This window comes from Delphinapterus leucas, chromosome 16 (assembly GCF_059928025.1).
Source record: "Delphinapterus leucas isolate spDelLeu-1000000601 "Yukka" chromosome 16, BTC_Dleu_Yukka2, whole genome shotgun sequence".
Lineage (NCBI taxonomy): Eukaryota > Metazoa > Chordata > Mammalia > Artiodactyla > Monodontidae > Delphinapterus > Delphinapterus leucas.
In genome coordinates, this window is record NC_143144.1 from 13,943,190 (window position 1) to 14,231,547 (window position 288,358).

The 288,358-nt window shown below is 48.5% G+C and overlaps 3 protein-coding genes, 1 long non-coding RNA gene, 1 other non-coding gene and 2 pseudogenes across 21 annotated transcripts; 3 read left to right on the plus strand and 4 right to left on the minus strand.

Moving 5' to 3' along the window:
- Nucleotides 1–22,201: 22,201 nt before the first annotated feature.
- On the minus strand, nucleotides 22,202–216,170 carry LOC115804013 (uncharacterized). 5 transcript variants are annotated; one of them, XM_089897508.1, is made up of 4 exons: nucleotides 196,352–199,516; nucleotides 191,611–191,766; nucleotides 166,078–166,232; nucleotides 22,202–40,396 (listed from the first exon to the last, which is right to left on the minus strand). In XM_089897508.1, exons 1-4 carry the CDS (start codon nucleotides 196,528–196,530, stop codon nucleotides 40,386–40,388), a joined length of 501 nt encoding a protein of 166 aa, XP_089753634.1. In that variant the 5' UTR covers nucleotides 196,531–199,516; the 3' UTR covers nucleotides 22,202–40,385. The 5 variants fall into 5 exon arrangements, 1 of the variants encoding a protein (XP_089753634.1); XR_016388046.1 differs by lacking the exons at nucleotides 22,202–40,396; nucleotides 166,078–166,232; nucleotides 196,352–199,516 and adding exons at nucleotides 183,841–184,575; nucleotides 211,897–216,170; XR_016388044.1 differs by lacking the exons at nucleotides 22,202–40,396; nucleotides 166,078–166,232 and adding an exon at nucleotides 183,841–184,575 and having other exon boundaries at nucleotides 196,367–196,527.
- An 11,142-nt stretch (nucleotides 216,171–227,312) lies between these two features.
- Nucleotides 227,313–229,770, plus strand: FXYD4 (FXYD domain containing ion transport regulator 4). Of its 2 annotated transcripts, XM_089897511.1 has the most exons (7): nucleotides 227,313–227,367; nucleotides 228,010–228,042; nucleotides 228,157–228,180; nucleotides 228,879–228,953; nucleotides 229,059–229,095; nucleotides 229,358–229,395; nucleotides 229,581–229,770. In XM_089897511.1, the coding sequence occupies exons 1-7, from the start codon at nucleotides 227,328–227,330 to the stop codon at nucleotides 229,598–229,600; spliced, it is 267 nt and encodes an 88-aa protein (XP_089753637.1). In that variant the 5' UTR covers nucleotides 227,313–227,327; the 3' UTR covers nucleotides 229,601–229,770. The 2 variants fall into 2 exon arrangements, with proteins under 2 accessions (XP_089753637.1, XP_089753636.1); XM_089897510.1 differs by lacking the exons at nucleotides 227,313–227,367; nucleotides 228,010–228,042; nucleotides 228,157–228,180 and adding an exon at nucleotides 228,255–228,432 and having other exon boundaries at nucleotides 229,358–229,770.
- Nucleotides 229,771–239,459: 9,689 nt separating this feature from the next.
- HNRNPF (heterogeneous nuclear ribonucleoprotein F) lies at nucleotides 239,460–260,554 on the minus strand. Of its 12 annotated transcripts, none has more exons than XM_089897504.1 (5): nucleotides 260,419–260,518; nucleotides 260,025–260,092; nucleotides 245,404–245,463; nucleotides 242,719–242,836; nucleotides 239,460–241,378 (listed from the first exon to the last, which is right to left on the minus strand). In XM_089897504.1, exon 5 carries the CDS (start codon nucleotides 241,325–241,327, stop codon nucleotides 240,077–240,079), a length of 1,251 nt encoding a protein of 416 aa, XP_089753630.1. In that variant the 5' UTR covers nucleotides 241,328–241,378; nucleotides 242,719–242,836; nucleotides 245,404–245,463; nucleotides 260,025–260,092; nucleotides 260,419–260,518; the 3' UTR covers nucleotides 239,460–240,076. The 12 variants fall into 12 exon arrangements, with proteins under 12 accessions (XP_089753630.1, XP_089753623.1, XP_089753631.1 ...); XM_089897506.1 differs by having other exon boundaries at nucleotides 241,324–241,396; nucleotides 260,419–260,554; XM_089897497.1 differs by lacking the exon at nucleotides 242,719–242,836.
- LOC115804014 (uncharacterized) lies at nucleotides 247,931–258,271 on the plus strand. The gene is made up of 2 exons (XR_016388047.1): nucleotides 247,931–250,326; nucleotides 256,440–258,271. It is a non-coding gene; the product is annotated as an uncharacterized LOC115804014 (long non-coding RNA).
- Nucleotides 260,555–267,022: 6,468 nt separating the features above from the next.
- On the minus strand, nucleotides 267,023–269,975 carry LOC111167610 (phosphatidylethanolamine-binding protein 1 pseudogene; annotated as a pseudogene).
- An 8,054-nt stretch (nucleotides 269,976–278,029) lies between these two features.
- On the minus strand, nucleotides 278,030–278,644 carry LOC111167612 (myelin protein zero-like protein 2 pseudogene; annotated as a pseudogene).
- Nucleotides 278,645–285,306: 6,662 nt separating this feature from the next.
- LOC115804037 (small nucleolar RNA SNORA61) lies at nucleotides 285,307–285,441 on the plus strand. The gene has a single exon (XR_004024844.1). It is a non-coding gene; the product is annotated as a small nucleolar RNA SNORA61 (small nucleolar RNA).
- The last annotated feature ends 2,917 nt before the right edge of the window (nucleotides 285,442–288,358 follow it).

The window sequence follows — 288,358 nt, forward strand, 5'->3', positions numbered from 1 at the left end:
TGAATCCCATGAAAGTACCAGTAGGCCACCAGTTTTGCCGACAGAAATAGTAATTTCACCTAATTTCATGTATGTTACAAAACCCCAAATCCATTTTTAAAATGATGGTTCTGGCTGCATACATTTTAAAAATTTTGCATGGCAAAATTGTAACAAACAAAATGAAAACACAATAAATTGGGGAAAAGATCTGCAACTCATACTCCAAAGTATCAGTTTCCTCAAATATATAACTTCTATGAATCAGTAAGAAAAATGCCATCAACCCAACAGATATACTATGTTAATAATTCAAACACCAGTTCGCCAAAAAAGAGAATACAGGTGGCTCTTATACATACGAAAATATGCTCAATCTCATTCACAGTAAGAGAAATGCTAACTAAAATTGCAACGAGATGCCATTTCTCACCTATCAGATCGGCAAAGTTAAGGGGGTGAAAAAACAGGTGCTCACATACATCGCCAACGGAAGTATAAATAGGTATGGCTGTGGAGGACAGTTTGGCAAAATCTATCAAAATTGTAAATGCACCTCCATTTCACCCTATTTTATTTCTAGGGATTTATCTTACAAATATGTTCACACCTGAGCAAAAGGATACGTGTGCAAGGGTCCTCACAGCAGCACTGGGTAGAAAAGGAGAGCGGACACAGTCTGAACAGCCACCTTGCAGCACCTGGATGAATGAGTTATCATACACACATCCATTGTGGGAAGACCGCACAGGCGTTAAAAGCAGCAAGGCCACTCTACACACACTGAGACAGGAGCTCCAAGATGCACCGGGAAGAGAAGCCAAGCTAGGCACAGGCCCGTGGCCGCCAAGTGCATGACAAGAACTAATGCACTGCTGGTGTATAGGGACCAGAAATGTGGGCGGATCCTGAGGAAACAGATAACAACAGGGCCTCAGCTGGGAGCAGCCAGAGCTGGCCAGGGTTGGGAGGAGACACGCTCCATGTGGACCCTTTTTCCTTTTTTTTTTTTTTTTTTGCCGTGAGACATGCGGGATCTTAGTTCCCTGAGCAGGGATCGAACCCGCGACCCCTGCAGGGGAAGCGTGGAGTCCTAACCACTGGGCCGCCAGGAAGTCCCCCCTACACACCCACACACCCACCCCAACCCCTCCCCCAACCGTTTTACTTTTTGAACGCTATTACAATACCAGCATTTGTAAATTGAGGAGGGAGAAGGGAATCCTAGGGAAAGAAGAGCCGGGAGAGTCCCCACCCACATGGCCACGCACAGGCCATGCCTCTCTTGGCTTCCCGGAGCTCCACACTCAACAGGACTCCACCGATCTCAGCTCCTTCCCCCAGGCAGGCGCCCCGAGCAAGCCCCCAAGCCAGGCTCTCTCCTGGAGGTGGCGCAGGGCTGGCACGCTGCGGCTGGGACACGGCTGGTGTGGCGGGTCAGCTGCCCCTCTGCCTGAGCCATCCACATGTGGACACGTGAGGTGGCATGAGGCCCTAGTCAAAGCCACAAGTCCCCTGGCTCACCCTAGGGTGACATGTCATCAGTGGCCCACAGTCACTGTCCGCCCTGGACTGTGCCCCCCCGACCAGCCCCGCCCCGCTTTTTGGCATTCCCAGGCATGCCGGTGCGTGTCCATCTCAGGGTCTGGGACTAGCTGTTCCCTCTGCAGGGAGCCCCCGGCCTCCAGACGTCCACGCGGCTTCCTTCTCCCTCCTCCCTTCGGGGCCTTCCCAGTTAGGCTGCCCTAGTCACTCTACTCTGAATGGAAGACCCCGGCGCTTATTCCGCCTCCCCCGATCGACCTCTAATTCCCTGTTCTGCCTTTCTCTACCTATTTTCAGATTTTTCTGCACTCCCCAAACCTGGGCCAGGCCTGGCGCACAGAGGCCTGTCCGCCCCTGAGCCACCTAGGGACCTGAGTCTGGACACCCTGCTCCAGTCAACCCGTTACTGAAAGATGGGGAAACAGAGCAGCAGTTTAGCTCAATTCAACTCAGGATCATCTGAGTAGGTGGTGGTGTCTAACCCTGAGCGGGGGAACTCATGGGGGGAGGTGCCCACTGCTGGCACTGCCAAACGAGCCTGCCCTGTCAGGAGGCCCAAGGTGAAGGGCAGGGGCAGGTAGAGACACCCTCCTAAAAAGAACGAAATCATGCCATCTGCAGCAACATAGATGGACCTAGAGATTGTCATACTGAGCGAAGTAAGTCAGACAGAGACAAATATCATATGATCCCGCTTATATGTGGAATCTAAAACAAGGGTACAAATGAACCTATTTACAAAACAGAAATCGAGTCACAGATGTAGAGAAGAAACTTACAGTTACCAAGGAGGACATGGGGGGGAGGGATAAATTGGGAGACTGGGATTGACATATACACACTATTATATATAAAATAGATAACTAATAAGGACCTACTGTATGGCACACGGAACTCTACTCAATACTCTGTAATGACCTATATGGAAAAGGAATCTAAAAAAGAGTGGATATATGTATATGTGTAAGTGATTCACTTTGCTGTACAGCAGAAATTAACACAACATAGTAACTCAACTCTACTCCAGTAAAAATTAATTTTAAAAAAAGGACACCCTCCTGCTGGGGCAGCCTGAGGGCTGAGGTCAGGCTCAGTCGGGGCTCTCCCTGCCCTTGCCCTGCCCTCATACTCATGGCCAGCCTGGTGCCCGTTACCATCAGCTCCACGGGGGGACAGCCCACCCAGGAAGCCACCTGCCACACCGTGTCTGATGCCACAGGTGCGTGTGCATGTCCTGGGGCGAGGCTCTGGCCACACCCGGTGCCAGAGGCAGGCTGCAGAGGGAGGCCTGGGCTGAGTCCAGGCTGGAGAAGGCGGCCGGGGGAGTGAGCACGGGCCACTTTGGGCACGCGGGCCACCGCCACCACATCCCTGCAACCCTGCTCTGCCTCCACCTCATGGGGCCACAGATGCTTCGGTGGGAAGGGGCTCAGAGCCCCCGCCCTCGATCTAATTATGTGCTGTGCTGAGAGGCAGAGCCCTGGACCTGGCTTCAGACAGGCCTGGGCTCCATGTCTCCGTCTGCAACCTCTTAGCCAGTGACCTTGAATAAAAAAGAAGTGACCCTGTCTGTCACCCCCAGTGGATCCATCTCTGTCCTCCCGGCCCTGCCCCCTGCCCTCAGAGGGGGTCCTGGCCCCTCCACCATCTAGAACCTTGGAGATTGACGTGGCATCACACGCCCTGCACCCTTCTATGCAAAATGCTGCTGACGCTGCCAGTCTGTGAAAACTGGAGTGGCCCTTCCTGGCATCACAGGGAGTGCTTTGGAGCCTAGTTAGCGCACCCAGGTCCACGCACCGTCAGGCTGTGCTCAGGCGTCCCACCCTCCCAGGCCAGGTGGCTGGGTGCTGCCAGGAGGGCCTTCCCCAAGGCTGCTCCCGGCCTGGTGCTGGGGCACTCTTAGATGCATGTTTTACCGCAGCCAAGCAAACCGAGGCAGGCAGCCCCTGAGAGGGTTTAGGGCCCTCCCTGGACCATTCCTGAGAGCAAGGAGCGCCATTCGGAGCACACAGGATGAAAAGTTCAGAGAAGTTCAGGGAAGAGAAGAACGGCACAGTTGGGCAGGCCAGCGGGGCAGATGGCAGGGAGCCCCGGAGGGGCCCAGCAGGGGTGGGCGGGCTACCAGGCAGAGGCCAGGCCCACAGCCCACCTGGTGCCAGCCACGCCCCCACTCGACCCTCACGTCTGCCCGCTCGGCTCAGCATCTCTCACTTCCTCAGGTCAGTCCCGTGTGCTGCCACCCCTGAGCTGGGCTGCAAGAAGCCAAGAGGAGCTCATGGGCCCTCCTGCTGCAGGCCATACCCGAGGGCAGACCCCAGGGAGCCAACCAGCCCGGGGCGGACAGCTGCGGGTGGGTGATGAGACAATGGATGGGGCTGGAGTGCAGGCCCCAGACCCCAGGCCAGGGCTCTTCACCGTGCACTGCCCCCACTGGCCTGGCACCAGGACCCTCTCTCGAGGCTAGTGGGCTCTGGACAGCCCTCGGTCTAGGGTTCTCCCACCCCTGGCCTGCCCAGCATCCTGCCATTGAGCCCAGGCTGACGACCATGATTGTCAGTTCTTCTCTGGACAAGCTGACAGAGATCCTCCACGTGCCAGCACAGCCCTCAGTCCTGGGCCCCGCAGCACAGGGCAGGAGACTCGGATGCAGGCAGATGCACCCCAGGAAGATGAGGCACTGCGGCAAGGAGGCCAGTGATCCGTGAGCCAGGCCACAGGACACATGGGCAGAAGCAGGCTGGACCTGAGGCTGCATCCCAAGCCTCCCAAGGACTACTGGGAGAGCCTGGGAGAAGCAGGCAGCTTCCTGCCTGCGGGCAGCAACAGTGGCACCGAGGAGGGGGCTGCTGCTGGGCCCACCCAGACTGCTAGGACCTCCTACCAGCCTGGGGCACCTTCCCCCAGGGGCCAGCACTGGGCCGTTCGCACCTGCAACCTTCTCCAGGGCACTGGAGGAGTCAAGGGCAGAGCCCACTCCCTGCCTCCCAGTGAGACAAGCCTGTGGTGCAGTCTACACTCCAGAGTCCCCCATGTGGTTAGGCTGAGATGAGACTGCTTGAAATTACACTTCTGTCGTACGGGTCAGAACGGCCATCATCAAAAAATCTACAAACAATAAATGCTGGAGAGGGTGTGGAGAAAAGGGAACCTTCTTACACTGTTGGTGGAAATGTAAACTGGTACAGCCACTATGGAGAAGAGTATGGAGTTTCCTTAAAAAAACTGAAAATAAAACTACCATGTGATCCAGCATATATGTGAAGAAAATCATAATTCGAAAAGATACATGCACCCCACTGTTCACTGTAGCACTATTTACAAGAGGCAAGACATGGAAGCAACCTAAGTGTCCATCGACAGATGAATGGATAAAGAAGATGTGGTACATATATACAATGGAATATTACTCAGCCATAAAAAAAATAATGCCATTTGCAGAAACATGGATGGACCTAGAGATTACCATACTAAGTGAAGTAAGTGAAAGACAAATATCCTATGATATCACACATATGTGGAATCTAATTTTTTAAAAATACAAATGAACTTATTTACAAAACAGAAACAGACTTACAGATATCGAAAACAAACTTGTGGTTACCAAAGGGGAAACGTGGCAGGGAGGGATAAATCAGGAGCTTGGGATGAATATATACACACCACTATATATGATAGATAACCAACAAGGACCTACTGTGTAGCACAGGGAACTCTACTCAGTACTCTCTAATAACCTACATGAAAAAAGAATCTAAAAAAGAATGAATATTTGTACATGTATAACTGAATCACTTTGCTGTACACCTGAAACTAACACAACATTGTAAATCAACTGTACTCCAATAAAATTAAAATACAAAAAATAATAATTTTTAAAAATTAAAATAAAAAAGAAAGAAACCGCACTCTGGTGAAACTGCCTCTCCTCTTTCCTACCTGCTTACACTCCTGAGGGCACACCCTCGACACCCCATGCATCAGAATCCCCATTTCAGGCTCTGCATTTGGGGAACCCGACCTAAGCCACGTCTTTCAAAAGCATGTGTGCGATGACCTAGAGGGGTGGGATAGGGAGGGTGGGAGGGAGGCTATGTGGGGACACGTGTATGCATACGGCTGATTCGCTTTGCTGTGCAACAGAAACTAACATGGTATTGTGAAGCAATTATACTCCAGTAAAGATCTATTAACCAAAAAAAAGTGTGTGTGAGGGACTTTCCTCGTGGTCCAGTGGGTAAGACTCCGTGCTCCCAATGCAGGGGGCCTGGGTTCGATCCCTGGTTGGGGAAGTAGACCCCACGTGCCACAACTAAGACCCGGCGCAGCCTAAATAAATAAATTTTTTTTTTTAAGTGTGTGTGAGATGAGTGGACTTGGGCAAAGTACTTAGAAGAGCGGCTGGCACACAGGGAGCTAGTTACGCCCACTACAAGCCCCTGGAGTTCTACAGCCCAGAGGAAGAGGCATTTCAACCGCCCAGGAGGTGGAGAAGCTCCTGCTGGGAGCCCTGTCCAAGCTGAGACCTGAGGTGTGAGTGTGAGATCAGGGAAGCCCAGGGGATGAGGGGAGGTCACAGTCAAAGTCAGGAAAGGGAGCGAGAGCCAGCTCAGGGCCTGCACACAGGGAGAGGGCAGCAGGAAGGGTACAGGAAGATGAAGGGAGGCACAAAAGAAGCACGTCACCTTCTCTCCAAAGTGTTCCTTGGCACAGAGGAAAGACCTGGGTTCAAGTTCTGCCTTTGCCTCTCTCTCCAGACCCAAGAGGCTCGTGAGCAAAATGGGTATAATGATGCCAGCATCCAAAAACAAAAAAAAAGTTTCCAGCGTTAAATTAAGTCAGGTGTTAGTGAAATGCACGGCAGAGTCCTTGGGACAGAGGGCTGGTCAGGGCCCCCTCCCTGCATGTGAATGTGCACGCACACACGCACACACATACACACACACACATACGGAGTCCACACGCACACGCAGCGTGTCAAGATCCTGAGCATGGACAGGGTGGTCCAGGGCTCTGGCCTCCGCCACGCTGCCCGCTGTTCCATCCTCTCTCCGCTCTGCAACCTTGGGCCTTTCCCTGCACTGGCCCTTCCTTTTTTTCCCCTAACAGCACCCCAATAACCTCATAGAACAACAGCTCTTCAGAGTCTCAGCCCAAACTCAGACACGCCTGGTGTCCTCCCCTCCAGGGCTGGGAATGGCTATCACCTGTGAATGGTGGCTGTGACCAGAGAGTGTGCTTTAAAAGTCCTGGTCTCAGGGCTTCCCTGGCAGCGCAGTGGTTAAGAATCCGCCTGCCAATGCAGGGGACACGGGTTCGGGCCCTGATCCCGGAAGACCCCACATGCCGTGGAGCAACTAAGCCTGTACGCCACAACTACTGAGCCTGCGCTCTACAGCCCACGAGCCACAACTACTGAGCCTGCACTCTACAGCCCGCGAGCCACAACTACTGGAGCCTGCTCGCCTAGAGCCTGTGCTCTGCAGCAAGAAAAGCCACCACAATGAGAAGCCTGCGCACCGCAACGAAGAGAACCCCCCGCTCGCCGCAACTAGAGAAAGCCCACGCACAGCAACAAAGACTCACTGCAACTAGAGTTGCACGGCAACGAAGACCCAACGAAGCCAAAAATAAATAAATAAATAACATTTATACAAAATTAAAAAAAAAAAAGTCCTGGTCTCTGCACTGGGGGCAGGGCAGCTCCCCCAGACCCAGCCTGGCCTGACTGCAAGGAAAAGCCAGGGGATCCTGCATCTCCCCCAGGCACCCCTGCAGTCACGGGAGGCCTGGCCACCGCTCCCTGCCTCTAACCCCCTTCCAAGGCACCCACTGCCTGGCCCCTTTCCCACCAGCTGGGGCCGAGGAGGAGGTACCTGGACACGGACGCCTCAAAGAATGTGGAATACCCAGACAAGGTCAGCTGGTGACACATCTGCGGTGCTGTGCGCACGAAGGCTGTGTCCCACAAGTGTCCCTCATTATGTTTCTATCATTTCACTTCAGTATCATCTCATTTCCATTATGATTTCTTCTTGGATTCACTAAGTATTTATACACGTGTTTTAAATTTTCCAAATACTAGAATTTTTAGAGTTATGTTTTGTTATTATTTCTATCAGAACTGCGTTGTAGGCAGAAAACACAGTCTGAATCACACGGTGCCTTTGATGTTCCTTGAGGCGTTTTGACGGTCAGTTTGCAGGCAATTTTCATGAATGTTCCCATCATTAACGGCATGGTCCTGCAAGCACCCTGGAGCTGACGAGCCCTCCATCCTGGGGCGGACCAGGTACTGCGGGAGGCTCTGCCCCACGCGAGACACCCACTCTTGGAAGCGATTCTGGCCTTTCCCAGAGGAATAGCTCTGACCCTTGTCAGCCCTGCTCACCGTCAAGCCTCCCTCCGTAGTCCTGGAGAGCCCCCTGACCCAGCAGCGAGGGACCAGGGCCCAGGTGCTCACAGGTCACCCCAGAGTCTGGCAGACTGCTCACGCTGGTGGGGGTGGGCTACCCTCCCAGGCCCAAGGACGGAGGGGCTCAGGGCATGGAGGACTCTTCCCACGGTAGGGCTGAGCACCTGGCCTGCCATGGGCGGTGTGGACAGGACGTGGGCTCTTCCAGGGGCAGCCCTGATGCTCTCCTGTTCCTGGCCTCATCCGCCCAGCAGGGGCCACCCACCGCTAATAACCGCAATAAAACCAATAACTGACGCAGCCTCCTGCCTGCTCCAAGGGATCGACTCAGGAAAGCTGCGGAGGCTCCCCTCAGAAGTCCACGAGCTCCTTCTCTATGAGCCTCTAACCCCATCCGACCCTAATCCCTCCAGCCTCATCCCCGAGCTGGTGCACACGGCCAGCTCTCGCCCTCCTTCACTCTCCCCCAGCTCTGAGGGCAGAGACCTGGATCCCAGGACCAATCGCCCGTCCCCAGTCGGCACGGCCCGGGCTGCATGTCATTACCGCATTCAACTGAAGCCCTAACCTCAGAGGAGGAACGGAACCCAGACAGGGCTTGTTCAGAGTCCACAACCGAAACGGGCTTGGGCACCGAACCAGTCTCCGGGGAAGTCCTAGGCAAGAGAAGCCTGGGCCTGAGCCTGGGTTTCCGCAGTGACAAAACGGGGCTCCTCACCCTGGAAAGGGCCTGGTGCCAGGGCTGGGCACACCCCCGTGAGCCAGCTGCGGCTGGGATCCAGGCCACACGCAGATGGAATCGAGGCTCCGTGACACTCACATGGCGGGGGTCTGGGTACCAGAGGCCCAGAGAGCCCCGGGGGCAGAGGGGTCCACACAACCTGGGCAATCTCGGTGCGGGTGTGGAAACAGGCTCTGCTCATAAACGCATCAGAACGCACACCCTTGCCCAGCCCCCTCGGTTTCTGGGTGAGCCAGCCTCCTCCACGGAAGCTACTCTTTGTTAACAGTGTTGCCATGACAACCAGATCCAGGGAGAACTCTCTCTTCAAGGTAGAGTCTGAGGGTGACACTTGGAGAAATGGAAGTGGTGGCGACAACAGGCAAGGGCCTGTCCTCCCGGCCCCACCCCGCCTTGCCTGTCCCAGAGCTTGTGGGTCTGCTCCCCTCTCCTCTCCCCGAAAGGGGACGGCAACGTGACTAAGGCCAGGAGCCTCCCACCCACCGACACGCAGGTTCCCAGACACAGGCCTGCGCTCTCCGCCCGCCGCGCACAGACTTTCACACACATCCCACAAACGTTGCTGAGTCCCCCAGCACAGCCAGCGTCGCAGAGCTGGCGGTCCATCTGGGGCCGACAGGCCAGGTATAGGCCTGAGCCCGAGGGGTCACAGACAATTACACAGTATGCCCAGGGCACCCCGCAGAGCACACCTGTGCAGGAAGGCGCCCTAAGGAAGGCTGGGAGCCGACCAGGTGGGGAGAGGCCGTCCTGCTTGGGAGCAGGAGGCTCCAAGCATTTTTACAAAGAGAAGGTTAAAGGTCACTGGGCTGTGCTGTGGGTCAGGCACTGCCACGGTCCAGGCCAGGGGAGGGCAGCCCGGCCACGGAGGTGGAAGCGGGCAGGGGGAGGGGGAGGGGGAGGGATGGGGTCAGAGGAGCCGAAGGCTCAGTCAAGGGCTGACCTGGCAGAGTAAGAGGGAGGCCCTGGCTGTCCCACCTGCTCAGAGCGGGGGCTGGGCAGGGGAGGCTCAGGGGTTCGATGACAGTGGACAGGCTGCCCGTGGTCACCTGGGAGGCAGCCAGCAGGCCTGGGCTCAAATGCTGCTGGGACAAGCTGGGGTGGGATCAACACCAAGGAGGGAACGGCAGCCACGTCTGGGGAGGAGAGGATGGAGGCCCAGGTCTTAAGGAAAGGAAGGGGAACACTGAGTGCCCCGGGAGAGGAGGGGGCGCCCGCAGGAAGGTCTGCAGGGGGGCCGGAGGACACGGAGGCGCAGGGTGGCCTGCAGAGCCCGGGGGACCACGGCCAGGGAGCAGTGCCAGAGACACCCAAGGGCCTCTGAAGCCTGTTTGCCTGGAGTGAGGGGCGTACAGGTGGGAGTGGGCTGGGCTGAGTGGGAAGTGCTGGTATGCAGTGGGCAAGCAGGGAACACCCTTTACAGTCGGCCCGCGCAGGGGAGGAGAGCAGGGTGCAAAAGAGCTGGAGGGGGAGACAGCTGAGGAAGGTTTGTCGTTGTGCTCGAGCTGGGAGAAGCTGTCGGCAAGTGGCTTCACCTCTGAGGCCATCAGCTGTCAACTAGGGCGACAGCACCGCACCTGGGAGGAGCTGGAGGAGTGGGAACGACGCCCTGAGTTCTCGACGCCGCACCTACGGCGCAGGCTCCCTGCCTGGGGGCTCAGCGCGTGTGTCCCCCAGGAGAAATGGGGTGCTCTCCTCTGAAGAGCTGGGACCCTCACCAAGGCCCAGGCCCCTCCTTCCTAAGCTGGTGCTCGCCCATCGCTTCCCAAACTCACCCCCCTCCGCGGAGGACCCCAGAGCCCACTCAGAAGGACCACGGCACGGCCCGAGCTCCTGCCACTACCCCGGGCGGCACAGGCCGCAGCCTGCCCCCAACCATCCCCGCCCAGTGCAGGGACTCGCGGCGGCCAGGGGGACAAGAGGCTCTTTTCTCCTGTGCTACGTCCACATCCCGGCACCAGTGCACTGACCCTGAAGAGCTTCCCTCTTACATAAGTGAGACGGGAGAAGCTTCCAGGGCAGGACCACTGGGTGTTGCCCTGAATCCTACTCAAGGCACCTGTGGGGCTCTAAGGACATGCTTTTGCAGACAAGAGCGTTCAGACACCTGAAGCCACCTGACTATCCACCCTGGGGCAGGGTCAGCGACAGGCAGCACTCACACCCCTGCCCCTCCCCGGCCCTGGCAGGCATCGGTGTGGACCCTGATGATTTCATACTCTTGACCAGACACCTCTCACCAGCCTCCTTCCAGGGCCTGAGACCCGTCCCAAAAGGCGAATCCCCAAGGCCCTCCCTGCCTCCAGCACCTGGCCTCTGTCCCTCCCATACTTGGCACAGGCCTGGACACGGCGAGGCTTTCGACTTTCCCTTCCACGGTTCCCGCCGCGCCACAGCCATGCTGATGTCGGCTGACCTTCCCAAACCCCACTCTGGAGTTGTGAGACCGGGACTTCCCGGTGTCCCCACTGCAGGGACATTCTGAATGGACCAGTAACAGCCAGCTCACTCTGTGCCAGCCCAGAGCACCCTCGTGTTCACTCTCTCTCTCACACAAACACAGCCCCAGGCTCTGTGCCCAGAAAGAGGTGAGAAAGGCACACAGTCTTAAAAGAGGGCAGAATGTCCTCCCCAGACCCCAACAGATCAGGGCGCCCTGACATGTGGCCAGTGGGTGTCAGAGGTCCGCCTCGTCTCCCATGGCCAAGGGCCTGGCAGCTTCCCCACCGATGCCACCCTGTGATGCAGGGCCTCCCTCCTGTCCTCCCTGCTTCCCTCCTCAGATTACGCCTGGAAGACGTGTTGCTAAGTAAACACTCATCTCAGGAGGAAGGTGGGCAGGCGAGGGCAAAGGGATGAGAGGCAGCCTGCAGTGGGTGGGAGCTACAGGAAGCAGATCTCTGCTCAGCATTTGGAAGCTCTGAGAGTAAAAACAGCCAGAGCGGACCAGGGCTGAAGCAGATGGCCTCGGGAGGGAACAGGGAGGGAGGAGACGTCCCAGCAGGGGGCAGTAGGAGGCCCGGCTGGCACTAAGTCAAGACCACCTGGACAGGCCCTGCCCAGCATCTCTGTGGCCCTGGCACCCACCCCCAGCAGGTCCTGTAGGGACGCCCGGGGGGGGGCCTCTTCTGGGGTAGGGCCATGCAGCGAAGTGCAGCCTACACCCACCCACCCCAGCTCCTGACGACAGCGTGTGGACCTCACAGCCGCGCTCCTAGCCCTGCACCTTCACTTGGCCTATTTGACAAATCTGGCTTTGAAACATGCGGCTTGAGAACAGGGTTCTGTGGTTAAAAACCAAATATCAACCAAAGCTATTCCCATCCTGCCAGTTTGGCCCATTATTCACAGATGAGGAAACAGGTGGGCTCAGGGGCCCTCAGGCTACACCTGAGCATCCCAGCCTCTAACTGCTCTCCTCTGGAGGACCCAGGAGACGGACTAATGGCTCTGTCCCTCGTCTGGCCAGCTGCAGGGGAGCCACTTGTGCTGGGGATGCCCTTCCCCCTCAGCCTGGGCCCACCAGCCCCTGGCCTCACTCGGGTCGACCCAGCACAAACGCTGGTGGTGCCGGTATTTCTCCCTCCTCCCCCTGCGGTTGCTAAGTTACACCAAAAAACCCCTCTGCTCTGTGTGAACTGTTCCATTTCCACGATTTGCCAGGTGGAAGGAAGCCATCAGGCTGGCAGTTCAAGGATGCCTCCCAGAGAAAAACAAACTTGTTGGCTGGCTCTCTGGCCCCCATGGCATACCTGGGGACAGGGACACCTGCTGTGCTCCTGTGTGCTGGAGCACACAGCCGCCCTGGGAGGGTGTCAGCATGTGGGCCCACACTGCTCGCTCTTCTCAGGGGTAGGGCTTGCAGATTCTGCTGCTAACCCCACCCAGGCCCATGACCCCAGAGGGCTGCTGGTCACTCTGACACATGTCCTTAAGAACAAAGAAAAGCTGGAGGGGCAGAAAACGTACCCCTGTGCCCCAAGCGAAGCCCTCCACTTCCCCCCACTCTGAATCCCCTCCTCCTATTCTGGGTTGGGGTCCTGAGGTTCCATTGCAAAGTGTCCCTGGATGTCAGCGGAAATGCCCTCACAAGTCACTGAAACCACAAGTCACTCTACAGGGAAACCGAGTCTCAGAGGAGCCTGCAGCCTGCCCACAGCTCAAAAGTCAAGACCTGTGGCCTCCCTACTCCCTAGTTTTCTGCTCACAACAGGAGCTGCTGCTTTGCTCTCTGCCCTCCTACCTGGGCAGGGAAGGGCCTGGACCCAGGCGAGGCTGGGCTGGGCCAGGCTGTCCAGAGGGAGGTGGGAGACCCCTGAGGGGCAGGCCCGACCACTGCCTCTGCGAGTTACCCCTGCATATGCCAGCCGGACTCTGCACGTCCTGGGCTCCCAGGTCAGGTGGCCATCTGGGCCCTTCCATTGCTCAGGAGGGTGGGAGAAGCACGACAGCAGTGGGGAGGGTGAACCTGACAGGGCTCCCGTTTCCAAGCAGGGGAGAAGGGTGCTCCATCCACTACCACATCTGAGAGGCAGGCGGCCTCCCTGTAAATATCCACCAGTTCCAGCGCTCAGAAGCAGCTAGAGATGCAGGGCACAAGGGGCCTGCTGCTCGTCTGTCTCCCCCCTCACATGTGCAGACCAGAACTAGCTGTACCTGCCCCAGGCTCTGTTTCCAGCAGGGAGGGCCCGGGGCAGAGAGAGCACGGTCCTTCAAATGACCCTTGCCCACGGTGCAGACAGGGGCATCTCGCCCTGGCCCTGGCCGGCTCCCCTCAAATGCTGAGCTCACGCCCCAATTCCTCACCACACAGCAAGGGCGTGAGATGCCACCGCGGGGCCCAGAATGCAGACAAGCAAACGGAAACTTCCAACTGCGCAGCCCTAGCGCCTCAGATTTCCCAGCCTCCCTCCTCCACACCAGACCCGGGGCAGGGGACCCGCCGGCGGGTGTCCACGCCAGCCCGCCGAGTGCGCTCCCGCCACGCCCAGGCTGAGACCACCCGCTGCCCCGCAGGGCCTGGGGACTGGGAGGTCCTGACACTGTCCAGCCCGAGGCGGAGTTCTGGGCAACTCCGCACTGGGCTCCCGCACGCCCTCTTACACGCGCGCCCCGCGACCCGCGCCGGGAGCCCGCGCCCCGGCCCCACGACGGCCGCGCCAGGCGGGACCCTAGGCCCGCGTACGCCCCGCCCTGCCCGCGCAGGCGAGCGGAGGGGACGGCCCGCAAGAGGGAGGGACGGACGGACAGAGGGACTGAGGACGGGCGGCCGCTGCCTACCTCGGTCCGGGCCAGCGTAGCTCCCGCGCAGCCCTTGCGCCGCAGTCTGGCCCACAGCAGCGCGCGGCCGGCGCCGGCGGCGGTTCATGCTCTGCACCCGGGCCCGCGGCACCCGCCCACCCGCGGCCGCCCCCGCGCTGCGCCAGCTGCGGGCAGAGCGGCTCCCTCCGCAGCCGGCGCCGGGGAGCGCGAGCGAGCGAACGCGGAGCGAGCACGGAACGGGCACGGATCGGGCACGAAGCGGGCGGGCGCGAGAGCGCGTGGAGCGGGCGGGCGCGGGGCGAGGGTGCGGGGCGGGCACCGGGAGAGCGAGGGCGCGGGGTGAGGAAGGGCGCAGGGCGGGCGCGTGGAGAGCGAAAGTGCAGGACCAAGGTGCAAGGACAGGTTGAACGAGTGTCCAGGGCGCAGGGCGCCGGGCGGGGGCAGGGGTTGGGGGCGAAGAGGGAGGGCGCGGGGAGAGACGGGGCCAGCCTTTCATTTTAAAAAGGATAAGGCAACAAACACCCCCAAAGGTGACGTGGCCTCCTCTTGTGAAAGACCGTTCGAGGATTCTCAGAGAGCTGCCCAAATTTTTACCATCCGCATCTGACAGTGAAAGTGCTTCCGTGGGCAAAGCCGGTCTCTTCGGCTATTCCCTTCAACGGTCACAACCACGCTATATGGTTGGTGTTGGTTTTGTCACCACTGGTCAGATGAGTAAACATATACATGGTCAGGGAAGCGAAGTGACCCTGCAGAATCTCAGAGCTGGTAAGTGGCAGAGCGAGAGTCCAAAACCATCTTGAGAGATTCCTTAGTCCCCATTTTTCCAAAACCACTGAAAGGATGATGATCCAGGTTTTCTGGCTCCCAGAGAAGCCTCCTGTCTCTCTGAAGGGATATCCCTGTTCTCTGGCAACAACCAGGGTGTGGGGGAGGAGAGGGGGCCGGAGGGACTCAGACTCAGGTGAATATGGAAGAGGTCTGGGGCCAGGAAGGGGTGGAGGGGTCTGGGTGAAGGAACAGGAAGGTGCCCCTTAACACGGCTTGGAGAAGCTGAGGACCTTTTGTATTCATTCATTCAGTACATGTTTATTGAGCACCTACTGTGCCATTCTGGGCACTGGGGTACAGGTGTGAATGTCCGTGTCTGGTTGAAATTTGCACTTTTTTGGGGGGGAGGGGTACATGTTCATGCAGTCAAAACATGGGGGCGGGGGTTGGCGGGTTGTTTTTTTTAATATTTATTTATTTATTTTGGCTTTTCCGGGTCTTAGTTGGGGCACAGGGGATCTTCGTTGCGGCATGCAGGCTCTTAGTTGTGGCATGCATGCAGGATCTAGTTCCCTGACCAGGGATCGAACCCAGGCCCCCTGCACTGGGAGCACAGAGTCTTACCCACGGGACCACTAGGAAAGTCCCCTGAAGTTTGCATTTTTGAGGGAAGCAGGCAGTAAATAAAAACACAAGTAAATATTTCATATGTCAGATGATGCAGATGCTCTGGAGAAAAGCATGGCAGGGAGAGGGCACAGAAGTGCAACTTATGGAGTTATTTTATTTTGACTTTGGTCAGGGAAGTCTTCCCTGAAAGGGTGACATTTGCGCAAAGACCTAACCGACGCAAGCCATGCTGAATCTGATAGATGAACATTTGATGCAAAGGGAACAGGAAGTGCAAAGGCCCTGAAAGGGGAGTATGCCTTGGTCATGGGCAAGCAATAAGGAGGAGGTCAGAGTGGTATGAAAATGAGTGAGAGTGTGGTGGAGAGTGAGATTCCAGGGGGTGCCAGGGTGACCAGATCAGGAAGAGCCGGGTTGGCCATCGGCCCATTGTGACTCTGACTCAGAGGGAGCAACAAAAGCTTGTGGAGGCTTTTGCACAGTAATGTTATGGTCTGACTTTTTTTTTTACAAAAACATTTCATTATGGAAAATTGCAAACATTTACAAAAGTAGGCCCTAAGGTATAATAAACCCAATGTTGGGCTTCAACAATTATCAATACATGGCCAATTTTGTTGCACCTGTACCCTCACCCACCACTCCCTATATAATTTAAGTGAACACTGACAGCTTTTTATATAACACATAAACATATTTATACATAGATGATAGTACACAAATCATAAATTTGTGCTTGATAGATTTTCATTGAGAATACTGATAACCATCTGTACCTTGATATTTATTGTGGGAAGGTTTTAAATTACAGAATCATTTTCTTTAATAGATAGAGGACCATGCAGATTATCCACTTCTTCCTATGTCACTTTGGTAAATTGTATTTTTGAAATATTTTTCCATTTTGTCTAAATTTTCAGATTTATTGACATGTTATTCATAACATCCTCATATTATCCCTCAGATGTCTATAGAATCTGTAGTGCTGTCCCACTTTTCATTCTGATATTGGGGCTCTTTGTGTTTTCTCTTTCTTTCCTTGATCAGTCTTGCTGGTGTTTTGTCAATTTTATAATTTTTTTCCAAAGAGCAACTTTCAGCTTTGTTGAGTTTTCTCTATTGTGCCCTGTATTTCATTGATCTCTGTTCTTAGTTTCATTGTGTCTATATTTCTGCTTTTGGAGGGATATTTATTGTCCTTTTTGTTTGTTTCTTAAGTTGGAAGCTAGGCTTATTGATTTTTGACTATATTCATTTAAAGCTCTAAATTTCCTTTTAAGCACTGCTTTACCGTCTCTCACAAGTTTTACGTGTTTTTTAAATTATCATTTAGCTCACGATATTTAAATTTCCATTTTGATTTCTCTTTTGGCCCATAAGTTAGGTAGAAGGGTGTTACTTAGTTTCCAAATATTAGGGGATGTTCTAGTTATCTTCTTACTGGGTTCCAATTTAATTATACAAAAGGATATACTCTGAATTATTTCAATTATATAAAATCTGCTATACATTCTTTATGACCCAGAATATGTTCTGTTTTGGTAAATGTCCCATATGCCCTTGAAAAGAATGAAAATTCTGTATGTATTAGTTAGGTCAGGTTGGTTAGTCAAGTCCAAATCTATATTGCTACTGAATTGTATCTTGTATTCTGTCAGTTCCTGAGGCAAACTGGAAATAACCCAAAAGTTCTTCAATGAGTGAACAGATAAACTGTGATACGTCCACTTAGTGGGATACTACTCAGCAACAACAGGCTCAAAGAGATCCAAACTGCATGATTCCATGTATATGACATTTATATGACATTCTAGAAAAGGCAAAACTGCAGAGATGGAGAACAGATCAGTGGTCCCCAGGGGTTGGTGGGGTGGAGGGGAAGGGAGGGTTGACTACAGCATGGGGAAAATTTTAGGAGCCATGAAGTGTACCTGTATCTTGATTTGTGGCGGTGATCACATGACTCTATGCATTTGTCAAGACTTAAAGTAACTGCACACCAAAAAGAGTGAATTTTACTATATGTAAATTTAAAAATAGTTTTCAATCTCCAATATAATTACAGGCTTCTGTGACTACCTTGTCATCTCTTTTTGTTGCGATGTTGTCCACAAGTTTCTGATTTTCCCTTCCTTTTTGCTATATCTATTATTATGGGGGAAATCAGGATGATCCATTACTGCCAACGAACATAGCATTGCCACTGTTGCCGCAAAGATGAAGTCTGCAGGATGCACAGGAGAAGTCGAGGGAAAGTTTAAAAGGCTGTTGCAATATTTAGATGATGGATGATGGTGACAGACCAGGAGAGTCTAATGGAGCTAATAGTGCTAAAAGTGCTAAGCGTTTGCAACTGGACATGTACTGCAGATGGAGACAAAAGCGCCTGGGTCGGAGAAAAGAGAGGAGCCAGAAATCCTTTTGCCCCAGTCACTTCTGCTGCGCCCCTTGCCCATGCTGGGGAGCGTGTCCTGAGGTGCCTCTGCATAGCGGGACACTGGCAGTGCTTTGAATGTTGCTTTATTTGGGCTGGCTTTGGGATAGAGGGATTTCTGCAGGTTGTGGGAACTAAAAGATATATGTCTATGACAATTCAGCCACTGTTGCACCCAGACATTGTCTTGCCTCAAACATGCCTCTTTAATACCTCTCATCACCATGACTGCACTGGCTTACAACATTTTACTTCCATGGAGTCCAGTTCATTGACTACATGGGGTGCTCTGGATCTGCCATTCCCCACCCAAACCAGATCTTCCCAGGATTTCCGCTTTCTCCCTCCTGACTTCACTTGCCTCCTGTTTCAGCCTTGTTTCCATAGAACAGGTTTTCAATTGTTCCCTTGCCAAAATGATAGATTTCCTTGCTCGTTTTACCTTCATGTCTCCCACCTGGCCAAACTCCATTGAGAGATGAATCCAAATCTGCCTTCTCCAGATGTACCCTCAGGTATCTAAGAGCTGCCAGACGCAATCATACAGCCCTGCTATCACTCTAAATTCACAATAACTTCATCAGTGGAACTGAGGACTCAAGACTACTCAGTCATTCTCCTATGGTTCTTTTTCTCCTCTTCTTAACTGTGAAATATGTCAGACATACAGAAGAGTGTATGAAATGTACATGTATAGTTTCAAGAATAATCACAATGAGAAAACCCACAGGGTAGAGTTCCCTGGTGGCCTAGTGGTTAGGATTCGGCATTTTCATTGCAGAGGCCCCGGTTCAATCCCTGGTTGGGGAACCATCCTGCATGCCATGCAGTGCAGCCAAAATACAAAAGTACAAAAATAAATAAATAGATAAATAAAAGAAGAATTGTGTATATGTGCTATCTCTCATTGTCTCTTAAACCTATTCCGATTAACCCTCATAATTCCACTAAGACACAAGGTCACAAGTGACCACCACATTCCTATAGTCGTTTTTCAGTCCGTGAATCACTTGATCTATCAGCATTTGGCAATCAATCACTATATCTTCTTTCAAACACTTCTGAGCTTCTAAGACACCACACCTGACTGCTGTTCTGCCTACTTTTCTGACTGCTCCTCTTAATCTGTTGCAGGTCCTTCTTAAAAAAAAAAAAGAATACCCATGGGATCAGGACTTAGGCTAAGAAATAGGACATTGCCAGTACATGAGAAGCCGTCGCCTTTGTGTCCTCCCCAGTTTTCCCTCATCCCCTCTCCCTACCACCTCCCTCCCAGAGGTAACTGTTATCCTGATATTTATTCCCATGCCTTTATTTAAACTTTCACCCATAGATATGTATGCCTGTCTTTGAACTTTTGTAAATGGAATCATACTGTATATTTTCTACTGTTACTTGCTTGCATCATCAATATGATGTTTGGGAGATTCACCCATGTTGATGAGTATACTTTATTCATGTTTACTGTTGTTTGGCATTGTGTTATATTTATGTGGTCTACTATTAGTAGACATTTGGGGAGCTGACATTTTTGCTATTATTCACTCGTTCACTGGACAAATATTTCTTGAGCACCTACTATGTGCCAGGTACTACTTTAGGCATTGGGATAGAACAGTGATCAAAACTGATAAAATCCCTTCCCCCGTGGGTATTCTAGGTGTGGAAAACTACAATAAATGGAAAAAACAGATAAGTTATGTTGTATGTTAAAAGATGAGAAGTCCTAATTAGGAACAAAAGCAGGGAAAGAGATGGAAAGTACCAGGGTGGGAGGCTGCAATGGAGCTTCTACGGTATTCGCCACTGAGTTGACATCTAAGCCAAGACACGTGGCCGTCTAAGGTAAGGTGTTCCAGCAGAGGGAGAAGCAGCGCAGCATTCTCAAGACAGGACCATACAGAAGGGTCTGTGCAATGCCGCTCTGTCACTAACTGCCTTGAGTTAGGCCAAACTTCACAAGTTAAGGGCATATGCCCCACAAGACTGCCCTCACTTCAGATTCTCACACCAAGCTCAGGGGTCCCCAGGCCACCCACGCTTCTGACCAACTGGTTACACTTATGGAGGTTCCCCCTACTCCCTCAAGTTCCAGAATTCACTAAAAGAACTCACAGAACTCAGGTAAGCACTGTACTTAGGCTTACAATCTTACCATAACAAAAAGGATTCAAATCAGGAAAAAGAGTCTCATAGGGCAAGATTTGGGAGGATCCCAAACACAAAGCTTCCATGTCTCTTCCCCACAGTCAGGATGCGTCACCCTCCTGGCATAGAGTATTGTTAACCAGGGAACTTACCCTGAGCTTTTGTGTCCAGAGTTTTATTTCTGTGTCTAGAGTTTCATTATGTAGGCATGATTAAATCATCCATTGCCCATGCAGTTCAATCTCCAGCCCCTTCCCCTTCCCCCAGAAGATGGGCTGATGTCACATGACTCAAAGCCCCACCCGTCTTATCACATGGTCTTTCAGGCATGACCAACCCCCATCCTGAGTCACCTCATTAGCATAAACTCAGGTGTGGTCTGAGGGCCCACCAAGAACAACAAAGACGCTTCTAACACTCAGGAAATGCCAAGGATTAGAAGCTCCCTCCCAGGAAGCAGGGGACAAACTCCAGCCAATTTCATCATACAACATCCCATGTGTCTGGAGAAGAGTAAGCATGGCCAAAAATAAAAGGAGATGAGGGACTTCCCTGGTGGTGCAGTGGTTAAGAATCCGCCTGCCAATGCAGCGGATGCGGCTTCAATCCCTGGTCTGGGAAGATCCCACATGCTGCGGAGCAACTAAGCCCATGCGCCACAACTACTGAGCCTGTGCTCTAGAGCCCACGAGCCACAACCACTGAGCCTGCGAGCCACAACTACTGAAGCCCACACGGCTAGAGCCTGTGCTCCACAACAAAAGAAGCCACCACGATGAGAAGTCTGCACACTGCAACAAAGAGTAGCCTCCCTCGCCACAACTAGAGAAAGCCCATGCGCAGCAACAAAGACTCAACACAGCCAAAAATAAATAAATAAATTTTAAAAAAGAAAAATGAGATGAGATCAGAGAGATACTAGGACTAGATCCCTTCGGTTATTCTAGTGCCTGTTTCCTGGTGCCTGGGTGGAAGGGTTTTCTCAAGTGTAGACTGGAAGTGCAACTTCTGGGTCACAGGAAGTGGATGTGTTCAACTCTGTTGGGAAATATCCAATTGTTTTCTAAAATAGTTATACCAATATACACGCTTACCAGCAGAGTATGGCGTTCCCATTGTTTCAATCTGTGGTAGGCAGAGTAATGGCCCCCAAGAAGTCCATCTCCTAATCCCCAGAAGCTGTTAATACGTTTCCTTTCCTTACATTATAAAAAAACTTTGCAGTTGTGATTAGTTAAGGATCTCAACTTGAGGAGATTGGGAGGGTGGGCACTGTAATCACAAGGACACATAAGAGGGACGCTAAGGTTCAGAGTCACAGAAGGAGATGTGATTGTTCCTGATGAATTTAAGGTTCTTGCCTCATCACAAAAGAATCCAGTGACAGACAAAGTGATAGGTAAGAAGTGGATTTATTTAGAGAGAAACACACTCCAAAGACAGAGCATGGGCCATCTCAGAAGGCTAGAAGCCCCGAAATATGGCATGGTTAGTTTTCATGGGCTGGGTAATTTCATAGGCTAAGGAGTGGGAGGATTATTCCAATTATTTCGGGGGAGGGGCAGAGATTTCCAGGACTTGGGCCACCACCCACTCTTTGGGCTTTTATGGTTGGCCTCAGAACTGTCATGGCGCTGGCAGGCATGTCACTTAGCTTATGCTAATGTATTACAATGGGCATATGATTGGGCTCAAGGTCCACTGGAAGTCAAATATTCTGTCATCTTGGACCTAGTTGGTTCTAACCAGTTTTTGTCATATCCTATGTCATTCTTTTAAAGGTTGTGCCGTGCCCCCTTCCCTCCTGTTTCATGATGAGAAAAGCAGAGGTCAGAAGGAGTGAAAGAGATTTGAAGACGCTACACTGCTGGCTTTGAAGATGGAAGAAGGGACTGATAGGGACAGAGTCGGAAAGTTACACAAGTAGTTTTAGAAATCCCACTAGGGGATTATAGATAGAGACGGAAACATAGGGAATTTTGGGAGACCACTGTAAGTTAATGATCGCTCAAGAAAGCTATGGGAACATCATGGAACAAAGCAGGCTTGCTTAACTATAAAGCCATCAATAAAAGCACGAGATATGCCCCAGGCCATTAAGTGAAAAAATGAGACCTTCAGCCTGCTGGTCAAGTCCAGCAAGATAATGATCCTTAGAACCAAGGACAGGAATATAAGGGAAAGGTGACATTCCAAAGCAGGAGACCCTCATTATACTGAAACCTGAGATGATTTAAAATATTTTAGTATAAGGAATTCCCTGGCAGTCCAGTGGTTAGGACTCAGCACTTTCACTGCCGAGGGTGTGGGTTCAGTCCCTGGTCAGGGAACTAAGATCCGGCAAGCCATACAGAGTGGCCAAAAAATAAATAAATAGAAAGCCACTCTAAAACAATTTTTTTTTCTAGTATACGTTACCCCGCTTCTGCTGATTGGAAGAAGCACCACGACAGTCCTAGCTTGACCTTATAGGGTCGAACACTCTCCTGCCCAATGTGAAGGAGCAGCTAGTAATGCAAGCCTGACGTCTACTCAAAGGATGAGGAAGAAGGTGGTCTCTTCCTCCTCCCCACTTTCTTTTGATTATAAAAATCAAAAGCAGGTGAGGGGTGATGGTGGTGGGGTGAATTGGGAGATTGGGATTGACATATATACACTAACAATGTATATAATGGATGACTAATAAGAACCTGCTGTATATTAAAAAAATGTAGCCCGCTTAATTCTCGGGGCAGAGCCCCCTTGCCTGCCCACTTGTATCCCTCACAAGTATATTAATAAATCTACTTCTTGCCTATTGCTTTGCTTCTCGCTGAATTCCTTCTATGCTGAGACACAAAGAACCTGAGCCTCAGTAAGTCCTGGCACCAGGTGAATGATTCTGATTAAAAGACCATGAGTTCAAGTTCCAATCTGGGTTTTGGCTGGGTTCGTGTCCCAGGTTGTGGGTTCAAGTCCCAACCTGAGGTGTACAGTTTCAGGACTACAAGCCAAGGAAAGTATTGATAGATAGCCTGTAGAAGCTGTAAAAGTCTGGAAAACAGATTCTCTCCTACAGCCTCCAGAAGGAACTAGTCCTGCCAACATCTTGAATTTATCCCAATGAGACTGACCTCCAGAAACTGTGTTGTTTTAAGCCACTGAGATTGTGGTAATTTATTCCAGCAGCATTCGGAAACTAATATGTAATCCTTGCCAATACTTTCTAAGTGTTGATTTCTCAATTTTTGCCAATCTGTTTGTTGTACAGTATTGTCTCATTGTAGATTTAATTGTTATTTTCCTGATGACGAATAATATCAAACATCTTTTCATCTATTAGTCATTTGAGTTTACTCTTTAGTAAAATGCCTGTTCAACATTTTTGCTCAGTTTTCTATTGATTATTCTTTTTTCTTATTGATATAGAAGCTTTCTGTATACTCCAGAAATTGGTGCAATGAGAGTTAAATGTGTTACAAATTGGTAAATGTCCAATTGTTTGGACAATCTTCTCCCAAGATTGTCGTAGCTTGTATTATCACCCCCTTTGTGTTTCTTTTTAATATAAATTTATTTATTATTTATTTTTGGCTGCATTGGGTCTTTGTTGCTGCACGTGGGCTTTGTCTAGTTGCGGCGAGCGGGGGCTACTCTTCGTTGCGGTGCATGGGTTTCTCATTGCGGCGGCTCCTCTTGTTGCGGAGCACGGGCTCTAGGCACGAGGGCTTCAGTAGTTGTGGAGCTCAGGCTCAGTAGCTGTGAGGCTTAGTTGCTCCGGGGCATGTGGGATCTTCCTGGGCAAGGGCTCGAACCCGTGTCCCCTGCATTGGCAGGTGGATTCTTAACCACTGTGCCACCAGGGAAGTCCCTGTGTTATCTTTTGATGGAGACAATGTCTTAATCTGTATAATAGAGTTTCAATTATGGCTTTCTTTTTTCTTTCTAATTATACTTTATTTTTTTATACAGCAGGTTCTTATTAGTTATCCATTTTGTACATATTAGTGTATATATGTCAATCCCAATCTCCCAATTCATCACACCACCACCACCACCACTTTCCCCCCTTGGTGTCCATACACTTGTTCTCTACATCTGTGTCTCAATTTCTGCCCTGCAAACCGGTTCAACTGTACCATTTTTCTAGGTTCCACATACATGCGTTAATATACAATATTTGTTTTTCTCTTTCTGACTTACTTCACTCTGTATGACAGTCTCTAGATCCATCCACATCTCTACAAATGACTCAATTTCATTCCTTTTTATGGCTGAGCAATATTCCATTGTATATATGTACCACAACTTCTTTATCCATTCGTCTGTCGATGGGCATTTAGGTTGCTTCCATATCCTGGCTATTGTAAATAGTGCTGCAATGAACATTGGGGTGCATGTGTCTCTTTGAATTATGGTTTTCTCTGGGTATATGCCCAGTAGTGGGATTGCTGGATCATATGGTAATTCTATTTTTAGATTTTTAAGGAACCTCCATACTGTTCTCCATAGTGGCTGTGTCAATTTACATTCCCACCAACAGTGCAAGAGGGTTCCCTTTTCTTCACACCCTCTCCAGCATTTGTTGTTTCTAGATTTTCTGATGATGCCCATTCTAACTGGTGTGAGGTAATAACTCATTGTAGTTTTGATTTGCATTTCTCTAATAATTAGTGATGTTGAGCAGATTTTCATTTGCTTCTTGGCCATCTGTATGTCTTCTTTGGAGAAATGTCTATTTAGGTCTTCTGCCTATTTTTGGACTGGGTTGTTTGTTTTTTTAATATTGAGCTGCATGAGCTGTTTATATATTTTGGAGATTAATCTTTTGTCTGTTGATTCGTTTGCAAATATTTTCTCCCATTCTGAGGGTTGTCTTTTCGTCTTGTTTGTAGTTTCCTTTGCTTTGCAAAAGCTTTTAAGTTTAATTAGGTCCCATTTGTTTATTTTTGTTTTTATTTCCATTACACTAGGAGGTGGATAAAAAAAGATCTTGCTGTGATTTATGTCAGAGTGTTCTTCCAATGTTTTCCTCTAAGAGTTTTACAGTGTCTGGTCTTACATTTAGGTCTCTAACCCATTTTGAGTTTATTTTTGTGTATGGTGTTAGGGAGTGTTCTAATTTCATTCTTTTACATGTAGCTGTCCAGTTTTCCCAGCACCACTTATTTAAGAGACTGTCTTTTCTCCATTGTATATCCTTGTATGGCTTTCTTTTTTCATGGTTTGAGTTTTTCACTGTACTCCTCTCTAAATTCCCCAAACATTCCCAAGAATTTCAAATCCTCCAGGCCTTTACCAAACCCAAGGCTGCCCTCTCTTTCTCCCCCTGTCAGATGGTGACCCTCCCTCTTTTACCTCATAGGGAAATTCAAAACCATCATCAGGAACTGTCTCAACTCTTACCCCCAAATTTACACATTTGTCTGCATCCTTCCCTCCTGTCATAATGGAGGACACCATCCGTTTTCTCTCACAGGTCATTCTCTCCTCCTCTGCCCTGGATGCCATTCCACATACCTCCTCTTCAATATTGTGCATTTAAATATACCCTCTCTCTTTAATGTCTTCCATTTAAACATCTAACCTTTCTAATTTTCAAAAATTCCCTGGAACACCCATGCCTTGTAGATTCCATCCTGCCTTCTTTTCCCATTCAGAGACATGCTTCTTAAAAGAATTAATGGTCTCCCTCCAATCTGCCTGAACCTCTGTGGCATAAGAAATACCTATTTGGTCTTTGTTCCCAGTTCCTGACATGGAGCTCCTAAATGTCTTGGAATTTCCTGTGTGAGAGGAGTGTCTTTTCTTCTAATAAGATGACTCTTGGCAAATGCCCTAGCTTCAGGATGGGGGCTAGTCACCAGAAAGACCAAACCTTGATTCGAATCCTGGAACTTTCAGCCCCATCCCCCAAGCTCCAGAAGGTGGAGCGACTGAAGATTGATTTAATAATCGATCATGCTGACATGATTTAACCTCCATAAAAACCCCTACACAATGTAATTCAGAGAGTTTTCCAGGTTGGTGAACACATTGAGGTACTGGGAGGGTGGTGAGCCTGGAGAAGTCATGCCCTACATGTCTCTTCCATTTGGGTGTTCCTGAGCTATAGCCTCTGTAATAAACCAGTAAGTGTAAGTAAACTGTTTTCCTGACTTCTGTGAACTGAAACTTGGGAGGGTCATGGGAATCCAAGTTAGACAGTAGCGTGGGTAACCTGGGGACTTGACATTTGTGACCAGTGTCTGAAGTGAGGGCAGTCTTATGGGACTGAGTCTTTTTTTAAAAAAACATTCTTGGGGGCTTCCCTGGTGGCTCAGTGGTTGAGAGTCCGCCTGCTGATGCAGGGGACACGGGTTCGTGCCCCGGTCCGGGAAGATCCCACATGCCACGGAGCGGCTGGGCCCGTGAGCCATGGCCGCTGAGCCTGCGCGTCCGGACCCTGTGCTCCGCAACGGGAGAGGCCACAACAGTGAGAGGCCTGTGTACCACCAAAAAAAAAAAACCATTCTTGCTGAAGTTGCCTGAGACCTCTTTTGCCTGATGCAGCCAGAGTGATCTTTCAAACACTCAAATCTGACCAGGTCTCTCCCTTCCTTGAGAGGTAACACTCATTTTCCATCACATTTAGGACAGAGTCATTAATGTTAACAATTTAGAACACTTGTCTTTTTGTCTAAGGAAAATGTGTAACATCATGAATTCTAGTAACTCCCTTTAGTGATTTGCATATGGTAACGAGCACACCTCTATGATACAGAGGACTTTCATGGTTGTTCTCTGTCTCCTCATAGAGCACATTAAGATTCAACTATTTGGTATTCTAGTCCAACATGTAAGGAGTTTAGAAGTTGCCACTCTGTCCTAACAAGTAAAAAACTGAACAAGCTGAAAAATCACCACCACTTCTTAGATTCTTCAGAGAAGTGAAATCACAGGACAAACTACTATTCCCCAAATCAGAGAGATAGGCAGATCTGGAGAATCACAAGTCAATGGAGCAGAAACCTCCACAGGAACCAGTGCCAGGGCAACGTAAACTGTAACTGATTAATTTCTAGAGGCCCAATGTGGACAAGTCTGAGAGTTAAAAACTCCAGGGGGACCTAGTCATCAGGGGGACCCCACACCTTTTGGGTTTTACCTCTAAGAGCTCTACCAAGTCCTCACAGTGAATATCACAGAAAAATCCCCTCAAGCTTCTGGCAGAGAAAGGGGGAAAGGAGCCATTTTGAACTACACCAGTGCATTCTGTTCTTCTTGACAATGCCTGCCCTCATGAAAAACTGTTTTACCAAAACCTACTGGGATTTTATCAGAGCCAAACCTACCCAGGGAAAGGGAAATACTCAACTCCAGTCCCTTCTAGCCAGCCTGTCCCACCTAAGGGGGGAAAACAACTGAGAAGTACCGGTGAAGTTCACAGACCAAGGACCAAGGTACAGGTTCATCAAAGGCTGAGATCTAATCGTAGGACTATAGAATGCTTCCCCTTCCCCCACACCTTACCACACCACGTTACTAAAGGCCTATTTACCAGAGTTCCTTTCACTCAGTACATCATCTGCAGATTTCAACAAAAAACGACAAGGCATACTAAAAGGCAAAAGACATGGTCTGAAGACACTGAACAAGTATGAGAATAAGAGTCAGACATGGCAGGGATGTTGGAACTATCAGACTGGAAATTTAAAACAAGTATAATTAATGTGTTAAGTGCGTGCTCTAATGGAAAAAGTAGACAACATGCAAGAACACATCAGTAATGGAAGCAGACAGATAGAAATTCTAAGAAAGAATCAAAAAGAAATGCTAGAGATCACAAGATCACAAACACTGTAACAAAAATGAAGAGTGCCTTTTATGGGCTCATTAGTCGACAGAACATGGCTGAGGAAAAAAATCTCTGAGCTTGATGATATGACAATAGAAACTTCCAAAACTGAAAATCAAAGAGAAAAAAAAAAAACACAGAACAGAACATCCAAAAACTGTGGGACAACTACAAAAAGTGTAACATATGTATAATGAGATTATCAGAAGAAGAAAGAGAGAAAATAAAAAACAGAAGCAATATTTGAAGGAATAATGACTGATAATTTCCCCCAAATTAATGTCAGACACTGAACCACAGATCTGGGAAGCTCAGAGAACACCAAGGAAGATAAACACCAAAACGACAATAATAACAACCTATAACTAGGCATATCGTGTTCAAACTTCAGAAAATTAAAGATGAAGAAAAAATCTTGAGAGAAGCCAGAAGGAAAAAAAAAGCTTACCTATAGAGAAGCAAACATAAGACCAGCATTTGACTTCTCCTCAGAAACCATGCAAGCAAGATGAGAATGGAGGGAAATATTTAAAGTGTCTAGAACTAACCTAGACTCTGTACCCTGTGAAAATCACCTTCAAAAGAGAAGGAGGAAAAAGACTTTCTCAAACAAAAATTGAGAGAATTTTTTTCCAGCAGACTGGGCTTGCAAGAAATGTTAAAAGAAATTCTTCAGAGAGAAGTAAAATGATATAGGTCAGAAAGTCTGATCTATAAAGAAAGGAAAATCACTGGAAAATGAATAAGTGAAGGTAAAATAAAAACTTTTAGTTTCTTATTCTTAATTGATCTAACAGATAACTGTTCAAAATAATTACAAATATAAGCATATATATACTTATATATAAGTGAAATTAATGACAGTAATGATACAACGGGTGGGAGGGAGGAATTAGAAATATTTTATTATTATAAGGTACTTTCACTACTGATGAATCCATAGTGTTACTTGTTTTTTACTTTATTAATTTTATTTATATATTTTTTGGGGGGGTCTTTGTTGCTGTGCGCGGGCTTTCTCTAGTTGTGGCGAGTGGGGGCTTCTCATTGTGGTGGCTTCTCTTGTTGTACAGCACAGGCTCTAGGCGCTCAGGCTTCAGTAGTTGTGGCACATGGGCTCAGTAGTTGTGGCTCGTGGGCTCTACAGCGCAGGCTCAGTAGTTGTGGCTCACAGGCTTAGTTGCTCCGTGGTATGTGGGATCTTCCCGGACCAGGGCTCAAACCCGTGTCCCTTGCATTGGCAGGTGGGCTCTTAACCACTGCACCACCAGGGAAGCCCCATAGTGTTACATTAAAGTGATTTTGGATTAGTTGTAAATGTATAGTAAAAAATTCTAGTACAAAAAAAAAGTTTAAAAATAGTACAACAAATATGCTAAACAAGGAGAGAAAATGGAATCATAAAATGCTCAATTAAAACTACAATATACAATGAAGAAAAGACAGCCTCTTCAATAAGTGGTGCTGGGAAAAGTGGACAGCTACATGTAAAAGAATGAAATTAGAACACTTCCTAACACCATACACAAAAATAAACTCAAAATGGATTAAAGACCTAAATGTAAGGCCAGATAAAACTATAAAACTCTCAGAGGAAAACATAGGCAGAACACTTTATGACCTAAATCACAGCAAGATCCTTTTTGACCCACCTCCTAGAGAAATGGAAATAAAAACAAAAATAAACAAATGGGACCTAATTAAACTTAAAAGCTCTTGCACAGCAAAGGAAACAAGACCAAAAGACAACCCTCAGAGTGGGAGAAAATATTTGCAAATGAAACAACTGACACAGGATTAATCTCCAAAATTTACAAGCAGCTCATGCAGCTCAATAACAAAAAAACAAACAACCCAATCCAAAAATGGGCAGAAGGCCTAAATAGACATTTCTCCAAAGAAGATATACAGACTGCCAACAAACACATGAAAGAATGCTCAACATCATTAATCATTAGAGAAATGCAAATCAAAACTACAATGAGATATCATCTCACACCAGTCAGAATGGCCATCATCAAAATATCTATAAACAATAAATGCTGGAGAGGGTGTGGAGAAAAGGGAACACTCTTGCACTGCTGGTGGGAATGTGAATTGGTTCAGCCACTATGGAGAACAGTATGGAGGTTCCTTAAAAAACTACAAATAGAACTACCATATGACCCAGCAATCCCACTACTGGGCATATACCCTGAGAAAACCAAAATTCAAAAAGAGTCATGTACCAAAATGTTCATTGCAGCTCCATTTACAATAGACCGGAGATGGAAACAACTTAAGTGCCCATCATCGGATGAATGGATAAAGAAGATGTGGCACATATATACAATGGAATATTACTCAGCCATAAAAAGAAACGAAATTGAGCTATTTGTAGTGAGGTGGATGGACTTAGAGTCTGTCATACAGAGTGAAGTAAGTCAGAAAGAAAAAGACAAATACCATATGCTAACACATATATATGGAATTTAAGAAGAAAAAAAAATGTCATGAAGAACCTAGGGGTAAGACAGGAATAAAGACACAGACCTACTGGAGAACGGACTTGAGGGTATGGGGAGGGGGAAGGGTGAGCTGTGACAGGGCGAGAGAGAGCCATGGACTATACACACTAACAAACGTAAGGTAGATAGCTAGTGGGAAGCAGCCGCATGGCACAGGGATATCGGCTCGGTGCTTTGTGACTGCCTGGAGGGGTGGGATAGGGAGGGTGGGAGGGAGGGAGACGCAAGAGGGAAGAGATATGGGAACATATGTATATGTATAACTGATTCACTTTGTTATGGGGCAGAAACTAACACACCATTGTAAAGCAATTATACTCCAATAAAGATGTTTAAAAAAAAACTACAATATACAATGAAGAAAAGACAGCCTCTTCAATAAGTGGTGCTGGGAAAAGTGGACAGCTACATGTAAAAGAATGAAATTAGAACACTTCCTAACACCATACACAAAAATAAACTCAAAATGGATTAAAGACCTAAATGTAACGCCAGATAAAACTATAAAACTCTCAGAGGAAAACAGGCAGAACACTTTATGACCTAAATCACAGCAAGATCCTTTTTGACCCACCTCCTAGAGAAATGGAAATAAAAACAAAAATAAACAAATGGGACCTAATTAAACTTAAAAGCTTTTGCACAGCAAAGGAAACCATAAAAAGACGAAAAGACAACCCTCAGAATGGGAGAAAATATTTGCAAACGAAACAACTGAAAAAGGATTAATCTCCAAAATATACAAGCAGCTCATGCAGCTCAATATCAAAAAAACAACCCAATCCAAAAATGGGCAGAAGACCTAAAGAGATATTTCTCCAAAGAAGATATACAGATTGCCAACAAACACATGAAAAGATGCTCAACATCACTAATCATTAGAGAAATGCAAATCAAAACTACAATGAGGGGAGGTTCCTTAAAAAACTAAAAACAGAACTACCATACAACCCAGCAATCCCACTACTGAGCATATATCCTGAGAAAACCATAATTCAAAAAGAGTCATGGGGGCTGCGCTGTTGGCACAGTGGTTGAGAGTCCGCCTGCCAATGCAGGGGACACGGGTTCGTGCCCCGGTCCGAGAAGATCCCACATGCCGTGGAGCGGCTAGGCCCGTGAGCCATGGCCGCTGAGCCTGCGCATCCGGAGACTGTGCTCTGCAATGGAAGAGGCCACAACAGTGAGAGGCCCGCGTACCGCAAAAAAAAAAAAGAGTCACGTACCACAATGTTCATTGCAGCTCTATTTACAATAGCCAGGACATGGAAGCAACCTAAGTGTCCCTCAACAGGTGAATGGATAAAGATGTGGCACATATATACAATGGAATATTACTCAACCATAAAAAGAAACAAAATTGAGTTATTTGTAGTGAGGTGGATGGACCTAGAGTCTGTCATACAGAGTGAAGTAAGTCCGAAAGAGGAAAACAAATACTATATGCTAACACATATATATGGAACCTAAAAAAAAAAATCGTTCTCATGAACCTAGGGGCAGAACAGGAATAAAGATGCAGACATAGAGAATGGACTTGAGGACATGGGGAGGGGGAAGGGTAAGCTGGGACGAAGTGAGAGAGTAGCATTGACATATATACACTACCAAATGTAACATAGCTAGCTAGTGGGAAGCAGCTGCATGGCACAGGGAGATTAGCTCAGTGCTTTGCGACCAACTAGAGGGGTGGGATAAGGGGGGGGGGTGGGAGGGAGATGCAAGAGGGAGCGAATATGGGGATATGGGGATATATGTATGCATATAGCTGATTCAGTTTGTTATACAGCAGAAAGTAACACAACTGTAAAGCAATTATACTCCAATAAAGATGTTTTAAAAAAAAAAGATACATGCACCTCAATGTTCACAGCAGCATTATTTACAATTGTCAAGCCATGGAAACAACCTAAGTGTCCATCAACAGATAAATGAAGTTGTGGTATATACATATATATATATATATATATATATACACACATACATATATATATATATATATATACACATACACACAATTGAATATTACTCAGGTATAAAAAAGGATGAAATTTTGCCATTTGCAGCAACATGTATGGACTTTGAGGCCTTTATGCTAAGTGAAATAAGTCACACAGAGGAAGACAAATACTGTAGGATATCACTTATCTGTGGAACCTAAAAAATACATCAAACTAGTGAAGATAACAAAAAAGAAACAGACTCACAGATATAGAGAACAAACTAGTGGTTACCAGTGGGGAGAGGGGAGGGGGGGGCAATATAGGGATGGGGGAGTGGGAGGTACAAACTATTGGGTATAAGATAGTCTTAAGGATGTATTGTACAACATGGGGAATATAGCCAATATTTGCAATAACTGTAAATAGAATGTAACCTTTTAAAAGTGTATAAAAATAAAAAATTTAAAACCTTTAAAAAAAAAGCTACAAAAGGCAGAAGAAAGTGTAAAAAGACAAAAATAGAAACAGAAAACAAGAGCAACAAATAGAAAAGAGTAACAAATATGGTAGATATTAATCCAATTATATCAATAATCACTTTAAATGTCAATTATCTAAATATACCAATTTAAAAATAGAGATTGTCAGTGTGGATCAAAAAACAAGACCCCAACTATATGTTGTCTACATAAACCCACTTTAAATAGAGACCTATATAGATTAAAAGGAATAGGATGAAGAAAGATATACTGTGCTAAACACTTGTCAAAAGAAAGTAGGGTAGCTGTATTAATTTCAGACAGAACCAACTTCAGAGCAAGGAAAATTATCAGTGATAAAGAGGAGGATTACATGATGATAAAGGGGTCAGTTCTCCAGGAACACATAATAAACATTAACATGTATGGACCTAACAACAGAGCATCAAAGTACATGACACAAAAATTGATAAAACTGTAAGGAGAAATAGATGAATCCGCTATTATAGTTGGAGACATAAACTCTCCTCTGTCAGAAATGGACAAACACAGCAGACAGAAAATCAGTAAGGATATAGCAAACTCAACAGCACCATCGATCAACTGGGTATAATTGACATCTATCAACTACTTCATTCAACAGCAAAATATACATTCTTAAACTCACGTGGCACATTTATCAAGATAGACCACATTCTGGGCCATAAAACACATATTGACAAATTTTTAAAAATATAAAATACAATATCTGCTCTCAGATCACAATGGAATTAAACTAGAAATAAATAATAGAAAAATAGCTAGGAAATCCCAAAATACTTGGAGATTAAACAACACACTTCTAAGTGAGACATGGTTCAAAGAAGAAATCTCAAAATAAATTAAGAAGTATTTTTAAGTAAATGAAATGAAAATACAACTTATCAAAATTTGTGGAATGCAACAAAAGCAATGCTTAAAAGGAATGCTATAGCATTGAATACCTATATTTGAAAAGAAGAAAGACCTAAAACTAACCATCTAAGCTTCCCCCTTGGGAAACTAGAAAAAGAAGCACAAGTTAAATCCAAAGTAAGCAGAAGAAAAGTAATTTAAAAAGTAGAACAGGGGCTTCCCTGGAGGCGCAGTGGTTGAGAGTCCGCCTGCCGATGCAGGGGACACGGGTTCGTGCCCAGGTCCGGGAAGATCCCACGTGCTGTGGAGCGGCTGGGCCCGTGAGCCATGGCCGCTGAGTCTGCGCGTCCGGAGCCTGTGCTCCGCAACGGGAGAGGCCACAACAGTGAGAGACCCGCGTACCGCAAGGAAAAAAAAAAAAAAAAGAATCTGCCTGCCAATGCAGGGGACACAGGTTCAATCCCTGGTCCGAGAAGATCCCACATGCCACGGAGCAACTAAGCCCGTGTGCCACAACTACTGAGCCTGCGCTCTAGAGCCCACAAGGCACAACTACTGAGCCTGCGTGCCACAACTACTGAAGCCCGCGCGCCTAGAGCCCATGCTCCACAACAAGAGAAGCCACCGCAATGAGAAGCTCGCACACCGCAACAAACAGTAGCCCCCGCTCACCGCAACTAGAGAAAGCCTGTGTGCAGCAATGAAGACCCAATGCAGCCAAAAATAATAAATAAAAATAAATTTATAAAAAATGAAGATTATGAACAACTCTATACCCACAAATTTGATAACCTAGATGAAATGAACCAATTCCTTGAAAGACACAATCTGCCAAAAGTCACTTGAGAAGAAATAGACAATCTGAATAGGCCCACATCTATTAAAGAAATTGAAACAATAATTTATAACCTAACAAAACAGAAAACACCAGGCCCATATGGGTTCACTGATGAGTTCTACCAAACACTTAAGAAAGTATACCAATTTTCTACAATCTCTTCCAGAAGATAGAAGTAGAGGGATGGCTTCCTAAATCATTCTATAAGGCTAGTATTACCCTAAAAGCAGGACCAGACAAAGACAGTACAAGCAAAGATTCAACTACTTAAGAAAATATAGTCTACATGTATTTGTAGCTGGGTGCATGGAAGCTACAACAGATGCAAAATTCTGAAAGTAGGAAACATGTGGGGGAACTACTGTCCATCTTCTGCAGTGGGAGTTCCTGCTCTGCCCTAGCATGTGGGCTTTACCAGACATGACCACAATCCACCTGACATTTGGTCAAGGCAGGTGCCAGAGTCAGCCTGCATATTAGCTATTAGTAAAGCTGGACTACTCCATTTTAAATAAATAGATATAAATGAATCATCTTGCTCACCTAACGCTGGAACCAATTCAGGAAGTAATATTTACCTACTAAGTACCATCCCTTTGCTGAGTCTATAATATAGATTATTGTATTTAATTCTCACAGCTCTATGAAGTTGATTCTAAGATAACCCTCATTGGTGGAAGAAAACGAAGCAGAGATAACGAAGTAACTTTCCCAAGGTCACTCAGCTATTGATGAAAATCCAGATATCTCTGACTCTGATCAGAGAGATTGCTTTAACCATATTTGTAATGGCAACTACAGCTGGGGCAATATCCCCATTCTTTGCTTAGTGCAGTCATTCTTTTTATTGGACACAAATCAAGTGCAACCTTACGCTACACCTTTGCTATGATCCAAGGTTCTAGTCCCGGCTCAGGGGGAGGATGAAATCTATATGTGTCCTCAGCTGCCCTTGCCTCTAATCCCTGGATATCCATGGGTGATGTTCCTGGTTCTCTACCAGGGGTTGCTTTGGTCCTTATTTCTATCTGGTCTTGTCCCATTTTTTCCTGGAATATCTTGAACATCTGAATTTATGATTTGGCAATGCCACACTTCTCCACCTTTTAGCATTTACACATGCTTTTCCTATTTCTATAGTCTGTTGATGGTCATTTCAATGGAAATTTGGAAAGAAGTTAGAGTTGCATACAAATGTAGCCATCCTATCTGGAAGTCTATTCTATCAAGTACAAAAGCGAAACATTTTTCTTGCCTCTAGAGCATGATTATGGGCAAGTTCTCTGAACTGAGACATTCTTTCTCTCTTCATCTGGGCTAAGAGCTCATACCTTAAGATATTCCACAGTACATACAAATGAGCCGGGCCAGGAGAAACTGGAAGGTAGAGGAAGGGTGGGTCCTTCAGATGACCCTATGCTGAAATTTTCTGTTCACCCCAATTGGACCCATTCAAAGGCCACTGTTTACAAGGCTCTATTTAGAGTCATGGTTTTCAATATGAATTCTGTGGGTCCCTGGTGAGTGGGAAAGAGGCTGAGTATGAGACCCCAGAACCCCCTATTCCCACTTCATCCAAGCAGCTCTGCATGTATCTATGCTAGAAACTTGGTCTGAGTCCTGGTCAGACATATATGGATGATGTAAGTATGACTGAGCCAGGTGTATCTTTGTGAGAGGGCATGGGGGCTTCTGAGGTTCAGTCCTCATCCTGAGCCAGGAAGTCCTATGGCAGAGCCAGAAGGACCCTGCCCCCGGCAATGGTGGGGAGTCCAGTCCCATCTGTACCCAAGGCTGGGATTCAATTTGTCCCCTTAAAGATGTCCAATTTCTCTCATTTCACAAAAGAATGGGGACTTTTTGTGACTACATGAAAAGGGAAAGCGTACAACATCAAATAAATACATATTTAGGACGATGGCCAAGACTGGTATCTCTCTGCCCTGGAGAGCTTCTGCCTCTGATGGGGAAGTACGTCCACTGCAGCTGCTTCTGCTCTAGACACTGTGACCTGTTGGTCCCTGCTCTACAAGCAGCAGGCTGTGCGTGCCGTGCTACTCCTGAGGCTAAACGGAGCCTCAGCACCTTTTGAGTCTGAGAAGCCAGGAGGTGTTAGGCTTCAGGTAGCATGAAGCCTTGGAAACTTGCAACTCTGAAGCCAAATGCAGCTTTATACAAATATTTAAAAGCCCGGACTTCCCTGGTGGTGCAGTGGTTAAGAATCTGCCTGCCAATGCAGGGGACACGGTTCGAGCCCTGGTCCGGGAAGATCCCACATACTGCGGAGCAACTAGGCCCGTGAGCCACAACTACTGAACCTGCATGCCTAGAGCCCGTGCTCCACAGCAAGAGAAGCCACCGCAAGGACAAGCCTGCGCACCGCTACGAAGAGTAGCCCCCACTCGCCACAACTAGAGAAAGCCCGCGCGCAACAACGAAGACCCAACACAGCCAAAAATAAATAAATAAATAAATTTATTTATTTATTAAAAAAAAAATTAAAAGCCTACTCGCTGTGGTAGAGATCCTTGGCATCTGGCCATAAGGAGGTGTGATGTTGATCAGCACAAAGGACAGCGCCTGAATCGGCGCTTAATAGAATTACTGGATGTCAAGTCTGGGAAGGAAGGGCCTCCTTACAGATACCGGGAAGGGTCAGACCGAGGGGAGGGGTGTGCTCAGGTGCCCTGCAAATGCCACAAGCAGTTGACATCCCCCTTCTTGTCATCACAGCCAGGGGCATCTAGTTACACCTTCTAAAGTAGGGGGCACTGACTCACTTAGGGGCTGGGAGGCCAAACATTGGGCACAAGTGGACGCCACAAGAAGACTGGGGGCTGGACAGCTTCCCTGGAGAGAGATACGCGATGCGTCCCCCCAAAGGGCAAGCTCTGCCTGACCAACAGACTGGCCTCGTGGCTCCCTCCTGGCCCAGAGCACACTTTCTCCCTAGTTTGTGTGCTCATGCTGTTGACCTGCGATGCTGAGCTCCACTGCAAGCGGGAGAAGGCCTCAATAGGATGAGGCTGCCCCATGTTCCTGATGCAGGTTCCAACATGGCTTCTGGGTTGGGGCAGAGCTCCATTCCCAGATCACTGAGTGGTACGACACTGTTCCTTCTTTGCCTTCCGAGGAGCTACCTTCTACTGACCACTTCCTATGTCCTGCAAACACTAATCTCTTTACCTATGTCCTCTCCTCTGATCATCACAGCAACGCTGTGGGTGGGTATTGCTGCTTCTCCCATTCTGCAGACAAGAAACTGAGACTCAGAGAGGCTAAATCATGGCCAGTAACTGTAGCCAGGACTGTCACTCAGATCTGCCTCCAACCAGTGTCCCTGTTCTGTAGTGTATGACTCCAAGGGCAGAGGACTCCTGGGGCAAGGATGCTGGGGTAAAGGACACACCACAGCCAAGCCCTATAACCTTCCTTCTCTAGGTAGTCAGAGGCCATTTAGATTCGGGGGTCAGACAACACATGGCATTGCTCTGTGCTGGGCTTACAAGGTCTCTGCTTCTGAAGTCAAGAGTCCAACAGGAAGGCCAGCCTTAATGCACAAATAGTCATACAGTGTTAACCTCCCAGCCTCCCCTATTTGCCTGTTCGATGAGAGACATGACAATCATGTCTCTCTCACACACTGCCCAGGAAGAAATTGGGCTAAAAGGTGTCTGGTCCAGGGTACAGGTTCAGTAGACATGGCTTCCTTCTGAGCTGCATGTGGGGGACCTGTGAACTGAGCCTCTTCCTCTGAGTCACCAGCAGCAGGTCTCCTGCCAGGGGTCGTGAAGGTTGACCAGTCCCTGCATCGTGGTGGATCTGCTGTCCTGGCGGTGGAGGCTGGGATCTTCCCCCAGACCACTTCCTGGTCACTTCCCTTTCCTTCACTCTCATGCTGCTGAAGGTCAGCATGGGGCCCTCCCTGGCCATATGATTCTCTTCTTTGGAAGCCCAAGGTGCTTCTCAGAAAGGAGATTGCTTGAACCCACAAAGCACGGGAGTTTGGAGGGAGGGGCTGTGTCCCAAACTGACAGGTGAGGGAAGCCACTAGGTGCACCTGCACTAGACATGGAGAAAGCTGTGGCCCCAGAGGGCTTGAGGGTGGTCACGGCTGATTTCTGTTCCAGCTCTGCCACGTACTGGCTGTTTGGACTTGGTACCCGCAAGCAGCAGTTTCTACATCAGTCAAGTGAGTAAACTGAAGCTCCCTCTCCAGATAAAAGAAGAGGTAACATGTGGAAGACACCAGAACAGTTCGCCAGAGTGGCACTGATCAACAGAGGTTGACAGTGCGCGCGCACACACACACACACACACACACACACACACACACACACACACACCCCTCCCAAAGCCTGCTTAACTAGTCCATCAGAGCAAGCTCTCCAAGACTGGGTTTTGAATAATGAAAACATTTTGAGAGTGATAAATGCCTGGAGGCCATCAGTATTTCTCAGGAAGTGTAGTTGGTGCCCTGCCCCAATGGTGTGTTGGGTGCCCCCTGGGAGAGTGTGTGGCTGGTCCCTGAAGAGGAAAGACATGGAGCCTGTGGGCCACACCTCTACTTCCGTCACCTCACAGCCTCCTGACCCGGCACCAGTCAGGACACTGGTGGTCTGTGGATGCCCCTTCCTCTTCCGCCTTCCCCCTTCCCCACTCCGCTCTCCACCAGAAAACGGAGAGCCACACACGGAAGTGTCGTGTTCTGCTAATTGAGGGAGAGAGAGTTGAGTACTCTTGTCTTTCTGAAGGTTGATGTGTTTGTCAAAATCCAGCTTCTGCCCCTCCTCACAGATTAAATGACTCATTTCTCATTTGGATAAAAAGCTCTAATTTAGATAAAAAGTTCTTACATGGGTGTTTCTGTGAACAATATTTGTCTTTAATCTAAACAGATCATAACCGGTTAGAAAATTTTCTCCATTCTTCTGATTTATCTGCTTTTACATGCCAGCTTCAAGGAAGCAGACAATGGGCTCTGGGTTGGGGGGCCCATAAGCTAAAGGAGAGAAGCAGAGGGGGGATGCGTGAAAGAGGAAACAGAGGGTTTTCAAAGCGCCAGGGCTTGATCATGTTTCTGCACCCCCAAAGCACTGAGCCGTGTCCATCACATGGCAGGCTGAATGAATGAATGGATGGAGAAAACAGGCGCAGAAGTGGGAAATTCAGGAAAGAACTTGTGTTTTCTTAGCTGGGTAAGATGACCACTCAGGTCCCCTAATGCTCACATCCCACAGGGAAAACAGGCAGCTGTCTTACAGAGGATGAGACTGAGCTGAGGGGCTGGAGGACTTGCTCCAAGAAAATGGGAGGGACTGGGCACAGCCCAGATCCCCCAGAAACAGGCCCACACCCGCCCCTCACGCAGCCGCTTACCTGGGCTTGAGTTGCTCACAGCCAGACCCCAGCCATTCTTCCAGGTTGGACCAGTGGGGCCTCCTCTGGTGACCTCAGGACTGGACCCACAGCTGTCCCTGTAGGGGTGGCCCACGAACCCCTGCCCAGCAGATGAGGGCTGAGAGATGAGGTATTCTGGGAGACGCCCTGGGCCTCATCCCAGGGCAGCAGGGTCTGCACTCCATGGACTCACTGCAGCGGGTCCCTGGTCCTGATTTTCACACCGCGACCAGCCCTCCTCAGTCAGGGCAGTGGGGCAGCTTCAGCCTTGCCTCCTATGCTCAGGGGCCGTTGTGACTGGCGTTGAATTGACTGCCCCTGCTCTGCATGCAACACAGCTGATGGCTGGTAAAAACAAAACAAAACACAGAAAACCAAAACTGAGGCAGAGAGAACAGAAAGGGAGACAGACAGATGGAGGAAGAGGTGATTCCTTGAGAAAGAGAGGGAAAGGGACAGGAAAAGATAGAGAATAAACAGAGATAGGGGACTTCCCTGGCGGTCCAGTGGTTGGGACTCTGCACTTCCATTGCAGGGGGCACAGGTTCGATCCCTGGTTGTGGAACTACGATCCTGCACGCCTCACAGCACGGCTGAAAAAAAAAAAAGAATAAACAGTTATAAACATGGGGAAAGAAAGAATAAAACTGACTCCTGAAGAGGACAGTGTGTGCCTGTGTGTGTGAGCACATGTGCGTGCACGTGTGGTGTGTGTGCGTGTCTGCTGGTGCACACACATGATGAGCCAGGTGTAGGGGGCATGTGTGGGAATAGTGCACTTTCACAGATGCAGCCCTAAGCCTTGCCACTGCGCGGGAGCATCAGTCCAATGGCCGCCATCATGGGCTTGGGCATCCGTCATGTGGGCACTGCCAGTAAGGCAGTGAAGCTTGTTGAAATCTCTAGAAATTTCGAGCGGTTGGAGCCAGGGTGCGATGGTGCTTGGCCTTTCCTGCTCCCCTGAGTTCCCATAGACTCCAGCCACCCACGTGTCAGGGTCTGGGGGCTACAGACAAGCCAGTGTGATGCAGGCACTTTCCAAACTTGCTTGCAGTGAGGCAATGGGGACAGTCTTGGACATCTAAATGCACTTTAATGCACAGGTGCTGTCTGTAATTTGCCCCGTGTTCATTTCCATGTTGACATTTTGAGAAAGGAATAGTATACCAATTTTACAGATGAGAGGATGAAACCTATGAGTTCAGTCTTTTAGTCCCTTGTGGCCACAAATTTAAGGAATAAAAAAATATCTCTGTTAAAAAACCACATCAGTGGATGGACCTAGAGACCGTCATACCTAATGAAGTAAGTCAGACAGAGAAAGACAAATATCGTATGATATCACTTATATGTGGAATCCAAAAAAAGGCTACAAATGGACTTATCTACAAAACAGAAACAGAGTTACAGATGTAGAAAATAAACCTATGGTTATGGGGGGTGGTAAGGGGGGGATAAATTAGAAGATTTGGATTGACATATACACACTACTATATATAAAATAGGTAACTAATAAGGACCTACTGTATAGCACAGGGAACTCCACTCAGTGCTCTGTAATGGCCTATATGAGAAAAGAATCTAAAAAAGAGTGGATATATGTACATGTATGACTGATTCACTTTGCTGTACACCTGAAACTAACACAACACTGTAAATCAACTATACCCCAATACAAATTAAAAAAAAAAAAACACATCAGGAGAGGACCACTGTGAAAGGCGGGTTGTGTTGGAGGTTCTGAGAGGAAAGAGACACAGAGTAGAGGGGGCCTGGGCTCCTGAGGGGTGAAGATTTGGGACACTGGGGGCAGTAAGTAGGGGGTGAGGTGTCCTCCTTCACTTGCTCCAGGACAGGGTTAGTAGGTGTGGGCACTTGGGCTTCAGAGGACAGACAGAGCCTGGGGCAACTCCCAGGAGGCCAAGTAGCCCCAGTCTAGAAACCTCCATCACTGGGACTCATGACTGACCACACGGCTTGTCCCTTCCACTCATGTTCCTTGGGCAAGAGGCTGTAGGAAGAACTAGAACATTCATACAGGGGTAAAAAGGAAATGGCAAGGCAAGGATGCGCAGTCATATGTTCCTGTGATTTAACACACACCAAGGGAAAACAGACACCACAAAAGAGGAAACCAGGGACTTCCCTGGTGGCCCAGTGGTTAAGAATCCACCTGCCAATGCAGGGGACACAGGTTCAATCCCTGGCCTGGGAAGATCCCACATGCCGCAGAGCAACTAAGCCCACGTGCCACAACTACTGAGCCTGTGCTCTAGAGCCCACAAGCCACAACTACTGAGCCTGAGTGCAACAACTACTGAAGCCCGTGGACCTAGAGCCTGTGCTCTGCAGCAAGAGAAGCTAATGCATTGAGAAGCCCACACACCACAACGAAGAGTAGCCCCCGATCTCCGCAACTAGAGAAAGCTCATGCACAGCAACAAAGACCCAATGAAACCAAAATTTTTTTTAACTTTTAAATTAAAAAAAAAAAGGAAAACAATGCATCCCATGGAAATCAACATTCAAGGACTTAGAGTTAATTGAGTAAAGAGAGAAGACTTTAGAAAAAGTATAATTAATATCCACAGAGAGATATGACTGAATAGGAAGCCAGAAAAATATTCAGTGACAAATTTGAAGGCATCCAGCTTGGAAAGGAAGAAGTAAAACTATCTCTGCAGGTAACACACTCTAGAACGTAGAAAACTTTGAAAGAATACACACTTACACACACACACACGAACACACATGCACACAGCTGTCAGAGCTAATAAATGAGTTCAGCAAGGTTGCAGGGTATACAAGATCAGTAAACAATCAGTCGTATCTTTATATATCAGCAGTGAACAATCTGAAAATAGAATTAAGAAAACAATTCCGGGGGCTTCCCTGGTGGTGCAGTAGTTAAGAATCCACCTGCCAATGCAGAGGACACGGGTTTGACCCCTGGTCCGGGAAGATCCCACATGCCGTGGAGTGACTAAGCCCGTGAGCCACAACTACTGAGCCCATGTGCCACAACTACTGAAGCCCGCAAGCCTAGAGCCCGTGCTCTGCAACAAGAGAAGCCACCGCAGTGGAGAAGCCTGTGTACCACAACGTAGAATAGCCCCCACATGGTGCAACTAGAGAAAGCCCATGCGCAGCAACGAGGACCCAATACGGCCAAAAATAAATAATAAAATAAATAAATTTATTTTTAAAAAAACAAAACAATTTTGTGTTAGTTTGCTAGAGCTGCCATAACAACATGCCACAAAATAGGTGGCTTAAATGGAAGTTTTTTTGTCTCACAGTTCTGGAGGCTAGAAGTCTAAGACAAAGGTGTTGGCAAGTTTGGTTTCTTCTGAGGGCTGTGAGGGAAGGGTCTCTTCCAGGCCTCTCTCTTAGCTTCTGGTAGTTTCTCGGCTTGTCACAGCATAGCTCCAATCTTCACATGGCATCCTCTCTGTGTGCATGTCTATGTCCAAATTTCCCCTTCTTATAAGGACACAGACATACTGGATTAGGGGCCCACCCTAAAGACTTCAGTTTAACTTGATTACCTCTGTAAATACCGTAACTCCAAATAAGGTCACATTCTGAGCTACTGGGGGGTTAGGCCTTCAACATATGGATTTTGAGGGGATATAATTCAACCCATAACAAATTCCATTTACAATTGCATCAAAAATAATAAAATATTTATGAATAAATTTAACAAAGACTTATACGCTGAAAATTATAAACATAATTGGAAGAAAGTAAAGAAGACTTAAATAAATGGAAAAGCATCCCAAGTTCATGATGGGAAGACGTAATATTGTTAAGATGGCAATACTCCCCAAATAAATCTACAGATTCAAAGCAATCCTTACCAAAATTCCATGTGTATTCTGTAAAGAAATTCACAAGCTGACCCAAAAATTCACATGCAAATTCAAGGAAAACAGCATAGCTAAAACAACCTTAAAAAAGAAGAACAGAGTTGGAGGACTTACACTTCCTGGTTTCAAAACTTACCACCAAGCTACAATAAACAAGACTGTGTTACTAGCATAAGGATATATGCAGAGAGATCAACGAAATAGAATTGAGAGCCCAAAAATAAACCTTCACATTTATGAGCAATTGATTTTGAAAAGGTTGCCAAGACAATTCAATGGAGGAAAGAATCATCTTTTCAACAAATGGTATTGGGACAACTGAACATTTACATGCAAGAGAGTGGAGTTAGTTAGACCCTACCTCACATCATGTATCAAAATTAACTGAAAATAGATCTAAAACTTCAATGTAAGAGCTATATTTATATAGTTCTTAGAAGCAAACAGGTATAAATCATCATGACTTTGGATTAAACAATGGTTTCTTAGATATGACACCTAAAGCACAAGCAACCAAAGATAAATAGATAAATTAGACTCTGTCAACATTAAAAACTTTTATATTTCAAAAGACATGATTAAGAAAATTAAAAGTCAAGCCAGAAACTGGGAGAAAATATTTGTAATGTAAATATCTGCTAAAAGACTTGTATCCACAATACGTAAAGATCTCTTACAAAGTAGCAAAAAAAATTTTTTTAACTAATTTTTAAATAGGCGAAGGATCTGAAGACATACTTCACCAAAGAATATGTAGGAATCGTTAGTAAGTGAATGAAAAGATGTTCAACATCATTAGTCATTTAGGGGTATGCAAATCAAAACCACAATGAGACATCATTTGCCAGACACCAGCATAGCTATAAAAAAGACCATCCTTACAAGCTTTTGGTGAGAATGTGGGGAAACTGGAACACTTATACATTGCTAATGAAACGTAAATGATGCAACTACTTTGGAAAAACACTTATTTTCTTAAAAAGGTAAACATAAATTTACCATATGATCCAAGCAATTCCACTCCTAGGTATGCACCTAAGATAAATGAAAATTTATCTCCACACAAAGATGTGTATGCATATGTTTATAGTAGCATTATTCATAATAGCCAAAAAGTCCATCAACTGGTGAACTGGTGAACAAAATTAGTGTATCCATACAAAGAAATACTATTTGGCAATAAAAAGTAATGAAGTACAAATACAAGCTACAACAAAGATGAACCTTGAAAACATTATGCTAAGTGAAAGAAACCAGAAGAAAAAGACCACATATTGTATGACTCAGTTCGTATTAAATGCCCAGAAAAGGCAAATCTATAGACAGAAAGTATATCAGTGATTGCCTAGGGCTGGGAGTAGAAATAGGGATTTACTGCAGATGGACATAAAGGATCTTTTTGGGGTGATGAAAATGTTCAGAATTGGATTGTTGTAATCGATATACAACTCTGTAAATTTACTAAAAAATCATTCACACAAAATGAGTGAATTTTATGGTACATAAATTATAACTCAGTAAAGCTCTTAACCACACACACACACACACAGAAATTTTTAGAGAAAATAAATGATTCAGCAAAGTTATAGGATATAAAATCAGTACACAAAAATCAGTTCTATTTCTGTATGTTCACAATAAACACACTGAAAGATAAAATTTAATTGATTTGTGATAGCATCAAAAAGAGTAAAATTCTTAGGAATAATTTTTATTTATTATTTTATTTTATTGAAGTGTAATTGATTTATTGATACAATGTCATGTTAGTTTCAGTGTACAGCACAGTGATTCAGCTATAATTTTTTTTGTCAGATTCTTTTCCCTTATGGGTTTTTACAAAATATTGAGTATAGTTCCCTGTGCTCTACAGTAGGTCCTTGTTGGAATAATTTTAACCAAGGAGCTTAAAGATTTATACACTAAAAACTGTAAAACATTGCTGAAATAAAGAAGACATAAATAAATGAAAAGGTAACCCACGTTCATTGATCGGAAGACTTAATATTGTTAAGATGACAATAATATCCAAAACAATCTACAGATGAGTGCAATCTCTATCAAATCCCAATGGTATTTTTTACAGAAAAAAAAATCCTAAAATTTATATGGAATATCAAGGGATCCCAGAACAATCTTGAAAAAGAAGAACAAAGCTAGAGGTCTCACAGTTTCTGGTTTCAAGATATATTACAAAGCTACAGTGATCAAAACAGTACAGTGTTGGCCTAAAGACAGACATTTAGACAAATGTAATAGAATAGAGAGCCCAGAAATAAACCCTCACATATGATCAAATGATTTTTGACAAGGTGCCAAGATCATTCAATGGGGAGAGGATAATCTTTTCAACAAAAGGTGCTGGAAAAACTGGATATTTACATGTTAACAAATAAAGTTGGAGTTTACCTAAGCCATATTTAAAAAAAAATAACTCAAAATGGATCAAAGACCCAAAAATAAGAGCTGAAACTATAAAACTCTTAGAAGAAAGCATAAGTGAAATCTTCATTGCATTGGATTTGGCAATTAATTTTTAGATTAGACACCAAAAGCACAGATATTGGAACGCTCATAGATTGCTGGTGGGAATGTTAAAATGGTGCAGCTGCTGTGGAAAACAGTTTGGCGGTTCCTCAAAAAGCTAAATATGGAATTACTATGACTCAACACTTCTACTCCTAGTTATATACCCCAAAGGAATTGAAAAGCAAGGACGGGAACAGATATTTATATCCCAGTGTTCATAGCATTATTCACAGTAGCCAAGAGGTGAAAATAACCCAAGCATCCATTAAATGAATGGATAAACAAAGTGTATTATATACATACATGAAATAGCATTCATACAAAGAAATGAAGTTCTGATACATACTGCAACATGGATGAACCTTTAAAATAAGGTGAAATAAATGAGACACAAAAGTGCAAATATTATGATTCCACTATATGAGGTGTCCAGAATAAGCAAATTCTTAGAGACTGAAAATAGATTAAAGATTACCAGGGGCTGGGGAGAGGATGGGGAGTTTCTGTTTAATGGATACAGAGTTTCTGTTTGGGGTGATGAAAATATCTTGGGAATAGATAGTGGTGAAGGTTGTACAGCACTGTGAATGTCATTAATGCTACTGAACCGTATACTTTAAAATGGTTAAAATGGAAAATTTTGTTATATGTTTTTACCACAGTTTTTAAAAAATTCATAATGTAATAGATTAAAAACTACTGAATTGTACACTTTAAATGTGTGAACTCTGTGGAATGTGAATTATATCTCAATAAAGACTACTTTTTATTTTTAATTTATTTTAATTTTAATTTTTATTATTATTATTTTTTGGCATTCCCCACATGGCTTGCAGGATCTTAGTTCCCCAACCAAGGATTGAACCTGGGCCACGGCAGTGAAAGCACCGAGTCCTAAGCGCTGGACGGCCAGGCAACTCCCAATAAAGCTATTTTTTTTAACTGATGGAAACATCAGAAGGTATTAAAATAGCTCTCTTATAGTAGGAGATATACATATATCTCCTAAGAAATAAACAAAGAAGTAAATAAATAAAATGGAAAATGATAGACCAATTTTTAAAATTTCATTAAAATCCTTCTATCAACAATAGAATTGGGGCTTCCCTGGTGGTGCAGTGGTTGGGAATCCGCCTGCCAATGCAGGGGACATGGGTTTGAGCCCTGGTCCGGGAAGATCCCACATGCCGCGGAGCAACTAAGCCCGTGCGCCACAACTACTGAGCCTGCGCTCTAGAGCCCACGAGCCACAACTACTGAGCCCACGTGCCACACCTACTGAAGCCCGCGTGCCTAGAGCCCATGCTCTGCAACAAGAGAAGCCACCGCAATGAGAAGCCTGCGCACCGCAACGAAGAGTGGCCCTCACTCTCTGCAACCAGATAAAAAGCCCGCGCGCAGCAACGAAGACCCAATGCAGCCAAAAATAAAATTTTTTAAAATTTTTTAATTAAAAAAAAACAATAGAATTAATCTTTAAAAAGGGACAAAAATTTCCTGAGATGTAAACTCCTAAGTAGTTCTAAATTAAGTCTAAAAAGTATAATTCATATAGCCATATTCACTGACTTCAAAGTAATTTAGAAACTAGTGATTCCCCCAAATTACATAACACACTTAAAGTTACTCTTGGATTTAAAAGAACACCATGACAGAAATTCCCAACATCACAGCAGAAATTGATGACAACCAAGAAATGGATGACGGAATACTCCACTTTTTAAACTTGTGAATATTTTTCAAAGCAGTATTCTGAGAAAATTTAGAACCTTAAATGCATTAATTAGAGAAAAGGAAGATTATAAATAAAGGAACTACTATCTTAGTTCAAAAGCAGGAATGCCAGCATTAAAATAAACCCAAGAAAGTTGAATTGTGATTGATAAAGAAGATGAAGATAATAAAATAGAAATCAAACCTACAGTAGGAAAAAATTCACACTGTTAATCCGTAAAACCCAAAGCGGGCTCTCAGGATTAGCAATGCTGAATTTGCACAAATGCTGGGAGGCTCAGTGCCGTCACATGCATGTTTACAACATGGGTACTGCAACCTGATCAGACCGACGAGGAGAAAACACAGACAAGATCAGGAAAAAAGAAGGAAGACCAAGGAAATTAAATAAATCATAGTAGGCCAATATGTACGATAATGGGTTTGAAATCAGAGACATCATGGAGAAATTTACAGGAAAATATGAATTATCACAATGGGTGCGAAAACGCTAATAAACTAATAACTGCAAGGGAAGAAGTGGACAAAAAAGTACAAGGTTTACCCTAAATTGCAGTGTCATTTTTTTCAGACAGTGTGATTTTCTACCTAGAAAACTGAGCTAACAAACTATAAGAATAATTAGGACAAATTCCATTAGATGGAGGGAACTGCCTGTCTACACCAAGTCCCCTATCTACCAGCAATGAATTATAACATATAAAGAAAAATGTTGTTCATAATAGCAACACTGTTACAACACAGCCAGGGGTAAAGCAAAAAAAACCGTGCAGGACCCATATGAGAAAATGATAAAGTGTCATGTCTATAATTTTTAAATTAAAATTTGCATGAATAAAGAGATAAACTGGAGAAAATGTGTAAGAATAGTCAAGACTGTTAGGAAAAAGGAAAGTAGTGAAGTAGAAATTCTCTGTGACACATGAAAATATATAATAAACCATTATAATTGAAGGAATATGTAAGAATAAACATATAGAATATCAGATACTCACTTTGAAAGAGGATAGTTTCCTGAAACTGGCCTACACATTGAGGAATTTACTATATAAACTAAAAGAGTGTAAAATATAGATTTTGAATAAGAGATTATTCAAAAAATGGTGCTGAATTGACTAACTATACATTTGTAATATAATGAAGGTAGACAGCTACCTCACAATACTAAAACAAATACAGATGATTTATCCCTACAAAATTATAAAAATCATTTGAAGAAAATATTTTAAAATATATTTATAAGTGAAGAAAATATGAAAGAATATATATGGAATTAGGAAAGTCATTCTTAAGACACAAATGACAATATCTATAAAATAAATTTACATTAATAATAGTATACTGTGCAACCTCAAGATATGAGATACATTTTTCACTCAACAGTTTGGAAAACCGGATACTATTTAGAACTGATGGGAGTGTAAATAGGAACAGCATTTTTTAGGACAATTTAACCATATCTACTAAAATTAAAGGGTGCAATCCCTTAGACCAAAACAATTTCACTTCCTACACATATGCATAAGCTGGCTAAACAAGGATGTTTATTTAGCCTTGTTTATAGTAGCTACACAAATATATAAAATAAACAACCAAATGTCTATCGACATGGAAAAGGGTAAATAAATTATCACTATTCAGCAGTTTATAGATGAGGTCATCCTATATTCATTTAATATGGGAAGCTCTCACAAGATTTCTTGTTAAGTGGAGACAGCAAACTGCAAAAGCATGAATACATGGAATATCGTTTATGTTAACTATTTGTGTTAACTCACTGATGAAACCCAAATTATGCAAAAGCAAATTAAGCAAATTAATTTTTCTTTTTTTTTTTGGCCATGCCACGCAGCATGCATGATCCTAGTTCCCCGACCAGGGATCTAACCCATGCCCCCTGCAGTGGAAGCGCAGAGTCTTAACCACTGGACAGGCAGGGAAGTCCCTACACCAGTTATGATGTCATCTTTGGGGAGGGCCTTGGGCATGGTGGCAGGGAGCAGGTGGCCATGTGGGAGGATTTCTGATGCATCTGTAAGTTTCATTTTTCTAAATAACAGAACATGCGCATGTATTATTTGTGCAATTAGAATATAATTAAATATAAACATAAAAGATTTGTTTGGGTTGGAGGCAAAGAACATGTGAAAGCACCTGCCAAGTCTTGGTGAGGCATAACATGGACTCCTGGGCTGCTTTCCCAGTCACAAAACCTCCCGGGGGCAGAAAGAAGAGAAAAGAACTCAAGTCTCTGCCCAGTCGTGGCAGATACCTTGTCCCCGAGGTAGAGGATGAGTGAGTGTGTGTGTGAGAGAGAGAGCTGTTGATGGTCGCGTTCTGACTCTGCGACATCAATGTCCAGGTTTTTCCACACGATGCTGTCCTCTGTGCCAGCAGGAGCCTGCATGATGTGTATTTCTGAACACAACACCCCACTAGCTTTTTCTGGATACGCCACTGATCACTATTCTACAAGGTTTGCTGCTGGCACTTTCTAGATCTTACCAGAAGGCGTCAGCAGAACATTTCAGACACCATCCAGGACTCTCGTTCCTTCCACCCAAGGGTGCTTCAATGATTTGTTGACAGAAACATTGAGGGGGTGAGGTCATCCAGTCAAGCTACCAGGAGGGACATGTGCAGGAAGTGATATTAACCTCAGGGCTGCCACCTAGCTAACAAAGTTAAAACTCTTGATGGAGAGATAGGACCTGATTTCTGAAAAGTTGAGGTGTACAAGTATACATTTCTGAATTGATTAAATGCACTATTTCTCTCCCATCAACTCCATACATCCAGTGAAGTCATTAGTCGGTAGGAAATCTAGGGGAGGCGGGAAATAGCAGGGCAGTCTTCTTGTCGTCTGACACCCGTCAATAAGGTCGATGCAGCTCCAGTCCAAGTTCACAGATGCTCAGAGAGTTTAAGTCAATTCTTTGGGGTCACATAGTCAATAAATGGCAGTCAGGACTTGAACTCACTCCCTGTGGCTCTGAATCCACTGCTTACTCTATTCTGCTACATGTCCACGGGAGCCTTCTGGAGGAGGGGGCTTGGCTTGGGGCTGGTCCTTGACCATGCGGCATGTTCTGGCCCCTGTGAACACCTGAGGAGGTCCAGCATGGCTCTCGTTGTTCATAGGATCAGACACTGTTGGCGCCAGGAGGAGGTTGGCCGTGATATGCTCGGTTTCTGTTTCAGCACTGAACAGCTGGTGACCTTGCTCTTGACCTTCCTCTCCTTGGGCGAGAGTTCTGGAAAGAGCATGTTGGACTCTAGGGTCTCCAAAAGCCCTCCTAGCTCTGGAGCTCTACAACTGGGTGATCTCCAGAAAGAAAACTGTGTGAGACTGTGAAGCCTCTTTTCTTTGCACATGGGCTCAAGGAACCTAGTGGTAGTGTCTGGACCAAGAACTCTAGGCCTCGTCCTGCCCGAGGACTCAGACTTGGTGGGCAGTGAAAGACTGCGTTGCCGAAGTTTATTGAACTGGACTCTGCCTATCAGGGAAAGGGGTTCCACAGTCCTCTGGGTCCAGGGAATACCTGTGAGCAAAAGCCTCTGGCCATGGATTGCTAAGCCAAACTTCTGAGAGCCCAGGATCATGGAGGGAAGAACTAGGAATGGGGAAAGCAGGGTCCTTGTCAACCAGGACCGGCAAGTCCTCCCTTGATTCTGGAGAAAGTCGCAGAAGGGAAATTCGGATGGAATTCTGCTGAGCAGAGGGGCTGCTCCCAGCGGGCGAGGCTGATCTACCTGTAGATCACCGCAGTCCCCACCCATTCCCACCTAGAGGCAGTCCTGCCCACCTTCTAAGGGCAACACTGCCCCCTCCCGACCAGTCTGACTGGACTCTAAGAGAACTCCACCTGCCTCTCCCTAAATACTGTGTGTCCCTCCACCCACCTGGGTTAGAGTTGGGATTCCCTATGGAATTCCCCAGGTCACTCTGGCTCCTAACTGGTGCTGGAACGCAGCACCCAGGGCTCACCACAGAGAATTCCAGACCTCCCCTGAGTCGCTGCTCACCTGGCCCCAGAGCCTCCATTTCCATCTGTAAAACACGTCACTTCTACCTTCTTCACAGGGTTCCATGGAGGGAACTAAAGGCGTTATCATCAGAGTGGCATCAGCCCAGTGAGTGGGTCCGTTGTGTTGGGAATGATTTGTTCTAAATGTCTGCTGTCCCTCGTACAGCCCCTCCCTGTTAGGATCATGCTTCCCATCCACTGACAGCAGGCTTGGCAGCTGACATGTTTTGGCCCAAGAAATCTGAGCGGAAGTACCGTGTGCCTCTTCCAAGCGGAACATCCAGGGGCCATCGTGTTGTTCTCCCATTGCTCTTTTCTCTCATCTGGGAGACTAGTAGGTCCCAGGTACCGACTGCTTCTGAATCCTGAGGCCCTAACTGAGCAGAGCCGAGGCCAGCTTGCACTGGACTATAGAGGTGGGTAAGAAATAATCATTTGCTCTCATACAGCACTGAGATTTGGGATCATTTATTTCAGCAACACCTCTTAGCCCACGCTGACTGATATAAGCACAGAGGACCAGTGGTATATGTTGGTTCCTTACCATCTCCCCTTTAAGGATGAGGCATCCATCATGCTTAGTATAATGAATTAGGAAGAACAATGCTCCAAGTTTCAGAGGCATAGCAGGGGGGCAAGGACAGTGGCTGGGAGTGGCCCTGCTAGGAGTGATGGAGTAGGGGAAGGAGGTGGGCAGGTGGAGGCCCTTGTATGTTATGGGTTGAAGACCTAGAGGGACAAGGTGATGTTGCAACCTTCGCTGTGTTTCAATGCAAAAAATAGTATTATTACTTATCTTCCAAGTCTTTCAGTAATAATGAAATTTCGTGAGTGCCTTATTTGGGATAGGGTGTCACATATCCGTTTTAGATGTTTGGGTAGAAGCCAAGCCAGGTGTCCCAGGGTGTTAGCACAGGCCGAAGGCTTAAGACAGGTCCCCGGGCCAGGTAGCGTAGGCGGGGTGGCACAGACCCAGGAGATCAGAGACTGGAGGCAGAGCGCAGGTGCACTGGTTGGAGTGCGTGGGGTCGCCTGGATATAGGGCAGAGCCATATGTAGATGACCTCTGTCCTTGTCCGCAGCCCAGGGTTCTCCACAGGGCGGAGACTGTCACATGGTCAGAGACTGTCAGGGCTGAGACTGCTGCCAAAGCCTGCTTCTGCTTGTCTAGCACTAATGAGAATACTATCTCCTAGAAGGGTCGCTCTCCTTGGAGGCGCGGGATGACCGTGGGAGACGTTCATCTCGGTAAATATGAAGCCCTGCCACAGAGATCTCAGTGGAAGGAGCACAGATTTCTGCTCCTTGTTAATTTCATGGTTGACTTAACTGTTCTTAAGCGATTATAGCACTGGTGATGATGGGCTTGAAATGCTTTTACTTTTTTTTCCCAGCCAGTTCTCTTTCTTTGTCCCAAAAGATTCAGACTCTCGATTTGAAGTGCAAATTCGTTGTCTTAAGGTTTCCTGGGCACCGTTGTTTGTGGGAACATATTTATTTTGCCTGTCGTAGGAGGAAGAACACTGAAGAGAGGGGGAGGATGAAGACGATGCAGACCCGCATTCCCAAGCAGTTCTTATGGCCAGGCTGGGCTGCATGCCTGTGTCCCATGCATCGTTTCTTTGAATTTTCTCAACAGCTCACAAGGCAGCACGGCCACTGCAGTATGAGCCCCATGGGGCTTATTTTATCACTGCATCCAATCATCTTAAGCAGGTCTGGCACATAATAGGAGCTCAATAAATATTTGTTTTTTTAAAAAGGGATATCATGATCATCCACATCTTAAAAATAACATAATGGGGACTTCCCTGGTGGTGCAGTGGTTAAGAATCTGCCTGCCAGTGCAGGGGACACAGGTTCGATCCCTGGTCTGGGAAGATCCTACATGCCGTGGAGCAACTAAGCCCGTGTGCCACAACTACTGAGCCTGAAAGCCACAACTACTGAGCCCACATGCCACAACTACTGAAGCCCACGTGCCTAGAGCCCATGCTCCACAACAAGAGAAGCCACTGCAATGAGAAGCCCCCACACCACAATGAAGAGTAGCTCCCGCTCGCCGCAACTAGAGAAAGACCATGCATAGCAATGAAGACCCAACACAGCCATAAATAAATAAATAAATAAATAAATAAAAATAACATAACGGAGGCTGAGGAGATTAAGAGACTTGCCCAAACCCACATGACTCGTAGGTGGCAGAACCGGAACTCAGATCTCTGGGACCCAAAAGGTTTCAATCTGCCTTCGGTGGGTATGGACCATTCAGCCTCTTCTCAATGGTCAAGATAGACACAGGAGTGGTGTTAGAGAAAAGCCATTTTAGAAAGATACAGGAGGAACTTATCAACAGGATGGACTACATATTTTTAATGGACTGTGATCTAGGTTGCACATTAATGTGGGAACTCTTGCAGCAGTATTTTCCAAAGGTGGCCACATATGCTCTTTTTACAGTGCTACATGGACTTGCCTCTATCAAAAGGTGGGGCTCGAGTCCCCTCCCCCTGAACCTGGGCAGACCTCAGTAACTGCCTCAACCAAAAGCATGTGATTTCCAAGCTCAGTCATACACATCAACACAGCCTTGTCCTGGACCTCTCTTGGGACATGAGCCTTGGATATCTGAGCTGACAGGTGAGAAGTCTGGCCCCCGCATGCTGGGGAGGCCACATGGAGAGGCCACCAGGAGACAGAGATGCCCGAGAATGCCCAATGTCCCAACCCCCGGCTGTCTGCCTCTCCCCGCCATCAACTGCCAGACACAGATGTGAGGGAGGGACGAAACCAGCAGGTGAGTCCAGCCTTGGCCTTTAAGCTACCCCGGCTGATGCAGAGTGGAGAGAGATGAGAAGTCTCCACCAAACCTGCCCAAATTGCAGCTTTGTGAGCCATATAAACATTGCTGTGGGTTCTCATGCTCTCGGTGGAAGTGGTGGCCTGGAAGCAGGTAAAGGGGGTGTGGACGGTGTAGCTCTTCATGTCCTGCTATGCTCTGCCCACTAGCGCTGCTGTCTGAAAGGTCCCAGCCTCAGGGGGACCCCTGGGCCACTGGATTTAGCACGGCACCCCCTACCTGTCTGCAATGATACTGTGCTGCTCTGCCCCTCTGACACAATGGGTAAGCCCACCGCCCTGTGGCCAGTGCTTCAGCAAGGACGCCTTCTCACCCCTACAGCATCACTTTCCATCTCAAATGGATCATTAACATCAATCTCAAACACATTTTTATTAACCCTGCCCTTTAAAAAATACGCTCTTGACTCTATTATTTCTCGTGTCTCTTTTTTGCTCCCATTTTTAGCAAAACACTCTCAGAAGTGCGTCTATGTTCACATTCTGTACCCACTCCCAGCCTATCACTCTTGAACCCGTTCCAATTCGTTTCATCCAGCAAAACTGGTCTTGTAAGGACTCAGTGACTGAACCTGTCCCCCAGTGGCCAGATCCAAGGACTAAGCCTTGGTTCCCAGAGGACTTAAGCTGTCACTGGCGTTTGCATGGGCTGTCGCCCTCCATCTGGACCCGTCTGCTTCGCCTGTCCCAGGACACACCCCCTGGTTTCCTCTTCTCCTCAGCCCCCTTTTCTGGTCCCCTCTCATCCCTCCAACTTATGTACTGGTGAGCCCGTGGCTCAGTGCCTGGGCTCCAATCTCTCCTCTCTCTTCTAGCATTACAAACACCACATGAGTGCTGACAGGTCTCGAACCTCCCTGTCCAGCCTGGGCATTGCTATCTGGAATCAGAATCCCAGCCTCCTATGGCTAACGCCTGCTTGATCCCTTTACAGGAAGTCTGAGAGACATCTCAACCTTGACACGCCCATGTCCAAATCTCTCATCTTCTCCCCCCGAAGTGCTCCTCCCCAGCTGCTCAGTTAAAGGCCATCCATTCTTCTGGATCCTCTGGCCAAAAATTATGGAGTTAAACTGGACTGTTCTATTTTTCTCAAACCCAACTCCCAATGCATCAGCAAATCCTTTTGGCTTGACTGTGCAAGTATACTCAGCATCCCCTCCATGGCCACCAACCTGGTCCAAACCCCCAGCATCTATCAAAGGATTATTAGAGCAGACTCCTACAGGGTGTCTCTGGTCTGCCTTCTGTAGTCCTACCATCTATGCTTCAAAAAGCACTAGAATGACCCTACTAAAAGGTCAGCTGGGGGCTTCCCTGGTGGCACAGTGGTTGGGAGTCCGCCTGCCGATGCAGGGGACACAGGTTCGTGCCCCGGTCCGGGAGGATCCCACGTGCCGCGGAGCGGCTGGGCCCGTGAGCTATGGCCACTGAGCCTAGGCGTCCGGAGCCTGTGCTCCGCAACGGGAGAGGCCACAACAGTGAGAGGCCCGCGTACCGCAAAGAAAAAAAAGAAAAAAAATGGGCAAAGAAATTGAAAAGACATTTCTCCAAAGAACATCACAAACGGTCAAGAAGCACATAAAAGATGCTCAACATCATTAATCATGAGAAATGCAAATCAAAACCAAAATGAGATACATCACACCTACTACAAGGGCTATAATTTTTTAAAATGGAAAATAACAAGTGTTGGTGAGAATGTGGAGAAATCGAAATCGTTATGAACTATTGACAGGAATGTAAAATGGTATAGCTGCTGTGAAAAACAAACTGGCACATCCTTGGGGTTCCATCAACGCCATAACCAACCCCAATTCCAAACCTAGAGGTCCAGCTGGGGAACCTCAGGAGGGCTGCACAGGTGCTCCGAAGCCCTCTAGAGGCCGTCTGCTGTAATGCCAACTCTCGACACTTCCGGCTGCTTCCCCCCCTTCGCGCCCCCCCCCCCCGCAGCCCCAGAGGCTGCACTGGCTTGGAAACGTGCCACCATGATTGCCTTCCTTCTCTCCCCCTAAGTGCCATGAGTGCTCTACAGAGGAGGGTATTTCTCTCTCAAACTCTCCCAGGACACTCTCACCTCCCAACCCCACCCCACTACTTTAAATCAGCCAGCGGCCCAGCCATCTACATCAGGTCAGCTGGCTTTAAATCAAACAACATCCATAACTGACTTCACCTGCATTTAAGTCAGGACATCCAGGCAAGGGTGGGGGGAAAGGAGGAAGTAGATCAGGTGGAAAGGGAAGAAGGAAGTTTGGGGAGAGCTCAAGAGAAACAAAGGGCACAGGGATGAGGACAGCTCACCCAGCAATACCAGGGCTTTTACAGGCTCCAGGTTCAGGACAACTAGCCGCGTTTCCCAGGTGCCAACACACACAGAGGCCTGCAGCTTAAAAGCTGCAAGCCCGAGTCAAGGCAGGTATTTCCGGGTCCAGGTTCCTGCCGCTGGAGAAACAAAGGACAGTACTCTGCAGACAGCCTGTTTGGCTGTCCAGCCACTGGGCCACAAGACCAGGCTGGAAATGCCCCCATCGCAAACTGAAGGCAACCTCTGTCCCCCTTTGTGAGGCGAGGCATTTGACTGATTGAATCAGAGGGGCCCGGTAACCAACCCCTTTGCTCTGGGCCTCTCCTTGAGATTCTGCCCACCCAAACTCCAACTACATCTCAGAGCCTGTTGGTTTGGCCAGGGAGCCGCCACACGTGGGCTATGTTGGTGCTCTGGCGTCCTCTTGTGGCCGTCGTCTCTAATAGCAACTCATAGACCTTCCTCCTGCCTCCATCGCCAGCTCCAAGGGCTGCAAAGGCCAACGGCAAGTGCCCCCCTAATTTCCTTTCCCCTCTCCCTCTGAGCAAAATGAAGTGCGCTAAGGATGGGGATATTTTCTCTCTCCAACACTCCCAAAGTACTGACCCTTCCCGACACCACCCTGCTGCTTTAACTTAAATAGCCTGGGACTTTCCAGGAGGTCGAGCAGTTAAGACTCACCACTTCCACTGCAGGTGGCACAGGTTTCATCCCTGTTCATGGAACTACTATTCTACATGCCATACGGCGTGGCCAAAAAACGATAAATAAATAAATAGCCCACTGAAATCACTGAGGTACCGGGCTTGAACTCAATCACCTCCCTCTTAATCAGGTGACCTGGTTTTACGTCAGTTTTCTCCACGCACGGTTTGGAAACAGAAGGAACAGGATCAGATAGAAAGGGAAGACAAACGTTTGCGGAGAACTCTCCAGAGAAAGAGAGGGCACAGGGATGAGCAAAGCCCGCCCAGCAAATATCCAGGCTTTTACAGGCTCCAGGTTCAGGAAAACCAGCCCCGTTTTCCAGATGCCAACACCCACAGAGGCCCACAGCTTAAAAAGCTGCAAGCCCGAGTCAAGGCAAGTATTTCTGAGTCCAGAGTCCTGACTCTGGAGAAACAAAGGGCAGTCAGTCTACAGGCAACCTGTCTGGCCGTCCGACCACTGGGCCACAACCTGGCAGGAAGTGCCCCCATGGGAAGCTGAACGCAGACCACTGCCCCACTGTGAGGCGACGTAATTTGAGCCGGTGAGTCAGAAAGGCCCGTAAACAACCCCTTTGCTCTGGGCACGTCCTTGAGATTCTGCCAACCCCATCTACAACCCCATCTCAAAACCTGGAACTTTGGCCAGGGATCCACAGGTGGGCTCCGTTGGTGCTCCGGCGCCCTCTTGTGGCCTTCGTCTCTAATAGCAACCTATAGCCCTTCCTCCCGCCTTCCTTGCCAGCTCTGGGGGCTGCACTGGCCCAGGGCGCCTGCCCGCCTGATTTCCTTCCCCCTCTCCCTCTTAGCACAATGAAGTGCCCTAGAGATGGAGATATTTTCTCTCCCCAAGTGTCCCAGGGTACTCATCCCTCGCTACCACATCCTACTACTTTAAATTCATAGGCCCAGTACACCCTGGTCTTCCAGTGGTTTAGAATCCTTTCTTCCACTGCAGGGCGCAAGGGTTTGATGCTTAGTAGAGGAACTAAGATCCTACATGCCACACGGCATGGCCAAATATAAATAAATAAATACGCGCACTGCATTAACCGATGTACCTGGGTTTAAATCAATCATCTCCCACATACTTCAGGTGACCTGGCTTGAGGTCAGGTTACCCCAGGCAGAGTTGTGGAAACAGAAGGAAGAGGAACAGATAGAAAGGGATGACAAACTTTTCAAAGACCTCTCGGGAGAAGGAAAGGGCACAGGGATGAGCGCAGAACGCCCAATAAACAACAGAGTTTTAAAACGCTCCAGATTCAGGACGACAGCCCCGTTTTCCAGATGCCAACACACACAGAGACCACCAGCTTAAAAGCTGAAAGCCCAAGTCAAGCCAGGTGTTTCTGGGTGCAGAGTCCTGACTCTGGAGAAACAAAGGGCACTCAGTCTGCAGACAGCCTCTCTGGCTGTCGGGTCACTGGGCCACGCGACCCGGCTGAAAGTGCCCCCCATGGCAAGCTGAAGGCAGAATTCAGCCCGCTCTGTGAGAGGAGGCAATTTCAGCAAGTGAATCAGAGGTGTCCAGTAACAACCCCTTTCCTCTGGGCACGTCCTTGAGTTTCCGCAAACCCCATCTCCGAACCTGGAGGTTTGGCCAGGGATGCACACGAGGGTACCGCTGGTGCTCCGGCGCCCTCTTGTGGACGTTGGCTCTAATGGCAACTCTCAGCCCTTCTTCAATGCGGAGCACCGGGGGCTGCACTGGCCTTGGGCATCTGCCAGCCTGATTTCCTTCCCCCTCTTCCTCTTAACACAATGGAGTGCACTACAGATGGGGATATCTACTCTCTCCAAGTTTAGGAGGGTACTATCCCACCCTACCGCACCCCACACCTTTAAATTAAATAGCCCGGGACCTCCCATGAGGTCAAGTGGCTAAGACTCCCCGCTTCCACTGCAGGTGGCACGGGTTTCATCCCTCGTCATGGAACTCAGATCCTACAGGCCACACGGCGTGACCAAAAATACATAAATAAATAAATAGTCTCCTGAAGTCACTGATGTACCGGGCTTGAACTCAATCACCACCCTTTTAATTCAGCTGACCTGGCTTTAGGTCAGTTTTCCCCACGCAGGGTTGTGGAAACAGGAGGAAGAGGATCACATGGAAAGGGAAGACAAACGTTTGCGGAGAACTCTCCAGAGAAAGAGAAGGCACAGGGATGAGCAAAGCCCGCCCAGCAAATATCCAGGTTTTTACAGGCTCCAGGTTCAGGAAAACCAGCCCCGTTTTCCAGATGCCAACACCCACAGAGGCCAACAGCTTAAAAAGCTGCAGGCCCCCCCCCCAAAAAAACAGCTGCAAGCCCGAGTCAAGGCACGGATTTCTGGGTCCAGAGTCCTGACTCTGGAGAAACAAAGGTCAGTCAGTCTACAGGCAACCTGTCTGGCCGTCCGACCACTGGGCCACAACCTGGCTGGAAGTGTCCCCATCGGAAGCTGAAGGCAGACCACTGCCCCACTCTGAGGCGAGGCAATTTGAACCGGTGAATCAGAGGGGCCCGAAAACAACCCCTTTGCTCTGGGTACGTCCTTGAGATTCTGCTAACCCCATCTCGAACCCCATCTCAAAACCTGGAATTTTGGCCAGGGATCCACAGGTGGGCTCCGCTGGCGCTCCGGCCCCCTCTTGTGGCCTTCGTCTCTAATAGCAACTTATAGCCCTTCCTCCTGCCTCCCTTGCCAGCTCTGGGGGCTGCACTGGCCCAGGGCGCCTGCCCGCCTGATTTCCTTCCCCCTCTCCCTCTTAGCACAATGAAGTGCCCTAGAGATGGCGATATTTTCTCTCTCCAAGTCTCCCAGGGTACTCATCCCTCCCTACCACATCTTACTACTTTAATCAGCCCAGGACTTCCCTGGTCCTCCAGTGGTTTCGACTCCATTCTTCCACTGCAGGGCGTATGGGTTTGATCCTTGGTCGGGGAACTAAGATCGACATGGCACACAGCATGCCCAAATATAAATTAATTAATTAATAAATAAATGGGCCCACTGCATTTACCGATGTACCGGGGTTTAAATCAATCATCTCCCACATACTTCAGGTGACCTGGCATTAGGTCAGGTTACCCCAGGCACAGTTGTGCAAACAGAAGGAAGAGGATAAGATAGGAAGGGAAGACAAACTTTAGGACAGAACTCTCGGGAAAAAGAAAGGGCACAGGGATGAGCGCAGCCCGCCCAGGAAACACCAGGGTTTTTACAGGCTCCAGGTTCAGGACGACAGCCCCGTTTTCCAGATGCCAACAAACAGAGACCACCAGCTTAAAAGCTGAAAGCCCAAGTCAAGCCAGGTGTTTCTGGGTCCAGAGTCCTGACTCTGGAGAAACAAAGGGCACTCAGTCTGCAGACAGCCTCTCTGGCTGTCGGGTCACTGGGCCACCCGACCCGGCTGAAAGTGCCCCCATGGCAAGCTGAAGGCAGAATTCAGCCCGCTCTGTGAGAGGAGGCAATTTCAGCAAGTGAATCACAGGTGCCCAGTAACAACCCCTTTCCTCTGGGCACGTCCTTGACTTTCCGCAAACCCCATCTCCGAACCTGGAGGTTTGGCCAGGGATGCACACGAGGGTACCGCTGGTGCTCCGTCGCCCTCTTGTGGACGTCGACTCTAATGGCAACTCTCAGCCCTTCTTCCCTGCGGAGACCCGGAGGCTGCACTGGCCTTGGGTAGCTGGCAGCCTGATTTCCTTCCCCTTCTCCCTCTTAGCACAATGAAGTGCCCTAGGGATGACGATATTTTCTCTCTCCAACTCTCCCAGCGTAGTCCTCCCTCCCTACCACATCCTACTACTTTAATCAACCCAGGACTTCCCTAGTCCTCCAGTGGTTTAGGCTCCCTTCTTCCGCTGCACGGCGCTTGCGTTTGATCCTTGGTCGGGCAACTAAGATCCTATATGCCACACAGCATGGCCAAATATAAATAAATAAAAAAATAAGCCCACTGCATTTACTGATGTACCTGGCTTTAAATCGATCATCTCCCACATACTTCAGGTGAGCTGGCTTTAGGTCAGGTTACCCCAGACACAGTTGTGGAAACAGAAGGAAGAGGATCATATACAAAGGGAAGACAAACATTTGGAGAGGACTCTCGAGAACAAGAAAGGGCACAGGGATGAGTGCAACATGCCCAGCAAACACCAGCGTTTTTACAGGCTCCAGGTTCAGGACGACAGCCCCGTTTTCCAGATGCCAACACACACAGAGACCAGCAGCTTAAAAGCTGAAAGCCCAAGTGAAGCCAGCTGTTTCTGGGTCCAGAGTCCTGACTCTGGAGAAACAAATGGCACTCAGTCTGCAGACAGCCTCTCTGGCTGTCGGGTCACTGGGCCACCCGACCCAGCTGAAAGTGCCCCCATGACAAGCTGAAGGCAGCATTCAGCCTGCTCTGTGAGAGGAGGCAATTTCAGCAAGTGCATCAGAGGTGTCCAGTAACAACCCCTTTCCTCTGGGCACGACCTTGAGTTTCCACAAACCCCATCTACGAACCTGGAGGCTTGGCCAGGGATGCACACGAGGGTACCGCTGGTGCTCCGGCGCCCTCTCGTGGACGTCGGCTCTAATAGCCACTCTCAGCCCTTCTCTCGTGCGGAGCCCCGGGAGCTGCACTGGCCTTGGGCACCTGGCAGCATGATTTCCTTCCCCTTCTCCTTCTTAGCACAATGAAGTACGCTTCAAATGGGGCTATTTTCTCTCTCCAAGTTTCCCAGGGTACTATCCCAAACTGCCGCACTCCACTACTTTAAATTAAATAGCCCAGGACCTCCCATGAGGTCAAGTGGCTAAGGCTCCCCGCTGCCACTGCAGGTGGCACGGGTTTCATACCTCGTCATGGAACTCAGATCCTACAGGCCACACGGCGTGACCAAAAATACATAAATAAATAAATAGTCCCCTGAAGTCACTGATGTACCGGGCTTGAACTCAATCACCACCCTTTTAATTCAGCTGACCTGGCTTTAGGTCAGTTTTCCCCACGCAGGGTTGTGGAAACAGGAGGAAGAGGATCACATGGAAAGGGAAGACAAACGTTTGCGGAGAACTCTCCAGAGAAAGAGAAGGCACAGGGATGAGCAAAGCCCGCCCAGCAAATATCCAGGCTTTTACAGGCTCCAGGGTCAGGAAAACCAGCCCCGTTTTCCAGATGCCAACACCCACAGAGGCCAACAGCTTAAAAAGCTGCAGGCCCCCCCCCCAAAAAAAAACAGCTGCAAGCCCGAGTCAAGGCACGGATTTCTGGGTCCAGAGTCCTGACTCTGGAGAAACAAAGGGCAGTCAGTCTACAGGCAACCTGTCTGGCCGTCCGACCACTGGGCCACAACCTGGCTGGAAGTGTCCCCATCGGAAGCTGAAGGCAGACCACTGCCCCACTCTGAGGCGAGGCAATTTGAACCGGTGAATCAGAGGGGCCCGAAAACAACCCCTTTGCTCCGGGTACATCCTTGCGGTTCTGCTAACCCCATCTCCAACCCCATCTCAAAACCTGGAATTTTGGCCAGGGATCCACAGGTGGGCTCTGCTGGCACTCCGGCCCCCTCTTGTGGCCTTCGTCTCTAGTAGCAACTTATAGCCCTTCCTCCTGCCTCCCTTGCCAGCTCTGGGGGCTGCACTGGCCCAGGGCGCCTGCCCGCCTGATTTCCTTCCCCCTCTCCCTCTTAGCACAATAAAGTGCCCTAGAGATGGAGATATTTTCTCTCTCCAAGTCTCCCAGGGTACTCATCCCTCCCTACCACATCCTACTACTTTAAATTAATCAGCCCAGGACTTCCCTGGTCCTCCAGTGGTTTCGACTCCATTCTTCCACTGCAGGGCGTATGGGTTTGATCCTTGGTCGGGGAACTAAGATCGACATGGCACACAGCATGCCCAAATATAAATTAATTAATTAATTAATTAATGGGCCCACTGCATTTACCGATGTACCGGGGTTTAAATCAATCATCTCCCACATACTTCAGGTGACCTGGCTTTAGGTCAGGTTACCCCAGGCACAGTTGTGCAAACAGAAGGAAGAGGATCAGATAGGAAGGGAAGACAAACTTTTGGAGAGAACTCTCGGGAAAAAGAAAGGGCACAGGGATGAGCGCAGCCCACCCAGCAAACACCAGGGTTTTTACAGGCTCCAGGTTCAGGACGACAGCCCCGTTTTCCAGATGCCAACACACACAGAGACCACCAGCTTGAAAGCTGAAAGCTCAAGTCAAGCCAGGTGTATCTGGGTGCAGAGTCCTGACTCTAGAGAAACAAAGGGCACTCAGTCTGCAGACAGCCTCTCTGGCTGTCGGGTCACTGGGCCACCCGACCCGGCTGAAAGTGCCCCCATGGCAAGCTGAAGGCAGAATTCAGCCCGCTCTGTGAGAGAAGGCAATTTCAGCAAGTGAATCACAGGTGCCCAGTAACAACCCCTTTCGCCTGGGCACGTCCTTGACTTTCCGCAAACCCCATCTCCGAACCTGGAGGTTTGGCCAGGGATGCACACGAGGGTACCGCTGGTGCTCCGGCGCCCTCTTGTGGACGTTGGCTCTAATGGCAACTCTCAGCCCTTCTTCAATGCGGAGCACGGGGGTTGCACTGGCCTTGGGCATCTGCCAGCCTGATTTCCTTCCCCCTCTCTCTCTTGACACAATAGAGTGCACTACAGATGGGGATATCTACTCTCTCCAAGTTTAGGAGGGTACTATCCCACCCTACCGCACCCCACACCTTTAAATTAAATAGCCCGGGACCTCCCATGAGGTCCAGTGGCTAAGACTCCCCGCTTCCACTGCAGGTGGCACGGGTTTCATCCCTCGTCATGGAACTCACATCCTACAGGCCACACGGCGTGACCAAAAATAAATAAATAAATAAATACTCCCCTGAAGTCACTGATGTACCGGGCTTGAACTCAATCACCACCCTTTTAATTCAGCTGACCTGGCTTTAGGTCAGTTTTCCCCACGCAGGGTTGTGGAAACAGGAGGAAGAGGATCACATGGAAAGGGAAGACAAACGTTTGCGGAGAACTCTCCAGAGAAAGAGAAGGCACAGGGATGAGCAAAGCCCGCCCAGCAAATATCCAGGCTTTTACAGGCTCCAGGGTCAGGAAAACCAGCCCCGTTTTCCAGATGCCAACACCCACACAGGCCAACAGCTTAAAAAGCTGCAGGCCCCCCCCCCAAAAAAAAAACAGCTGCAAGCCCGAGTCAAGGCACGGATTTCTGGGTCCAGAGTCCTGACTCTGGAGAAACAAAGGGCAGTCAGTCTACAGGCAACCTGTCTGGCCGTTCGACCACTGGGCCACAACCTGGCTGGAAGTGTCCCCATCGGAAGCTGAAGGCAGACCACTGCCCCACTCTGAGGCGAGGCAATTTGAACCGGTGAATCAGAGGGGCCCGAAAACAACCCCTTTGCTCCGGGTACGTCCTTGCGGTTCTGCTAACCCCATCTCCAACCCCATCTCAAAACCTGGAATTTTGGCCAGGGATCCACAGGTGGGCTCTGCTGGCCCTCCGGCCCCCTCTTGTGGCCTTCGTCTCTAATAGCAACTTATAGCCCTTCCTCCTGCCTCCCTTGCCAGCTCTGGGGGCTGCACTGGCCCAGGGCGCCTGCCCGCCTGATTTCCTTCCCCCTCTCCCTCTTAGCACAATAAAGTGCCCTAGAGATGGAGATATTTTCTCTCTCCAAGTCTCCCAGGGTACTCATCCCTCCCTACCACATCCTACTACTTTAAATTAATCAACCCAGGACTTCCCTGGTCCTCCAGTGGTTTCGACTCCATTCTTCCACTGCAGGGCGTATGGGTTTGATCCTTGGTCGGGGAACTAAGATCGACATGGCACACAGCATGCCCAAATATAAATTAATTAATTAATTAATAAATGGGCCCACTGCATTTACCGATGTACCGGGGTTTAAATCAATCATCTCCCACATACTTCAGGTGACCTGGCATTAGGTCAGGTTACCCCAGGCACAGTTGTGCAAACAGAAGGAAGAGGATCAGATAGGAAGGGAAGACAAACTTTAGGACAGAACTCTCGGGAAAAAGAAAGGGCACAGGGATGAGCGCAGCCCGCCCAGCAAACACCAGGGTTTTTACAGGCTCCAGGTTCAGGACGACAGCCCCGTTTTCCAGATGCCAACAAACAGAGACCACCAGCTTAAAAGCTGAAAGCCCAAGTCAAGCCAGGTGTTTCTGGGTCCAGAGTCCTGACTCTGGAGAAACAAAGGGCACTCAGTCTGCAGACAGCCTCTCTGGCTGTCGGGTCACTGGGCCACCCGACCCGGCTGAAAGTGCCCCCATGGCAAGCTGAAGGCAGAATTCAGCCCGCTCTGTGAGAGGAGGCAATTTCAGCAAGTGAATCACAGGTGCCCAGTAACAACCCCTTTCCTCTGGGCACGTCCTTGACTTTCCGCAAACCCCATCTCCGAACCTGGAGGTTTGGCCAGGGATGCACACGAGGGTACCGCTGGTGCTCCGGCGCCCTCTTGTGGACGTCGACTCTAATGGCAACTCTCAGCCCTTCTTCCCTGCGGAGACCCGGAGGCTGCACTGGCCTTGGGTAGCTGGCAGCCTGATTTCCTTCCCCTTCTCCCTCTTAGCACAATGAAGTGCCCTAGGGATGACGATATTTTCTCTCTCCAACTCTCCCAGCGTAGTCCTCCCTCCCTACCACATCCTACTACTTTAATCAACCCAGGACTTCCCTAGTCCTCCAGTGGTTTAGGCTCCCTTCTTCCGCGGCACGGCGCTTGCGTTTGATCCTTGGTCGGGCAACTAAGATCCTATATGCCACACAGCATGGCCAAATATAAATAAATAAAAAAATAAGCCCACTGCATTTACTGATGTACCTGGCTTTAAATCAATCATCTCCCACATACTTCAGGTGAGCTGGCTTTAGGTCAGGTTACGCCAGACACAGTTGTGGAAACAGAAGGAAGAGGATCATATACAAAGGGAAGACAAACATTTGGAGAGGACTCTCGAGAACAAGAAAGGGCACAGGGATGAGTGCAACATGCCCAGCAAACACCAGCGTTTTTACAGGCTCCAGGTTCAGGACGACAGCCCCGTTTTCCAGATGCCAACACACACAGAGACCAGCAGCTTAAAAGCTGAAAGCCCAAGTGAAGCCAGCTGTTTCTGGGTCCAGAGTCCTGACTCTGGAGAAACAAATGGCACTCAGTCTGCAGACAGCCTCTCTGGCTGTCGGGTCACTGGGCCACCCGACCCGGCTGAAAGTGCCACCATGACAAGCTGAAGGCAGCATTCAGCCTGCTCTGTGAGAGGAGGCAATTGCAGCAAGTGCATCAGAGGTGTCCAGTAACAACCCCTTTCCTCTGGGCACGACCTTGAGTTTCCACAAACCCCATCTACGAACCTGGAGGCTTGGCCAGGGATGCACACGAGGGTACCGCTGGTGCTCCGGCGCCCTCTCGTGGACGTCGGCTCTAATAGCCACTCTCAGCCCTTCTCTCGTGCGGAGCCCCGGGAGCTGCACTGGCCTTGGGCACCTGGCAGCATGATTTCCTTCCCCTTCTCCTTCTTAGCACAATGAAGTACGCTTCAAATGGGGCTATTTTCTCTCTCCAAGTTTCCCAGGGTACTATCCCAAACTACCGCACTCCACTACTTTAAATTAAATAGCCCGGGACCTCCCATGAGGTCAAGTGGCTAAGGCTCCCCGCTTCCACTGCAGGTGGCACGGGTTTCATACCTCGTCATGGAACTCAGATCCTACAGGCCACACGGCGTGACCAAAAATACATAAATAAATAAATACTCCCCTGAAGTCACTGATGTACCGGGCTTGAACTCAATCACCACCCTTTTAATTCAGCTGACCTGGCTTTAGGTCAGTTTTCCCCACGCAGGGTTGTGGAAACAGGAGGAAGAGGATCACATGGAAAGGGAAGACAAACGTTTGCGGAGAACTCTCCAGAGAAAGAGAAGGCACAGGGATGAGCAAAGCCCGCCCAGCAAATATCCAGGCTTTTACAGGCTCCAGGGTCAGGAAAACCAGCCCCGTTTTCCAGATGCCAACACCCACAGAGGCCAACAGCTTAAAAAGCTGCAGGCCCCCCCCCCAAAAAAAACAGCTGCAAGCCCGAGTCAAGGCACGGATTTCTGGGTCCAGAGTCCTGACTCTGGAGAAACAAAGGGCAGTCAGTCTACAGGCAACCTGTCTGGCCGTCCGACCACTGGGCCACAACCTGGCTGGAAGTGTCCCCATCGGAAGCTGAAGGCAGACCACTGCCCCACTCTGAGGCGAGGCAATTTGAACCGGTGAATCAGAGGGGCCCGAAAACAACCCCTTTGCTCCGGGTACATCCTTGCGGTTCTGCTAACCCCATCTCCAACCCCATCTCAAAACCTGGAATTTTGGCCAGGGATCCACAGGTGGGCTCTGCTGGCACTCCGGCCCCCTCTTGTGGCCTTCGTCTCTAGTAGCAACTTATAGCCCTTCCTCCTGCCTCCCTTGCCAGCTCTGGGGGCTGCACTGGCCCAGGGCGCCTGCCCGCCTGATTTCCTTCCCCCTCTCCCTCTTGGCACAATAAAGTGCCCTAGAGATGGAGATATTTTCTCTCTCCAAGTCTCCCAGGGTACTCATCCCTCCCTACCACATCCTACTACTTTAAATTAATCAGCCCAGGACTTCCCTGGTCCTCCAGTGGTTTCGACTCCATTCTTCCACTGCAGGGCGTATGGGTTTGATCCTTGGTCGGGGAACTAAGATCGACATGGCACACAGCATGCCCAAATATAAATTAATTAATTAATTAATTAATGGGCCCACTGCATTTACCGATGTACCGGGGTTTAAATCAATCATCTCCCACATACTTCAGGTGACCTGGCTTTAGGTCAGGTTACCCCAGGCACAGTTGTGCAAACAGAAGGAAGAGGATCAGATAGGAAGGGAGGACAAACTTTTGGAGAGAACTCTCGGGAAAAAGAAAGGGCACAGGGATGAGCGCAGCCCGCCCAGCAAACACCAGGGTTTTTACAGGCTCCAGGTTCAGGACGACAGCCCCGTTTTCCAGATGCCAACACACACAGAGACCACCAGCTTGAAAGCTGAAAGCTCAAGTCAAGCCAGGTGTATCTGGGTGCAGACTCCTGACTCTAGAGAAACAAAGGGCACTCAGTCTGCAGACAGCCTCTCTGGCTGTCGGGTCACTGGGCCACCCGACCCGGCTGAAAGTGCCCCCATGGCAAGCTGAAGGCAGAATTCAGCCCGCTCTGTGAGAGAAGGCAATTTCAGCAAGTGAATCACAGGTGCCCAGTAACAACCCCTTTCCCCTGGGCACGTCCTTGACTTTCCGCAAACCCCATCTCCGAACCTGGAGGTTTGGCCAGGGATGCACACGAGGGTACCGCTGGTGCTCCGGCACCCTCTTGTGGACGTTGGCTCTAATGGCAACTCTCAGCCCTTCTTCAATGCGGAACACCGGGGGCTGCACTGGCCTTGGGCATCTGCCAGCCTGATTTTCTTCCCCCTCTCCCTCTTAACACAATGGAGTGCACTACAGATGGGGATATCTACTCTCTCCAAGTTTAGGAGGGTACTATCCCACCCTACCGCACCCCACACCTTTAAATTAAATAGCCCGGGACCTCCCATGAGGTCCAGTGGCTAAGACTCCCCGCTTCCACTGCAGGTGGCACGGGTTTCATCCCTCGTCATGGAACTCACATCCTACAGGCCACACGGCGTGACCAAAAATAAATAAATAAATAAATACTCCCCTGAAGTCACTGATGTACCGGGCTTGAACTCAATCACCACCCTTTTAATTCAGCTGACCTGGCTTTAGGTCAGTTTTCCCCACGCAGGGTTGTGGAAACAGGAGGAAGAGGATCACATGGAAAGGGAAGACAAACGTTTGCGGAGAACTCTCCAGAGAAAGAGAAGGCACAGGGATGAGCAAAGCCCGCCCAGCAAATATCCAGGCTTTTACAGGCTCCAGGGTCAGGAAAACCAGCCCCGTTTTCCAGATGCCAACACCCACAGAGGCCAACAGCTTAAAAAGCTGCAGGCCCCCCCCCCAAAAAAAAAACAGCTGCAAGCCCGAGTCAAGGCACGGATTTCTGGGTCCAGAGTCCTGACTCTGGAGAAACAAAGGGCAGTCAGTCTACAGGCAACCTGTCTGGCCGTCCGACCACTGGGCCACAACCTGGCTGGAAGTGTCCCCATCGGAAGCTGAAGGCAGACCACTGCCCCACTCTGAGGCGAGGCAATTTGAACCGGTGAATCAGAGGGGCCCGAAAACAACCCCTTTGCTCCGGGTACGTCCTTGCGGTTCTGCTAACCCCATCTCCAACCCCATCTCAAAACCTGGAATTTTGGCCAGGGATCCACAGGTGGGCTCTGCTGGCACTCCGGCCCCCTCTTGTGGCCTTCGTCTCTAATAGCAACTTATAGCCCTTCCTCCTGCCTCCCTTGCCAGCTCTGGGGGCTGCACTGGCCCAGGGCGCCTGCCCGCCTGATTTCCTTCCCCCTCTCCCTCTTAGCACAATAAAGTGCCCTAGAGATGGAGATATTTTCTCTCTCCAAGTCTCCCAGGGTACTCATCCCTCCCTACCATATCCTACTACTTTAAATTAATCAGCCCAGGACTTCCCTGGTCCTCCAGTAGTTTCGACCCCATTCTTCCACTGCAGGGCGTATGGGTTTGATCCTTGGTCGGGGAACTAAGATCGACATGGCACACAGCATGCCCAAATATAAATAAATTAATTAATTAATAAATGGGCCCACTGCATTTACCGATGTACCGGGGTTTAAATCAATCATCTCCCACATACTTCAGGTGACCTGGCTTTAGGTCAGGTTACCCCAGGCACAGTTGTGCAAACAGAAGGAAGAGGATCAGATAGGAAGGGAAGACAAACTTTTGGAGAGAACTCTCGGGAAAAAGAAAGGGCACAGGGATGAGCGCAGCCCGCCCAGCAAACACCAGGGTTTTTACAGGCTCCAGGTTCAGGACGACAGCCCCGTTTTCCAGATGCCAACACACACAGAGACCACCAGCTTGAAAGCTGAAAGCTCAAGTCAAGCCAGGTGTATCTGGGTGCAGACTCCTGACTCTAGAGAAACAAAGGGCACTCAGTCTGCAGACAGCCTCTCTGGCTGTCGGGTCACTGGGCCACCCGACCCGGCTGAAAGTGCCCCCATGGCAAGCTGAAGGCAGAATTCAGCCCGCTCTGTGAGAGAAGGCAATTTCAGCAAGTGAATCACAGGTGCCCAGTAACAACCCCTTTCCCCTGGGCACGTCCTTGACTTTCCGCAAACCCCATCTCCGAACCTGGAGGTTTGGCCAGGGATGCACACGAGGGTACCGCTGGTGCTCCGGCGCCCTCTTGTGGACGTTGGCTCTAATGGCAACTCTCAGCCCTTCTTCAATGCGGAACACCGGGGGCTGCACTGGCCTTGGGCATCTGCCAGCCTGATTTTCTTCCCCCTCTCCCTCTTAACACAATGGAGTGCACTACAGATGGGGATATCTACTCTCTCCAAGTTTAGGAGGGTACTATCCCACCCTACCGCACCCCACACCTTTAAATTAAATAGCCCGGGACCTCCCATGAGGTCCAGTGGCTAAGACTCCCCGCTTCCACTGCAGGTGGCACGGGTTTCATCCCTCGTCATGGAACTCACATCCTACAGGCCACACGGCGTGACCAAAAATAAATAAATAAATAAATACTCCCCTGAAGTCACTGATGTACCGGGCTTGAACTCAATCACCACCCTTTTAATTCAGCTGACCTGGCTTTAGGTCAGTTTTCCCCACGCAGGGTTGTGGAAACAGGAGGAAGAGGATCACATGGAAAGGGAAGACAAACGTTTGCGGAGAACTCTCCAGAGAAAGAGAAGGCACAGGGATGAGCAAAGCCCGCCCAGCAAATATCCAGGCTTTTACAGGCTCCAGGGTCAGGAAAACCAGCCCCGTTTTCCAGATGCCAACACCCACAGAGGCCAACAGCTTAAAAAGCTGCAGGCCCCCCCCCCAAAAAAAAAACAGCTGCAAGCCCGAGTCAAGGCACGGATTTCTGGGTCCAGAGTCCTGACTCTGGAGAAACAAAGGGCAGTCAGTCTACAGGCAACCTGTCTGGCCGTCCGACCACTGGGCCACAACCTGGCTGGAAGTGTCCCCATCGGAAGCTGAAGGCAGACCACTGCCCCACTCTGAGGCGAGGCAATTTGAACCGGTGAATCAGAGGGGCCCGAAAACAACCCCTTTGCTCCGGGTACGTCCTTGCGGTTCTGCTAACCCCATCTCCAACCCCATCTCAAAACCTGGAATTTTGGCCAGGGATCCACAGGTGGGCTCTGCTGGCACTCCGGCCCCCTCTTGTGGCCTTCGTCTCTAATAGCAACTTATAGCCCTTCCTCCTGCCTCCCTTGCCAGCTCTGGGGGCTGCACTGGCCCAGGGCGCCTGCCCGCCTGATTTCCTTCCCCCTCTCCCTCTTAGCACAATAAAGTGCCCTAGAGATGGAGATATTTTCTCTCTCCAAGTCTCCCAGGGTACTCATCCCTCCCTACCACATCCTACTACTTTAAATTAATCAACCCAGGACTTCCCTGGTCCTCCAGTGGTTTCGACTCCATTCTTCCACTGCAGGGCGTATGGGTTTGATCCTTGGTCGGGGAACTAAGATCGACATGGCACACAGCATGCCCAAATATAAATTAATTAATTAATTAATAAATGGGCCCACTGCATTTACCGATGTACCGGGGTTTAAATCAATCATCTCCCACATACTTCAGGTGACCTGGCATTAGGTCAGGTTACCCCAGGCACAGTTGTGCAAACAGAAGGAAGAGGATCAGATAGGAAGGGAAGACAAACTTTAGGACAGAACTCTCGGGAAAAAGAAAGGGCACAGGGATGAGCGCAGCCCGCCCAGCAAACACCAGGGTTTTTACAGGCTCCAGGTTCAGGACGACAGCCCCGTTTTCCAGATGCCAACAAACAGAGACCACCAGCTTAAAAGCTGAAAGCCCAAGTCAAGCCAGGTGTTTCTGGGTCCAGAGTCCTGACTCTGGAGAAACAAAGGGCACTCAGTCTGCAGACAGCCTCTCTGGCTGTCGGGTCACTGGGCCACCCGACCCGGCTGAAAGTGCCCCCATGGCAAGCTGAAGGCAGAATTCAGCCCGCTCTGTGAGAGGAGGCAATTTCAGCAAGTGAATCACAGGTGCCCAGTAACAACCCCTTTCCTCTGGGCACGTCCTTGACTTTCCGCAAACCCCATCTCCGAACCTGGAGGTTTGGCCAGGGATGCACACGAGGGTACCGCTGGTGCTCCGGCGCCCTCTTGTGGACGTCGACTCTAATGGCAACTCTCAGCCCTTCTTCCCTGCGGAGACCCGGAGGCTGCACTGGCCTTGGGTAGCTGGCAGCCTGATTTCCTTCCCCTTCTCCCTCTTAGCACAATGAAGTGCCCTAGGGATGACGATATTTTCTCTCTCCAACTCTCCCAGCGTAGTCCTCCCTCCCTACCACATCCTACTACTTTAATCAACCCAGGACTTCCCTAGTCCTCCAGTGGTTTAGGCTCCCTTCTTCCGCGGCACGGCGCTTGCGTTTGATCCTTGGTCGGGCAACTAAGATCCTATATGCCACACAGCATGGCCAAATATAAATAAATAAAAAAATAAGCCCACTGCATTTACTGATGTACCTGGCTTTAAATCAATCATCTCCCACATACTTCAGGTGAGCTGGCTTTAGGTCAGGTTACGCCAGACACAGTTGTGGAAACAGAAGGAAGAGGATCATATACAAAGGGAAGACAAACATTTGGAGAGGACTCTCGAGAACAAGAAAGGGCACAGGGATGAGTGCAACATGCCCAGCAAACACCAGCGTTTTTACAGGCTCCAGGTTCAGGACGACAGCCCCGTTTTCCAGATGCCAACACACACAGAGACCAGCAGCTTAAAAGCTGAAAGCCCAAGTGAAGCCAGCTGTTTCTGGGTCCAGAGTCCTGACTCTGGAGAAACAAATGGCACTCAGTCTGCAGACAGCCTCTCTGGCTGTCGGGTCACTGGGCCACCCGACCCGGCTGAAAGTGCCACCATGACAAGCTGAAGGCAGCATTCAGCCTGCTCTGTGAGAGGAGGCAATTGCAGCAAGTGCATCAGAGGTGTCCAGTAACAACCCCTTTCCTCTGGGCACGACCTTGAGTTTCCACAAACCCCATCTACGAACCTGGAGGCTTGGCCAGGGATGCACACGAGGGTACCGCTGGTGCTCCGGCGCCCTCTCGTGGACGTCGGCTCTAATAGCCACTCTCAGCCCTTCTCTCGTGCGGAGCCCCGGGAGCTGCACTGGCCTTGGGCACCTGGCAGCATGATTTCCTTCCCCTTCTCCTTCTTAGCACAATGAAGTACGCTTCAAATGGGGCTATTTTCTCTCTCCAAGTTTCCCAGGGTACTATCCCAAACTACCGCACTCCACTACTTTAAATTAAATAGCCCGGGACCTCCCATGAGGTCAAGTGGCTAAGGCTCCCCGCTTCCACTGCAGGTGGCACGGGTTTCATACCTCGTCATGGAACTCAGATCCTACAGGCCACACGGCGTGACCAAAAATACATAAATAAATAAATACTCCCCTGAAGTCACTGATGTACCGGGCTTGAACTCAATCACCACCCTTTTAATTCAGCTGACCTGGCTTTAGGTCAGTTTTCCCCACGCAGGGTTGTGGAAACAGGAGGAAGAGGATCACATGGAAAGGGAAGACAAACGTTTGCGGAGAACTCTCCAGAGAAAGAGAAGGCACAGGGATGAGCAAAGCCCGCCCAGCAAATATCCAGGCTTTTACAGGCTCCAGGGTCAGGAAAACCAGCCCCGTTTTCCAGATGCCAACACCCACAGAGGCCAACAGCTTAAAAAGCTGCAGGCCCCCCCCCCCAAAAAAAACAGCTGCAAGCCCGAGTCAAGGCACGGATTTCTGGGTCCAGAGTCCTGACTCTGGAGAAACAAAGGGCAGTCAGTCTACAGGCAACCTGTCTGGCCGTCCGACCACTGGGCCACAACCTGGCTGGAAGTGTCCCCATCGGAAGCTGAAGGCAGACCACTGCCCCACTCTGAGGCGAGGCAATTTGAACCGGTGAATCAGAGGGGCCCGAAAACAACCCCTTTGCTCCGGGTACATCCTTGCGGTTCTGCTAACCCCATCTCCAACCCCATCTCAAAACCTGGAATTTTGGCCAGGGATCCACAGGTGGGCTCTGCTGGCACTCCGGCCCCCTCTTGTGGCCTTCGTCTCTAGTAGCAACTTATAGCCCTTCCTCCTGCCTCCCTTGCCAGCTCTGGGGGCTGCACTGGCCCAGGGCGCCTGCCCGCCTGATTTCCTTCCCCCTCTCCCTCTTGGCACAATAAAGTGCCCTAGAGATGGAGATATTTTCTCTCTCCAAGTCTCCCAGGGTACTCATCCCTCCCTACCACATCCTACTACTTTAAATTAATCAGCCCAGGACTTCCCTGGTCCTCCAGTGGTTTCGACTCCATTCTTCCACTGCAGGGCGTATGGGTTTGATCCTTGGTCGGGGAACTAAGATCGACATGGCACACAGCATGCCCAAATATAAATTAATTAATTAATTAATTAATGGGCCCACTGCATTTACCGATGTACCGGGGTTTAAATCAATCATCTCCCACATACTTCAGGTGACCTGGCTTTAGGTCAGGTTACCCCAGGCACAGTTGTGCAAACAGAAGGAAGAGGATCAGATAGGAAGGGAGGACAAACTTTTGGAGAGAACTCTCGGGAAAAAGAAAGGGCACAGGGATGAGCGCAGCCCGCCCAGCAAACACCAGGGTTTTTACAGGCTCCAGGTTCAGGACGACAGCCCCGTTTTCCAGATGCCAACACACACAGAGACCACCAGCTTGAAAGCTGAAAGCTCAAGTCAAGCCAGGTGTATCTGGGTGCAGACTCCTGACTCTAGAGAAACAAAGGGCACTCAGTCTGCAGACAGCCTCTCTGGCTGTCGGGTCACTGGGCCACCCGACCCGGCTGAAAGTGCCCCCATGGCAAGCTGAAGGCAGAATTCAGCCCGCTCTGTGAGAGAAGGCAATTTCAGCAAGTGAATCACAGGTGCCCAGTAACAACCCCTTTCCCCTGGGCACGTCCTTGACTTTCCGCAAACCCCATCTCCGAACCTGGAGGTTTGGCCAGGGATGCACACGAGGGTACCGCTGGTGCTCCGGCACCCTCTTGTGGACGTTGGCTCTAATGGCAACTCTCAGCCCTTCTTCAATGCGGAACACCGGGGGCTGCACTGGCCTTGGGCATCTGCCAGCCTGATTTTCTTCCCCCTCTCCCTCTTAACACAATGGAGTGCACTACAGATGGGGATATCTACTCTCTCCAAGTTTAGGAGGGTACTATCCCACCCTACCGCACCCCACACCTTTAAATTAAATAGCCCGGGACCTCCCATGAGGTCCAGTGGCTAAGACTCCCCGCTTCCACTGCAGGTGGCACGGGTTTCATCCCTCGTCATGGAACTCACATCCTACAGGCCACACGGCGTGACCAAAAATAAATAAATAAATAAATACTCCCCTGAAGTCACTGATGTACCGGGCTTGAACTCAATCACCACCCTTTTAATTCAGCTGACCTGGCTTTAGGTCAGTTTTCCCCACGCAGGGTTGTGGAAACAGGAGGAAGAGGATCACATGGAAAGGGAAGACAAACGTTTGCGGAGAACTCTCCAGAGAAAGAGAAGGCACAGGGATGAGCAAAGCCCGCCCAGCAAATATCCAGGCTTTTACAGGCTCCAGGGTCAGGAAAACCAGCCCCGTTTTCCAGATGCCAACACCCACAGAGGCCAACAGCTTAAAAAGCTGCAGGCCCCCCCCCCAAAAAAAAAACAGCTGCAAGCCCGAGTCAAGGCACGGATTTCTGGGTCCAGAGTCCTGACTCTGGAGAAACAAAGGGCAGTCAGTCTACAGGCAACCTGTCTGGCCGTCCGACCACTGGGCCACAACCTGGCTGGAAGTGTCCCCATCGGAAGCTGAAGGCAGACCACTGCCCCACTCTGAGGCGAGGCAATTTGAACCGGTGAATCAGAGGGGCCCGAAAACAACCCCTTTGCTCCGGGTACGTCCTTGCGGTTCTGCTAACCCCATCTCCAACCCCATCTCAAAACCTGGAATTTTGGCCAGGGATCCACAGGTGGGCTCTGCTGGCACTCCGGCCCCCTCTTGTGGCCTTCGTCTCTAATAGCAACTTATAGCCCTTCCTCCTGCCTCCCTTGCCAGCTCTGGGGGCTGCACTGGCCCAGGGCGCCTGCCCGCCTGATTTCCTTCCCCCTCTCCCTCTTAGCACAATAAAGTGCCCTAGAGATGGAGATATTTTCTCTCTCCAAGTCTCCCAGGGTACTCATCCCTCCCTACCATATCCTACTACTTTAAATTAATCAGCCCAGGACTTCCCTGGTCCTCCAGTGGTTTCGACTCCATTCTTCCACTGCAGGGCATATGGGTTTGATCCTTGGTCGGGGAACTAAGATCGACATGGCACACAGCATGCCCAAATATAAATTAATTAATTAATTAATAAATGGGCCCACTGCATTTACCGATGTACCGGGGTTTAAATCAATCATCTCCCACATACTTCAGGCGACCTGGCGTTAGGTCAGGTTACCCGAGGCACAGTTGTGCAAACAGAAGGAAGAGAATCAGATAGGAAGGGAAGACAAACTTTTGGAGAGAACTCTCGGGAAAAAGAAAGGGCACAGGGATGAGCGCAGCCCGCCCAGCAAACACCAGGGTTTTTACAGGCTCCAGGATCAGGACGACAGCCCCGTTTTCCAGATGCCAACACACACAGAGACCACCAGCTTGAAAGCTGAAAGCTCAAGTCAAGCCAGGTGTATCTGGGTGCAGAGTCCTGACTCTAGAGAAACAAAGGGCACTCAGTCTGCAGACAGCCTCTCTGGCTGTCGGGTCACTGGGCCACCCGACCCGGCTGAAAGTGCCCCCATGGCAAGCTGAAGGCAGAATTCAGCCCGCTCTGTGAGAGAAGGCAATTTCAGCAAGTGAATCACAGGTGCCCAGTAACAACCCCTTTCCTCTAGGCACGTCCTTGACTTTCCGCAAACCCCATCTCCGAACCTGGAGGTTTGGCCAGGGATGCACACGAGGGTACCGCTGGTGCTCCGGCGCCCTCTTGTGGACGTTGGCTCTAATGGCAACTCTCAGCCCTTCTTCTATGCGGAGCACCGGGGGCTGCACTGGCCTTGGGCACCTGCCAGCCTGATTTCCTTCCCCCTCTCCGTCTTAACACAATGAAGTGCACTACAGATGGGGATATCTACTCTCTCCAAGTTTAGGAGGGTACTATCCCACCCTACCGCACCCCACACCTTTAAATTAAATAGCCCGGGACCTCCCATGAGGTCCAGTGGCTAAGACTCCCCGCTTCCACTGCAGGTGGCACGGGTTTCATCCCTCGTCATGGAACTCACATCCTACAGGCCACACGGCGTGACCAAAAATAAATAAATAAATAAATACTCCCCTGAAGTCACTGATGTACCGGGCTTGAACTCAATCACCACCCTTTTAATTCAGCTGACCTGGCTTTAGGTCAGTTTTCCCCACGCAGGGTTGTGGAAACAGGAGGAAGAGGATCACATGGAAAGGGAAGACAAACGTTTGCGGAGAACTCTCCAGAGAAAGAGAAGGCACAGGGATGAGCAAAGCCCGCCCAGCAAATATCCAGGCTTTTACAGGCTCCAGGGTCAGGAAAACCAGCCCCGTTTTCCAGATGCCAACACCCACAGAGGCCAACAGCTTAAAAAGCTGCAGGCCCCCCCCCCCAAAAAAAAAAACAGCTGCAAGCCCGAGTCAAGGCACGGATTTCTGGGTCCAGAGTCCTGACTCTGGAGAAACAAAGGGCAGTCAGTCTACAGGCAACCTGTCTGGCCGTCCGACCACTGGGCCACAACCTGGCTGGAAGTGTCCCCATCGGAAGCTGAAGGCAGACCACTGCCCCACTCTGAGGCGAGGCAATTTGAACCGGTGAATCAGAGGGGCCCGAAAACAACCCCTTTGCTCCGGGTACGTCCTTGCGGTTCTGCTAACCCCATCTCCAACCCCATCTCAAAACCTGGAATTTTGGCCAGGGATCCACAGGTGGGCTCTGCTGGCACTCCGGCCCCCTCTTGTGGCCTTCGTCTCTAATAGCAACTTATAGCCCTTCCTCCTGCCTCCCTTGCCAGCTCTGGGGGCTGCACTGGCCCAGGGCGCCTGCCCGCCTGATTTCCTTCCCCCTCTCCCTCTTAGCACAATAAAGTGCCCTAGAGATGGAGATATTTTCTCTCTCCAAGTCTCCCAGGGTACTCATCCCCCCCTACCACATCCTACTACTTTAAATTAATCAGCCCAGGACTTCCCTGGTCCTCCAGTGGTTTCGACTCCATTCTTCCACTGCACGGCGTATGGGTTTGATCCTTGGTCGGGGAACTAAGATCGACATGGCACACAGCATGCCCAAATATAAATTAATTAATTAATTAATTAATGGGCCCACTGCATTTACCGATGTACCGGGGTTTAAATCAATCATCTCCCACATACTTCAGGTGACCTGGCTTTAGGTCAGGTTACCCCAGGCACAGTTGTGCAAACAGAAGGAAGAGGATCAGATAGGAGGGGAAGACACACTTTTGGAGTGAACTCTCGGGAAAAAGAAAGGGCACAGGGATGAGCGCAGCCCGCCCAGCAAACACCAGGGTTTTTACAGGCTCCAGGTTCAGGACGACAGCCCCGTTTTCCAGATGCCAACACACACAGAGACCACCAGCTTGAAAGCTGAAAGCTCAAGTCAAGCCAGGTGTATCTGGGTGCAGAGTCCTGACTCTAGAGAAACAAAGGGCACTCAGTCTGCAGACAGCCTCTCTGGCTGTCGGGTCACTGGGCCACACGACCCGGCTGAAAGTGCCCCCATGGCAAGCTGAAGGCAGAATTCAGCCCGCTCTGTGAGAGAAGGCAATTTCAGCAACTGAATCACAGGTGCCCAGTAACAACCCCTTTCCTCTGGGCACGTCCTTGACTTTCCGCAAACCCCATCTCCGAACCTGGAGGTTTGGCCAGGGATGCTCACGAGGGTACCGCTGGTGCTCCGGCGCCATCTTGTGGACGTCGGCTCTAATGGCAACTCTCAGCCCTTCTTCCCTGCGGAGCACTGGGGGCTGCACTGGCCTTGGGCACCTGCCAGCCTGATTTCCTTCCCCCTCTCCCTCTTAACACAATGAAGTGCACTACAGATGGGGATATCTACTCTCTCCAAGTTTAGAAGGGTACTATCCCACCCTACCGCACCCCGCACCTTTAAATAGCCCGGGACCTCCCATGAGGTCAAGTGGCTAAGACTCCCTCTTTCCACTGCAGGGGGCACGGGTTTCATCCCTCGTCATGGAGCTAAGATTCTACAGGCCACACGGCGTGACCAAAAAAAATAAATATATAAATATCCCCCTGAAGTCACTGATATACCGGGCTTGAAGTCAATCACCTCCCTTTTAATTCAGGTGACCTGGCTTTAGGTCAGTTTTCCCCACGCAGGGTTGTGGAAACAGAAGAAAGAGGATCAGATAGAAAGGGAAGACAAACGTTTCGGGAGACCTCTCCAGAGAAAGAGAGGGCACAGGGATGAGCAAAGCCCGTCCAGAGAATTTCCAGGTTTTTACAGGCTCCAGGTTCAGGAAAACCAACACCGTCTTCCAGATGCCAACACGCACACAGGCCCACGGCTTCAAAAGCTTCAAGCCCGAGTCAAGGCAGTTATTTATGGGTCCAGAGGCCTGACTCTGGAGAAACAAAGGGCCGTCAGTCTACAGGCAACCTGTCTGGCCGTCTGACCACTGGGCCACAACCTGGCTGGAAGTGCCCTCATCGGAAGCTGAAGGCAAGACAACTACCCCCCTGTGAGGTGAGGCAATTTGAGCTGGTGAATCAGAGGGGCCCGTAACCAACCCCTTTGCTCTGGGCACATCATTGAGGTACTGCTAACTCCATATCCAACCCCCTCTGAAAACATGGAATTTTGGCGAGGGATCCACAGGTGGGCTCCACTGGCGATCCGGCGCCCTCCTGTGGCCTTCGTCTCTAATTGCAATTTATAGCCCTTCCTCCTGCCCCCATTGCATGGTCTGGGGGCTGCACTGGACCAGGGCACCTGCCCGCCTGATTTCCTTCCCCCTCTCCCTCTTAGCACAATGAAGTGCCCTAGAGATGGCGATATTTTCTCTCTCCAAGTCTCCCAGGGTACTCATCCCTCCCTACCACATCTTACTACTTTAAATTAATCAGCCCAGGACTTCCCTGGTCCTCCAGTGGTTTCGACTCCATTCTTCCACTGCAGGGCGTATGGGTTTGATCCTTGGACGGGGAACTAAGATCCTACATGGCACACGGCATGCACAAATATAAATAAATAAATAAATAAATAAATAAATAAATAGGACCACTGCATTTACCGATGTACCGGGGTTTAAATCAATCATCTTCTACATACTTCAGGTGACCTGGCTTTAGGTCAGGTTACCCCAGGCACAGTTGTGGAAACAGAAGGAAGAGGATCAGATAGAAACGGAAGACAAACTTTTGGAGAGAACTCTCGGGAAAAAGAAAGGACACAGGGAGGAGCGCAGCCCGCCCAGCAAACACCAGGGTTTTTACAGGCTCCAGGATCAGGACGACAGCCCCGTTTTCCAGATGCCAACAAACACAGAGACCAACAGCTTAAAAGCTGAAAGCCCAAGTCAAGCCAGGTGTTTCTGGGTCCAGAATCCTGACTCTGGAGAAACAAAGGGCACTCAGTCTGCAGACAGCCTCTCTGGCTGTCGGGTCACTGGGCCACCCGACCCGGCTGAAAGTGCCCCCATGGCAAGCTGAAGGCAGAATTCAGCCCGCTCTGTGAGAGGAGGCAATTTCGGCAAGTGAATCAGAGGTGTCCAGTAACAACCCCTTTCTTCTGGGCACGTCCTTGACTTTCCACAAACCCCATCTCCGAACCTGGAGGTTTGGCCAGGGATGCACACGAGGGTACCGCTGGTGCTCCGGCGCCCTCTTGTGGACGTCGGCTCTAATGGCAACTCTCAGCCCTTCTTCCCTGCGGAGACCCGGAGGCTGCACTGGCCTTGGGTAGCTGGCAGCCGGATTTCCTTCCCCTTCTCCCTCTTAGCACAATGAAGTGCCCTAGGGATGACGATATTTTCTCTCTCCAACTCTCCCAGCGTAGTCCTCCCTCCCTACCACATCCTACTACTTTAATCAACCCAGGACTTCCCTAGTCCTCCAGTGGTTTAGACTCCCTTCTTCCGCTGCACGGCGCTTGCGTTTGATCCTTGGTCGGGGAACTAAGATCCTACATGCCACACGGCATGGCCAAATATAAATAAATAAAAAAATTAGCCCACTGCATTTACTGATGTACCTGGCTTTAAATCAATCATGTCCCACATACTTCAGGTGACCTGGCTTTAGGTCAGGTTACCCCAGGCACAGTTGTGCAAACAGAAGGAAGAGGATCAGATAGGAAGGGAAGACAAACTTTTGGAGAGAACTCTCGGGAAAAAGAAAGGGCACAGGGATGAGCGCAGCCCGCCCAGCAAACACCAGGGTTTTTACAGGCTCCAGGATCAGGACGACAGCCCCGTTTTCCAGATGCCAACACACACAGAGACCAGCACCTTAAAAGCTGGAAGCTCAAGTCAAGCCAGCTGTTTCGGGGTCCAGAGTCCTGACTCTGGAGAAACAAAGGGCACTCAGTCTGTAGACAGCCTCTCTGGCTGTCGGGTCACTGGGCCACCCGACCCGGCTGAAAGTGCCCCCATGACAAGCTGAAGGCAGCATTCAGCCCGCTCTGTGAGAGGAGGCAATTTCAGCAAGTGAATCAGAGGTGTCCAGTAACAACCCCTTTCCTCTGGGCACGTCCTTGACTTTCCGCAAACCCCATCTACGAACCTGGAGGTTTGGCCAGGGATGCACACGAGGGTACCGCTGGTGCTCCGGCGCCCTCTCGTGGACGTCGGCTCTAATAGCCACTCTCAGCCCTTCAACCCTGCGGAGCCCCGGGGGCTGCACTGGCCTTGGGCACCTGGCAGCATGATTTCCTTCCCCTTCTCCTTCTTAGCACAATGAAGTGTGCTAAAAATGGGGCTATTTTCTCTCTCCAAGTTTCCCAGGGTACAATCCCACCCTACCGCACCCCACTACTTTAAATTAACTAGCCCGGGACCTCCCATGAGGTCAAGTGGCTAAGACTCCCCGCTTCTACTGCAGGTGGCACGGGTTTCATCCCTCGTCATGGAACTCAGATCCTACAGGCCACACGGCGTGACCAAAAATAAATAAATAAATAAATACTCCCCTGAAGTCACTGACGTACCGGGCTTGAACTCAATCACCACCCTTTTAATTCAGCTGACCTGGCTTTAGGTCAGTTTTCCCCATGCAGGGTTGTGGAAACAGGAGGAAGAGGATCACATGGAAAGGGAAGACAAACGTTTGCGGAGAACTCTCCAGAGAAAGAGAAGGCACAGGGATGAGCAAAGCCCGCCCAGCAAATATCCAGGCTTTTACAGGCTCCAGGGTCAGGAAAACCAGCCCCGTTTTCCAGATGCCAACACCCACAGAGGCCAACAGCTTAAAAAGCTGCAGGCCCCCCCCCCAAAAAAAAAAAAACAGCTGCAAGCCCGAGTCAAGGCACGGATTTCTGGGTCCAGAGTCCTGACTCTGGAGAAACAAAGGGCAGTCAGTCTACAGGCAACCTGTCTGGCCGTCCGACCACTGGGCCACAACCTGGCTGGAAGTGTCCCCATCGGAAGCTGAAGGCAGACCACTGCCCCACTCTGAGGCGAGGCAATTTGAACCGGTGAATCAGAGGGGCCCGAAAACAACCCCTTTGCTCCGGGTACATCCTTGCGGTTCTGCTAACCCCATCTCCAACCCCATCTCAAAACCTGGAATTTTGGCCAGGGATCCACAGGTGGGCTCTGCTGGCACTCCGGCCCCCTCTTGTGGCCTTCGTCTCTAATAGCAACTTATAGCCCTTCCTCCTGCCTCCCTTGCCAGCTCTGGGGGCTGCACTGGCCCAGGGCGCCTGCCCGCCTGATTTCCTTCCCCCTCTCCCTCTTAGCACAATAAAGTGCCCTAGAGATGGAGATATTTTCTCTCTCCAAGTCTCCCAGGGTACTCATCCCTCCCTACCACATCCTACTACTTTAAATTAATCAGCCCAGGACTTCCCTGGTCCTCCAGTGGTTTCGACTCCATTCTTCCACTGCAGGGCGTATGGGTTTGATCCTTGGTCGGGGAACTAAGATCGACATGGCACACAGCATGCCCAAATATAAATAAAAATTAATTAATGGGCCCACTGCATTTACCGATGTACCGGGGTTTAAATCAATCATCTCCCACATACTTCAGGTGACCTGGCTGAGGTCAGGTTACCCAGGCACAGTTGTGCAAACAGAAGGAAGAGGATCAGATAGGAAGGGAGGACAAACTTTGGAGAGAACTCTCGGGAAGAAAGGGCACAGGGATGAGCGCAGCCCACCCAGCAAACACCAGGGTTTTTACAGGCTCCAGGTTCAGGACGACAGCCCCGTTTTCCAGATGACAACACACACAGAGACCACCAGCTTGAAAGCTGAAAGCTCAAGTCAAGCCAGGTGTATCTGGGTGCAGAGTCCTGACTCTAGAGAAACAAAGGGCACTCAGTCTGCAGACAGCCTCTCTGGCTGTCGGGTCACTGGGCCACCCGACCCGGCTGAAAGTGCCCCCATGGCAAGCTGAAGGCAGAATTCAGCCCGCTCTGTGAGAGAAGGCAATTTCAGCAAGTGAATCACAGGTGCCCAGTAACAACCCCTTTCGCCTGGGCACGTCCTTGACTTTCCGCAAACCCCATCTCCGAACCTGGAGGTTTGGCCAGGGATGCACACGAGGGTACCGCTGGTGCTCCGGCACCCTCTTGTGGACGTTGGCTCTAATGGCAACTCTCAGCCCTTCTTCAATGCGGAGCACGGGGGTTGCACTGGCCTTGGGCATCTGCCAGCCTGATTTTCTTCCCCCTCTCTCTCTTAACACAATAGAGTGCACTACAGATGGGGATATCTACTCTCTCCAAGTTTCCCAGGGTACAATCCCACCCTACCGCACCCCACTACTTTAAATTAACTAGCCCGGGACCTCCCATGAGGTCAAGTGGCTAAGACTCCCCGCTTCTACTGCAGGTGGCACGGGTTTCATCCCTCGTCATGGAACTCAGATCCTACAGGCCACACGGCGTGACCAAAAATAAATAAATAAATAAATACTCCCCTGAAGTCACTGACGTACCGGGCTTGAACTCAATCACCACCCTTTTAATTCAGCTGACCTGGCTTTAGGTCAGTTTTCCCCATGCAGGGTTGTGGAAACAGGAGGAAGAGGATCACATGGAAAGGGAAGACAAACGTTTGCGGAGAACTCTCCAGAGAAAGAGAGGGCAAAGGGATGAGCAAAGCCCGCCCAGCAAATATCCAGGCTTTTACAGGCTCCAGGTTCAGGAAAACCAGCCCCGTTTTCCAGATGCCAACACCCACAGAGGCCAGCAGCTTAAACAGCTGCAGGCCCAAAAAAAAAAAAAAAAAAAATCTGCAAGCGCGAGTCAAGGCAAGTATTTCTGGGTCGAGATACCGGACTCTGGAGAAACAAAGGGCAGTCAGTCTACAGGCAACCTGTCTGGCCGTCCGACCACTGGGCCACAACCTGGCTGGAAGTGTCCCCATCGGAAGCTGAAGGCAGACCACTGCCCCACTCTGAGGCGAGGCAATTTGAACCGGTGAATCAGAGGGGCCCGAAAACAACCCCTTTGCTCCGGGTACGTCCTTGCGGTTCTGCTAACCCCATCTCCAACCCCATCTCAAAACCTGGAATTTTGGCCAGGGATCCACAGGTGGGCTCTGCTGGCACTCCGGCCCCCTCTTGTGGCCTTCGTCTCTAATAGCAACTTATAGCCCTTCCTCCTGCCTCCCTTGCCAGCTCTGGGGGCTGCACTGGCCCAGGGCGCCTGCCCGCCTGATTTCCTTCCCCCTCTCCCTCTTAGCACAATAAAGTGCCCTAGAGATGGAGATATTTTCTCTCTCCAAGTCTCCCAGGGTACTCATCCCCCCCTACCACATCCTACTACTTTAAATTAATCAGCCCAGGACTTCCCTGGTCCTCCAGTGGTTTCGACTCCATTCTTCCACTGCACGGCGTATGGGTTTGATCCTTGGTCGGGGAACTAAGATCGACATGGCACACAGCATGCCCAAATATAAATAAATTAATTAATGGGCCCACTGCATTTACCGATGTACCGGGGTTTAAATCAATCATCTCCCACATACTTCAGGTGACCTGGCTTTAGGTCAGGTTACCCCAGGCACAGTTGTGCAAACAGAAGGAAGAGGATCAGATAGGAGGGGAAGACACACTTTTGGAGTGAACTCTCGGGAAAAAGAAAGGGCACAGGGATGAGCGCAGCCCGCCCAGCAAACACCAGGGTTTTTACAGGCTCCAGGTTCAGGACGACAGCCCCGTTTTCCAGATGCCAACACACACAGAGACCACCAGCTTGAAAGCTGAAAGCTCAAGTCAAGCCAGGTGTATCTGGGTGCAGAGTCCTGACTCTAGAGAAACAAAGGGCACTCAGTCTGCAGACAGCCTCTCTGGCTGTCGGGTCACTGGGCCACACGACCCGGCTGAAAGTGCCCCCATGGCAAGCTGAAGGCAGAATTCAGCCCGCTCTGTGAGAGAAGGCAATTTCAGCAACTGAATCACAGGTGCCCAGTAACAACCCCTTTCCTCTGGGCACGTCCTTGACTTTCCGCAAACCCCATCTCCGAACCTGGAGGTTTGGCCAGGGATGCTCACGAGGGTACCGCTGGTGCTCCGGCGCCATCTTGTGGACGTCGGCTCTAATGGCAACTCTCAGCCCTTCTTCCCTGCGGAGCACTGGGGGCTGCACTGGCCTTGGGCACCTGCCAGCCTGATTTCCTTCCCCCTCTCCCTCTTAACACAATGAAGTGCACTACAGATGGGGATATCTACTCTCTCCAAGTTTAGAAGGGTACTATCCCACCCTACCGCACCCCGCACCTTTAAATAGCCCGGGACCTCCCATGAGGTCAAGTGGCTAAGACTCCCTCTTTCCACTGCAGGGGGCACGGGTTTCATCCCTCGTCATGGAGCTAAGATTCTACAGGCCACACGGCGTGACCAAAAAAAATAAATATATAAATATCCCCCTGAAGTCACTGATATACCGGGCTTGAAGTCAATCACCTCCCTTTTAATTCAGGTGACCTGGCTTTAGGTCAGTTTTCCCCACGCAGGGTTGTGGAAACAGAAGAAAGAGGATCAGATAGAAAGGGAAGACAAACGTTTCGGGAGACCTCTCCAGAGAAAGAGAGGGCACAGGGATGAGCAAAGCCCGTCCAGAGAATTTCCAGGTTTTTACAGGCTCCAGGTTCAGGAAAACCAACACCGTCTTCCAGATGCCAACACGCACACAGGCCCACGGCTTCAAAAGCTTCAAGCCCGAGTCAAGGCAGTTATTTATGGGTCCAGAGGCCTGACTCTGGAGAAACAAAGGGCCGTCAGTCTACAGGCAACCTGTCTGGCCGTCTGACCACTGGGCCACAACCTGGCTGGAAGTGCCCTCATCGGAAGCTGAAGGCAAGACAACTACCCCCCTGTGAGGTGAGGCAATTTGAGCTGGTGAATCAGAGGGGCCCGTAACCAACCCCTTTGCTCTGGGCACATCATTGAGGTACTGCTAACTCCATATCCAACCCCCTCTGAAAACATGGAATTTTGGCGAGGGATCCACAGGTGGGCTCCACTGGCGATCCGGCGCCCTCCTGTGGCCTTCGTCTCTAATTGCAATTTATAGCCCTTCCTCCTGCCCCCATTGCATGGTCTGGGGGCTGCACTGGACCAGGGCACCTGCCCGCCTGATTTCCTTCCCCCTCTCCCTCTTAGCACAATGAAGTGCCCTAGAGATGGCGATATTTTCTCTCTCCAAGTCTCCCAGGGTACTCATCCCTCCCTACCACATCTTACTACTTTAAATTAATCAGCCCAGGACTTCCCTGGTCCTCCAGTGGTTTCGACTCCATTCTTCCACTGCAGGGCGTATGGGTTTGATCCTTGGACGGGGAACTAAGATCCTACATGGCACACGGCATGCACAAATATAAATAAATAAATAAATAAATAAATAAATAAATAGGACCACTGCATTTACCGATGTACCGGGGTTTAAATCAATCATCTTCTACATACTTCAGGTGACCTGGCTTTAGGTCAGGTTACCCCAGGCACAGTTGTGGAAACAGAAGGAAGAGGATCAGATAGAAACGGAAGACAAACTTTTGGAGAGAACTCTCGGGAAAAAGAAAGGACACAGGGAGGAGCGCAGCCCGCCCAGCAAACACCAGGGTTTTTACAGGCTCCAGGATCAGGACGACAGCCCCGTTTTCCAGATGCCAACAAACACAGAGACCAACAGCTTAAAAGCTGAAAGCCCAAGTCAAGCCAGGTGTTTCTGGGTCCAGAATCCTGACTCTGGAGAAACAAAGGGCACTCAGTCTGCAGACAGCCTCTCTGGCTGTCGGGTCACTGGGCCACCCGACCCGGCTGAAAGTGCCCCCATGGCAAGCTGAAGGCAGAATTCAGCCCGCTCTGTGAGAGGAGGCAATTTCGGCAAGTGAATCAGAGGTGTCCAGTAACAACCCCTTTCTTCTGGGCACGTCCTTGACTTTCCACAAACCCCATCTCCGAACCTGGAGGTTTGGCCAGGGATGCACACGAGGGTACCGCTGGTGCTCCGGCGCCCTCTTGTGGACGTCGGCTCTAATGGCAACTCTCAGCCCTTCTTCCCTGCGGAGACCCGGAGGCTGCACTGGCCTTGGGTAGCTGGCAGCCGGATTTCCTTCCCCTTCTCCCTCTTAGCACAATGAAGTGCCCTAGGGATGACGATATTTTCTCTCTCCAACTCTCCCAGCGTAGTCCTCCCTCCCTACCACATCCTACTACTTTAATCAACCCAGGACTTCCCTAGTCCTCCAGTGGTTTAGACTCCCTTCTTCCGCTGCACGGCGCTTGCGTTTGATCCTTGGTCGGGGAACTAAGATCCTACATGCCACACGGCATGGCCAAATATAAATAAATAAAAAAATTAGCCCACTGCATTTACTGATGTACCTGGCTTTAAATCAATCATGTCCCACATACTTCAGGTGACCTGGCTTTAGGTCAGGTTACCCCAGGCACAGTTGTGCAAACAGAAGGAAGAAGATCAGATAGAAAGGGAAGACAAACATTTGGAAAGAACTCTCGAGAACAAGAAAGGGCACAGGGATGAGAGCAACATGCCCAGCAAACACCAGGTTTTTTACAGGCTCATGGTTCAGGACGACAGCCCCGTTTTCCAGATGCCAACACACACAGAGACCAGCACCTTAAAAGCTGGAAGCTCAAGTCAAGCCAGCTGTTTCGGGGTCCAGAGTCCTGACTCTGGAGAAACAAAGGGCACTCAGTCTGTAGACAGCCTCTCTGGCTGTCGGGTCACTGGGCCACCCGACCTGGCTGAAAGTGCCCCCATGACAAGCTGAAGGCAGCATTCAGCCCGCTCTGTGAGAGGAGGCAATTTCAGCAAGTGAATCAGAGGTGCCCAGTAACAACCCCTTTCCTCTGGGCACGTCCTTGACTTTCCGCAAACCCCATCTCCGAACCTGGAGGTTTGGCCAGGGATGCACACGAGGGTACCGCTGGTGCTCCGTCGCCCTCTTGTGGACGTCGACTCTAATGGCAACTCTCAGCCCTTCTTCCCTGCGGAGACCCGGAGGCTGCACTGGCCTTGGGTAGCTGGCAGCCTGATTTCCTTCCCCTTCTCCCTCTTAGCACAATGAAGTGCCCTAGGGATGACGATATTTTCTCTCTCCAACTCTCCCAGCGTAGTCCTCCCTCCCTACCACATCCTACTACTTTAATCAACCCAGGACTTCCCTAGTCCTCCAGTGGTTTAGGCTCCCTTCTTCCGCTGCACGGCGCTTGCGTTTGATCCTTGGTCGGGCAACTAAGATCCTATATGCCACACAGCATGGCCAAATATAAATAAATAAAAAAATAAGCCCACTGAATTTACTGATGTACCTGGCTTTAAATCAATCATCTCCCACATACTTCAGGTGAGCTGGCTTTAGGTCAGGTTACGCCAGACACAGTTGTGGAAACAGAAGGAAGAGGATCATATACAAAGGGAAGACAAACATTTGGAGAGGACTCTCGAGAACAAGAAAGGGCACAGGGATGAGCGCAACATGCCCAGCAAACACCAGCGTTTTTACAGGCTCCAGGTTCAGGACGACAGCCCCGTTTTCCAGATGCCAACACACACAGAGACCAGCAGCTTAAAAGCTGAAAGCCCAAGTGAAGCCAGCTGTTTCTGGGTCCAGAGTCCTGACTCTGGAGAAACAAATGGCACTCAGTCTGCAGACAGCCTCTCTGGCTGTCGGGTCACTGGGCCACCCGACCCAGCTGAAAGTGCCCCCATGACAAGCTGAAGGCAGCATTCAGCCTGCTCTGTGAGAGGAGGCAATTTCAGCAAGTGCATCAGAGGTGTCCAGTAACAACCCCTTTCCTCTGGGCACGACCTTGAGTTTCCACAAACCCCATCTACGAACCTGGAGGTTTGGCCAGGGATGCACACGAGGGTACCGCTGGTGCTCCGGCGCCCTCTCGTGGACGTCGGCTCTAATAGCCACTCTCAGCCCTTCAATCGTGCGGAGCCCCGGGAGCTGCACTGGCCTTGGGCACCTGGCAGCATGATTTCCTTCCCCTTCTCCTTCTTAGCACAATGAAGTGTGCTAAAAATGGGGCTATTTTCTCTCTCCAAGTTTCCCAGGGTACAATCCCACCCTACCGCACCCCACTACTTTAAATTAAATAGCCCGGGACCTCCCATGAGGTCAAGTGGCTAAGGCTCCCCGCTTCCACTGCAGGTGGCACGGGTTTCATACCTCGTCATGGAACTCAGATCCTACAGGCCACACGGCGTGACCAAAAATACATAAATAAATAAATAGTCCCCTGAAGTCACTGATGTACCGGGCTTGAACTCAATCACCACCCTTTTAATTCAGCTGACCTGGCTTTAGGTCAGTTTTCCCCACGCAGGGCTGTGGAAACAGGAGGAAGAGGATCACATGGAAAGGGAAGACAAACGTTTGCGGAGAACTCTCCAGAGAAAGAGAAGGCACAGGGAAGAGCAAAGCCCGCCCAGCAAATATCCAGGCTTTTACAGGCTCCAGGGTCAGGAAAACCAGCCCCGTTTTCCAGATGCCAACACCCACAGAGGCCAACAGCTTAAAAAGCTGCAGGCCCCCCCCCCAAAAAAAAAAAAACAGCTGCAAGCCCGAGTCAAGGCACGGATTTCTGGGTCCAGAGTCCTGACTCTGGAGAAACAAAGGGCAGTCAGTCTACAGGCAACCTGTCTGGCCGTCCGACCACTGGGCCACAACCTGGCTGGAAGTGTCCCCATCGGAAGCTGAAGGCAGACCACTGCCCCACTCTGAGGCGAGGCAATTTGAACCGGTGAATCAGAGGGGCCCGAAAACAACCCCTTTGCTCCGGGTACATCCTTGCGGTTCTGCTAACCCCATCTCCAACCCCATCTCAAAACCTGGAATTTTGGCCAGGGATCCACAGGTGGGCTCTGCTGGCACTCCGGCCCCCTCTTGTGGCCTTCGTCTCTAATAGCAACTTATAGCCCTTCCTCCTGCCTCCCTTGCCAGCTCTGGGGGCTGCACTGGCCCAGGGCGCCTGCCCGCCTGATTTCCTTCCCCCTCTCCCTCTTAGCACAATAAAGTGCCCTAGAGATGGAGATATTTTCTCTCTCCAAGTCTCCCAGGGTACTCATCCCTCCCTACCACATCCTACTACTTTAAATTAATCAGCCCAGGACTTCCCTGGTCCTCCAGTGGTTTCGACTCCATTCTTCCACTGCAGGGCGTATGGGTTTGATCCTTGGTCGGGGAACTAAGATCGACATGGCACACAGCATGCCCAAATATAAATTAATTAATTAATTAATTAATGGGCCCACTGCATTTACCGATGTACCGGGGTTTAAATCAATCATCTCCCACATACTTCAGGTGACCTGGCTGTAGGTCAGGTTACCCAGGCACAGTTGTGCAAACAGAAGGAAGAGGATCAGATAGGAAGGGAGGACAAACTTTTGGAGAGAACTCTCGGGAAAAAGAAAGGGCACAGGGATGAGCGCAGCCCACCCAGCAAACACCAGGGTTTTTACAGGCTCCAGGTTCAGGACGACAGCCCCGTTTTCCAGATGACAACACACACAGAGACCACCAGCTTGAAAGCTGAAAGCTCAAGTCAAGCCAGGTGTATCTGGGTGCAGAGTCCTGACTCTAGAGAAACAAAGGGCACTCAGTCTGCAGACAGCCTCTCTGGCTGTCGGGTCACTGGGCCACCCGACCCGGCTGAAAGTGCCCCCATGGCAAGCTGAAGGCAGAATTCAGCCCGCTCTGTGAGAGAAGGCAATTTCAGCAAGTGAATCACAGGTGCCCAGTAACAACCCCTTTCGCCTGGGCACGTCCTTGACTTTCCGCAAACCCCATCTCCGAACCTGGAGGTTTGGCCAGGGATGCACACGAGGGTACCGCTGGTGCTCCGGCACCCTCTTGTGGACGTTGGCTCTAATGGCAACTCTCAGCCCTTCTTCAATGCGGAGCACGGGGGTTGCACTGGCCTTGGGCATCTGCCAGCCTGATTTTCTTCCCCCTCTCTCTCTTAACACAATAGAGTGCACTACAGATGGGGATATCTACTCTCTCCAAGTTTAGGAGGGTACCATCCCACCCTACCGCACCCCACACCTTTAAATTAAATAGCCCGGGACCTCCCATGAGGTCCAGTGGCTAAGACTCCCCGCTTCCACTGCAGGTGGCACGGGTTTCATCCCTCGTCATGGAACTCAGATCCTACAGGCCACACGGTGTGACCAAAAATAAATAAATAAATAAATACTCCCCTGAAGTCACTGATGTACCGGGCTTGAACTCAATCACCACCCTTTTAATTCAGCTGACCTGGCTTTAGGTCAGTTTTCCCCACGCAGGGTTGTGGAAACAGGAGGAAGAGGATCACATGGAAAGGGAAGACAAACGTTTGCGGAGAACTCTCCAGAGAAAGAGAAGGCACAGGGATGAGCAAAGCCCGCCCAGCAAATATCCAGGCTTTTACAGGCTCCAGGGTCAGGAAAACCAGCCCCGTTTTCCAGATGCCAACACCCACAGAGGCCAACAGCTTAAAAAGCTGCAGGCCCCCCCCCCAAAAAAAAAAAAGCTGCAAGCCCGAGTCAAGGCACGGATTTCTGGGTCCAGAGTCCTGACTCTGGAGAAACAAAGGGCAGTCAGTCTACAGGCAACCTGTCTGGCCGTCCGACCACTGGGCCACAACCTGGCTGGAAGTGTCCCCATCGGAAGCTGAAGGCAGACCACTGCCCCACTCTGAGGCGAGGCAATTTGAACCGGTGAATCAGAGGGGCCCGAAAACAACCCCTTTGCTCCGGGTACGTCCTTGCGGTTCTGCTAACCCCATCTCCAACCCCATCTCAAAACCTGGAATTTTGGCCAGGGATCCACAGGTGGGCTCTGCTGGCACTCCGGCCCCCTCTTGTGGCCTTCGTCTCTAATAGCAACTTATAGCCCTTCCTCCTGCCTCCCTTGCCAGCTCTGGGGGCTGCACTGGCCCAGGGCGCCTGCCCGCCTGATTTCCTTCCCCCTCTCCCTCTTAGCACAATAAAGTGCCCTAGAGATGGAGATATTTTCTCTCTCCAAGTCTCCCAGGGTACTCATCCCTCCCTACCACATCCTACTACTTTAAATTAATCAGCCCAGGACTTCCCTGGTCCTCCAGTGGTTTCGACTCCATTCTTCCACTGCAGGGCGTATGGGTTTGATCCTTGGTCGGGGAACTAAGATCGACATGGCACACAGCATGCCCAAATATAAATTAATTAATTAATTAATTAATGGGCCCACTGCATTTACCGATGTACCGGGGTTTAAATCAATCATCTCCCACATACTTCAGGTGACCTGGCTGTAGGTCAGGTTACCCCAGGCACAGTTGTGCAAACAGAAGGAAGAGGATCAGATAGGAGGGGAAGACACACTTTTGGAGAGAACTCTCGGGAAAAAGAAAGGGCACAGGGATGAGCGCAGCCCGCCCAGCAAACACCAGGGTTTTTACAGGCTCCAGGTTCAGGACGACAGCCCCGTTTTCCAGATGCCAACACACACAGAGACCACCAGCTTGAAAGCTGATAGCTCAAGTCAAGTCAGGTGTATCTGGGTGCAGACTCCTGACTCTAGAGAAACAAAGGGCACTCAGTCTGCAGACAGCCTCTCTGGCTGTCGGGTCACTGGGCCACCCGACCCGGCTGAAAGTGCCCCCATGGCAAGCTGAAGGCAGAATTCAGCCCACTCTGTGAGAGAAGGCAATTTCAGCAACTGAATCACAGGTGCCCAGTAACAACCCCTTTCCTCTGGGCACGTCCTTGACTTTCCGCAAACCCCATCTCCGAACCTGGAGGTTTGGCCAGCGATGCTCACGAGGGTACCGCTGGTGCTCCGGCGCCATCTTGTGGACATCGGCTCTAATGGCAACTCTCAGCCCTTCTTCCCTGCGGAGCACTGGGGGCTGCACTGGCCTTGGGCACCTGCCAGCCTGATTTCCTTCCCCCTCTCCCTCTTAACACAATGAAGTGCACTACAGATGGGGATATCTACTCTCTCCAAGTTTAGAAGGGTACTATCCCACCCTACCGCACCCCACACCTTTAAATAGCCCGGGACCTCCCATGAGGTCAAGTGGCTAACACTCCCTCTTTCCACTGCAGGGGGCACGGGTTTCATCCCTCGTCATGGAGCTAAGATTCTACAGGCCACACCGCGTGACCAAAAAAAATAAATATATAAATATCCCCCTGAAGTCACTGATATACCGGTCTTGAACTCAATCACCTCCCTTTTAATTCAGGTGACCTAGCTTTAGGTAAGTTTTCCCCACGCAGGGTTGTGGAAACAGAAGAAAGAGGATCAGATAGAAAGGGAAGACACACGTTTCGGGAGACCTCTCCAGAGAAAGAGAGGGCACAGGGATGCGCAAAGCCCGTCCAGAGAATTTCCAGGTTTTTACAGGCTCCAGGTTCAGGAAAACCAACACCGTCTTCCAGATGCCAACACGCACACAGGCCCACGGCTTCAAAAGCTTCAAGCCGGAGTCAAGGCAGTTATTTATGGGTCCAGAGGCCTGACTCTGGAGAAACAAAGGGCCGTCAGTCTACAGGCAACCTGTCTGGCCGTCTGACCACTGGGCCACAACCTGGCTGGAAGTGCCCTCATCGGAAGCTGAAGGCAAGACAATTACCCCCCTGTGAGGTGAGGCAATTTGAGCTGGTGAATCAGAGGGGCCCGTAACCAACCCCTTTGCTCTGGGCACATCATTGAGGTACTGCTAACTCCATATCCAACCCCCTCTGAAAACATGGAATTTTGGCGAGGGATCCACAGGTGGGTTCCACTGGCGATCCGGCGCCCTCCTGTGGCCTTCGTCTCTAATTGCAATTTATAGCCCTTCCTCCTGCCCCCATTGCATGGTCTGGGGGCTGCACTGGACCAGGGCACCTGCCCGCCTGATTTCCTTCCCCCTCTCCCTCTTAGCACAATGAAGTGCCCTAGAGATGGCGATATTTTCTCTCTCCAAGTCTCCCAGGGTACTCATCCCTCCCTACCACATCTTACTACTTTAAATTAATCAGCCCAGGACTTCCCTGGTCCTCCAGTGGTTTCGACTCCATTCTTCCACTGCAGGGCGTATGGGTTTAATCCTTGGACGGGGAACTAAGATCCTACATGGCACACGGCATGCACAAATATAAATAAATAAATAAATAAATAAATAAATAAATAGGACCACTGCATTTACCGATGTACCGGGGTTTAAATCAATCATCTTCTACATACTTCAGGTGACCTGGCTTTAGGTCAGGTTACCCCAGGCACAGTTGTGGAAACAGAAGGAAGAGGATCAGATAGAAACGGAAGACAAACTTTTGGAGAGAACTCTCGGGAAAAAGAAAGGACACAGGGAGGAGCGCAGCCCGCCCAGCGAACACCAGGATTTTTACAGGCTCCAGGATCAGGACGACAGCCCCGTTTTCCAGATGCCAACAAACACAGAGACCAACAGCTTAAAAGCTGAAAGCCCAAGTCAAGCCAGGTGTTTCTGGGTCCAGAATCCTGACTCTGGAGAAACAAAGGGCACTCAGTCTGCAGACAGCCTCTCTGGCTGTCGGGTCACTGGGCCACCCGACCCGGCTGAAAGTGCCCCCATGGCAAGCTGAAGGCAGAATTCAGCCCGCTCTGTGAGAGGAGGCAATTTCGGCAAGTGAATCAGAGGTGTCCAGTAACAACCCCTTTCTTCTGGGCACGTCCTTGACTTTCCACAAACCCCATCTCCGAACCTGGAGGTTTGGCCAGGGATGCACACGAGGGTACCGCTGGTGCTCCGGCGCCCTCTTGTGGACGTCGGCTCTAATGGCAACTCTCAGCCCTTCTTCCCTGCGGAGACCCGGAGGCTGCACTGGCCTTGGGTAGCTGGCAGCCTGATTTCCTTCCCCTTCTCCCTCTTAGCACAATGAAGTGCCCTAGGGATGACGATATTTTCTCTCTCCAACTCTCCCAGCGTAGTCCTCCCTCCCTACCACATCCTACTACTTTAATCAACCCAGGACTTCCCTAGTCCTCCAGTGGTTTAGACTCCCTTCTTCCACTGCACGGCGCTTGCGTTTGATCCTTGGTCGGGGAACTAAGATCCTACATGCCACACGGCATGGCCAAATATAAATAAATAAAAAAATTAGCCCACTGCATTTACTGATGTACCTGGCTTTAAATCAATCATCTCCCACATACTTCAGGTGACCTGGCTTTAGGTCAGGTTACCCCAGGCACAGTTGTGCAAACAGAAGGAAGAGGATCAGATAGGAAGGGAAGACAAACTTTTGGAGAGAACTCTCGAGAAAAAGAAAGGGCACAGGGATGAGCGCAGCCCGCCCAGCAAACACCAGGGTTTTTACAGGCTCCAGGTTCAGGACGACAGCCCCGTTTTCCAGATGCCAACACACACAGAGACCACCAGCTTGAAAGCTGAAAGCTCAAGTCAAGCCAGGTGTATCTGGGTGCAGACTCCTGACTCTAGAGAAACAAAGGGCACTCAGTCTGCAGACAGCCTCTCTGGCTGTCGGGTCACTGGGCCACCCGACCCGGCTGAAAGTGCCCCCATGGCAAGCTGAAGGCAGAATTCAGCCCGCTCTGTGAGAGGAGGCAATTTCAGCAAGTGAATCACAGGTGCCCAGTAACAACCCCTTTCCTCTGGGCACGTCCTTGACTTTCCGCAAACCCCATCTCCGAACCTGGAGGTTTGGCCAGGGATGCACACGAGGGTACCGCTGGTGCTCCGTCGCCCTCTTGTGGACGTCGACTCTAATGGCAACTCTCAGCCCTTCTTCCCTGCGGAGACCCGGAGGCTGCACTGGCCTTGGGTAGCTGGCAGCCTGATTTCCTTCCCCTTCTCCCTCTTAGCACAATGAAGTGCCCTAGGGATGACGATATTTTCTCTCTCCAACTCTCCCAGCGTAGTCCTCCCTCCCTACCACATCCTACTACTTTAATCAACCCAGGACTTCCCTAGTCCTCCAGTGGTTTAGGCTCCCTTCTTCCGCTGCACGGCGCTTGCGTTTGATCCTTGGTCGGGCAACTAAGATCCTATATGCCACACAGCATGGCCAAATATAAATAAATAAAAAAATAAGCCCACTGAATTTACTGATGTACCTGGCTTTAAATCAATCATCTCCCACATACTTCAGGTGAGCTGGCTTTAGGTCAGGTTACGCCAGACACAGTTGTGGAAACAGAAGGAAGAGGATCATATACAAAGGGAAGACAAACATTTGGAGAGGACTCTCGAGAACAAGAAAGGGCACAGGGATGAGCGCAACATGCCCAGCAAACACCAGCATTTTTACAGGCTCCAGGTTCAGGACGACAGCCCCGTTTTCCAGATGCCAACACACACAGAGACCAGCAGCTTAAAAGCTGAAAGCCCAAGTGAAGCCAGCTGTTTCTGGGTCCAGAGTCCTGACTCTGGAGAAACAAATGGCACTCAGTCTGCAGACAGCCTCTCTGGCTGTCAGGTCACTGGGCCACCCGACCCAGCTGAAAGTGCCCCCATGACAAGCTGAAGGCAGCATTCAGCCTGCTCTGTGAGAGGAGGCAATTTCAGCAAGTGCATCAGAGGTGTCCAGTAACAACCCCTTTCCTCTGGGCACGACCTTGAGTTTCCACAAACCCCATCTACGAACCTGGAGGCTTGGCCAGGGATGCACACGAGGGTACCGCTGGTGCTCCGGCGCCCTCTCGTGGACGTCGGCTGTAATAGCCACTCTCAGCCCTTCTCTCGTGCGGAGCCCCGGGAGCTGCACTGGCCTTGGGCACCTGGCAGCATGATTTCCTTCCCCTTCTCCTTCTTAGCACAATGAAGTACGCTTCAAATGGGGCTATTTTCTCTCTCCAAGTTTCCCAGGGTACTATCCCAAACTGCCGCACTCCACTACTTTAAATTAAATAGCCCGGGACCTCCCATGAGGTCAAGTGGCTAAGGCTCCCCGCTTCCACTGCAGGTGGCACGGGTTTCATACCTCGTCATGGAACTCAGATCCTACAGGCCACACGGCGTGACCAAAAATACATAAATAAATAAATAGTCCCCTGAAGTCACTGATGTACCGGGCTTGAACTCAATCACCACCCTTTTAATTCAGCTGACCTGGCTTTAGGTCAGTTTTCCCCACGCAGGGTTGTGGAAACAGGAGGAAGAGGATCACATGGAAAGGGAAGACAAACGTTTGCGGAGAACTCTCCAGAGAAAGAGAAGGCACAGGGATGAGCAAAGCCCGCCCAGCAAATATCCAGGCTTTTACAGGCTCCAGGGTCAGGAAAACCAGCCCCGTTTTCCAGATGCCAACACCCACAGAGGCCAACAGCTTAAAAAGCTGCAGGCCCCCCCCCAAAAAAAAAAAAAACAGCTGCAAGCCCGAGTCAAGGCACGGATTTCTGGGTCCAGAGTCCTGACTCTGGAGAAACAAAGGGCAGTCAGTCTACAGGCAACCTGTCTGGCCGTCCGACCACTGGGCCACAACCTGGCTGGAAGTGTCCCCATCGGAAGCTGAAGGCAGACCACTGCCCCACTCTGAGGCGAGGCAATTTGAACCGGTGAATCAGAGGGGCCCGAAAACAACCCCTTTGCTCCGGGTACATCCTTGCGGTTCTGCTAACCCCATCTCCAACCCCATCTCAAAACCTGGAATTTTGGCCAGGGATCCACAGGTGGGCTCTGCTGGCACTCCGGCCCCCTCTTGTGGCCTTCGTCTCTAATAGCAACTTATAGCCCTTCCTCCTGCCTCCCTTGCCAGCTCTGGGGGCTGCACTGGCCCAGGGCGCCTGCCCGCCTGATTTCCTTCCCCCTCTCCCTCTTAGCACAATAAAGTGCCCTAGAGATGGAGATATTTTCTCTCTCCAAGTCTCCCAGGGTACTCATCCCTCCCTACCACATCCTACTACTTTAAATTAATCAGCCCAGGACTTCCCTGGTCCTCCAGTGGTTTCGACTCCATTCTTCCACTGCAGGGCGTATGGGTTTGATCCTTGGTCGGGGAACTAAGATCGACATGGCACACAGCATGCCCAAATATAAATTAATTAATTAATTAATTAATGGGCCCACTGCATTTACCGATGTACCGGGGTTTAAATCAATCATCTCCCACATACTTCAGGTGACCTGGCTTTAGGTCAGGTTACCCAGGCACAGTTGTGCAAACAGAAGGAAGAGGATCAGATAGGAAGGGAGGACAAACTTTTGGAGAGAACTCTCGGGAAAAAGAAAGGGCACAGGGATGAGCGCAGCCCACCCAGCAAACACCAGGGTTTTTACAGGCTCCAGGTTCAGGACGACAGCCCCGTTTTCCAGATGACAACACACACAGAGACCACCAGCTTGAAAGCTGAAAGCTCAAGTCAAGCCAGGTGTATCTGGGTGCAGAGTCCTGACTCTAGAGAAACAAAGGGCACTCAGTCTGCAGACAGCCTCTCTGGCTGTCGGGTCACTGGGCCACCCGACCCGGCTGAAAGTGCCCCCATGGCAAGCTGAAGGCAGAATTCAGCCCGCTCTGTGAGAGAAGGCAATTTCAGCAAGTGAATCACAGGTGCACAGTAACAACCCCTTTCGCCTGGGCACGTCCTTGACTTTCCGCAAACCCCATCTCCGAACCTGGAGGTTTGGCCAGGGATGCACACGAGGGTACCGCTGGTGCTCCGGCACCCTCTTGTGGACGTTGGCTCTAATGGCAACTCTCAGCCCTTCTTCAATGCGGAGCACGGGGGTTGCACTGGCCTTGGGCATCTGCCAGCCTGATTTTCTTCCCCCTCTCTCTCTTAACACAATAGAGTGCACTACAGATGGGGATATCTACTCTCTCCAAGTTTAGGAGGGTACCATCCCACCCTACCGCACCCCACACCTTTAAATTAAATAGCCCGGGACCTCCCATGAGGTCCAGTGGCTAAGACTCCCCGCTTCCACTGCAGGTGGCACGGGTTTCATCCCTCGTCATGGAACTCAGATCCTACAGGCCACACGGTGTGACCAAAAATAAATAAATAAATAAATACTCCCCTGAAGTCACTGATGTACCGGGCTTGAACTCAATCACCACCCTTTTAATTCAGCTGACCTGGCTTTAGGTCAGTTTTCCCCACGCAGGGTTGTGGAAACAGGAGGAAGAGGATCACATGGAAAGGGAAGACAAACGTTTGCGGAGAACTCTCCAGAGAAAGAGAAGGCACAGGGATGAGCAAAGCCCGCCCAGCAAATATCCAGGCTTTTACAGGCTCCAGGGTCAGGAAAACCAGCCCCGTTTTCCAGATGCCAACACCCACAGAGGCCAACAGCTTAAAAAGCTGCAGGCCCCCCCCCAAAAAAAAAAACAGCTGCAAGCCCGAGTCAAGGCACGGATTTCTGGGTCCAGAGTCCTGACTCTGGAGAAACAAAGGGCAGTCAGTCTACAGGCAACCTGTCTGGCCGTCCGACCACTGGGCCACAACCTGGCTGGAAGTGTCCCCATCGGAAGCTGAAGGCAGACCACTGCCCCACTCTGAGGCGAGGCAATTTGAACCGGTGAATCAGAGGGGCCCGAAAACAACCCCTTTGCTCCGGGTACGTCCTTGCGGTTCTGCTAACCCCATCTCAAAACCTGGAATTTTGGCCAGGGATCCACAGGTGGGCTCCGCTGGCGCTCCGGGCCCCTCTTGTGGCCTTCGTCTCTAATAGCAACTTATAGCCCTTCCTCCTGCCTCCCTTGCCAGCTCTGGGGGCTGCACTGGCCCAGGGCGCCTGCCCGCCTGATTTCCTTCCCCCTCTCCCTCTTAGCACAATGAAGTGCCCTAGAGATGGCGATATTTTCTCTCTCCAAGTCTCCCAGGGTACTCATCCCTCCCTACCACATCTTACTACTTTAATCAGCCCAGGACTTCCCTGGTCCTCCAGTGGTTTCGACTCCATTCTTCCACTGCAGGGCGTATGGGTTTGATCCTTGGTCGGGGAACTAAGATCGACATGGCACACAGCATGCCCAAATATAAATTAATTAATTAATAAATAAATGGGCCCACTGCATTTACCGATGTACCGGGGTTTAAATCAATCATCTCCCACATACTTCAGGTGACCTGGCTTTAGGTCAGGTTACCCCAGGCACAGTTGTGCAAACAGAAGGAAGGGATCAGATAGGAAGGGAGGACAAACTTTTGGAGAGAACTCTCGGGAAAAAGAAAGGGCACAGGGATGAGCGCAGCCCACCCAGCAAACACCAGGGTTTTTACAGGCTCCAGGTTCAGGACGACAGCCCCGTTTTCCAGATGCCAACAAACAGAGACCACCAGCTTAAAAGCTGAAAGCCCAAGTCAAGCCAGGTGTTTCTGGGTCCAGAGTCCTGACTCTGGAGAAACAAAGGGCACTCAGTCTGCAGACAGCCTCTCTGGCTGTCGGGTCACTGGGCCACCCGACCCGGCTGAAAGTGCCCCCATGGCAAGCTGAAGGCAGAATTCAGCCCGCTCTGTGAGAGGAGGCAATTTCAGCAAGTGAATCACAGGTGCCCAGTAACAACCCCTTTCCTCTGGGCACGTCCTTGACTTTCCGCAAACCCCATCTCCGAACCTGGAGGTTTGGCCAGGGATGCACACGAGGGTACCGCTGGTGCTCCGTCGCCCTCTTGTGGACGTCGACTCTAATGGCAACTCTCAGCCCTTCTTCCCTGCGGAGACCCGGAGGCTGCACTGGCCTTGGGTAGCTGGCAGCCTGATTTCCTTCCCCTTCTCCCTCTTAGCACAATGAAGTGCCCTAGGGATGACGATATTTTCTCTCTCCAACTCTCCCAGCGTAGTCCTCCCTCCCTACCACATCCTACTACTTTAATCAACCCAGGACTTCCCTAGTCCTCCAGTGGTTTAGGCTCCCTTCTTCCGCTGCACGGCGCTTGCGTTTGATCCTTGGTCGGGCAACTAAGATCCTATATGCCACACAGCATGGCCAAATATAAATAAATAAAAAAATAAGCCCACTGCATTTACTGATGTACCTGGCTTTAAATCAATCATCTCCCACATACTTCAGGTGAGCTGGCTTTAGGTCAGGTTACCCCAGACACAGTTGTGGAAACAGAAGGAAGAGGATCATATACAAAGGGAAGACAAACATTTGGAGAGGACTCTCGAGAACAAGAAAGGGCACAGGGATGAGTGCAACATGCCCAGCAAACACCAGCGTTTTTACAGGCTCCAGGTTCAGGACGACAGCCCCGTTTTCCAGATGCCAACACACACAGAGACCAGCAGCTTAAAAGCTGAAAGCCCAAGTGAAGCCAGCTGTTTCTGGGTCCAGAGTCCTGACTCTGGAGAAACAAATGGCACTCAGTCTGCAGACAGCCTCTCTGGCTGTCGGGTCACTGGGCCACCCGACCCAGCTGAAAGTGCCCCCATGACAAGCTGAAGGCAGCATTCAGCCTGCTCTGTGAGAGGAGGCAATTTCAGCAAGTGCATCAGAGGTGCCCAGTAACAACCCCTTTCCTCTGGGCACGACCTTGAGTTTCCACAAACCCCATCTACGAACCTGGAGGCTTGGCCAGGGATGCACACGAGGGTACCGCTGGTGCTCCGGCACCCTCTTGTGGACGTTGGCTCTAATGGCAACTCTCAGCCCTTCTTCAATGCGGAGCACGGGGGTTGCACTGGCCTTGGGCATCTGCCAGCCTGATTTTCTTCCCCCTCTCTCTCTTAACACAATAGAGTGCACTACAGATGGGGATATCTACTCTCTCCAAGTTTAGGAGGGTACCATCCCACCCTACCGCACCCCACACCTTTAAATTAAATAGCCCGGGACCTCCCATGAGGTCCAGTGGCTAAGACTCCCCGCTTCCACTGCAGGTGGCACGGGTTTCATCCCTCGTCATGGAACTCAGATCCTACAGGCCACACGGTGTGACCAAAAATAAATAAATAAATAAATACTCCCCTGAAGTCACTGATGTACCGGGCTTGAACTCAATCACCACCCTTTTAATTCAGCTGACCTGGCTTTAGGTCAGTTTTCCCCACGCAGGGTTGTGGAAACAGGAGGAAGAGGATCACATGGAAAGGGAAGACAAACGTTTGCGGAGAACTCTCCAGAGAAAGAGAAGGCACAGGGATGAGCAAAGCCCGCCCAGCAAATATCCAGGCTTTTACAGGCTCCAGGGTCAGGAAAACCAGCCCCGTTTTCCAGATGCCAACACCCACAGAGGCCAACAGCTTAAAAAGCTGCAGGCCCCCCCCCAAAAAAAAAACAGCTGCAAGCCCGAGTCAAGGCACGGATTTCTGGGTCCAGAGTCCTGACTCTGGAGAAACAAAGGGCAGTCAGTCTACAGGCAACCTGTCTGGCCGTCCGACCACTGGGCCACAACCTGGCTGGAAGTGTCCCCATCGGAAGCTGAAGGCAGACCACTGCCCCACTCTGAGGCGAGGCAATTTGAACCGGTGAATCAGAGGGGCCCGAAAACAACCCCTTTGCTCCGGGTACGTCCTTGCGGTTCTGCTAACCCCATCTCAAAACCTGGAATTTTGGCCAGGGATCCACAGGTGGGCTCCGCTGGCGCTCCAGGCCCCTCTTGTGGCCTTCGTCTCTAATAGCAACTTATAGCCCTTCCTCCTGCCTCCCTTGCCAGCTCTGGGGGCTGCACTGGCCCAGGGCGCCTGCCCGCCTGATTTCCTTCCCCCTCTCCCTCTTAGCACAATGAAGTGCCCTAGAGATGGAGATATTTTCTCTCTCCAAGTCTCCCAGGGTACTCATCCCTCCCTACCACATCTTACTACTTTAATCAGCCCAGGACTTCCCTGGTCCTCCAGTGGTTTCGACTCCATTCTTCCACTGCAGGGCGTATGGGTTTGATCCTTGGTCGGGGAACTAAGATCGACATGGCACACAGCATGCCCAAATATAAATTAATTAATTAATAAATAAATGGGCCCACTGCATTTACCGATGTACCGGGGTTTAAATCAATCATCTCCCACATACTTCAGGTGACCTGGCTTTAGGTCAGGTTACCCCAGGCACAGTTGTGCAAACAGAAGGAAGAGGATCAGATAGGAAGGGAGGACAAACTTTTGGAGAGAACTCTCGGGAAAAAGAAAGGGCACAGGGATGAGCGCAGCCCACCCAGCAAACACCAGGGTTTTTACAGGCTCCAGGTTCAGGACGACAGCCCCGTTTTCCAGATGCCAACAAACAGAGACCACCAGCTTAAAAGCTGAAAGCCCAAGTCAAGCCAGGTGTTTCTGGGTCCAGAGTCCTGACTCTGGAGAAACAAAGGGCACTCAGTCTGCAGACAGCCTCTCTGGCTGTCGGGTCACTGGGCCACCCGACCCGGCTGAAAGTGCCCCCATGGCAAGCTGAAGGCAGAATTCAGCCCGCTCTGTGAGAGGAGGCAATTTCAGCAAGTGAATCACAGGTGCCCAGTAACAACCCCTTTCCTCTGGGCACGTCCTTGACTTTCCGCAAACCCCATCTCCGAACCTGGAGGTTTGGCCAGGGATGCACACGAGGGTACCGCTGGTGCTCCGTCGCCCTCTTGTGGACGTCGACTCTAATGGCAACTCTCAGCCCTTCTTCCCTGCGGAGACCCGGAGGCTGCACTGGCCTTGGGTAGCTGGCAGCCTGATTTCCTTCCCCTTCTCCCTCTTAGCACAATGAAGTGCCCTAGGGATGACGATATTTTCTCTCTCCAACTCTCCCAGCGTAGTCCTCCCTCCCTACCACATCCTACTACTTTAATCAACCCAGGACTTCCCTAGTCCTCCAGTGGTTTAGGCTCCCTTCTTCCGCTGCACGGCGCTTGCGTTTGATCCTTGGTCGGGCAACTAAGATCCTATATGCCACACAGCATGGCCAAATATAAATAAATAAAAAAATAAGCCCACTGCATTTACTGATGTACCTGGCTTTAAATCAATCATCTCCCACATACTTCAGGTGAGCTGGCTTTAGGTCAGGTTACCCCAGACACAGTTGTGGAAACAGAAGGAAGAGGATCATATACAAAGGGAAGACAAACATTTGGAGAGGACTCTCGAGAACAAGAAAGGGCACAGGGATGAGTGCAACATGCCCAGCAAACACCAGCATTTTTACAGGCTCCAGGTTCAGGACGACAGCCCCGTTTTCCAGATGCCAACACACACAGAGACCAGCAGCTTAAAAGCTGAAAGCCCAAGTGAAGCCAGCTGTTTCTGGGTCCAGAGTCCTGACTCTGGAGAAACAAATGGCACTCAGTCTGCAGACAGCCTCTCTGGCTGTCGGGTCACTGGGCCACCCGACCCAGCTGAAAGTGCCCCCATGACAAGCTGAAGGCAGCATTCAGCCTGCTCTGTGAGAGGAGGCAATTTCAGCAAGTGCATCAGAGGTGTCCAGTAACAACCCCTTTCCTCTGGGCACGACCTTGAGTTTCCACAAACCCCATCTACGAACCTGGAGGCTTGGCCAGGGATGCACACGAGGGTACCACTGGTGCTCCGGCGCCCTCTCGTGGACGTCGGCTCTAATAGCCACTCTCAGCCCTTCTCTCGTGCGGAGCCCCGGGAGCTGCACTGGCCTTGGGCACCTGGCAGCATGATTTCCTTCCCCTTCTCCTTCTTAGCACAATGAAGTACGCTTCAAATGGGGCTATTTTCTCTCTCCAAGTTTCCCAGGGTACTATCCCAAACTGCCGCACTCCACTACTTTAAATTAAATAGCCCGGGACCTCCCATGAGGTCAAGTGGCTAAGGCTCCCCGCTGCCACTGCAGGTGGCACGGGTTTCATACCTCGTCATGGAACTCAGATCCTACAGGCCACACGGCGTGACCAAAAATACATAAATAAATAAATAGTCCCCTGAAGTCACTGATGTACCGGGCTTGAACTCAATCACCACCCTTTTAATTCAGCTGACCTGGCTTTAGGTCAGTTTTCCCCACGCAGGGTTGTGGAAACAGGAGGAAGAGGATCACATGGAAAGGGAAGACAAACGTTTGCGGAGAACTCTCCAGAGAAAGAGAAGGCACAGGGATGAGCAAAGCCCGCCCAGCAAATATCCAGGCTTTTACAGGCTCCAGGGTCAGGAAAACCAGCCCCGTTTTCCAGATGCCAACACCCACAGAGGCCAACAGCTTAAAAAGCTGCAGGCCCCCCCCCCCAAAAAAAAACAGCTGCAAGCCCGAGTCAAGGCACGGATTTCTGGGTCCAGAGTCCTGACTCTGGAGAAACAAAGGGCAGTCAGTCTACAGGCAACCTGTCTGGCCGTCCGACCACTGGGCCACAACCTGGCTGGAAGTGTCCCCATTGGAAGCTGAAGGCAGACCACTGCCCCACTCTGAGGCGAGGCAATTTGAACCGGTGAATCAGAGGGGCCCGAAAACAACCCCTTTGCTCCGGGTACGTCCTTGCGGTTCTGCTAACCCCATCTCAAAACCTGGAATTTTGGCCAGGGATCCACAGGTGGGCTCCGCTGGCGCTCCGGGCCCCTCTTGTGGCCTTCGTCTCTAATAGCAACTTATAGCCCTTCCTCCTGCCTCCCTTGCCAGCTCTGGGGGCTGCACTGGCCCAGGGCGCCTGCCCGCCTGATTTCCTTCCCCCTCTCCCTCTTAGCACAATGAAGTGCCCTAGAGATGGCGATATTTTCTCTCTCCAAGTCTCCCAGGGTACTCATCCCTCCCTACCACATCTTACTACTTTAATCAGCCCAGGACTTCCCTGGTCCTCCAGTGGTTTCGACTCCATTCTTCCACTGCAGGGCGTATGGGTTTGATCCTTGGTCGGGGAACTAAGATCGACATGGCACACAGCATGCCCAAATATAAATTAATTAATTAATAAATAAATGGGCCCACTGCATTTACCGATGTACCGGGGTTTAAATCAATCATCTCCCACATACTTCAGGTGACCTGGCATTAGGTCAGGTTACCCCAGGCACAGTTGTGCAAACAGAAGGAAGAGGATCAGATAGGAAGGGAAGACAAACTTTAGGACAGAACTCTCGGGAAAAAGAAAGGGCACAGGGATGAGCGCAGCCCGCCCAGGAAACACCAGGGTTTTTACAGGCTCCAGGTTCAGGACGACAGCCCCGTTTTCCAGATGCCAACAAACAGAGACCACCAGCTTAAAAGCTGAAAGCCCAAGTCAAGCCAGGTGTTTCTGGGTCCAGAGTCCTGACTCTGGAGAAACAAAGGGCACTCAGTCTGCAGACAGCCTCTCTGGCTGTCGGGTCACTGGGCCACCCGACCCGGCTGAAAGTGCCCCCATGGCAAGCTGAAGGCAGAATTCAGCCCGCTCTGTGAGAGGAGGCAATTTCAGCAAGTGAATCACAGGTGCCCAGTAACAACCCCTTTCCTCTGGGCACGTCCTTGACTTTCCGCAAACCCCATCTCCGAACCTGGAGGTTTGGCCAGGGATGCACACGAGGGTACCGCTGGTGCTCCGTCGCCCTCTTGTGGACGTCGACTCTAATGGCAACTCTCAGCCCTTCTTCCCTGCGGAGACCCGGAGGCTGCACTGGCCTTGGGTAGCTGGCAGCCTGATTTCCTTCCCCTTCTCCCTCTTAGCACAATGAAGTGCCCTAGGGATGACGATATTTTCTCTCTCCAACTCTCCCAGCGTAGTCCTCCCTCCCTACCACATCCTACTACTTTAATCAACCCAGGACTTCCCTAGTCCTCCAGTGGTTTAGGCTCCCTTCTTCCGCGGCACGGCGCTTGCGTTTGATCCTTGGTCGGGCAACTAAGATCCTATATGCCACACAGCATGGCCAAATATAAATAAATAAAAAAATAAGCCCACTGCATTTACTGATGTACCTGGCTTTAAATCAATCATCTCCCACATACTTCAGGTGAGCTGGCTTTAGGTCAGGTTACCCCAGACACAGTTGTGGAAACAGAAGGAAGAGGATCATATACAAAGGGAAGACAAACATTTGGAGAGGACTCTCGAGAACAAGAAAGGGCACAGGGATGAGTGCAACATGCCCAGCAAACACCAGCGTTTTTACAGGCTCCAGGTTCAGGACGACAGCCCCGTTTTCCAGATGCCAACACACACAGAGACCAGCAGCTTAAAAGCTGAAAGCCCAAGTGAAGCCAGCTGTTTCTGGGTCCAGAGTCCTGACTCTGGAGAAACAAATGGCACTCAGTCTGCAGACAGCCTCTCTGGCTGTCGGGTCACTGGGCCACCCGACCCAGCTGAAAGTGCCCCCATGACAAGCTGAAGGCAGCATTCAGCCTGCTCTGTGAGAGGAGGCAATTTCAGCAAGTGCATCAGAGGTGTCCAGTAACAACCCCTTTCCTCTGGGCACGACCTTGAGTTTCCACAAACCCCATCTACGAACCTGGAGGCTTGGCCAGGGATGCACACGAGGGTACCACTGGTGCTCCGGCGCCCTCTCGTGGACGTCGGCTCTAATAGCCACTCTCAGCCCTTCTCTCGTGCGGAGCCCCGGGAGCTGCACTGGCCTTGGGCACCTGGCAGCATGATTTCCTTCCCCTTCTCCTTCTTAGCACAATGAAGTACGCTTCAAATGGGGCTATTTTCTCTCTCCAAGTTTCCCAGGGTACTATCCCAAACTGCCGCACTCCACTACTTTAAATTAAATAGCCCGGGACCTCCCATGAGGTCAAGTGGCTAAGGCTCCCCGCTGCCACTGCAGGTGGCACGGGTTTCATACCTCGTCATGGAACTCAGATCCTACAGGCCACACGGCGTGACCAAAAATACATAAATAAATAAATAGTCCCCTGAAGTCACTGATGTACCGGGCTTGAACTCAATCACCACCCTTTTAATTCAGCTGACCTGGCTTTAGGTCAGTTTTCCCCACGCAGGGTTGTGGAAACAGGAGGAAGAGGATCACATGGAAAGGGAAGACAAACGTTTGCGGAGAACTCTCCAGAGAAAGAGAAGGCACAGGGATGAGCAAAGCCCGCCCAGCAAATATCCAGGCTTTTACAGGCTCCAGGGTCAGGAAAACCAGCCCCGTTTTCCAGATGCCAACACCCACAGAGGCCAACAGCTTAAAAAGCTGCAGGCCCCCCCCCCAAAAAAAAACAGCTGCAAGCCCGAGTCAAGGCACGGATTTCTGGGTCCAGAGTCCTGACTCTGGAGAAACAAAGGGCAGTCAGTCTACAGGCAACCTGTCTGGCCGTCCGACCACTGGGCCACAACCTGGCTGGAAGTGTCCCCATCGGAAGCTGAAGGCAGACCACTGCCCCACTCTGAGGCGAGGCAATTTGAACCGGTGAATCAGAGGGGCCCGAAAACAACCCCTTTGCTCCGGGTACATCCTTGCGGTTCTGCTAACCCCATCTCCAACCCCATCTCAAAACCTGGAATTTTGGCCAGGGATCCACAGGTGGGCTCTGCTGGCACTCCGGCCCCCTCTTGTGGCCTTCGTCTCTAGTAGCAACTTATAGCCCTTCCTCCTGCCTCCCTTGCCAGCTCTGGGGGCTGCACTGGCCCAGGGCGCCTGCCCGCCTGATTTCCTTCCCCCTCTCCCTCTTAGCACAATAAAGTGCCCTAGAGATGGAGATATTTTCTCTCTCCAAGTCTCCCAGGGTACTCATCCCTCCCTACCACATCCTACTACTTTAAATTAATCAGCCCAGGACTTCCCTGGTCCTCCAGTGGTTTCGACTCCATTCTTCCACTGCAGGGCGTATGGGTTTGATCCTTGGTCGGGGAACTAAGATCGACATGGCACACAGCATGCCCAAATATAAATTAATTAATTAATTAATAAATGGACCCACTGCATTTACCGATGTACCGGGGTTTAAATCAATCATCTCCCACATACTTCAGGTGACCTGGCATTAGGTCAGGTTACCCCAGGCACAGTTGTGCAAACAGAAGGAAGAGGATCAGATAGGAAGGGAAGACAAACTTTAGGACAGAACTCTCGGGAAAAAGAAAGGGCACAGGGATGAGCGCAGCCCGCCCAGCAAACACCAGGGTTTTTACAGGCTCCAGGTTCAGGACGACAGCCCCGTTTTCCAGATGCCAACAAACAGAGACCACCAGCTTAAAAGCTGAAAGCCCAAGTCAAGCCAGGTGTTTCTGGGTCCAGAGTCCTGACTCTGGAGAAACAAAGGGCACTCAGTCTGCAGACAGCCTCTCTGGCTGTCGGGTCACTGGGCCACCCGACCCGGCTGAAAGTGCCCCCATGGCAAGCTGAAGGCAGAATTCAGCCCGCTCTGTGAGAGGAGGCAATTTCAGCAAGTGAATCACAGGTGCCCAGTAACAACCCCTTTCCTCTGGGCACGTCCTTGACTTTCCGCAAACCCCATCTCCGAATCTGGAGGTTTGGCCAGGGATGCACACGAGGGTACCGCTGGTGCTCCGGCGCCCTCTTGTGGACGTCGACTCTAATGGCAACTCTCAGCCCTTCTTCCCTGCGGAGACCCGGAGGCTGCACTGGCCTTGGGTAGCTGGCAGCCTGATTTCCTTCCCCTTCTCCCTCTTAGCACAATGAAGTGCCCTAGGGATGACGATATTTTCTCTCTCCAACTCTCCCAGCGTAGTCCTCCCTCCCTACCACATCCTACTACTTTAATCAACCCAGGACTTCCCTAGTCCTCCAGTGGTTTAGGCTCCCTTCTTCCGCGGCACGGCGCTTGCGTTTGATCCTTGGTCGGGCAACTAAGATCCTATATGCCACACAGCATGGCCAAATATAAATAAATAAAAAAATAAGCCCACTGCATTTACTGATGTACCTGGCTTTAAATCAATCATCTCCCACATACTTCAGGTGAGCTGGCTTTAGGTCAGGTTACCCCAGACACAGTTGTGGAAACAGAAGGAAGAGGATCATATACAAAGGGAAGACAAACATTTGGAGAGGACTCTCGAGAACAAGAAAGGGCACAGGGATGAGCGCAACATGCCCAGCAAACACCAGCGTTTTTACAGGCTCCAGGTTCAGGACGACAGCCCCGTTTTCCAGATGCCAACACACACAGAGACCAGCAGCTTAAAAGCTGAAAGCCCAAGTGAAGCCAGCTGTTTCTGGGTCCAGAGTCCTGACTCTGGAGAAACAAATGGCACTCAGTCTGCAGACAGCCTCTCTGGCTGTCGGGTCACTGGGCCACCCGACCCGGCTGAAAGTGCCCCCATGACAAGCTGAAGGCAGCATTCAGCCTGCTCTGTGAGAGGAGGCAATTTCAGCAAGTGCATCAGAGGTGTCCAGTAACAACCCCTTTCCTCTGGGCACGACCTTGAGTTTCCACAAACCCCATCTACGAACCTGGAGGCTTGGCCAGGGATGCACACGAGGGTACCGCTGGTGCTCCGGCGCCCTCTCGTGGACGTCGGCTCTAATAGCCACTCTCAGCCCTTCTCTCGTGCGGAGCCCCGGGAGCTGCACTGGCCTTGGGCACCTGGCAGCATGATTTCCTTCCCCTTCTCCTTCTTAGCACAATGAAGTACGCTTCAAATGGGGCTATTTTCTCTCTCCAAGTTTCCCAGGGTACTATCCCAAACTGCCGCACTCCACTACTTTAAATTAAATAGCCCGGGACCTCCCATGAGGTCAAGTGGCTAAGGCTCCCCGCTGCCACTGCAGGTGGCACGGGTTTCATACCTCGTCATGGAACTCAGATCCTACAGGACACACGGCGTGACCAAAAATACATAAATAAATAAATAGTCCCCTGAAGTCACTGATGTACCGGGCTTGAACTCAATCACCACCCTTTTAATTCAGCTGACCTGGCTTTAGGTCAGTTTTCCCCACGCAGGGTTGTGGAAACAGGAGGAAGAGGATCACATGGAAAGGGAAGACAAACGTTTGCGGAGAACTCTCCAGAGAAAGAGAAGGCACAGGGATGAGCAAAGCCCGCCCAGCAAATATCCAGGCTTTTACAGGCTCCAGGGTCAGGAAAACCAGCCCCGTTTTCCAGATGCCAACACCCACAGAGGCCAACAGCTTAAAAAGCTGCAGGCCCCCCCCCCAAAAAAAAACAGCTGCAAGCCCGAGTCAAGGCACGGATTTCTGGGTCCAGAGTCCTGACTCTGGAGAAACAAAGGGCAGTCAGTCTACAGGCAACCTGTCTGGCCGTCCGACCACTGGGCCACAACCTGGCTGGAAGTGTCCCCATCGGAAGCTGAAGGCAGACCACTGCCCCACTCTGAGGCGAGGCAATTTGAACCGGTGAATCAGAGGGGCCCGAAAACAACCCCTTTGCTCCGGGTACATCCTTGCGGTTCTGCTAACCCCATCTCCAACCCCATCTCAAAACCTGGAATTTTGGCCAGGGATCCACAGGTGGGCTCTGCTGGCACTCCGGCCCCCTCTTGTGGCCTTCGTCTCTAGTAGCAACTTATAGCCCTTCCTCCTGCCTCCCTTGCCAGCTCTGGGGGCTGCACTGGCCCAGGGCGCCTGCCCGCCTGATTTCCTTCCCCCTCTCCCTCTTGGCACAATAAAGTGCCCTAGAGATGGAGATATTTTCTCTCTCCAAGTCTCCCAGGGTACTCATCCCTCCCTACCACATCCTACTACTTTAAATTAATCAGCCCAGGACTTCCCTGGTCCTCCAGTGGTTTCGACTCCATTCTTCCACTGCAGGGCGTATGGGTTTGATCCTTGGTCGGGGAACTAAGATCGACATGGCACACAGCATGCCCAAATATAAATTAATTAATTAATTAATTAATGGGCCCACTGCATTTACCGATGTACCGGGGTTTAAATCAATCATCTCCCACATACTTCAGGTGACCTGGCTTTAGGTCAGGTTACCCCAGGCACAGTTGTGCAAACAGAAGGAAGAGGATCAGATAGGAAGGGAGGACAAACTTTTGGAGAGAACTCTCGGGAAAAAGAAAGGGCACAGGGATGAGCGCAGCCCACCCAGCAAACACCAGGGTTTTTACAGGCTCCAGGTTCAGGACGACAGCCCCGTTTTCCAGATGCCAACACACACAGAGACCACCAGCTTGAAAGCTGAAAGCTCAAGTCAAGCCAGGTGTATCTGGGTGCAGACTCCTGACTCTAGAGAAACAAAGGGCACTCAGTCTGCAGACAGCCTCTCTGGCTGTCGGGTCACTGGGCCACCCGACCCGGCTGAAAGTGCCCCCATGGCAAGCTGAAGGCAGAATTCAGCCCGCTCTGTGAGAGAAGGCAATTTCAGCAAGTGAATCACAGGTGCCCAGTAACAACCCCTTTCCCCTGGGCACGTCCTTGACTTTCCGCAAACCCCATCTCCGAACCTGGAGGTTTGGCCAGGGATGCACACGAGGGTACCGCTGGTGCTCCGGCACCCTCTTGTGGACGTTGGCTCTAATGGCAACTCTCAGCCCTTCTTCAATGCGGAGCACCGGGGGCTGCACTGGCCTTGGGCATCTGCCAGCCTGATTTTCTTCCCCCTCTCCCTCTTAACACAATGGAGTGCACTACAGATGGGGATATCTACTCTCTCCAAGTTTAGGAGGGTACTATCCCACCCTACCGCACCCCACACCTTTAAATTAAATAGCCCGGGACCTCCCATGAGGTCCAGTGGCTAAGACTCCCCGCTTCCACTGCAGGTTGCACGGGTTTCATCCCTCATCATGGAACTCACATCCTACAGGCCACACGGCGTGACCAAAAATAAATAAATAAATAAATACTCCCCTGAAGTCACTGATGTACCGGGCTTGAACTCAATCACCACCCTTTTAATTCAGCTGACCTGGCTTTAGGTCAGTTTTCCCCACGCAGGGTTGTGGAAACAGGAGGAAGAGGATCACATGGAAAGGGAAGACAAACGTTTGCGGAGAACTCTCCAGAGAAAGAGAAGGCACAGGGATGAGCAAAGCCCGCCCAGCAAATATCCAGGCTTTTACAGGCTCCAGGGTCAGGAAAACCAGCCCCGTTTTCCAGATGCCAACACCCACAGAGGCCAACAGCTTAAAAAGCTGCAGGCCCCCCCCCCAAAAAAAAAACAGCTGCAAGCCCGAGTCAAGGCACGGATTTCTGGGTCCAGAGTCCTGACTCTGGAGAAACAAAGGGCAGTCAGTCTACAGGCAACCTGTCTGGCCGTCCGACCACTGGGCCACAACCTGGCTGGAAGTGTCCCCATCGGAAGCTGAAGGCAGACCACTGCCCCACTCTGAGGCGAGGCAATTTGAACCGGTGAATCAGAGGGGCCCGAAACCAACCCCTTTGCTCCGGGTACGTCCTTGCGGTTCTGCTAACCCCATCTCCAACCCCATCTCAAAACCTGGAATTTTGGCCAGGGATCCACAGGTGGGCTCTGCTGGCACTCCGGCCCCCTCTTGTGGCCTTCGTCTCTAATAGCAACTTATAGCCCTTCCTCCTGCCTCCCTTGCCAGCTCTGGGGGCTGCACTGGCCCAGGGCGCCTGCCCGCCTGATTTCCTTCCCCCTCTCCCTCTTAGCACAATAAAGTGCCCTAGAGATGGAGATATTTTCTCTCTCCAAGTCTCCCAGGGTACTCATCCCTCCCTACCACATCCTACTACTTTAAATTAATCAGCCCAGGACTTCCCTGGTCCTCCAGTGGTTTCGACTCCATTCTTCCACTGCAGGGCGTATGGGTTTGATCCTTGGTCGGGGAACTAAGATCGACATGGCACACAGCATGCCCAAATATAAATTAATTAATTAATTAATTAATAGGCCCACTGCATTTACCGATGTACCGGGGTTTAAATCAATCATCTCCCACATACTTCAGGTGACCTGGCATTAGGTCAGGTTACCCCAGGCACAGTTGTGCAAACAGAAGGAAGAGGATCAGATAGGAAGGGAAGACAAACTTTAGGACAGAACTCTCGGGAAAAAGAAAGGGCACAGGGATGAGCGCAGCCCGCCCAGGAAACACCAGGGTTTTTACAGGCTCCAGGTTCAGGACGACAGCCCCGTTTTCCAGATGCCAACAAACAGAGACCACCAGCTTAAAAGCTGAAAGCCCAAGTCAAGCCAGGTGTTTCTGGGTCCAGAGTCCTCACTCTGGAGAAACAAAGGGCACTCAGTCTGCAGACAGCCTCTCTGGCTGTCGGGTCACTGGGCCACCCGACCCGGCTGAAAGTGCCCCCATGGCAAGCTGAAGGCAGAATTCAGCCCGCTCTGTGAGAGGAGGCAATTTCAGCAAGTGAATCACAGGTGCCCAGTAACAACCCCTTTCCTCTGGGCACGTCCTTGACTTTCCGCAAACCCCATCTCCGAACCTGGAGGTTTGGCCAGGGATGCACACGAGGGTACCGCTGGTGCTCCGGCGCCCTCTTGTGGACGTCGACTCTAATGGCAACTCTCAGCCCTTCTTCCCTGCGGAGACCCGGAGGCTGCACTGGCCTTGGGTAGCTGGCAGCCTGATTTCCTTCCCCTTCTCCCTCTTAGCACAATGAAGTGCCCTAGGGATGACGATATTTTCTCTCTCCAACTCTCCCAGCGTAGTCCTCCCTCCCTACCACATCCTACTACTTTAATCAACCCAGGACTTCCCTAGTCCTCCAGTGGTTTAGGCTCCCTTCTTCCGCTGCACGGCGCTTGCGTTTGATCCTTGGTCGGGCAACTAAGATCCTATATGCCACACAGCATGGCCAAATATAAATAAATAAAAAAATAAGCCCACTGCATTTACTGATGTACCTGGCTTTAAATCAATCATCTCCCACATACTTCAGGTGAGCTGGCTTTAGGTCAGGTTACCCCAGACACAGTTGTGGAAACAGAAGGAAGAGGATCATATACAAAGGGAAGACAAACATTTGGAGAGGACTCTCGAGAACAAGAAAGGGCACAGGGATGAGCGCAACATGCCCAGCAAACACCAGCATTTTTACAGGCTCCAGGTTCAGGACGACAGCCCCGTTTTCCAGATGCCAACACACACAGAGACCAGCAGCTTAAAAGCTGAAAGCCCAAGTGAAGCCAGCTGTTTCTGGGTCCAGAGTCCTGACTCTGGAGAAACAAATGGCACTCAGTCTGCAGACAGCCTCTCTGGCTGTCGGGTCACTGGGCCACCCGACCCGGCTGAAAGTGCCCCCATGACAAGCTGAAGGCAGCATTCAGCCTGCTCTGTGAGAGGAGGCAATTTCAGCAAGTGCATCAGAGGTGTCCAGTAACAACCCCTTTCCTCTGGGCACGACCTTGAGTTTCCACAAACCCCATCTACGAACCTGGAGGCTTGGCCAGGGATGCACACGAGGGTACCGCTGGTGCTCCGGCGCCCTCTCGTGGACGTCGGCTCTAATAGCCACTCTCAGCCCTTCTCTCGTGCGGAGCCCCGGGAGCTGCACTGGCCTTGGGCACCTGGCAGCATGATTTCCTTCCCCTTCTCCTTCTTAGCACAATGAAGTACGCTTCAAATGGGGCTATTTTCTCTCTCCAAGTTTCCCAGGGTACTATCCCAAACTGCCGCACTCCACTACTTTAAATTAAATAGCCCGGGACCTCCCATGAGGTCAAGTGGCTAAGGCTCCCCGCTTCCACTGCAGGTGGCACGGGTTTCATCCCTCGTCATGGAACTCAGATCCTACAGGCCACACGGCGTGACCAAAAATACATAAATAAATAGTCCCCTGAAGTCACTGATGTACCGGGCTTGAACTCAATCACCACCCTTTTAATTCAGCTGACCTGGCTTTAGGTCAGTTTTCCCCACGCAGGGTTGTGGAAACAGGAGGAAGAGGATCACATGGAAAGGGAAGACAAACGTTTGCGGAGAACTCTCCAGAGAAAGAGAAGGCACAGGGATGAGCAAACCCCGCCCAGCAAATATCCAGGCTTTTACAGGCTCCAGGGTCAGGAAAACCAGCCCCGTTTTCCAGATGCCAACACCCACAGAGGCCAACAGCTTAAAAAGCTGCAGGCCCCCCCCCAAAAAAAAAACAGCTGCAAGCCCGAGTCAAGGCACGGATTTCTGGGTCCAGAGTCCTGACTCTGGAGAAACAAAGGGCAGTCAGTCTACAGGCAACCTGTCTGGCCGTCCGACCACTGGGCCACAACCTGGCTGGAAGTGTCCCCATCGGAAGCTGAAGGCAGACCACTGCCCCACTCTGAGGCGAGGCAATTTGAACCGGTGAATCAGAGGGGCCCGAAAACAACCCCTTTGCTCCGGGTACGTCCTTGCGGTTCTGCTAACCCCATCTCCAACCCCATCTCAAAACCTGGAATTTTGGCCAGGGATCCACAGGTGGGCTCTGCTGGCACTCCGGCCCCCTCTTGTGGCCTTCGTCTCTAGTAGCAACTTATAGCCCTTCCTCCTGCCTCCCTTGCCAGCTCTGGGGGCTGCACTGGCCCAGGGCGCCTGCCCGCCTGATTTCCTTCCCCCTCTCCCTCTTGGCACAATAAAGTGCCCTAGAGATGGAGATATTTTCTCTCTCCAAGTCTCCCAGGGTACTCATCCCTCCCTACCACATCCTACTACTTTAAATTAATCAGCCCAGGACTTCCCTGGTCCTCCAGTGGTTTCGACTCCATTCTTCCACTGCAGGGCGTATGGGTTTGATCCTTGGTCGGGGAACTAAGATCGACATGGCACACAGCATGCCCAAATATAAATTAATTAATTAATTAATTAATGGGCCCACTGCATTTACCGATGTACCGGGGTTTAAATCAATCATCTACCACATACTTCAGGTGACCTGGCTTTAGGTCAGGTTACCCCAGGCACAGTTGTGCAAACAGAAGGAAGAGGATCAGATAGGAAGGGAGGACAAACTTTTGGAGAGAACTCTCGGGAAAAAGAAAGGGCACAGGGATGAGCGCAGCCCACCCAGCAAACACCAGGGTTTTTACAGGCTCCAGGTTCAGGACGACAGCCCCGTTTTCCAGATGCCAACACACACAGAGACCACCAGCTTGAAAGCTGAAAGCTCAAGTCAAGCCAGGTGTATCTGGGTGCAGACTCCTGACTCTAGAGAAACAAAGGGCACTCAGTCTGCAGACAGCCTCTCTGGCTGTCGGGTCACTGGGCCACCCGACCCGGCTGAAAGTGCCCCCATGGCAAGCTGAAGGCAGAATTCAGCCCGCTCTGTGAGAGAAGGCAATTTCAGCAAGTGAATCACAGGTGCCCAGTAACAACCCCTTTCCCCTGGGCACGTCCTTGACTTTCCGCAAACCCCATCTCCGAACCTGGAGGTTTGGCCAGGGATGCACACGAGGGTACCCCTGGTGCTCCGGCGCCCTCTTGTGGACGTTGGCTCTAATGGCAACTCTCAGCCCTTCTTCAATGCGGAGCACCGGGGGCTGCACTGGCCTTGGGCATCTGCCAGCCTGATTTCCTTCCCCCTCTCCCTCTTAACACACTGAAGTGCACTACAGATGGGGATATCTACTCTCTCCAAGTTTAGGAGGGTACTATCCCACCCTACCGCACCCCACACCTTTAAATTAAATAGCCCGGGACCTCCCATGAGGTCAAGTGGCTAAGACTCCCCGCTTCCACTGCAGGTGGCACGGGTTTCATCCCTCGTCATGGAACTCAGATCCTACAGGCCACACGGCGTGACCAAAAATAAATAAATAAATAAATAGTCCCCTGAAGTCACTGATGTACCGGGCTTGAACTCAATCACCACCCTTTTAATTCAGCTGACCTGGCTTTAGGTCAGTTTTCCCCACGCAGGGTTGTGGAAACAGGAGGAAGAGGATCACATGGAAAGGGAAGACAAACGTTTGCGGAGAACTCTCCAGAGAAAGAGAAGGCACAGGGATGAGCAAAGCCCGCCCAGCAAATATCCAGGCTTTTACAGGCTCCAGGGTCAGGAAAACCAGCCCCGTTTTCCAGATGCCAACACCCACAGAGGCCAACAGCTTAAAAAGCTGCAGGCCCCCCCCCAAAAAAAAAACAGCTGCAAGCCCGAGTCAAGGCACGGATTTCTGGGTCCAGAGTCCTGACTCTGGAGAAACAAAGGGCAGTCAGTCTACAGGCAACCTGTCTGGCCGTCCGACCACTGGGCCACAACCTGGCTGGAAGTGTCCCCATCGGAAGCTGAAGGCAGACCACTGCCCCACTCTGAGGCGAGGCAATTTGAACCGGTGAATCAGAGGGGCCCGAAAACAACCCCTTTGCTCCGGGTACGTCCTTGCGGTTCTGCTAACCCCATCTCCAACCCCATCTCAAAACCTGGAATTTTGGCCAGGGATCCACAGGTGGGCTCTGCTGGCACTCCGGCCCCCTCTTGTGGCCTTCGTCTCTAATAGCAACTTATAGCCCTTCCTCCTGCCTCCCTTGCCAGCTCTGGGGGCTGCACTGGCCCAGGGCGCCTGCCCGCCTGATTTCCTTCCCCCTCTCCCTCTTAGCACAATAACGTGCCCTAGAGATGGAGATATTTTCTCTCTCCAAGTCTCCCAGGGTACTCATCCCTCCCTACCACATCCTACTACTTTAAATTAATCAGCCCAGGACTTCCCTGGTCCTCCAGTGGTTTCGACTCCATTCTTCCACTGCAGGGCGTATGGGTTTGATCCTTGGTCGGAGAACTAAGATCGACATGGCACACAGCATGCCCAAATATAAATTAATTAATTAATTAATTAATGGGCCCACTGCATTTACCGATGTACCGGGGTTTAAATCAATCATCTCCCACATACTTCAGGTGACCTGGCTGTAGGTCAGGTTACCCCAGGCACAGTTGTGCAAACAGAAGGAAGAGGATCAGATAGGAGGGGAAGACACACTTTTGGAGAGAACTCTCGGGAAAAAGAAAGGGCACAGGGATGAGCGCAGCCCGCCCAGCAAACACCAGGGTTTTTACAGGCTCCAGGTTCAGGACGACAGCCCCGTTTTCCAGATGCCAACACACACAGAGACCACCAGCTTGAAAGCTGAAAGCTCAAGTCAAGCCAGGTGTATCTGGGTGCAGACTCCTGACTCTAGAGAAACAAAGGGCACTCAGTCTGCAGACAGCCTCTCTGGCTGTCGGGTCACTGGGCCACCCGACCCGGCTGAAAGTGCCCCCATGGCAAGCTGAAGGCAGAATTCAGCCCGCTCTGTGAGAGAAGGCAATTTCAGCAAGTGAATCACAGGTGCCCAGTAACAACCCCTTTCCCCTGGGCACGTCCTTGACTTTCCGCAAACCCCATCTCCGAACCTGGAGGTTTGGCCAGGGATGCACACGAGGGTACCGCTGGTGCTCCGGCACCCTCTTGTGGACGTTGGCTCTAATGGCAACTCTCAGCCCTTCTTCAATGCGGAGCACCGGGGGCTGCACTGGCCTTGGGCATCTGCCAGCCTGATTTTCTTCCCCCTCTCCCTCTTAACACAATGGAGTGCACTACAGATGGGGATATCTACTCTCTCCAAGTTTAGCAGGGTACTATCCCACCCTACCGCACCCCACACCTTTAAATTAAATAGCCCGGGACCTCCCATGAGGTCCAGTGGCTAAGACTCCCCGCTTCCACTGCAGGTGGCACGGGTTTCATCCCTCGTCATGGAACTCAGATCCTACAGGCCACACGGCTTGACCAAAAATAAATAAATAAATAAATACTCCCCTGGAGTCACTGATGTACCGGGCTTGAACTCAATCACCACCCTTTTAATTCAGCTGACCTGGCTTTAGGTCAGTTTTCCCCACGCAGGGTTGTGGAAACAGGAGGAAGAGGATCACATGGAAAGGGAAGACAAACGTTTGCGGAGAACTCTCCAGAGAAACAGAAGGCACAGGGATGAGCAAAGCCCGCCCAGCAAATATCCAGGCTTTTACAGGCTCCAGGGTCAGGAAAACCAGCCCCGTTTTCCAGATGCCAACACCCACAGAGGCCAACAGCTTAAAAAGCTGCAGGCGCCCCCCCCCAAAAAAAAACAGCTGCAAGCCCGAGTCAAGGCACGGATTTCTGGGTCCAGAGTCCTGACTCTGGAGAAACAAAGGGCAGTCAGTCTACAGGCAACCTGTCTGGCCGTCCGACCACTGGGCCACAACCTGGCTGGAAGTGTCCCCATCGGAAGCTGAAGGCAGACCACTGCCCCACTCTGAGGCGAGGCAATTTGAACCGGTGAATCAGAGGGGCCCGAAAACAACCCCTTTGCTCCGGGTACGTCCTTGCGGTTCTGCTAACCCCATCTCAAAACCTGGAATTTTGGCCAGGGATCCACAGGTGGGCTCTGCTGGCACTCCGGCCCCCTCTTGTGGCCTTCGTCTCTAATAGCAACTTATAGCCCTTCCTCCTGCCTCCCTTGCCAGCTCTGGGGGCTGCACTGGCCCAGGGCGCCTGCCCGCCTGATTTCCTTCCCCCTCTCCCTCTTAGCACAATAAAGTGCCCTAGAGATGGAGATATTTTCTCTCTCCAAGTCTCCCAGGGTACTCATCCCTCCCTACCACATCCTACTACTTTAAATTAATGAGCCCAGGACTTCCCTAGTCCTCCAGTGGTTTCGACTCCATTCTTCCACTGCAGGGCGTATGGGTTTGATCCTTGGTCGGAGAACTAAGATCGACATGGCACACAGCATGCCCAAATATAAATTAATTAATTAATTAATTAATGGGCCCACTGCATTTACCGATGTACCGGGGTTTAAATCAATCATCTCCCACATACTTCAGGTGACCTGGCTGTAGGTCAGGTTACCCCAGGCACAGTTGTGCAAACAGAAGGAAGAGGATCAGATAGGAGGGGAAGACACACTTTTGGAGAGAACTCTCGGGAAAAAGAAAGGGCACAGGGATGAGCGCAGCCCGCCCAGCAAACACCAGGGTTTTTACAGGCTCCAGGTTCAGGACGACAGCCCCGTTTTCCAGATGCCAACACACACAGAGACCACCAGCTTGAAAGCTGAAAGCTCAAGTCAAGCCAGGTGTATCTGGGTGCAGAGTCCTGACTCTAGAGAAACAAAGGGCACTCAGTCTGCAGACAGCCTCTCTGGCTGTCGGGTCACTGGGCCACCCGACCCGGCTGAAAGTGCCCCCATGGCAAGCTGAAGGCAGAATTCAGCCCGCTCTGTGAGAGAAGGCAATTTCAGCAAGTGAATCACAGGTGCCCAGTAACAACCCCTTTCCCCTGGGCACGTCCTTGACTTTCCGCAAACCCCATCTCCGAACCTGGAGGTTTGGCCAGGGATGCACACGAGGGTACCGCTGGTGCTCCGGCACCCTCTTGTGGACGTTGGCTCTAATGGCAACTCTCAGCCCTTCTTCAATGCGGAGCACGGGGGGCTGCACTGGCCTTGGGCATCTGCCAGCCTGATTTTCTTCCCCCTCTCCCTCTTAACACAATGGAGTGCACTACAGATGGGGATATCTACTCTCTCCAAGTTTAGGAGGGTACTATCCCACCCTACCGCACCCCACACCTTTAAATTAAATAGCCCGGGACCTCCCATGAGGTCCAGTGGCTAAGACTCCCCGCTTTCACTGCAGGTGGCACGGGTTTCATCCCTCGTCATGGAACTCAGATCCTACAGGCCACACGGCGTGACCAAAAATAAATAAATAAATAAATACTCCCCTGAAGTCACTGATGTACCGGGCTTGAACTCAATCACCACCCTTTTAATTCAGCTGACCTGGCTTTAGGTCAGTTTTCCCTACGCAGGGTTGTGGAAACAGGAGGAAGAGGATCACATGGAAAGGGAAGACAAACGTTTGCGGAGAACTCTCCAGAGAAAGAGAAGGCACAGGGATGAGCAAAGCCCGCCCAGCAAATATCCAGGCTTTTACAGGCTCCAGGGTCAGGAAAACCAGCCCCGTTTTCCAGATGCCAACACCCACAGAGGCCAACAGCTTAAAAAGCTGCAGGCCCCCCCCCCCAAAAAAGAAACAGCTGCAAGCCCGAGTCAAGGCACGGATTTCTGGGTCCAGAGTCCTGACTCTGGAGAAACAAAGGGCAGTCAGTCTACAGGCAACCTGTCTGGCCGTCCGACCACTGGGCCACAACCTGGCTGGAAGTGTCCCCATCGGAAGCTGAAGGCAGACCACTGCCCCACTCTGAGGCGAGGCAATTTGAACCGGTGAATCAGAGGGGCCCGAAAACAACCCCTTTGCCCCGGGTACGTCCTTGCGGTTCTGCTAACCCCATCTCCAACCCCATCTCAAAACCTGGAATTTTGGCCAGGGATCCACAGGTGGGCTCTGCTGGCCCTCCGGCCCCCTCTTGTGGCCTTCGTCTCTAATAGCAACTTATAGCCCTTCCTCCTGCCTCCCTTGCCAGCTCTGGGGGCTGCACTGGCCCAGGGCGCCTGCCCGCCTGATTTCCTTCCCCCTCTCCCTCTTAGCACAATAAAGTGCCCTAGAGATGGAGATATTTTCTCTCTCCAAGTCTCCCAGGGTACTCATCCCTCCCTACCACATCCTACTACTTTAAATTAATCAGCCCAGGACTTCCCTGGTCCTCCAGTGGTTTCGACTCCATTCTTCCACTGCAGGGCGTATGGGTTTGATCCTTGGTCGGGGAACTAAGATCGACATGGCACACAGCATGCCCAAATATAAATTAATTAATTAATTAATTAATGGGCCCACTGCATTTACCGATGTACCGGGGTTTAAATCAATCATCTCCCACATACTTCAGGCGACCTGGCGTTAGGTCAGGTTACCCCAGGCACAGTTGTGCAAACAGAAGGAAGAGGATCAGATAGGAAGGGAAGACAAACTTTTGGAGAGAACTCTCGGGAAAAAGAAAGGGCACAGGGATGAGCGCAGCCCGCCCAGCAAACACCAGGGTTTTTACAGGCTCCAGGATCAGGACGACAGCCCCGTTTTCCAGATGCCAACACACACAGAGACCACCAGCTTGAAAGCTGAAAGCTCAAGTCAAGCCAGGTGTATCTGGGTGCAGAGTCCTGACTCTAGAGAAACAAAGGGCACTCAGTCTGCAGACAGCCTCTCTGGCTGTCGGGTCACTGGGCCACCCGACCCGGCTGAAAGTGCCCCCATGGCAAGCTGAAGGCAGAATTCAGCCCGCTCTGTGAGAGAAGGCAATTTCAGCAAGTGAATCACAGGTGCCCAGTAACAACCCCTTTCCCCTGGGCACGTCCTTGACTTTCCGCAAACCCCATCTCCGAACCTGGAGGTTTGGCCAGGGATGCACACGAGGGTACCGCTGGTGCTCCGGCGCCCTCTTGTGGACGTTGGCTCTAATGGCAACTCGCAGCCCTTCTTCAATGCGGAGCACCGGGGGCTGCACTGGCCTTGGGCATCTGCCAGCCTGATTTCCTTCCCCCTCTCCCTCTTAACACAATGGAGTGCACTACAGATGGGGATATCTACTCTCTCCAAGTTTAGGAGGGTACTATCCCACCCTACCGCACCCCACACCTTTAAATTAAATAGCCCGGGACCTCCCATGAGGTCCAGTGGCTAAGACTCCCCGCTTCCACTGCAGGTGGCACGGGTTTCATCCCTCGTCATGGAACTCAGATCCTACAGGCCACACGGCGTGACCAAAAATAAATAAATAAATAAATACTCCCCTGAAGTCACTGATGTACCAGGCTTGAACTCAATCACCACCCTTTTAATTCAGCTGACCTGGCTTTAGGTCAGTTTTCCCCACGCAGGGTTGTGGAAACAGGAGGAAGAGGATCACATGGAAAGGGAAGACAAACGTTTGCGGAGAACTCTCCAGAGAAAGAGAAGGCACAGGGATGAGCAAAGCCCGCCCAGCAAATATCCAGGCTTTTACAGGCTCCAGGGTAAGGAAAACCAGCCCCGTTTTCCAGATGCCAACACCCACAGAGGCCAACAGCTTAAAAAGCTGCAGGCCCCCCCCCCAAAAAAAAAACAGCTGCAAGCCCGAGTCAAGGCACGGATTTCTGGGTCCAGAGTCCTGACTCTGGAGAAACAAAGGGCAGTCAGTCTACAGGCAACCTGTCTGGCCGTCCGACCACTGGGCCACAACCTGGCTGGAAGTGTCCCCATCGGAAGCTGAAGGCAGACCACTGCCCCACTCTGAGGCGAGGCAATTTGAACCGGTGAATCAGAGGGGCCCGAAAACAACCCCTTTGCCCCGGGTACGTCCTTGCGGTTCTGCTAACCCCATCTCCAACCCCATCTCAAAACCTGGAATTTTGGCCAGGGATCCACAGGTGGGCTCTGCTGGCCCTCCGGCCCCCTCTTGTGGCCTTCGTCTCTAATAGCAACTTATAGCCCTTCCTCCTGCCTCCCTTGCCAGCTCTGGGGGCTGCACTGGCCCAGGGCGCCTGCCCGCCTGATTTCCTTCCCCCTCTCCCTCTTAGCACAATAAAGTGCCCTAGAGATGGAGATATTTTCTCTCTCCAAGTCTCCCAGGGTACTCATCCCTCCCTACCACATCCTACTACTTTAAATTAATCAGCCCAGGACTTCCCTGGTCCTCCAGTGGTTTCGACTCCATTCTTCCACTGCAGGGCGTATGGGTTTGATCCTTGGTCGGGGAACTAAGATCGACATGGCACACAGCATGCCCAAATATAAATTAATTAATTAATTAATAAATGGGCCCACTGCATTTACCGATGTACCGGGGTTTAAATCAATCATCTCCCACATACTTCAGGCGACCTGGCGTTAGGTCAGGTTACCCGAGGCACAGTTGTGCAAACAGAAGGAAGAGGATCAGATAGGAAGGGAAGACAAACTTTTGGAGAGAACTCTCGGGAAAAAGAAAGGGCACAGGGATGAGCGCAGCCCGCCCAGCAAACACCAGGGTTTTTACAGGCTCCAGGATCAGGACGACAGCCCCGTTTTCCAGATGCCAACACAAACAGAGACCACCAGCTTGAAAGCTGAAAGCTCAAGTCAAGCCAGGTGTATCTGGGTGCAGAGTCCTGACTCTAGAGAAACAAAGGGCACTCAGTCTGCAGACAGCCTCTCTGGCTGTCGGGTCACTGGGCCACCCGACCCGGCTGAAAGTGCCCCCATGGCAAGCTGAAGGCAGAATTCAGCCCGCTCTGTGAGAGAAGGCAATTTCAGCAAGTGAATCACAGGTGCCCAGTAACAACCCCTTTCCTCTAGGCACGTCCTTGACTTTCCGCAAACCCCATCTCCGAACCTGGAGGTTTGGCCAGGGATGCACACGAGGGTACCGCTGGTGCTCCGGCGCCCTCTTGTGGACGTTGGCTCTAATGGCAACTCTCAGCCCTTCTTCTATGCGGAGCACCGGGGGCTGCACTGGCCTTGGGCATCTGCCAGCCTGATTTCCTTCCCCCTCTCCGTCTTAACACAATGGAGTGCACTACAGATGGGGATATCTACTCTCTCCAAGTTTAGGAGGGTACTATCCCACCCTACCGCACCCCACACCTTTAAATTAAATAGCCCGGGACCTCCCATGAGGTCCAGTGGCTAAGACTCCCCGCTTCCACTGCAGGTGGCACGGGTTTCATCCCTCGTCATGGAACTCAGATCCTACAGGCCACACGGCGTGACCAAAAATAAATAAATAAATAAATACTCCCCTGAAGTCACTGATGTACCGGGCTTGAACTCAATCACCACCCTTTTAATTCAGCTGACCTGGCTTTAGGTCAGTTTTCCCCACGCAGGGTTGTGGAAACAGGAGGAAGAGGATCACATGGAAAGGGAAGACAAACGTTTGCGGAGAACTCTCCAGAGAAAGAGAAGGCACAGGGATGAGCAAAGCCCGCCCAGCAAATATCCAGGCTTTTACAGGCTCCAGGGTCAGGAAAACCAGCCCCGTTTTCCAGATGCCAACACCCACAGAGGCCAACAGCTTAAAAAGCTGCAGGCCCCCCCCCCAAAAAAAAAACAGCTGCAAGCCCGAGTCAAGGCACGGATTTCTGGGTCCAGAGTCCTGACTCTGGAGAAACAAAGGGCAGTCAGTCTACAGGCAACCTGTCTGGCCGTCCGACCACTGGGCCACAACCTGGCTGGAAGTGTCCCCATCGGAAGCTGAAGGCAGACCACTGCCCCACTCTGAGGCGAGGCAATTTGAACCGGTGAATCAGAGGGGCCCGAAAACAACCCCTTTGCCCCGGGTACGTCCTTGCGGTTCTGCTAACCCCATCTCCAACCCCATCTCAAAACCTGGAATTTTGGCCAGGGATCCACAGGTGGGCTCTGCTGGCCCTCCGGCCCCCTCTTGTGGCCTTCGTCTCTAATAGCAACTTATAGCCCTTCCTCCTGCCTCCCTTGCCAGCTCTGGGGGCTGCACTGGCCCAGGGCGCCTGCCCGCCTGATTTCCTTCCCCCTCTCCCTCTTAGCACAATAAAGTGCCCTAGAGATGGAGATATTTTCTCTCTCCAAGTCTCCCAGGGTACTCATCCCTCCCTACCACATCCTACTACTTTAAATTAATCAGCCCAGGACTTCCCTGGTCCTCCAGTGGTTTCGACTCCATTCTTCCACTGCAGGGCGTATGGGTTTGATCCTTGGTCGGGGAACTAAGATCGACATGGCACACAGCATGCCCAAATATAAATTAATTAATTAATTAATAAATGGGCCCACTGCATTTACCGATGTACCGGGGTTTAAATCAATCATCTCCCACATACTTCAGGCGACCTGGCGTTAGGTCAGGTTACCCCAGGCACAGTTGTGCAAACAGAAGGAAGAGGATCAGATAGGAAGGGAAGACAAACTTTTGGAGAGAACTCTCGGGAAAAAGAAAGGGCACAGGGATGAGCGCAGCCCGCCCAGCAAACACCAGGGTTTTTACAGGCTCCAGGATCAGGACGACAGCCCCGTTTTCCAGATGCCAACACACACAGAGACCACCAGCTTGAAAGCTGAAAGCTCAAGTCAAGCCAGGTGTATCTGGGTGCAGAGTCCTGACTCTAGAGAAACAAAGGGCACTCAGTCTGCAGACAGCCTCTCTGGCTGTCGGGTCATTGGGCCACCCGACCCGGCTGAAAGTGCCCCCATGGCAAGCTGAAGGCAGAATTCAGCCCGCTCTGTGAGAGAAGGCAATTTCAGCAAGTGAATCACAGGTGCCCAGTAACAACCCCTTTCCCCTGGGCACGTCCTTGACTTTCCGCAAACCCCATCTCCGAACCTGGAGGTTTGGCCAGGGATGCACACGAGGGTACCGCTGGTGCTCCGGCGCCCTCTTGTGGACGTTGGCTCTAATGGCAACTCTCAGCCCTTCTTCAATGCGGAGCACCGGGGGCTGCACTGGCCTTGGGCATCTGCCAGCCTGATTTCCTTCCCCCTCTCCCTCTTAACACAATGGAGTGCACTACAGATGGGGATATCTACTCTCTCCAAGTTTAGGAGGGTACTATCCCACCCTACCGCACCCCACACCTTTAAATTAAATAGCCCGGGACCTCCCATGAGGTCCAGTGGCTAAGACTCCCCGCTTCCACTGCAGGTGGCACGGGTTTCATCCCTCGTCATGGAACTCAGATCCTACAGGCCACACGGCGTGACCAAAAATAAATAAATAAATAAATACTCCCCTGAAGTCACTGATGTACCGGGCTTGAACTCAATCACCACCCTTTTAATTCAGCTGACCTGGCTTTAGGTCAGTTTTCCCCACGCAGGGTTGTGGAAACAGGAGGAAGAGGATCACATGGAAAGGGAAGACAAACGTTTGCGGAGAACTCTCCAGAGAAAGAGAAGGCACAGGGATGAGCAAAGCCCGCCCAGCAAATATCCAGGCTTTTACAGGCTCCAGGGTCAGGAAAACCAGCCCCGTTTTCCAGATGCCAACACCCACAGAGGCCAACAGCTTAAAAAGCTGCAGGCCCCCCCCCCCAAAAAAAAAACAGCTGCAAGCCCGAGTCAAGGCACGGATTTCTGGGTCCAGAGTCCTGACTCTGGAGAAACAAAGGGCAGTCAGTCTACAGGCAACCTGTCTGGCCGTCCAACCACTGGGCCACAACCTGGCTGGAAGTGTCCCCATCGGAAGCTGAAGGCAGACCACTGCCCCACTCTGAGGCGAGGCAATTTGAACCGGTGAATCAGAGGGGCCCGAAAACAACCCCTTTGCCCCGGGTACGTCCTTGCGGTTCTGCTAACCCCATCTCCAACCCCATCTCAAAACCTGGAATTTTGGCCAGGGATCCACAGGTGGGCTCTGCTGGCCCTCCGGCCCCCTCTTGTGGCCTTCGTCTCTAATAGCAACTTATAGCCCTTCCTCCTGCCTCCCTTGCCAGCTCTGGGGGCTGCACTGGCCCAGGGCGCCTGCCCGCCTGATTTCCTTCCCCCTCTCCCTCTTAGCACAATAAAGTGCCCTAGAGATGGAGATATTTTCTCTCTCCAAGTCTCCCAGGGTACTCATCCCTCCCTACCACATCCTACTACTTTAAATTAATCAGCCCAGGACTTCCCTGGTCCTCCAGTGGTTTCGACTCCATTCTTCCACTGCAGGGCGTATGGGTTTGATCCTTGGTCGGGGAACTAAGATCGACATGGCACACAGCATGCCCAAATATAAATTAATTAATTAATTAATAAATGGGCCCACTGCATTTACCGATGTACCGGGGTTTAAATCAATCATCTCCCACATACTTCAGGCGACCTGGCGTTAGGTCAGGTTACCCGAGGCACAGTTGTGCAAACAGAAGGAAGAGGATCAGATAGGAAGGGAAGACAAACTTTTGGAGAGAACTCTCGGGAAAAAGAAAGGGCACAGGGATGAGCGCAGCCCGCCCAGCAAACACCAGGGTTTTTACAGGCTCCAGGATCAGGACGACAGCCCCGTTTTCCAGATGCCAACACACACAGAGACCACCAGCTTGAAAGCTGAAAGCTCAAGTCAAGCCAGGTGTATCTGGGTGCAGAGTCCTGACTCTAGAGAAACAAAGGGCACTCAGTCTGCAGACAGCCTCTCTGGCTGTCGGGTCACTGGGCCACCCGACCCGGCTGAAAGTGCCCCCATGGCAAGCTGAAGGCAGAATTCAGCCCGCTCTGTGAGAGAAGGCAATTTCAGCAAGTGAATCACAGGTGCCCAGTAACAACCCCTTTCCCCTGGGCACGTCCTTGACTTTCCGCAAACCCCATCTCCGAACCTGGAGGTTTGGCCAGGGATGCACACGAGGGTACCGCTGGTGCTCCGGCACCCTCTTGTGGACGTTGGCTCTAATGGCAACTCTCAGCCCTTCTTCAATGCGGAGCACGGGGGGCTGCACTGGCCTTGGGCATCTGCCAGCCTGATTTTCTTCCCCCTCTCCCTCTTAACACAATGGAGTGCACTACAGATGGGGATATCTACTCTCTCCAAGTTTAGGAGGGTACTATCCCACCCTACCGCACCCCACACCTTTAAATTAAATAGCCCGGGACCTCCCATGAGGTCCAGTGGCTAAGACTCCCCGCTTCCACTGCAGGTGGCACGGGTTTCATCCCTCGTCATGGAACTCAGATCCTACAGGCCACACGGCGTGACCAAAAATAAATAAATAAATAAATACTCCCCTGAAGTCACTGATGTACCGGGCTTGAACTCAATCACCACCCTTTTAATTCAGCTGACCTGGCTTTAGGTCAGTTTTCCCCACGCAGGGTTGTGGAAACAGGAGGAAGAGGATCACATGGAAAGGGAAGACAAACGTTTGCGGAGAACTCTCCAGAGAAAGAGAAGGCACAGGGATGAGCAAAGCCCGCCCAGCAAATATCCAGGCTTTTACAGGCTCCAGGGTCAGGAAAACCAGCCCCGTTTTCCAGATGCCAACACCCACAGAGGCCAACAGCTTAAAAAGCTGCAGGCCCCCCCCCCAAAAAAAAAAACAGCTGCAAGCCCGAGTCAAGGCACGGATTTCTGGGTCCAGAGTCCTGACTCTGGAGAAACAAAGGGCAGTCAGTCTACAGGCAACCTGTCTGGCCGTCCGACCACTGGGCCACAACCTGGCTGGAAGTGTCCCCATCGGAAGCTGAAGGCAGACCACTGCCCCACTCTGAGGCGAGGCAATTTGAACCGGTGAATCAGAGGGGCCCGAAAACAACCCCTTTGCCCCGGGTACGTCCTTGCGGTTCTGCTAACCCCATCTCCAACCCCATCTCAAAACCTGGAATTTTGGCCAGGGATCCACAGGTGGGCTCTGCTGGCCCTCCGGCCCCCTCTTGTGGCCTTCGTCTCTAATAGCAACTTATAGCCCTTCCTCCTGCCTCCCTTGCCAGCTCTGGGGGCTGCACTGGCCCAGGGCGCCTGCCCGCCTGATTTCCTTCCCCCTCTCCCTCTTAGCACAATAAAGTGCCCTAGAGATGGAGATATTTTCTCTCTCCAAGTCTCCCAGGGTACTCATCCCTCCCTACCACATCCTACTACTTTAAATTAATCAGCCCAGGACTTCCCTGGTCCTCCAGTGGTTTCGACTCCATTCTTCCACTGCAGGGCGTATGGGTTTGATCCTTGGTCGGGGAACTAAGATCGACATGGCACACAGCATGCCCAAATATAAATTAATTAATTAATTAATAAATGGGCCCACTGCATTTACCGATGTACCGGGGTTTAAATCAATCATCTCCCACATACTTCAGGCGACCTGGCGTTAGGTCAGGTTACCCCAGGCACAGTTGTGCAAACAGAAGGAAGAGGATCAGATAGGAAGGGAAGACAAACTTTTGGAGAGAACTCTCGGGAAAAAGAAAGGGCACAGGGATGAGCGCAGCCCGCCCAGCAAACACCAGGGTTTTTACAGGCTCCAGGATCAGGACGACAGCCCCGTTTTCCAGATGCCAACACACACAGAGACCACCAGCTTGAAAGCTGAAAGCTCAAGTCAAGCCAGGTGTATCTGGGTGCAGAGTCCTGACTCTAGAGAAACAAAGGGCACTCAGTCTGCAGACAGCCTCTCTGGCTGTCGGGTCACTGGGCCACCCGACCCGGCTGAAAGTGCCCCCATGGCAAGCTGAAGGCAGAATTCAGCCCGCTCTGTGAGAGAAGGCAATTTCAGCAAGTGAATCACAGGTGCCCAGTAACAACCCCTTTCCCCTGGGCACGTCCTTGACTTTCCGCAAACCCCATCTCCGAACCTGGAGGTTTGGCCAGGGATGCACACGAGGGTACCGCTGGTGCTCCGGCGCCCTCTTGTGGACGTTGGCTCTAATGGCAACTCTCAGCCCTTCTTCAATGCGGAGCACCGGGGGCTGCACTGGCCTTGGGCATCTGCCAGCCTGATTTCCTTCCCCCTCTCCCTCTTAACACAATGGAGTGCACTACAGATGGGGATATCTACTCTCTCCAAGTTTAGGAGGGTACTATCCCACCCTACCGCACCCCACACCTTTAAATTAAATAGCCCGGGACCTCCCATGAGGTCCAGTGGCTAAGACTCCCCGCTTCCACTGCAGGTGGCACGGGTTTCATCCCTCGTCATGGAACTCAGATCCTACAGGCCACACGGCGTGACCAAAAATAAATAAATAAATAAATACTCCCCTGAAGTCACTGATGTACCGGGCTTGAACTCAATCACCACCCTTTTAATTCAGCTGACCTGGCTTTAGGTCAGTTTTCCCCACGCAGGGTTGTGGAAACAGGAGGAAGAGGATCACATGGAAAGGGAAGACAAACGTTTGCGGAGAACTCTCCAGAGAAAGAGAAGGCACAGGGATGAGCAAAGCCCGCCCAGCAAATATCCAGGCTTTTACAGGCTCCAGGGTCAGGAAAACCAGCCCCGTTTTCCAGATGCCAACACCCACAGAGGCCAACAGCTTAAAAAGCTGCAGGCCCCCCCCCCAAAAAAAAAAACAGCTGCAAGCCCGAGTCAAGGCACGGATTTCTGGGTCCAGAGTCCTGACTCTGGAGAAACAAAGGGCAGTCAGTCTACAGGCAACCTGTCTGGCCGTCCGACCACTGGGCCACAACCTGGCTGGAAGTGTCCCCATCGGAAGCTGAAGGCAGACCACTGCCCCACTCTGAGGCGAGGCAATTTGAACCGGTGAATCAGAGGGGCCCGAAAACAACCCCTTTGCCCCGGGTACGTCCTTGCGGTTCTGCTAACCCCATCTCCAACCCCATCTCAAAACCTGGAATTTTGGCCAGGGATCCACAGGTGGGCTCTGCTGGCCCTCCGGCCCCCTCTTGTGGCCTTCGTCTCTAATAGCAACTTATAGCCCTTCCTCCTGCCTCCCTTGCCAGCTCTGGGGGCTGCACTGGCCCAGGGCGCCTGCCCGCCTGATTTCCTTCCCCCTCTCCCTCTTAGCACAATAAAGTGCCCTAGAGATGGAGATATTTTCTCTCTCCAAGTCTCCCAGGGTACTCATCCCTCCCTACCACATCCTACTACTTTAAATTAATCAGCCCAGGACTTCCCTGGTCCTCCAGTGGTTTCGACTCCATTCTTCCACTGCAGGGCGTATGGGTTTGATCCTTGGTCGGGGAACTAAGATCGACATGGCACACAGCATGCCCAAATATAAATTAATTAATTAATTAATAAATGGGCCCACTGCATTTACCGATGTACCGGGGTTTAAATCAATCATCTCCCACATACTTCAGGCGACCTGGCGTTAGGTCAGGTTACCCGAGGCACAGTTGTGCAAACAGAAGGAAGAGGATCAGATAGGAAGGGAAGACAAACTTTTGGAGAGAACTCTCGGGAAAAAGAAAGGGCACAGGGATGAGCGCAGCCCGCCCAGCAAACACCAGGGTTTTTACAGGCTCCAGGATCAGGACGACAGCCCCGTTTTCCAGATGCCAACACACACAGAGACCACCAGCTTGAAAGCTGAAAGCTCAAGTCAAGCCAGGTGTATCTGGGTGCAGAGTCCTGACTCTAGAGAAACAAAGGGCACTCAGTCTGCAGACAGCCTCTCTGGCTGTCGGGTCACTGGGCCACCCGACCCGGCTGAAAGTGCCCCCATGGCAAGCTGAAGGCAGAATTCAGCCCGCTCTGTGAGAGAAGGCAATTTCAGCAAGTGAATCACAGGTGCCCAGTAACAACCCCTTTCCCCTGGGCACGTCCTTGACTTTCCGCAAACCCCATCTCCGAACCTGGAGGTTTGGCCAGGGATGCACACGAGGGTACCGCTGGTGCTCCGGCGCCCTCTTGTGGACGTTGGCTCTAATGGCAACTCTCAGCCCTTCTTCAATGCGGACCACCGGGGGCTGCACTGGCCTTCGGCATCTGCCAGCCTGATTTCCTTCCCCCTCTCCCTCTTAACACAATGGATTGCACTACAGATGGGGATATCTACTCTCTCCAAGTTTAGGAGGGTACTATCCCACCCTACCGCACCCCACACCTTTAAATTAAATAGCCCAGGACCTCCCATGAGGTCCAGTGGCTAAGACTCCCCGCTTCCACTGCAGGTGGCACGGGTTTCATCCCTCGTCATGGAACTCAGATCCTACAGGCCACACGGCGTGACCAAAAATAAATAAATAAATAAATACTCCCCTGAAGTCACTGATGTACCGGGCTTGAACTCAATCACCACCCTTTTAATTCAGCTGACCTGGCTTTAGGTCAGTTTTCCCCACGCAGGGTTGTGGAAACAGGAGGAAGAGGATCACATGGAAAGGGAAGACAAACGTTTGCGGAGAACTCTCCAGAGAAAGAGAAGGCACAGGGATGAGCAAAGCCCGCCCAGCAAATATCCAGGCTTTTACAGGCTCCAGGGTCAGGAAAACCAGCCCCGTTTTCCAGATGCCAACACCCACAGAGGCCAACAGCTTAAAAAGCTGCAGGCCCCCCCCCCAAAAAAAAAAACAGCTGCAAGCCCGAGTCAAGGCACGGATTTCTGGGTCCAGAGTCCTGACTCTGGAGAAACAAAGGGCAGTCAGTCTACAGGCAACCTGTCTGGCCGTCCGACCACTGGGCCACAACCTGGCTGGAAGTGTCCCCATCGGAAGCTGAAGGCAGACCACTGCCCCACTCTGAGGCGAGGCAATTTGAACCGGTGAATCAGAGGGGCCCGAAAACAACCCCTTTGCCCCGGGTACGTCCTTGCGGTTCTGCTAACCCCATCTCCAACCCCATCTCAAAACCTGGAATTTTGGCCAGGGATCCACAGGTGGGCTCTGCTGGCCCTCCGGCCCCCTCTTGTGGCCTTCGTCTCTAATAGCAACTTATAGCCCTTCCTCCTGCCTCCCTTGCCAGCTCTGGGGGCTGCACTGGCCCAGGGCGCCTGCCCGCCTGATTTCCTTCCCCCTCTCCCTCTTAGCACAATAAAGTGCCCTAGAGATGGAGATATTTTCTCTCTCCAAGTCTCCCAGGGTACTCATCCCTCCCTACCACATCCTACTACTTTAAATTAATCAGCCCAGGACTTCCCTGGTCCTCCAGTGGTTTCGACTCCATTCTTCCACTGCAGGGCGTATGGGTTTGATCCTTGGTCGGGGAACTAAGATCGACATGGCACACAGCATGCCCAAATATAAATTAATTAATTAATTAATAAATGGGCCCACTGCATTTACCGATGTACCGGGGTTTAAATCAATCATCTCCCACATACTTCAGGCGACCTGGCGTTAGGTCAGGTTACCCCAGGCACAGTTGTGCAAACAGAAGGAAGAGGATCAGATAGGAAGGGAAGACAAACTTTTGGAGAGAACTCTCGGGAAAAAGAAAGGGCACAGGGATGAGCGCAGCCCGCCCAGCAAACACCAGGGTTTTTACAGGCTCCAGGATCAGGACGACAGCCCCGTTTTCCAGATGCCAACACACACAGAGACCACCAGCTTGAAAGCTGAAAGCTCAAGTCAAGCCAGGTGTATCTGGGTGCAGAGTCCTGACTCTAGAGAAACAAAGGGCACTCAGTCTGCAGACAGCCTCTCTGGCTGTCGGGTCACTGGGCCACCCGACCCGGCTGAAAGTGCCCCCATGGCAAGCTGAAGGCAGAATTCAGCCCGCTCTGTGAGAGAAGGCAATTTCAGCAAGTGAATCACAGGTGCCCAGTAACAACCCCTTTCCCCTGGGCACGTCCTTGACTTTCCGCAAACCCCATCTCCGAACCTGGAGGTTTGGCCAGGGATGCACACGAGGGTACCGCTGGTGCTCCGGCGCCCTCTTGTGGACGTTGGCTCTAATGGCAACTCTCAGCCCTTCTTCAATGCGGAGCACCGGGGGCTGCACTGGCCTTGGGCATCTGCCAGCCTGATTTCCTTCCCCCTCTCCCTCTTAACACAATGGAGTGCACTACAGATGGGGATATCTACTCTCTCCAAGTTTAGGAGGGTACTATCCCACCCTACCGCACCCCACACCTTTAAATTAAATAGCCCGGGACCTCCCATGAGGTCCAGTGGCTAAGACTCCCCGCTTCCACTGCAGGTGGCACGGGTTTCATCCCTCGTCATGGAACTCAGATCCTACAGGCCACACGGCGTGACCAAAAATAAATAAATAAATAAATACTCCCCTGAAGTCACTGATGTACCGGGCTTGAACTCAATCACCACCCTTTTAATTCAGCTGACCTGGCTTTAGGTCAGTTTTCCCCACGCAGGGTTGTGGAAACAGGAGGAAGAGGATCACATGGAAAGGGAAGACAAACGTTTGCGGAGAACTCTCCAGAGAAAGAGAAGGCACAGGGATGAGCAAAGCCCGCCCAGCAAATATCCAGGCTTTTACAGGCTCCAGGGTCAGGAAAACCAGCCCCGTTTTCCAGATGCCAACACCCACAGAGGCCAACAGCTTAAAAAGCTGCAGGCCCCCCCCCCCAAAAAAAAAAACAGCTGCAAGCCCGAGTCAAGGCACGGATTTCTGGGTCCAGAGTCCTGACTCTGGAGAAACAAAGGGCAGTCAGTCTACAGGCAACCTGTCTGGCCGTCCGACCACTGGGCCACAACCTGGCTGGAAGTGTCCCCATCGGAAGCTGAAGGCAGACCACTGCCCCACTCTGAGGCGAGGCAATTTGAACCGGTGAATCAGAGGGGCCCGAAAACAACCCCTTTGCCCCGGGTACGTCCTTGCGGTTCTGCTAACCCCATCTCCAACCCCATCTCAAAACCTGGAATTTTGGCCAGGGATCCACAGGTGGGCTCTGCTGGCCCTCCGGCCCCCTCTTGTGGCCTTCGTCTCTAATAGCAACTTATAGCCCTTCCTCCTGCCTCCCTTGCCAGCTCTGGGGGCTGCACTGGCCCAGGGCGCCTGCCCGCCTGATTTCCTTCCCCCTCTCCCTCTTAGCACAATAAAGTGCCCTAGAGATGGAGATATTTTCTCTCTCCAAGTCTCCCAGGGTACTCATCCCTCCCTACCACATCCTACTACTTTAAATTAATCAGCCCAGGACTTCCCTGGTCCTCCAGTGGTTTCGACTCCATTCTTCCACTGCAGGGCGTATGGGTTTGATCCTTGGTCGGGGAACTAAGATCGACATGGCACACAGCATGCCCAAATATAAATTAATTAATTAATTAATAAATGGGCCCACTGCATTTACCGATGTACCGGGGTTTAAATCAATCATCTCCCACATACTTCAGGCGACCTGGCGTTAGGTCAGGTTACCCCAGGCACAGTTGTGCAAACAGAAGGAAGAGGATCAGATAGGAAGGGAAGACAAACTTTTGGAGAGAACTCTCGGGAAAAAGAAAGGGCACAGGGATGAGCGCAGCCCGCCCAGCAAACACCAGGGTTTTTACAGGCTCCAGGATCAGGACGACAGCCCCGTTTTCCAGATGCCAACACACACAGAGACCACCAGCTTGAAAGCTGAAAGCTCAAGTCAAGCCAGGTGTATCTGGGTGCAGAGTCCTGACTCTAGAGAAACAAAGGGCACTCAGTCTGCAGACAGCCTCTCTGGCTGTCGGGTCACTGGGCCACCCGACCCGGCTGAAAGTGCCCCCATGGCAAGCTGAAGGCAGAATTCAGCCCGCTCTGTGAGAGAAGGCAATTTCAGCAAGTGAATCACAGGTGCCCAGTAACAACCCCTTTCCCCTGGGCACGTCCTTGACTTTCCGCAAACCCCATCTCCGAACCTGGAGGTTTGGCCAGGGATGCACACGAGGGTACCGCTGGTGCTCCGGCGCCCTCTTGTGGACGTTGGCTCTAATGGCAACTCTCAGCCCTTCTTCAATGCGGAGCACCGGGGGCTACACTGGCCTTGGGCATCTGCCAGCCTGATTTCCTTCCCCCTCTCCCTCTTAACACAATGGAGTGCACTACAGATGGGGATATCTACTCTCTCCAAGTTTAGGAGGGTACTATCCCACCCTACCGCACCCCACACCTTTAAATTAAATAGCCCGGGACCTCCCATGAGGTCCAGTGGCTAAGACTCCCCGCTTCCACTGCAGGTGGCACGGGTTTCATCCCTCGTCATGGAACTCAGATCCTACAGGCCACACGGCGTGACCAAAAATAAATAAATAAATAAATACTCCCCTGAAGTCACTGATGTACCGGGCTTGAACTCAATCACCACCCTTTTAATTCAGCTGACCTGGCTTTAGGTCAGTTTTCCCCACGCAGGGTTGTGGAAACAGGAGGAAGAGGATCACATGGAAAGGGAAGACAAACGTTTGCGGAGAACTCTCCAGAGAAAGAGAAGGCACAGGGATGAGCAAAGCCCGCCCAGCAAATATCCAGGCTTTTACAGGCTCCAGGGTCAGGAAAACCAGCCCCGTTTTCCAGATGCCAACACCCACAGAGGCCAACAGCTTAAAAAGCTGCAGGCCCCCCCCCAAAAAAAAAAACAGCTGCAAGCCCGAGTCAAGGCACGGATTTCTGGGTCCAGAGTCCTGACTCTGGAGAAACAAAGGGCAGTCAGTCTACAGGCAACCTGTCTGGCCGTCCGACCACTGGGCCACAACCTGGCTGGAAGTGTCCCCATCGGAAGCTGAAGGCAGACCACTGCCCCACTCTGAGGCGAGGCAATTTGAACCGGTGAATCAGAGGGGCCCGAAAACAACCCCTTTCCTCCGGGTACGTCCTTGCGGTTCTGCTAACCCCATCTCCAACCCCATCTCAAAACCTGGAATTTTGGCCAGGGATCCACAGGTGGGCTCTGCTGGCCCTCCGGCCCCCTCTTGTGGCCTTCGTCTCTAATAGCAACTTATAGCCCTTCCTCCTGCCTCCCTTGCCAGCTCTGGGGGCTGCACTGGCCCAGTGCGCCTGCCCGCCTGATTTCCTTCCCCCTCTCCCTCTTAGCACAATAAAGTGCCCTAGAGATGGAGATATTTTCTCTCTCCAAGTCTCCCAGGGTACTCATCCCTCCCTACCACATCCTACTACTTTAAATTAATCAGCCCAGGACTTCCCTGGTCCTCCAGTGGTTTCGACTCCATTCTTCCACTGCAGGGCGTATGGGTTTGATCCTTGGTCGGAGAACTAAGATCGACATGGCACACAGCATGCCCAAATATAAATTAATTAATTAATTAATTAATGGGCCCACTGCATTTACCGATGTACCGGGGTTTAAATCAATCATCTCCCACATACTTCAGGTGACCTGGCGTTAGGTCAGGTTACCCCAGGCACAGTTGTGCAAACAGAAGGAAGAGGATCAGATAGGAGGGGAAGACACACTTTTGGAGAGAACTCTCGGGAAAAAGAAAGGGCACAGGGATGAGCGCAGCCCGCCCAGCAAACACCAGGGTTTTTACAGGCTCCAGGATCAGGACGACAGCCCCGTTTTCCAGATGCCAACACACACAGAGACCACCAGCTTGAAAGCTGAAAGCTCAAGTCAAGCCAGGTGTATCTGGGTGCAGACTCCTGACTCTAGAGAAACAAAGGGCACTCAGTCTGCAGACAGCCTCTCTGGCTGTCGGGTCACTGGGCCACCCGACCCGGCTGAAAGTGCCCCCATGGCAAGCTGAAGGCAGAATTCAGCCCGCTCTGTGAGAGAAGGCAATTTCAGCAAGTGAATCACAGGTGCCCAGTAACAACCCCTTTCCCCTGGGCACGTCCTTGACTTTCCGCAAACCCCATCTCCGAACCTGGAGGTTTGGCCAGGGATGCACACGAGGGTACCGCTGGTGCTCCGGCGCCCTCTTGTGGACGTTGGCTCTAATGGCAACTCTCAGCCCTTCTTCAATGCGGAGCACCGGGGGCTGCACTGGCCTTGGGCATCTGCCAGCCTGATTTCCTTCCCCCTCTCCCTCTTAACACAATGGAGTGCACTACAGATGGGGATATCTACTCTCTCCAAGTTTAGGAGGGTACTATCCCACCCTACCGCACCCCACACCTTTAAATTAAATAGCCCGGGACCTCCCATGAGGTCCAGTGGCTAAGACTCCCCGCTTCCACTGCAGGTGGCACGGGTTTCATCCCTCGTCATGGAACTCAGATCCTACAGGCCACACGGCGTGACCAAAAATAAATAAATAAATAAATACTCCCCTGAAGTCACTGATGTACCGGGCTTGAACTCAATCACCACCCTTTTAATTCAGCTGACCTGGCTTTAGGTCAGTTTTCCCCACGCAGGGTTGTGGAAACAGGAGGAAGAGGATCACATGGAAAGGGAAGACAAACGTTTGCGGAGAACTCTCCAGAGAAAGAGAAGGCACAGGGATGAGCAAAGCCCGCCCAGCAAATATCCAGGCTTTTACAGGCTCCAGGGTCAGGAAAACCAGCCCCGTTTTCCAGATGCCAACACCCACAGAGGCCAACAGCTTAAAAAGCTGCAGGCCCCCCCCCCAAAAAAAAAAACAGCTGCAAGCCCGAGTCAAGGCACGGATTTCTGGGTCCAGAGTCCTGACTCTGGAGAAACAAAGGGCAGTCAGTCTACAGGCAACCTGTCTGGCCGTCCGACCACTGGGCCACAACCTGGCTGGAAGTGTCCCCATCGGAAGCTGAAGGCAGACCACTGCCCCACTCTGAGGCGAGGCAATTTGAACCGGTGAATCAGAGGGGCCCGAAAACAACCCCTTTGCCCCGGGTACGTCCTTGCGGTTCTGCTAACCCCATCTCCAACCCCATCTCAAAACCTGGAATTTTGGCCAGGGATCCACAGGTGGGCTCTGCTGGCCCTCCGGCCCCCTCTTGTGGCCTTCGTCTCTAATAGCAACTTATAGCCCTTCCTCCTGCCTCCCTTGCCAGCTCTGGGGGCTGCACTGGCCCAGGGCGCCTGCCCGCCTGATTTCCTTCCCCCTCTCCCTCTTAGCACAATAAAGTGCCCTAGAGATGGAGATATTTTCTCTCTCCAAGTCTCCCAGGGTACTCATCCCTCCCTACCACATCCTACTACTTTAAATTAATCAGCCCAGGACTTCCCTGGTCCTCCAGTGGTTTCGACTCCATTCTTCCACTGCAGGGCGTATGGGTTTGATCCTTGGTCGGAGAACTAAGATCGACATGGCACACAGCATGCCCAAATATAAATTAATTAATTAATTAATTAATGGGCCCACTGCATTTACCGATGTACCGGGGTTTAAATCAATCATCTCCCACATACTTCAGGTGACCTGGCTGTAGGTCAGGTTACCCCAGGCACAGTTGTGCAAACAGAAGGAAGAGGATCAGATAGGAGGGGAAGACACACTTTTGGAGAGAACTCTCGGGAAAAAGAAAGGGCACAGGGATGAGCGCAGCCCGCCCAGCAAACACCAGGGTTTTTACAGGCTCCAGGTTCAGGACGACAGCCCCGTTTTCCAGATGCCAACACACACAGAGACCACCAGCTTGAAAGCTGAAAGCTCAAGTCAAGCCAGGTGTATCTGGGTGCAGACTCCTGACTCTAGAGAAACAAAGGGCACTCAGTCTGCAGACAGCCTCTCTGGCTGTCGGGTCACTGGGCCACCCGACCCGGCTGAAAGTGCCCCCATGGCAAGCTGAAGGCAGAATTCAGCCCGCTCTGTGAGAGAAGGCAATTTCAGCAAGTGAATCACAGGTGCCCAGTAACAACCCCTTTCCCCTGGGCACGTCCTTGACTTTCCGCAAACCCCATCTCCGAACCTGGAGGTTTGGCCAGGGATGCACACGAGGGTACCGCTGGTGCTCCGGCACCCTCTTGTGGACGTTGGCTCTAATGGCAACTCTCAGCCCTTCTTTAATGCGGAGCACGGGGGGCTGCACTGGCCTTGGGCATCTGCCAGCCTGATTTTCTTCCCCCTCTCCCTCTTAACACAATGGAGTGCACTACAGATGGGGATATCTACTCTCTCCAAGTTTAGGAGGGTACTATCCCACCCTACCGCACCCCACACCTTTAAATTAAATAGCCCGGGACCTCCCATGAGGTCCAGTGGCTAAGACTCCCCGCTTCCACTGCAGGTGGCACGGGTTTCATCCCTCGTCATGGAACTCAGATCCTACAGGCCACACGGCGTGACCAAAAATAAATAAATAAATAAATACTCCCCTGGAGTCACTGATGTACCGGGCTTGAACTCAATCACCACCCTTTTAATTCAGCTGACCTGGCTTTAGGTCAGTTTTCCCCACGCAGGTTTGTGGAAACAGGAGGAAGAGGATCACATGGAAAGGGAAGACAAACGTTTGCGGAGAACTCTCCACAGAAAGAGAAGGCACAGGGATGAGCAAAGCCCGCCCAGCAAATATCCAGGCTTTTACAGGCTCCAGGGTCAGGAAAACCAGCCCCGTTTTCCAGATGCCAACACCCACAGAGGCCAACAGCTTAAAAAGCTGCAGGCCCCCCCCCCAAAAAAAAAACAGCTGCAAGCCCGAGTCAAGGCACGGATTTCTGGGTCCAGAGTCCTGACTCTGGAGAAACAAAGGGCAGTCAGTCTACAGGCAACCTGTCTGGCCGTCCGACCACTGGGCCACAACCTGGCTGGAAGTGTCCCCATCGGAAGCTGAAGGCAGACCACTGCCCCACTCTGAGGCGAGGCAATTTGAACCGGTGAATCAGAGGGGCCCGAAAACAACCCCTTTGCTCCGGGTACGTCCTTGCGGTTCTGCTAACCCCATCTCCAACCCCATCTCAAAACCTGGAATTTTGGCCAGGGATCCACAGGTGGGCTCTGCTGGCCCTCCGGCCCCCTCTTGTGGCCTTCGTCTCTAATAGCAACTTATAGCCCTCCCTCCTGCCTCCCTTGCCAGCTCTGGGGGCTGCACTGGCCCAGGGCGCCTGCCCGCCTGATTTCCTTCCCCCTCTCCCTCTTAGCACAATAAAGTGCCCTAGAGATTGAGATATTTTCTCTCTCCAAGTCTCCCAGGGTACTCATCCCTCCCTACCACATCCTACTACTTTAAATTAATCAGCCCAGGACTTCCCTGGTCCTCCAGTGGTTTCGACTCCATTCTTCCACTGCAGGGCGTATGGGTTTGATCCTTGGTCGGAGAACTAAGATCGACATGGCACACAGCATGCCCAAATATAAATTAATTAATTAATTAATTAATGGGCCCACTGCATTTACCGATGTACCGGGGTTTAAATCAATCATCTCCCACATACTTCAGGTGACCTGGCTGTAGGTCAGGTTACCCCAGGCACAGTTGTGCAAACAGAAGGAAGAGGATCAGATAGGAAGGGAAGACACACTTTTGGAGAGAACTCTCGGGAAAAAGAAAGGGCACAGGGATGAGCGCAGCCCGCCCAGCAAACACCAGGGTTTTTACAGGCTCCAGGTTCAGGACGACAGCCCCGTTTTCCAGATGCCAACACACACAGAGACCACCAGCTTGAAAGCTGAAAGCTCAAGTCAAGCCAGGTGTATCTGGGTGCAGACTCCTGACTCTAGAGAAACAAAGGGCACTCAGTCTGCAGACAGCCTCTCTGGCTGTCGGGTCACTGGGCCACCCGACCCGGCTGAAAGTGCCCCCATGGCAAGCTAAAGGCAGAATTCAGCCCGCTCTGTGAGAGAAGGCAATTTCAGCAAGTGAATCACAGGTGCCCAGTAACAACCCCTTTCCCCTGGGCACGTCCTTGACTTTCCGCAAACCCCATCTCCGAACCTGGAGGTTTGGCCAGGGATGCACACGAGGGTACCGCTGGTGCTCCGGCGCCCTCTTGTGGACGTTGGCTCTAATGGCAACTCTCAGCCCTTCTTCAATGCGGAGCACCGGGGGCTGCACTGGCCTTGGGCATCTGCCAGCCTGATTTCCTTCCCCCTCTCCCTCTTAACACAATGGAGTGCACTACAGATGGGGATATCTACTCTCTCCAAGTTTAGGAGGGTACTATCCCACCCTACCGCACCCCACACCTTTAAATTAAATAGCCCAGGACCTCCCATGAGGTCCAGTGGCTAAGACTCCCCGCTTCCACTGCAGGTGGCACGGGTTTCATCCCTCGTCATGGAACTCAGATCCTACAGGCCACACGGCGTGACCAAAAATAAATAAATAAATAAATACTCCCCTGAAGTCACTGATGTACCGGGCTTGAACTCAATCACCACCCTTTTAATTCAGCTGACCTGGCTTTAGGTCAGTTTTCCCCACGCAGGGTTGTGGAAACAGGAGGAAGAGGATCACATGGAAAGGGAAGACAAACGTTTGCGGAGAACTCTCCAGAGAAAGAGAAGGCACAGGGATGAGCAAAGCCCGCCCAGCAAATATCCAGGCTTTTACAGGCTCCAGGGTCAGGAAAACCAGCCCCGTTTTCCAGATGCCAACACCCACAGAGGCCAACAGCTTAAAAAGCTGCAGGCCCCCCCCCAAAAAAAAAAACAGCTGCAAGCCCGAGTCAAGGCACGGATTTCTGGGTCCAGAGTCCTGACTCTGGAGAAACAAAGGGCAGTCAGTCTACAGGCAACCTGTCTGGCCGTCCGACCACTGGGCCACAACCTGGCTGGAAGTGTCCCCATCGGAAGCTGAAGGCAGACCACTGCCCCACTCTGAGGCGAGGCAATTTGAACCGGTGAATCAGAGGGGCCCGAAAACAACCCCTTTGCCCCGGGTACGTCCTTGCGGTTCTGCTAACCCCATCTCCAACCCCATCTCAAAACCTGGAATTTTGGCCAGGGATCCACAGGTGGGCTCTGCTGGCCCTCCGGCCCCCTCTTGTGGCCTTCGTCTCTAATAGCAACTTATAGCCCTTCCTCCTGCCTCCCTTGCCAGCTCTGGGGGCTGCACTGGCCCAGGGCGCCTGCCCGCCTGATTTCCTTCCCCCTCTCCCTCTTAGCACAATAAAGTGCCCTAGAGATGGAGATATTTTCTCTCTCCAAGTCTCCCAGGGTACTCATCCCTCCCTACCACATCCTACTACTTTAAATTAATCAGCCCAGGACTTCCCTGGTCCTCCAGTGGTTTCGACTCCATTCTTCCACTGCAGGGCGTATGGGTTTGATCCTTGGTCGGGGAACTAAGATCGACATGGCACACAGCATGCCCAAATATAAATTAATTAATTAATTAATAAATGGGCCCACTGCATTTACCGATGTACCGGGGTTTAAATCAATCATCTCCCACATACTTCAGGCGACCTGGCGTTAGGTCAGGTTACCCCAGGCACAGTTGTGCAAACAGAAGGAAGAGGATCAGATAGGAAGGGAAGACAAACTTTTGGAGAGAACTCTCGGGAAAAAGAAAGGGCACAGGGATGAGCGCAGCCCGCCCAGCAAACACCAGGGTTTTTACAGGCTCCAGGATCAGGACGACAGCCCCGTTTTCCAGATGCCAACACACACAGAGACCACCAGCTTGAAAGCTGAAAGCTCAAGTCAAGCCAGGTGTATCTGGGTGCAGAGTCCTGACTCTAGAGAAACAAAGGGCACTCAGTCTGCAGACAGCCTCTCTGGCTGTCGGGTCACTGGGCCACCCGACCCGGCTGAAAGTGCCCCCATGGCAAGCTGAAGGCAGAATTCAGCCCGCTCTGTGAGAGAAGGCAATTTCAGCAAGTGAATCACAGGTGCCCAGTAACAACCCCTTTCCCCTGGGCACGTCCTTGACTTTCCGCAAACCCCATCTCCGAACCTGGAGGTTTGGCCAGGGATGCACACGAGGGTACCGCTGGTGCTCCGGCGCCCTCTTGTGGACGTTGGCTCTAATGGCAACTCTCAGCCCTTCTTCAATGCGGAGCACCGGGGGCTGCACTGGCCTTGGGCATCTGCCAGCCTGATTTCCTTCCCCCTCTCCCTCTTAACACAATGGAGTGCACTACAGATGGGGATATCTACTCTCTCCAAGTTTAGGAGGGTACTATCCCACCCTACCGCACCCCACACCTTTAAATTAAATAGCCCGGGACCTCCCATGAGGTCCAGTGGCTAAGACTCCCCGCTTCCACTGCAGGTGGCACGGGTTTCATCCCTCGTCATGGAACTCAGATCCTACAGGCCACACGGCGTGACCAAAAATAAATAAATAAATAAATACTCCCCTGAAGTCACTGATGTACCGGGCTTGAACTCAATCACCACCCTTTTAATTCAGCTGACCTGGCTTTAGGTCAGTTTTCCCCACGCAGGGTTGTGGAAACAGGAGGAAGAGGATCACATGGAAAGGGAAGACAAACGTTTGCGGAGAACTCTCCAGAGAAAGAGAAGGCACAGGGATGAGCAAAGCCCGCCCAGCAAATATCCAGGCTTTTACAGGCTCCAGGGTCAGGAAAACCAGCCCCGTTTTCCAGATGCCAACACCCACAGAGGCCAACAGCTTAAAAAGCTGCAGGCCCCCCCCCAAAAAAAAAAAACAGCTGCAAGCCCGAGTCAAGGCACGGATTTCTGGGTCCAGAGTCCTGACTCTGGAGAAACAAAGGGCAGTCAGTCTACAGGCAACCTGTCTGGCCGTCCGACCACTGGGCCACAACCTGGCTGGAAGTGTCCCCATCGGAAGCTGAAGGCAGACCACTGCCCCACTCTGAGGCGAGGCAATTTGAACCGGTGAATCAGAGGGGCCCGAAAACAACCCCTTTGCTCCGGGTACGTCCTTGCGGTTCTGCTAACCCCATCTCCAACCCCATCTCAAAACCTGGAATTTTGGCCAGGGATCCACAGGTGGGCTCTGCTGGCCCTCCGGCCCCCTCTTGTGGCCTTCGTCTCTAATAGCAACTTATAGCCCTTCCTCCTGCCTCCCTTGCCAGCTCTGGGGGCTGCACTGGCCCAGGGCGCCTGCCCGCCTGATTTCCTTCCCCCTCTCCCTCTTAGCACAATAAAGTGCCCTAGAGATGGAGATATTTTCTCTCTCCAAGTCTCCCAGGGTACTCATCCCTCCCTACCACATCCTACTACTTTAAATTAATCAGCCCAGGACTTCCCTGGTCCTCCAGTGGTTTCGACTCCATTCTTCCACTGCAGGGCGTATGGGTTTGATCCTTGGTCGGAGAACTAAGATCGACATGGCACACAGCATGCCCAAATATAAATTAATTAATTAATTAATTAATGGGCCCACTGCATTTACCGATGTACCGGGGTTTAAATCAATCATCTCCCACATACTTCAGGTGACCTGGCTGTAGGTCAGGTTACCCCAGGCACAGTTGTGCAAACAGAAGGAAGAGGATCAGATAGGAGGGGAAGACACACTTTTGGAGAGAACTCTCGGGAAAAAGAAAGGGCACAGGGATGAGCGCAGCCCGCCCAGCAAACACCAGGGTTTTTACAGGCTCCAGGTTCAGGACGACAGCCCCGTTTTCCAGATGCCAACACACACAGAGACCACCAGCTTGAAAGCTGAAAGCTCAAGTCAAGCCAGGTGTATCTGGGTGCAGACTCCTGACTCTAGAGAAACAAAGGGCACTCAGTCTGCAGACAGCCTCTCTGGCTGTCGGGTCACTGGGCCACCCGACCCGGCTGAAAGTGCCCCCATGGCAAGCTAAAGGCAGAATTCAGCCCGCTCTGTGAGAGAAGGCAATTTCAGCAAGTGAATCACAGGTGCCCAGTAACAACCCCTTTCCCCTGGGCACGTCCTTGACTTTCCGCAAACCCCATCTCCGAACCTGGAGGTTTGGCCAGGGATGCACACGAGGGTACCGCTGGTGCTCCGGCGCCCTCTTGTGGACGTTGGCTCTAATGGCAACTCTCAGCCCTTCTTCAATGCGGAGCACCGGGGGCTGCACTGGCCTTGGGCATCTGCCAGCCTGATTTCCTTCCCCCTCTCCCTCTTAACACAATGGAGTGCACTACAGATGGGGATATCTACTCTCTCCAAGTTTAGGAGGGTACTATCCCACCCTACCGCACCCCACACCTTTAAATTAAATAGCCCGGGACCTCCCATGAGGTCCAGTGGCTAAGACTCCCCGCTTCCACTGCAGGTGGCACGGGTTTCATCCCTCGTCATGGAACTCAGATCCTACAGGCCACACGGCGTGACCAAAAATAAATAAATAAATAAATACTCCCCTGAAGTCACTGATGTACCGGGCTTGAACTCAATCACCACCCTTTTAATTCAGCTGACCTGGCTTTAGGTCAGTTTTCCCCACGCAGGGTTGTGGAAACAGGAGGAAGAGGATCACATGGAAAGGGAAGACAAACGTTTGCGGAGAACTCTCCAGAGAAAGAGAAGGCACAGGGATGAGCAAAGCCCGCCCAGCAAATATCCAGGCTTTTACAGGCTCCAGGGTCAGGAAAACCAGCCCCGTTTTCCAGATGCCAACACCCACAGAGGCCAACAGCTTAAAAAGCTGCAGGCCCCCCCCAAAAAAAAAAAAAACAGCTGCAAGCCCGAGTCAAGGCACGGATTTCTCGGTCCAGAGTCCTGACTCTGGAGAAACAAAGGGCAGTCAGTCTACAGGCAACCTGTCTGGCCGTCCGACCACTGGGCCACAACCTGGCTGGAAGTGTCCCCATCGGAAGCTGAAGGCAGACCACTGCCCCACTCTGAGGCGAGGCAATTTGAACCGGTGAATCAGAGGGGCCCGAAAACAACCCCTTTGCTCCGGGTACGTCCTTGCGGTTCTGCTAACCCCATCTCCAACCCCATCTCAAAACCTGGAATTTTGGCCAGGGATCCACAGGTGGGCTCTGCTGGCCCTCCGGCCCCCTCTTGTGGCCTTCGTCTCTAATAGCAACTTATAGCCCTTCCTCCTGCCTCCCTTGCCAGCTCTGGGGGCTGCACTGGCCCAGGGCGCCTGCCCGCCTGATTTCCTTCCCCCTCTCCCTCTTAGCACAATAAAGTGCCCTAGAGATGGAGATATTTTCTCTCTCCAAGTCTCCCAGGGTACTCATCCCTCCCTACCACATCCTACTACTTTAAATTAATCAGCCCAGGACTTCCCTGGTCCTCCAGTGGTTTCGACTCCATTCTTCCACTGCAGGGCGTATGGGTTTGATCCTTGGTCGGAGAACTAAGATCGACATGGCACACAGCATGCCCAAATATAAATTAATTAATTAATTAATTAATGGGCCCACTGCATTTACCGATGTACCGGGGTTTAAATCAATCATCTCCCACATACTTCAGGTGACCTGGCTGTAGGTCAGGTTACCCCAGGCACAGTTGTGCAAACAGAAGGAAGAGGATCAGATAGGAGGGGAAGACACACTTTTGGAGAGAACTCTCGGGAAAAAGAAAGGGCACAGGGATGAGCGCAGCCCGCCCAGCAAACACCAGGGTTTTTACAGGCTCCAGGTTCAGGACGACAGCCCCGTTTTCCAGATGCCAACACACACAGAGACCACCAGCTTGAAAGCTGAAAGCTCAAGTCAAGCCAGGTGTATCTGGGTGCAGACTCCTGACTCTAGAGAAACAAAGGGCACTCAGTCTGCAGACAGCCTCTCTGGCTGTCGGGTCACTGGGCCACCCGACCCGGCTGAAAGTGCCCCCATGGCAAGCTGAAGGCAGAATTCAGCCCGCTCTGTGAGAGAAGGCAATTTCAGCAAGTGAATCACAGGTGCCCAGTAACAACCCCTTTCCCCTGGGCACGTCCTTGACTTTCCGCAAACCCCATCTCCGAACCTGGAGGTTTGGCCAGGGATGCACACGAGGGTACCGCTGGTGCTCCGGCACCCTCTTGTGGACGTTGGCTCTAATGGCAACTCTCAGCCCTTCTTCAATGCGGAGCACGGGGGGCTGCACTGGCCTTGGGCATCTGCCAGCCTGATTTTCTTCCCCCTCTCCCTCTTAACACAATGGAGTGCACTACAGATGGGGATATCTACTCTCTCCAAGTTTAGGAGGGTACTATCCCACCCTACCGCACCCCACACCTTTAAATTAAATAGCCCGGGACCTCCCATGAGGTCCAGTGGCTAAGACTCCCCGCTTCCACTGCAGGTGGCACGGGTTTCATCCCTCGTCATGGAACTCAGATCCTACAGGCCACACGGCGTGACCAAAAATAAATAAATAAATAAATACTCCCCTGAAGTCACTGATGTACCGGGCTTGAACTCAATCACCACCCTTTTAATTCAGCTGACCTGGCTTTAGGTCAGTTTTCCCCACGCAGGGTTGTGGAAACAGGAGGAAGAGGATCACATGGAAAGGGAAGACAAACGTTTGCGGAGAACTCTCCAGAGAAAGAGAAGGCACAGGGATGAGCAAAGCCCGCCCAGCAAATATCCAGGCTTTTACAGGCTCCAGGGTCAGGAAAACCAGCCCCGTTTTCCAGATGCCAACACACACAGAGGCCAACAGCTTAAAAAGCTGCAGGCCCCCCCCCAAAAAAAAAAAAACAGCTGCAAGCCCGAGTCAAGGCACGGATTTCTGGGTCCAGAGTCCTGACTCTGGAGAAACAAAGGGCAGTCAGTCTACAGGCAACCTGTCTGGCCGTCCGACCACTGGGCCACAACCTGGCTGGAAGTGTCCCCATCGGAAGCTGAAGGCAGACCACTGCCCCACTCTGAGGCGAGGCAATTTGAACCGGTGAATCAGAGGGGCCCGAAAACAACCCCTTTGCTCCGGGTACGTCCTTGCGGTTCTGCTAACCCCATCTCCAACCCCATCTCAAAACCTGGAATTTTGGCCAGGGATCCACAGGTGGGCTCTGCTGGCCCTCCGGCCCCCTCTTGTGGCCTTCGTCTCTAATAGCAACTTATAGCCCTTCCTCCTGCCTCCCTTGCCAGCTCTGGGGGCTGCACTGGCCCAGGGCGCCTGCCCGCCTGATTTCCTTCCCCCTCTCCCTCTTAGCACAATAAAGTGCCCTAGAGATGGAGATATTTTCTCTCTCCAAGTCTCCCAGGGTACTCATCCCTCCCTACCACATCCTACTACTTTAAATTAATCAGCCCAGGACTTCCCTGGTCCTCCAGTGGTTTCGACTCCATTCTTCCACTGCAGGGCGTATGGGTTTGATCCTTGGTCGGGGAACTAAGATCGACATGGCACACAGCATGCCCAAATATAAATTAATTAATTAATTAATTAATGGGCCCACTGCATTTACCGATGTACCGGGGTTTAAATCAATCATCTCCCACATACTTCAGGCGACCTGGCGTTAGGTCAGGTTACCCCAGGCACAGTTGTGCAAACAGAAGGAAGAGGATCAGATAGGAAGGGAAGACAAACTTTTGGAGAGAACTCTCGGGAAAAAGAAAGGGCACAGGGATGAGCGCAGCCCGCCCAGCAAACACCAGGGTTTTTACAGGCTCCAGGATCAGGACGACAGCCCCGTTTTCCAGATGCCAACACACACAGAGACCACCAGCTTGAAAGCTGAAAGCTCAAGTCAAGCCAGGTGTATCTGGGTGCAGAGTCCTGACTCTAGAGAAACAAAGGGCACTCAGTCTGCAGACAGCCTCTCTGGCTGTCGGGTCACTGGGCCACCCGACCCGGCTGAAAGTGCCCCCATGGCAAGCTGAAGGCAGAATTCAGCCCGCTCTGTGAGAGAAGGCAATTTCAGCAAGTGAATCACAGGTGCCCAGTAACAACCCCTTTCCCCTGGGCACGTCCTTGACTTTCCGCAAACCCCATCTCCGAACCTGGAGGTTTGGCCAGGGATGCACACGAGGGTACCGCTGGTGCTCCGGCGCCCTCTTGTGGACGTTGGCTCTAATGGCAACTCTCAGCCCTTCTTCAATGCGGAGCACCGGGGGCTGCACTGGCCTTGGGCATCTGCCAGCCTGATTTCCTTCCCCCTCTCCCTCTTAACACAATGGAGTGCACTACAGATGGGGATATCTACTCTCTCCAACTTTAGGAGGGTACTATCCCACCCTACCGCACCCCACACCTTTAAATTAAATAGCCCGGGACCTCCCATGAGGTCAAGTGGCTAAGACTCCCCGCTTCCACTGCAGGTGGCACGGGTTTCATCCCTCGTCATGGAACTCAGATCCTACAGGCCACACGGCGTGACCAAAAATAAATAAATAAATAAATACTCCCCTGAAGTCACTGATGTACCGGGCTTGAACTCAATCACCACCCTTTTAATTCAGCTGACCTGGCTTTAGGTCAGTTTTCCCCACGCAGGGTTGTGGAAACAGGAGGAAGAGGATCACATGGAAAGGGAAGACAAATGTTTGCGGAGAACTCTCCAGAGAAAGAGAAGGCACAGGGATGAGCAAAGCCCGCCCAGCAAATATCCAGGCTTTTACAGGCTCCAGGGTCAGGAAAACCAGCCCCGTTTTCCAGATGCCAACACACACAGAGACCAGCACCTTAAAAGCTGGAAGCCCAAGTCAAGCCAGCTGTTTCTGGGTCCAGATTCCTGACTCTGGAGAAACAAAGGGCACTCAGTCTGCAGACAGCCTCTCTGGCTGATCACTGGGCCACCCGACCCGGCTGAAAGTGCCCCCATGACAAGCTGAAGGCAGCAGTCAGCCCGCTCTGTGAGAAGAGGCAATTTCAGCAAGTGAATCAGAGGTGTCCAGTAACATCCCCTTTCCTCTGGGCACGTCCTTGACTTTGCGCAAACCCCATCTAGGAACCTGGAGGCTTGGCCAGGGATGCACACGAGGGTACCGCTGGTGCTGCGGCGCCATCTTGTGGACGTCGGCTCTAATGGCAACTCTCAGCCCTTCTTCCCTGCGGAGCCCCGGGGGCTGCACTGGCCTTGGGCACCTGCCAGCCTGATTTCCTTCCCCCCGTCTCCCTCTTAACACAATGAAGTGCACTACAGATGGGGATATCTCTCTCCAAGTTTACGAGAGTACTATCCCACCGTACCGCACCCCACACCTTTAAGTTAAATAGCCCGGAACCTTCCAGGAGGTCAAGTAGCTAAGACTCCCTCTTTCCACTGCAGGTAGCACGGGTATCATCCCTCGTCATGGAACTAAGATCCTACATGACACACGGCGTGACCAAAAAGAATAAATAAATAAATATGCTCCTGTAGTCACTGATGTACCAGGCTTGAAGTCAATCACCTCCCTTTTAATTCAGGTGACCTGGCTTTAGGTCAGTTTTCCCCACGCAGGGTTGTGGAAACAGAAGAAAGAGGATCAGATAGAAAGGGAAGACAAACGTTTCGGGAGACCTCTCCAGAGAAAGAGAGGGCACAGGGATGAGCAAAGCCCGTCCAGAGAATATCCAGGTTTTTACAGGCTCCAGGTTCAGGAAAACCAACACCGTCTTCCAGATGCCAACACCCACACAGGCCCACAGGTTAAAAAGCTGCAAGCCCGAGTCATGGCAGGTATTAATGGGTCCAGAGGCCTGACTCTGGAGAAACAAAGGGCAGTCAGTCTACAGGCAACCTGTCTGGCCGTCTGACCACTGGGCCACAACCTGGCTGGATGTTCCCCCATCGGAAGCTGAAGGCAGACCACTGCCCCCCTGTGAGGCGAGGCAATTTGAGCTGGTGAATCAGAGGGGCCCGTAACCAACCCCTTTGCTCTGGGCACATCATTGAGGTTCTGCTAACTCCATCTCCAACCCCCTCTGAAAACCTGGAATTTTGGCCAGGGATCCACAGGTGGGCTCCACTTGCGATCCGGCGCCCTTTTGTGGCCTTCGTCTCTAACAGCAACTTATAGCCCTTCCTCCTGCCTCCCTTGCCAGCTCTGGGGGCTTCACTGGCCCAGGGCGCCTGCCCGCCTGATTTCCTTCCCCCTCTCCCTCTTAGCACAATGAAGTGCCCTAGAGATGGCGATATTTTCTCTCTCCAAGTCTCCCAGTGTACTCATCCCTCCCTACCACATTCTACTACTTTAAATTAGTCAGCCCATGACTTCCCTGGTCCTCCTGTGGTTTAGACTCTGTTCTTCCACTGCAGGGAGCATGGGTGTGATCCTTGGGCGGGGAACTAATATCCTACATGTCACACGGCATGGCCAAATATAAAGAAAGAAAGAAAGAAAGAAAAAATAAGTAGGCCCACTGTATTTACTGATGTACCTGGCTTTAAATCAATCGTCTCCCCCATACTTCAGGTGACCTGGCTTTAGGTCAGGTTACACCAGGCAGAGTTGTGGAAACAGAAGGAAGAGGAAAAGATAGAAAGGGAAGACAAAGTTTTGGAGAGATCTCTCCGGAAAAAGAAAAGGCACAGGGATGAGCGCAGCCCGCCCAGCAAACACCAGGGTTTTTACAGGCTCCAGGTTCAGGACGACAGCCCCGTTTTCCAGATGCCAACAAACACAGAGACCAGCAGCTTAATAGCTGGAAGCTCAAGTCAAGCCAGCTGTTTCTGGGTCCAGAGTCCTGACCCTGGAGAAACAAAGGGCACTCAGTCTGCAGACAGCCTCACTGGCTGTCAGGTCACTGGGTCACCCGACCCGGCTGAAAGTGCCCCCATGACAAGCTGAAGGCAGCATTCAGCCCCCTCTGTGAGAGGAGGCAATTTCAGAAAGTGAATCAGAGGTGTCCAGTAACAACCCCTTTCCTCTGGGCACGTCCTTGACTTTCCGCAAACCGCATCTACGAACCTGGAGGCTTGGCCAGGGATGCTCACGAGGTTACCGCTGGTGCTCCGGCGCCCTCTCGTGGACGTCGGCTCTAATAGCCACTCTCAGCCCTTCTCCCCTGCGGAGCCCCGGGGGCTGCACTGGCCTTGGGCACCTGGCAGCATGATTTCCTTCCCTTTCTCCTTCTTAACACAATGAAGTGCGCTAAAAATGGGGCTATTTTCTCTCTCCAAGTTTCCCAGGGTACTATCCCACCCTACCGCACCCCACTACTTTAAATTAAATAGCCCGGAACTTTCCAGGAGGTCAAATGGCTAAGACTCCCTGCTTCCACTGCAGGTGGCACGGGTTTCATCCCTCGTCATGGAACTAAGATCCTACAGGCCACACGGCGTGGCCAAAAATACATAAATAAATAAATACTCCCCTGAAGTCACTGATGTACCGGGCTTGAACTCAATCACCACCCTTTCAATTCAGCTGACCTGGCTTTAGGTCAGTTTTCCCTACGCAGGGTTGTGGAAACAGAAGGAAGAGGATCAGATAGAAAGGGAAGACAAACGTTTGCGGAGAACTTTCCAGAGAAAGAGAGGGCACAGGGATGAGCAAAGCCCGCCCAGCTAATATTCAGGCTTTTACAGGCTCCAGGTTCAGGAAGACCTACCGTGTTTTCCAGATGCCAACACCCACAGAGGCCAACAGCTTAAAAGCTGTAGAAATAGCTTTACCCTCATCACTTGCACTATCTTCTACATTTATAAACATACTCATAACTCTCTCATCCTTAAATATTTTTTAAATTTTATTATTATTTTAAAATATTATTTTGAAATATTTAATATCAAATAATTAATTTAATATTTATTTTAATTTAATATTTAATTTGATTTTAATAAATAATATTAACAAATTGATTAATATTTAATGATTAATGTTTTAATAGTTCCATTTCAATAAATATTAATATTTATGTATTTAATATAATATTTAACAGATATTAATTAATATTTAATAAATTAATATTTAATTTATTTAAATATTATTTTAAATTTTATTATTTTAAATTTTTATTAATTATTTTAAATTTTTATTAGTTATTTGAAAAATCTGAAACCCTTGCTTTGGCTGTCCTTTCTGATTAAGCAGCAGTTCTGTATTAACCATACCTTTTACATGGAACGTTTTCAAAAACTTTACTTGTTGTTTCCTTTTCCCATTCATTCTTCAGTGACTCTACCCACCAGACCCCACAGACAAGAAACTCCAGTGGCCTCCAAACACCCAAAGCCAGGGGCTGGCTTCCTTCTTTGAATTCTCGAGACTGACTACTTCTCAGTTTTCCTGATTTTGTTTATTTTTTAGTTGTTGATTGTTAAACACTCATTTTCCTTAGCTTCCCCACTGCAAGGCATCAAATCTAATTTGATTCTCCTACTGCTCTAATCATTCCTTTTTTGTTTTTATGGTACGCGGGCCTCTAACTGCTGTGGCCTCTCCCGCTGCGGAGCACAGCCTCCGGACGCACAGGCTCAGCGGCCAGGGCTCACGGGCCCAGCCACTCCACGGCATGTGGGATCTTCCCGGACCGGGGCATAAACCCGTGTCCCCTGAATCGGCAGGCGGACTCTCAACCACTGCGCCACCAGGGAAGCCCCCTTTTTTGTTTTTAATAAATTTGCTTATTTATTTATTTTTGGCTGCCTTGGGTCTTCGTTGCTGCGCGTGGGCTTTTCTCTAGTTGCGGCGAACAGGGGCTACTCTTCGTTGCAGTGCGTGGGCTTCTCATTGCAGTGGCTTCTCTTGTTGTGGAGCACAGGCTCTAGGCGCGTGGGCTCAGTAGTTGTGGCACACGAGGTTAGTTGCTCCGCAGCATGCGGGATCTTCCTGGACCAGGGCTCAAACCCGTGTCCCCTGCATTGGCAAGCAGAGTCTTAACCACTGGGCCACCAGGGAAGCCCTGATCATTACTTTGGAGTCCCTTTAATTAAAAAGTATCCTCTCCTTAAATCATTTTTTTCAAACTAGTGTTTTCTTACTTCTATTCTCTCTCTTTTTTTTTTAAATATTTATTTATTTGGCGGCACCGGGTCTCAGTTGCAGCACACGGGATCTTCATTGCAGCACGCGGGATCTTTTTTTTTTTTTTTTTTTTAGTTGCGGCATGGGAATTCTTAGTTGCAGCATGTGGGACCTAGTTCCCTGACCAGGGATAGGACCTGGGCCCCCTGCATTGAGAGCACAGAGTCTTAGCCACTAGATAACCAGAGAAGTCCCTTCTTCCTTCTGTTCTTTTCTTTCTTTCTTTCTTTCTTTTGCGGTACGCGGGCCTCTCACTGTTGTGGCCTCTCCTGTTGCGGAGCACAGGCTCCGGACGCCCAGGCTCAGCGGCCATGGCTCACGGGCCCAGCCGCTCCACTGCACGTGGGATCCTCCCGGACCAGGGCAGGAACCCATGTCCCCTGCATCGGCAGGCGGACTCTCAACCACTGCTCTACCAGGGAAGCCCTGTTCTTTTCTTGCTTCTCCTGTGACCTTTTTGAGTCATCTTATGAAGGTTTTACAACTGTCCGTAGTCATTCATTTTATCCTTACCCATGGGTACATGGGAGGATTGCATTTTCACTGCCCCTAAAGTTACTCCACATAGAAGCAATCACACATCCTGTATATTCTACTATCTAAACTAAAAAAAAATTTTTTTCCTTTGAATTCCCAGTGAACCTACCAGTCATCCTGTCTCATCTATACTCCTGTGACATTGTGCCAGGTGGTCTCTTTATACAAACTGTGCCCTTCCTGGATTCTATTCTCCACTTCACAGCCAGAATTCCCGTACTTACAACAATTCCTTTTGCCCTTCAAGTGAAATCCTTAACATCACGCAGAGACTCTGGACTGATCCCCTCAGTCTGCTTTCCTCTCTCTCACACTCAAGTTCTCTGGTGCAGCCACTCTAACCTCTCTCATTTCCTTCAAAGTTCTGTGTTCTTTGACCTTCATCTCAGAATACTACCCATTCTGACATCTCATACCTAGAAGTGCCCCTGCCATTTTTTTCTTAGTTGAATTGCATGAATCCTTCAGATCTCAGCCTAGACATCATACAAAAAACAATAAATATTTATGGATTGATTCCCACATCCATTATTCCAGCTGAGACTTTCATCAGCTCCTATCCACATTGCTGAAATAGCCTCTACTCTCCTCTGTACCACTCTGTACCTTTTAACTATAGCGTCCTCTATGAAGATGCTAGTTGCCTGGGTGTGGAACATTACTAGATTTAATTTTCTAATTTTACCATTTAGTTATTACTCTCTTCCTTGCTTGTCCCATTTAATTGTATCCTCTGATTTCAGCACATTATTTAACACAATAATTAGGTAAATCATTAAGTTTTTGATTAATATACTGACTAATCACCATAGATCTCATTTACTGAAAATGCCAATCTTTAGTTGCAGTTGAGCAGTGTTTTATCAAGATATTGTTTCAATAGTTAAACATCATAGTTTCTTATAATGCATATCACAAACTTGGAAAATTCACTTTCTTGATAGCTTCACCAAAGTTTAGAATTTTTTCCTAAAAATAGGTTATAAGTTACAACATCAGAGTGATGTTTTCTTGTCTTCTGGATGCGACCAAATCACAGTTTAGTGTCATTAAACTGTGGGACGAAGTAAGAGAGTGGCATGGACATATATACACTACCAAATGTAAAGTAGATAGCTAGTGGGAAGCAGCCGCATAGCGCAGGGAGATCAGCTCGGTGCTTTGTGACCACCTAGAGGGGTGGGATAGGGAGGGTGGGAGGAGATGTGGGGATATAGGTTTATGTATAGCTGTTTCACTTTGTTATACAGCAGACTCTAACACACCATGGTAAAGCAATTATACGCCAATAAAGATGTTTTTATAAAAAAAGGTATATTGAATTTTACGCAACTTACTTTACAGGCAAAAATTGTGAACTTAACTCCTTTTCAATGGATACAAAATCTAATAGTAAACTACCCAAAAGGATGGATAATTTATATTGCTTCTTTCAACAAAAGAAACAATAAAACTATGACTTATGAGAACAAGACTACATTGAGAAATTAAAAGAAATGAAACACTGGGAACCGATATAAACAACACTAAATATAGTCAGAAAAATAGAAAACATATCAACTTTATACCTCTGTAATTAAATAAATATTTATATAGTAGGGAAAAAACACTTCAGCAGAAAATTCTTAATTAGAAAGCACAATGTTTTGTAAAATAAATATATGATGATGGTTCATCTTAGATACACAAATAAGCATTTTAAATCAGGCTAGTAAGTCTTGTCCAAATATAGAGAAATATTTTTGACATCTAAAAGCATTAGGATTGTTGCCTAAGACATGACTCAAGTGGGATCTAAGTGAAACTTTCTCCTGGTGTCTAATTTATCAAATTCAAGTTCTTAAGGTATTTATTTCAGAAGTAGATTTCATTCTACTTTAAAGATTTCTGCCCTTCATTAACTTCAGATATCAGTCTACTTGCAGTCTCAGGGATATAAATATAAAACATGTTGACATCCCTGTGGTTTTGGATAGCTATTAATGTTTTTTCTGTTTGGTTAGAATTAATTTGTTTATTTTCAACTTGGCATGAAATCAAATAACTTTGTCTTGTTTCTATGTCTTTTATAAAGTTGATTAAGGACAATTGAACTAATAGTTAAATTGCAAGAATATATATGATCATAAAGAATGGCAAAAGCATTACTTTAAAATTGATTCTTTTGGACTTCACTGGTGGCGCAGTGGTTAAGAATTCACCTGCCAACGCAGGGGACACGGGTTCAAGCCCTGTTCCAGGAAGATCCCACATGCCGCGGAGCAACTAAGCCCATGCGCCACAACTACTGAGCCTGCGTTCTAGAGCCCATAAGCCACAACTACGGAGTCCACATGCCACAACTACTGAAGCCCACATGCCTAGAGCCTGTGCTCCACGACAAGAGAAGCCACCGCAATGAGAAGCCCGCGCGCCGCAACAAAGAGTAGCCCCTGATCGCTGCAACTAGAGAAATCCCGCGCGCAGCAACAAAGACACAAGGCAGCCAAAAATAAATAAATAAATTTATTAAAATAATTATAAAATTAAATTGATTCTTTTTAAGAATTTTGTAGTGATAAAAAAGAAGAGATAACGTTGCGGGTCATATATTACTATCCTTGTAAAAGTTGTGAGAAACCATGAATGAGTAATTCTACATTTATTAGCTAATGGTATGGTACAACCACTTATCAAAATAAAAATGAGGTCCATATACATACAAAATCAACTCTTTATCATAAGTATCACTAGAAACTATAGAGCCCCACATGAACTCTTGAGGGTAGTAAGGCTCTTAAAACAACATTTTAAGTGCATAGCTATTACAAACCCATTTGATACTCATTTTAATTGCCATGACGCTAATGAATATACTCTGTATTCAAACTGATGTCTCAAGTTCTACTACAGCAGTTCCAATATAATTCAGCCTTAGTTAAGAACGAGTATTAAAATTGCAGGGCTTCCCTGGTGGTGCAGTGGTTGGGAGTCCACGTGCCAATGCAGGGGACACGGGTTTGGTCCCCGGTCTGGGGGAATCCCACATGCTGCAGAGCAGCTAGGCCCATGCACCACAACTGCTGGGCCTGTGCTCTGGAGCCCACGAGCCACAACTACTGAAGCCCATGTGCCTGGAGCCCGTGCTCCGCAATGGGAGAGGCCACTGCAATGAGAAGCTTGCGTGCCGCAGCGAGGAATGACCCCCATTCGCCGCAACCAGAGAAAAGCCCACACGCAGCAAGAAAGACCCAACACGACCAAAAATTTAAAAGAATAGAAGAAAAGAAAAAATTTCCATTTTACCAGGAAGGAAGGAAAAAACTAATTAGAGCAAACATCAGCTCCTTGAAACAGCAAATTAAAGATTTATATTAAATCATGTTTTCTCACTTAGACATGTACAGAATACAATAATACAGGAAAACTTGCTATATCAACCACTCCTTTTCCTTGCCTCAGCTGTTCTACTCATTAATTAGCCTGCAAAATAGAAATTGGGATGCGAAAAATGACTCAGAAGGGGAGGCTGAAATTCACTTTACAATATTTAGTCTATGAAAAGGATTTTTAAAATACCACCACGCCAATATATTTTAGCCGAAGGAACAGGTAGTTATTTTATGGCAATTGGTCAGACAAGTTCTAATGTTCCCTTTAATCCTCTCCCACATGGAGGACTGACACCTGAAAATCCAACATGAGAGACCTCATGCCATAAATTCAAGATGGTATTTTTCAATGTATGGGTCACAGAATAACGCCTGGATGTTTGTTAAAAGCAAATATTCCTGGGAATTCCCTGGAGGTCCAGTGGTTAGGACGCTGCGCTCTCACTGCCGAGGGCCCGGGTTCAATCCCTGGTTGGAGAAATAAGATCCCACAAGCCACGCAGCATCGCCAAAAAAAAAAAAAGCAAACATTTCTGTGCCTCAACCAAGTTCTACCAAGTCAAAATCACGGGAATCAGCATTGTGACGAGCAACCTGAAAATTCTGACATATACACTTGTTTAAAAACAACTGCCTGGGACTTCCTTGGTAATCCAGTGGTTAAGACTCCACACTCCCAGTGCAGGGGGACTGGGTTCCATCTTGGTCAGGGAACTAGATCCTGCATGCCACAACAAAGATCTTGTGTGCTGCAACTAAGACCCGGTGCAGCCAAATAAATAAATTTAAAAAAACAACTGCCTGAAGTTTGGATGAGGTAATATTTAAAGCTATATATTTTTCATTTCATTCCAGTCAGCAAACATTTATTAAGTACGGATCCTATGTGAGTGAAAATTTGATACATGGAGGGTGTCCCAAAAGGCAAGAAGCATATGATAAACTTATTTTCAAGGTACAGTTTATTAAGTACAATGATAATCTGCAAATGTCTGGAAACACAGAAAAGTGTGCTTATTGTGCGATTAACAGTTCACTCTTTTCTTTTTTTAATTTATTTTATTTATTTATTTTTGGCTGTGTGGGGTCTTGGTTGCTGCGCGCCGTCTTTCTCTAGTTGCGGCAAGCGGGGGCTACTCTTTGTTGCGGTGAATGGGCTTCTCATTGCAGTGGCTTCTCTTGTTGTGGAGCACGGGCTCTAGGTGCACGGGCTTCAGTAGTGTGGCACACGGGCTCAGTAGTTGTGGTTCGCGGGCTTAGTAGTTGTGGCTTGTGGGCTCTAGAGCGCAGGCTAAGTAGTTGTGGTGCGTGGGCTTAGTTGCTCTGTGGCATGTGGGATCTTCCTGGACCAGGGCTCAAACCAGTGTCCCCTGCATTGGCAGGAGGATTCTTAACGATTGTGCCACCAGGGAAGCCCTAACAGTTCACTCTTTATTTTTTTACAGCTTTATTGGAGTATAATTGCTTTACAATGATGTGTTAGTTTCTGCTTTATAACAAAGTGAATCAGTTATACATATACATATGTTCCCATATCTCTTCCCTCTTGCGTCTCCCTCCCTCCCACCCTCCCTATCCCACCCCTCTAGGTGGTCACAAAGCACTGAGCTGAGCTCCCTGTGCTATGCAGCTGCTTCCCACTAGCTATCTATTTTACATTTGGTAGCATATATACGTCCATGCCACTCTCTCACTTTGTCACAGCTTACCCTTCCGCCTCCCCATATCCTCGAGTCCATTCTCTAGTAGGTCTGTGTCTTTATTCCTGTCTTACCCCTAGGTTCTTCATGACATTTTTTTTTCTTAAATTCCATATATATGTGTTAGCATATGGTATTCGTCTTTCTCTTTCTGACTTACTTCACTCTGTATGACAGACTCTAGGTCCATCCACCTCATTACAAATAGCTCAATTTCATTTCTTTTTATGGCTGAGTAATATTCTATTGTATATATGTGCCACATCTTCTTTATCCATTCATCTGTTGATGGACACTTAGGTTGCTTCCATTTCCTGGCTATTGTAAATAGAGCCGCAATAAACATTTTGGTATATAACTCATTTTGAATTATGGTTTTCTCAGGGTATAAGCCCAGTAGTGGGATTGCTGGGTCATACGGTAGTTCTATTTGTAGTTTTTTAAGGAACCCTAACAGTTCACTCTTGATTTCAGTCTAGTAGTTCATCCTCTGAAAAGGTGTCTGGAGGTTGAAGTGTGTTTAGCTTATTAGAAAATGTAACAGAAGTATTGGTTAAAATCAAATTTACCCTATGTTTTCTCATGGTTTGGACATCCTGTGTTTTCAAGAGGAGGCTAATAAGTGTGTGAGGTTTCTTGGTGGCTGGGGGAAGGGACAGAAGGTACCAATGAGGGAAGGGAAAAAATGAACTACAAGACCAGAAGCACTAAAGGCAAACGGTTTCTCTTACCTCCAACCTAATTCTCCTGGTGCCTGAACTGTGAGTTAAACTTATCAATATTTGGAAGTTGCATTGTATTTTTTTAACCACCAGAGCAAAATTCAAACAGTAAAAGATGACTTTGAAGTTTAATAGGAGAATGGAAGAAAATAAAGCTGATGGTGCCAAGTTATTTTTCTGGTCAGCAATTTTACCTCACCCCATCCCCTCCAGGAGTGGAGACTGATTGACTGAAATCTTTAGAGTGAACTTGGACAGGAAGTACTCACTCATGAAACTGAGTGCAGGCAAGCTGCTGGGATTCATTAACTGTGCCTAGATTTTCTATAACCCTTGGTTGATTTTTCCTGGCAGTGAAAACAGGATCCAATTTAAAAAAAAAGATTGTGATAAGTGAAGGCAGACAGAAAAATGGTTGCAGGTACCTTAATGGATTTCCATTGTACATAGCCATGGTTCTCAGAGTGGTCTCTAGACCAGCTATTTCATCACTACCTGGGGACTCATTGTACTAGTCTGCTCTGGCTATTACAAAAGACCACTGGTTAGGTGGATAAAATAACATGTTTGTTTCCTTAACAGAGTTGGAGGCTGGAAGTCCAAGATCCAGGTGCTGGCCTGTTTGGTTTCTGGTGAGAGCTCTCTTCCTGGCTCTTCCTCTTTTTATAAGCCACCCATCCAATCAGATTAGGAACCCAGCCTTATGACCTCATTTAACCTTCATTATCTCCTAAAAGCCCTATTTCAAATAGGGTCACACTGGGGATGAGAACATATGAATTGTGGGGCCAGAATTCAGTCCATAGCATGTGTAACACATGAAAACTCTGGAATCCTGCCTCAGACCTACTGAATCTGAAATTCAGGAAATGGAGCCCTGCAATTTGTGTCTTATTAATCTCTCCAAGTTATTCGCATGCACACTAAAGCCTGAGAAGCACGGGCCTTCTGGGAAAATTCCAGCATCTCATTTCGTTTCCTCCACAGTTTCTCTCATTTTTACTTTTCAACCTTATTTCTTACTGCTCTTTGACATGAACTCTGCTTCTGCTAAACTCCTTCTCACTGTGGCCTGAAGGATCATTCGTATTCTGCCTTTCAGGCTCTTGTTTCCTCTTTTTCCATGACCTTGAATTGTCTTTCGACCTCTTTAATGAAGCACCTCTTTAACATCCCAGCCACGGTCATGTCTTCTTTCTCCAGATAGCATAAGCACCACTTGTCTGAACCAATCATTTTCCTATTTTACAGATTTTACTTTCTTAGAGTTCATAGGTTACACTTGTTTGTAATTTTAGCACAAGGCTTTGCACATAAAAAGTACGTAAGGGCTTCCCTGGTGGTGCAGTGGTTGAGAGTCCGCCTGCCGATGTGGGGGACATGGGTTCGTGCCCCAGTCCGGGAAGATCCCACATGCCGCGGAGCGGCTGGGCCCGTGAGCCTGCGCGTCCAGAGCCTGTGCTCCGCAACAGGAGAGACCACAACAGTGAGAGACCCGCGTACCACAAAAAAAAAAAAAAAGTACTTAAATCTTCAAAATATTATAGACTGTCCCGCTTATAACTCTTCTCTGTAAGCGACTCCCTACAACACTGGCTCCAATACAACACTGATTTGGGGCATCAAACAGCCCATTGGTCTCTGACATAATGCTACTTCCAAAGTTGCTTACTATTAAAAAGTAATCAATATATTATTTGCTATTTATTAAGTCCTTAAGTGCATCAAGCCCTATAATAAGCACTTAGTACATTACCTCATTCAATTCTCACAATCACCCTGAAATAGGCATTATGATCCTTATCTGACTGAAAAAGACACTGGAAACTGAGGCAGAGAGTTCAAGCAACTCCCCCAAAGTCACATACCCAAGGAGCAGCAAGGCTGAAAAATGTGAACCTATGTTTCTCTGACTCAGAGCATATGCGTTATTTCCACTGTGTTATACTAGAGACAGAGAGATTTAGTTTTCTGTCATCGTGTTGAATTTACTGCCAAGAATCCCAAAGGTATAGGTCTTGCATTAAAGATAATTCCAGGATTACCCTTTGTAAACTCTCTATTTTCTACATTCGTAGCGTACACACACACAAACACACATCCTGAAGCACTGCTAAAAGTAAGCCATCATGAAAAAAAATTGGGGGAGGACTTCTTGACCAACAGATACTGTTAAATGCCTACAGACAACAAAGAGCTCTAAATTCCATCACTATTCTATATGCTATTTACCAGCGGACAGACTTTGGAATTCTTTCATCTTTACATTGAAGACAACTGAAGAACTCAAAGGGAACTACTTGAAAGCTCACAAGGAGCTCTGATAAACTTTTGCCCAAAGCTACTACTGATAATTAAACACTAGAAGCACACACACACACATATATGCATAGAAAATTGAAAAAAACTATAAAAACAATGGAAATTTTTTTTCCAATGGTAAGTTCTTAGCTTCCTTCCCCAGAAAACAGACCAAGGGGTTGTACTTCACTTTCACAGCTACCAGCACTTTGAAGACTGGCCTATTAAGAGAATAAGCCACATCTGCTGGATTGTTTCCATCATTCCAACCACCAGCTGAGATAGCAATGAACAGTAACCCTCCCGTGCTCAGCCTACCTGGGGGGTTCCACAGCCTCGCCATCTTGCAGAAACAGGTGACATCCTGCCCACATGGAGGTGCTGAAAATGAGCTGAGTATCTTTCTGGGTTGTAGCGCACCACCGCTGTCTGTGTCTGCAAATCGTGAGACACGATGGGCCATACTTTGTCCTCTGTGGGGAGAAAAATGCCGCGACGATGGGTCATTAGTATGCAACTGCATCTTCAAATGTCAGAAAATAAGTGAGCTACACTTTCACTGGTGTTTTCCCTGAACTGCTGTAGAATAGTTAAGGACAGTAACTCTTCAAGTAACCCTTACTGTTTTCTCACACCGAAGTTCTGCTTATATAGACAAAGTAGAAAAGTCATATTGTTTATTAAAAACAAACACAAGATCTGGTGGATGCTCTAACATCCACAGCATTGAATGTGAGGCCCATTGTGTTGCAATGCCTTCCGACTCTGGAACCCCTCACCCCTCCCGTAGAACAGGACCTGCTCCTTGCTAAATGAACTATGTGCTCTCCAGCCTCTGGATCTTTGTACATGCTCTTTGCTCTAACCGGAATATGCATCCTCATCTTGTCAACAACTGTTCTTTTCACCCTGACCTTTCAGATAAAATTAGACACTGCATGCTCTGTTATTGAAATGTTGTACACATGTGGGATGATGCAGATAATTCTCTTGGTGTTTTGGACCCTGAAAATTTCAATGTGTGGAAAGAAGCAGATATAAGACTGATGAGGTCGAATTAAAATCCTACATAGTTCTGCATTTGAATTAGAAGTATCATTATAAACGCTTGATGACGTTATCTTTTAAAAATACAGATATAGGGCTTCCCTGGTGGCGCAGTGGTTGAGAGTCCGCCTGCTGATGCAGGGGACACGGGTTCGTGCCCCGATCCGGAAAGATCCCACATGCCGAGGAGCGGCTGGGCCTGTGAGCCATGGCCACTGAGCCTGCGTGTCCGGAACCTGTGCTCTGCAATGGGAAAGGCCACAATAGTGACAGGCCCGCATACCGCAAAAATAAAATAAAATAAATTTAAAAAATAAAAATACAGATATAGGTCCTAGCTCTGTCCACTGAAAAAGTCCCCAAACAAGGACCAAGCTCTGGCACCAGATTGTTATCACTCCATACCATTTTCCTTTAAGAGAAAACTAGGTTCCTGGAGAAATGGTTGATTCCAGGGCTGGAAAGGGTTAAGAGGAGCCTGAAACATATTGTCACATCAGAAACAAATAAACTACTGGAGACAGAAGGCTGTTCCAAAACCCCCAGGGCCAAAGAACGATGATTTTAATTAACATCAATCAGAATTTCCTGTAATGAATTAAAATACATCAAGGAGGGCTTCCCTGGTGGCGCAGTGGTTAAGAGTCCGTCTGCCAATGCAGGCGACCTGGGTTCGTGACCCGGTCCGGGAAGACCCACATGCCACAGAGTGGCTGGGCCCATGAGCCATGGCCACTGAGCCTGTGCGTCCGGAGCCTGTGCTCTGCAACGGGAGAGGCCACAACAGTGAGAGGCCCGCGTACCGAAAGAAAAAAAAATACATCAGGGATATTTAATTCTATGAGTTCACTGAAAATAAATGTTTAACTTCGGAAGATGCTAGGCAACTAACACATTATTTTGAATACCAGTAAATGAAGGCAAAAATTCAGCATTTAGTCTACATTACCTATATGAACTGTAATATAACTAAATACTCCCTTTATGGAAATATTTCCGCTCATAAATGAAGGTAAATGATAAGTTAGAGTGTCATCATTTTGTAACTGTTACCGAGTCCAAGCTCCCCTGCTCGCCACATGACAGGCCAATAAATCAAAAAGGAGGTGTTGAGGTAGGGAATACTTTATTCGGAAATCCAGCAGGCCTTGTAGATGACAGACTAAAGTTTCAAAATAACCATCTTCTCCGGGTTTGGATGTCAGTTTCTTTTATAGTACAGAGAGGGGGAGGAGATGAGGAAGTAAAGTAAAAAGGCCATAAGATTTGTAAATATCACCTGGAATGGCCAGCCTGGGGGAGGTGATGTGTTAATTTCTTTATGTGTTAATTTCTCGTTCCTTGCAGCCATCCACAGGTGGAACAGGGGCCGGATGTTTCCCTGAACAAAGGTACTTTGGTTTAACATTCAGGCAGAGGGGCAGGGTTCCCAGAGGCAGGCCATTATGTGTACACAGTATCCTTTTACTGAACAAAAGCAGCGCAAAGCAAAGGTTAACAGTAAAAGAAACAGATCCAACATGGAGTCAGATTTGGCTCTTTCCTGTTACAATTCCCCACTGTAAATGTCCATTTCACAGTCTTGTGGAAAAAGGGGTGACGACCCAGAAAAAGAGCTCCCAGATAATTTGGCTTTGAAGGCCAGTGAGGCTTAATTTCAGGAGTCCCAGAGGGTTGGGGGAAATAGACTTCCCTCTCAATGGGCACACACAAAAATCTCACAGGCTCTGGGATGGAGGGAAGAAGCAGTAATATGATAGGAACATGGGTCAGACCTACTTGCTGATCTTGGAGAGTCTCCCAGAGAGACAGGAGGTAACTACAGCTCACCCTGGGGACACAGACACTGACTGCAGCAATTTTAGGGAGCTTGTTCTACCACATGGACACTGGTGCTGACAAATGCCACTTTGGAATCCTCCTTCTAGCTTATAGCCCCAATACCCAGCCCTGCCCAGACCAAACAGCATATAAGTGCCAGTGCTGGGACGCCTCAGGACAAGCAACTAACACGGCATGGACACAGCCTCACGCACTGGCAGGAAGATTGCCTTATGACCCTGGGAGTCCACAACCATCCCTGGACATGATCCTGTCCAACAGAGGGCCCAGGACCCGGCCCCATGCTCCAGTGCACAGGCACTAAATCCAACTCGAGACCCTCGGGGCCCTCTAGACAGAGAACCTGGGACCCAGCTCCAACCAACAGTGGGCAGGCACCATCCCCAGAATCCCACGGGCTTGAGCCACACACTCTAGGGAACCTGCTCTAGCCTCAGGACCAGCTTCCCTAGTGGGTGGACACCAGCCATAAGAAAACCACAGCCCTGCAGTCTGTGGATCTGGCCCACCCAGAGGCCAGATCATGCCCTGGGACTGGCTGGGCCCCAGCGCCAGCCACCAGCAAGCCTGCTCTAGCCTCAGGCCCAGCTTCACCCACCAGTGGGCAGACAACAGCCGCAAGAAAACTATAGCCCCATGGCCTACAGATGCAGTCCGCCCACTAGCAGGCCAGATCCCTCCCTGGAGACCAGCTGGGCCCTGGCCCCAGCCATTAGCAGTCCAACAGAAGGATCAAGACACCCTGGGCCCTGCAGCCAACTGTGTGAGAAAGCAGCCTCACCCACCAATGATAAAACACAAGTTCTGGGACCCCTGAGACCTGCAACCAGACTCCAGGACCTGGCTTCACCCACAGTGGTTGGGCAACAGCCCTGAGATTTCCTGGACGCTGACTCCACCCACCAGTAATGCAGCACTAGTCCCCCCACCCCAGGTTTCTGCAGTGAGCCACGCGCCTGACACAGTTAACAACCCATAGCTAGCCAGAAGCCTCTGCACAAGGCAGGACCCAGCAACCAACAAGTCCAGGGGCAAAGCAAGCCTACCAGACCACCCATATGATAAGCCTACCATGACAGGAAGACCCACGCAGCCCTCACAGGGGAATCCTCTAGAGCATAAAGCTCTGGTGACGAGAGGGGAGTGCACTACTGGGACACACAGGATGTCTCCTGCAAAAGGCCACTTCTCCAATGTTAGGAAACAAACGTAACCAATCTATAAGATACATAAAAATATAAACAGCAAATGAGGCAAAATGAGGCGACAGAGGAAGCTGTTCCAAACAAAGGAACAAAATAAAACCCCAAAAGGAGAACTAAGTAAAGTGGAAATAGGTAATCTATCCAAGAAAGAGTTCAGGGTAGTGATGATAAAGATGACCAAAGAACTCGGGGGAGGAATGGATGCACAGACGAGTCAGAAATTTTTAACAAAAATTTAGAAAATATAAAGATCAGAGGTGAACAATAAGATAACTGAAATGAAAAACACCCTAGAAGGAATCAACTGTAGACTAAATGATACAACGAATGTATCAGTGAGCTGAAAGACAGAGTAGTTGAAACCACTCATACTGAAAAAAGGAAGGAAAAGAAATGAAAACAGTTTAAGAGACCTCTGTAAGAACATCAAGCACACTAATATTTGCATTATAGGGGACGCAGAAGAAGAAGAGAGAGAAAAGGAGGCTGAGAACATAACTGAAGACATAATACATGAAAACTTCCCTAAGCTGGGATAGGAAACAGACATCCAAGTTCAGGAAGTGCAGAATGTCCCATACAGGATTACCCACAGAGGAAGACACGAAGACACATTGTATATTATTTTTTTTAATATTTATTTGGCTGCATCAGGTCTTAGTTGCGGCCCAGTTCATTGCAGTGCGTGGGCTTCTCTCTAGTTGTGGCACACAGGCTCCAGAGTGCACAGGCTCAGTAGTTGTGGTGCACGGGCTTAGTTGCCCTGTGGCATGTGGGATCTTAGTTCCCCGACCAGGGATCAAACCCACGTCCCTTGCATTGGAAGGTGGATTCTTAACCACTGGACCACCAGGGAAGTCCCCACATTGTATATAAAAATGGCAAAAATTAAAGAGAGAATGTTAAAAGTAGCAAGGGAAAAGTAACACAGTACTTACAAGGGAACTCCCATTAAGGCTCTCAGCTGACTTTTCAGCATAAACTCTGCAGGTCAGAAGGGAGAGGCATGGGCTTCCCTGGTGGCACAGTGGTTAAGAATCCGCCTGCCAGTGCAGGGGACACAGGTTCAAGCCCTGGTCCAGGAAGATCTCACATGCCGAGGAGCAACTAAGCCCATGCACCACAACTACTGAGCCTGTGCTCTAGAGCCCACGAGCCACAACTACTGAAGCCCATGTGCCACAACTACTGAAGATGTGCCTAGAGCCTGTGCTCTGCAACAAGAGAAGCCATGGCAATGAGAAGCCCATGCACTGCAACGAAGAGTAGTAGCCCCTGCTTGTCACAACTAGAGAAAGCCCTCATGCAGCAATGAAGACCCAGCGCAGCCAAAAATAAATAAATAGAAAAGAAAAAAAAAAAAAAGAAGGGAGTGGCACAACATATTCAAAGTGATGAAAGGGAAAAAAAAACCTACAACCAAGTATACTTTAACCAGCAAGGTACTTGATCAGATTGATAGATCAAAAGCTTCACAGACAAGCAGAAACTCAAAGAGTTCAGAACCACCAAACCTCCTTTATAAGAAATGCTAAAGGAAATTAGCTAAGCAAAAAAGAAAAGGCCACAACTAGAAACATGAAAATTATGAAAAGAAAAAAGTTCATTGTTAAAGGAAAACATATAGTAAAGGTAGAAAATCATCCATGCACAAATCTAGTAGGAAAGTTACATTTTCAAATGTAGTGAAATCATCTATATTGACAATAAACAGTTAAGGGATACACAGAACAATTAGATGTAAAATGTGGTATCAAGACAGTAATCATGAGGGGAGGCTAGAACAAATGCAGGCTTGTGAAAATGCATTTGAAATTACAAGATCAGAAATGTAAAATAATCATAGATAACAGATATATAGATTGCTATATATAAGCCTTATGATAACCACAAACCAAAAATCTGTAATAGACACACACACACAAAAGTAAAAGGAATCCAAACATAACACTAAAGATAGCCATTAAATCACAAGAGAAGAGAACAAAAAGAAGGAACAAAAAAGACCTAGAAAACAATCCCCAAACAATTAACAAAATGGCAATAAGAACATACATAGTCCATTGATGGACTAAATGTTCCAATCAAAACACAGAGTGGCTGAATGGATACAAAAACAATATCTGTATATATGCTGGCTGCAAGAGACACACTTCAGATCTAAAGACATAACACTGACTGAAAGTGGAGGGATGGAAAAGGTATTCTATACAAATGGAAATCAAAAGAAAGCCACAGGGCTTCTTCCCTGGTGGTGCAGTGGTTGAGAGTCCGCCTGCCGATGCAGGGGACACAGGTTCGTGCCCCAGTCTGGGAGGATCCCACATGCCACGGAGCGGCTGGGCCATGGCCGCTGAGCCTGCACGTCCGGAGCCTGTGCTCCGCAATGGGAGGGGCCGCAGCAGCAAGAGGCCCGCATACCACAGGAAAAAAAAAAAAAGCCACAGTAGCAATACTTATATCAGACAAATTATCCTTTAAAATAAAGATTGTTAAAACAAACAAAGAAAGACACTACATAATGATCAAGGGATCAATCCAAGAAGAAGTTATAACAATTGTAAGTATTTATGCACTTAACATAGGAGCACCTAAATACATAAAGCAAATATTAACTGACATAAAGGGAGAAATTGACAGTAACACAATAAAAGCAGGGAATTTTAAAACCCCACTTATAACAATGGACAGGTCATCCAGACTGGCCTTAAGTAACACATTAGACCAGATGGAGACAATATATATATGGCACATTCCATCCAAAAGCAACAGAATACACTTATACACTTCCTTTTCAAGTGCACATGGAAATTCCTCCAGGAAAGATCACATGCTAGGCCTCAAAACAATCCTCAGTAAATTTAAGTAAATTGAAATCATATCAAGTATCTAAACACAATGCTAGGAGACTAGAAATCAACTACAAGAAAATAACTGCAAAAACACAAACACGTGGAGGCTAAACAATATGCTGCTAAACAACGAATGGATCACTGAAGAAATCAAAGAGGAAATTTAAAAACACCTAGAGACAAATGAAAATGAAAACACAACAATCCAAATCTATTGGACACAGCAAAAGCAGTTCTAAAAGGGAAGTTTACAGTGATACAAGCTTACCATAGGAAACAAGAAAAATCTCAAATGAACAACCTAACCTTACACCCAAAGGAGCTAGAAAAAGAACAAAGCTCAAAGTTAGTAAAATAAAAAAAAATCATAAAGATTAGAGAAGAAATAGAGACTAAAAATCAATAGAAAAGATCAATGAAACTAACAGCTGGTTCTTTGAAAAGATAAAACAAAATTTAGCCAGACTCATCAAGAAAAAAAAAGAGAGGGAAGGCCCAAATCAATAAAATCAGATATGAAAAAGGGGAAGGTACAACTGACACCACAGAAATACAAAAGAGCCTGAGACTATGAACAATTATATGCTAATAAAATGGACAACCTAGAAGAAATGGACAAATTCTTAGAAATGTACACTCTCTCAAGACTGAATGAGGAAGAAATAGAAACTATAATCAGACAAATTACCAGTAATGAAATTGAATGCTATAAAACAAAAACAAAAACTTCCAACCACTGAAAGTCCAGGAGCAAATGGCTTCACAAGTGAATTCTACCAAACTTCAGAGAAGAGTTAACACCTATTCTTCTCAAACTATTCCAAAAAAATTGCAGAGGAAATTGCAGAGTCAGGAATTACAGGGTTGGGGGAAATGGGTGCAGGGTCATGAGGATATTAAGGACACTTGATAACTGATGACTGGAACATTTGAGGCATTAGACATACAGGACACGAGAAATGGGCTGAAGTCATTGGAATGAGGGGAGGATAAAAGGCAAGGGAGAAGGAGGATACAAAGGATAAAAGGCTTGGGAACAACAGAAGGGGAGGAGGGTTGGGCTGAGAGCTCTGGAATCTGGGGAATAGAGGTTTCATGAGGATGGAGGTCTAAAATGCACAGGATGGACATGGGAGAGAAATAAAGAAGCCTAGAAGGCAAAGAATTAGTTCTAGAGATATCTAAAGGTCACAGAGATGGAGAGATTGAGGTCACAGTGAGGAATAGAGAATGATGGAGTAGAGGGATGGAGGTGGGGTGATGGTAGTTGCAGCGGGTGGATTGAGGGTCACTAATTTTTTCTCCTATTCACTAATTCCATTATTTGCATTCAAATCATAACCTAATTGTGAATAGTTTCTAATTTGGGACCTTGAGGTAATAACCTTACTTACATAAAATATTTGTGATGATTCCTTCAACTGAATACACAGTAAAGGATTAGAGAAAAAAATAAGTAAACAATAACACATTATTTCTTCTCTTCTTTAGGGACACCGGATGCAAGATGTGACTATGGAAACTACCAGAATGAAATGGATTCCGCCTAGCACCTGAATGGTCCTAAAAGTGGATTCTCCCCTGGAAGCTGCAGATAAGAACGTATGCCTCATGAAACCCTGATTTCTGACCTTGTAAGACCCTAAACAGAAATCACAGCTAAGACTACTGGATTTCTAACTTATGCACTGTAGGATGTTTTCTACTTTTTTTATTTTTTAAAAATATTTATTTATTTGGCTGCACCGGGTCTTAGTTGCAGCATGCGGGATCTTAGTTGCAGCATGCGGGATCTAGTTACCTGACCAGGGATGGAAACTGGGCCCCCTGCATTGGGAGCACAGAGTCTTAACCACTGGACCACCAGGGAAGTCCCTATAGAATGTTTTTTAAACTGCTAAATGTGTGGTCATATGTTATGGCAGTGATAGAAAACTACTTCGCACAGGGACAAATTTAATTATAAAATAATAAACATTATAAAATATTTAAACAATAAAATAAGTAAAAATACCCAATAATTAAGCACCCCCAGAAGCAATAAGAGTTTTATCTCCAGAGGTAATATCATCAGTTCCAAGTATATCCTCCTTAATATACAATTTCCATGTGTAACAAAAATATCCACACATAGACAAACGCTAAAATATTATGTACATAGTTCAATATTTACATAGATATTGTCAAATCAAACCTTCTGTCAATCAATTGCTTTCCTTAACCAATCATATATGAAGGTGATATTTTCACACCAGTAGAAATGGATTTCCTGCATTCCAAGAGACACAACATCATATTCCATGGTAATTATGAATAGAATGACTTTACTAAGACACTCCCCTAATTACGCATTTACATAGCTGCATGTGTTTTTCTCCTGTTATCACAGAATGTGGATCTTCGATTTCTACATATGTGGCTTATCTGGGTGGTTCTGGGACATGAAATTGTTGCACCAACATGACTGTGCATTCCTACATTAGGTAGACAATTGCTAAATTACCTTGCAAATGGATGAAAAGTATAATTTCTCACCTACTGCATATCCAGTGTTAAAGCAATTAAACAAGGAGACCATTAGGCTGAGGTGAGTCTAATGCTTTGGTAGCCTATTTAAGCAAACAAAATTTAATACAGAGTCAAGGCACCTTAATCTAAGAAAATAAATTAAGAACAACCAATCAGGGGCTTCCATGGTGGCGCAGTGGTTGAGAATCCACCTGCCAATGGAGGGGACATGGGTTCAGGCCCTGGTCAAGGAAGATCCCACATGCCATGGAGCAACTAAGCCCGTGTGCCACAACTACTGAGCCTGCACTCTAGAGCTCACGAGCCACAACTACTGAAGCCCATGTACCTAAAGCCCGTGCTTCGCAACAAGAGAAGCCACTGCAATGAGAAGCCTGCGCACCGCAACGAAGAGTAGCCCCCGCTTGCCACAACTAGAGAAAAGTCTGCGTGCAGCAACAAAGACCCAACGCAGCCAAAAATAAATAAATAAATTTATAAAAGTTAACTATAAAAAAATTTTAAAAAAACCAACCAATCATACACAGCCAACTAGGCTTTCCAAAATCAAGGTGACTGGCTAAGATACAATCAAATATTATCCTTGCTTTGATTTGGTGTCTTCTCTAGAAAAACCTCTCCCCTATTTCCTGCAGATAAAGTGCTCCTAACCACCTTTTTAAAAAATATTTATTTATTTATTTATTTATAAATGTTTGCTTCTGTCTTAAACTGTTTCTCTGTGTGCTCTCCCACATGTTGTGCTGTGTCTCTGATAATAAACTTAATACCTGTTTTTGCAGTTTTTGCCTCCTTGAGAAATTAATTTATCAAACAGGGCAAGAGCCAGGGCAACTTCGCCTCTAGCCTCTAGCCCCTAGCCGTTAGGATTCCTGGTTTTTGCACCCAGGCTACTCAGGTTCAATTACTGGGCAGGGAACTAAGATCCCGCTTCAAGTCACCATTCACTGCTCTCTCCCCAAGATCAGAATCAGGGACTGGCCACCCAGAATCACCCTGAGTAATATAAACACATAAGGCACCCATCAGTCCCACCTCTAGGGCAGCCCATCTAATGCCACAGATTCCTGTTTCATACTTCAGGCTTAACATTGCGGGCACAGCTCTGCTGCTCCAGAATTTCCACCCAGAATATAGCCCCTCTTCCAAAATCAGACTTGCAGAGCCTAAAAGTGAACATCAGTTCAGATTCCATTTAAAATAACCACTTAAACAACCAAAAAAAAAAAAATGTCCTGCCATGGCTCTGCCCCCATTCCTTGGTCACCCTTTTCAGAGCAGCTCAAAGACCAGAGTTTCTGGAAACTCTGTCACTTTTGTGAATGGACCTGGCATTCACAATTTTTGATGCTCAGACTCAGATAAAGGAGAGCAAAGGACTTGAAGTTTGGTGGATGGGTTTTATTTCTATCATCAGTGATAATGAAAGAGAAGAGACAAAGATAATCTCTACTCCCAGGAAGGTAAGCCCAACATCTAAATCCTCTTGGGAAAGATGAACATAGAATACCAAGTTCCCAGCAGATTACGATAATTAACTCTCATAATGTGAGGATCTTAGCACAGTGTCTTGAGCATAGTGCATCCTCACATACCTGTGAGCATACAGTAGGTCCTCATGAAACATTCCTTTCCTGAATGAATAAATGTTGTTTCTCCATAACAGTCTTGCTCAGACCCCACCGCTTTCTCTCGTCCCCACTCAATTTGAAAGTGGTGAGCAGAGAATGTCATCTTTTCAGAAGTTGTTAGTGGTCTTCCCTGGGAATAAGCAGTATTTGTGTTCAGATAGGGTGGTTGTCTGTAAGGCACTCAGGTGCTATTCTTGATTTCTCTAGATCAATGCTGCTGGAAATGAGGTCTGGGGGAAGCAGTGGTTGCTCAAAGTGCAGATTAATGACCTTCATCCCAGACTTGGAGAGTCATAACATCAGAGCATGGGGCCCCAGTATCTGTTTTTAATGGGATCCATAAGTGATTTGTATAGCCATGAAATTCTGATGAGCAGCATTCACCAAAGTCATTTTCAGCCTTCACTCCCCATTGGGATCATTTGTGTGTTTTTCAGAACTACCATCCCCTGTGTCCCACCCCGATAGATTCTGTCAGTTAGTCTTTGGCAGGGCCCAGGATCAATGATATCTTAATGAAGTGGCCCAGGTTATTCTATCGTGAGGCCAGAGTAAACACTGTGAGGCTCCCAGATTCATTTCTGAGGACCTAGTACAGGGTCTGGTTCATGGGGAAGCATGCTCTATGTAGCCTGCAATGGGGGACAGTCAGTCTATCTCACGTTCCCAGTGTTGTAGCGGAATGTGTAGGTGTCTCTAGGAGACAAGTGCCCCCAAAGATAAGGGAGGAAAAACTCACATAAACTCCATGAAAGAACTCTGTATGTGCACAGATTTTCCCAGGCCCCCATAAAGAATGGAAGAAGAGTCAGAACATACAGACCCTCACTGGCCATTGGGAAGACTTTGGCTCTCACTCTGATTGCCAGGGAAGATCACTGGAGCAAAAGGAAAATCCTTAGAGAATTTAGGAGTGTGATATGAGTGGAGCAGGAGATGCGTCTCTGTGAGAGCAAGAGACAAACCTAGGCTTCTCAACATAATTTCCATCAAAGCAGAGCTTCCCAAACAACATTTTAAAACCTAGCTTCCTCTTTCACCTTTGGACATCACACCTATGCTATCTGCTTTATTCATTCCCACCTATCTGGGTGTATGACTGTTGTCTCCTTTTCTTCATATCCCAGGGTTCCTTCCTTTGCTCAAAAATGGTGACAAGTTCAGCTTAGATACAGAAAGACCTGTTTATTTTAAAAAGGAAGATGACTCATCCTGGGGATTCTATAATTTCCAATCCAGTACTATGCTCAGTAGAGAAGAGAGGATACTGTAAGTTATAGAAAATTACTTTACCAAATAGTACTTCCTGACAGACCCTTTAAAACACTTAAAAAGTATTTCTAATTTGCAGATCCATAACTCTACTTCCAAGTACTACTCAATCAAAAATAAGGAATGGGGGCTTCCCTGGTGGCACAGTGGTTGAGAGTCCACCTGCCGATGCAGGGGACACGGGTTCGTGCCCCGGTCCGGGAAGATCCCACATGCTGTGGAGTGGCTGGGCCCGTGAGCCGTGGCCGCTGAGCCTGTGCTTCCGGAGCCTGTGCTCCGCAACGGGAGAGGCCACAACAGTGAGAGGCCCGCATACCGGGAAAAAAAAAAAAAAAAAAGGAATGGAGGGAATTCCCTAGTTAAGACTCCGTGCTTTCATTGCCAAGGGCACAGGTTCAATCCCTGGTTGGGCAACTAAGATTCCACAAGCCGTGCTGTGTGGCCAAAAAAAAAAAATAAGGATGGATATCTGATTTTAAGATGTGAGCAACAATATCTTATTTGACTTTATAAATATCTAGAATTATCACTGATCTAGAGTGAAAGATGCAGATCAACTCAAGAAATGAGTAGGACAAGATGAAATATCATGAAGATTTTCTTTGAATCAACAAATCCCTATTTCCATGAAATTATTTCATTTCTCATTTGTGCTGATTATATATAGCATTTTAAGATACCTGAACATATACTATAGGACTCTTGTTTTCTTTTCCTGGAGATACAAAAAGTAATAAACAAGAGAATAACTGAAATGACAATGGAATTAAAAAGAACATTTACAGAACTCTTACTAACAAAACCTGAACAAAGGTGAGAGCCTTCATTTTCCAAAGCAATCTACAAGTAAAGGAAATGAAGAAGACAGGTAGTATTCACATGAATTGTGATGGTTTATGCACATTCTTAGTAAATCCCTCCAAGCCCCTATTAACAATAATTGGAAAATTATTAGCTTTTCAGTCGAGGAATCTGGCAGATAGCCCCTGAATCAAGGGAACAAAATTACCATCAGCTGTAATGGGACAAATTGATATCAGCTGACCCATGCACACAGGCCTCATCATTGCTGGAACAGTTTTGCAAAAAAGCAAAGAAAAAAGCAAACCATAAAACATTAATCTAATCATGAGAACAGTGTTAAGCACATTTAAAACCACGTATAACTCTCATGTCCTGTACTCTTGTGTATTTTAAATAGGAAGTCTTTCCTTGAGGCAACTGAGAGCTCTATTTTTCAGAACTCTGGGTTATTCTAGGCCCTACAGCAATCAGCTTAATTGGTACATTTTCATTATCCTTGTCTATGTAGACTGATCCTGCATCCAGACAGGACCTAAATATTACATATTTTCTGTCTTCACTTATATCCCAGGACCCAACCTCATATTCAGTGAGAATCCTGTATATCAACACCTCCTCAAGTTGATATGACAAAAAGGGAACATTTGCACATCAGTAATTCATGGTAGAAATTCTTTATGCTGTAAAGGGAACCTGGATGGAGAAAATGGAGAGAAGGCAATGGGATATAAGAGAGGAATAGCCTAGAGATCTAACCTTGGCTATCATTAGGAAAAAAAGAAAAGTATTGAAAACAAAATTTTTAGGCAGGACTACCAGAGGTACAGAAGTAAATGTTTGCAAGTTCTAAATACATGGGGTTTCAGCAAGAAAAGGTGACACGGCTGCTGATCTGGATCACAAATTTTACCTGAGAACCTGCCATTTCTTCCTCTTCCTCTTCCATTTCCAGGTTCCTTTTGCAGGCGATACTGTGTAGAGAAATCACACCTGTACACCCTTGAAGACATCAGCACAGCACTTTCACCTGCTACCTGCACACTCAGAGGCAGAAGGCCCTTCATATGCAGAAGGGCCACGCTCCCCTATCCTTTGTCACATGACAGATTCAGAAGAAAATGAGCTCCTACACGGAGACCAAAACGTGATATTCTCCTTCCCTGTTTCCATAGGCCCTTCTGTCTCACACTCAGCTACTACTGGTGCTACAGGAATGGGGAATGTGGGGTGCACTGACCTGACCCACTCACACAGACTCTATTATTACCTTTCCTTGAACCAAAGCCTGGACTCAACTCTCACACCACAAAAATACCTGCGAGACCTGTTGCATAACCCTGGTTTCTCCCTGGAATTGCCTGGAGAACGTAATTAAAGCAAATTTATTTGTCATCTATATAAATTATGTTGCTCACCTGAAACTATGTTGTACACTTGAATCAAATATAATATTGAAGTTAACTACATTTCATATTTTTTAAAATGTGGGACTTCCCTAGTGGTCCAGTGGTTAAGAATCAGCCTTCAATACGTGAGGCGCAGGTTCGGCCCCTGGTCAGGGAATGAAGATCCCACATGCTGTGCAGCACAGCCAAAAAAAAAAAATGTGCTCTCAGGCAGAATCTGAGGAGGAGGTCATAGGTGATAGTAGTTATTAAAACGAGCCATGTAGGGCTTCCCTGGTGGCGCAGTGGTTGAGAGTCCACCTGCCGATGCAGGGGACACAGGTTCGTGCCCTGGTCCGGGAAGATCCCACATGCCGCGGAGCGGCTGGGCCCGTGAGCCATGGCCGCTGAGCCTGCGAGTCCGGAGCCTGTGCTCCGCAACGGGAAAGGCCAGAACAGTGAGAGGCCCGCGTAACACACACACACACACACACACACACACACACAAAAACTAGCCATGTCATCTTTATTGTAAGCACTTATGTAAATCTTGCCTCTCAAACATTAATATGCATACAAAGCATTCCAGCACCCATGGAAGAAATTCCGATTCTGCAGGTTTGGAACGGCATGAACTGGCATCTTTAACAACTTTCTTCCTTGTGCCGATGCTGCTCCCCCAGACCCGTTATTAGTAGCACTAGAGAAAGTAGGCACACCACACCTCAGCCCCTTACATCAACCACTTTATCTCAAAACAACTATTAAAGACCATTAAAGGCCACCATCACAATCTTGAAGGATCACATGTTTGGCTGGCACGTCAAAGTTTACAGAAGGCTAATAAAGTCTGTAACATCTGAGTATGTCTCTATTTGGAAAACAACATATATATAGTCATTAGTGCAACAATCACTGAACATGTGTTACTGAACACAACACATCTGTTATGTGTTTACAAGTAGGTTACAATGCACTGTTTTGGAAACCTCATAGATATTATTGGAGTTAATCTTCATAATACCCTGGGATTTTGGCATTAGGAGTCCCATAACAACCATGAGGATGTAGATACTGGGACTCAACTTTGTTTCTGTTTCCCTACTCTTGATTTTTTTGTAAACGTTTGCACAAAATAGAAGCTGATTATAGATGGCTGGAGGAATACAGAAAGTAAGGGTGTCTTAGAACTTCAGAGAGAGACTTCCCTGGTGGTCCAGTAGCTAAGACTCTGTGCTCCCAACGTAGGGGGCCCGGGTTTGATCCATGGTCAGGGAACTAGATCCCACATGCCGCAACCAAGAGTTTGTAGGCCGCAACTAAAGATCCTGCGTGCCATAACTAAAACCCGGCTCAGCCAAATAAATAAATATTAAAAAAATAATATATTTTTTAAAACTTAAAAAAAAAGAACTTCAGAGAGTTTTCATTGTTTTCTATTTACTTTTACTCTTTTTTCTAATAGCGTAGATAAAGGTTTTTGTTTGTTAATTTAGGCATCTAGAAATTAGAGGTGCCGTCCTATTATTGTTTCCCTGGTGTCTAGCAGAAATAGATACAGAAAATGTGATATATAAGAATGAATATTATTCAGCCTTAAAAAAAAGGACCTCTTACATTTGGGAAAACATGAATGAAACTGAAAGACATTATGCTAAGTGGAAAAAGCAACCACAAAAAGAAAACACTTTTATCTCAATTACATCTGTTATCTACTAAAGTCCAACTCACAAAACAGCAGAATCTTGATTGTCGGGAACTTGCGTGGGAAGACAGGAGATGTTGGTGACACGATTACAAAAATTACGTTATGCAGGATGAATAAGCTCTGGGGATCTATATACAGCCTGCTGAAACAGTTAATTATACGGGATATTATACTTGAGATTTGCTAAGGTCCACCCGGCAGGGGTGTGGGGACAGAAGAGGCTCAGATGAAAAGGGAAGAAGGAAGTTAGGGGAGAACTCTGCAAAGGAAGAAAGCAAACAGGGATGAGCACAGTCCACCCACCAAAATACCAGGGCTTTTACAGGCTCCAATTTCAGGATCACCAGCCTTGTTTTCTAGATGCCAACACCCACGCAGGCCTGCAGCTTGACAGCTGCAATCCCATGAGTCAAGCCAGGTATTTCTGGGTCCAGAGTCCTGCCTCTGGGGAAACAAAGGGCAGTCAGTCCGCAGACAGCCTGTTAGGCTGTCCCACCACTAGGCCACCCGACCAGGCTAGAAGTGCCCCCATCAAATGCTGAAGGCAGACCTCTGTGCCCCTCTGTGAGACGAGGCAGTTTGGGTGGGAGAGTCAGAGCCGCCCGATAACCAGCACCTCCTCTCTGGTTACATCCGTGGAGTTCCGCCAACACCCGCTGGTGCTCTGGCGCCCTCTAGTGGCCATCCGTTCTAACGCCAACTCTCAGCCCTTCCTCCTCTCCCTCCCCAGCCCTGGGGTCCGCACTGGCCTTGGGCACCTGCCAGGCTGATTTCTTTCCTAGTCACCCTCTAAGCCCAATGAAGTGTCCTGCAGAGTTGGGCACGTCTCCCTCAGTCTTGGCTGGTGGGCTACAGATCTTTATCAGATACGTGATTGCCAAACATCTCCTACCATTTTGGAGGGTGGATTATCTTTTCCCTTTCTCCTTTACGCACAACAGTTTTTCGTTGTAAGGAAGTCCAATTCATCTCTTTTGTCTTTTCTTGCTTGTGCTTTTGGTATCAGATCTAAGAAATCATTGAATCCAAGGTCATGAAGGTTTACTCTCATGTTTTCCTCTATCAATACAAGTTATGTAATTTTGGTTATTATATGTAGGTCTTTGATCCATTTTGAGTTATTTTGTATATGGGGTGAGGTAAGAATCCAACTTCATTCTTTTGCATGTGGGTATCCAGTGGTCTTAGCACCTGTGCTAATTGTTTGGGAGAAAATATTTGCAAATGATGCAACCGACAAGGGCTTAACTTCCATAATATACAAACAGCTCATACAACTCAATAACAACAACCACAAAAAAACCAACCCAATCAAAAAATGAGCGGAGGCTATCTGGACATTTGAAATGTGGCTGGTCCAAACTGAAACGTGCTATGAGTGAAAAATACACATCACATTTGGAAGACTTTGTAAGAAAAACAGAATGTAAAATGTATTATTGATAATTAATAAAATGATCATATGTCAGTGATAATATGTAGGGTGAATTAGGTTAAATAAGATGTACTATTTAAATGAATTGCACCTGTTTCTTTTTACTTTCTAAATGCAGCCACTAGAAAAGTGTACATGGGGCAGCATGCTACTCCTTCAGGACAGTGCTGGCCAGACCCTCTCGGTTCCTGGGTGTTCTGAAGCCAGAGTGGGAGGCTCCCAGTCAGGGATTGCTGCCCCCAGCTCTGGGAGCTGAGTGGGACCCCACCAGGGAGGGCACAGCTGGCCCTATGGCAAGAGCCTTACACGGTGCCTTCCTTCCACCCCCCCCCAACCGCCTGCAAGTGTCATTATCCTAGTTTACGAAAATGAAGGGGCAGAGGCTCCGAAAGGCTCAGCAAGGGTGTGGGGAAGAAGGTAGAGATCCAGCCTGTCCACTACAGACCCTCCCACCTCAGCACACCAGTGCCTGACCTGCTTCCAGGCTGAGGTGTCTACCTCTCCCTCCCCCATAGAATTTACCCATTTCAGGTGTAAATTCAATGATTTTTAGTTAATTTGTACTGTTGAGCAACTATCACCACAATTCAGTTTTAGGGCATTTCTATCACCCGGTGGGCAGTCCTTCCCCATTCCTACCCCACTCCCAGGCAACCATTAATTCCTTTGTCCCAGCACCATTTGCTGAAATGACTATCCTTTCACTCATTGAATTGCATTGACATTTTTGTTGAAAGTCAATGAACCATAAATGTAAGGGTTTATTTCTAGACTTGTTGCCGAAATATTGGCTTCCCTGTGCACCAATGCCAGACAGAAATACAGAGACAGAGATTTTGGAGGAAGAGAGATATGGCTTTATTCTTCTGCCAGGCAGAAGGGAAGACGGCAGTCTAGCGCCTCAAGAACTGTGCCCACCCCCCCTTCGGGAATGGGAGAAGATTTTATATGTGGGGCTTGCAGTCCAGGGTATATGATAAGGATCAAAGTAGTGAAGGTCCTGCATTCTTCTTCTTCCTGCATTATTTCAAAACAGTCAGTGCTGGCGTCAGGCAGCCCTGTTACTGGGTCCCTTTGTCTCTGGGTTATCAGCCTGCAACTTTTTTCTGAAATGCAAATGTTACAAGGGAGTGCAGGATGTAATTCACATAGTGTTAAAGAGTAATAGGTTAGTTTTGTGAAGTAAAATCTATTTACAGACACTACAGATTAGTAACAGTTAAAAAAAAAAAACTAGGGGTGATTAACTCTTTCAGGCCAGGTTATGTCTCTTCTCTAGCCTGTTCCCTGTTCCCTTTATTTTCCTTGTTCTCAGGAGAGGGAAAACTTCATTTCTATTTTTGCTGCAACAGACTCTCTAGTCTGTGCCACTGATATATATGCCTATCCATATGCCAGCACCATACTGTTTTTTGTTTGTTTCTTTTTTACTGAAGCTTTATAGTAAGTTTTGAAGTCAGGAAACATAAATCTTCCAACTTTGTTCTTTTTCAAAATTCTTTTGGCTGTTTTTGCCCTCGGGGATAAGCTTGCCAATTTCTGTAAAAAGCTTCTGGGATTTTTTTAAAAGACTGCAGTGACTCTATAGATACTTCGGAGAGAATTGCTGTCTTAATCATATTGCATCTTCCAGCCCATGAACACGAACTCTCTCTCCATTTGCTCAGGTCCTTGCTGGTTTCCCTTGGCAGCATCGTGGTTGTCAGTGTGCAGGTCTTGCACTTACACTATCAGGAGTGCCAGAGAGGCTCAGGGTCGGGAAGCTGGGGTGAGGGGGGGGTGTACAGGGAGAGGGCACATGCCCTCCTCACAAACACACACTGCAAAGTCACACCAGGACGAAATACCCCCTTATTATAACCCTGAAGAGCAGAGGGAATTTTCTTGAAAACCTAACTCTAGTAAATGGGGGTTCACCCGCACGGCAATCAGCTCAGCTAAACAGATTGGTGTCCTGAAACAGAAGCCAGGTTGTTCTGTTGTCCAGAGAGCAAGGCCAAACAATGCTGAATCCTGCTCACCCTCTGGTGGTGATATCGGGCACCACCGTGGCACATGGGACCTGGCTTGGGTGGCTGAGTCTAGGCAGCCGCCGCAGGCTTCTGGTCATGCGCCGGAGGGAAGGGCTGAGGAAGTGACCCCCGGCCGCTGCCTGGGGAGGGCGATCAGGTCTCAAGCCCTCCACCCCCGCCCCATGCTTCTCCACTCAGCCTGATGGAATCAGCTTCCACTCACCTTTCTTCCCACACACTCTGAGAACATTGCTAACTGAATTCTACTACAGGACACCACAAGTTTATGGCAGCGTGTTGACTAAAAGTGTTTACTGAGGGACTTCCCTGGCGGTCCAGCGGTTGAGACTCCGAGCTTCCACTGCAGGGGGCAAGAGTTTGATCCCTGGTTGGGGAAATAAGATCCCACAGCTGCCAGGTGCGGCCAAATAAAATAAAGTATGATACAGATGAACTTATTTACAAAACAGAAACGAGCTCACAGACATAGAAAACAAACTCATTAAGGTTACAAAAGGGGAAAGGGGTTGGGGAGGGATAAATTAGGAGTTTGGGATTAGCAGATACAAACTACTATGTATAAAATAGATAAACAACAAAGTCCTACTGTATAGCACAGGGAACTATATTCAATACCCTGTAATAAACCATAATGGAAAAGAACATGAAAAAGAATACATATATATACATACTAATTGAAGTAATACATATATATATAACTGAATCATTCTGCTGTACACCAGAAACTAACACAACATTGTAAATCAACTATACTTTAATTAAAAAATAAACAAGAAACAAAAGCATTATTCTTTTTTTTAAAAAAACAACAGCCATTTATTTATTTAGCCCTGCCACGCAGCTTTCAGGATCTTAGTTCCCCAACCAGGGATTGAACCCATGCCTCCTGCAGTGGAAGCACAGAGTCCTGACCACTAGACCTCCAGGGAATTCCCTATTCTTAGTTTTTTTTTTTTTTTTTTTGCGGTATGCGGGCCTCTCACTGTTGTGGCCTCTCCCGTTGCGGAGCACAGGCTCTGGACGCGCAGGCTCAGCGGCAATGGCTCACGGGCCCAGCCGCTCCGCGGCATGTGGGATCTTCCTGGACCGGGGCATGAACTCGCGTCCCCTGCATCGGCAGGTGAACTCTCAACCACTGCGCCACCAGGGAAGCCCTATTCTTACTTTTTAATGAACCTTAATTTTGAAAATGTTCTTTCACACGAAGCCACAGATACACAAATAGGAAGAACCTTAAACATAAGATATATCTGGCAGAGATTCATAAAACTTTCACTTCACAATAAATTCTAGAAAAAAATGCTTGAAAATAATTACATTTACACTAAAGTTCTCAATCCCTAAGTGGAGGCCTGGGGGAAGCCCCTCTTCGAGCCCAAATTCTATTCCATGAAACAAAGAGGAGGTGTTGCCTTGAGACCCCACTTCCCAGGTCTTCCTGGAAATGATTTTAAACTGCTTGATCTTTGAAACTCTTTAGTTTAAGATGTGCTTCTGTGCAAAGTCACCTGGAGTTGGCACTTATGTCTTGTCCTTGACCAGAGCTTACCCTGCAGCCACTAGGGGGCGGGAGTGAGGCGTTCAGGGGCTCTTGGGTACCAAGGACGCCTACGTGTGTTCCAGGCGGGTCCATGGTTTTCTGTCATTTTTCCTGCAGTTCTTGACTGCTCTCCTTGTATGTTTTTACTTGCTCAGATGGTTTTTGCTTGTTCCTTTCTATCTCTGCACTTTCTTGTGCCTTTCATTTCCCTCTTCCTTTCTGCATATCTCAGGCCTTGGCTGCTGCACATCCCAGCACTGTGCTTCCCGCTGCCCCTACCCCGTGCGCCTCTGCAGGCCCAGCGAGTGCAGCCTTGTGCCTTCTGCACGTGGCTTGACTTTATTTGAGGCCTCGTGGGTGATTCCCTAGCTGAGGCAAAGGCCCATTCTCGGCACATTCAGAAACTAGAGAACCAGTTTGGTACACCACTGATAGGTTGTGAAGGACTTCTCCAATTCCAGGAGGCGGGCCAAAAGAGCCTCCTTGACTCAGATGTGATTTTTCTGGAAAGATTTTTATGAATACCTTCCAGGAGTTGGCTTTTGGATGCCAGCCATGTGGGTTTTTAAAAAGGCAACTCTGGGGCTTCCCTGGGGGCACAGCGGTTATGAATCCGCCTGCCAATGCAGGGGACATGGGTTTGAGCCCTGGTCCGGGAAGATTCCACATGCTTTGGAGCAACTAAGCCCGTGCGCCACAACTACTGAGCCTGAGCTCTAGAGCCCATGAGCCACAACTACTGAAGCCCACACGCCTAGAGCCCGTGCCCTGTAACAAACAGAAGCCACCACAATGAGAAGTCTGCGCACCGCGACAAAGAGTAGCCCCTGCTCGCCGCAACTAGAGAAAGCCCGCGCGCAGCAACGAAGACCCAATGCAGCCAAAAATAAATAAATAAATAAATTTATTTTTTTTAAAAAAAGGCAACTCTGTTGCTCTGGCCCTCTCTTCACAATCTGGCCATTTTCAAAACACCTGTTGCATTTCTTTTCTTTTTAATATTTATTTATTTATTTGGCTGTGCTGGGTCTTAGTTGCAGCAGGCAGTATCTTCTAGTTGCGGCATGTGGGATCTACTTCCCTGACCAGGGATCGAAACTGGGCCCCCTGCATTGGGAGCACAGAGCCTTAGCCACTGGACCACCAGGGAAGTCCCAGCACTTGTTGCATTTCTGTACGTATATTTTTAAACTTTGGCTCAGTTCGTTGTTGATTCACTCAATGTCTTAAGGAGAGTGGAGCTCCAAGAATAAAATGGTAGTATGGGGCTTCCCTGGTGGCGCAGTGGTTGAGAGCCTGCCGATGCAGGGGACACGGGTTCGTGCCCCGGTCTGGGAAGATCCCACATGCTGCGGAGCGGCTGGGCCCGTGAGCCATGGCTGCTGAGCCTGCGCATCCGGAGCCTGTGCTCCGCAATGGGAGAGGCCACAACAGTGAGAGGCCCGTGTACCGAAAAAGAAAAAAAAATGGTAGTAAGCACTGGCTGCCTGCGCACATCAAGAAACTGGCCCAGGCCATGGCTCCTCAGGCAGTACAGACTTTAAGTCGCCCAGTCCTTCTTAACAGATGTTATTTCATTAAAAGCCCTGCCCTCGCCACAGCTTGAAGCCTTAGGCCTCTTCTAAGCCAGAGTCAGAGGTGCTGAGTTCTCAGGCCATGTGGGTCTTCCGGTACGCCCAGTCCTCTTGCATTTCTATTCCAAGACTTGCTTTTCCACTCTCTGGTCCTCTCTGATGAGTAGTGAACAGCCTCAACTCAGTCACTCCTGTGTTTAATTCTGAGGGTCCCCTGATGGTCTCCTTTAGCTGACATTTATTCTGCCCTTGTCAGTTGTGGGTGCCCTGTGATGGGCTCCTTATCTGATACTTGTTCTGTGTCCGCCACACATTGAGCCTGCAGTGGAGCAGCCCCTCAATCCTGGAGCTCCCCAGTTCCTCAATGAGCCCCAGGAACCCGATGCTTCCCAAGGACCCAATGCTCCGAGGAGATCAGGGGAGAGAAGAGGCCTAGCAGAACAGCCACTCAGAAACACTTGTGGAGTGAAGACTGGCGCCCCTGCTGGTCTGACTCTGGTCCCACATCCCTGAAGCTGCACCCAGATCACAGGACCAGGTGTTTCCATGGTGATGACATACAACACTAAACTCTTGTTTCTGCATCACTTCCAGGTCCCCACACCCCATCTCTAATTCAATGCTCAGGTGTCCAGATGCAATGAGGCAGAACACAAAGAAGTGGGGTTTCAAGGGTCCTGGAGAAGGGGTGGCCAGGGTACTTTTGACAGGAGGCAGAGGGCTCTGAGGTCAGGGACCATGAGCCTATGGATCAAGGCTGTAGCAACTGAGAGATCAAGGATTTGGGATTTAAGGAGCTTAGACTTGGGAACATGGGTGGGAGACCCATGAGAGGGAGCCCAGAGGTTCATGAAGCCCTAAAAAGAAGAGATCTAGGACCAGCTAGTGGGGAGTCAAGGTTGGAGAGAGAACAGCTTGTCCTAAGGAAGGCCTTCTCCATCATAGAGCAGTCCTAGAACAGGCCTCCCAGCCACTGGAGATGTATGAGCAAACTCCTGAGCACTCCTGCAAGGGAATCAGTCCAGAGGGCTCAGACACTGAGTAGGGTGAGAAAGAGGCTCTTTGTAGAGACTCCCTCCTCTTTTCTCCACTGCCTGCTCCCAGAGGAAATCACTTCCGAGCAGGGCTTTTCCATCCCTGAGCTCTGCCAGGTCATGGTTCATCTCTGAGGTCCTGCCCTCTTCCCCTCATCTCTGTGTCTCCACATGTGTCTCCTGTTTGCAGAGGAGACTCTATCATCTGGTGTCACTTGACACAAGATGTTTGGTCGTGCTTTTCATGGGCCTTGTGGCAACAGTCCTTCCTCAACCGTTTGTGTTGCCTTGACTTTTCTCATGTAGTGATCTCCAAAGTGATCCTTTGCTAGATTCTTTTCCTCATCTCATCTTAAAGGTGAGTTTTTCCTAGACCAGATTTGCGTAGGACATTTGTGTCAGGGAGAATCAGGGCTGTGAGTGTCAGGGCTGTGTCTTAGGCTTGCACAGATTTTGTGGGGATTCAAGTTTTTGTATGTAAACATGTTTTGCACCTTAAAAGAATAAATGTCGGGCTTCCCTGGTGGCGCAGTGGTTGAGAGTCTGCCTGCCGATGCAGGGGACACGGGTTCGTGCCCTGGTCCGGGAAGATCCCACATGCCGCGGAGTGGCTGCACCCATGAGCCATGGCCGCTGAGCCTGCACGTCCAGAGCCTGTGCTCCACAATGGGAGAGGCCACAACAGTGAGAGGTCCGCGTACAGCAAAATAAAAAGAATAACTATCACATTATGTGTATGAGAGGTTATAAAGGCAGGGCATAAAGAGCACTAGGAAGTAGGGCCAGTGTGCTACTATGTCTCAGTGGATGAAGTAGACACACCATCATGTTCAGACATCTTCTGTGTGTGCCTAAGCCTGAGTCTGTAACTCAAGGGGGCAAACCATTGGCACCGGATGTGGCCATATCCCCCTGACCCACCCAGGTGTTCACTTTGATCCTCAGTTTTAATGACTTCCTTGCTTTTCTTCCTAGTCTTACTCCCTTCGTGCCATAGCCTAAAAGGCCTGGCTTCACATGCCCTGTCCACTCTCTGTCCATGGCCTTGTACCTGTGTCTTACTCCCAGGAAATTAGGATTCAGCCTCAGCCAAGGGGCCAGTCTCTTCAGACAAGCCTATTTGGTATTGTCTTTCTTATGATCAAACACTAAACTCAGAAAAAACCAATGCTGTCAACGTGGCTTTACACCACACCATCTTGATGCTTCCTGAATAAACAAATGCCCCAGAGGTTTTTGTTCCTTCACCTGTCACCTGACACAGCAGTCGCGTGCAAGAGACCCTAAGAATAAGAGGCACGGTGCTATCCTTTACATTTAATTAGCTCCACATTTTTTATTAATGCAACATTGAAGAGCTGACCTGCTGACCTACTTATCCAGCCCGCAGGGCAGGCAAAGCTCTAAAATCTAAAAATGAAGTTCAACCTTTAGGAGGTTAATTTTGTATATGCAGAATGTGCAGAGTATGAAAAAATGTTACATTAAAAAAACATTTAGAGTCTGTGTGCTTTACAGGGTGAGTCGGAAGGCTGGCTATGTCACGGTGCTCATGCCCCTGGGGTAACCCTGAGAAGTAGTTCTGTATCAAACGTCACGAAAGGTTATTTCTTCTCTTTATCCTGATATTGCTGGTTACTGTAATAATTTAACCAGGCCATTCAGTCTTGTCTTCAGCAGATGGCTTCTGCTTTCCTGCCACACTTGCCTGAAGAACCATTTTAAGTTAAAAGCCAGAAGTTGCATGTCCAACAAAGGACCGTCTCAAAGCCAGGGTGGGAAGGACTGGATTGCATATTCAGCAAATGACACTACAAAAAAGACTCATGGGTACAGGATTCTTAGCATCAGCTAACATCACCTGTAAGACTGTCCCACGGAACCGAGTGAGGGCTTCTAGGAATCTGAGTTCAGAATAGAAGCAAGCAAATCACCACGACTGTGTGTCTGGGGCACTGACCTGTGTTTCAGGAATCCATGGAGATCGGCATGTTGTTGTATCGTGCGGTGGCCCTGCCTTGTCCTCAGGGTGAGGGGGAACAGAGTCACATCTTCCGGCAACGCGCCCTCACACTGACTGATGAACTCCATCAGTACACAGTGGCGTGTCTGTGCTCTGGAGGGAAGGAAACAAAGAGAGTGATAGCCTACAGTGCCTGCCTCCCAGCTCCCACCCACACGGTGAGACAACGGATGCCGGGCTCGTGCCTGGGAGAGGTCTGCCGCTCCCGTTCCTCCGCTTCTGTCCTGCCTAAAAGGGGGTCTTGTCATCAAGAAGAAACCATATGGGCTTCCCTGGTGGCACAGTGGTTAAGAATCCACCTGCCAATGCAGGGGACACGGGTTCGAGCCCTGGTCCAGGAAGATCCCACATGCCGCGGAGCAACTAAGCCCGTGCGCCACAACTACTGAGCCTGCGCTCTAGGGCCCACGAGCCACAACTACTGAAGTCCGTGCACCTAGAGCCCATGCTCTGCAACAAGAGAAGCCACCACAATGAGAAGCCCGCGCACCACAACAAAGAGTAGCCCCTGCTCCTGCAACTAGAGAAAGCCCACGCACAGCAGTGAAGACTCAACACAGCCAAAAATAAAAATAAATTTATAAAATAAAAAAGAAGAAGAAACCGTACGTTTTGAAGCAGTCCATACTGTGGCCAGCCAGGACAATTCACTTACTCCTGGCCCTCAGCCTGCCCTTTTCCCAGGGCCAGGCAGTGAGGCAGAGAAGACGTTTGAGAGCCAAAAACCAGTGAGGTGGACCTAGGAGCCTGCTGGGATCCAGGCCGAGTGTGTGGACCCTGAGTGAGGACCCCTGAGTTCACGCCCCAGCTCTGCCACAAGCTGGCTGTGGCCTCGCTGCGTTTCTCTGCTTCCTATCTATAGAATAATGATGAGAGAGCCTCCTCCCTCGGCTTGTTATGAACCTTAAATGAATTAATATGTTCAAAGAACTTAGAAGAGCACAGCTTCGTGAGTGCCCATGGTGTTAGCTCTCATTTTCACTCGGAGACCTCGGGGAAGCTCGTCCTTTGAGCTTTGGTGACCGCTGTCCATCTCAGCCCTGACCTGAAGATCAAATGAGATCATAGGTAAGAGCTTCGTCAAGGGCCACTTGACCATTCCGGAGTAGGCTCGTGAAGTCATTATGGTACGTTTCTGTAGCTTCCCTAGAACAATGGCGTACCCTTCCCCCGCAGCGCTACGCTCCTGCCAGAGCCTCCTTGGGCCCCTCCCTGCTGCAGGACCTGTCTCAGTTTTTGCCTCCAGTTCTTCAAGGCAGAATTTCTGCTCCCCCAGGAGCAGGGCGGGCGAGCAGACAGCCATGGGTGAGCTTCACTCCATGTTGTTAGCCCTGAGGGTAAAGTCTGGGCAATGGGATGGAAGTGGGTCCCAGTCCTTGCTCAGAGAGCTATTTGCCTGGCACATTGCTAAGCATTCCTCATAACTGATGCCTGTATTAGAAGGGCTCTAGTGTCTATCATTTGGGAATTATAAAACAACAATGTCCTCTACTAACATTTACATTTTACTACACTGTGAAATAATATTTTAGTGAATATCCTTGTCAATAATTCTCTGTGCATGTCCTTGTTTCTTAGAATAAATTTTTAGTAATAGAAGTATTGAGCTAATGTAATAATTTTAATACTTATAGCCAAATAAGACTTCCAAACAGGTTGCTACCAATTTACCCTCTTACCAGCAGCAAATTAACATTCCTGTTTCCTGAGCCCTTACCAAATGCATATTTCATAGTCTCTATCTCTATATATCATTGCCAGGGTTCAAGCCCTGGTCCGGGAAGATCCCACATGCCACGGGGCAACAAAGCCCGTGAGCCACAACTACTGAGCCCATGTGCCTGAACTGCTGAAGTCTGTGCGCCTGGAGTCCGTGCTCTGCAACAAGAGAGGCCACCGCGGTGAGAAGTCCGCGCACCGAGTAGCCCCTGCTCACTGCAACTAGAGAAAAGCCCACACGCAGCAAGGAAGAACCAACACAGCCAATAATTAATTAATTAAAAAAAAACAGAAATAGAGTCACAGATGTAGAAAACAAAGTAATGATTACTCGGGGGTAAGAGGAGGGAAAGATAAATTGGGAGATTGGGTTTGACATATACACATTACTATATATAAAACAGATAACTAATAAAGACCTACTGTATAGCACAGTGAACTCTACTCAATACTCTGTAATGGCCTATATGGGAAAAAAATCTAAAAAAGAGTGGATATATGTATATGTATAACTGATTCACTTTGCTGTACACCTGAAACTAACACAACATTGTAAATTGGTTGGCTATTCCCAGAATACTGTGTAACAAACAGCCACAAAGTCTCCACGGCATATAAGACTTTGTTCCACATTCATGCACCCTGGGGTGGCTGGACCTCAGCCAATAGGGTGTGCTCAGGTCTGCTCCCTGGGTCTCTAATTATCCTGGGACCAATGGGCAATCTGCATACATTCTACTGCTGGTGATGGCAGAAACACATGAGAACAAGCTTCTGCTCACATCACAGCCACAGGAGTTTCAAAACAAGTCACCTACCAAGCCCAAAGTCAAGGGACAGAAAGTCCATGCTACTCACCATGATGTCATCTTGGCTGGAGGCCACTACTGCAGTAAAGTGAAGCATCCAGACCAGTAATTCCACCACAGCTGTGAAGCTGAACACTACCTTACATGCTTATTTGTGGTATTGCTTCCTTCAGAGTATTACCTATGTGGGAGTGCCTTGGACCAGGGGTCAGGTTTAGATATAATGATCAGGGAAGGTAAGTCATGCAGCAAAAATGAGCTTGTAAAGCCAGGAGAACTTCAAGGGGCCAGTGTGAGCAGGAACAAGGAAGTGTGGGGTGGGGTAGGGCGTGGGCAGTTCATAGTGACGTGCGCCAAAATGTGGGGAGAGTTGATTGGGATCTAGAGCAGCAATAGGGGGATCCCTTCTTAGGCTCTTGCAGTAGTTCAGAGCAGGAGCAGTGGAGGCGGAGGGTAGTGATGGGATTTAAATGTAGACTAGGTAGAAAGAAATGGGGGTCAGGCCTGGGCCTCCAGGGCAGGGTGCCTCCTTTACTGAAATGGGGAATACTGATGAATGATAATGCTTTTTGAGGCGTGGTGATCAGTAGTTCTATTTTGAATGTGCTCAATTTGAGATAGTTATTAGACATCCAAGCGTGGATGTATATGAGGTAGTCGTCTGCTTAGCCTTGTGTCCAGAAAAACGGACTGGAGACAGTGGTTTGGAGAGTCAGCACACAGAATTTAAAGCCATAACTTCACTTACAGGGATAAAGAGAAAAAGAGAAAGAGTCCAAGGGCTGAGCCAATGGCACTGCCATCACCCCAGGTGGCGGTGAGATTCGGGAGTGGGGCCTCTTGAGAAAGGACCAAGGAAGGCTTCCCTGGTGGCGCAGTGGTTGAGAGTCCGCATGCCGATGCGGGGGACGCAGGTTCGTGCCCCGGTCCGGGAAGATCCCACATGCTGTGGAGCGGCTGGGCTCGTGAGCCATGGCCGCTGAGCCTGCGCGTCCGGAGCCTGTGCTCTGCCACAACAGTGAGAGGCCCGCGTACCACAAAAAAAAAAAAAAAAAAAAAAAAAAGGACCAAGGAATGCCACCTCAATACAAGTGGGGAAAGGGTGAAAAATGGAATATTGCCTGCCACATCAGTAAACAAAGGATGTCACAGTCATCAGCGATTGCAGCCCTCCAGCGTGAGCTTGTGAGCCCTGAGGAAACTCGGGAAGGAAAGAATATCTACCACCTGGTAGCCATCAGACTGCAGCCACTCCCTAGACTGAGCCCTGAGGAAACTCAGGATATGAAAACACAAGATCCTGGCCCCAGATAGCTGAGGTGCATATCAAAGATATGACGGCAGTGAGCCCAGACTCTCGCATCTTCCCATACCTAGAAAAGCACGAAATTCCTCAACTTGACATATCTGGGTTTCTTTAATTAACAGTCCTCTTTTGACGTTCAGACTACCTGCCCTTTGTTGCAAAACTCATATATAACCTGCCCCCGCCTCCTCGGAGCAGTTCTCCCAGGGTTACTTGAGATGCTGCCTCCCCGGCTTGAAGTCCTAAAACTTCCCGCTGAATAAAACATAACTCTCAACTTTTAGGTGGTGAATAACTTTTTAGTCGACAAGGGCTTCAAGGAAGAGGGAAGGTGAGGTAAACTGGAAAGCTTGGAGATGTGGTGAGAGGGAGAGGGCTGAAACGGGGATTTCTGGTGCTGGGCTTGGCTACTTTAGCCTCTTAACGGCTGTAAGCAAGGCTCCGAGTCCGCTTCTCCAAGAGGCTCTTCCTTCCCCGCATGGTCATGGATGGCGCCACAGCGCCTCACATCATTTAACGAGGACAAAACTCTCCCAGACCACACACACCCCAGTCCCCAATCTCTGGTCCTATGGTCAGAACTGGGCCAGGCTGCCTCTGTCCCTGACAAAGGGAAAGGCCCTCAGGAGGCTCCGTTCTCGGTGCACTTTGCTCAGAGAGCCCAACCAATGTTATTACAGCTTTGTTTTGGGGGACAAGGAGAGGCCAGGGTACCTATGAGAAGCTGACTGAACCAGAAGACACATGAGGCGGAGCCAAAATTTTCACAAACCAACAAGGAGGGGTGCGGGGGAGGGACGGGGCGCTTTGAAGAATCTGTCTTCCCGCAATCTCAGCCCCTCACCTGTTCCTAGTGTACCTGTGCCGGTCTCCCCGCGTGAGGTGGCCAGGAAAGTCCGGCTCTCTCCACCCAGGCTGCTTAATGTCATCATGGGAACACCGTGGGCGGGGCTGAGAAGCGGTTATTGTGACGCTCCAGGATCGGAGCCTCCGATTGGCTGGTAGGGCGGGGGGCGGGGCCATCCGGGAGGGGTGGGGCTGAGAGGCCTGGAGGTGCCAGGTGGGCGGTGGCCGGGAAGAGACCTGTGGATCTAAGGCTCAGGTAAAAACCTCATTGCTGGGGCCTTGCAAAGATAGAGGAAGATGAGACTTCCCTGGCGGCACAGTGGTTCAAGCCCTGGTCCGGGAAGACCCTACAGGCCTCTAAGCCCCCGTGCCTAGAGCGTGTGCTCCGCAACAAGAGAAGCCACCGCTATGAGAAGCCCGCGCACCACAACGAAGCGTAGCCCCCGCTCTCCGCAACTAGAGAAAGCCCGCGTGCACCAAAGAAGACCCAACGCAGCCAAAAAAAAAAAAGATAGAGGAAGATGTATGTCCCTTCTTGCCACTTTATGGGGGCTGCACAGGGACTGAACAAAAATACCCTCCTGCTGGCCACTCCCGATCCGCCCACACTCCGCAAAGAAACTTTTTCTGTAGAACCCATGAAACAGCGAGAAGCAGAGAGCCAAAGACAACCACGGATATCGTTCATCTTTCTCTCAGCCTTCCCCAAAAGGACCAACAGCTGTTTGCCAGCGTCAGTACTGTGCATTAGAGAGAGATAATCATACTTTTCAGGGATTACTGGACACTGGCTCTGAACTAATTTCTGAAGACTCACCATTCAGAGAGTAGGGGCTAATGGAGCACAGGTGATCCATGAAGATTTAGCTCAGGTCCACTCACAGAGGGTCTCTGATGCCACCCTATGGTTATTTGCCCAGTTTCAGAATTGGAATAGACATACGCAGCAACTGACAGAATCCTCACATTGGTTCTCTGATCTGTGGAGTGAGGACTGTTATGGTAGGAAAGGCCAAATGGAAGCTACTAGAACTGCCTCTACCTAGGAAAACAGTAAACCAAAAATACTGTGTTGCTGGAAGGACGGACTTGAAGGATGCTGGAGTGATGATTCCCACCTACAGACCCATTCAACTCACTCATTTGGCCTATGCAAAAGACAGGTGGACCCTGGAGAATGATAGTGAACTTGGTTGTTCATTTTTTCCTGGAGGGAGAAAAGGCCAGAGGTACGAGTCTGCTGATTCATGGGCCATGGCCAATGTTTGGGTTGAATGCTCAAGGATTTAGAAGGAACACAATTGGAATATTGGTGACAGTGAAGTTTGGGGAAGAGGTATATGGATAGACTTCTCTGAACAGGCAAAATAAAGCCACATTTGTGTCCTGTGTGAATGCTCACCAAAGGGTGACCTCAGCAGAGGAGAATTTTAATAATCAAGGGGATAGGATGATCCATTCTGTGGTTACCATTCAGCCTCTTTCCTCAGCCACCCCTGTCATCACCCAATAGGCTCATAAGCAAAGTGGCCACAGTGGCAGGGATGGAGGTTACGTATGGGCTGAACATCGTAGACGTCCACTCACCAAGGCCAACCTGGCTACGGCCACTGGTGAGCACCCAACTTGCCAGCAGCAGAGACCAATACTGATTCCCCAGTATGACACCATTCCCCAAGTTGATTATGTTGGACAGCTTCCATCATGGAAGGAATAGCACTTTGATCTTACTAGAATAGACACTTCATCTGGATATGGACTCTCCTTTCCAAAGAGCGTTCTAGCTGTTCCACTGTGGCAGTTGAAAGATGGCCATGAATTCTTCGGAACTTCTCCCATACTGAAGTGGGGTCTGTGTGCCCTGCCCTTAGATCTGGGCAGGCTCTTTAACTGTTTTGACTAATAGAATACAGAGGAAGTGATGCTAGGCCACCTTGGGTCTCAGGGTTTTATAAGCTTCCACTTTATGTCTCTCAGAACACTCAGCCTTGGAATTCTCAGCTGCCAGGTAAGAATTCTTACTACCCTTCTGGAGAGACCATGTTGAGAGGCCCTGAAACCTCATAGAGAGGGAACTCACTGAGACCAGCTTCTGGCCTTCTCCACTAAAGCACCAGGCATGTGAATGAAGCCATCATGGGCCCTCCAGACCACCCCAGCCATGAGCTGAAAACTGAGTAACCCCAATGCACACTCACGGAGCAAGAGAAGTGGCCACCCTGGGAATTCCCTGGCGGTCCAGTGGTTAGGACTTGGCCCTTTCACTCACGAGGCCCAGGTCTGATCCCTGGTCAGGGAAGTAAGATTCTGCAAGCTGTACGTCATGGCCAAAAAAAAAGAGAGAGAGAGAGAGAGGGAGAAGTGGCCACCTGATAATCAAAGATGTCACTATGGATAACCAAAACAAACAGATTCTATGTTCACTGCTGGCAGCAGAGTTGGAGATGGGGCTGCATTTTCCACGGTGCTGGGCTGGCAGAGAGAGAACTCAGCTCATGGGCAGAGGGCCTGCAATAGGAACAGAGTCTTCCTTTGTCCTCGTTCATGGCTGGAAACACAGATGAAAGAGAAGGTTTGTCCCCTCAAAGAGCTTACATAAAAATAGCTGACACTGATTACCACCTCCCACCCATCACAAGTTCTTTAAACCTTCCTCCAAACACTGTGATGTGAGTAGCATTGTGAGCAGATGGGGAAAACGAGGCCCAGAAACATTAATTTACGCAAGGACACAGGTATTGATTGAACCAGAATTCAAACCCAGCAGACAATCTGTCTCCAGAGTGCCCCCTCTCACCCTTCAGGCTTCACCAGCTTTAGCTGGGGATGAGGCCTGAAAAGGAAGGGACTGGGCGGGATGGGAAGGATTCAGGTGGGTTGACACAGAATGGAGAGAAAAGATGCTCATAAACAGATGGAAAGGCTGGCTGGAGAAAGTGGAAGAATCTAGCAAGGGAAGGGTTAGCATGGAATAGGAAGAGACAGGGGAAGGACAACCAATTTGTGATCAGACTGAACAGAGTACGGAGGCCCAGGAGGAAGGAAGGGCTATGTGGCTAGCAGAGGGATGCAGGAAGAGAGAAAAGGCCCTGACTCAGGGGCACCAAGCATAGTGAGCTGGCCTTCCTTGGGCTCAGGTTGGCCCCAGCCCCTCTGGGCACTCAGGCTCCTCAGATGGTGACCCCTCTCTCTGCCTGTTGGCCTCTTGGCATAAAGAATCCAAAGTCAATAGGGGCGACTTCCCTGGTGGCACAGTGGTTGAGAGTCCACCTGCCAATGCAGGGGACACGGGTTCGATCCCTGGTCCGGGAAGATCTCACATGCCGCAGAGCAACAAAGCCCATGCGCCACAACTACTGAGCCTGCGCTCTAGAGCCCGTGTGCCACAACTACTGAAGCCCGCGTGCCTAGAGCCCGTGCTCCACGACAAGAGAAGCCACCACAATGAGAAGCACGCACACCGCAACGAAGAGTAGACCCCACTCACCACAACTAGAGAAAGCCCACGTGCAGCAACGAAGACCCAAAAACGAAGACCCAATGCAGCCAAAAATAAATAGATAAATAAATTTTTTTTTAAAAAGTCAATAAGGGACAGTCATGGCTTCACATTTGCTGATGAAGTCATCTTTCTCTGGAGCCAGGATCTCTAGGCTTTCGGGGACTAAAACTGAGAAACTAAATCCCCTAAGTGGGTCACTGAGAGCAAGGGCGACACCTTCTTTTACCCCTTGGTCCTCTACCCATTGGGAGGTGACACAGCCTCACGTAATGGGAGTGACTAAGGAGGATGGCACACCACCCTTGCAGGATTAGTCTCTTAGCTGATGCCTTAACCACCCTATGAAAAGGTTCCAGCCTACCGTTGGGCTGGCACTTGCTCGGTATGGTAGATGATGGAACCAGGACATGGGGACTTGCTCACTGCCACGCCCTTTTTTGCTGTAAAGTAGGTTCCTTAGTTATGCAGAATCCCACATAACTTGACGGTTTAAATACTCCCTATGTCCTTGGAGAGTGGAGAAGGCAAACTCACACTCAATATGTGTCACCTCGAGTCAATATGGTCACTGTTCTCCAGAGTGGAGGGATCCAGAGTAATCAACCTGCCACCAAGTATCTGGTTCATCTCCTCGAGGACCAGGGCAATATTGCAGGCTCAGTGTTATCCTCTGTTGCTGGCAGGCTGGAAAATGGGCCATGGTGGCATCCAGGCCAGCCTTGGTGACTGGGAGCCTGTGCTGTTGGGTCCATGTACACCTCACCCCTGCCACCATGGCTGCCTTGTTCACGTGCACATTATGCCAGTGCTGGCTGATGCCAATGCATGAGCCTGCTGTCTACATGGCTCCTAAAGCTTCCTCCATGGGAATGTGACACTCGGACCTTCACACACTGGCTGCAGCAGGTCTTCACTTTGCCTCATCTTGTCTGTCACTTTCCTAGAGATGCCAGAAAAAATTACCACAAACTTACTGACTTAAAAGAACAGAAATTGGACTTCCCTGGTGGCACAGTGCTTAAGAATCACTTGCTAATGCAGGGGACACAGGTTCAAGCCCTGGTCCAGGAAGATCCCACATGCCGCGGAGCAACTAAGCCCGTGTGCCACAACTACTGAGCCTGCGCTCTAGAGCCCGTGAGCCACAACTACTGAAGCCTGTGTGCCACAACTACTGAAGCCTGCGTTCCTAGAGCCCGTGCTCCGCAACAAGAGACACCACCACAATGAGAAGCCCGTGCACCGCAACAAAGAGTAGCCTCCACTCACCACAACTAGAGAAAGCCCACGCACAGCAACAAAGACCCAAAGCAGACAAAAATAAATATAAAAATAAATACATCTTAAAAAAAAAAAAAAGACTCCACGCTTCCACTGCAGAGGGTGAGGGTTCGATCCCTAGTCGGGGAACTAAGATCCCTCATGCCACACAGCGTGGCCAAAAAAAAAAAAAAAAAAGTCAAAAGACTGACCATGCCAGTCTTGGCAAGGATTTGGAGAAATTGGAATGTTATATGCTATTGGTGGAAGGTAAAATGGTGCAACCACTTTGGAAAACAACTTGGTGGGTTTTTATGAAGTTAATCATACACATACTCAGAGGGCAGACAGCAGAAGCAAGAAGAATTACAATCCTGCAGCCTGAGGAACAAAAACCACATTCACAGAAAGACAAGATGAAAAGGCAGAGGGCTATGTACCAGATGAAGGAACAAGATAAAACCCCAGAAAAACAACTAAATGAAGTGGAGATAGGAAAGCTTCCAGAAAAAGAATTCAGAATAATGATAGTTAAGATGATCCAGGACCTTGGAAAAAGAATGGAGGCAAAGATCGAGAAGATGCAAGAAATGTTTAACAAAGATCCAGAAGAATTAAAGAACAAACAGAGATGAACAACACACTAACTGAAGTGAAAAATACACTAGAAGGAATCAACACCAGAATAACTGAGGCAGAAGAACGGATAAGTGACCTGGAAGACAGAATGGTGGAATTCACTGCTGCAGAACAGAATAAAGAAAAAAGAATGAAAAGAAATGAAGACACCCTAAGAGACCACTGGGACAACATTAAACTCAACAACATTCGCATTATAGGGGTCCCAGAAGGAGAAGAGAGAGAGAAAGGACCTGAGAAAATATTTGAAGAGATTATAGTCAAAAACTTCCACTATTATTCAACATAGTTTTGGAAGTCCTAGCCATGGCAATCAGAGAAGAAAAAGAAATAAAATGAATACAGATTGGAAAAGAAGAAGTAAAACTGTCACTGTTTGCAGATGACATGATACTATACATAGAGAATCCTAAAGATGCCACCAGAAAACTACTAGAGCTAATCAATGAATTTGGTAGAGTAGCAGGATACAAAATTAATGCACAGAAATCTCTGGCATTCCTATACACTAATGATGAAAAATCTGAAAGAGAAACTAAGGAAACACTCCCATTTACCATTGCAACAAAAAGAATAAAATACCTAGGAATAAACCTACCTAGGGAGACAAAAGACCTGTATGCAGAAAACTATAAGACACTGATGAAAGAAATTAAAGATGATACCAACAGATGGAAAGAAATACCATGTTCTTGGATTGGAAGAATCAATATTGTGAAAATGACTATGCTACCCAAAGCAATCTACAGATTCAATGCAATCCCTATCAAATTATAATGGCATTTTTTACAGAACTAGAACAAAAAACCTTAAAATTTATATGGAGACACAAAAGACCCCAAATAGCCAAAGCAGTCTTGAGGGAAAAAAATGGAGCTGGAGGAATCATACTCCCTGACTTCAGACTATACTACAAAGCTACAGTAATCAAGACAATATGGTACTGGCACAAAACAGAAATATAGAACAATGGAACAGGATAGAAAGCCCAGAGATAAACCCATGCACCTATGGTCAACTAATCTATGACAAAGGAGGCAAGGATATACAATGGAGAAAAGGCAGTCTCTTCAATAACTGGTGCTGGGAAAACTGGACAGCTACATGTGAAAGAATGAAATTAGAACACTCCCTAATACCATACACAAAAATAAACTCAAAATGGATTATAGACCTAATGTAAGACTGGACACTATAAAACTCTTAGAGGAAAATATAGGAAGAACACTCTTTGACATAAATCATAGCAAGATCTTTTTTTTTTTTTTTTTTTTTTTTTGTGCGGTACGCGGGCCTCTCACTCTTGTGGCCTCTCCCGTTGCAGAGCACAGTCTCCGGAGGCGCAGGCTCAGCGGCCATAGATCACCGGCCCAGGTGCTCTAGCGGCATGTGGGATCTTCCCTGACCGGGGCACAAACCCGCGTCCCCAGCATTGGCAGGCGGACTCTCAACCACTGCGCCACCAGGGAAGCCCAGCAAGATCTTTTTTGATCCACCTCCTAGAGTAATGGTAATAAAAACAAAAATAAACAAATGGGACCTAATGAAACTTAAAAGCTTTTGCAAAGCAAAGGAAACTACAAACAAGACGAAAAGACAACCCTCAGAATGGGAAAAAATATTTGCAAATGAATCAACGGACAAAGGATTAATCTCCAAAATATATAAACAGCTCATGCAGCTCAATATTAAAAAAGCAAACAACCCGGGGCTTCCCTGGTGGTGCAGTGGTTGAGAGTCCGCCTGCCGATGCAGGGGACACGGGTTCGTGCCCCGGTCAGGGAAGATCCCACATGCTGCGGAGCGGCTGGGTCCGTGAGCCACGGCCGCTGAGCCTGCGCGTCCGGAGCCTGTGCTCTGCAACGGGAGAGGCCACAAGAGTGAGAGGCCCGCGTACCGCAAAAAAAAAAAAAAAAAAAGGCAGAAGACGTAAATAGACATTTCTCCAAAGAGGACATACGGATGGCCAAGAAGCACATGAAAACTGCTCAACATCACTAATTATTAGAGAAATGCAAATCAAAGCTACAATGAGGTATCACCTTGCACCAGTTAGAATGGGCATCATCAGAAAATCTACAAACAATTGCTGGAGAGGGTGTGGAGAAAAGGGAACCCTGTTGCACTGTTGGTGGGAATGTAAATTGATACAGCCACTATGGAGAACAGTATGGAGGTTCCTTAAAAAGCTAAAAATAGAATTACCATATGACCCAGCAATCCCACTACTGGGCATATATCTAGACAAAACCATAATTCAAAAAGACACATGGGGCTTCCCTGGTGGCGCAGTGGTTGAGAGTCCACCTGCCGATGCAGGGGACACGGGTTCGTGCCCCGGTCCAGGAAGATCCCACATGCCGCGGAGCGGCTGGGCCCGTGAGCCATGGACGCTGAGCCTGCGCGTCCAGAGCCTGTGCTCCGCAACGGGAGAGGCCACAACAGTGAGAGGGCTGCGTACTGGAAAAAAAAAAAAAAAAAAAAGACACATGCACCCCAATGTTCATTGCAGCACTATTTACAATAGCCAGGTCATGGAAGCAACTTAAATGCCCATTGACAGACGAATGGATAAAGAAGATGTGGTACATCTATACAATCGAATATTACTCAGCTGTAAAAAGGGAAAAAATTGGGTCATTTGTAGAAACGCAGATGAATCTAGAGACTGTCATACAGAGTGAAGTAAGTCAGAAAGAGAAAAACAAATATCGCATATTAATGCATATATGTGGAGCCTAGGAAAATGGTACAGATGAACCAGTTTGCAGGGCAGAAATTGAGACACAGATGTAGAGAACAAACGTATGGACACCAAGGGGGGAAAGTGGCGGGGGGCGGGGCGGTGGTGTGATGAATTGGGAGGTTGGGATTGACATGTATACACTGATGTGTATAAAATGGATGACTAATAAGAACCTGCTGTATTAAAAAAAATCATACACATACTATATGCCTCAGTCATTCCACCCCTTAATATTTACTGAAATTTAATGAAAACATACATCCACACTAGATTTATACACTAATATTGATAGGAGCTTTATTTGTAATAGCCAAAACCTAGAAACAACTCAAATGTCCATCAATGGAAGAACAGATAAATAAAGTATGGCATATCCATGCAATGGAATCTTATTCAGCAATAAAGAGTGAACTATTGATACAGTAACATGGATGAATCTCAAAGTAATTATGCTGATGGAAAGAAGCCAAACAAAAGAGTATATATATTATATGATTCCATCTAAATAAAATTCTAGAAAATGCAAACTAATCTATAGTGGCAGAAAGCACACCAGAGGTTGCCTGGGGACTAGCATTGAGAGGTCGGTGAAAAGGGAGGGATGGATTATAAAAGAGACCAAGGAAACTTTTGAGGTGATGGATATGTTCATTATCTTGATTGTGGTAATGATTTCATGGATATATACACATGACAAAACTCTGCAAATTTTACACTTTAAATTTGGGTAGTTTATTGTCTGTCAACTATACCTGAATGAAGTTATAAGAATAAAAGACCTCACTGATGTGAGACCCCCTGAATCTTTGTAGAATTCATCTCCACCCTTCTGGAATACAAGGCTTCCAACATCCTTCCACACTTCTTGGTCTTCTAGGCCAGTCAACTGATGACATTGATGCTGTCAAACAGTGGATGAATGTGGTGGGCTATGGAATGCCCAGATATTCCAGGTCCTTTGGCTCTCTATCTTGATAGAGGGAGAATTAACATATCTCTGGGGCAACACTTTACATGTATGGTACCGTCCACTCCTAGTGACTGTCCACTGTTCCTGGCCTTCCTTCCTGATACGGATGGTAAGGAGTGGATTTTGCCAAAAGTGCTGTGAACTGTGTGACTGAGAAAACAGTAATCTGCTCCAGCAAAGATAATACATCTGGCACAAAAGCTACAATTGGGCCACTACCTGGTTGAGTAGTGGTGGTCCACTGTCATCCTCCAAGATCTAGCTGGTTTTTGTAGCAGTCATTAAATGGGAATTAGATGGGAAGCACCAACCTGCATCTTTTTGGTCTTCTGGTCAGGTTTGGGGTTGGGGGAAGCAGATTTCAGAGATTTTCACTTGGACTCCCCCAACTATGATAGCACATAACCCACAGTGGGCCAAGGGACCAATGTGATTGTTCTCCAAGTATCAGATATGTCTATTCCAATCATGCATTCGGCACCTGGGAGAATGATCTCTGGCGGGTCCTTGGACACAGTGGACCTCCTGGAAGCCAGACTTGGGCCAGGACTCTATTTATCACCTAGCTCTCAAATGCCCCCAACAAAAACAGGGGGCCACAGTGATGTTTTGGGTCCCCAGGTATCAATGTTAACTTGGACTCTGTGTCCAACAGTCCTTGAAATGTTTAGATTCCCTTTCACGCAGTGGATGGTAACTCAAGTAAACAACCATAGGTGTTTTGGGGAAGAACAGGGGAATCATTACTACACACCCTGCTGTGGGGTCACAGGGTCCTTCCTACTGGAGACCCAGCCTCTCCTTTGGGCACTGGGGTCCAGGAAGGAGACTTATTGAGTTGGCTCCCCTCAGCCTCATGCTTATTCATCTCTGATTTCTGTTGATTGTGTAGATTAAGCACTAACTTCACTGGCTGCCCATCTGTGTTGGCCCTGGGGATAACTTGCTGCGTCAACCACGTGCGTCACCCTCTGCAGTTCGGGTCTCCCTGGCTGCCACACTGATTATCATCATAATTGAGCCCACCTTTCCTCTGAAGTTTGAGCACAGCCCCCTGGTTTCTATGGCTTCGAGCCCTCCTGCTGGTGAGTAGAAAGAACCACTCTAGCACGGCCACTTCACTTCTTCCACTGTCTTCCACAGCACTCTGGCATCTCCACTGCTTCCTCCAAGCTTCCAGGAGCTCCAAGGACCGTGTTGGCACCATCTCCCGGGTCCTCCCAGGATATTACATCCTCTATCATGGAAGAGTGCCCTCACATTAACAAACTCTGCCTGATACAACTTTAGGTTCTGCCCCCTCCCCATCTGGACCCAGCACCCTCAGGACTCCACCACATACTCTCCCAGTCACCTTGGCCAAGTCCTGTAGGCTCTCCAGAGCTTGGTCCTTTTCCTTTCTTACCAAGCCCAACTCTTCTTCAGCCAAGTTTAGTTGAGTCTCAATTCAAGTTCTTGGTGTTGTTGCCAGGAGGGGGGAGGGATGGAGCCTGAGGGGAGGGGAGGCACTTCTGCAGGTGCAGAGGGTTCGTGGAAATCTGAATACAACTGTCTGCTCAGATGTCCCCATGCTAAGCCTCAGGGAACTTCTGTCCCAACACAGGGAGGGAAACTTGCCAAGGCTGAGAGTTCTGTGTCTGCTCCAGCTCTAATTAAGCCCTGGGCCCGATTCTCAGCATTTTCAGCTCTCTAGCAGCAGGAAATAGAGTCTCTTTCAACACAGCCTGGAAGGCCCTCTGACTTTGACACTTCACTATCCGTTCGTTGGTGATGAGTCATCCTTAGCTTTTCGTTGTCTTTTCCTAGTCAATGGTCTCAACAGCAGTCATCCAGTTTCAGACCTTATAATTAGTCCTTCCCCAGGACCTCTCAGAAGCCTGAGATATTGTGTCCCCAGTGCATTTTTTTCCCATTCCAATTCACCCCCTGTGAAAGTGTTAACAAGTTCACCTCTTCCCAGCATGCCAGGGCCATCAATACACTCCCAGCACCAGTGATGGGTGGGGGGAGGTTGTCACCAGGTGGCCAGTTGGCAATGAAGCGCCAGAATCCCATGTAGTGTCAGCTTCCTTGACCCACCCTGGAGCCAACTGCCTTAGGTCAGGATCCCTGGGGAAAAGACTGAACTGGCCACGTGCATGCAGGAAGTTTATTAGCAAGTGTTCTTGGGAACAGTACCTGTGGGACAGGGATGAAAGCAGGATGGGCCGAGGAGGCGTGGCCCAGGACGACTTTGCACCAGTGCACTTGGTCAAGCCCACAGAGCTCTGGAGCTGGGCTGGCTGGTCAGGGATGTCCTGCCTTAAGGCAAGGGAGCCTTTACTCTCCTGCATTGCCAAGTCACTGGAGGTGGGCTGCCCCAAGGGAGGGGACGTGGCTTTGGTCAAAGGCAGTTCCTGGAGGGGGACTCAGCTGAGAGTCAGCAGCAGTCACTATTCCCAGTAGCCGAGGCCATGAGTGCCTCTGTCTGAGGAGGTCTAACCGTGCATCCCAGCCCCTCCTGCCAGTCCCGATTTCGGACACACACGACAGTGAGCGGTAGCTGACAGTGAGCAGCAACTTGAAGCGAGACCTTAGTTCCCTGACAGGTGATCAAACCCTGGTTGCGGTGGTGAGAGCGCCAAATCCTAACCACTGGACCACAGGGACCAGTGGCTAGAGTGTGGGTCCTTGTCTGCCTTGAAAAGAAAAAATTCTGACAAGGAGATGGAAGGCAGAGAGGAAAGTAAAGCCTTTATTAGAAAAGCAGAGTACATGTGGACAGGTGCATGGGCAAGCTCAGCAAGAGAGTCATGCCTCTGGGAAGTTTCAATCCTTCATGAGGGGGCAGTCTTCCGGATCTTTGTTTTCCCTCTGGCCAATTAGCTTGCTTTGACGGCGAGGCTGATTTGCCTCTCGACCCTCCGCTGTGTGTGCATGCACCCCTCAGCAAGATGGATTTTAGCGGAAGGGCCTGGGGGGCTTGGGGGGTGTGTGAAATGACTTATTATGGTCTGGCTCCCCCTGCCTTTTGACCCGTGAGGAGCCTTTCTGAGCATGTGTAACGTCTCCCTTGCCCCAAGGATGGGAAATATATGACTTCTTGATCTTTTACTCAAATAGGGTTTAGCCCCTCTCTGTCCCTGACATAACTGTTATCTTAAAGTGTCCACAGGAAACAAAGCCCGGCTATTTACCCTGTTCCTGTCATTTCTATCTCAAAGTGGAGAGAGGAGGCTGGTCATAAATATCTCTCCTGGAGCCCACCTGCCTCCTGCCCCAGGAAATATAACCAGGAGTCTGGTTGTAAATGTGCAGCCTGGAGCCCATCTTTTTCCTGCCCCAAGAAATGTGAACAGGAGGCCAGTTGTTAATGCCTAGCCTGGAGCCCATCTATCTCCTGCCTCAGTCCTGCCCTGTAATCCCCCAGTGTCCAGCACCCCAGTTGCCCCTGAATATCTCGTCCAGCGCATTCCACCCTGGACTGCACAATGCTGTGGACACACCTCCAATTCCAAATGCCATGAGGGCCAAGGCTGACTCGCAGCAGTTGTGATGTGGAGAAGAGAAGGGAACAGACAGTCAGACTGAGCACATGGTGAGTTTGAACTGTTGTACGGGCATCTGGCTGCCTGGAGCTGATGCTGGGTGTTGGGGAGAAGCTGGAGATGGGGTGGAATAGGCAGGGTGTGGTCAATGGGCAGGGAGCTGAGCTGAGGAACTGCCCGTGACTGGGGAGGAAGAGGGAAGCCACGGGAGGTTTCCAGCAGGGACCAGACATGGTTAGAGCAACGCTTGAGAAAACTCCATCTGACCTGGAGGGGAGGAGTGGCCAAGGAAGTTTTTGCAACTGTCCACATGTGAAGGGATAAGGTGTGGGAGGAGGGTGAGTCCCCCAGGAAATAAGGGGAAAGAGGGATCTGAGAGACAGCTAGCGGCAGCTGGCAGAGAAACTGGCTGCAGGGTGGGCTTGAGGCAGTTCAGCTTTGAACCCAGTTCAGCCAGAAAGACCAGAAGAGCAACAGCAAGAGGCAGATCAGAGTGGGTACAAGCATGCATTTCCTGGGGCTGCGCAAGGGGCCCAGAGCACGGGTTTCACAACCTGCAGGAGCTTCAGGATGAGGAAGCAGGAATGCAAGAGGTAGAAAGGAATGTGAGAGGCCAGAGCAGCAGCTGGGGAGGCTGAGGCAGGGCCCGTGGAGGGCACCCACAGGGCTTTGGATGAGTGTATCCAGGAGGTCCAGATCCAAGGGCTGGGGTGGAGCCTTGTCTATGTCTACACAGAGGCCTTACTAGATGGTGGAGTGAGGGCTGAAGAGAGGGCCGTGCACCTGGGGCAAGCCTGGAGCACAGCAGAGAAGAGGTGCCCTGGAACCAAGGGGCCAGTTTTTGATGTAGGATCTACCGCTATCAGCTGTGTGGCCCTGGCCGTGGTCCGGGTCTCTCGGTGCCTCCACTGATCAGTACAACGGTATAAAAATAGCTCCTGCTGTCTGACTGTTCTCTGAGGGAAGGGGCAGTCAGAGAGGCTGGGCCTAGCCCAAAGTCAGTCCATCAGAGAGCCAGCAGCGAGCATGTCAGGCAGGAGATAAAGTCCTTCCGGTAAAACACCCATGTGTTGAGTGCCAGCAGCCGGGCGCCTCCGCCTCAGCTCATCCTCGGGGCCAACCTGGGGGGAGGTGTGCACTCATCTCCCACTGTCAGGAAAGGAGCCTCCTTCTCCCAAAAGAAGTGATGGGCCCAAAACAACGCAGCCAAGAAGTGGCTGGTCAGGACCTGAACCCAAGCTGGCGCCAGAAAACATATCCCTAAACACCAGGCCCCGCTGCCCATGGTGAGGCTACAGGAAGTCAAGAACAAAGAGGGCCAGGACTTCCCAGGCAGCCCAGTGGTTAAGACTCCGCGCTTCCACTGCAGAGGGCCCAGGTTCAATCCCTGGTCAGGGAACTAATCCTGCATGCCGTGTGGCACAGCCAGAAAAAAAAAACGAACGAAGAGAGCCAAGGAACAGCCTTGACAAAGTGGCCCCCAGCAATGCTGCGGCTGGGGGAGGGCAGAAAGGGAGTGGTGTGGTGGAAATAGACACTCCTAGAAGGACATTTCCAGAAAGGGAAGAAGATTCCCCGTGGCGGCTTGAGAGCCTGGCAGTGTCTAATATAGTCTGTTACAGGAGCTGGGAGAGAGGCCACAATGAAGAGGCCAGTGGAGGTGGGGGGAGTGGGGGAGGGGGCAATGAGCTCCGCAAAGGGCTGTGTGTGCACCGAGGAGAGTCACAAAGAAAGGTGGGGGAGGGGGGCTTCCCTGGTGGCACAGTGGTTAAGAATCTGCCTGCCAATGCAGGGGACACAGGTTTGAGCACTGGTCCGGGAAGATACCACATGCCACGGAGCAACTAAGCCCGTGTGCCACAGCTACTGAGCCTGAACTCTAGAGCCCGCGAGCCATAACTACTGAGCCCACGTGCCACAACTACTGAAGCTCGCGCACCCTAGAGCCCATGCTCCGCAACAAGAGAAGCCACCACAATGAGAAGCCCGTGCACCGCCACGAAGAGCAACCCCTGCTCTTCCAAGAGCAGCCCCTGCATGTAAGACCGGAAACCATAAAACTCCTAGAGGGAAACATAGGCAGAACACTCTTTGACATAAATCGTAGCAATATTTTTTTGGATATGTCTCCTAAAGCAAATGAAATAAAAGCAAAAAAGTGAGATCTAATTAAACTTAAAAGCTTTTGCACAGTACAGGAAATCATGGACAATATGAAAAGACAACCTGCAGAATGGGAGAAAATATTTGCAAATGATATGACCAATAAGGGGTTAATATCCAACATATATAAACAGCTCATACAACTCAACATCAAATAAACAAACAACCTGGGAATTCCCTGGCAGTCCAGTGGTTAGGACTCTGCGCTTCCACTGCAGAGGGCACAGGTTCAATCCCTGGCCAGGGAACTAAGATTCTGCAAGCCGCCCAGTGGTGGCCAAAAAAATAAATAAATAAATGAAATTAAAAAGTGGGGTTTACACTATATATAAAATAGATAACCAACAAGACCCTACTGTATAGCACAGGGAACTATATTCAATATTTTGTAATAACCTATAAAGGAAAAGAATCTGAAAAAAATAGATATATACATATGTATAACTGAATCACTTTGCTGTACACCTGAAACTAACACATTGTAAATCAACTATACTTCAATTTTAAAAATGTAAACAATAAAAAATTTTAAAAAATAAAAAGTGGGGTTTATTACAGGTGTACAAAAATGGATTCATTTGACTATCAATAAATGCAATTCACCACAATAACAGACAGAGGCAGGAAAAAGTATTTTACAAAATTAAAATATCCACTTATGATACATAAAACAGCTTAACAGAAAAAGAAGGGAGCATCGTAAATCTGTTAAAGGGGAAAATATGTGTAGATTTACCTTTCAATGAACAATAGTGAGCCAACTGGATTTCCATATGGGAAAAAAATGTACCTTGACTCCTGACACCATGCAAAATCGATTCCAGATGGAGAACAGGTCTAAACGTGAAGGTTAAAAAAAAGAAAGAAAGAAAAAACCTTTAAGAGAAAAACAGAGGAGAACATCTTCAGGACCTTAAAATAAACACATTTCTTTTTTTTTTTTAATTTATTTTTTGCCTGCGTTGGGTCTTCGCTGCTGCGCACGGGCTTTCTCTAGTGGCAGGGAGTGGGGGCTACTCTTCATTGTGGTGCGCGGGCTTCTCATTGTGGTGGCTTCTCTTGTTGCGGAGCTCAGGCTCTAGGCTCGCGGGCTTCAGTAGTTGTGGCTCGCGGGCTCAGTAGTTGTGGCTCACAGGCTCTAGAGCGGAGCACAGGCTCAGTAGTTGTGGCACACGGGCTTAGTTGCTCCGCGGCATGTGGGAATCTTCCCAGACCAGGGATCAAACCAGTGTTCCCTGCACTGGCAGGCGGATTCTTAACCACTGCGCCACCAGTGAAGTCCAAGCAAAGATTTCTTAAATGGCAGGTGATAAATAAATACTGATCATAAAAGAAAAAATTGGCAAACTGAATATTTTCAACTTAGGAATTTCTCTTCCTCAAAAAATACCATTAGGGGCTTCCCTGGTGGTCCTATGACTGACATTTCACTGGCAGGAACATACCCAAGGGAAAGGTGGGCTGAGGTTCACTTAACAGCATTATTCTCAAGAGCCCAAATCTGGGAACTACCTAAATGTTCATCAACAGGAAAACAGATAAATTGAAGTATATACACCAATACAATTCCAAACAGTAAGGAGAATAAAAAGGCCTTGATTGCATGGGAAAGGCTCACAAATGCCTAAAACACTATATCCTGTGTGATCCCATTTATATGAAGTTCAAAAGCCAGCAAAACGAAACTATTGGATAGAAGTTGAGAGAGTGGTTACTGGGGCTGAATCAAAGGGGACAGGAGGGGCCTTTGGGTACCGGTAATTTTGGTTCTTAAACTGGGTGCTGGATACCTAGGCGTGCTCACTTTATAAAGATTCATCAAGCTGGACACTTAGGTGCACTTTTCTATGGGTATATTATACTTCAATAAAAAATTTCATTTAAGTAATCATTTTTAAAGTCACAAATTCATTAACAGAAGGATTTTTACCCTAGGGACTGCCAAATTTATTTCTCACAGTTTTGTATGCTGGCAAGGCCAAGAACAAGGGGCTGGCAGATTCATTGTCTGGTGAGAGCCTGCTTCCTGGTTCACAGACAGCTGTCTTCACTGGTCCTCACATTGTGGAAGGGATGAGGGAGCTCTCTGGGGTCTCTTTTATAAAGGCTCTAATGACAATCACGAGGGGTTCATTGTCATGAACTAGTCACCTTCCAAAGGCCCACCTCCAAATACCATCACACTGAGAATTAGGTTTCAGCAGATGAATTTGGAGTGACATAGACATCTGTAGATACTAACCCCTATGTGTCAAATGATGATCAGAATCCTAACTGTCATGTTCATTTCACAGATGAGAAAACCATGGTTCACCATACTTCCCTAGGCTGGGACCCTCTGACCACAAACTCTGTTTGGATCATAGTGGCCACCAGGTCCTGCAGAAGACAACTGCTCATAATGGCCAAAAGCAGCAGCCTGTGTGGAATAGGTCCTCACGAAGAGCATTGGAAAGGTGCACACGTCAGCGATATGAAGCATGCAGTATAAAACATTTTATGAAACAGAAGGATTCTGACTGCCAGCTATGCAAGAAATGTATTACACGTCTTACCTCCCTAGAGACAGAAATGTAGATGGGTTTAATAAAAATTATGTGGTTAGACAAATATAAAATGTCTACTGGTTTAATAAAAACTATGTGGTTATGTAAATATTGAAAAAATGAATAAAAAGTGTAGAATAGTGCTTACATTAATTCTAAGTGGAGAAATGGTATATATATGCAAATACGTACCATTTATCTCTGTAGATTGGTAAAGATAGCCATTTGCATATATAGTGGTTAGATAAATATAATGTTTAAATGGACACTATATACATAGGAAAATAACTTTTTTTACATTTCTCAATAGATAATATACATACAGTGATTCGATAAATATATAATCAGATACTTAATGGTTAGTTAAGTGTATTTATTAAGGCACCTGTACGTTGTGAAGACAAGTTTTTCCCACCAAAATCTCCAGCCAGGTCAAGCCAAGGACAGTCCTGTCCAGTCCTGTGCCGAGGGTACCAGTGGGAACATTGATCCAAGGGGGTAGCACCAGCCAGTGGTGAGAATTGATGAGAAATATGAGAATATAATGGTAATGGCATTCCATAGGCACTGGGCACTAAGTATGTACCAGATGATCTCAAATTACCACCCCAGGTGGATTATTCCATTAACCCCAAGTTAGAGTAGAGGAAACTGAGGCCCAACAAAGGAACATGTGGCACACTGGTAACTTTATAAAGCTCTTAATTGTCATGAGAACTAATGGGATACTTAAGATTTTTTTTTTTTTTTTTTGGCTGCACCGTGCAGGTTGCAGAATCTTAGTTCCCCAACCAGGGATTGAACCAGTGCCCTCAGCAGTGAAAGGAGCCCTAACCACTGGACAGCCAGGGAATTCTTTACTCCTGATTTTTTAAAATTAATTAATTTAGGCTGTGCCGGGTCTTAGTTGCAGCATGCGGGATTTTTAGTTGCAGCATGCAGACTCTTAGTTTGGACATGCACGCGGGATCTAGTTTCCCCGACCAGGGATCGAACCCAGGTCCCCTGCACTGGGAGCGCGGAGTCTTACCCACTGGACCACCAGGGAAGTCCCTACTCCTTATTTTTAAAGGAAATTTCAGGTTAGAATAACTTTGCTGCACCCAAAATCTACTCCCCGCTAACGTGGGTGTCGGCTCAGTGAGAGCTGCAGAGGTGAAGAACCAAGGCTGAAACAGTCCCTGACTGCCACCTAGTGGCTACTGGGGGTGGACTCCAGCCTGTCTCCCACAAATGAAAACCGCCTTGGGATCCCACACCCTTTCTTGTCTGACTCAGAGGTGAGGCCACCAAAAAGACCCTGGGGTGGGTAAAATGATGAGCTAACCACTGGCTTCACGCCTGGTGGGGCTGTGGGCTGAGGGGGGTAGTTTCTGGGCTTGGCTTGGAGGGAGATACAGAGACACCTGGAGCTACAGTAATGTCACAGAGAAGCAAAGGCAGGGAGGCATTGAGAGACATGTGGGTATAGCAAAGATACAGAAATAAAGATGCCAACAACGCAGAGACCCGGAGGGATGAGAGAAAGAGACAGACAGAAAGAGAGAGAGTCCCAGACAGACCCAGAAAGCAATACCAAAGGATTCAGAGACACAGACACAGAAGGCTGAGGGCAGGGGTGGGGGTGGGGTGGGGGGTGGGGGATCTCCAACAGGAAGAGCCCTTACCCCTGCTGTTCCCATGGACGTCCAGGCAGTCCTCCAGCCCCATCCGAACATCCTCTTCAGGAGGTCCTGGGCACTCTAATTCTTAGTCCTTTCTGGGATTCACTGGTACAGATTAGCTTTATTTCAGAGTTTTCCCCAGGACAGGCTGGGTTGCTACTTCTGCTGTGGTAGGTCCAGCTTTACAGCTTCTAAAACCAAGCTGCCATTCTCTCTTTGTCCTTCTCTTTCTCCTGGTGTATGTATTTCCCAGTCCTCCTTCATATATACATTAGGCATATCTTCCTACGCGTAAAAACTTCTATAGCACTTGCCTGGAGAAAACAAAACTGACTGTGGGTTTCCTCCCATCTGGCTCTGTCCTGAGTAGGCTAATAAAGAGCTGTGAATTTGGAGGGCCCAGTGACCTCTCCTGGCTTGCTGAAGACCCCTGCGTGGCTGATGAACAACGGGACCTGTTCTAACACACTGTGTCCAGCTCGTGGCCTCATCTGCCCCATGCAATCTGATAAATTCACTCCTGTATTCCGGGACCACCTCCCTGCTGGCACTTAGCAAGCTCCTGGAGAATGTGGGGTCAGTTAACAGCAGAGGGACTTGGGAAGGTAGGAAACTTGAACTCCCAAATTCAATCCACCATTCTCCTGTGTTATCCTCTTACCATCCCCCACTCAGCCTCACGCTGAGGCCACATTCAGGTTTCTTCCACAAACACTGCCAATGTCTACGGCCCAGAGGCCTAGATTATGGACCCTGACCTTCTGGATTCTAATTCTGATCTCACCACTTACCATCTGGCTCTCCTTGCCTCCACTTCCCCAAGTATAAAATAGAATATTGATAGGGTCAACTTCATAGTGCTGTTGCAAGGATGCAATGAGTTAATATTGCAAAGTGTGGCACTGAACCGAGTTAAAATCAAGGATTTTGGAGTCAGACTGGCCTTGGGGAATTCACTTAATCCCTCCAAATTTCCGTTTCTCCTCTGTAAAATGGACACAGTGACTTAAATTCACAAGGTTGGGAGTATCTAATTAAATGTTGTGAGAGGCCCCTGAAGGGCCTGAGATGTGAGACGGGGCCACTGTGGCTTTCAAATGTCCTGTCCCTGCAGCTGTGCTTCTTTACCCCTCCACCACTTAGTCCCTACCTCTTCCTCTTCACCCCTCCCCATAAACCCCAGCCTGCCTAGCCTGTGGCTGCAGATCCTCAGAACAATGTCTCTATTCCCATTTCAGAAACCAGAGCTACCTTTCCCATAAAACACTTTCCTCAAATTAAAAGTCCCTTTGCTCCTTCAGAGCTTCCTCCTACCCAGCATTCCAGAAGAGTCTTAACTATGACAACAGAGTTTAGGCTGCTTTTCTTGTGCAATATAAAGCAAGAAAAAGTGAACAGTGAACAGGTGGCACCCAGTTTAACAGACCCATTGTTACTGGGACAGGTGGAGCCTCCCTTTCTTGCCTCCAGAGGTAGGTAAGAAAGTCTTCCAGGCTGAATTGAGCACTTACTTTTTAAATTGTTATCTATTCTAGTAGTTTCATTTATAGTTTTACTAGGCAGTACAGACTTGGGCTATATATAAATGTTTTTCCTCTACAACTTTGTTTCATTTGATTCGCTGGTATTCACCTTAACCCATGTACGTATACGTACTAGTTCACTCGCTTCACTGTGGAATAAAGTTCTAACCCACAAAAATGTGTACTTATCTATCTCCCGTCAGTGGTCAGTGGAGATTAACGTTGTTTCTAGTGTTTTTCTATTAAAAACAGTCCCGGTGGGAACATTTCTGCACTACAGAAGCTGCTGAAGCTGAAGCTTAGGGTCCCACGCTCCAGCCTCACTTGCCCAGGCCTCCATCCACTGCCAGATGCCCCTTCCCCGCCAGCCCCCCAAGCTGAGTTCCCCATCTGCGCCCAGATTCCCTCATTTCCTGCCATCTCCCACCGTCACAACGCCTCAAAGTCCCCCCTCCCTACTCTAGCCACTCCCCACGCTCTGAGGGGCTTCCTGCCCCACGACCCGGCCCTCCGCCCAAGGCCAGCTCCCACCCACAGCCCCGAGCCCCTCCCACCTCACCGCCCGAGCTCCCTCACGAGCCCAGCCCGCCCACACCTGGGCCTCCACCCACACCTGAGACCCTCTTCAGTGCCTCTGCATTATCCCGATCTCCGCAGTCCACACCCCTGCCCCGTCCAAGCCCTGGCGGCCCACCCACACGTCCCAGCCCCCCCCCCCCCCCCCCCGCCTCAAGGTCCGGCCCCTCCCCCCACTTGGGGGCCTCCCCGACATCTGTTCCGTCACACCCGGGTCCCTTCCTCAGGGCCCCCCGCCCGCGCCTGCCACGGCCAGAGCTACACACATACTCTATCCAGGCTCCACACCTCCCCCTCCCCACACCTGGTGCCAGGGCCCCATCCAAGGCCTCTGGAGGCTTGGTGGCAGCAATGTGGTCAAAGAGCATCGTCGATTCAAAGAGTATTTGGGTGCCGTGAAGCAAAACGTGAAACACTCTGAAATCTTGCTGCTCCTACGTGAAAAACCCTCAATAGACGTTTTCCCGAATTTGACAACACCCCAGAATTTTACAGGACATTAGCGGTAATACATTGTGAAGCTGAAAGCGAGTTTTCTAAACTATTAGTAAAAAAAATTTTTAAAGAGTGGGTCAGCCATGCTAGAAGACTCAGTTATCTTACATTCTTTCTCATAGAAATGATTCTAATTTTACATATTCTGATTTTAAATATTCCAGGGAATTCCCTGGTGGTCCAGTGGTTAAGACTCTGTGCTTTCACTACCAAGGGCACGGGTTCAGTTCCTGGTCGGGGAGCTAAGATTTTACAAGCTGAGCAGGTGCGGCCAAAAGAAATAAAATAAAATAAAATATTCTAAATCACTATCATAGGAAGCAGTGGCTATGATTATGCAGTTAATGTTACCACTAAGATTGATACTTTAAAAGGCAATTAATTTTAAATTTGTTATCCTTGAAATTTTGTTGTCAGCTTTTAAAATTTTGCAATTATTTTGCTTTGTCATTCTAAAGAAATATAAACTTTCACACAAACATATTATGTTCATAATTTTGTGTTCTTTTCTTCCGGCTCTGGGCCGGCTTCAGCTCCTGCTTCCGGGATCTGCCCTCGCCCCTCTTCTGGGACAGGTGTGTGTGTGCTCTGAGCGCCACACCTGGGTCATTACATCGCTTTTGGGCACCATGTTTGCACTATTTCAGTTTTTAGAAGCAGTGCCTCTTTCCCAAGGCAGGTGCGCCAATTTAGATACGGAACTGAGATGCGGTGCATCCCACTCTGCCCAAGCCTAGGAGCCTAGAAGGTCTTAGTCACCATGGATGAAAAAATAGAATACAGCAAACTCCACCCAGCTCTAGCGGCAAAACTGGTTCTCCAAGCGCTCTGTGGTGGAAGGGGGATGGCTTCAGACCCTCATTGCGGAAAATTCCAATGTTGATCATTAGAAGTTAATATATTAATATTTTACTAGTTTATTAAGAACTTGAAGGCAAGTAATCGCTCTCAAGACTTTACCCATGAAACTACAAGACGTTCTACATGACAGGAAAAAAGTTAAAACTGCTACTCAATTTTTAAAATATGATTTATTTACTTCCCATTGTTTACTAAACTTCAACTTCAGTGGTTCATTTTAATTTGGTAAACATTGCTTGGAGGTACTTGTTATTCTCTTTTGTAGTCTGATTGGAGTAGAACAGAACACTAGCTCCCTTTGTTTATTGGTAAAACTGCATAACAAATAACTGCAGAACGTTGCAGGGCTTTTAGAAGAGCTACTGCAGTGGAGACAACAAAGACTTTGTTAAGCTTTGATTGCATTTGAATCCAGATTTCAGGTGGCCACAAATTCAATGCATTATTTATCGAACAGACAAGATTCTAGAAACTACTGACATTCACAGTTATGTTCAATGCTAACAAACACAGAATGAAGACACTTTCCAATCATAGTGCCTTTCGTCTGTTCAGCCACTGTTTTCAGTTTTTCAACCCTAACATTCAGTGGCAGTAAAAACATTCTTTTATTCTATTATTGCCAGATAAGTAATTCTCCTAATCAGACACTTAATCTTATTATAACTAACTTATACAAAGATGTAGAGGAGACACATTTCTTGGAACGAGAGCAACTGGTTCTAGATAAGAGACACTTTTCATAAATTATGCTCTAATCTGAAACCTGGGGATGTATTTGACTTCATTGGCTCAGTTTAACAAGGGGAAAAGGGCAAAGGGAAATTTATCACTATGTCATGCAAATGTTTTAAACCTATGTTTCTAACACTGACCAACTCTAACCTCCCAATCTAAGAAAGCAGTCTCTCTACCCCATCATTCTACATCTCAGCCACTTTATGTGTCTCCACTACATTTGTCAATCAATACTTGAAATATTATACCATCTATTTCTCTTTCTTACTTGTCCCCATCATAATATCAGCCATTCAAGGCAGGAGCTTTGCATTACCCGGTTGGAAACTTCAGTTCCTGGAGAAGTGCCAGAACAGTAGTAAAATTCAAAATATATGTTGAATCAGTAAATAAATATCAAGTAGTTATACTAAAATGAAAGTACTTTGAAAGTTGTAAAATCAAATTATAATGTATTAAATTTAAAAAGCATGGTACAGGAGACTTCCCTCTCCATCCAGTAGTTAAGACTCCGAGCTTCCACTGCAGGGGGCACGGGTCGGGGAACTCAGATCCCACACGTCACGTGGCACAGGCCAAAAAGAAAAAGAAAAAAGCATGGTATGCATAGTGATACAAACTTTTCCACAACTGGCACCTTAGTGAAAATAAAATGTACATTTATTGACACAAAATGTCTAAATAGATAGCCATCAGCTTAAAATTCACACACATGCATGCACACCAAAGAGAAATAATATAATATATATATTATATTTATATATATATACCCTGTAAACACCCTAAAAAACATTGAAATTGTACAATTTAAGTGGGAGAATTGGTTCTACGTGAATTCATATCTCAACAAAGCTGTTTTTAAATCACATTCAAAATAAATCACATGCACAATTTAACGTGGAGAGTGGTGATTAAGAGCTGGTTCTGGGGCCACCGCTTCCAGCTATGAGGCCAGGTGCTTCTCTTAATCTCTCTTTGCCTCATTTCCTCATCCTGAAATGGGGTGAGAGTCCTCCCTGGAAAGGTTGTTTTGAGGATGACATGAGTTAACACATGGAAAGTCAGCGCTGGAAAGCAGCCTGCCAGGTAGCAAGCTCTCACCAAGGCTGCCATTGTGGATGCACCCAGAGTTCGGGGTGCTAGTCCCCTAAGGGGGTCATAGTCTGAGGGAGTGACACACGTCAGTGATAATCCCCATATGATGTGCTCGGTGGTGGCCTGTGTGACCAGGTGGATACAGGAGTGACCTGAGATAGAGAACTCTGAATAGAGAAGGGTGGGTATAGGGGAGGTGACACAACGGGAAGCTTTATTTCAGAAGTTGTTGACTGGGAGGTGTGCCCAAGAGGTACTTCAATTATAAGATCGAGGGCTGAGTAGTCTGGTTGAGAGACATGAGCAGTAGTTGGACAAGGGAGCTAAGACACCCTTGGGGCAGGAGGAAAGCATCTCTGAGCTCCAAGGGAAGCGGAATGAAAGGTCGAAGAGAAATGACGTCGCCTGGCATCTCAGTTTTGTGAACCCTTGCGCTTCTCTCCTCTATGCACAGGTTCCCACCCTTACTCTTCGAAGGACTTTCTCAAATACAAATCTAACAATGTCTCTCCCCGGCTTGAGGCCCTCCCTCCAAGGTCCACTGCCGACTTTCTGGCCTTACTCCACGCGGCCCGCCTCCTCCGCTCGTCCCCCTCCTCCCTGGCCTCCTGAGCTCACCCGATGCTCTGTCCCTTCACCTCAGCTATCCCTCACAGCCTCTAAAGTCCCAGGTCCTGAAGCCCACGACCTCCGGAAGATCGTGGCCATCACGGAGGCGCGAATGGATAAATGGGTGGACAAAGGCTCCAGAAGTGACTCAACCAGAGCCCCAACCATTACAGGAGGATACAGCGTGGGGGGGAGAGGAAGAAGAGCTGCGCAGGCGTAATAGGGCGGCTGCTAGACAGGTACTTGGGTGAACTGGAGCAGCCAATCCTCACGAAGAGGGGCGGGACCGCTTCGCGACAGGAAAGCCCTGCCCACACTGCCTGCACGAGAGCGAGTGGGTACGGATGGCTTCTTGAAAGGGGCCTCCTAGAAGCCTATGAGGTCTTTTCTGGCCGGAGTCGGCCAAAGTGATCCAGACCTTCACTCCAGACTCCGAGGGGGAGTGGCTGCCGCAGAGACCTCCATATCCCCGTTCTTGAGACACTCCCCCACACCGTTTCTGTATCCCCTTGTCTAGAAGGCTCTTAGATCTTTGCAGCGTGAAGGGCCCCTCCCGCTGCCTCCCCAGGGCGCTGGAGTCAGCCAAGGCCGAGATCCGGCAAAAGTCCGTCATCCCTCAAACTGCCGCTACCCTTCAGATGGCCCTCCTTGCACCCTGTCTTACACCCACTCACCTCCTGCTCTAACACTGGTAGGCAGGTGAGCAGAGTTAGGCTGCCTCCTTCCCCACGGTCCTCAAAGGGAGTGAGACCCAGATCTGTGGGCAAGGAGCCCAGCACCCTGAGCACACAGAGGGGGACCTGCAGGACATGTCAGAGAGAGGGGAAAGAAGAACAGGGGGCTCCTGAGGGAGACAGCACAGGAAGTGGTCCAGGTGGGAGTTCAGTATGTCTCAGAAACTGGCAGAAGCCTCAGAGGGCAGAGATTCCCTCTATTCTTGTTCTCTCATGAATGGGGTCTTTTCCCTATTCTACCAGACCCTTCAAAATAGACAATCTCAGCTTCCTACTGATGCCTGTGACATTCAGTCCATCTTGTAAGTTAGGAAGAAAACACGTCATGTTCCTACTATGTGCCAGGCTTGATGCTATCCACTTCCCTTTATCTCTGGTCAATCTTAGATAATTCCTGTTTTATTACCTTTCCTCAGGGAAATTAATGACTTTGAGGATGCATCTGTGTTCTTCGCAGAGCAATCAGTAGTGCTTAGAGAAGGGGAAAAGCACCGTTTGGGAGTGTGAGGGGCTGTGGCAGTGATTGACGTGAGCAGAAGAGAGTCCTGGGTGTGAGTGCCGATTTTCAGGCCGCCACTCTTGGCAACAGACTTCCCTCCTTCCACACAAGGTCTTTTGTATCATTTGCAGCACTGAGTCCAGAAGGGGAAGAGAGAGTTCAGAGCTGGATCTTGCAGCTTTCTCTCTTTTTGATACCTCTAGGTTCTCATCTGCACCCACCCAACTCAGGCTGGCTCTCCATCACCCACTCCTCCCAGCCTTTCATCATTGGAGTTTTGATTTCCGTGTAGGTCTCAGTGCCTCTCACCCAACTTTCCCATCTGGTAGGTAAGAAATCAGACCCAGGGGCTTCCCTGGCCGTCTAGTGGTTAAGACTCCGTGCTCCCAATGCCGAGGGCATTCCCCCTGGTGGGGGAACTAAGATCCTGCAGGCTGCCTGGCGAGCCCCCTCAAAAAAGAAAAGAAATCAGACCCAAAGGGATGGCTCCAGAAATTCTGATAAGGAATGCATGCCCAAGAAGCAGGGCAAGTGGCCAGCCCTCCTCGAAAGTGACTTCCTGAAAACAGCCTTCACTGCCAGTCTAGCCCCTCAGGAATCACACCTTGTGAACACAGTTGTTCATCCTAAATACTCCTAACAAATGAGACACTTATTAATACACAAAGCTTTTAAAATTTTCTACACCCAGTTTCATGACTATTTATAAGTGCTGGGTTTAACATCATCTAAGAAGCTAAATTCATTAGCTTGGGACCTGACTTGTGCCACTTCCAGTGTGGAAGGCATTGTTGCCCGCTGCTGAGTGTGTGTCTGGCCTTTGGGGCCTCTTAGAGGGGACAGATGCAATACTCAACCCTGATGCACCTATACTGAACTTTGGCAAAAGGGGGAGATGAGGTGGTGACTTACTGTTGTGTGCTTGCAGAAGCCACACACAGGTAGCTGGGCTCTCTCTCCCTGGTTCTGCCCTAGGCTCAACCTGTCCTCTATCTTGAGCCAGTGTCAATACCACCTGGCTCAGGTGAAGTTTTCTTTCTACCTGTCAAAGGTGAAATACCTCATGGTGATAGGGGTGGGAGTGGAGGACCCCTAAAGAGGGCAGAAGCTTCAGGATGGGGCAAAAGCGCTAGAACCTTCTGGAGAAGTGGATCTGAGGTCCTTTTCATACTTCCTGGAGACCTTCCAAAGCACCTGGGACTTAAAGGGTCCTCTTCCTCAAATGCCTGCTTTCTTGCTGCTTATTCCCCACCGGAGGAGTCTGGAAACTTGAGCTGAGTCTCCATTCTGCTACCATGGCACAGTGTGACCTTAAGCAAGACCATTATCTTCTCTGGAGCACAGTTACCCCATGGGGGTCTCTCTAATGATGACCCCCTTTCTCTCATGCTGCAGATCTTACTGTGTGTATACCAGGGCCATTCACAGCTACAAGAACAGCCCCTGTGAACTGAGCAGCATAATCAGATGTCATCATCACAACAAACATTCAAAGTCGGCTCAGTCATCGTTCCCACTTCATGGATGAGCAAATAGGCAGGAATAGGGTAAGTCAGTTGCTCAAGTGCACATAGCAAGTAACTAACAGAGCCTGGATTTGACTCCAAAGTATGTGCTATTAATGGTTCTTCTGACTCTCGAGGTTCACAAACTCTCCTCACACAGGGCCTGGAAAGCATTCATTCCACACATACAAATTGAGGGCTGGTCATGGGTTGGCCCCGTGCCACTGCAGCCCCTCCACCCCAAACCTCAAAGGTATGTCCTGTTGTTATTCCATTTTATTATTTTTTTAAATAAATAAATTTATTTATTTATTTTTGGCTGCATTGGGTCTTCGTTGCTGCGTGCGGGCTTTCTCTAGTTGCGGCGAGCGGGGTCTACTCTTTGCGGTGCGCGGGCTTCTCATCGCGGTGGCTGCTCTTGCTGCAGAGCACGGGCTCTAGGCGCGCAGGCTCACTAGCTGTGGCACAGAGGCTCAGTAGTTGTGGCTCACGGGCTCTAGAGCACAGGCTCAGTAGTTGTGGTGCATTGGCTTGCTCTGCGGCATGTGGGATCTTCCTGGACCAGGGCTCAAAACTGTGTCCCCTGCTTTGGCAGGCGGATTCTTAACCACTGCACCACCAGGGAAGTCCCGTTACTCCATTTTAGAGGAGAGGGAACTGAGGCTTATAATGAAGGAGCTGCCTGAGATCTCCCAGTGAGCAAGTGGCAAGCTGGGCTTCACATCCAGCTCTTTCTGGTCTGGGAGCCCTGGTCTTAAGCTCTGTGCAAGAACTGAATCTTGAAAATAGCAAGCACCATGGAAGGTTTTCGTGAGGAGGTGCAACATGTTTGCACTAGGAAGGCCCTCCGGCTTCCTACTCACCTGAATCCTCCCCACCCTGTCTTTCAGGGCTCTGTCCTGCCCTCTGACCCCCAGCACTGGGAGCTGCTGGTGGCTTCCTGTCCTCAGTGACTCAACAATTCAATCAAAATCTATTTATCAGTATTGGGAATAAGGGCGGCAACAGTCTTGCTTCAGTTGGTCACTGCGCAGTGGGAGAAGAGGGTGAAAAGAGAGGAATCAGGGAGGCGGGACAGCAGAATAGAGGGGCCCGTGGTCATCCAGCGTCAAGGGCACAGGTCAAAGGCACATGGTGGGGTGAGGGACAGGAAGAGCTTGGCCAGCGGTGCACAAGGCAGGCGCGGGGGTTTGCCGAGGGAGGCGGCCCACTCTTCATCCCAGGCCGGTGGTCCTCCCCTCACCCCACCACCCCCCCATCTCACACCCCTGCCCCCCCCCCCGCCCCGGCAGCAGGCAGGAAGCGAGGACAGGGCGGGGGGCTTCTAACTACAGCTTCCGGTCCCCAGGGGCTAAGTGGTTGTCAGGATGTGGTCAGAGGGTGGGCGATCATGTGGGGTGCCCATCAGCCCCAGATCTCCCCCCAATGAAACCCAGTCCAAGGAAAAGCGATGCGACGGCCAAGTGAATGGAGCCTCAAGGCCAGCCCCACCGCCTCGCTGACACGATGTTCCCGGAACACCCGCCCCCCAGAAGTCCTGGAACCCGCACTTCTGGCCCAAGTACCCAGAAATATCTTGTCCCCTTCCACACATTTCTGGGCCCCTCGTTTAGGATCTAGGTGAGCTAAAGAAACTGAAAGCCCCCTTCTCACGAGACGGGTCTGAGGCCCATCCCTCCCTTCCCTCCGCTTAGCCTCTGAGAGGGCCTGGGGCCCTCCCTCTGCTCGGCGGGTGTGGCAGGTGAGCCGTCTCCTTTAAGAGTGCACTGGGGAGAGGGAGCCGCAGGAATCTTAAGGAATCTGACCAGTTCCTTCGGCCCAAGAGTATTGTTGCCCTGGGCGGGGCTGCTGGGCTTAAAAAGCTGGAACCCACCTGGGCTGGACGCAGCTCCAGGAGCCTCCTCAGACCAGCTCTCTGCACTCAGCTCTCAGGTGAGCAAGTTTCCACCAGGACTTCGGGGCTCCTAGGAAAAGGGGTGGGGGCAGAGGGGGTATCAGTCTGAGGAAGGGGTGGTAGCTGCCTGAGTATTCTCAGTAACGTGTGTGTGTTTGGGGGATTGGAGGACTGGAGGCTGCCTGCTCTGTGCCCACTGTCATATGGAAGGAAGGTGGGGTGGAGGCTAGAGGAAACAGGAGCCAGTCTTTGGCCAAAGAATATGTAAAGTGGAGTTGTGACCCTCACGATCCAGGAATTCCAGGGTGGTGGAAGGGGCAGGGAGAGACAGATTGGCCAAAGGAGGGCCAGGTTTGGAAATTGCTCAGAGCCAACAGACCCCCATGTTCCCAAGGAGCGTGTTAATAGTTCCTCCTTCCTATGGCAAAAAGACCCATGTACTTGTACATTTACTTATCGTAACACGTTTCAGTACTTAACTATGTGCTACGCGCTATTCTTAGGCTTAACATATAGTAACTCATGTAATTCAGTTACAACCTTATGAGGTTGCTATTATAATTATCCTCATTTTTACAGGGCACTGAAGCACAGAGAGGTTAAGTAACCCAGCTGAGTCACACAGCTGTTAAGTGGCTGAGAGAGGAATTCTCTGGCACGTAATAACTGGGGTTGCAGTCTGGAACACTGACGACCCCTATGCCTGCCTGAGGCTAACAATAGGCAGAAAGCTGGTAGCGGTCTTATCTCAAGGACACAGCCACCCTAGGGACTAGTAAATGAAGATATGGATAGTTCCCACCCTAAGGAGAAAGAAGGAGCCATGTCCCACCCAACAGGCAGTTTCCTGCCAACAGCAGTTTGTACTCTGAGAGTGGAATTTGGGGCTACCTGGAGCAGGGCTTGGCCAGGGCTGAGGTGGGAGGCTCTTGCCTGTCCCTGGCACCTGCCCCCAATGCCTCTGCTTCCCCTGCCCAGCTGTTCACTCAGAGGAGTCCTGGGCATGCCCTAGGTGGAGGCTATCTTGGAATTCAGCCTGGTAGTGCCCCAGGCCCAGACCTTTGGATAGCCCGAGGCCTGACAACCTTAGCCCTTTGAGCCAGGGGTCAGGAAGGCAGGCACCAAAGCCTGAGTTAGAACAGCAGCCCTGCTCTCCTGATGGTGTGTCAGGCATCTGATTACCAGATTTTAACAAAACCTCATATGGCACTTACTATGCACAGGCACTGCTCTAAGCACTTAACTCCACAAGGCATTACTATTATCATCTCTAGACAAGGAAACAAATTAGTAACTTTTCCAAGTCGACCCCATAAGCAAGGACAGCCTTGAGATTTGTGCCACCAAGTGCCGTGAGCCTGGGGCCGGTCGGGGCTGTCTGACCCCAGCCTGCCCCCTTCCCCTGCAGCCTAGTCCTGCCGCTGTGTCATGGAGGGAGTGGTCCGGGGCCTTCTCCTCCTGCTGGCAGGTGAGTCCTCCCAGAGGTGACCCTGCTGTCACTCACCCACCCACCCACCAAGGCTGTGAAAACCAGGACAGCATCTCACAAAGGGGGCCTGATGTTGAATGAATGTGTTTTCATTTCAAATGTCAACTTAAAGAGAAACATAAAGGAAGTAACGGTACAGGTAGGAAGTAGCTATTGCAAAAGTTACCCGGGTTAATGGAACTTTGGGAGCTAACCATGTGTTGGCGTGAAGAGAACAGCATTCCCTACTTCTTTAGGAGGCAGAGCATTAGCCAGGACCTGTGTAGGAAGCTTTTCAGGAGAGGGTAAAAAGATACCAACACACCATCCCATTTTGAGTGTAAGAAAGAATAGCAGGAAGCCTGAGAAATTGCTGGAAGGGCTGGGGGTGGTGGGGACGGAGGGCGGGGGTGGGGGGCGGACACAAAGACCAGGAAGTAGGAGACAAAATCCCAGGTCTGTTTGGGGGTGCGGAAGGTGTGAGGAAAGGAACCGGTGACCTCAGGGCCCCTCCATCCCACCTCCCCAGAGTCCCAACGAAGCTGGCTGTCTTTGCGCCTCTAGGCTGGGGTCCTGGCTGCTGATTCATTTTGAGACCAGTGCCATGAATTAACAGCCAGTCCCTCTGCTTCTCTCACCCAGGCCTGCCCGTCCTGGAAGCCAATGACCTGGTTGGTGAGTAAGGCCCCAAACTGCCCTGCTGGCCCTGCCTTAGCTGGCCCTAAGACCCCACATCCTGCCTCCTGGCTCTGGTCCTTATTTATTTTTTTTATGTTTTCTTTCCTGCAGATAAAGACAGTCCCTTCTACTATGGTAAGAGCTGATATCCCTTGCCCCCCACCCCTACCCTTGCCTATCCTGGACCTCTTTGCTAGGGGTTGGTGAGGGGTGATGTGGAGCCCAGTGTAGACAGAGAGGGCCTTGAGGGAACAGGGGAGGAGGGGCAGAATGGGGCTGAGACTGGGGATTAAAGAACCAGAGTCGTCGTCATCATCGTCGTCGACTAAAAGAGTGACAGGCCGACTCATAACATGGTCTTTGGGAGAACTTCATTCCAGCAAGGAGGTAAGGTGCCCACAGGATGTTTAGGAAGACTTCCGGGGAAAGGGGCTAGAGGCACCTGGCTAATCTCCTTTCTTCAACTCACTCTCTCTTGCCTTCCCCAGGACCAGCTCCTTGCTGCCTGACACGCCCCAAGCAGGTTTCCGCTCCCTCTGCCTGGCACTGTCCCCCAACACAGTCCTCATGTGCTCCAGGTCTCAGCTCAAATGCCACCTTTCAGAAAAGCCTTCCTGGATCATTCTTCAAAGCCCATTCTTTTTCTGTGCTCTTCTGCTTGTTTTTTCTTCCTATCACTTGTTCCCGCCAGGTATTAGATGATGTACTTACTGGCTTGTCTTTCTTGTTGCCTGGAATGTAAGTGCATCTGTACAAGCAGGTGGTCATAACTATCTGTTGAACGACTGGGCTGGAGCCAGGCTGGTGCCAGCTCACTCTCTATGCTCCTCTAGACTGGGAAGGCCTGCAGCTGGGCGGGGTGATCTGTGCGGCGCTCCTGTGCATCGCTGGAATCTTGTTCGCCCTGAGTGAGCAGTGGGACTGGTGGGGCCGGGGTGGGGGTGGGGAGCAGGTGGGAAGGGGGTGGCTCAGGCTCCCCAGGCTCTTTGAACTGGCTGTCTCTTCCTTCACAGGTGGCAAATGCAAATGCAAGCAAGATCATAAGCACAGGTGAGACAGGGCCCTGTTGTGTGCACCTTGAGCAGAGCAGAGCTATCTGGCGGTAAAGCCCTACAATTTGGAGAAAGAGGACAGCCCCCGGGCTGTCCCTGGGCTTGCAGTGGGATTTGTCATTCACAGATCATCAACCCTGAAGGACCCCAAATCAGGGAAAGCTCTGACCCTTCGTATTGTGTAAAGTGGCACCAGGAATCTTGGTGGGGGAAAAGGACAGAAGGCTTGAGGATGCTAATCTGACGTGTTCCTTTCTCAGCTCCTTACCCGAGAAAGCTGTTCCACTCATCACTCCAGGTGAGACAGGCTTCGAGAGGCTTCCAGGCACTCAGGCAGGATAGCCATATAATTTGAGAATTAATAAATTTTATGCTGTAAGGCAGGCTGTCCTGAGCCAGCCTGCCTTGGGGTCACCTGAGGCTGAGGGGGGTGTCCGTGGAGTGACCCAGTTTGTGAAGACCTGACCTCCATTCTCTCCACAGGCTCTGCCAGTACCTGCTGAGCACAGGACCGGCTTCACGGCACTTCCTGCACCAGCTCCCATACTGTCCCCTCCCCCTTGGGGGGCTTTACCCTTCATGATGGCCTTTCTCTCCGAGGGTGGGCCCTTAGGCTCCCTTATGCTCAGGAGGCTGTCCAGAGCTTATTTCTAAATTAAACTTTTCTCCTCCCTCCTGTGGTCTTACGACCTTCTGTGGGTATGGTTAGGGACAGGCAGGCTGGAAAGGGACAAGGAAATCTTGCTCAGGAAAGTCCAGGCCCCTCAGCGGGAGGGGGGGGTGTCCCATAGATTGCTTATGCATCCTGTGGCCACATATCTGTCCTGAAGCCATTCCCAGCATGCCCCCCACTTTGAGGACCTCCTGATAATTGATCTCCTGCCTCACACATGCATGATGCAAGACATCTCAATGTTCTATCAAAGAACCTTACAATTTCCACACCTTGCCTGGAGACCTTATAAGTCCCGATGACCCAGATACCCATGACATCCTGTAACCTAGAATGATCCCCAGTCGTTTGCCCTCTGCTAAGACCCCACCTCACTCAGTGAGTGCTCACACAGCCCAGGAAATGGAGCAATTTCTTCACTAACTCACCCCAGTAAAACCCTATGAAATTCTCAGACCAACCCATGGACCCTTCCCCCACTCTGGGTGATGTCCCGTGAGACCCCCACTATAAGCAACATCCCAGCAAGCCCTGCATAGTGCATTTTAGAAACAAAACCCATCCATGCCAACCTGGGTCTCAGTATGTCCAAAGTCCATTTCTGGAATACCTCACTTGAAAGGCCCCAGCATGCACGGGGTGGGGCTGGGGAAACAGCTCTCCCACCTGGGCAGCCTGTTCATCCTGCAGCCTCACCCCGTTTGCCAACCTCCATATCCTAAGGTGGGAGGAGCTGAGGCATACTAGCAGAGACCCTGGGGTGGAGACAGGCTGGGGCAGCAGACGTCTGCCCTGTCCCTGCCAGGCAGTGGCTCACAGTCTGGGTCTGGGCTGATGGGGCAGCCACCTGTCTTGGTGTTGCTTCAAGCCAGCTCTCTAATGGTACCCTGCTCCAAACCTTCCACCAATTTCCCAGCGTGGTACTAGATCCTCTGCAAAGTATAGTGGATCCAAGACTTGTTGGCTGTAGTCAGGAGGCCAGCACAAGGGATTCTAGAGGCTGAAGACCCCACTTCCTGGTCTGCAGCCCTCCCAGGCCCTGAGATCTAAAAACGAGGGTCACAGGAACTTCCCTGGTGGTCCAGTGGGTAAGACTCCGCACTCCCAATGCAGGGGGCCTGGGTTCAATCCCTGGTCGGGGAACTATATCCCACACGCATGCCGCAACAAAGATCTCGTGTGCTGCAACTAAGACCCAGTGTGGCCTAAATAAATAAATAAAAATGAGGATCACAGACCTGTTTAGGGCCCTTGAATAGGACACATAAGCAGGATGAGGGGACAGTTCCAAGGCTGGCCCAGAGCTACAGCAGGAACTCCAAGAACCTGAGTGGGACTCAGGATACCTGGCTGAAATTGCAGCCACTCACGGTCCAAGGTAGGTGAGGGAAGTGTGGCAGGGAGCTACGGGGGGCCTCTTAGGCCTTTAAGATCCCAGCATTCTGAACCAGATACATGCTATGAAGAAAGTAAAACAAGCGTGCTGCAGCGGCTGGGTGCATGGGCAGCAGTGGGTGATGTGGTCAGGTCAAGAAGTGACATCTGAGCTGAATCCTCAAAGGTGAATGGTGGGAGGGGCCAGCTGCGCAAACTTCTTTCCTGGTAGAGGGAACAATGGTTTCTTGCCTTTTGAGGACCAGAGGAACGTCGGTGTGACTGGCACGTAGGTGATGAGATCAACGAGGAAGCAGGTGCGGCCACTGCAGGGAGAATTTTGCCCCATCCCGAGCTGGGAATCAATCGAGGGACCCGGATCTGCGCATGCGGCGGCAAAAAGAAGGCAGGAGCGCAGGCGCGCGGAGCCCAAGGAACGGCGTAGCCCGGACGCGCCGCAGCGTCATCCGCCCAAAGGCGGCCTCCGACCCCGCCTTTTCGTCCTGGGGAGTGGGGTGCATGTCCCTCTCCTCCTTGGACACAGGAGGATGCTGGTGTGAATGGGTTGCATTGGAGAATGTAAAAATGAGCTCCGCCTAAGAAAGCAAAGTCTGTGGCCTTACGTGGGGCTAGAGTGGCAGACGCGGAAGCGATATTGGCAGAACGCCCCCTTCTGAGTGACCGACAACTGCTTTCTTTTAGAAACTCGGGTTCCTACCATCACAAACGGTGAGATGCTCTGCTGTTTGAAATCCAATCAGTAAGAAGAAAACCCCATGCTGCCAGGGTAACCTAAATCACTTTGACGCGAGATTCAGCTTCAATTCCTACCCGGGCGTCCAGCCCCGGGAGAGGGGTTTCTGGCGCAATATTCCACATCCATCTTAACGTTTTGGTTTCCCAGCTCCGCTTTGCGGTGGAGACCAGCTACACACAGTCATGATCTGCTTTCAGCCTGCCAAACAGCCTGTCCAATTTCGCCTGAACAAACGCCAGTTTCCTTATGTCCCATAAGCAACCGAAGGGCCCCACGACCCCCATACCCCCAACGTGTGCAGCTCCGTCATTGTCAAGTCAGTGAGCCTGGCTTTCTACAGTACAGGCTCCTGCCTGGTGGTTTAGGCTGATTCTACCTGTCCAACCAAGGCTGGGGCAAGGGGCTCATGGAGGGCATCTGGGAGCCTGGGTTAATCATGGTTGGGAAAAGTCACGGACTGTGATGGGAAGGTGGCAGGAGAGAGCCATGCAGGATGGAGTCGGTGTTAGCCTGTGAGACTGGCGCATGGGCCCTGGAGTTGGGCTGCTGATTCCCAAGGGACATAAGCTCTCCTCTCTTCCTTCCCAGGAGTAGGGAGTGGGAAAGGTAGTCAGTCATAGGACGGGAGGAGCCTCTGCCCAGGCTTCACCGTGTGGAATTACTTGCTGTGCCTCAGAGGCCCCTTCCTTGGGCCTGTTTTCCCTGGGGAACAGGGGGTTGGGGGTGTAGGGAGGCTGGCTTTGTCTCAATTCCCATCTCTTGTCATCTCCTAGATGAGGGGCTGACCAGGAAAGAACCAGAGAAAGCAAAGGGTAATTGAACACTTAGTACTTTATGGGCACTGTTACAAACACTTCACACATGTTGATTTTCCCAGCAGCCTATGTGACGTGGATTCATATTATGCCCACTGTGCATAAGAGACCTAGGTTCTCACAGGTCATCTTACTTCTGAGCCATTTCTGAACGACTAGGCTACACTGCCTTTTCTGGTATTTATCACTATCTGAGAAAGACCCGAAGGACTGTACCTTCTTGGGGACTATGTATCCCTCCCCACTTTTTATTTAAACAATCTTATGTTTTTCCGAATGCAAGCCTCTTTCATGCTTATTACAGAAAACTGGAACATTACAGAGATAGCTCACTTAGAAGGTAAACCAAATTCTAACCCAGCACTCAGAAATAATCAAGGATAAAAGTCTGTTATACAATCAGAGTATTCTATAATTCTCTGGAGCTCCAGATTGTTACATGAACCAATAGTTCATTACTTTGTTTTGCTGAGTAGTAGTCCCAGGCAGTGTTGTATTAATGAACACAGCTTGGGCTGCAGCCTTACCTCAGGGCACTGCGCTTCCCTCCCTCTGCTGGACATTGTCCCAATTCCCCAGCATCCCTGCATCACCAATTCCCTTCCTCCTTTAGGCCCTGCCCTTTCAGGAGGCCTCCGGGCCGGGCCACTCTACAGCTGTACCACCAACATGCGACCTCTCATCACTGTTCACTGCTTCTTCTCTTTGTACTCGGCCCTAATTCACATACTACTTATATTTTACTGATTTATTTGATATGGTCTCCTACCCCTACAATAATGTAAATTCAAACTGGCACCTCAAGAATTTTCTGAGTTTGGGCTCACAGGTTTACTTGTTTTCAGATTGTTGTTTTATGATTCCCACCGAATGCATATTGGTCATTTTAGGCTTCTCATGTTCTCAGGGTAATTTTAAGAAATCTGGTTGCATTCCTTCCACCAATCCCCTCACAGATAATAACAACACATAGGTCTTACAGTCATCCTATGCCTACAACTTAAGTACACAATATCCGGTACCCTACCAAAAATATCCATGCATAAAAGACAAACTTAAGCCAGACAGACAACATAAACACAGAAATGTAGATGTTGGAACGATCAGACTTTAAAAACTGTGAGTAATGTGTTCAAGGAATGAGCTATATGGAGATTTTCAGAAGAAAATTAAACCTGTGTTTTTGGTTAAATTGTGTCCTCCAAAAAGGTATGTTCAATTCCTAATCCCCAGTACTTGAGACTGTGACCTTATTTGGAAATAGAATCTTTGCAGATATAATCATTTTAAAAAGAGGTCATACTGGATTAGGATGGACCCTAATCCAATGACTGGTGTCCCCCTAAAAGGAGGACAATTTGGACACAGGGAGAAGGCCGTGTGCCACCCCAGGCAGAGAGGGAAGGATGCAACTGCAAGCTAAAGAACACCAAGACTGCCGGCAGGCACCGAGGCTAGAAGAGGCAAGGATTCTTCCTCAGGGACTTCAGAGGGAGAATGGCCTTGCCTGCACCTTAATTTTGGCTTCTTGCCACCAGAATTGTGAAAAAATTAATTTTTCTACATTATGTAAAAAAAAAAAAAATTAAGAAAATTTTACAACTAAAAGTTCATCAGTTCTTAAACATAACGGATGTTTAACAACCAATTAGACTTAGCTGAAGAGAATGAGTGATTGGAAGATAGATAAAAGGAATAAAGACACAGAAGAAGGAAAAAGTATTAAATAAAATCCAACATTTACTAGCGATTAAAAAATAAATTTATACTAAACCTTAAGTAAATGGAAATCTCCTAAATAAAGGGTATGCAACCAAAAACCAGTATTTTAATGGAGGAATGTTATTGAAAGCTTTCAATAAGATGCCCTCTGACCCCAAATGTGCAGCATCACATTTCCTAATGATAAAAAATAAACTTACCTTTCTTTGCAACAAGGCAAAGAAAAAAGTACATAAGGATTAGAAAGAAATTAATCAAAATGTCATTATTTGCAAATGGCACGACTTTGTAGAAAATCCAAAGAATCTACATTTAAATCAGCATAGGTAAAAGATTTTAGCAAGACCACAAAGGTCAATATAAAAATCCAGTTTTGTTTTGTTTTTTTAATCCTTGTATTTCTAGTCCCAGGAACAAACTCTCAGCAAGAGAAATTTAAAAGACACCATTTAAAATATAATAAAATACCTAGAAACAAGTCTAACAGAATGTACAAGAATTTTTACACAAAAACTAAAACCAAAACTGAGATACCGTAGAAGAGCTTCAGGACTTGATGCAACTGCCAACACTCAGTGCAGGGTGAGCACAGTAGCTCCAGGAGCTGCTTTGAATAGTAAACGGCTCCCTGCTGCAGAGAACGTCGTGTTGATTCCTACCACTCAGGGGCTGAGCTGCCACTGTGTAGTGAGACATCAGAGACACCACACAAAACCATTTAGAACACAGATACCTGGATGATGGAGCCTACTCTGTCCTTTGTAGCAGATGGCAGGGCAGCTTGCAGAATCCAGGCAGCCTTCTAGTCACCTGGTAATTGGGTATGAGCACTATTTTCAAGTGTAAAATAAGGTTTCTCCAAATCCAAAAGGTCCTACCAACAGTTATGCCTCTTTCTTGGTGATGCAGTATCTTGACCTTTCCATTGGAGGAAATGTTCCAGTTCTGCCCAGGTCCAGAGGTCAGCAAACATTTCCTATAAAGGCTCAGAGAGTAAGTGTCTGCTAGGCTTTGTGGGCCACATGGTCTCTGATGAAACTACTCATCTATCTGCCGGTGTAGCTCAAGAGCAGGCTAGACAAAATAAATGAATGCACATGGCTGTGTACCAATAAAACATTATTTACAAAAACAGGCAGCAGGCCAGATTTGGCCCATGGACCCTAGTTAGCCAATCCGTGCCCAAGACCATTAGACCCTGAAAATGTCCCTGATATGGCAGAGCCCTGAATTCTTCCACCCCCTAGCACACAGGTAGGTGTCTTCCTAAGGCATCCCAAGTACTCACTGCTTCCTCCTCACCAAGACCAATGAGCATGTCATCAATATAGTGGATCATGGCAAGGTGATCAATGTCTCTCCAGACTGTATTGTAACAGAGAACAGGAGTTACTATACACTTGGAAAAAGACAGGGAATGTGTTCTGATGTCCATGTTATAAGGTCATTTAAAAAAAATCTTTTGCTTGACTCTGTTTGAAAAGAACATATTCGCTAGGTCAGGGGCTTCCCAAGTCCCAGGGTCTTGTTGATCTATCCGGGCAAACACGCCACATTGAGCACTGAGCTGTGACTGGGGCAACTACACGGTTAAGTTCCTGGTCTTTCGCTATCATCTGCTGGAATCCATCTGCTCTTTCTGCGGAACAGGCAGGCAAATAAAAAGTGCTAGGCTTGCCTTTTTATTACGTGTTTCAGCATGGCCCTAACCCCAGACGTTGCACACACATCACAGAATCTTTGTTCACTGTCTTGGATGGGGAATGCCTTCTGAGAGGTTCCTCTTGGCCTTTCCTACCATGACGACTCTTCACAAGCCAGGGACCCAGTGTGGGGTATCTGTCAACTGCCTAGGGTACCCCTTCCCACTCACTCAGGGAGATAACCTAAGGGGTCTGCAAACCTGTTTAACCCACAATGAAATGAACATGTCACCTGGACTTCCTATGCTCCCAATCTTAACAGAAGGACCATGATCGCACTTTGGATCCCCTGGTATCAGTATCAACTCAGACCCCCTATCCAACAGCATATAAGAGACTCGGGTCATTTCCTACCGCTGGCCGCAGAGGGGAAGAAGTATAGAATCTTTATTACATAGTTGTTGCAATGCTGTCAGGCCCTTCCTCCACTCCAGTTGATGGTCTCTGGGACTGAGACCTGGCTCTGTTCTGGAAATAAATATAACAGACCTCAGAGCTGTGCCTGTATGACCCCTGGACACACAGAGGTCTGACAGCCTTCACCACAGATCTGGCCGGGTCAAGGCTCCTCCTGCCTCTCGGGTTTTGGTGCCCATCATGACAATTATGCTTACCTCACCATCTGATGATTGCCACCACCTGATCTCTGCTCTTCTGGAATCCTTTTACCCCTATTTTCTCCTACTGCCAACCCTGGCCAAGAGCTTCCATTAATGTCTCAAAATGCTGGTGCGCCTCACCAGCACGTTATCGAATTTAGTGGAATGTCCTTGGATCCTTCCAGGAGAACATCTTTTAGCTGGTGTTTTTTCTGGCCTTAAATACTAATCTTCTCTAGCATGCCCACCTGAGTCCCCCAACCCCCTTTCTCAACACCCAGCATCTCTTCCTCCTATAGGCCATCATCTACAAGCTTCAAGGGTCAACTCTAGATTAGGATGGGCTCCAAGAATGCTTAGAATTTACATCCTGAGTCACAAGAGATGCCCCACATCAATCGTTTTATACTCAACCCTCTGGCCCAGCATCCTCAAGATCCCCTTGTGTGCTACGGCTCCTGTTCATACATACTAATCAGGCCCTGCAGTTTCCTTCTGTGCCACACTCAGTCCTGATACTAGTTTTCTGAAACAGGAGTCAGTCATTTCCTTTAAGGGGCTAGAAATAGTAAAAATTCTGCAGGCCAAGGGAAATTTGAAGTTTTCACAAAATTTTTTTGGATAAAACTAACACTAAGAGCAGTATTTTGAACTACAGGTCTGCTAATAAGAATGGTATTCTTTTGGGAGAGATTCTAATTAATCGGGGTTTCCTGCCACCAAATTGACTCAACTGGAAACCATTCTTAGCTCACGAGTTATACTATATACTAAACCATATGGCAGGCTGGATTTGGCTTACCAGCAGTTTGCCAGCTCATTCTTCCAGCAGACTTGGAGAGCAGATATTATCTGATCAGCCACATACCTCAGGTGATGCCTCTGTATAAGTCTTTCTTCTAATTAAGAGGCACCAAAGCAACTGCTGCTGGCCCAGAAATTTGAGTCACTGTGGGATTTAAGGGCATCTAGCACATCCCCAATTTCCCACCCCAGGTTCTTGGAGCCCACTCCTTCCATATCTGAACCTCAAAATTAGCAAAGATCTACGGGGAATGAAACGTACTCCTTGAACCTTCACTGCCCTATTAAGCCTTGGTCTTTTTTTTTTTTTTTTTTGCGGTACGCGGGCCTCTCACTGCTGTGGCCTCCCCCGTTGCGGAGCACACGCTCCAGACGCGCAGGTCCAGCGGCCACGGCCCACGGGCCCGTGGGATCTTCCCGGACCAGGGCACGAACCCGCAACCCCTGCTTCGGCAGGCGGACTCCCAACCACTGCACCACCAGGGAAGCCCAAGCCTTGGTCTTTTAATCACATCCTAGCCCTTGCCATCACAGGTTTCATGAACTCCCAGGTTTTCTGCCTGGGTTTCTCTGGGTCTTTCTCACAACCCAGATGGCCTTTGCCTCCCTACAGTGGACTGCCACTCATGAGATGAGCAGACTGTGAACACAGCCCAGAACAGATGCGTGGTCTCTGCACAACTCACCTGCTCCCCAATTATGCTATCCAGTCTTCTCAGTTGACCTTCCCAGTTCTGCCTCTGGCATTACTGGGTTATGCTGCTGCCCTATCTCCAGCCACCTGAGTCTGTAGAACACTAGTGGGAAGAATGGCAGGGTGGGGTTGTGAAGCCCAAAAAAGCCAAGAAAGGCCTAAGACTCTCCAATCTACCTATAAAACCATCAGAGGCTTGGCTAACACAGCAGCTTCTCTGTAAATGAGGCCAGTGCCTTAAAATGAAAATACCATACAAAGATCCTATTAATGCTGGTGAAACTTGGATAACTGGGCTACATTGTATAGTTATTAAAGTGGAAAAATAAAGCTGGGAAAGTTAATAGCTATCAAGCAAAGTTCTTTTTAATAAACTTCATTCACACTTTAAAGTCTTGATGGTTTTAGTGTGTTAAGTTTAAAATGATGGATCGCTGTGTGCAGAGTTACCTGAAATTTGGAACTTGTTTCCAACTGCCAGATAGACAATTTTTTTTTTTTTGCGGTACGCAGGCCTCTCACTCTTGTGGCCTCTCCCATTATGGAGCACAGGCTCCGGACGCGCAGGCTCAGAGGCCATGGCTCACGGGCCCAGCTGCTCTGCGGCATGTGGAATCTTCCTGGACCGGGGCACGAACCCACGTCCCCTGCATCGGCAGGCGGACTCTCAACCACTGTGCCACCAGGGAAGCCCTAGACAATTTTTTAATAACAATTTGGAAATAGGTTTCAAACTTGAGAGTATGTGTATCCTGCAATAACCAGTAACTGTAACCCAGCAGCGTGTGCTACAGAAATAATCCTAAGTATGGAACAAAGACTGTTTAAATCAGCACATCTTATATAAAAAAACAAACATAAAAATTGTGGCTAATGACTCAGTGTATGTAGCACACAAAACTAAAAATCTCTAGCTATGAACAGGTGCCACCCGGCATAAAGGAAGGGAACAGCAGGACATTACAAATGGCTGATGAACAGAACACAAGTCACAGGAAGATGGGACTGTAGGCTTCTACTCTCATACTTTGTAGTCACCATTTCCACTCATATATTTAATGTTTTTAAATCTGAATGTTTAATTTAGCCTCGTTTTAAGAATACAAGGGAAATCATAGTGCTAAATTTTAAAATTCACACTGAAATACAGTAGTAAAATGAAATTTTCAACCACCCAGTCATTTTGCTATTTTTTGGTGAGTATATAGTCTGTGCCAGTCATTGTGAAAAAGTCTTTTTATTTTAAGAAAAAAATTTAGTCAACAAAAAAAATTTAACAAGTTTCACTTAGCAAAATACACCCAAAAGGAAATCACAGTACAAAGAAAGTTTTAAGTCAAGGCCTCACCAATTCCTACAGTATTAGTAATGTGTCTCAATTTTCAAAACTAACTTTTAAAAAGCTTAAACTTAACCTAAAAGATTTTAAATGAAAATAAACTAGAATGAACAAACATGAGAAATGTTCCTCTTTGAATTAGGGATCTAGCACCTTGAGTTTTCCAAAAAAGCACACCTCCCCAATGTGTTCACGATGATGTGGTGTAAAAGATCCACATTTAATGTACTTAAAACTACTTTAACTCAGATAACATCACTCCAGAAAGTACACTACCAAAATGTTGAGAAAAGCTGAAAATGGTTTTAGTTTACTCAATATAACATGCTAGAAGAAAGTTTGCATGAGAAAACACTGAAGAGGTAATTTTTTAATCCAGATTTTACAAACTCATGGTGCAAAATGGGTCCCACAGCTTCCTCTAGAGTAATAACTGCTTTTCACTGCTTGTTGGCTGCCTGTGAAAATCTGATGAAATAACTCAAAAGCTACTACAAAACTAGTCATATCCACTCATGCTATTCTGGCCACCATAGCTAGCCGCCGCCCCATAACAGCCACTCACGGATTGGCTCTCAAGGCCACTGTAAGTGGACGGGGTTGACACCCCTATGCCTTGCATCATCTGGCTGCTATATGCCCCGTTGCTGGACCCTGTCGTGGAATTCAAGAAAAGTTCTATGTATCTGTGCTGCATGTTAGCCCTGTCTTTGGACATGGCCGCCACAGCTTCTTCGTGAGTGGCAAATTCGACATCAGCTTCACCGGTCACTCTTCCATCAGGGCCAATCTCAATATGGACTCTCACTGGGTTGAGTGGAGAGAAGAAGTTGTAAATGTCGTTCTCCGTGGCTTTGTAGGGCAGCCCTCTCATGTGGACACAGTGTCCAGTGGTGCTCTGGACAGTGAACTCACCATCTCCATACCTTTGGTCATACATCCCAGAGAGACAGTAACTGAGGTCTCTTCCAAACAGGTCGGTGGTGAAGCCGTAGCCATCGCTGAGGCCACTGTACTCCTCATAGCCCCCATAGCCTGCACTGTAGGCACCAGACCTCATCCTCTCCAGGCCTGCTTGCTTGACAATGCCGATATACCTCCTGGCTGTGCCAGGCCGGTCATAGGGCCCCGGCCGCTGCACTGACATGAACTTCAGAGGGGGATCCGAGTATGACCTAACTTCTTCCTGACTGCTCTTGAACACCTCAATATACCTGTGCCCTATTCTCTCCTTGTGCTTCCCTAGAGCCTTCTCAGCTAACTCCTGTGAGGCAAACTGCACAAAGGCTTCCCCTGTAATCTTGCCCTCGGGGTCCACAGGCAATGTGATCCCGTTTGGCACGATTTCCAACCCTGAGAAGAACTGAATGATTTCTTCCTTGGTGCATCCAAACGGGAGTCCTCGAAGTCGCACGAAACCATCATTGGCGGTGTCAGCACTGTTTGGACCACTGTGCTTCAACACCCAATCCATCTCGGTTCTGTGGGACTTGAACACCTCAATGTACCGATGTCCCATGCTTTCCCTGTCTTTTTTAAGGGCCATTTTTACATCATCTTCTGATTCAAGTTCAACAAAAGCCTCACCACTCTGCCTGCCTTCTCTAGTGTAGATAAAGTGAACGCCTGCGACCCCATCATGAATTGTGCAGTCGGAGAGGAAATTCTGCACATCCTCAACAGAGCAGGACCAGGGCAGGCCACGGAGCTTGACTACAAAGCCTTCACCTCCCTCGGGGCCCAACATCATGGACACTTGACAGAGCAGACGTCAAACAAACTTGGATGCGGCTTTTTGTGGCTGAAAAGAAAGCAAAAACTACTTTACATAAATTTTCATTTAATATGTATAACAAGAATATACAGTAAATAGTTTCCATTTTACAGATGAGGAAGGATGAGTGAAATTAAAGATGTTAAGATATATGAGCAGAGATTCAATCCTACGTCTCTCCAAAAATAGTTACATTACTCACAGATAGATTGAAAATAACAAATTAACAAATTAGGGGGTCTTTAAAAAAAAAGTGAAACAATAGAGAGTAAAATTTGAAGAGCAAAATAGTGATCTGGAAGCTTCAATCAATAAGACAAAATCTACAAATTCTTATGATCAATTACTATGAGTTCTAGAAGGAAAGACAAGAGAATGAATTGAGGCAACATTCAGAAATACTAAGAACTTGTCAGAACTACAGGAAAACAGATGAGCTGTATTGTTGCATCACTAAAGTAAAAGGCAAGGGAGGGTAGGTGTGACCTGGTACTTCGAACACAGAAGAATCTAAATATTGGGCAGGGCATTTTCTTGTTTTATTTAGTCCACGTTATCTGTTGTGATGAAATTTGGTGGTTCATTTAAAAACAGCTCCTGTGTGATTCTTCAACTACAAGCCCTACATTTAACCAATTTGCTTGTTTGTGGCAAGACACTACAGAAGCAAAAAGATGTGACAAACACAGGCTATTTTAAATCACAATACAGAATAACATTTCCTGTGACACTGGGGTGAACCAGAACCAGTGTTCTTATCAGCAACAATGATGCAAGGATACAAGACAGCAATGGCTTCCAGAGCCTAAGGAAGTATCATTATTCCTATTGTCAAACCTAAGTGTGAAGTCAAATTAAGACATATCCAAACAAGCAGATTAGTGCATCAGCAATATCAGTTAAGTGTGACGCAAATGTAAAAATCAAATTATATGCTTCTCAGTTTCATATATTAAAAAAGGATCAACTGGGAATTCTCTGGTGGTCCAGTGCTCAAGACTCGGCACTTTCACTGCCATGGCCTGGGTTCAATCCCTTGTTGGGGAACCAAGATCCCGTAAGCAGCACAGTGCGGCCAAAAAAGAAAAGAAAAGAAAAGAAAAGCGGGGTTGGGGGGAAGATCATAAAACACATTATGGGGACTTCCCTGGCTGTCCAGTGGTTAAGACTGCACCTCCCAGTGCAGGGGGTGAGGGTTCGATCCCTGGTCGGGGTACAAAGATCCCACATGCCTCGAGGCCCAAAAAACGTAAAACAGAAGCAATACTGTAACAAATTCAATAAAGGCTTTAAAAATGGTCCACATCAAAAAAAAAGGAAAAAATCTTAAAAAGAACACATCATGTTGATCAACATAACACACATACTTTGCTGTGTTTCACTGAGGGACTACAAAGGGAATGAACTCCTCAGTGTACAAGAGGCGTGACAGGTGCCCTTCCTGACAGGGAAGTGCAAGTGGCATCTGACACCCAAGAGTCCAAACTGAAAAAGAGTAAAGGTCAAATCCATGTAAAGGGCTGTATTGTGAAGAGTAGGAGTTGAGTCATCAGATAGCAATATACACATAACAGAGAGACAATAAAAATACAGATAGGACCCAAACTACATTCTTAGTGATCAATGCTCAAAACGGGCGCTACTACAAGGAAATTGTTTCATGAAATTGTCATTTCACATCAAGTGTAACAGATATAGCTGTTAAAGGTAAAAGCCACCTTCTGAAGAAATCTGGGCACGTTGGTCATTATGTAGAAAAATATAAAGCAGAATCCTACCTCAGATGAATCCCAAAACTATCCCAGATGGAATGGGGTATTTACACTATAAGAGCAAAACAGATTTCTAAAAACCCCACAATTTAAACAAATTAGAAAGTATGAATGGTTAAGAAAAAGAAAAGCAAACTGCTAATAGAGACACAGTGTAGCAAATTAGAACAAGATTCAGAAATTTATAAACAAGGAGTTGCTTCTTCTCATAGCTGAGCTTGTTATCTGTGGCTCTGCTCCGTCAACTCCACCTGTCCCAAGAAATCCCCATCTTCACAAATGCTTCACAGAACACTATTTTCCTTATCAATTAAGGAGATTATCTCATTTCTAACCAACCCTGTAATATACCCCTTCCCTGATACCAAGTTTGTCTCCAGCTACTTGCTGATTTGCTTTCCCTTTCAGTAAAATCTCATCCTCAAAAGGCCTCTACCCCCACCATAAAAAGAAGGGCATGATCTCACTCTGCCAAGGACCTCCACGGCAAGAAAGGAACATTTTTTTACCTCCATCTTTTCAGTTCCCACAGCAGGATTTAACCATTCTCTCTGGAAATCCTTTCTCCCCATGGCTCTTTGTTTTCCTGTTAATTCCTTAGGCACTCTGCCCCTCTGAGCTCTTCCTCAAGGCTCAACTGTATGCAATCACTGGCCCTTCTTTCTTTTATGCCCCCCACCCCCGCTTTGTAGGCAGCCTCACCTGATCCTTATATATGTCCAGTGCCAATTCTGGGCTCCAGAACCCAAGTTCCCAGCTTCAGGCTCCCTGAGGCCAAGATTGGTATACACAAACTCTACTCCATAGTACCACCTATGTACCACAAATGAACACAGCCTTTTTTCTGTAACTCTTCTATAGCAGCACCCTGGTCAGCCTTACCTGTCATCCAGAAGCTCTAGAATGAAACTAAAGTAATCCTTGAACAACTCCCAAGCCCTTAAATCCAATGAGCTCATCATTTCTTTGGGGGTCATCCCATTCTCCACCCTAATCCTATTGCTAACCCATACCTAAATTCTATTCAGTAACTCTTGACTCCAACAAGCAATAAAGGTTTCTCACATCTCTTCTCAGTCCCTAGCACACTGTTTGGCATTATGATTTGAATTATCAAGTCATCATCATCTTTGTGCACTTCCCTCATATCCCTTTCCACTTCCTCTTTCTTTCTAATCGCAGTACCAATAGCCCTTCCCAGGACACATTCACATCTGATCCTTAAAACTTTTCCTACCCTTACTGCAACCTAATCTGTAGCTCTTTTAAAGTGACTTTATGTCACTCTCCTGTTCTAAGACCTCAGTGGCTTCCCACTGCCTGGAACACAAACCACGGGGCTAAGGGGGTGCTCAGGCCTTGCAGCTCTGACCTGCAACACACACTCACATCACTTGCATTAAAAAAATATACATCCTCTTATTCCTATATTTCTCTGTGCCTGGAGTGTGCCAGGCTCTCTGCTGCCTTGGGTGTGACACATGTGGTAATTATCTCTCCAAATATACTCCACCCAACCTTCTGTCTAGCTAAATCCCACTAATCCTTAAGGTCTCAGCTCAAATATACCACCTTTCCCATAAAATCTTCCCCTTCCACAAATTAAGTCTTACAGTTCTATGATCCCACAGCATTCTAGGGAAACAAATTCATGATTTGTTTAAAACCCTTCAAAAATGCAAGAGAGCCTAGCAAGGACAGACTGATCTGTTCCGGAGGTCACTGTGGTCCCACCCCCAGCACAGCAGGCCCAAGATTAGCAAGAGATTAACTGATGGTCAGGTGGGGTGAACACCACTCTCTAGAATATGGCAGCCTGGTTAGGTTAAAAAAGACAAGCAGGGGGAAAAAATAAAAAAAGACAAACAGGAAACATAAAAGAACACAGACATTTCATGTAAGGACTACTTAAAACGCCCAATATAAAACAATTATAAATGTTTTTTGTTTCAGAAAATAGTGTTTCAAAAATAAAGTGACTTCTCCTCTGAAGGCAATGTGAGGAGAGCACTCTTCCAAAACACTTATCTATACTTCTAATGTACGTAATGCAATATCCTCATCTTTGCCCTCAGAATCCTCTACATTTGGACTCTTTGCAGACTTACAGTACTTAGAACATTAACTAACACTTGAGAAAGTTAAGAAAGCTGGAGTTCTGCTCAACATTAGATTTACAGCTAGTGAAAAAAAAATTTACTTCACACTCAAGAAAGTGTTCTGTGTCAATAAAGTAAATCAATTATAAACTGAGAAATTACTTTTCTTAAAATAGCTCACCTTAAAGAACAGCGGGGGATGCCCACAGTCGAAGACACTCCAGGCAGGTAACGAACTGTCCTAAAAAAGAGCGATAAGGCCGTCTTGCCGCAGTGCCCCAGCACTCCCAGAGTGAGCAGAGCCAGCGGTTCCCCGGCTGGGCTGGGATGGGCTCCAGGCTCCCTTCCTCCGGAAAAGCCAAAGCCCGGGCTGTGGGAGGCCGTTTACAAAACCGCGGGGCTGCCTTCAAGAAAGTGCATGCCCGCCGCCAGCCCCCACAGCTTTGAAACGCTTTACCTCTTTCCTAAGGCAACGCCGAGAGTACCGGCCTGAAACCCTCCCGCTTGCCCTGAGAAATGTACTCAAAACGCGAGTTCTATACGCGAATACCTGAGCGCGCTAAGGCAATTTAAATATCGAGGGCGGGAGGGGCACTACCGGGATGGAGAGGGGGCAATGGCAGCGCGGTTCCGGGAAGCCGCGGGCGGGCGGGGGGCGAGGAGCTGCGGCGCCGACTCGCACGGGAGGCCAGAGGCGTGGCCAGATTTTCACAGGGATGGGCTCCAGAGAAAGGTGGTTTGCTAGAGACTGTTCCAACAGTATTTACAATTTACAAGCATCCCCGGAGGACTGGCTGGAGATACTCAAGACTTTCTTTCCCAGTTTTATGTGATAGCTTCACTTCTTGAGACCTAATGTATTTGATCTAACATTAATCTTTTAAATGAGGAAGAGTGAGGGGAGGAAATGTTGAAATATGCTTTTCAATAGGAAAAACATCAGTACCATCAACCAGAGCCACAGGACAAAGCTGTCCCCAAAATACTTACGGTCCAGCGAATTAGTTTGAGAATTAAAGCACATTCTTAGTTTTAGAAACGTAAAACTGAGAAAGTCAAGTTAATTTCTGAGCCTGCTGTCTTAGAGGTAATATCTGCCTTGCCTTATTAACTTCCTGTAATTATTACACGAGATACTATTTTTGGGGAAAGACCTATGTAAATGTGAAGTATTACAATTTAAGAAGTAACAGTTTCAAATTCTCTATAAGAGGGTTTTCAAGAGGCTTCATCAACCGTCCCTCTCCTCTGCCCCCAGAAAAGAGTGAAATCTAAAGGGTAGAACCCAGTCATCCTAACGGGCAGAACCCCTTCTGCCTAGGTTTATCCCTGCTCCTGGCTCATTCCAGTGTGGTCCGCACACTAACGGTTGAGGCGCCTCCTCGGGCACGCACACTCGGGGGCGGCCAGAAGCAAGGAAGCCGATTCTCACGAGACAGAACCGCGTCGCACACAGAGTTGAAGCGCTGCGGGGGAACACTGGTCGCCCACCCTCCTCCCCGGCAGCACCCTGCAATCGCTGCTGGCGGCGGCTAACAAAATACTGCTCTCGGGTGCTGCAACTGGAGACCGACTGAACTGAAGGTACCGAACGGGGGGGACAACCAAGGATCTTACACGCGCGCCACACACCCGCACACACACACACACCCGCAACTGGACTATGACGTAAGTGCGCACACGGACCACCCGAGGATCTTGTTAAAATTCAGATCCTAAAACAATAGATCTGGGCCGGGGTCGAGACTAAGCATTTCTAACAGGCTCCCAGGACTCCTGGGACGGTCTCCAGAACGTGCTCTTCCTCACTCTAATATACAGGTTAGGCAAGATTTAGTTCGGATCCAGGTGGACCAATCAAGATAAACAGGGTGCGCCTGAACGCACGGCTGATTAGGTTTCTCTAGGGAGCACACAGGGCGCTTTAAACTGCACCCGCACCGTCTCTCTTCGGCGGGTTCCCAGCTTCACCCCCTTTATTTGTGTCCCAGTGAGGCGTGAAGAGCATTTCGTCCTCATTTGTAAATGAATTTTAACCTACAGCTGGCAGCACTCAAGACTGTTCTGGCTGTCTTAATCACTCAGAAAGTTCTACCTCTTAAACCACAGTCCGCGTGAGACCCGGCCTCAGGATTACGCGGTTGACTCTTTGGCCCTAAGACTTACCGCTGAAAGGAGCAGGACCGATTTCTATCTTCATGAAGCAAGCGCGGTTCACAGCCAAAGGACCCCCAATTCCACCCGACGCTTAAAAACGCAGAGGATTCCGGGGAAAGGCCAGGTGCATCTCCTTTTGTTATTAACCTGAAACTGAAACTCAACTGGCTGTGGGGAAACGCTTCAAACGAGGCTTGAAAGTGCGCTCTCAAAATCGCGGGCCGGCAGGGGCGCGTCTGAGCGATTTCGGCGGGAAGCGCGGTATGGGTCCCAGACACCAGGTTCCTGGCGGAGGCACCGGTACAAGGTGAAGGGGTTCGCTCGGCCTCCACCGGGCGACCCGACAGTCTCCGGTCGGCCAAGCCCTACAGGAACGCGCGACAACAGGGCGCCCCATCCCCGGGCCTGGGCGGGGTCAGCGGGAGCTTCCGGGGCGGGGCGAGCTACGGGTGGGGGTAGGGAGGAGAGGCTTCCCGGGCTGCGCGAGTTGGGGGGAGGGGAAGGAGGTCACGAGCCTAAGGCTCCCCGAGCCCGGAGATGGAGGGGAGCTCCCGGGGCAGGGGGACTCACTGGAGCAGGAAGAGGTTTTAGAACGGAGAGGGAGGCGGGAAGTATTGGCGCCGAGGTGGGGAAGAGTTCTCCGGCCGGGCTTCCTGGAACCGCGAGGGGGGGGGAAGGGGGAGGCGGAGCTCCCGAGTCAGAGGGGCTTCTAGGGGCGGCGAGGAAGGGTTCGCGGGACCCGAGGTCGGCGGACGCCTCCCCGGGCTGGGGGCGGAGCTCCCGGGTCGGGTCGGGGGGACTTCCTGAGGCCGTGGGGTTGGGGGGGGAGGGGAATTCCCGGGGCAGCGAGGGGGAAGAGTTCCGGGGGTAGAGGGGGCGGCTGTGCGGAAAGAGGTGGGGAAGAGTTCCCGAGACCCGCGGGGGTTGGGGGGAGTGTGGGCGGGGGTCGTCCGCTCGCGGCGGCTCACCACGACGGGTCCGGGGCCTGGAGTCCGGAAGGCCGGCGCGCGGGGCTGCGTCCCGGAGGCAGAGGCCGCGTGACTGGGAGGGCGGCGAGCCGGACGTGGGTCACGGGGTGTAAAGGAGGAAGTGCCACCGACGGGCCCGCCAAGATGTCACCAATGGAAACGCGTCCTGCAGGTGCGGCCCGCGCGGTCGGCCAAGGCAGGAAGTGGGAGGAGGGAAGGAAAGCAACGAGGAAGACCGTTCTGAGTGAGCTCTCAGGAGAGGTGCCAGGGTGGAGCAAAGTCCAGAGTACGGGCGGAGGGGAGGGGTGACCGGCACCAAGCATGTGGAAGGAGAAACCATACAATTTAAATTTAAATTTTAAAAAAGAATCATCTCTGAAGGCAGGAAAGGATTCAGAATGGAAACTAATGAACAAAAGGTAGAACGTCTTTGTGTATACAGTACCATGTTTTGTAGATTTGAGCCTAGTCATGTAAATATTTTTGCACAATTTTAAAAAGATTAATTTTAAACACGCAATTTTTAAACTTCATAACCTAACAAGCAGTTACATTTTATTAACTTTTGACTCAATTCAAATGAACTGGAAAACAATTATAAGGCAATTGCAGTAATCTTAGCAGTGACTGCTTTACAACATTAAGAAATGATAAAATTTTAGTTGTAGCTATGCTGCTGTGATTTTTTTTTTTAAAGTCATTAGATATACATCTGATGCCTAGAATGTGTTTCTAAATAATCTGCAGCGAGTCGGAGTATGGATGAAACAACATGGGCCATGATTTAGTAATTATTGAAGCTGGGGGATAGGTACATGGAGTTTCATACTTTTGTCTCTACTTTTGTGTATGTTTAATACTTTTAGTAATAAAATTAAGAGGAAAAAGTCTTAATCTATTTACTAGAAATAACGAACAAACTACAGAATTTACAGGGAAAAGGAATGGTTCTAGGTGAGAATATGATAAATGCAGCCTACAAAGCCAGACTGTGGGTACTCAACAAGGACAATAGCCAGCCATTCAACAAACTATCTCCAAGGGAGCACTTACTGAATAAAAGAAATTTAAGAGAATTATCAAGGATTCACAATGCATGGGACATATTTGGATCCTGATTCAAACAAGTTGGTCAACATTTATGAGACAATTTAGGAGATACCTGAACACTGATTTTACTTATGTCAGATATGATAGAATTGCAGTTATGTTTAAAAATAAAGAAATTTTTAGAGTTATTTTAAATACTTGTTTGTAGGTGAAATGGTGTGATGGCTGGGATCTGCTTCAAAATTATCTAATTCAAAATCCAGCCATCCCACAGAAAGTGAGAAAGACACTAAAAACTCATACATTCAAAAGAAATAAAACAATATTCTGAAGAAAAATTAAGCCACAAAATTGGCTTGTTTTTGGAAAGAGTATCTCTATGGAAATGAGTATCTTGACTGCTTCACGAGCACTTATTTCACTTTTAGAATCCTCTTCAAAATACATTCTTGGTAATTTAAACGACTGGCATCCATTTTCTCACTTATTTTATTTGCATGTATTCAGTTAAGTAGCGTTACATGTTCTTCCTTGGCTTAACTGGTTGGTGACACTGGCTAACTGGCTAGTCGAGTGTTAATAATTGATCAGTCATGATACGGTTCCTGCCGGGTGAAGGAACAACATGTACAGAAGACACAGGGGAAAGTGTAATGCTGAGACAGAAAGCACCTCAAAACACCTGCAGCCAGCGGGGAGATCCACGAAAGGGGGAAGCAGAGTAAGATCCTCCAAAGCCCTGAAGGCCTGATTCGGTATTTTGGACTTTATTTATTACTCTAAGGGAAGATACTTAACTATTTCAAAATGGAATGTAGTATAGAGTTTTGTTTTTCAACAGTCTAGCTGCTCTCTGGAAAATGAATGATGGGAACAGATGCATGGAGACGAGATGGGAAGAAGTGAGACAAGTTTAGGAAGAACTGATGGTACGTACCCTGCAACAAAAACATTGTGGTGGAAACTGAAGCATGTGAAAGGATTTGAGTGATGTGCAGTAGATAAAATTTACCCAATTTCAAGTCATTCATTAACCCAGAAATATTGTGCACTTACAAGATGCAGGTACTGTGCTAAGTCCACAGAACAGTGGACTAGGAAATCAATAAACAAACAAATGTATGACAAATTCTGAAAACTCAAATTAAGAAAACAGGGATTAACTCACATTGGAGTTCTGAGGAAGTGACATTTAAACAGATCAGAAGCATGAAGAGGGGTGGAAATGTTAAACTTTCTCCCCCTGGTAAAAAGCTAAGGTTTAAAAAGTAGAAATTAGAAGACCATATTATTCTATTTTTCCTTTGTACATTACCTACTTATTTCCCCCAGATACTTGTTCAAATTATTTACGTTTTTAAAATGCAGCCGCTTATCGGGATATGTTTTGGTGTTAGTTGCTTTGTAAAAATATTTTTATTTTGTGGTGAATCCTTTTAATCTTTATATTCAGTTCTTACTAAATTCAAAAAAGAGAATTTTAGATATCGTTTCTGCTACTGTCTTTTTTCCACTTGAGGAGCACACATGGGGTCTGGGGAAGAAGCAATTCCCAGTCATGGGACAGTATATGAGCAGAGCCCAGATTCCTACTTGTTATGGATGTTTTCCTGTTCTATTGGAAACTGCATTAGAAACCTCAAGACTCTTCCAACCCGGCAATTTTATAAAGTCCCAATTCAGTGGTTCTTAAACATTTTTTTGTCAGGGACTCCACCTGAGAATATGATGTAGGTCTGGATCAACTTTTTTTAAAAGTATACCCACACACACACACACAACTGTACCTAAATTTTCAAGCAGCTCATGCCTCTCAAGTGTGAGAACTCTGACCTAATTTGTACAACATACCAAGTTCAACACATAAAACTACCTAAAGGCTATTAAAGAAAAGAGAAGCTTTAAGATACAAAGTACTATATATAAAATAAACAAACAAGGTCCTACTGTATAGCACAGGGAACTATATTCAATATCCTGTAATAAACCATAAATGGAAAGGAATATGAAAAAAATATATATATACATAAATGAATCACTTTGCTGTACACCAGAAACTAACACAACATTGTAAGTCAACTTCAATTAAAAAAAAGAGAAGCTATAGGTGGGGTGATTAAAATAAATGACATTTTAAATGTTCGTTGCTATTACTACATTTTTATCCATCAAAGAAAATATAATTTGTAAGCAACAGGAAAGCTGTTTTCCATTATCTTTTAGCTATTAGGCTCTTTAGCTTACTGTAGCTAAGTCTGGGGTAATATTACACTATTTTCCTCAGTGTTCATTTCTCAAAAGGTGTGTTAACTAAAAAGCAAAAATAGTGTAATGTTAGGTAAATTATGTCTATAATGCTTGTACTGAAATTAACACGGGACAAATTATTAGCCACCATAGAACAAGCAATCATTGCTCTGTATTATTGATTGCATTAGTGACTCAAGAATCAAGATCTAAAGTTACAACAGAAAAAAAAGTATCAGGTGGGGTGTTCATAAAAAGCAACCTCCAGGGACTTCCCTGGTGGTTCAGTGGGTAGGACTCTGCACATCCAAGTGCAGGGGGCCGGGGTTCGATCCCTGGTCGGAGAACTAGATCCCACATGCATGCCGCAACTAAGTCTGCATGCCGCAACTAAAAATCCTGCATGCTGCAACTAAGGCCTGGTGCAGCCAAAATAAATGAATAAAATAATTAATTTTTAAGAAAAAAGAAAGAAAAAGAAACCTCCAGTGTTAAAGATAAAAATCTGTTCTCCCCAGCTGAGGGAAATATTTCGTCATCTGTATTAATGAATGCCCACAGCCCCTTCAGGAGGCCTAGAGCTTCCACTTGGGTCTTAGTGGAGAGCTGACATCTTGTCAGGTCCCCTGCAGCTGCCATAGGAGCGGAGGCAGCTGTAGCTCCTTGTGCTCCATATTTGCTGCTCAGGGGACCGTAGCACACTGCCCCCGGGAGGTTGGGGAGGGGCGGGGCGGGTAGAGAACAGAGCCAAGAGGAGGAAAGGAACATGACAATGTACTTGAGAGGGGTTCCAGCACCAGAATACCACAAATCGGACAACGGCTTAGAACAGCAGACAGTTTTCTGGGAACAAGAAGTACTGTACAAAACTGTAAATATTTTAACGGAAAAAATAACAAGCACTCTCAGATACTTGATTACAGAATAAAAAACTTTCCAGTGCTAAAAATTGAGTTTTGAATTTATAAAGTTAGTAATGAATTGAAAGAAAGGGTAGAATGAATTGAAAGAAAGGGTAGTGGCTTGGAAAACCAAGTGGAAGAAATAGCTCAAAACAAAGAAAAAAACCCAGAAACAACGAGGGGAAAAAGATGAAATTCAAAGGAGTAAGAGATAACATGAGACAGGAGAAACAACATGTGAATGATAGGAATTCCAGAAGGAGAAAAAGACAAAATGGAGGCGAGAACAGATAAAGAATGGAAGGAAACTTTCCTGGCTTAAGATAAACTCAGTGGTGTAGTTCCCAACAGATACTTTAAAAACACACAACCCAGGCATACGATGGTAAAAAAAAATTTAAAGTACAGAGAAAAACTGCTTTGGAAAAAGAACAAGTTAGGTACAAAGGATAAAAATGTGGTACCAATAGCCACACACTGCTACTGAGCACTTAAAATGTGCCAAGTACAAACTGAGATGTGTCCTAAGTGATAAAGTTTAGTACATATAAAGTGAATTGCAGGGGATTCCCTGGCAGTCCAGTGGTTAGGGCTCTGCGCTCTCACTGCCAAGGGCATGGGTTCAATCCCTGGTGGGGGAACTAACATCCCACAAGCCTCTTGGAGCAGCCAAAAAAATATTAATAATAATAATTAAATTTAATTTAAATTTAAAAAATTAAAATGAATTGCGAACATCAAAAACAAGAACCTAAAACCTCAACTTCAAAATACTGATTACATATTGAAGTGATACTTTGGATGTGTTGAACCAATCAAAATATATATTAAAATATACTTTATTAAAATATTTTCCAACGCATTCTATATACAAGGCCAGTATTAATTACCCCGTTATGGGCTGAATATTGTGTCCCCAAAATTCACATGTTAAAGTCCTAACCCCCAGTACCTCAGAATGTGACCAGGTTTGGATATAGTCTTTACAGAGGTAATTAAGTTAAAAATGACATAATTAAGATGGGCTGTATTCCAACACAAAGAAGGGGAAATTTGGACACAGATAAGCAGAGGGAAGACAGCCATCTATAAACCAGAGAGAGAGGTCTGGAACATATCCTCTTCCTCAAGCTTCTTAGAGGGAACCAAACCTGCTGACACCTTGATGTAGGACTTCTGGCCTCCAGAACTATGAAACAATAAATGGTTTAAGTAACCAAGTCTGTAGGACTTTGTTATGGTATCCCTAGCAAACTAATACACTTGTAGATATCAAAACCAGACAGACATTGCAAGATAACCCCTTATGAGTACAGACACAAAATCCCAACAAAATACTAACAAACTGAATCCAGCAACCTGTAAAAAGGATTATACACCGTGACCAAGTGGGATTTATCCTAGGAATGCTTAAGGGTGTTTCAACATAAGAAAAGGTACTGGGCCATCTGCAGCCACATGGATAGACCTAGATATTATCTCACTAAGTGAAGTAAGCCAGACAAGAAAGACAAATATGATATCCCTTATATGTGGAATCTAAAAACAAAACAAAAACAAATAACTTATTTACAAAGCAGAAAGAGACTCACAGACATAGAAAACAAACTTATGGTTACCAAAGGGGGGGGGTGTAAATTAGCAAGTTGGAATTAACATATACACACTCCTATATATAAAATAGATAACCAACAGGGACCTACTGTATAGCACAGGGAACTATACTCAATATTTTGTAATATCCTCTAAGGGAAAAGAATCTGAGAAAGAATACACATACGTATAACCGAGTCACTGTGCTGTACACCTGAAACTAATACATATTGTAAATCAACTATACTTCAATTTAATTAATTAAAGAAAGAAAATATACTGAAATTAAATAGTGGGGATGGTTTTTACAACTTTTTTACAAAAAAAAAAAAAAAGCACCTCTGAACTGTACCCTTTAAAAAGGTGAACTGTATGGTATGTGAATTACATCATTTAAAAATTTTAAAAATCATTCACATCATAATTCTATTGGACAGCACTATTTTTTTAAAACTGGGTGATCAAATGTTTATTTTAATTCTTACAAAATACTATAGAAATGAACCCAAACTAAACAGGTATGTACATGTACATATGTACAAAATTTTAAACTTCTGAAAAAGAATCTATAAAAGTAGATGGTTAAAATGGAAAACAAACAAACTTAAAAAAGATTTAAAACCAGTACTATGAAGCTGATTTTCTCAAAGCAAAGTAATTATAATTTTAAATTGTGGGCTGTGGCCGGTCTTCTAGGCTTATTGTGGACAGCACTATTCTAACCAAATATTCATGTAAAGCAGAAGAGACCTCAATTAGGGGAAGATGAAGAATGGAGATGTCAATGATGGACCATCTTTGCATGTAGATAAACTTAAAAGGAGAGAGTGTGGTAGGAATTTGTAAAATATTTATACTATATGAGGATTTTTGTAAAAGGCATACTGTAAGGGAAACATAATAGTTTAGAATTTTCTTCATTCTTGTCATTTTTTCCCCTTAAATGATTATCGCTTTTTGTGTCCTGTTTAAGAGACCTTTTTCCTAGCCCAAGGCCATATGGATATTTTTTTTAAACTTAAAGCTCTGTTGTTTCCATCGATGTTTTTTTTAACATTTTGATCTACAATAAACTTGGAATTGATTTTCCAAGAGTTTTAGAATTAGTTTATCAAGTTTCACAGGCTAATTTCATTCATGAACTCACATGAAAAATTCCTAAATAAACATTAGCCAACCAAATCCAGCAATACACAAAGCTATTTAATACAACATGACCAAGTTGGATTTATTCCAGGAATGCAACTTTAATTCATCATTTCAAAGTCAATCACTGATACTGTCACATTAACGTATTGATGAAGGTAAAATATGGGTTAGCTAAGAATTTTTCATGTTTCTAAGAAATACCCTAAATAACAAGAAAAATAGACGTGGATAAATTGTCTTTACACTGGCAGTAGGGAAAACTTTCCTGACCATGACTCAAACCCCATAATATAGAAAAATACACAAATACACACACATAAACAAAACAACCTAAACTTCTTATGCATGGCTAAAAATACCATAAGCTAAGCAAAATACCAATGATAAAATGGGAAAGACATTTGCAATTTATTTCCCAAAAGTGTTAATACCCTTAAGGTACAGAGAGAGCTTCTAAAGAGAGAAACAAAAAGTCCAACAATCCAAAAAAGAAAATGGGCTAGAGGTATGGACACTTGACGGAAAAAGAAATGCCTTTAAACACGAAAAGATGCTCAACATCACCATGTAAGATAAATTAGAATTTTAAATGAAACAACATTTGAAATACCTATCACACTGGCAAAAATACAAAAGTTTGACAACAAACCTGCTTGGAGAGGCTGTAGATCAGCAGACACTCTCAGATACTGTTTGTGGAAATATTAAATGGTTCAACCCCTATGACCAAGAAAGTGAAAAGACGCCTGCAGAGGCTACCATTGCAGCACAACCCAATTGCCCATCACTAGAGATCCAGTTGAATAAACTTTGACAGATCCACCTAATGAAGTATTACACCTTAAACCAAGGAAGCCAAAGACCACTGAAATTGTGTCAAGAAAGGAACCAATCTGAAAGGCTCCCATTGGCCAAAAATTGAATAATTGGAGCATCAAAGAGAATAAAAGCTACAGTGGATTAAAGCACATCCTATATGTTAAAATCCATGACTTCATAATGATACCAGAAAAATTAGTGTCTAAGGATTCAATTCATTATGCTGGATATGGATACTAAATATAAAAAAGGAATCAAAAACTTAACCTGCCTTTTATAAGGTACATCTTAGAGTAATCAAATGATTAACAAAGAAAATTTCCTCTCTACAGAAGTACACCTGCTAATAACTGAGAAGGAATATTGAATTAAAATATCACTGATCTGGAAACAATCAACAAAACAATGCATTCAGAGAACGAACATCAACAGCTGCTAACATCACAAAGAAGGAACACCAACCAATACGTGCCTCTGGCAGGAGTACACAGCACCTCCCATGCAGTATTTCAAAATAAAATCTCAACGGAATCAGGATAGCCTGTAGAGGATAACTACCATTTTACAGGAAATGCAGAGGACAGAGATTCAAACACCACCATGGGAATGCAGTCAGAAAAACCCAGAGTGTGGGGAAGGAAACCTACGTGACACACAACCTGGTTTGTTCAAAGAAAAAACTTTTAAGAATAAAGAACCTTTAGATCGTCACTGTCTAATAAGGTAGCATCTTGTCATACTTGACATGTGGCTGGTACAAGTTGAGATGTGCTATAAAATAAGCATACACTGGATTTTGAAAGCTTTGTTCAAAAAAAAAAGCATGAAAAATATAATATAAAAATTTACGGGAGAAAAAAAAATTTATTGGGGGACTGCCCTGGTGGCGGGCACAGTGGTTAAGAATCTGCCTGCCAATGCAGGGGACACGGGTTCGAGCCCTGGTCCGGGAAGATCCCACATGCCACAGAGCAACTAAGCCTGTGCGCCGCAACTACTGAGCCCGCGCTCCTCAACAAGAGAAGCCACCAGGATGAGAAGCCCGAGCACCACAACGAAGAGTAGCCCCCACTCACCGCAACTAGAGAAAGCCTGCACACAGCAACGAAGACCCAACACAGCCAAAAATTAAAAAAAATAATAAATTACAAAAACTTATTACATGATGAAGTGATTATTTTGGGTCTATTTTAGATATATAACATGTTAAACTAAATTACTAAAGTGAACTTTGTTTCTTTTTATCAGAAAATGTAAAATTATGTGGCTTGCATTATATTTCTTTTGGACAGTGCTGCTCTGTCTTAAAACATAACTTAAGAGATATATATCTACTAAACGTATAATGACCTTGTTCGGATCCCAAATCAAACCAACCAGCTATATAAAAATATTTACTACACAATCGGGTACATTTGAACACTGGGTATTTGATGATATCAAGGAATTATTATTTCTTTAGTTGTCATAATGGTATTGTGGTTATATTTTAAAAGTCCTTAGAAATACAAACAAATAGTGAAAATAAGCCAGGCTGGTCTTAGATGAACCTGGTTCTCCCTTTGCCCAGTCTTTTGTCTTCCACAAGAATCTTTGCTCAGGGCAACTAATTAGGGGCAGCGGCCCTGGCAGAGAGGACTGTCCCTGTCAGATAGATCTGAGTTCCAGTCCCAACTGTGTTCCGAGGACACATCTGCATGATGGGAATACAGTAATACCTCCTTGTACACTGGTCTCGAGCACGTGATTAGAAAATGTGGTCAAGCACCTAGCTCTGTGTGTGGATCCAGTACGGGTCAATTAATGTGTTTCTACAAAGAGCCTGAGAGCCAGAGCTCAGACTGGAGAGGGCAGGTTGGTGGGAAAGTCACCTCTGTGGAAGGAGGCCCCCTCCCACTTCTGTACCCCCTTCAGGCACCTACTCCAAAGGACACGCACCACGTGTCTCCACTCTCCCTCAGTTTGGGCCATATTCAAGAACTAACTCTCCTCCTAATCAATTCTTTCCCTTAAATCAATTCACATTTTTATTCGAGTTATTTTATGTTTAAAGGAGCCTTGTAGCAATACTCAAGTGAAAACCAGCCACCTGCCAGTTAAAACAAAAACAAAAAGCAAATACTACAAAAAGAATGTTACTAAAAGACAAAACTAAAAATAAAAAGGAGACCATAATATGGAAATCATAAACCTAATTAATTTACAGAAATGCATATAAGAAGATGAGATCCCCAAGGGAAAGGCTGGACCTGCTTAACACCAGTTATAAAGCAGTCTCTCTCAATGTTCATTAAGAGCAGAAAAAAAAAAAAAAAAGCAGAAATTTACTCACTTGAAAATGACGAAATCCTGTCTAAAAATTAGCACTGAAAACATTACTTTTCACTGACAGACCCTGACATTTTTGTCTAACCGGAGAACTCGAGGTATTTTCATTCTTACTAGAAATTCAGAAACAAATAGTTAACTTTTAAAAACGTGACTAAAAGTAAGAGTGAGAATTATATTAAGATCGATAGTTTCGATTATGTCCTTCACTAAAAAATTATTTGCAGCCTTCCACTCTCCGGGTTCCACGAGGGTCAGACCAGCCGAGGTCCGCCCCTAACGTCTGCCGCCCGGGGCCCCTCCCCCACCTCCACCGCCGCCCGACCCAGGCGGTTCCGGGAAGCGGCCGCTCGTGGGCCCCCCGGAACCTCGAGAACACTTGTGAAGCATGCTGGCTCGTCAAGGCCTCGGGGAAAAAAACTGCCGGAAGGGCGTCCCGCGGAACGCGCGGGGCTCGCCGGTGGCCGGGGAAGGGGTCGGGGGGGGGGGCTCGCCTGGGGTTGTCTGGCGGGAACCCGTGGGGGTCCTCCGAGAGACCCTTTAAGGTACAGATTAACGGGGAGGGGCTGCAACCCCCAAGCGATTCCGTAAAAGACCGGGGCCCAGGGCCGGTCGGGTCCCCGAGACTCGCGCAGCCTCCCGTAGGCCGCCCGGCACCGCCTTCCGTGAGCCACGCGGGGACAGGGCGGCGGAGGCGCGGCGCGAGCGCCGGCAGCGTCCAGAAGTTTCTTGGGCGCAGTCAAGAATCAGCAAAAGTACATTCAAAGATAAAAGCAGCACAGGACAAGGAAAAAGAAACGGCCGAATTAAGTTCGCTTAGCAGAAGTGTGGTCATCAGGCAAAGACAACGAGAACCAAAGAGTTTCAGCCAAAATACAGACACGATACCTCTGAGAGCAGGAGACAAATGCAGACAAGGGCTCAGGGCACACACGCCGCACGGAGAGAAAGAAAAGGCCGCAAAGCTCCAAAGTGGAGGCTCGGCGAGCGGGAACGTGGGAGGGGGGAGGAGTCAGGTACCCAACCAGTCTTGTGCAACTCGCGGACGCGTTCAGCCACGTGCAAGTACCGCTTTCATTTTAAAATGAACCCCCTCGCACGGTCGCCTGGTTTTCTCACCCTACTCCTGGCAGGGGCGCTCGGCTCTGCTCCCTCAGGAGTCCGCACGAGGCTCTTCTTCCCTTCGTCGCTTCGGACTCTGCCTCCCCGACCCCAAATCTCAGCCCCGCGGTCCAGTCCCCGAACGTAAGGCCCTCGACCTCAGACCCACCTCCCCTAAGCCCAAAGCTTAGCCCCGCGGTCCCCCCCCTCAGTGGGCCGGGTCCCCGCGTTCAGTACTCAGTCGGTCCCCGGGTGTATGGCCCCTGACCTCAGATCCCACCTCCTCCGACCCCAAATCTCAGCCCCGCAGTCCCCAACCCCCAGTAGGCCCAGTCCCTAATCGGTCCCGGGTGTGCGGGCCTTCACCTCCGATCCCGCCTCCCCTGACACCCAAATCTCAACCCCTCGGTCCTCCATGGTAAGGGCCCCATTCCCCGGCCGCTCCCCGGTATGCGGGCCTCGGACACGCCGCCCGTCCCACCCCTCACCTCGGGCTCCAAGTCTCCACGCCCCCGCTTTTCTTCACATCCGGCACCTCGGTCGTCCCTCTGAGCACCTATAGGAGGGTGGAACGCGGGGGACTTGGCAGTTGTAGCTGAGGCAGTTGAGGCTTGTTTACCATCACTATGGAAACCCCTGGCAGCGCGCCCCGGGAGAGGGCCCCCCGGAGAGGCTGGGTCAGGCGCGCGGCTGGCCCGAGGCCACAACTCCCGTCCGTCGTGCGCACGCGGCGCTTCCGGAAGACCTTCGGCTCTCGGAGTGCCCTGCCCTCCCTCGGCCCTGCGCCCAAGCACCCGGGAATAGCAGCCCCAGGAACCCGCGCCCTCGGCCCGCTCCCGGCTGCCAGCGTAACCGCGGGCCGGTTTCCCTGCAGAACCCTACCTTTTTCTTCAGGAAGACGCGGCGTAGTCGCACTTCCAAGACGGACCCGGAAAGACGCAAAGACCACGGCGGGGCGGGGGCTCTGAGGCGGTCGTCTGTGGGCGGGGCCGAGAGGGCGCATTGTGACGCTCCCAGAGCGGAGCCAGGGATTGGCCGGCCAGGAGTAGGGCGGGGCCAGGGCCTGAGGACCGGAAGCGCTGCGGAAAGGGGAGGGGTGGGACGTGGGCGAGCCCTGGTCGGGGGAGGGGTGGAATTGTGGGGCACGGCTGAACCTCTAAGGATACTGACTGGGAGAGTCCCCCAAACAGTGAGCCCAAAGGACGCCCGGATTGAAGACCAGGGTGACAGAAGAAAATGAGAGTCATTTCCGGACGAGAGTGAAGAAAGAGGGAACTGAGAACATCGGAGACCGATAAAGGCGGCTCCGAGGGCAGGGTTTAGGGAGGGATTAGCAGGTTGACTGAGGTTGCTTACGTGACTATCACTTAGACTGAGAAGCCCCAAGGCTTCTGAAGGTGACCCTCAAGACGCCGAGGCAATGCACAGTGTTCAGTCAGAGCCCCTGAGCCGACTGGCTGGATGGTAGCTGAAATGGCTACCCTGCCTGAGGCTGTGGAACAGATTCTTTAATGTGTTCTGGGATTAATAATTCTTACCATTTTGTTTTTGGAGTCTCCATAAAGAGGAAGATATAAATGCACTCATTACTGGTGAAGCAGAAGATTATTTTTAAAATCACCAGTTAAATTAAGGGGATGCTTGGAATAGGGCCAGATTATGAATGGGCGACCATAGTAAAGGAAGGAGCAGTTTGTCAAAAGAAGCTGATTCCAGGAAAAAAAAAATGGGAAGAGTAAAAGGAGGAGGTGAAAATGTACTAGAAAACTGATGAGGCATAATTTCAGAGAACAGGTCCTACAAAAATCAAATAGGTATTCATAAGAAACCCAATGACTCCATCACAACTCAGGCTGTAGAAAAGTCTGTTTCTGGAGAGAAAATGCAAGTAGCTAATCTGAGGCAAATATTCAAATTATACCCCCCCCCCAAAAAAAAAGACTTCAGAATTTAGGGACTGAAACCAGGTCCAAGAAGACATGTTCATGCAATCCACTAAGAGGGCCTCTGAGCCATGGGGGCTTTTTTTTTTTTTCTCGGTACGCGGGCCTCTTACTGTTGTGGCATGGGGGCTTTTTGATCCCCTCAGCAAGTCTGACAGTTCTCCAGCATTCATAAATGATGCAATAATCTTTGAGGCCTTTAATGAAAGAATAGGGCTTTGGCCTGATGATGAGCCTTCCCCTGCTCCTAGGGAGTCCACTACAGTATCTTTTGCAGGTGAGCACCAGCACAGTCACGTGTTGGCCCTCGTCCACAGTAAGGGTTGGGATAGCTCAGACTGGTGTCACAGATCCCAGACCTTTTCCACAGATAGCCATCTCACCTCACCAACTGGAGGATGCTTGCGCACACCTGGTCCACTTGGACTACCTCCTCAGCCGTGGGGTTTTAGAGGCCTCCACCTTTTCTTTTCACCTCTGTGTCCGCAAAAGTGTCTCACCTAAGCTCTGAAATCGAAAAAGACACATTTGTTTGATTCTTACGAGTACCTGCACCGAGGTGCACCTCTACTGTCTGGTTTAAAAACAATTGAGGGACTTCCTTGGTGGTCCAATGGCTAAGACTCTGCCCTCCCAATGCAGGAGGCCCGGGTTCAATTCCTGGTCAGGGAACTAGATCCCACATGCTGCAACAACAACAACAACAAAAATCCCTAAGGGGGCTTCCCTGGTGGCGCAGTGGTTGAGAGTCCGCCTGCCGATGCAGGGGACACGGCTTGGTGCCCCGGTCCGGGAAGATCCCACATGCTGCGTAGCGGCTGGGCCCGTGAGCCATGGCCGCTGAGCCTGCGCATCCGGAGCCTGTGCTCCGCAACGGGAGAGGCCACAACAGTGGGAGGCCCGCGTACCGTAAAAAAAAAAAAAAAAATCCCGTATGCAGGAACGAAGATCCCGCGTGCCTCAACTAAGACCTGACGCAGCCAAATAAATAAATAAATATTTTAAAAATAAAGTGAAGTAAAAACAATTGAATTCAGCACAAATGAAAATCACCTCAAGATGTATCCTCTTACAGATTGACCTGCCTGCTTATTTCCTGTTGTTAATATAAATAGATTATTATCACAGATTTAATAAGTATTTTAAATTTTAAAAAATAAGCTCGTCTCTGGAAACCACTCGTCCACAACAAATGGTACAGAGGTTTGTATTGTCTAGAATTTTACAACTGGTATCCCTTGAAAGAACAATTTGCCCTTTAAGCTTTGATACCCCCCTCCCCTTCTTTCCCAGGAGTGCGCCTGGATAGGCAGGATCACCAAGGCTCAGAGGAGGCTCTTACTCAAAATCCCGTTATCTGTCAAATAGCAGTGGCAGTAACAATAGTGAATATGTATTGCACCTTCACTGTGGTTTGCACTATTAGGAGTACTTAATCTCATTTAAGCATCATAGCAACCCACCAGTAGATGTTACTATTATCATCACCACTTAGTAGAAGAATACAGAGGTATAGAGTTGTTAAGGTAACTTTCCTAAGGTTACTCAGCTTGTGGATAGCAGGTCTGACCATTGGGCTAAGGCACTCTATTTCCAGGGTCTTGCACTCGTTAAAATGCTGCACTCTCAAGTGCAGTGAGAGATAGGTCTTTCAGGCTGGCTCCCAAGCCCCTTCTCTGCCTCCCTTTCCCATCTGAAAGAAGGAAAGAATGAAGTGAGAAAACAATTGAACTGCCCAGCCACAGTATAGGTCCAGTCCAAATGTAATGATTCTCCTTTGGTGCTGTAGTAGCCAAGGATGAAGGATAAGACAACCTAGGTGAGATGCCAGCAGGCTCAGCGGTCACAGCCTTGTGTGATCAATTTTCTTGACCAATATAGAAAAATGTACCTTTGAAGCAGCACCAATGCTTATTCAAGAAATAAGTCACAATAGCCAGGACATGGAAGCAACCTAAGTGTCCATCAACAGACGAATGGATAAAGAAGATGTGGCACATATATACAGTGGAATATTAGCCATAAAAAGAAACGAGATTGAGTTATTTGTAGTGAGGTGGATGGACCTAGAGTCTGTCATACAGAGTGAAGTAAGTCAGAAAGAGAAAAATACCATATGCTAACACATATATATGGAATCTAAGAAAAAAAAAAAAGGTCATGAAGAACCTAGGGGCAAGATGGGAATAAAGACACAGACCTACTAGAGAATGGACTTGAGGATATGGGGAGGGGGAAGGGTAAGCTGTGACAAAGTGAGAGAGTGGCATGGACATATATACACTAATAAAAGTATAATAGATAGCTAGTGGGAAGCAGCCGCATAGCACAGGGAGATCAGCTAGGTGGTTTGTGACCACCTAGAGGGGTGGGATAGGGAGGGTGGGAGGGAGGGAGATGCAAGAGGGAAGAGATATGGGAACATATGTATATGTATAACTGATTCACTTTGTTATAAAGCAGAAACTAACACACCATTGTAAAGCAATTATACTCCAATAAAGATGTTAAAAAAAAAAGAAAAGAAAAAGAAATAAGTCACAATAGCCAGGACATGCAAGCAATCTAAGTGTCCATCAACAGAGGAATGGACAAAGAAGATGTGGCACATATATACCATGGAATATTACTCAGCCATAAAAAGAAATGAGATTGAGTTATTTGTGGTGAGGTGGATGGACCTAGAATCTGTCATACAGAGTGAAGTAAGTCAGAAAGAGAAAAACAAATACTGTATGCTAACACATATATATGGAATCTAAAAAAACAAAATTGTTCTGATGAACCTAGGGGCAGGACAGGAATAAAGACACAGATGTAGAGAATGGACTTGAGGACACGGGGAGGGGAAGGGTAAGCTGGGATGAAGTGAGAGAGACATATATACACTACCAGATGTAAAGTAGATAGGTAGTTGGAAGCAGCTGTATAGCACAGGGAGATCAGCTCGGTGCTTTGTGACCACCTACAGGGGTGGGATAGGGAGGGTGGGAGGGAGATGCAAGAGGGAGGGGATATGGGGATATAGGTATGCATATAGCTGATTCACTTTGTTATACAGCAGAAACTAACACAACATTGTAAAGCAATTATACTCCAATAAAGATGTTAAAAAAAAAGTCACCACCACAGAAGTCTGGACCCCTGGGTTATTTGCAGTTCTTTTAAGATACTTTTCAGTTCTTTCAAACAGCACTTTGTGTTAAACAGTAAAAGAGGGGTTATGGCACCTAATGAGTTTGATGGTTACTTGCTTGAATTGGTTTCTTTGCCTCACCAAAGACTGCAGGGGGACTGGGTGGTACTGGGCAGTGTTGTGTGGCTGCCCTTACTTTGACCATTTCCACAGCAGGCCTGGCCAGCAACAAGGCCTGACTTAAGCTATGTCTAGCTCTGTCACCATGCTGAGTTGTCCCCCTTTAGCTTGATAATGGGCTTTCCCCACCAGAAATATGTACAGTTAGGCTCCTTCACTTCTGCGGGGGCCTCAGGAGAGGCAGAAAACTTCATTTGCATCAAGATGTGCTATTATGTGTCAATTATATCTTAATAAAACTAGAAAAAAAAAGATGTGCTGGGTGCAGGTCAGCTTGCAGCTTTTCTCTTTCTCATTAACCTCCATTTTATAGAGATTATGGAATATTTAAAACATACAGAAAATTACAGATATTGTAAAAATCTAAGAGATAATGCCATTTGATATATTGACTACTTCCTTTCATTGTTTTTGGACCAAAAATTACGGATAAACCAGTGTCTGAGATGCTTTTCAACCCTTCAACTCTTTAAAAAGCAGTGACTTGAATTCCCTGGTGGTCCAGTGGTTAAGACTCTGCACTTCCACTGCAGGGGGGCACAAGTTCAATCCCTGGTGGGGGAAACTAAGATCCCACATGCCCCACGGTGCAGCCAAAAAAAAAGCAATTAGTATAATACAATTTTTTTTTTAATTTTTGGCTGTGTTGGGTCTTGCTGCACGCAGGCTTTCTCTAGTTGCAGCGAGCGGGGGCTACTCTTCGTTGTGGTGCGTGGGCTTCTCATTGCGGTGGCTTCTCTTGTTGGCTCTAGGCATGTGGACTTCAGTAGTTGCAGCATGCAGGCTCAGTAGTTGTGGCACGCGAGCTTAGTTGCTCTGCGACATGTGGGATCTTCCCAGGCCAGGGATCAAACTGGTGTCTCCTGCATTGGCAGGCAGATTCTTAACCACTGCGCCACCAGGGAAGTTCTATAATACAATTTTTGAATGATGAAATATTTCAAAATTTGAGAAAAATTTTGAAGATAATATGTACATACAGTGTGGAGTAATGAAGTCTTGAGAGCAGAAAAGTAACAAAATGTGTAGTCCATTTACATATTTTTTTAAAGAATATTGCTTCCTGTAGTATAGTTTGTATGGGTAGGTGTGTGCTATCTTGATCCAGTTTTGAGGCCCTAGCTAGAAGCTGGTCAGTTCCTCTTCTTGAACAGCCCATTAAGTCCATACCACCAAACACCACCCTATTGGGCTCTCACATTCTGGGGCCATCATATGCTCACCCTAATTGCCCCAGGACTAAATATCAGACAAGCAGGGACAGCCCCTGTGCCCCAGAACCTTCTGAAATTATTCAAATTAGCCGGTCCTACATCTGTTTGCTCTCTTTCCTTCCAGCAAAACCACAGTAAAGATGCTTGCCCATAGTTCCCCCTTGCTCTGCTGTGAGACTGACCTGGTACTTCCCTTGAGTGGTCATGGGTGGCGTACTGTGTCCTCCCCTGAGAGCTGTGAGTACAAAACACTGTAAAACTCTTTCCATTTTTTTCTCTTGATCTGCATCTGACGGAGCCATGCCTCATCCGAGGTAATATGGTTAAAACAGCTCCTTCCCACTGTGCCTTCTAGTTCAAAACCATCATGGCTGTGTAGGTGGGAGGGAGTCTGTCACTAAATTCCACGCATCTGTCCTCCAGTGCCCCTGAATACTAGCACCTTCTGGGGAGCAGCCCCTCCTGCCTCTGGTTCTTCACAGCAGAGTTTGTGCTCCCCAAGGGCCAATGGGCAAGGAGACCAGGGATGGCAAGTGATTTTTTTTTTTTTAAATAAATGTATTTATTTATTTATTTATTTTTGGCTGCATTGGGTCTTTTTTTTTTTTTTTTTAACTACGCAATGTTTTTATTCAACTATAAGCAAATAGCAGAATTAACACAACATTCAGTAACTCCAGACTGGCTTTTCTTACAGCGAAGAGTGATCAATTTAACAGGCACAGACTTTCAGATTTCTGATGACCTCTCACTCAGCCCTGCAGCTCATCTAGATGGCCAAGCTTTAACAGCAACTCTCTCCCTATTACTTTTTTCAGTATTGCTCTTTAAAGGAGCCAGAGCAGGACACTGACACCCACTAACCAGCCTGAGATGTATCACATGGTGGGCTAGCGGATGTGCCGGCCCCTGGTTGTCTTCGTGAGAGACAGGGCCGTGAAAACACATGCCAGAAGATGCCGTCACAGACAATCCTGGGCTCGGGCTCACAAAGGCAGAGGCAATCAACCCTCTCTTTTTTTCTACCTCCCTTGAAGATTCTTTGATGCTCTGCTCTAATACTGCAGACCTGGTCTTTTTACCAGAATTTTTTTCTTCTTTAACGTCTGGGTTGTTATTCTTATATTAACATTTTGATGACCCCATCCTAGTACCAAAATATCCCCCACCAAAACGGAGTTCAAATTTGATCAAAACGTAAACCCCCTAGAATTACAGAGGACAGGCAGAAGGAAAAGTCACCCTAAATCTAAATCTGACCGCTCAGGGGTCAGGCAGGGGGAAGGGGAGAAATCTGCATGCATCACTAAACTGAAACACTGCTTGGGAACTCTGGCACCGTGTCCATCTCCTGGCTTTCCTCTACTTCCCAGACAGCTGCTCGTTCAGTTTGGGCACATAGTCATCCCACTCGGCCTGGTAACACGTGCCGGCCACCGGAGCCCCGAGCTCGTACTTTTTGCAGAAATTTGCCACCTTGAATTTGCCACGGTGGTCTCCAGATCGGTTGCTGAGAATGGGCTCATCACACTTCAGTGGCCTGTCCTGCTCGTAAACCAGCCAGGTGTAGTGGTGAAGGCCTGTGCCCTTGGGAGGCCCAGAGCCCACATAATCGGAGAGGACCGTGCCACTGCTGATGTCGTTGCCGTTCATGTTGACCACCAGGAAATGGTGCCATTCCCTGTATTTGGGGCCCTTCCTGCTGGGAGCATCGGGGTTTGTCAAGACCAAGGTATACAGTTTACCTGGATCAAGGCCATCCCATGCAATGCTGGTGGGCCGGTTCTTAACCTGGGTGGGTGTCAGCACTTTGCCCAGCTCGTCAACCTCCGCCCCACCGTATTTGACCTGCAGCGGGTGCTGCGGCCTCTCGTCCACTTCCTGCAGGCTCAAAGGCCCGGACCACTTGCTGAGGTCCACCGGCCTCGCGAAGCCGAGAGGATCGGACAGCAGGGAAAGCTGCAGGAGGACTCACGCAGGGTAGCAGCCCAGACTCCCAGCAGTCTGCAAGCTGTACAGAGGCAACTCTGGGTCTTTTTTTTTTAATTCATAAAAGAAGATATTTATTCAATATTAAGCACAATGGTATTTCGTACAAGTGAATGCTGGTACAAACTTTTTTTTTTAGTCTTGATATTTCAGATTATCTTTTTTTTTCACATCTGTATTGGAGTATAATTGCTTTACAATGGTGTGCTAGTTTCCGTTGTATAACAAAGTGAATCAGCTATACGTATACATATATCTCCATATCTCCTCCCTCTTGCGTCTCCCCCCCCCCATCCCACCCCTCTAGGTGGTCACAAAGCACCGAGCTGATCTTGCGTTGGGTCTTCGTTGCTGCGTGTGGGTTTTCTCTAGTTGCGGCTAGTGGGGGCTACTCTTTGTGGCAGTACGCAGACCTCTCATTGCAGTGGCTTCTCTTTATTGCGGAGCACGGGCTCTAGGTGTGTGCGGGCTTCAGTAGTTGTGGCACCTGGGCTCAGTAGTTGTGGCTCGTGGGCTGTAGAGCACAGGCTCAGCTGTTGTGGCGCACGGGCTTAGTTGCTCCGCGGCATGCGGGATCTTCCCAGGCCAGGGCTCAAACCTGTGTCCCCTGCATTGACAGGTGGATTCTTAACCACTGCACCACCAGGGAAGTCCATTGGCCAGTGATTCTTGAGCCTCACTCCGTGTGGGAAAGATGTTAGGAAAGGACAGAAGTGTGGGCCCAGGCCATGTGGGTTGCAATCCTCCTTCTGAGAGCTCACTAAATGCTAACGATTTTCATTACCTATGTTTTTGTTGGAAGTTCGCTTTTCTATCACTTGGGATTTCTTAAGCAGCAATGTGTCCTAACATTTTCATTTTGACCACTTTATTTATGAAAAGATAAACCCCAAGTTTTATTGTGGAAGAATGGAACAAATTTGAGATCTTTATCCTCATAATAGGAGTGCTCAATAATGTTGACTTTGAAAGTTTCTGACCTACAACAGATGAAAAAGGGGGATTGGGGTTTATAAGTTAACAGTCAGTTGACTAAAGTGGTTTGATGTGTGGGTGGTAATGAGAGAGACAGAGGAAAAAAAGAGAGAGAGAGAGAGAAGGAAAGGATAGGACTTATTCCTCTTCTGTATAGTGAAAGAGAAACCACAACTTTTCCTGCATCACAGACAGCCTCATATCAGGAATCATTAAAACTACCTAAACTCTTGCTCTTGTCAGGGTATCCCAAGAGGCAGGCCACATCGGGCGCTATAAAGAAACCAGGGGTGGGCTTCCCTGGTGGCGCAGTGGTTGAGAGTCCACCTGCCGATGCAGGGGACACGAGTTCGTGCCCTGGTCCGGGAAGATCCCACATGCCGCGGAGCGGCTAGGCGCATGAGCCATGGCCGCTGAGCCTGCGCGTCCGGAGCCTGTGCTCTGCAATGGGAGAGGCCACAGCAGTGAGAAGCTACAACTAGAGGAAAGCCCCCATGCAGCAACCAAGACCCAACACAGCCAAAAATAAATAAATAAAATAATTTAATTAAAAAACAAAACTATGGTCCCTCCTCATGCACATTCTTAACTAAATGGGTCAACTTAACCACAGATAATTTAGCACTCCAATGGCCATTAAGAGAAACTTCCGACCTCCCCAAACTTGTTTTTCTCAGAATGAAATTAGAAGACTGTGGCTCTAAAATTAAACCGATTGAATGGGATGCATATTTTCATTGGTACCTGGAGGCTTCCAAATGTATCCAAGATTCTAAAATTGCCTCTTTACAAAATACCATTTCTAAATTAACCAAGGTGAAAAAACAATTGAAAGAGGACCATAAAAATCTTCTGAGGCCTCTTTTCCCCCTTCCCCCATCCTCTTTGTCTCTGGAGCCAGCTTCCTCTTTCCCTCCTGTACTGTCCCCGACTCCTCTATACACTCCACTTCCTTATTGTAATCCCCTTACTGAACTTTCCTTTTTCTCTGAACCTTTCCATGTCTCCTCCTCTCCTGAACCTATTAAAATCTGCGCCTCTTAAATCAGACCCTCTGAGGATCCAAATGCTAAGCCTTGACTAACACAACATTGTAAAGCAACCATACTCCAATAAAAATGAATTTAAAAAATGTTTTAATTAAAAAAATGCTAAGTCTCTAATTTCTTATGTTCACTGTACTAAAGCTGAACTATGAGCCATAGTCAAAGATTTTCCCGAAGTAACTGAGGATCCCCAGAGATTTGCTGAGGAATTTAATATAGTCATTCAAACTTATCAACTGGGCTTCTCTGAGTTATATCAACTAATTCATATCCTTGTCAGTAAAGGCCAGGCCCACACTGAATGAAAACTGCCAATTGAGATGATCCTGAGAAATCTTTAGAATTACAACCTGGGGACAAAGAAACCCCTGTCGCCTTATTATCAGGCTCATGGAATCACCGAGTGACACCATTTGGCAATTCTTAGGACTTTCTCAAAACCAGTTGATCAGAATAAGATTCAAGCTTGTATCCACAAGCCCAATGAGCTCATGCATGATTATTATTCAGCCAGCTCCAAATCGTCTTTAAAGAAAATTCTGGTCTTCCTTTGGGTGCTGAATCTACTTGAGTTGCCTTTAAATCTATGTTAATTAACAGGCTGAACTGAGATCTTTCTCTTCTAGTTAAAAGGACCAGGATATAATGGGAAATTATGTCCACTATAGATTTAGTTAGTTTAGAAACCCAACTCACCCAAACCCTAGATGATTAAAGGAAGACCACTAAAATCTTTAATCTTCAATTCCAGAATTGGAGGCCTCTAAACAAAAACAAAACCCTTCTGGTGTCCATCATAATTTCTAAAAGCTAGGACACTGGAAAAATTACTGCTACAAGTTTCAGTACTCCAAGCACCTTCAATCCTCTAACCAGCTTTACCAATGTCCTCAACCCCAAGGACGCTGAGGAACTACAGGGGATTTCCCCACTTCTTTCTCTTAACTGACTTGAAGAAACTACTCTATAGATTGGGGACAAATCTCTTTCTGTCCTTTTTGCACCAGAGCTACACTTTTGGTGCTCAGCCCCACTACCATTAAAAAGCCCCTGCCTCAGAGTACTAAAATGCTTCAAATAGTGGGGGTCTCTAATAAACCTCAATAGGTTTTTATCTCTAAAACTATCCCCTTTTGCTTAGGCCCTCTAAGAGGTACTCACTGTTTTTGCCTTTGTTCCTCCACCTCTATTTACTTATTGACCCAAGATATCTTAGAAAAATAACATGCTGGAATTTCTTTCTCCCAAAAGGGAGAAACAATTCTAGAATTTGAGAGCAGAAACCAAAATAGCCAATTAGGTGAATCAAATGGCCCTTCAACAGCTTTTTCTTTTCTCCATCTCTGACACTGGAGCTAATTCCAAGAACACTAATAACTGGTCCCTATTCGGTCAGCTACCACTCTCCTTATGGGCAAAATCCTCAACTGATATTTGCAGTACCCACATGCACCTCCTATTAAGATCCAAATAGGTCCCTCAAAACTTCTCCACAAGATTAATCAATACCCCAAAATAAAGAGGCCCTTCAAGGCATTAAGCCAATAACATAAGGCCCAGGGCCTCATTACCCCCTGCACCAGTCAGTGCAACACTCTCATCTTACCTGTAAAGAAACCAAATAGTTGTGGACGGAGGCTTGTCTAGGACCTGCGAGCCATAAACAGTGTTGTCATCCCTCAACACCCTGTTGCCCCAATCCCTACGCTTCACTAGCCTCCATCCCTACTGAGAGCAAATTTTTTGGTTTGATTTAATTTCTGTAGTGCTTTTTTAAAGTATCCCAGTAGATAAGTCAATATAGTATCTTTCTGTCTTTACTTGGGAAGGCCAGCAATATACCTTTACAGGAATGCCCCAGGGTTTCACTGAAAGCCCTTCTTATTTCTCACAAACTTCATTTATTTATTTATTTTTTGCCACACCAGGCAGCTTGTGGGATCTTAGTTCCCCCACCAGGGATGGAACCCGTGCCCCCTGAAGTGGAAGCATAGAGTCCTAACCACTGGACCACCAGGGAAGTCCCCTCACAAAATTTAAAGGCTGATCTGGGACTTCCCTGGTGGCACAGTGGTTAAGAATCCACCTGCCAATGCAGGGGACATGGGTTCGAGCCCTGGTCCAGAAAGATCCCACATGCTGCGGAGCAACAAAGCCCGTGTGCCACAACTACTGAGACTGCGCTCTAGAGCCCGCGAGCCACAACTGCTGAAGCCCCCACACCTAGAGCCCGTGTTCCACAGCAAGAGAAGCCACTGCAAGGAGAAGCCTGCCTACCGCAACGAAGAGTAGCCCCTACTCATCGCAACTAGAGAAAGCCCGCACACCGCAATGAAGACCCAACACAGCCAAACAAAAAAGCAAACAAAAAAAGGCTGATCTAGATGATATCAAGTTCTCTGGAGGCTCCACTTTAATAGAATGTGTGGATGACTTAGTTCTCTGCTCCCCATCTTAAGCCTCCTCACAAGAAGAAAACATCTGTTTGCTGAAACTCCTAGCCAAAAAGGGGCGTAAAGTCTCTAAGGAAAAAATTACAATTTGTTCAAATTCAAGTTTGATATTTAGGACATCTATTCTCAGAACAAGGACTGCATCTAGATCCAGACAGACTTCATGGAATCTTGAACTTCCCAAAGCCCCAAATCAAATGCAAACTGCAATGTTTTCTTGGATTGGCAGGCTATTTTCTCAGCTGGATTCCCCCAAATTTCCCTTACAGCCCAACCTTTATATCCCTTGTTAAAAACTACTAAACCTGACTCTTGTCACCTGGGAAGATTCAGGTGACAGGGCTTTCCAAATATTAAAGGAAAATTTAATACCTTCCCCTGTCCTTGGACACCCCAATTATCAACTTCTTCTCTTCCTTTTTGTGTATGAAAAAAGAAGGGAATGCCCTTGGGGTACTCACCCAAAAGTATGGGATCACCACTGACTCATAGGGTATTACAGCCAACAACTAGAACCTGGAACCTGGGGATACGTCCTAACCCCCACCTCAGAGCTGTACCTGCTACTGCCCTCTTTGTAAAGACTGAAGAAATAGTCATGGGATTCTCTTTAACCTTCTTTGCGCCACATGCTGTTGAAGCTCTTAACCCTCATCATAATCAACAATTTTCAGTAAGCCATCTCACTTCCTGTGAAATTCTCCTGTTAACTGTCCCTTAAATCACTTTTCCTACTTTAATAACCTTAACCCTGCTACTCTTCTCCCCTCTTTTACAGATGACACACACACACCCCACTCCCACCCCGTGACCACTTAAAGGAAATGCCCTTAGATAATGTTGACCTCTCATGGTTTACTGATGGTTCTTATTTAAAAGATGAACATGGTAACTATCGTGCTGGATATGCAATGTCAACTCTTCTTTAAGTAACTGAAGTGGCACCTTTGCCTTTGACTATTTTGGCCCAATAAGCCAAACTATGTGCACTCACATGGGCCTGTATCTTAGTCAAGGGCAAAACTGCCAACATTTACACTGACAGTAGCTATGCCTTTGGCGTGGCTCACAATTTGGGAACTTTATAGAAACAGCATGGCTTCCTTACTTTCAGCAGAGATCAAATTAAAAACAGCCTTTATGTTCAGGAATTATTAGAAACCATATTCTTACCTGCTGCTTTGTCTATTGTTAAGGTTCTGAGGCATGCTACGCTTGACTCTTTAGAAGCTAAAGGAAATCACCTTGTTAATATTTCCGCAAAAAAAAACCCTGCCCTTTTGGGACTTCCCCGGCAGTTCAGTAGTTAAGGCTCTGCGCTTCCAATGCAGGGGGCTCGGGTTCGATTCCTGGTTGGGGAACTAAGATCCTGAATGCTGCACAGCATGGCCAAAAAAGAAAAAAAATGCTGCCCTCAAAGGGTTATGGTCCAAAGGAATTTGGACCCTTCTGAATGTTGGATCTGTCATCAGAAAACCCAATCTGTCCATGACAGCCATGACCCTTTAGTCTTCATCTCCACTGTGACAGCTAACTATAGCCACACCCCTTTGGATATTTTTCATCAAGTCAGAACTTCTACAACCAGATTTTCCTGTACTTTGCTTTGACCTCTTCCATGTCATAGCTCTCAATGCAGCTAACCATACCAATTCCACCTGTACAGTTCTCAACACTAGGTTAGGTCTGCTTGCCATGGCAAAACAACTCCCTTCTGTATGGCCTTTGAGAACAAAGTCCACAGAACATGATGGTTTCTCCCTAACTGTTCACCAAACACCACTGACCCACTGAAAGGGCTAATAGAATAATCCCAATTAATTGCACTATTAATAATCAAACCCTAGCAGTAGTCTTACATGCACCACCTGATCTTATCTTTGTAACAAACAGGCCTCCTGATGGGCTAATGAATGTTTAGACAGTTGGCAGATTGGAGGCCAATGCTAGTTACTAGTATTTTTAACTGTCCCCTTGGACATTCATAATAAATCTGAAGTCTCCCATTGGTCCTGTCATTCATCTTCCCCATTAAACCTTCATTGCCACCTTAAATGGGAATTCCCAGAAGGTATACATGACTCTAGATTTGCTTTCATTGGGAGGGCACTTATTCATGCCAGTGAACAAATGAATAGAAATCTCTCTGGAGGAACTTCCCTGGCAGTTCCGTGGTTAAGGGAACTAAGACCCCACATGCTGCACAGCGTAGCCAAAAAAAAAAAAAAAAGAAAGAAAGAAAGAAAAAAGAAGTCTCTCTGGAATTGGGAAAACTTGCTGATTCTACCAATAAGGCAATAGCAACCCAACAACAATTACTTGACTCATAGGCCAGAGTAGTTTTGGATAATTGCTTAAATCTTAATTACCCAGCATTTGTGTGATTGCAAACATCACCTACTGTGCATGGATAAATTCTTCTGGAGAAGTAGAAACCCCATAGGCATACCTTAGATATATTTTGGGTTTGGTTCTAGACCACCGTAAGAATATGAATATTGCAGTAAAACAAGTTACATAAATTTTGATTTCCCAGTGCATATAAAAGTTATGTTTAGGGCTTCCCTGGTGGCACAGTGGTTGAGAGTCTGCCTGCCGATGCAGCGGACATGGGTTCGTGCCCTGGTCCGGGAAGATCCCACATGCTGCGGAGCGGCTGGGCCCGTGAGCCATGGCCACTGAGCCTGCACGTCCGGAGCCTGTGCTCTGCAAAGGGAGAGGCCACAGCAGTGAGAGGCCCGTGTACTGCAAAAAAAAAAAAAGTTATGTTTACACTATACTGTAGTATGTTCGGTGTACAATGGCATTATGTCTAAAAAACAATGTACATACCTTAATTAAAAAACACTTTATTGTAAAAGAATGTTAACTGTCATCTGAGCCTTCAGCGAGTCATAATCTTTTTGCTGGTGGAAGGTTTGAAATATTGTGAGAATTACCGAAATGTGACATAGAGACACAAAATGAGCACATGCTGTCAGAAAAATGGTGCCAATAGACTTGGTCAATGCAGAGTTGCCATAAACCTTCAAGTTGTAAAAAAAAAACCCTCTATATCTACGAAGCACAATAAAGTGGAGTGCAGTAAAATGAAGTATGCCTGTACATAAAGTTAGGGAACAAGCATATTGGCTACAACAAATTTCACTGATAATCCATGGTCCTTTGATTTGCTTTTGGCTTAAAATCCCAACTTTTAGTGGTCTTTTATTGATATAGAAATATTCAGTAATTTACACAATATTTTAAAAATTATTTTTATCAGTTTCTAAGTTACTGTGTAAGATTTAACTTAATGTACCAGTTAATGGTCTATCAGAAGATTATATTCTTCTGCCTGGAAGTCTTCATTAAGAAAAAGGAGATTTTTGGGGGGGAACTTCCCTGGTGTGCAGTGGTTAAGACTCTGCACTCCCAATGCAGGGGATCCAGTTTCGATCCCCGGTCAGGGAACTAGATCTCACATGCATGCTGTAACTAAGAACTTGCATGCCACAATTCTAAGGAGCCCATATGCCGCAACTAAGGAGGCTGCCTGCTGCAACAAAGACCCAGCGCAACCAAAATAAATATTTTTTAAAAAAAATAAATATTTTTTAAAAAAAATAAATATTTTTTAAAAAGGAAAGGGGCTTCCCTGGTGGTGCAGTGGTTAAGAATCTGCCTGCCAGTGTAAGGGACATGGGTTCGAGCCCTGGTCCGGGAAGATCCCACATGCCACGGAGCAACTAAGTCTGTGTGCCACAACTACTGAGCTCTGCGCTCTACAGCCCGTAAGCCACAACTACTGAGCCCATGTGCCACAACTACTGAAGCCCACGCATCTAGAGCCTGTGCTCTGCAACAAGAGAAGCCACCACAATGAGAAGCCCGCGCACCGCAACGAAGAGTAGCCCCTGCTCACTGCAACTAGAGAAAGCCTGTGTGCAGCAACGAAGACCCAACACAGCCAAAATTAAATAAATAAAATAAATTGATTTTAAAAAAGGATATTTTTTGATGTTTTATAATACAATAATATCAAAACAAAACTCATTTAAAAAAAACTTGTTTTATTATGGAAATTTTCAAAACTACAGAAAAATAAAGAGAATAGTATAATTTAAAAAAAAGAGAGAGAACTGACCAACAAAGATGAAAATGCAGCAAATAAATGAAAAGTGATAATGCTGGGAGTGAAACTGGAATTGAGTATAAATGGAGTTACAGAAGAACTAGCTAAATGGGGGAATGTTGACACTGCCGCTGTTCAGGAGACTAGATCTGCAACCAGAGGAACTTGTTGAAGGGGAACTGATCAACAGAAATGAGGAAAGACCCAACACAGACAAAAATAAATAATAAATAAATAAATAAATTTTTTAAAAAATGGAAAGGATACAATGTTGCAAGCTGATCCAAATTTATAAAGGAGTATGACAGTTCACCAAGGCATTGAAAAGATGCTCGCTCTACTATTGTAAATTATACAATGAAAAGAAGAAGCAAGCATTCTTCAGACTACTCTTGGGAAGCTTTTACAAATAAAACACTTTAGGGAATTCCTTGGCGGTCCAGTGGTTAGGACTCTGAGCTTCCACTGCAGGGGGCACGGTTTGATTCCTGGCCGTGGAATTAAGATCCTGCATGCCACACGGAGTGCCCCCAAAAAAAAAAAAAAAAAAAAAAGTTAAAAAAAACCCCACTTTAACGCAGACGTAGAGAATGGACTTGAGGACATGGGGAGGGGGAAGGGTAAGCTGGGACGAAGTGAGAGAGGAGTGGCATGGACATATATACACTACCAAATGTAAAGTAGAGAGGTAGTTGGAAGCAGCTGCATAGCACAGGGAGATCAGCTCGGTGCTTTGTGACCACCTAGAGGGGTGGGATAGGGAGGGTGGGAGGGAGATGTAAGAGGGAGGGGATATGGGGATATATGTATACATATAGCTGATTCACTTTGTTATACAGCAGAAACTAACACAACATTGTAAAGCTACAATAAAGACGTTAAAAAAAAAAGCCCCACGTTAATCCTGAAGTTTTCTAATAAGCTATAGAATACAAAATAAATATCATTTTTCGTATTGTTTTAATTTCCCAATACACTTTTTTTTTTTGGTGTGGGGAGAATTAGCTCACCTTTTAATTGAGAGTGTGAGAAGGAAAGAGTAAACATGTTAACTTTAGCAGCAAGAATGCTGCTCTAAGGATTATGAAAGGCAAGTTGGCTTTTATCCCATTTGATGCCAATATATGTGTATACAAGTCATAATCCACAAGGAGTGTTTAAGGGCAAAAATGTAGCTTCTTAGTATACAAAAGCTAATGAGCATTTGAAAAATATTTGCACTTGGAAATTAAATAAAACCTTAGTAACAGGGCTGTGTGCGAGTCTGGTGATATCTGCTCAAGAACGGCCCTATGCTGGCACCAGAGGAACATTGCTTGTCTAGGTGTTTTTATACTGCAGAGCTGGTTGGAAGACAGGTTACAACTGGAAAAGCCAAAGAAAAGCTTCCATTAACTTCATCTTATTTTAGGGTTCTGGTTCTTGGAACTCTTCAGCTTCCATCTAAGAATGTTGGTCTGTGTCTTCCAAACGGAGAATATTTTTCTCGGTTGAGCTTTTCTTTTTCTTTTGATTTTATCTCCACCACTTTATGAGCTCTTTCAGCCCACCACTTTTTCCAGAAATCCTGGAAGAGGACCACCACAATTACTATTCTGACCATCAGTGCACAAGCTGAGCCGATGGCCAGAGCAAGGAAGTGGATCTCAGAGACACGTACAGTGTGCACGATGCTGAGCCAGATCTCCCCTATCAGCACATCAACATCACGTGGGTTCTTCACCTGGCAGGTTTATGTCCCACTGTCATCAAACTGCAGCTTACAGAGGATGATGGAGACATCATACCGGCTCGGGGTTCCCATCCCAGACCACCCGGTCCTTGAAACGCCCACTCATGGGTTTGAAGGGATCCACATGGTAGTCGAAAAGAAACTGCTCAGACACCCCCACCTCCAGGTCACTGTTAGTGCATCAGCCATAGGGGCAAAGCTGGAGAAAGTGCACAGAAGATAAAGAGAATTAAATTGTCCTATTCTTGCGTTTAGAGAGTGTACCATAAAGCTCAGGGAATATTATTCTCTTTTTTTGTGTGTGTGCGGTACGCGGGCCTCTCACTGTTGTCGCCTCTCCCGTTGCGGAGCACAGGCTCTGGACGCGCAGGCTCAGCGGCCATGGCTCACGGGCCCAGCCGCTCCGCGGCATGTGGGATCTTCGCGGACCGGGTCACGAACACGTGTCCCCTGCATCGGCAGGCGGACTCTCAACCACTGCGCCACCAGGGAAGCCCAGGGATTTTTATTCTTAAGAATAAAAATTCTCGGGAGTTCCCTGGCAGTCCAGTGGTTAGGACTCCATGCTTTCACTGCCGAGGGCCTGGGTTCGATCCCTGGTCTGTGAACTAAGATCCCACAAGCTGTGTGGTGCAGCCAAGGAAAAGAAAACGAATAAAGATTCTCAGGAGTCACATGTAACTAAAGACTCTGAGAATAGAAAATTTGATTAAATCACGTAGTAATCAAATACAAAGATTACTACAAAAACAATACAGCTCCAGTCAATCCTTGTCTAAAATATATTATCAAGCACCTGTGAGCAACCCTAAATTGTACTGAAAACCACAGTACACTTAGGCCCTAGAGGGAAAGTCAGAAGCAAACCTTGATAATGCTTCCTGTCACTCCTTCACCCTAAGATTTTGAATGCCTGTGCTCTTCACAAATGAGACTTTATAAAAGCTGCTTTTAAATTTCAGACGTTGGATCACAGTAAATTCAGTGTGAAATAATCCACTGTGGGATAAAAGTTCACAGGGGTGACAAATGGAGTTAAGGAAGTCTCTGGTGCCTTCCTTCTGAGAAATACTACACCCACAGAGTTACAGTGGATGGCTAGCACCTCAGAAGGCTACACTTCTTCTGTATACAAGTGAAACTGCCTCAAGGAAACAGAAGCTTTTTTTCTGAAGTGATTAGTATGAGTACCACATCTAAGACTTAAATAACAGGTTCTAACCCCTCCAGGTGGAGTGAAGAAAGGCAGTGGCTTAGAGCAGAGACAGAGCCCCAGGGCAACCCTTTCAGAGTGGTAGCTGAAGATAGTAGGATTTCTGGTTCTCTTTTCCCTTCATCTAAAGCTGCACTGTGTGATAACGGGGCCATTTAGCCACATAGGCTTGTTGAACACTGGAAATGTGGCTAGTATGGCTGAGGACCTGACTTTTTACTTTGTCAAGTACACAACATAACATTTACCATCTTAAACATTTCTAAGTTCAGTAGTGTTAAGTACATTTGGTATTGTGCAACCAATCTCCATAGTTCATTTTTATCTTGAAAACCTGAAACTCTCTGCTTATTAACAACTTCCCATTTCCTGCCTCCCCCCAGTGTCTGGCAGCATCACCATTCTAATTTCTGGCTCTATGAATCTGACTACTTTTGATACTTCATGTAAGTGGAATCATACAATACTTGTCTTTTTGTGACTGGCTTATTTCACGTAGCATAAGGTCCTCAAATTCATGTTCCAGAATTTCCTCCCTTTGTAAAAAGGCTGAGTAATATTCCCTTGTCTGTATACACCACATTTTGTTTATTCATTCATCTGGCAATGGACACTTGGGTTGCTTCCAACTTTTGACTATTGTAAATAATGCTGCTATGAACATTGGTGTACAACTGTCTCTTGAGACTGTGCCTTCAATTCTTTCAGTTACATATCCAGAAAACAGAACTGCTGGATCATACGGTAATTCTTTTTAAATTTTTGAGGAGTTATCATACTGTTTTCCACAGCAGCTGCAACATTTTACATTCCTATCAGCAACACACAGAGTTCCAATTTCTCCACATCCCTGCCTTAATGTGAATTTAAAACTCATAATTCAGTTATGGAAAAACTTTTAAGTATGTTTGGAACAACATGGATATAGGAATCTGCTTTTTCAACTCTAAATTTTATGAAATCTAAATATACATTAAGTATTCCTAATAAAAATTAAAAATCCTGACTTAAAAAAATATATGGAGATGTGCTGTAAGTGGAAGACACACACCAGGCTTCAAAGAATAAAAAAAGAACATAAAATGTCTCATTGATAATGTTATATATTGACTACATATGAGATGATATTTTGGATATGTTGATCCAAATAAAACTATTAAAATTAATATTACCTGTGCTTTTACTTTTGTAAATGTGGCTACTAGAAAAAATTTAAATTACATTTGCAGCTCATATTATATTTCTATTGGACAGCACTGCTATAGAGGTAGCTACTACCACTCGTACCACATAATGAAAGGCATCAGATTCTGGAAGACAAGCTCCTTCTGCAGTCCAAATTGTTGTAAGTCAAGCAAGCCCTTTTTTTCTTTTTTTTAAAAAATAAATTTATTTATTTACTTTTGGCTGCACTGGGTTTTTGTTGCTGCGCGCGGGCTTTCCTTAGTTGCGGCAAGTGGGGGCTACTCTTCGTTGCGCTGTGAGGGTTTCTCATTGCAGTGGCTTCTCTTCTTGTAGCGCATGGGCTTCAGTAGTTGCGGCATACGGGCTCAGTAGTTGTGGCTTGCAGGCTCTAGAGCTCAGGCTCAGTAGTCGTGTCACACAGTCTTAGTTGCTCCGCCCGCACCAGGGTTCGAACCCGTGTCCCCTGCATTGGTAGGTGGATATCTTAACCACTGCGCCACCGGGGAAGTCGCCAAGCAAGCCTTTTTCAACCTCTCTTCTGCCTTTGACATCTATATGTATCTTTCTTTTACTGCAGGAGGATTACCTGAATGAAAATTTCTATCCACTGTTACTGTGAAAAGCTGGGCTATTATACTTAGTCCCTCAGTGACTATCTGGGGTCCAGGCTTGAGTATCCTATATTCTCTGTTTTGTTGGTGTATCATAGCCTGATGCCTTCCATTACAGTATCAATTAACTCCTGTGCCTGCGTCATGGCTGGGGGCTGTGTGACAACACCACACCACAGAAAGCTCAGGAGATGTGTCCATGTGTTTGCAGAGTCGAAAGAGGCATTTTCATTTCTTCTTCTTCGACTTGACAGTGCTTCCTTGACACAACTTCCCCTCCTGTATCTTTGTGATTCTTACCCACTTACAGCTTACTTCCACTCTGAAAGCAGTCAGGAATCTTACTTTTGTCTATGTGATGACAAAATAGTGAGGCAGGACCTAGACCAGGTGTGGTCACTTTCAGTGACTGTGGCTACAGTCCCAGAGGGATTGAGGGGAGGAGAGGGGGGCTATGGGGAGGGGCCCAGGAAGGAACCCTGAAATGTCAGGTAGGGAAGATCCAGAAGCTGGAATTGAGGCAAAAGAGCTGTTGTGACTAGAGCTGTTGCTCTTGACTACACCTCTTCTTATTTCTGTTGCTCATACTGGGGTCACTCTAGATATAATAACCATCACCCCAGTTCAAAGCAAAAATAATCCTTCTCCCTAAAGGGTATATTGGGCTAAGCTTTTTTTTTAATGTTTTTTTAAAAATTTATTTATTTGGCTATATCAGGTCTTAGTTGTGGCACATGGGCTCTTCGTTGTGGCGTGAAGTCTCCAGAGTACACAGGCTTAGCTGCCTCACAGCTTGTGAGATCTTAGTTCCCCGACCAGGGATCAAACTTGTGTCCCCTGTATTGGAAGGTGGATTCTTAACCACTGGACCACCAGGGAAGCTTTTTTTAAATAAAATTTTTATTTTGGAATAATTTTAAGTCTACAGATAAGTTGCAAAGATAGTACAGGGAGCTCCTGTATACCCTTTACTTTTCCTGTATTTAATGTCTATATAACCATGGCACATTTGTCAACACTAAGAAATTCACATTGGTATAATACTCTTAATTAAACTACAGACTTTAGTCTGATTTTACCGTTTATGTCCTTCTACCGTTCTAGAATCCAAACCACAACCCCACATGGCATTTAGCATACAAGCCTTTCATATACCAAGATCTTGCCCCATTTTATCATTCACATTAACGTTTGTTTTGATTTCCCGTTAGAGTATAGGCTCTAAAGTTTTGTATGGTTATGTATAATTCATAAATGTAAGTTTATTCATACTGGTGATGCCCACCAAAGACTACCGAAACATAGTTATGGTCAAACAATGAAGGGTTAACTGCTATAGTGAGGGAGACCTGACACTATGGGCAACCATGCATCCCAGAAAATGGGTGTTAAAGAGGGCTTATTATAGTGCTTGGGCTTGTGTTAGGTGATTTGGGGGCAGGCCCAAGGAAACAGGGGTCTGCTCTGGTGCTGTCAGAAAGCGGGGCAATTCAGTGATTCGCTTAATAGTTTTTATCTGGAAAGCAAGAAAAATGGATCATTAGTGAAGCAATAGTCACTCATGTTAGCTAGGGAAGGGATGTTTGGTCATCTTTTTGTGGTTGCAGTGTCCATCTGTTTAGGCACGATTAGTCTTATTTTCTTCACCTTCCATCTCGTCAGAGACCTCATCTGACATCAAAATTCCATGACGTCGCTTATGTATATCAGGGCATTCAGGCCAGCTACCAACGGTGGCTCTGGGGGCTCCCTTACTTCTTAGAGCTGAACCTGATCATAATTAAGATGGAAAGCAAAAGGAGATTGCTTAGCAGTTTTTGCTACAGGATATGACAGCTGTTGGTCCCTGACACTGCTAATTCGACACTGTACATGTGCTTAACAAATAACTCGTCGCCAAGGGCTGGAAAGTTCGATCTGTCTTTTTCAGAGCAGAAACACGGCTGGTTTGGATGTAGCAGGAACTCAAATGACACTGAACTGGCGTACGTGTTTCTTCCAGAAGTGAAGGTCTTAGTCGTGACATCCTCTGCCCCAGCACTTTGTCTCTGAGGACCAGGCCTGACCCGAAAGCCCTGCGGACCTGAAGCAGGGGTCACCAACCCCCTGGGGCCGCTACCAGTCTCTAGCCTGTTAGGAACCCGGCCACACAGCAGGAGGTGAGCGGCAGGCAACGAAACTTCATCTGCTGCTCCCCATCGCTCACATTACCGCCTGAACCATCGCTGGAATTACTGCCGGAACCATCCCCCCCACCACTCGCATTACCGCCTGAAACTCCACCCCCCCAAAATTGTCTTAAACAGTCCCTGGTGCCAAAAAGGCTGGGGACCACGGGTCTGAAGGAACAAGCCGAGGAAGCCAGGCGAGGTCCCGTGACCCTGCGGAGCAGCGACCCAAGACCTGACAGCACAGCCTGCGGCCGCCCCTCAAGTTCTGCCTCTAGAGCCGCCATTATCGGTCTCCGCTGTTCCCGGTTCCCTCCTTCCTTCTCAGCAGGAAATGACTCTCATCTCCTTCTACCACGCTGGTCTTCAATCCAGGCGTCGTCTGGGCTCACTGTTTGGGGGACTCTCCCAGTCAGTAACTTTAGAAGTTCAGACGTGCCTCACAAGCCCTTCCCTACCCCCGAGGAGGGATCACGTACATCCCTCGCCTCCCTTCCCAGCAGCGCCCATCTCTACAAGCCCCGGCCCCTCCCTGCGCCTGGCCGACCAATCCCCGGCTCCGCTCCGGACGCGTCACAATGGCGCCCTCGTGGCCCCGACCCCGGACGCCCTCCTCAGAGACCCCGCCCCGGCGCGGTCTTTGCGTCCTTCCGGCTCGCTTTCGGAAGTAGGATTGCGCCGCGTCTTCCTGGAGAAGAAGGTGGGGTTTGGCGAGAACCCGGAAGCGGGGCGGGGGCGCGGGTTCCTGGGGCTGTAGTTCCCTGTTGCTTGGGCACAGGACCGACAGGGGGCAGAACACGCCGAGAGCCGAAGGGCTTTCGGAGGCAATGCATGCGCACGACGTGCGGGAGTTGTAGACTCCGGCCCGCCGAGTTCCTGACCACGCCCCTCGGAAGCCTCGCCCAGGGGTTTCCATGGTGATGTTAAACCAGCCTCAACTGCGACTGCGGAATTCCCCGCGTTTCATCCTCCTCTAGGTTCGCAGAGGGATAGGGACGACCGAGGTGCCGGATGTGAGAAGAGCGGGAGCATGGAGACTCGGAACCCTAAGTGAAGGGTGGGACGGGGGCGGGACAGAAGGGGACGAGTTTGGGGAAAATCCCTGTTTTAGGGCAGGGATGTCTGGTAGTCCTGGACTGGTCCGCATCCTAGGACCCGGGGGTATGAGAGGTCTGCGCCAACATGTACGGACACCTTTAAGGGTGTAGACGTGGTTGGAAGAAAGCTCTTTTTACTTTAGTTTGTTTTATTTCTTAAGGCAGTACATTCGCATAAAGACTCATAAACTTGCAGAAGGCTTTATTACTCAGAAAGTTTTCTCCTACCCATTTCCTGTACCCTGAGGAAATGTTTTCAAACCTTTGAATTTTTCTTCTCCAGAAGTTTTATTTCTTCCTTTTGTATCTGCATCTCTTCTCTGTATTTTTCCCTCATCAGCTTCACTAAATTTGAATACTTCAATCTGAAATATTTCCTGATTGATTTCCTTTGCCTCCTGGTCACACTTTGCTGCAGCATGTGTGTAGTCAGCCATTTGCTCTTCTCTTTTTCTAGTCATACCCTTGACTACATTTTGCACTGGTTCCTTTTTGACATCTCATTTTGGAATGAGCCTGAATTCAGCAGGTTGTGGGAGTGGGTCCAGGTCTTTGTCTCACATTTTTCTTTATTATAAAGATTTGATTGTAGTTATGTTTTCCCACTTTAAAAATATGACATATACGAGATATATTGTAAAACGTATCTCGAAGGTGTAAAGAATACAACTCAATCCGGGATCTGTGTATCCACCACTAATCTTAAGAAGTCGTACTCTACCCGGTCCCCTTTCCCATTAGATCTGAACACTGCTCTTAGTGGTCATAAAGGGAGGAATAGTAGGAATGAAGCTGTCCTCACAGTGCTTGTAGTCTGCTCTATAGCATGTGGGCTAGTTTCAAACAAGGTGTAATTCAATTAGAACTTGTTTCCTCCTCCCCTGTAAAATGGCATAATCTTAGGCTTAAAGGGAGGCTGTATGTGAAGCATGGGCAGTTGGTACAGTGATTGCTGACTGGTATTTCTGTATTTGGGAGGGATTTATCAATGGCTTTCTTGACTCTTGATTGAAAGTGTTCCTTTTTCCTAAGATCTGTTACCAGTAAAGCTGCATTCATCTGTGACTGTGGATCTATAGAGTTGGGAGGGAAACTTTATGGGAAGACACAAGCTAAGAGATAATAGGCTCTTTTATGTGGAAACCTTGACCTTTTGTGGGGTTTTTTGTTGTTGTTGTTAATGTTGGTACCTGGCATATAAGTGAACCAATAAAAGACTCCTGGATGTAAAAAAGAAAGAAAGAAATAGAACTCCACCTTTTTTCTTATGACCCTTTGTGTGATCCCGATCATCACAGCTCCCCTCATCACTGTCTTGAATTTTATGTTTGTCAATTACTTGCTTTTCTTTATAATTTGACTAAAATTGTATCCCACAGAAAAATGTATTGAATAGTTTTGCATGTCTTTGGATTCTGTATATGTTGTTTTCATACTTTATGTTTTCTTCTGTGCCTTTCTTTAGTTAAGACCTTGTCTTAACCTTGTCTTTACTTAAGACCTTGTCTTAACCTTGTCTGTTGTCTTAACAGGAGTATTCCAAGACCAAGCGTAAAGCTATAGTAATTTTTGCTGTTTTATTTATTTATTTATATAAATAAATAAATTTATTTATTTTCAGCTGCGTTGGGTCTTCGTTGGTGCGCGCGGTCTTTCTCTAGTTGCGGCGAGCAGGGGCTACTCACCGTTGTGGTGCGCAGGTTTCCTGGACTAGGGCTCGAACCCATGTCCCCTGCATTGGCAGGTGGATGCTTAACCACTGCGCCACCAGGGAAGTCCCAAGTTTTGCTGTTTTATAGTATTCCATTTAGTAAGTGGTCAACAACTTATTTCTCCAGTATTCTGTTAAGGGACTTATATGTAGGTTGTTTCCAGTTTTTGGTATTATAAACAGTGGTGCTTTGAGTCAGCACATATCTTCTGGGGCACATGTGCCAGACTTAGGTTTGGGTTCTATACATGTAATGCAATGTCATGTCATTGCATGAGGGATATTGCTCTACTGTTCTTTTTTTATGTTTTTGGGTTTGGTATAAGGGTGTACCTGACCTCATTAAATGAGTTGGGGCAGTGTTTCCTCCTCTTCCACTTTCTGAAAGATATTGTTTAAAGTTGGTTTTAATTCTTCTCTAAATATTTGGCATAACTTTTCAGCAAAACCATCTGGCCTAGAGATTTTGGGGAGAGTTTTTAAATTCAATTTTTAATTTATTTATTAAAAAAATCTAAGTACAGTCACTATTATACGTTTACAGCTCATTTTTAAATGAATTTATTTATTTGTTTTTGGCTGTTCTGGGTCTTTGTTGCTGCATGCGGGCTTTCTCTGGTTGCAGCAAGCGGGGGCTACTCTTCGTTGTGGTGGGTGGGCTTCTCATTGTGGTGGCTTATTTTGTTGCAGAGCACGGGCTCTAGGCACGTGGCTTCAGTAGTTGTGGCACACAGGCTTCAGTGGTTGTGGTGCACAGGCTTAGTTGCTCCGTGGCATGTGGGATCTTCCCGGACCAGGGCTTGAACCCATGTCCCCTGCATTGGCAGGCAGATTCTTAACCACCGCGCCTCCAGGGAAGTCTGCAAATTCAATTATTTAATAGTTATAGGGCTGTTCAAATTATCTATTTCATATTGGGGGAGCTGTGGTAGTAGCTTTTTGAGGAGTTGGTACATTTCATCTAAGTTGCCAAATTTATGTGAGTAGAGTTCTTTATAGTTTTCCCATATTACCCTTTGAGGTTGTTTTGCCAAAATTGGAATATTTTCGGTCATTATTTGTTTGGATACTTTCCAGGCCCACACTCTTTTTTTTTTCCCTCCTGGGATCCCATGATGTGAACATTAGCTCTTTTGTTATAGTCCCACAGGTTCTGGAGGCATTGTTCACTTTTGATGCTCTATTTTCTCTCTCATTCAGATTGGATAATTTCTATTGTTCTTTATTCAAGTTCTCTGACATTCCCCCCTCTGTTGGCTCCATTCTGCTTTTGAGCCCATCTAGTGAGTTTTTAATTTTGGTAATTACATTTTTCAGTTCTAGAATTTTTACTTGGTTCTTTAAATCTTCTGTTTCTTTGATGAGTTGTACCTTTTCACTTGTTTCAAACATGTTCATAATTGCTCATTGAAGCATTTTTGTGATGGCTGCTTTAAACTCCTTGTCAGATATTCCAAATATTGGTGTTCATGTCTTCTGGTTTCCTTTTTTTTTTTTGCCACGCCACGTGGCTTGTGGTATCTAGTTCCCTGATCAGGGATCAAACCCAGGCCCCCTGCATTGGGAGTGTGGAGTCTTATCCACTGCACCACCAGGGAAGTCCCTGATGATATTTTTTGATGCTGGACACTTTCAGCATTTTCATGAGACTCTGGCTCTTACCCAAATCTGCTCTTTTTAGCAGGTTTTCTCTGACACCACACTGGCAAAGGAAAGGGAGATGCTACCTCATTACTGCCAGGTAGGGTGGAAGTTCAGGTGCTCCATTCGACTTCTGTTGACTGTCTGGAGATGGGCAATGGGAGAGGTGCCTCATTCTAGGGAACTGGGGCGACTGTCAGGTTCTCTACTGGACCTTCAATGACAGCAGCTTGGCTGGGAGGGTGAGATGTGTGTGTTGCAGCCTGGTGAGGGGAAGTCTAGGCTTCCTGTTGGGCCTTGGCTGACATGGGTGAGGGTGGCATCACACTTTTTTTCTGTGGAGCTTGGCTGGAGTAGGGTGGCTATTGTCTAAAAGTTTTGTCTTACAAGGCTGCCCCTTTCCTCATCCTTTGG

What these genes read in the sequence shown, in the direction of transcription:
- LOC115804013 (XM_089897508.1), bottom strand. Translation starts at nt 196,530, where the DNA reads ATGGCCCCGCCCCCCGCCCTACCAGCCAATCGGAGGCTCCGATCCTGG. An exon ending in CACAGGTACACTAGGAACAG is followed by an intron (nt 191,767 to 196,351) that starts GTGAGGGGCTGA and finishes CCTTCCCTCCAG; the next exon opens with AGCACAGACACGCCACTGTG. An exon ending in CATGGATTCCTGAAACACAG is followed by an intron (nt 166,233 to 191,610) that starts GTCAGTGCCCCA and finishes TTCTCCCCACAG; the next exon opens with AGGACAAAGTATGGCCCATC.
- FXYD4 (XM_089897511.1), top strand. Translation starts at nt 227,328, where the DNA reads ATGGAGGGAGTGGTCCGGGGCCTTCTCCTCCTGCTGGCAG. An exon ending in CCTTCTCCTCCTGCTGGCAG is followed by an intron (nt 227,368 to 228,009) that starts GTGAGTCCTCCC and finishes TCTCTCACCCAG; the next exon opens with GCCTGCCCGTCCTGGAAGCC. An exon ending in TGGAATCTTGTTCGCCCTGA is followed by an intron (nt 228,954 to 229,058) that starts GTGAGCAGTGGG and finishes CTTCCTTCACAG; the next exon opens with GTGGCAAATGCAAATGCAAG.
- HNRNPF (XM_089897497.1), bottom strand. Translation starts at nt 241,327, where the DNA reads ATGATGTTGGGCCCCGAGGGAGGTGAAGGCTTTGTAGTCAAGCTCCGT.